General features: G+C 42.0%; 1 protein-coding gene across 1 annotated transcript; it reads left to right on the top strand.

Moving 5' to 3' along the window:
* Positions 1-12,010: 12,010 nt before the first annotated feature.
* TGFBR3 (transforming growth factor beta receptor 3) lies at positions 12,011-158,341 on the top strand. The gene is made up of 16 exons (XM_065409551.1): positions 12,011-12,118; positions 66,558-66,742; positions 96,943-97,080; positions 110,953-111,136; positions 118,880-119,048; positions 121,363-121,510; positions 126,596-126,785; positions 129,860-130,182; positions 131,796-131,948; positions 134,362-134,502; positions 134,623-134,796; positions 139,867-140,166; positions 141,605-141,725; positions 148,045-148,086; positions 150,430-150,537; positions 158,207-158,341. The coding sequence occupies exons 1-16, from the start codon at positions 12,058-12,060 to the stop codon at positions 158,323-158,325; spliced, it is 2,556 nt and encodes an 851-aa protein (XP_065265623.1). The 5' UTR covers positions 12,011-12,057; the 3' UTR covers positions 158,326-158,341.
* Positions 158,342-239,886: the final 81,545 nt, after the last annotated feature.

The raw sequence follows: 239,886 nt of genomic DNA, 5'->3' as shown, positions 1-239,886 counted from the left end.
CTGAAGGCTTCATGTCAAAGGAGAAAAGCTCTGATTTAGTACTTGCAACTACAGGTTATGTCTGAGGTGTCTGCCACTGCTCCCCTTTTTTTTAATTTGTCTTTTTGTCAAATTCTATAGTCCGTGCCATACACTCTCCCTTCCGTAGAGACTCCTGATGCACTTCCATGATGCCCAGGAATTGCTGCCTTATTGTAAAGAGAATTTTGCATGTTCTGTCCTGCTCCCCTTTGAGGAGACACTCTTGTACTCCTTCTGCTGAGAAGACTTTCTCATGTGTACTTCCACCTGAAGAGAGCCCCCTATGCCTGAATATAAGGAGTTACCTCCATGTCCCCCTGATTCTCGTATAGAGATGTCTCAAGTGCTTGTTCCATTGTCCCTTAGTTCCCGTAACAAAGAAACCCTGCCCTTACCCTAGAAAGAGCTGCCGCCCCCAGCTCGCTCTGTAGGAAAAATCTCTAACCTACAAGAAGATGGTTTCTCTTCTCTTTTCTTCTAGTCTATTTTTTTGCATTCAGGCCCTATCCTGCAGTGGTGGTTCAGTCAAAACTCCCACAGTGTCTGGTTTAATGATTTGGCTTTTCTGATGTAAACTCACAACAATTAAAGTGAGTTGACAGCAAATCCTGTGTAGACTGAAGGGAAATTTTGAGTGTAGATTGAGACTGAGAATGGCTGTCTCCGATCCTAGCCAGACCTTTGTGCCAAATGTGTGCAATATTCATGCTGTGGTGCACGTGATTTGCTGCTATCCGGGCCTTGCAAGCAAAAAGGGTGAAATTGTCTAATTCTTTCAGGGACCAATTGTGCATGTTTTGTAGCTTCCTGTAATTTGACAGAACACATTGTAAAACATTAGTGTACAAATAAACAAAATGTTAAAACAAAAGCAATCTGGAATAGAGGGGGCACAGTTTCTAAGTGGCATAAAGCCTCTTCCCTTGGCCCTGTTCCAGTTCCCATAGCCTTTAACTGTGACTTGTTGAAATGTCCCATTACAAGCACAGCAGCATATGAACTGCTAGGCATCAGAATAACTTTTTCCCTGGGCTTTTGATATGTCAGGATATTTAGTTTTATTACTCTCCTTATTCCCTGGAAATGAAACTGCTTTGGTGTTTATAAAGCAGAATCAGTCTCCTTAATAGTTTATGAATAAGTTACTGTTTAAGTTTTGCACAGTGGGACTTGCATGCATACCTTGGATGTAGACATGAAAACGATTGATGTGCATTTTGAATCCCACAATAATATTTGCTAATACGGTTAGTCTGCCTTCCAGCCTGTCCATATGCAAATCATACAGTATTAAGAGAATAAGTGTCATCAAGTTTTAAAAAAAGACGTATCTTGAAAAATGGATGTTTAATAGGATTGGGGTTATAATATTTCTCTTTCAAAAACCATGTTTCACTTTGTGTGTTGAATGCTTGTATAACTGTATCTAGCATCTAAATTGGGCTTGGGCATACCTGATTACAAACAATTGGCTTTTTATTTGCGCAGTGGAACACACATTTTTATTGTACAGAGAACCAATGGGAACATGGTTAAATAAGTAAAATGGATGCCATGTTTAAAACAAACAAAAAATGTAAAAGCTTTGGCCTTGAAGGGCTTTCTTGGATGTCCTAGAAACTTGGGTTTGCGTTGTTATGGCAAAACAACACGGACAAATCCTGCTTGCCTCTCCTGAGTAGTTCCCATTGAAGTCAATGATTAAGGTGAATAGGATTTGGCTCACATTGGTAACCAAAATGTTTATGAGCTCAGCTGTTGCAACACGATGGGAGAGTCTTGTGCTGTGGTATTTTACCTTTTGAGATTAACAACCTCTGCCTGTGAGCATGGAAGGGAGACAGCATGAAAGAAAACCTGTTGTGGTAAGGAAAAGAGGAAGTGGAAGCTATTCTTCAGCCAGTGAAGGAAAAGGCTACGTGGGGAAGATGATAGAGGGGATGGATTTAAAGCAAAGCCAGGACATGCATATGAAGGGGAGGATATAATTAAAGAAACAGATTGTGACATTTGGGGAAAAGGCTTGGAGGAACAGAAATAAAAGGTAAAAGTAGAGCATTAAGGACCTGGTTGAACAATGAGTATGTCCAGCTCTCATGCAATGCAAGTCCAAAATAGGAAACAGAAGCACCCCAGAATTTTTCTGTGGCCTTATGTAGACTTATTTATTACTGTGCTGGGCCTTAGAGAAAAAGGAGTAGTAGGGAGAAGTAGCTTAAAGAATTAGAAGAAGAAGAAGAAGAAGATAGGAGTAAAGATGTAGGGAGAAAAGTTGCTAATGGGAATACGATGCAATAGTCATTTAGCTAAAAATACAGAAGTAGACCAAGTAAAAGTGTGCTTGGGTATTCAGTATGCAGAGCTTGGCAGTCTCTGTCGGTGAGAACAGGAAGCCTCCTATGAGAAAGAACTGTTTAAGTAAGGACATTATCTGAAGCAGGATGCTTTAACTTCTGAAAACCCTGAGCAAGTTTTAGTATTAAAACTGACTTTCTCTCACAGTCTTTATGCTGACACAGAATATAGTTTTAAAGACTCTCCTGTGAGAAGACTGGAAGTTCTGGGGAAATTTGATTTTTAGATACTCAGAAAGAAAGAAATATGAAGCAAATGTAAAGGTAGAGAAATTGGTGAGATATTGTATGTGTGTTTACCACTTTGTTCTAGCAGGGTGGCATCAGATTCTCTCAGCTGTCTGCCATAGACTGTGCTAGCAGATAACAGATTCTTCAAGAGGTAGTGAGAGTTGTACTTTTGGCGGGAGGAGGATCTGAGATCTATCCCTGCTGTTACCATGTGATTCAGAACAGCCATAGTGTTCAGCATAGTGACAACCATCTAGGAACTTAATGGTTATGTTTTTTGTTTTTGTTTGGTTTTTTTACATTGTGTTTGCTGCTTGTATTGTTACATAGACTCAATTTTTCGTATATCAAAATACACAAGTTTACTGAATGTTTCTAAGATGCAAATTAAAACTCAGCAATTAATTCAGTCTCTCTGCCCCATAATAGTCTTCATCATTGTATAGGTTTTTCCCTGAGCCTCTTTCTAGCTCCATTAACATGTAGAATAAATGTTTTTCTTGACTCGAATAGGTGGTGATTGCACCTTGATTATTGTTTTGTCCCCTTAAATCTGATTCCCATCTGTGGTCATTAGGCGTTTCTTCTTCATCATTAGGACCACAGGCCTTACTGCAAGAGACCTAAATTAAGGTGATCCTCTTGTCTTTGCCTTCTTGACTGAAAAATCCTCAGTGGACTGGGCTCTAGATGCTCTTCCTTGGCTCTCTTATAGCTGGAAGGTTGTCTCACATCTCTGGGATGGTGTGCATGAAATCCTCATAAGTAACACGAGATTTATTAAGAATAAGCAGAGACAATTGAATTCAAACAAGTAAACAGCATGCATGATGTATCTAGTTTTATACTCTGCTTAACTAATTTAGGTGTATTCCCTGTGTGTCATTTTAGGTTAAATAGCAATATTTTGCTTTTCTACAGTATGTTTTTTGTGTGTGGTCCAGTTGGTCTCTGAGACCCTTTTTGGCAGCCAGTGTTGGAGATGCAAATTCTGCTTTTGGATATTTCATGTCATCCTCTCTCTCTTCCTCACTAGGATCCTTCAGTTATCACAGTTTTGATTTGCCCTCCTGTGACCTTGCTCACAAAAGTAGTTATCCAGGTGTACCCTTGTGGGGATGAGTTGTACAGTTTAAGTTCCTGTTTTTCTGTACATTTTTTCACATCTTAATTCAAAGCTGTCATCCCTCCCACTTAGTGGGCTGTCTGTTCTTTGTGCTGTGCTAACCACCAGACTTTCACATGTTAATTTTGCTGACAGTAGGTTTCAACCTGCAGCTGGAGTCCTTTATGTTTTGCGTTAGAGTTTAAACAGAAAGGACTCATTTTAAAATGATAATTTTTCTCAATATTCATTCTGTTCTATAGCAAATATGGATTATTGACAAATAACACCAATCTGTCACAGACTTCCAAAAGGATTTGTGTATCCAAATCTCATTAAACATACTGAGCCAAATGCATCCCTGGTATAACTCCTTTCAAGTATTTCTCCATTTTATGATATAAATGTGTGTGCTAGATATTAATGTTATCCTTTCAGTTCCAGAAAATAGTGTTTCATTTTTTCATAAATATCTCCCAAGTTACCTCTTTGGTAGGCATCAGAGCTGTTTTTAACCAGGTTAAACTAGAAACACCTGGAAATCCATGTGACGGTGTAAAGTAGAAAAGCCTTCTGGTATTGTCAATTTGATGTCTTTTTGTATAGCTTCTTTTCTTCCCTTCCTCCTATTATTTTTTTCATAAAGAGTTGTGAATGGCCTTAACCTATGTAACATACTCTGAAAGCTATTTATCACTAACATGTACGTAAAGATAATGCATTTGCAACATTGTCCTATATAACTTCTTCAATGTTTTAGATTGTTGTAATTTTTGAAGATGTATATTTCACTTCACCAGAGTGTAGCCTAGTGTATGCTTAGGTATTGGTATTTTTCATTTCAATACTGCCCTTAATTGTGCTGTTACACTCGGATTGCTTTAAATCAGTAATCTGTGTAGGTGGGAAATTGAGTATAGTTTAAATTTGCAGTCAGGTTATCAGTTTAAGGCAGGGCCTATGAGTCATTTCATCGGTTGCCCAAAATGTATTGTACATAACCCTCCTTGATTTCTGTAAATCTGAGAAAGACACAAATTATTTTCTAATAAATCTTCAACTCTGAGAGCCCTTTCTTAGTGCAACTCAGACCGATTTAGCCTTAATGTCCAGAATTCATGCTCTGTGAGCTGGTGAGATCAAGCAGCAGAGTAGAGATCTAGGGCTTTCTGTTGGATACCCCTCAGCTCCAGTGGGTACCCAGAAATATTTGTTGATCTGCAGGTTGGGGCAGAGGTACAACTTCTTGTCTCTTCATTGGGGAAAACTGTGTGCCTTCCCCTCCCCCCAAGAATGCCATGGAAACCGAATTAAAACTCGTTTACACAAACCTACATTGGTAGTCTCTGTGATTAAAGGAAGGATGGGGCCTTAAATAATAAGGACCAATGTAGCTTTATCTCCTATCTCTCTCTGTGCACACTAGTTCTGCATGGGTCTGTATATTTTAAAAATGTCATTGTTGGAGTATACACTTATGTTAATGAAAGAATGATCTAATCAATGCTTAGGAATTTCTTATTCAATGTATTATTGAATATGCTCTGTTTAGCTCTTCTGTTTCTAGTTTCTCTCTTTTCTGGTTTTCCTTTTGTTCATTGTTCATGAAGTGGCTATGTATAGCAAATTCAAGTTTCAGAGTGTTTATTCATAGACTATTTGCATATATGACATCTTGCAGCACATTTTGATGTTCTCTTATAACTAACTTTGCCTAAAAACTTTGAATTTACTGTATATGATCATTTGTCTTTGCATCTACACTAAAAAGCTGAGTTAGAAACCAAATACTTTTATTGAACTGATTTAGCTTTCTCTGCATCCAGAGAAATAGCAGCAAATGGTTTCAGCTTCTCTCTGATTTCCAAGATGATGTTCAAGATCCGACATAAATTCTTCATGGCTTGCCTTTTGGCATTAAGCCCACTTGATATGGGTCCTTTTGTGGTCAAAATGGCTGTGGTGATTGTTCAACATGCTTGTCGAAAATTTATTGTCTTTGATTAATAAAATCAAAAGGTTAGCCTTAACTTACCATGGAATTTAGGATCTCTCTTGGGTTTGAGGATTAATGTTATGACTGCTTCTTACACTGTATGTGGGGGATGAAACTGGAATTTAGTTTCAGGACCAGTAGCTTTTATAAGCCTTATAAAATTCTCTAGAGAAGCAGTCATCTTCTGGAGGTTTCCTTTCTTTAAGCTATTCATTGTCTCCACTACTGTATTCATCCTTCTCCAGAATTATTCTCCTGAATTGGCAATCCTCTATTTTTTTTTTAATTTTTGAGAAGGAATTAAGTTGCTCTGGGTTGTAGTTTTTAAGGAAGATCACTGGTAGGTTGGAATATTACAACCAACTTGTTTACACAATATTTCTGAGGATACAATTACATGTAGCATGCTGTTACTTCAGACATGCAACATACATGATGCATGAAGGCACCTCTTATCCCACAGTTAGGACAAAAAAAAGCTTCTGTAATTAACAATGGCAGGAATAATATACCCATGCCAGAAATCTGACCTCCTTAAATATGATGGTTTCCTATAAACCATGCCAGCTCGGTGCCCTGAGATCAGCACTGATGCAGGGGGGGATGCAGCACTAAGGAAGGGCACTGATTTAGAGCTGGTTTTATAGTGGACAAATCAGGCTCTAGATTGTCTCAGGGCCCTATGGGAAAGGAGCCTTCTGTGAGCAGATGTACTTTGTTTTGTGCAGAAGGGGGTGGGGCAAATAGTCATAGCCCTGGTCTACACTACGAGTTTAGGTCGAATTTAGCAACGTTAGATCGACTTAACCCTGCACCCGTCCAAACGACGAAGCCGTTATTTTAGACTTAAAGGCTGTTAAAATCGATTTCTGTACTCCTCCCCGGACGACGGGATTAGCGCTGAAATCGACCTTGCCAGGTTGAATTTGAGGTAGTGTGGACGCAATTCGACGGTATTGGTCTCCGGGAGCTATCCCAGAGTGCTCCATTGTGACCGCTTTGGACAGCGCTCTCAACTCAGATGCACTGGCCAGGTAGACAGGAAAAGCCCCGCGAACTTTTGAATCTCATTTCCTGTTTGGCCAGCGTGGCGATCTGCAGGTGAGTGCAGATCTCATCAGCAGAGGTGACCATGATGGAGTCCCAGAATTGCAAAAGAGCCCCAGCATGGACTGAACAGGAGGCACGGGATCTGATCACTGTATGGGGAGACAAATCCGTCCTATCAGAACTCCGTTCAAAAAGACGAAATGCCCAAACATTTGAAAAAATCTCAAAGGGCATGAAGGACAGAGGCTATAACAGGGGCTCGCAGCAGTGCCGTGTGAAACTTAAGGAGCTGAGGCAAGCCTACCTAAAAACCAGAGAGACAAATGGCCGCTCTGGGTCAGAGCCCCAGACATGCAGCTTCTATGTTGAGCTGCATGCCATTCTAGGTGGTGCAGCCACCACTACCCCACCCCTGTGCTTTGACTCTGTCAATGGAGTAGCACGCAACAGGGATGCGGGTTTTGGGGATGAGGAAGATAGCTCACAGCAAGGAAGCGGAGAAACCGTTTCCTCCGACAGCCAGGAACTGTTTCTCACCCTGGACCTGGAGTCAGTACCCCCCGAACCCACCCAAGGCTGCCTCCTGGACCTGCCAGGTGGAGAAGGGACCTCTGGTGAGTGTACCTTTGTAAATATTATACATGGTTTAAAAGCAAGCATGTTTAATGATTAATTTGCCCTGGCATTCGCGGCCAGTACAGCTACTGGAAAAGTCTACTAATGTGTCTGGGGATGGAGCGGGAATCCTCCAAGGACATCTCCATAAAGCTCTCCTGGATGTACTCCCAAAGCCTTTTCAAAAGGTTTCTGGGGAGGGCAGCCTTATTCCGTCCTCCATAGTAGGACACTTTACCACGCCAGGCCAGTAGCACGTAGTCTGGAATCCTTGCATAACAAAGCATGGCAGCGTATGGTCCCGGTGTTTGCTGACGTTCAAACAACATCCGTTCTTTATCGCTCTGTTATCCTCAGGAGAGTGATATCATTCCTGGTCACCTGGTTGAAATAGGGTGATTTTATGAAGGGGACATTCAGAGGTGCCCATCCCTGCTGGGCTGTATGCCTGTGGCTGAACAGAAATGATCCCCGCTGTTAGCCACGTGGTGGGGGGAGGGGTGAAGCGATCATCCCAGAGAATTGGGTGTGGGTGTGGGCGGGGGGGGGGGGGTTAGTTGCGTTTGTGCTGCACATTAACCCGAAAACTGCAGCCCCTCCTCCTTTTAAATGGCCAACCCAACGGCTGCTTGGTATGGGAAATGAGGGTGCTGCTGTTTGAAACCATTCCCACATGTTATGAAGGTTAAAGAAGACAAAAGATTGTGTCTTGTCTTATGGCTGCTTGCAAGCCAAATTCTGTTGCCTGGCCCTGTGTGAAAGATCTCTCGCACCAAACCGGCATACCCTCGATAAGAGGCAAAATGCGACCTTGTACCGAAAGCACATGTGCTATGTAATGTTAACAGCAAGGTTTACTGTGAACAACTGTTTATTGTTCTCTGAAATGTCTTTTTAACTACCACTCTCCCTTTTTTTCCCTCCACCAGCTGCAAATGTTTCAACGCTCACACTATCTTCTCCTTCCCAGAGGCTAGCGAAGATTAGAAGGCGAAAAAACCGCACTCGCAATGAAATGTTCTCTGAGCTCATGCAGTCCTCCCATACTGAAAGAGCCCAGCAGAATGCGTGGAGGCAGACAATGTCAGAGTCCAGGAAAGCACAATATGAACGCGAGGACAGGTGGCGGGCTGAAGATGATAGGTGGCGTCAGCTTGGTGACGGAAGGCAAGAGGCAATGCTGAGGCTACTGGAGGAACAAACTGATATGCTCCGGCGTATGGTTGAGGTTCAGGAAAGGCAGCTTGAGCACAGACTGCCGCTACAGCCCCTGTGTAACCAACTGCCCTCCTCCCCAAGTTCCATAGCCTCCTCACCCAGATGCCCAAGAACGCGGTGGGGGGGGGAGGGAGTCTCTGGGCATCCAACCACTCCATCCCACAGGACTGCCCAAGCAACAGAAAGCTGGCATTAATACGTTTTAAAGTGCAGTGTGGCCTTGTCCTTCCCTCCTCCCCCACCCCTCCCATGCTACTTTGGCAGTTATCCCCCTATTTGTGTGATGAATTAATAAAGAATGCATGAATGTGAAGCAACAATTACTTTATTGCCTCTGCAAGTGGTGATCGAAGGGGGGAGGGGAGGGTGGTTAGTTTACAGGGAAGTAGAGTGAACCAAGGTGTGTGTGGGGGGTTCATCAAGGAGAAACAAACAGAACTTTCACACCGTAGCCTGGCCAGTCACGAAACTGGTTTTCAAAGCTTCTCTGATGCGCACTGTGCCCTCCTGTACTCTGTTAACTGCCCTGGTGTCTGGCTGCGCGTAATCAGCTGCCAGGCGATTTGCCTCAATCTCCTACCCCGCCATAAACCTCTCCCCCTTACTCTCACAGATATTGTGGAGCGCACAGCAAGCGGTAATAACAATGGGAATATTGGTTTCGCTGAGGTCTATCTGAGTCAGTAAACTGCGCCAGCGTGCTTTTAAATGTCCAAATGCACATTCTACCACCATTCTGCACTTGCTCGGCCTATAGTTGAACAGCTCCTGACTACTGTGCAGGGTGCCTGTGTACGGCTTCATGAGCCATGGCATTAAGGGGTAGGCTGGGTCCCCAAGGATAACTATAGGCATTTCAACATCCCCAATGGTTATTTTCTGGTCTGGGAAGAAAGTCCCTTGCTGCAGCTTTTGAAACAGACCAGAGTTCCTGAAGATGCGAGCGTCATGTACCTTTCCCGGACATCCCACATTGATGTTGGTGAAACGTCCCTTGTGATCCACCAGTGCTTGCAGCACCATTGAAAAGTACCCCTTCTGGTTTATGTACTCGCTGGCTTGGTGCTCCGGTGCCAAGATAGGGATATGGTTCCGTCTATCGCCCCACCACAGTTAGGGAATCCCATTGCAGCAAAGCCATCCACTATGACCTGCACATTTCCCAGAGTCACTACCCTTGATAGCAGCAGCTCTTTGATTGTGTTGGCTACTTGGGTCACAGCAGCCCCCACAGTAGATTTGCCCACTCCAAATTGATGCCCAAGTGGCCGGTAGCTGTCTGGCGTTGCAAGCTTCCACAGGGCTATCGCCACTCGCTTGTGAACTATGAGGGCTTCTCTCATCTTGGTATTCTTGTGCTTCAGGGCAGGGGAAAGCAAGTCACAAAGTTCCATGAAAGTGCCCTTACGCATGTGAAAGCTTCGCAGCCACTGGGAATCATCCCAGACATGCAACACTATGCGGTCCCACCAGTCTGTGCTTGTTTCCCGGGCCCAGAATCGGCGTTCCATGGCATGAACCTGCCCCATTAACACCATGATGTCCACATTGCTGGGGCCCGGACTTTGAGAGAAGTCTGTGTCCATGTCCTCATCGCTCTCGTCCCCGCGCTGCCATCGCCTCCTCGCCTGGTTTTGCTTTTGCCGGTTCTAGTTCAGCATATACTGCAGGATAATGCGCGTGGTGTTTACAGTGCTCATAATTGCGGCGGTGATCTGAGCGGGCTCCATGTTTGCCGTGCTATGGCGTCTGCGCTGAAAAAAGGCGTGAAACGATTGTCTGCTATTGCTCTGACGGAGGGAGGGGCGACTGACAACATGGCTTACAGGCTTGGCTTACAGGGTTGTCACACAGAATGGCCCCCTCAAGGATTGAACTCAAAACCCTGGGTTTAGCAGGCCAATACTCAAATCACTGAGCTATTCCTCCCCCCACTATTCACGGAGGGAGGGAGCAAATGAATACAAAACAAATCTGGTCTCTTTATTGTTTTGATCCACTCCATCTCTTATACATCTTAGGCTGGCAGCAGACGGTGCAGTACGACTGCTAGCCATCGTCGTCTCCCATTTATGTCCAGGCGCCCCTGACCCACCTCACCGAAGCCGGCCAGGAACACGCACATCTGCCCAGGCGCCCCCGACCAACCTCACCGAGGTCGGTTAAAAGAGCACCCAGGAGACGATGATGACGGCTACCAGTCGTAATGCACCATCTGCTGCCAAAAGGCAATGAGCTGCTGCTATGTAGCAATGCAGTACCACGTCTGGCAGCACTCAGGAGATGTACGGTGAGCTGAGCGGGCTCCATGCTTGCCATGGTAACCCAGGAAAAAAGGCAAGAAATGATTTTTTGCCGTTGCTTTCACCGGGGGGGGGGGGGGGGGCTGACGACATTTACCCAGAACCACCCGCGACAATGTTTTTGCCCCATCAGGCATTGGGAGCTCAACCCAGAATTCCAATAGGCGGCAGAGACTATGGGAACTGTGGGTTAGCTACCCACAGTGCAATGCTCCAAAAGTCGACGCTAGCCTCGGTACTGTGGACGCACTCCACCGACTTAATGGTCTTAAGTGGGGACACACACAATTGACTGTATAAAATTGATTTCTAAAAAATCGACTTCTTTAAATTTGACCTAATTTCGTAGGGTAGACATACCCGTAGATTCTAAGGCCAGAAGGGACTATTGTGACAGTCTAGACTGACCTCCAGTATAGCATAGGCCATAGAATTTACCCAAAATAATTTCTAGTGCATATATTTTAGAAAAATTCCAATTTAGATTTAAAAATTGTCAGTGATGGAGAATCTACCATGAGCCCTGGTAAATTGTTCAAATGATTGATGACTCTCATTAATGAATGCCTTATTTCCCGTTTGAATTTGTTTACAGCCAGTAGAACTTCTGTTGCACTGTCTTTCTCCTCCTCCATTCTGTGGGACGCTGCAGAGGGGTCTCTTCAGTGTCATCTAGTGAGGGGAAAGGGTGGGAACTTAAGTATGAGGTTGTTGGGCCATGTGCTGCATTGTTTGCTTCTCAACAGCCCTGCAGTGATTAGAATACAGCTTTCAATACAGCTCTATTTGCTGTATTGGAACAGGACACCGCTGGTGTGATTATTTTGGGAGGATGAACAAGATAGAAAAATGAAAGGGGAAAAGATTAGCTATGTGCTAAGTGTCCCTTTTGCTACTTAGGATATTCAGCAATGTAAAATATACTTGTGTAATTCTTCTTTAAGAAATATCTCTGTTTTGCTAGATATGATACAAAAAGATATAATTTTAAATAGATGACATTTCTATAAGACATATTTCTATTAAAATATTTTTTTTCTCTCAGTAGATAATTAAAAGTCTGGAAGACTTGATTTCAAAGCATATACCACTGATTTCAAAGGAAGTACATCTACATGAAGAACTACAAAAGGAGTTGATTTGAGAAGACCCAGTGTTGCAAAAATGACTTCAAGTTGTGTGATTCCAGTGTTTGCTTTGATGATTTTCTGTTTAGCAGCTGCAGGTAGGTGGCATTATGTAAATTATGTGTTCATTGTGTGCATTTGGAATTATTGATCAAAAATAGATGTTCATGCTAGAAGAATTTAGGTCAGGTAAGACTTGTGTAGAATCTAATTGCAGATATGAAGCAATAATGTATGATTGTGATAGTACTTTCTGGTATGAGTGTTTGATGAGAAATAACTCTGCTTCTATAACGGAGCCCTCTTACTTATGGTTGCTGTTAGAATCTTTAAATTATTTTTAAATAGTTAATATTCACTGGCATTCATTCTATTAGAAATCCTCAATAGATAAAATTTATAAGATGCCTTACTGATTTATTATGTCAGTGGCAATATTTATGGTAATCCCTATGACCAAGACTTGAAAAAATTGTCTTGTCCAGGGCCAGTCCAGTAGGAATCTGTGTGGGTGAGTGCCATCAACTTCTGCAGAATCTAAGCTTTCATTTAAAAAATAATTAAGTTTCTGGTCTTCTGGGTTTTGAAGAAATCCTTCCAAATGTGGACTAATTGTAAATGGTGCATCGATGTCTTCCTAAGTCTGCAGAGAGACAGCTCCAGTGCTGTTGCCACTGTTAGTGTGTGTGTGTCTTCATTGGTAGTTAACCTGGTTGATTGGCACCTGGGTCTGAGCAACCAGGTTAGCCTAGTTCAGTTGCAAGAATCCCCTCAGCAAAGCTCTACCTATGTTACTCTGTCCTCACTCTTTCTGCACTTGCCCATATGTGTTTGGGGGCACATCCCATGGTCCTGTACTGTGATGATCTAGGTTTCTTTCCCAGTCAGTTGTGTCAATTGCAGGAGAACTGGTCATTGGGGGAATTATGAACTATCAACACTTGTCTGTCTTGTTTTTTTGCCTGTGTCCCGACTGCAAAATTTGCTGGTTCCAGACTGAGTTGAAACAGGCTCTAATTGACCCCCCTCATCCGTTTAAACTAGCCCTGGCTTAAAGCACCTCCTAATCTGGTTAGAGGTTTTTTTGTGGGGATGGTGGTGAGAGGTTGGACTAAAACCCAGTGAAGACATACCCTTATGAGAAGTGTGGGTATGGCAGCTGTGCTCTCAGCGTGTCCATCTTTGCAGGTATCCCAGCATGAGAGGGCAGACCGTCAGTCACCTAGTACATGTATGGCAGGATTCTGCCAGAACGACCTTGTCACCGCAGCAGAGTGTTCTTGCCACTTGAAAAGAAGATTTGGTGTAAAAACTGAGAATGAATTCATCTGTTGGTGGGATGGGGGAGGTTGGGGCCGATAAGCCAGTCAGGGCTTTGGTTAGGTTTGGAGTTGGCAGGCTCCCTAGGCTAGAATTTTGGGTTGGAGCCAGTAAGTATCCCCAAGCTGGGGTTAGGGCTGGGACCAGTAAGGATCTTTGAGACTGTGTCTTTGTATGTTTTTACAATGCCTAGTAAATGGGGCCCTGGTTCTGGTTGAGACGTGTAGGCTCTCATAATACAAGTGAATTACAACATGAGGTGTGTGTGCGTGTGCATGTAGTATTAATTGGGGGTGAGGAGTTCAGTCATTTGGGATTTCTTGGGCCTGAAGATCCTGTGGGAGTGAGTATCTGACCAGCTCAAGACTGAGTAGGAGGGGCAAAGCTCAGGCACTAGTATATTTTCTGTCTGGGGAGTAGGTTTAATCCTTGGGCTATTAGGTCCTGGGTAAATTTTTCAAGTCCTTTCTATAGGGTTGCTGGGGTTACATATGGACTTAATGTTTGCAGGATTAGGGCCTGTAATTGATATGGAGAACACTGTTTATCTTAAAGGATGGTTGTAAAAACTTTTAATGGTGACTATTGTATTAAAGTTAGCATGAGTTATATAGACAAGGGAGATACATTCCCATTTATAGGAATTGGATCTGCTCCATCTTTTGTCACATGTAAATACTTTTCAACTAGTTTGTTATAACATCTCCTAAATGAAGCAATAAAAAGATCTGAAGGTTCAAGTCTCTATATAAACACAAACACACACACACTCACACACACACACATTTTCTGTGATACTCTGAAAAGTCCACTAAATTTAGGTATGTTTGTTAAAGTTGTCTCGCCTTAGTGAGGCACCCTTCACTTTGTGTTCTCCTCGTGTGCAAGAATATTGTCCAAAACTGTTCACTGGGGAGTGGCAAACAGAGATGCAGCCAGTCAAAATGAGGTAGTGGGGAGACTGGACAGATGACTTGTTTAAATTTGGGATGTCCTCATTGTGGAAAAGATTACCAACTTCGGAAGAGACATGTCTAAGCAATCAAGTACATTGCCATTTGGCTTCCTTTCATCAATTACATAGAAAATAATGCTGTTTCAAGAATGCCCTCAGACCTTGAGGGACTTCGTCCAGGGCTGACCTACACTGTAAGCATCCAGTCAGTACTAGTAACTCTGATTATTTAATAGTACTTGATGTTAAGGTTCTGCAATGAGCTTATTGTGTTGTGAATAATCTTACACAATATGGGATGTGTCTGTCTGTGAGCGAGCATGTTTGCATGTGGAGATGAGGATATGAGTGCCAGTGTGGGATGGGAAAAGGATAACTGCTTAGTAGAGGAAATCATAACTGTTCTAAAAAGAAAGAAACCTACTTTTAAAAAAAGTGCCAGTATGTAAATCTGACTTGTTGATTTTTATTTCTTATTAATCGTATTGGCAGTTCCTTTTTATGTCTTCTGGTGAATGGGAAATTTACTAATCCAAGCATAAGCTACACTGTAACACTGATATTAACGAAGAGCACTACATCAAATATAGTGATATCCCACTCAGTATCATTATTAAAAAGTCATTCATGCCTCATAGGAACCTTGGAGTATCTGTCCAACTTAAAACTTCTTTGTCAATTTATTTTTTCTCTTGTTTCTCTTTGCTGAAGATATTTTCATGAAAACAACATTGCTGTTGCTGGTCGCTCAGAGCTTGATGCTTCCCTTCACTTGCACTGGCAGAAGGGAGCAAAAGTGGGTGAATCTGGAGTGGGAGAGTAGGTGGGCTAGAAATGGTTTTGTGGGATCTGTTTCCCTCTGTCAAGTTGTCCTGCAGTGGCTCAAGAGCATGAATACCAACCTCAGGGCAGACTGTTGAGAAGCAGGGCACAAACACCAAATTGGCTGTAAGGTCTATACTTAAATTTCACCAACCAGTTATCAAGTGTAAACTCCTCAGGCACTAACCGCCTAGCCATGGAGTCGCAGGTACTCTGATCTACCTTTCAGCAAGGCAAGCTTGCCTTTCTTGTAGATAGTCCCCTACACCAAAAATCACCACCATATTCAGGTTACTCCCAGTCTCAAAGGATAGTCACTTTCCCCAGGTCCGTTGCACCTTAGATCTCACACCAAAAACAATGCTTGTACCTAGTCCTTTAATAAACTATCTAAAGATTTATTCACTAGGAAAAGGAAATAGGAGTTATTTACGAGGTTAAAGCAGGTAAACACACTCAAATGAGTTAGTCTTCTGTTTCAAAAGGTAATAGAAACTTCTATAATAAGCAAGCTCCATATGTCCCTTAGGGCTAACTCAGGCTGAACACTGGGGAGGTCTTACTTATGCCTAGAAAACCTTACCCTCCAGAGTCCGAGCAGCATAGAGAGAGTTTCTCCTTGCCAGGGATTTTTATTCCCTTTCCCCCTTCTCTGAACTACCAGCTCAGCTGGTGGGAGAAATACATTTGCACATCTCTCTATGGGACTGGAGGAGAGTAATCAACAGTCTTTTTGTCCTCTTAAATGAACTATTATGGAACATCAGGTGTTGGTGGGCCTTCTCTGCAGGGTATGCCAGCATTTCACACTAATTAATGTCTCTCTCCTATCTGCTGATTTCCATAACTGCAGAGGCTTACGATGCAAATGGTCATATATTATGTTGCAGTATGGGATACAGAGGTTATAAGTGAGATTAGGTATGCAGCAACTCGTAAGCGTTCCATAAAGTCTAAACACATTCTTAGAACGGTAATACCTATTTTAACAATATTAACACACAGGTGAGCCAGACTGTTCCAATTATGTATTTGTCAGTGTTCAGTTGAGGCATGGTGACCATGGCATATGCTGACACCCTCCTGTGGCTTTTTTTGCCTTAAAGTCATATCTGTCTTAGTCATTCATCTGTCTATGCCAAGATAACTTCCAAACCAACTAATTTTCATGTCACTTACAGAGGAGTTGATTCCAGGTTAGAAATGAGACCCACGAGCAGGTGCTCTTTTGAAACAAAGATAATGTTTTCAGTCAAATATCCCTTAGAATAATTAATAATTAAAATTAAGGGGAAAGACCTATAGAAGTAGACTATATTTTAAAATAGAGCTTTCTAAGAGGTTTTCCGTGGAGCAGCACTGAGCTTTTAGAGCTATTATACCAAATAATAATTGTGGTGTTTTTTTTAAACAAAGATATAGTATTATGGTGCTAGTTGGAAAAAATCTGTAGGCAAGGCTGAGAGAGGTTTTCCATAGGTATGTGCCCAAAGGAACAACATGGCAGAGAAGCATAATTTATCTCAGCTATGAGAGTATCAGTGGCATAGGCTGGCTCTTGAAATCAGTAGGAGTTCTATACTGAGAGAGTTTTCAGGCTTGGGTCCTTTATGTTCAGTTTTTCCTGATAGCAGAAATATAAATAAGAAATGTTGGTAAAAGTATTTCCCTTTGTCCCTGTGGTGAAGGATAAGTGAGGCACCACCTCCCTAAGGAGATATCTGGTACACACTGAATTTTTTCCCCAGCTAGAGTTTCTCTGCCCCTTTAATGTTCTTAAATGGTAAAGTTGCATAGAAGAGGACACCTCTTTGTGAAGCCCAGGAGGCCTACATTGACTTCTGTGCTGCTGACACACTTGCTAATGCTGACCTGTTCTCTTATTTTCAGTAATGTTGCATTTTGGATATGGGTAAAATGAGGCACTTCTAGACTGACTGACTCTGCTTTTTCTGCTTAAATGACTACAGATTTTTTCTATTCTTGTCCTGAAGGGTACCAGTGTTAATTGTGCCTCATATGCCATGCGTGTTAATAACAAAAAAAGAAAAATGAGAAGGCTGTCATGATGTGCAGGAAAATTAATTCAGATCTAAGCTATAAAACTGCATATGTTCCACGTGTTGATTTTCTAGCTCATAGATAGTTATATAATTTTTGCAAATACTGCATTGGAATTGATCCATGTAATAGCCAAGACGTATATACCCATTTCTGGATCCCTTTTTACTACCCAGATGTGTCTGTGGATGCTTGCCAAAATTGCACCTTACTTCATTTGCAAACAAATTTCTTTTAATCTTTTGTTTATGGTCTTTGACTTTTAGGTAAAAGTCCTGGGAGGAAAACCTGGATTTCTATTAAAAATAAATAAATAAATAAATAAAAAAAATTCACCATGGAAAATCCTGGGGTCCTTTGTTGAAGGCAGAGTAGTGAGTTGCTGCCAAACTACCTGGCTGTCTAAAATAATTTTACCTTTGAAGTGAGGATAAACAAAGATCTAGCAGCCTGGAATGGATTGTAGGAACTCCACATAAATAATTAGAAGTGCAAACAACACAACCTTGGATAACCTCATAAGCAAGTTTGGCTCTGTAGCCTTTAGAAGTACAGCTATTCACACTGAGTTATCAGTGTGATTGGTTTCAGTCTTTGATTTAAACCACATTTCTTTTACTATCTGGCAAATATTTGTTAGTTGAGCACATTGTGTACATGGTGATGAAATGACTTAACAGAGGTGAACAGAAAAGAATAGATGCTGCAAAGCCTGAGGGCCAGATCGTCCACTAAGGGGGTTATTTATGTGAGGAGACAGAAAACCTTTTTTTTTTTTTTTTTTTTAAAGAGTTTTTATGACCCGTTCATAAGCCGACCCTATAATTCGGGGGTCAGCAAACTTTGGCTCCCGGGCCATCAGGATAAGCCGCTGGTGGGCCGAGATGGTTTGTTTACCTCGAGCGTCCACAGGCACGGAGGTAAACCTAAGTAAATAAAGTGTCCCAGCGTGCCAGCTGCTTACCTGACGGGCTGGGACCGCAACTGGTGGGGAAATTTTTTGGGGGGGAGAAGCTGGGGGTCGGGGAGTAACCCCTGTGACCACCCCCCCACATGACCCCACCCCGAGCCTGGGACCCCCACACTCTCCCCATCCCATCCCTTCCCACCTTATCTGGGGAGGGCCAGGGGTGGATGTCTCTGGCCTGGCTGGAGCTGCTCCGGCAGGCTGGGCAGCGTGGCCGCAGCCTGCTCCCGTGGGCCAGACCAGGCAGCGCGGCTGCAGCGTGCTCTGGCGGGCCGGGCGGCGCGGCCACAGCCTGCTCTGGGGGGTGGGCTGAGCGGCACGGCTGCAGCCTGCCAGCCCCAGAGCTGCAGCTGCTTCGGAGGCTGGGGGGAGAGCAGCGTGGCCAGAAGTGGAGAGACTCTGGCCCCGCCTCTTCCCTTCTGGCTCTGCTGGCTGTGTTGCCTCTCCTTGCTCCCTCTGTTGGGGGGAGGGGCTGTGTCCCACCTCTCTCTCTCTATACCCGTTCATAAGCCGACCCCCGTCTCTGGTGCTTCCCTTCTTTACTAAAAAATTCGGCTTATGAACGAGTATATACGGTATTTTGAGTAATTTTGTATCATCTGCAAATTTTACCACCTCACTGTGTACCCCTTTTTCCAGACCATATGTTGAGTAGGACTGGTCCCAGTACAGACCCCTGAGGGACACCACTATTTACCTCTCGCCATTCTCACCTTTTATTCCAACCCTTTTGTTTCCTGTCTTTTAACTTAAGTGCCTGGCAATGCTTTCAGGATCATCTAAGGATCCTTAATTTACTTTAATGATAAGCCTTTTGTTATCTTAATCACCCTGCCTTTGTTTATAAACAAACTCCCTGGCACAAAGGCTGTGCTTCTCCCAGCTTCTGAACTCATCACATATCACCCTCAAGCCATCGCAGTTAAGAGCTCCGTCTGGGGCAAGGGTGAGTAGACCTCCCCTATGAAACTTGGGGGGGGGGGGGGAGGCTAGAGCCTTCCCCTGCCCTTTTTCCAGATCATTTATGAATATGTTGAATAGGACTGGTCCCAGTACAGACCCCTGGGAGATACCACTATTTACCTCTCTCCATTCTGAAAATTGGCCATTTATTTCTACCCTTTGTTTCCCATCTTTTAACCATTACCGATCCATGAGAGGACCTTCCCTCTTATCCCACGACAGCTTACTTTGCTTAAAAGCCTTTGGTGAGGAACCTTGTCAAAGGCTTTCTGAAAATCTAAGTATGCTATATTCACTGGATCCCCTTGTCCACATGCTTGTTGACTCCCTCAAAGAATTCTAGTAGATTGGTGAGACATGATTTCCCTTTACAAAAAACATGTTGACTCTTCTTCAACAAATTATGTTCATCTATGTGTCTGACAATTCTGTTCTGAACTAATGGTTTCACCAATTTCAGCACTGAAGGTTTTGCTCACCTGTTTCTGTATATTTTAGTTTTCTACTCTGGTCTTCTAGACTCACTATTTTGGCACTGCCCAACTCTTTTCTTTGCACAACTTACTTGACAGAGTCAAGTCCTACGTCACTGAAGTCACTCAGAAGCAGTATTCAGCTTTCCACAAATGGTGCGAAGATTTCATCACTTGAATGATAGGGGAAGGGAACAGGGTTACCCATTTTAGAGGAAAGAAAATTTAGCAAAAGGAGCTAAAATTGTTCAGACAGCAGATCCATTTTCCCTTCATCAGCAAGGCTATGATATTGCAAACTGCTCCCTTCAGGCAGACTCCTGCAATGATGGAGCTGTGTGTAAGATCGGGGCCTTAAGTGCAGATTCAATGAAACACTGACACGTGTTTTAAGTACTCTGCTGAACTGGAGACTTTGAATAAATGTGAAAGTCTGGCACTTTAATTAAAGCTGACTATAGTGGAGTTCTTCTCATATACACCAAGCAGATCATCTGAATACTTCCATGCAAACAAGGCTCTTTCATACCTAAGTGGAATGACTGCCTTTTGTTTCTATAACTTAACTATTTTTTTTAAAAAATATATGGCTAGGTTGTTGCCTTATTGCTCAGCCCCCAACAGGGAGGACCAGTAGATTGCTTTTCATCTGTTCCCTATTCTTTGACCTGTCCAGGTTGGGTGTCCCTAGTAGGAGTTAAAGCTCCTGCTAGCATAGCTCTCAGAGTATGTCTACACTGTGTACTTAACTCATGGTTACTTAATCCCATTAGCTAGCTTGGTTTAAAATAGTGGTGAGAACACAACAATTTAGCTTTTAGCTCAGGCTAGAAGTTTGAGTTTTAGCCGATAGGGGAGCCTGAGTGTGAACTTGAGCTGCTAATCCAAGTTAAAAGCTAAATTGCCATGTCTTCACTGCTATTTTAACCCAAATTAGCTAACATGGGTTAGGTCAGGGGTTGGCAACCTACGGCACGTGTGCCAGAGATGGCATGCGAGCCGATTCTGAGTGGCACGCTGCCTGCCCACTGAGAGGAGGAGGAGGAGGGGCGGAGGGGCTGGAAAGTGCCACGCTGGGGGATGAAACTGGGGAGGAGGGAAACTGGGACCAAGCTTCTGCCTCCTGCCCCGGCAGAGGAGAGCGGTGGGGGGGTCCTGGCCCCCAGCCCCACTCAGCCCCCCCCCCGCCCACCGCTCTCCCCTGTGGGGGCAGGAGGCAGAAGCTTGGTCCTGCCGCAGCCAAGTTTCCCTCCTCCCCCGCTTCTTCCAACAGCTTGGTGCATTCCGGCCCCTCTGCCCCTCCTCCTCCCCCCTCTCCCTGGCCGCATGGCCCTTGCGAGGGGGAGGGGGAAGAGCGGCAGCCTGAACACAGCTCCGTAGAGCAGGCAGAGAGAGGTAGGGACGGGCCTTGGGGAAGGGGGTGGAACAGGGCATATCCCTCCCAGCCCCCTGCCATGAGCCACTCAGGGCAGGGGGCTGGGAGCACCCCCACGAGCCGAGCACCCCAGCCTTCTGCCCTGACCTCTCCCCAACACCCAGCCCTCTGCCCTGACCTCTCCCCAACACACCCTCCAGCCCTCTGCCCTGCACCTCCCCCCAACACCCAGCCCTGTGCCCTGAACCCCCCCACCCCCACACACCCCAGCCCTCTGCCCTGACCTCCCCCAAACACCCAGCCTTCTGCCCTGAACCCCCCCCACTCCCCCAGCCTTCTGCCCTGCACACCCCCAGCCCTCTGCCCTGACCTCGAGTCGCCCCCAACACCCAGCCTTCTGCCCTGCACACCCCCAGCCCTCTGCCCTGACCTCGAGTCGCCCCCAACACCCAGCCTTCTGCCCTGCACACCCCCAGCCCTCTGCCCTGACCTCGAGTCGCCCCCAACACCCAGCCTTCTGCCCTGCACCCCACACCCCCCCCAGCCCTCTGCCCTGACCTCCCCCCAACACCCAGCCTTCTGCCCTGCACCCCCACACCCCCCCAGCCCTCTGCCCTGACCTCGAGTCGCCCCGAACACCCAGCCTTCTGCCCTGCACCTCCACACACCCCCAGCCTTCTGCCCTGACCTCCCCCCAACACCCAGCCTTCTGCCCTGCACCCCCACACACACCCAGCCCTCTGCCCTGACCTCCCCCCAACACCCAGCCCTCTGCCCTGCACCCTCCCAGCCCTCTGCCTTGCACCCCCCCACACACACCAGCCCTCTGCCCTGCACCTCCACACACACACCCCAGCCCTCTGCCCTGACCTCGAGTTGCCCTGCTCAGCCCACTGCAGGCCTAGGTGAACAGAACCCCAGGCTGGAAGCGGGCTGAGCAGGCTGGCGGTGTAAGATCAGCATTTAAATTTAATTTTAAATGAAGCTTCTTAAACATTTTGAAAACCTTGTTTACTTTACATACAACAATAGTTTAGTTATATAATATAGACTTATAGAGAGAGACCTTCTAAAAAACGTTAACATGTATTACCGGCACGCGAAACCTTAAATTAAAGAGAATAAATGGAGACTCGGCACACCACTTCTGAAAGGTTGCCTACCCCTGGGTTAGGTAATCCAAGCTAAGAACTTTTTTTTTTCCAGTATAGACATACCTTCAGGGTTACTGGAACACACATGCCTTTCCACTGCCTCAAGGTGCAATCCCTAGGGAAGGGAACAGAGCATGCAATACTTTAATTGTACAATCCCACCTAACAGTATCTCCCACGACTTCTAGAGGGAAAAGCTCAGGATTATAAAATTTTCTACATTTCTAAAAATTGGGGTCTTTAATTGTATATTACAGTAAAGTGACATTTGGCCTTACCTTTGTCAGGAAATAGATTATCTTAAATTCTGTAATACATTTTTTAACAAGCTCAAAATACCATGTAACCATTTCATAAATAGTATGCGAAAAATCATCTGTATACTATTTGCAAGAGGGCAGTGAGATGTTGTCCTTTCTTGTAGCTCCATTTTTTTTCTTCTCCCTGTGTAGGCCCTGATTTAGTGAAAGTTCTTTTCCCTTTCCCTTTCTCATCTGTCCTTTTTCTTCATCTCTCCTTCAAGTTTAAGAAATAAGTGGTGAAAAGAGAAATTAAGATGAAGAATATCAAAGACCATACTTAATTAAATAAATATCAGCATTCTTCTCTTGCCTCGGCTCAAACAGAGGCCCTAAGCAGTTGCCTTAATCCAGAAGTGTGCAAAGGGAGCCCATATGTGTTTTGGGACATAACTTTTAAATTAATCTCTCTTCATACCTTCTGATGGTTTCCTCAGCTGCCTTACTTGCTCCATCCTAGGAACATCTTGAACCTGATTACCTCATCATAATATGAGGTACCATATTAGAGAATTAGAGAACCATCATTTTATTCCACGTTCATGGCAGTATGCAGGAAAGAATAAATACCGGGGAGAATGACATTCCCTGTTCTCTTGGGTTATTTTCTGTATTGTGAAATCTAGTATAAATGCTTCCAGTAGACCTACTGAAGAGGCTCAAGAAGTTCTATCTCCATGGATCTTCTGGATAGTCCTGTTTGTTTCTCTTAATGTGACCACTTAAAGATAGTCCCCATGACATGATGTGCCCAAATAACTGACAGCCTGTAGAGCTCTGAATACTGTGTAGAGAATACACATGCTTGTCAAACAGTATAGAATGTCTGGAGGAGAAATTAAGCTACACATACAGTAATACCAAAAAGAAATTGGAATATGGTCATAAATGTCTCAATGAGAAATGGAGCATCTGCTGTTGGAAAAACAATCACTACCATGATGTTCTCATTAAAATTATTGGGATCCCACAGTTCTTGTCTTTTCCACTGGAATAATATTTGCATGTGCCAACGTTGTGCCAGATATATGTCTTACACTGACTTTTTGCTGTCTAGAATCTTCTTTTGTTAATGACCGAATAAATGGAATTTTAAATTCCTCAGTCCATATATCCTAGCACAGATGAATTTTGAGGGAAAATGTATTTTAGTACAAAAATTGTATCCTTTAGTTTTCTGCTGTTGGAAGGCATTAGGCCAAATTCCTCCTTGGTGTAGGTTCATTTGAAGTCAATGGAATTTAATTGGGGATGGGATGAATTTGATCCAAATTGACAATCGCCAAAGTTGCATATAATTGCATGAAAGATAGTTGTTTTAAGAGTCTTGTACTTGTTACAATTTATGGAACATGGAGCTATTGTTTCATTATCTGGCAGCTGCTGCATTGTGGGACTTAAGAGGCAGTTGTTAAAAAGGGGATTTTACCTGGCAGGGTAAATGGTAAACTGAGAATATATTTCCATCTCTGTTAATTATGAGAAAGTACACAGAAGGAGTCACAAATGAAGAAATTCAAAGCTTACGCAGCAGAAAGTTTTGTAGAGTTTGCCCTTTTTCCTCTTCAAGAAACCTTACTTTCCTTTTTTGAAAAAAATGTGCTGTTGAGAACCAAAAGAGAGTGAAAATTTTATTGTGGTTCTTTTCTCCACTTTTCGCCTTCCTCCAGGCAGAATATTCATTGTGATCCACTACATCCTAAACGTTTGCCTGGTACTTATGCAGCTGTAAAAGCTTTTTATTATTATTTATTGGGGAGCAAATCCAGCTTTAGTCTATATTTATTGATCCTTCCACCTCAGCCTGATTTATGAAAACATGTTTCAACCTTGAAATCCTCTTCAAGCTACATAGACTTGTGCCTGTGTGTTACGTTAGAATTTTGCTCATTCACAAAGTGGTGTACCCATTTTACTAGGACAGCGGCTCTCAACCATTCCAGACTACTGGACCCTTTTCAGGAGACTGATTTCTCTTCCCAAGTTATGACTCACTGAAAAACTACTTGCTTACAAAATCAGACCTAGCAATACAAAGGTGTCACAGCACACTAGTACTTAAAAATTGCTTGCTTTCTCATTTTTTACATATAATTATAAAATAAATCTGAATATAAATATTGTACTTACACTTCAGTGTATAGTATATAGAGCAGTATAAACAAATCACTGTCTATATGAAATTTTAGTTTGTAATAACTTCGCTAGCGCTTTTTATGTAGCCTGTTATAAAACTAGGCAAATATCTTTGAGTTGATATACCCCCGGCAGACCTCTGTGTACCCCTAGTTGAGAACCACTGCACTAGGGCATGTGTAATCATCCGAGATGGGTATAGATAGCAGCTTGCATCATGCAGCAGTGCCCTTTTTTCAAAACTTTTGTCAAAGTGGAAATGCAGAGGTCAGCGAAGAAGAAAAAAAAGGCAAAAAAGGCTGAAGTGCTTACATTTTCTTCTTTCAATATTTTGGTTTACTCTGGAGAATTCTTTGAAAAGTGAGAACTTTCCACAATAGAGGGCACAATATTTTTGTTGAGGGGGTTGAGCTGTAAAATGGGCATATTAGCCTGCCTACCTCCTTTACAGGGATATGGGAGGACTAATTTAATGTCCGTAAAGTGCTTGTGTAACACCGACAGACCCGGTCGTCAGCAGGCGGGATCGAACCTGGGATCTCTGGAGCTTAGTGCATGAGCCTCTACAGCATGAGTCTGCTAAAAGCCAGTTGGCTTTTAGCTCATTTTATCTCTCTCTCTAAGTGGTCTCAGTGCCACTAGATGGGACAGAACACCACACCCAGAAGGTGTGTGGGTTACACTTGGATCAAATTAGGTGTTAAATGCTGCTGCTATTTTATTAATAATCTCCTAATTCTTCAGACTTCCCCATTTTTTTAAGGTATGAAAATGGCAAAGGGTATAATGAAAATGCTACCAGACTTCTTGTTGCTGTCCTCTAATTTTTTAGTCAAAGTTAATTGTTTGTTTATGCATATGTATGCAGGAGTGTAGGAATTCTCTGTGCTTTCAGGTAGGGAAAGAGCAGCAGGCTGAGGTTTTGGAAATGGGGAAATTGTGAATTATTTATGATGCCCTGAAAAGTTTTTATTGATTTTTATTGTTTAAAGTCCCATCCATAATTTAAACATATCAATTTTAGGAAGAGCCATACTAAAACTAACAGCAAAAGTGGTATGGGATAGAGCTTTTAATTCACTACAGGCAAAAAAAATTTTCAGGTGAAACGACAGGCTCGATACGTTGTGACTCATTCCTAACAGATCACTTAGGATGACCCTGCACCTGTGCATGTGGCCTGCACAAGATCTCATGCACTGCTTGAGTTACATGGTAAGGACTTTTAAGTGAGGCTTAAATTGTCTGGGCTGTCTGCACTGGGGCAAACTTGACCTTTAGAGAGAACGGGGCAGTTCAAAGATTCATTAACTTCACACTTTCTAAAAAGCTTATCCTGGGTGCCAGTTTCCCTCAGTTTAAAAGTGCATTTAATTAGGCTCTGAAATGTTGTACCGAAACAGTCTGGCAGAGTTTCATTGTATAGTTGTTAATGAATTCAAAGCAGTAATTTATTAATTGTTTTAGGGTATATTTTACCATTGAAGCTCAATCTGAAAAACTGATGCCTGTTTGAGAAAATTGGCAAGAAAACTGTTCAGAGATTAGGTTGGACATTACCCGTCTCAATTGCTTTTTGGATCTTGGCCAGTAATAGTTGTTTTTCTTGCTGAAATAGTGCTCATGGCCATATTGTTCCCTGCATTTCCCTTCATTTCTACAGGCACTAATGTTTGATCTCTCTGATACCAGATATCTTCACAGCTGGAAGTAGGAGGGCTAAAATATGCATTGTCAGAGGGAATTTCTTTAACGTGTTTTCTTTTTAAAAAAAAGAGAAGCAAAAGCTCCTAAACTGCATTAATTAAATACTTCCTAAGTGTTTCTTGTTAGGAGGCCAGCTGGTTAACTTTAGCTGTAGCCTCTGCAATAGCAGTAGATTCACATTATTAATGCAAAAAGTTCAGTGTTATTGGAAATATTATTTTGCTATTAATGACACCAAAAAAATCCTGTTCTGTTCGTGTAATCTGATAAACTTTCTCTTCTGCCCTTTATATAAAATAAGCAAAAACCAGATCTCTTAAACCAGTTTCGAGCCTAAGATACCACTGTGTATAATTTTCTAGCCCTATGTTATATTTACAGGATCTCTCAGCTGTACATCTGCAGCGAGAAGCATCTGTGTAAGTCAACACTTACGAATACCAGACCAATCCTTGACTTTAATTAGAATTCTTTTCTTCTGAATCACATCAATAAACTTTTCTCAGTGTTGAACTATTTATTAGCTTTGTTAAATCTTTCTGTACGTAGAGAAGGCATAACAGAACCAGCTATTTCTTCTGTTTTTCTTCACGTGAAATGCCTTAAACAAATGTTATACATAAAAACTGTGTGTGGTATTTGTTTGCAGAGGAAATATTTCCTCCCTGAAGAGTCCCGTTGTGCATGCTCGCTTGCTTCACTGGGTATGTCTACACACAGATGATAAACCTGTGGTTGGCCCTGGTCAGCTGACTTGGGCTCATGGGGCTTGGACTCCGGGACTGAAAAATCACTGTGTTAGATGTTCAGGTTCAGTCTGGAACCTGAGCGCTGAGACCCTGCCAGGGTGGAGGGTCCTAGTCTTGGGCTTCAACCCAAGCCCAAATGTCTACACAGTGATTTTTAGCCCAGTGAGCCCAAGTCAGTTCATCTAGGCCAGTTGCAGGACCCTTATCCCTGCATAAACATACCCATTGTGTCCTGTTAGCTAGGGTTAGCCATGTTGACCCATAGCGCCTGTGTGATTGGCACAACTTTTACAAACCGGTTGGCTAGCTCTGACATTCTTGATTTGAAAACAGTTTTCCTTTGCCTATGTGAACTGCCTGCCAGCCACACCTGCCCACTAGACCACAGAGGGGTGACCTTGGGCAAGTTACTTCATCTAACAGGTAGAGCCAGGAATAGAACCCAGGTCTCCCAAGTCCAAATCCCAGTCCCCACTCCACTGCACCACACTGATTCCCTTGCCTGTGTACTCCCTAAAGGAATCATATTGTACTTAGTAATGATTTTAGAAGTCAAGTGTTCAAGTACCTGTTGTGATCTTAAGAGATTCTTAACTTTTTCTTGAGCAAAGAAGTCAGAATTTCTTAGAGCTGGACTTGTTTTTCTAAATGGACAAACTGTGAGACTAGATGATCATTTATTACTTTATATTCTGGGGGATCTTCTGGGTATCCCTTTCTTTCCATTTCCCCAACTCCTTTCAGTGGTTTTGATTATAGCAGTACTCTCTCCAGCTGGGAAGGGCTGGCTGTGACTCCTTTGGGAACTTTTCAGTGCTGGCCCATGCATTGGCACACACGAACTACATGAGAGGCTTTTTTCCTGAATAACATGAAGCGCTCTTCCCTGGGGATTCAGTCTGCTTCTTCTGTAGTGCAGCCAGTACTTGCAAATAGGAATGAGTTCAAGATTTGATCTCTGATTTCCCCCAGAGTCAGCGTGTGATCACATGTTGCTATATCTTTAAAGACTTAGTGGTGGAAAATTTTTTGGGGGATTTCAGATTAGTATAGCTCATTCCTGGGATTCCCCAAAGGAATTAGCTTTCGGGGTTTTGTGCTGAGGTGTTGACTACCTGATTGTCTTGATTTGGTAATTTCTTTTCCTTATGTGTTCCCTCCCCCCACGCACCCAGTCCCGCTTTTCATTAGTTGTTCCATCCTTAATTTTTGTCACACGAGCCATAGCTGGTGCAAATTTAGCCAGTGAAGTAGTCCGTTAAGTGAGAGGTTGCTATCAGAGGGTCAAATTCTTCAAAGTGACCCAATAAACATAATCCATCTTTCCCAGAGATAAAGTGGATCACATCTGTGACACTCCTACTTTTTGCTATCTTGTGGGGGATGTTGGGGCGTGTTGTTTCTCTTAGTTCTAATATTTTGTTGTAAATAATGTAAATGTTGATATCCCAGGATGTTTCACCAAGAGAAGTCGGTTCATTAAAAGATATTACCTCACCCACCTTGTGTCTCTGATATCACAGGAATGTGTTGATATATCGTCTGAGTGATGTATTCCTAACGTGTATTTGATGCTTGTAATATTTCTAAAATACACATGTGCATTTAAATGGACGTCAGATGGCTCGGACTTTAAAACAACCAGCCTCCTAATCTCCCAGATAATCTCAGGAACATTTAATCTCAACAGTGTAGTTAAATTGTAGTCTCTTAATATAAACAAAATAAATGCATGCAATGGAAATGGGATTACCCAGTGTTTATTTTTGGTGTCTGTTTGAATTTACAGTGAGTGAAAATTGCAGCTGGCTTTATTAATCATGTGGCTGCATTTTTAGTGACTGTCATGGGCAGTTATAAAGACAATGGTTAGGGATACACTTGAACACTAACTTCTAATACATTTATCATAATTGGAACTTTGATAGACTGAGAACAGGGAATTTGCTTTAGCTGGAAAAAAATGCATCCTTGCTTTAAGCACAACCATTCTTGTAGCTGTGTTGGTCCCAGGACATGAGAGACACAAGGTAGGTGAGGAATTATCTCACCAAGTTGGCCCAATAAAAGGTATTGCCTCACCTACCTTGTCTATCTCATGTCCTGGGAGCAACACAGCTACAAAAAAAAAAAAAAAAAAAAAAACCCTACAAACAAACATGGCAGATAATTTGGTAGCCTGCCCTTTCCTAACCCAACAAGTATGGTTGTGCTTAAAGCAAGGATTTATTTTTTTTCCAGCTAAACCAAATTTCCTGTTCTCAGTTTGATCATTAAGGAATCCTCCCTCCCCATTTTTTTTCTCCCTTGAAGTTGCATGTTGCTTCCACCATCCTTCCAGATGAAAATGTCCCTTTTTAGACTGTATCTGTGCCATTTCTTAATTACTGAGGAAAAGGTGGTTGTTAGGCAATGCCACGCTCTCCCTCTCAAACTGGAAACAAGAATGTTTCTTTTGTAGAGCTCCCAGGCCATGCTGGCAAAGGAAATGAGAAACCGAGGCAATCAGAAGATTACTTCTGCAGTATATAATCTTTAATTTATCATGAATCTTGTGACATGCAAATAAAATCCAACGGCATTTTTGTTACAATGCAGTGGTGTCCTGATTTCATTGAAGTAAGTGGAGGTTTTACCATTGATTCTGTTGGGATCAGGAACAGGCTTGTGTTTGGCACCACATTAATGCCAGGGTTTTTAGAGTTAGAATCTCCTTGTGATGGGGTATGCAAACCCCGTACCAGGTGAGAATGGGCTAAAAAGCAGCTGAGGACTCAGGCAGGCTGCATCCATGAGTCATACCAATCTTGGAGAAGGAGCCTTGAATGGGAGAAGCCCAGTTCAGAAGGACCCAGCCTTAGAGGAGGACAGACCTCTTCCCACTAGGTCTTAGGTGGGAGACACCAGGAAGTGTAGACCAGCTTGCTGAGTCCCCTGAATCTGGTGTACAACTTGTAAGGCAACGATCAGTCTGATGAAATATCAGCAGTTATAAATTCCTGCAAAACTGGTTTTATGATGGGAACTGCCCCAGCTCAGTGCTGACTCAGTAATAATAGTTTGTACATGTATCTCTAATGTTTAGCAGGAGGTCACGTTACTCATATTGCTTAATGCTCTGTGTGTGCTTTTTATGCCCTTTGTGGGGGAAAGTGACAGCTTCAAAGTACATGGACAACCTTTTAGGACTCAATTGTTTACAGTACTGCAAGAGTAGGGAAAACCCATGCACTAATCTTGCTGTATGGAAGAAAATTTTGTTTTGTTAATAAGCCACCGCACACAACTGCAGTACCTTATCTAAACCCAGAGTTAAACCCACATTTGCACATGTATGAGAGAGATTGCAGCTGTGTGTAGATTTCTTTATAAGCGAGAAATGCAAAACATAATTTGGCACAGCCTGACAACTCTCAGCATCTTTGCTGACACTTTGTATGTGTTCAGAAAATGCACATGAGAATAATTTCAGTCACTGGTAATGTGAAAAATTTTAATCTTACTGTTACTGTACAAACAAATACTAAGGTAAACATACCGCTGTACCTGTGATTACTGGATACAATCTTTCAGAAGTTAGTTTAGTACAAAGTGTAAAATTGAAATCACACAAGAGCACACTCTTCATGCATTACACATGTGCAAACTCATTATTAATTTGCATGATGTGTATTACAGTAGCACCTTGCAGTCCTAGTCCGGGACCAGGATGCCATTATGCTAGGAAGTCAACAGGGTTGCTTGGGTTTAATCAAGGGCAGGGTGTGACTTGATTTGCACTGCTGCGTAGTGAAAGATCATGGCTTGAGGACCACCGTAATCTTTCTTCGAATTCACTCTTTTATACGTGTGCACTGCCACGCCACAACTAAGGCTCTAACTGTAAATGTGTGTCCAGGTAACAGGACCATCACCAGCTACTTCATACCAAACCACATTCTTTTTTTTTTTTTTTTTTTTTTTTCAATCTGTGACAGCGTCAAAACCTCCAATCATAATGATTTGATGGAAGCAAACATAAAATCCGGGGTATTAAAAATAGGCTTCCACGACCTTCTTGCCTGCTCTACAGTCAACCCAGTGTGTGTGTATTTCAGTACAGATGCTCAGATGCAATACTCAAATAACTGTAAATGTGAGACTCTAGCCATAAACATTGGAACCACTAAACGATTGTTTGGATTTCTTTAAATATAATTTGTTTTGTTTTAAGGCACCACAGGACTTTGGGCACCAAGCACTAAAAAAGATGATGTCACCAAAACATACATTTTGGAGACCTTTTTAGTTCTAAATAATTCTAATCGAAGACAAGTGAGAATAAATACACTTTGCTCGCTAAAACAGCATAACGAGAAAGAGTTATTCTCTAATCAGTGCAGGAATAGACCTCCCGTTTTAACAAGGTCTTAGCAAGAGATGAACTTCTAATATACTGTTTGTGAACATTTGTGTTTTCAATTAAACTTTAATCAGTTTTATGTTTCCATTAGGTGTTTATCCAAGTTGCAGTGATCATTGGGATACATTCTTTATAATACATGTATCTCTATTAGATACATATGATTTAGATCATAAATTAACTCCCTTCCCTGCCTCCCCTTAATGAAGAAAATGGCATGAAAGATTTTTCAAGGAGGACCATTGTGCTTTCATAGGAAGACCATATCAGTTCTCCTTTTGTGGCTAATACTGATTTGGGAGTACAGCACACTGCTGTCCTGGACTTGAATTGTTTTTAACTTCTTAGTATTGTGGAAAATGAGTTTAACAGTTAGCCACCAATGTGCATGCTCTCTTCTGTTACAGCTAACCAGAAACAGCTGGTCAATGCATTAACAAAATAGAGTCCGTTCACTCTTGCAGAGCTACATTTCTGGCTTCTTTAAATATCACTATCTCAGAACAAGACAAGACAAATCCAGTGATATGGAAAACAGCATATAGTTAAAAGGGAGGGGGCGCTTGGAAAGAAGGGAGGAAAGAAAACAGGAACAAAAAAATAATCTGTCCACTTTTTGGGGGGCAGGGGAGATGGGAGTTGCTGGTAACAGAGCGCATGTTTGTTTGTCAGAGAATGAAGAAAAATACATGCTTAATGTTTAACAGAGAAATTCCTAAACAAAACCTAGATCAGGGCAGATGGAAAGAGAGAGCACATCAATCAGTTTCTTCTTCCCTAGATGGTTTGCTTTCAGGATCGGTTTCTCTTTTCTTCCCCCCCCCCCCTCCCCTTTGGTAACCTTAGGGCACAACCCCAAACTGAAGTTTCATTTGCACATTTTGACTGTGTAAACTGCATATTTTACATTTGTCGTGGTTACCTTCAAAATATGAATAACTTCAATCTTAGAGAAAGCCTGCGTCTGATGAAGTGGGCATTCACCCACGAAAGCTTATGCTCCAATACTTCTGTTAGTCTTAAAGGTGCCACGGGACCCTCTGTTGCTTTTTACAGACTCGGACTAACGCGGCTACCCCTCTGATACTTGAATCTTAGAGAAGTGACCTTGTTCTGCCATATTTTATAATAAATAGGTCTTCAAAGTAATGTTAGCTGTGACCGTTTCTCTACTGAGCACAAAAAATAAAAAAGGGCAAAAAGCAAGCAAGATTAGGATGTTTATGGCCAAATCCTCTTGCATGGGGTTGCCATCTGCATGAGGTATGAGTTATTCCTTATAAATTTGCATAAAAGATCCACTCCCAAATTCATTAGGACCATCCTTTCTCAATTTTCATTTAGTCCTTTCTCTGGAAAATCTCTATGAACTTCAACAAGAGTCTTTCCTGATTAAGAACTAAGCTAGATTCACAAAAGGACTTGAGCATCCAACTGCCACTTTACGTGCCTAAATCCCAAAACTAGGCCCTGCTGGGATTCACAAAACCCCAGCTCAGCTGCCGCCTAGCCCTGTAGGTGCCTAAACTTTTTGCAGTAAACGCCTATGTTTCTGCCTCTGGGCATGCACATTACAGCCCCCTGCTTTTCATCTAGACACCTAAGTCCCTGAGCGATTCATTAACTGGGGAAAGACTGGTGTTCCTACACCTAACTACTGTGCGGGGCCCAATCTGGTATGCATGCTCTGACCTCACCTACTGGATCAGGCCCCAATAGGTGAGCTTACACAACACAGTGGGGTGGGGAAGGAGGATAAAGATTCCTTCCCTCCTAACTTCTAGCTTAGTAGTTAGTGTACTCACCTTGGCTGTGAGAGACCCCTAGTTCAAGTCCCTCCTCCACCTTTTGTGAAGGTCTTGATACCTGTGTTCAGAAAATGAAAATTAATTTTCAATGAGCCACAGTGTCCACACACAGACCAAGCAATTTCATTTCCCACAGATAATTCAAATCATGGTAATATACTTGCAGTTTAACCAATCTAGGGGCCAGCAAGCATGTGAACTGTATCACAGCCAAATCCTGAAGTCAATACTTTATATCAGATGTATCTATGCTGAGCACCTTATTCATATAGACCCCATTTGTGCAGTAGGATCTTCATGGACACAAGAGTCTGGGCTAGTTGATTCCATGTGGTATTTGGCCCATGGAATGCAAGATCTAAAAAATGCCATAACTTTATTGGCTGGGACCCAGACAAAGCCTTCGATGATGATTCATCTTACATTTCCTTAAACATACAGGTATCTGCAAACATTTATCAAAAATAATCAATTCATAGCTAGTTATCAAGACACAGAAGCAAAGTTGGATAGTAACTTTAGCTGCATGTATGGATAACATAGTTTATGCTTTGCTCTGCTTTTGGAATTTTAATAAAACAGACTTCTTAGAACGAAGAATTGTAAAAAGGCCCTCAAAGCAGAGTATAATTTAAAGACAAATATGTTAGAATTTATACTATTATTCCAAAACAAGTTTCAAAGATAATAATAATAATAAAAAAACTAAACCAAATAATTGTGCAGAGGTGCAAAGAATTTCTGAGATGAGATGCTTCATGTATATGTTTATTAAAATAATTATTTGTTTATTTTGATATTGTGATAGTGCACAAAGATCTCAGTCTAGTACATGGGGTCCAGCTCTAGGCGCAGTAGAAACACATAAGATGTGATCCCTGCCACAGAGTGCTTACCATAAAAAATGACATGAAGTGTGGTGGTGATAAGGGGTGCAATGTATAAGCAGAGGGATCAGGGTGGTGATGGGTTCCTGACTTGGTTCTATTTCGTCGTCCTATTCATTTGTCTTTTCTTATGGAGGCTGGGGTGAGTAAATGGGGTCTGTGTGTGTGTGGGGGGGGAATGAGTGGAGAGGAAAGGGAGGGGAGAGTAGAGGAAATGGAAGGAAAAGGGAGAGGAGACAGGAAAGTGAGGGACTTTGAGGGAAAGGAAAGGGGGAAGGAGATCAAGGCACATAGCCAGTCAGCAGACAGAAAATAGCATTCAGACTTCACAACATATAGAGCAGTTCGCTGACATCATGAGTATATGGGGGAGGGATGGCTTCTCCTCCTCCCCCGGGAGGTCCTACTTTCATCTCCCAGCCATATGGCTGGAGAAGGGGGACTATTAGGGCCTCATGACCGGAGGTGGAGAGCTTGTCCTGCTAATTTCCATGGGGATCTGGCTGGGCCAATTCCTGCCCTGGTGCTCCTGGCTATTGCTGCAGAAGAGTACTTCCGAAACCCACATTTCTAATATAATTGAGATTTTAATTTCAGTGGGGCCTTTTTGTGATTGGGGAGGGGGAGGGGGAGTTATGAGCAGTAATGGGTGTTGTTAGCAGCCCCTTTAGTTTGTATGAAATTCTTCAGTTAATTCAATTAGTTGTCCCCAATTTCTGGTTCTGTTTAACATACAGAAGCTATTGGATGTGCACCAAACTATGTTCAAAACCTTTGAAAATAATAATTGTAACCGGGTCCTGCTATGACAAATTTTGAAGGAGAAAGTAATTAAGGACATAGAGGTAAACTGTTATTGGGATAAAATACAACATGGTTTTACAAATGGTATATTGTGTTAGACCAACATGATCTTTCTTTGAGAAGATAACTGATCTTCTAGACAAAGGAAATGTAGCAGATCTAATCTACCTGGATGTCAGTAAGGCATTTCCCACATGGGTAATTATTAGTTAAATTGAAGATGATGGGGATTAATACGAGAATTGAAAGGTGGAAGATGGGGATTAATACGAGAATTGAAGGGTGGGTAAGGACCTGATTAAAGGGGAGGCTACCGTGGGTCATAGTGAAAAGTGAACTGTCTGGCTAGAGGGAGGTTACTGGTTGAGTTTCTCAGAGATCGGTCTTGGGGCCAATCTTATTTAACATTTTCATTAATGACCTTAGCACAAAAAGTGGGAGTGTGCTAATAAAGTTGCAGATGACACAAAGTTGAGGTGTTGCCAATTTGGAGGAGGACCAGAATATCATCAAAGATTTAGATCAGTGGTTCTCAACCTTTCCAGACTACTGTATCCCTTGCAGGAGTCTGATTTGCCTTGCATAGCAAGTTTCACTTCACTTAAAAAATAACTTGCTTACAAAATCAGACATAAAAATACGGTAGTGTGATAGCACATTATTACTGAAAAATTGCTAATGTTCTTATTTTTACCATAGAATTATAAAATAAATCAACTGGATAATAAATATTGTACTTACATTTCAGTGTATAGTGTATATACAGCAGTATAAGCAAGTCATTGTCTGTATGAAATTTTAGTTGTACTGACTTCACTGGTGCTTTTTATGTAGCCTGTTGTAAAACTAGGCAAATACCTTCCTGAATTGAGGTACCTCCTGGCAGACCTCTTTGTACCCCTGGTTGAGAACCCCTGATTTAGATGACCTTGAAAACTGGAGTTATAAAAATGGGATGAAATTTAGTAATGCAAAGTGCAAGGTCCTGCACTTAGGGACTGACAACAAGAATTTTTGCTATAAGCTGGGGATATGTCAGTTGAAGGGACAGAGGAGAAGAAAGATCTGGGTGTATTGGTCAACCACAGGGTGATTATGAGCCAACAATGTGATGCAGCTGTGAAAAAGGCTAATGTAGTCCTAGGATGTAACAGTCCAGTATTTCCAGTAGAGATATGGAAGTATTCTTATTATTATACAAGGCACTGGTTAGACCTCCTCTGGAACACTGTGCAAATCTGTTCTCATGTATTTAAGAAAGATGAATTCAAACTGGAACAGATGCAGAGAGAGGCTACTAGTATGATCAGAGGAATGGAAAACCTACCTTATAAGAGGAGACTTAAGAAGCTTGGCAAGTTTAGCCTTACCAAATGAAGGCTGAGGGAAGATAAGATTTCTCTCTATAATACATCAGAGGGATAAATGCCAGAGAGGGAGAGGAGTTATTTAAGGCGAATGTTGGCACAAGAACAAATGGATATAAATTGGCCATCATCAACAAGTTTAGGCTTGAAATTAGACACAGGTTTCTAACCATCAGAGGAGTTAAGTTCTAGAACAGCCTTCCAAGGGGAGCAATGGGGGCAAAAACCTAACTTGTTTCAAGACTGAGCTTGATAAGTTTATGGAATGGATGGTTTAATGAGACTGCCTACAATGGCATGTGGCCCATTCCATGACTGCTATTAACAAATATCTCCAGTGGCTGGAGATAGGACACTGGATGGGGAGGGCTCTGAGTTCTACAGAGAATTTTTCCCCAAGTGTCTGGCTGGTGGGTCTCACCCACCTGCTCACGGACTAACTGATTGTGATATCTGGGATCAGGAAGAAATTTTCCTCCAGGCCAGATTTGCAGAGACCCTAGGATTTTGGATTTTTTTTTTTTTTTTTTTGCCTTCCTCTGCAGTATGGGGCACAGGTCACTTGCTGGTTTGACCAGGGGTGGCGCTATGTATTTTGCCGCCCCAAGCACGGCAGTCAGGCTTTGGTCAGCTTTGTGCGCTGGTGCCTGGAGCCGCCCCTGGGTTTGAACTAGGTAAATGGTGGATTTTCTGTAACTTGAAGTCTTTAAATCCAGATTTGAAGACTTCAGTAACTCAACCAGAGGTTATGGGTCTATTACAGGAATGGGTGGGTGAGGTTCTGTGGCCTGCAATGTGCAGGAGGTCAAACCACGTTATCATGATGGTCCCTTCTGACAGACCCATGGTTATGAAAGTGCTGCTAAGCCAAACATTATTTTAGTGCGGCCTAATCAAATCATTGTGAAATAGTATACTAATTAAGCTTGCTCCATATCACTTCCCATTCATGAATAGCATCACATTCCATGGCAGGGGCCATTAATTTTAAAAAAAATGGAAGGACAACAAGTGTGTGCTAAAGTTATAAACTGTACACATTCTATATGCTGTACGTATTCCAAGGTTAGGTTAGTGCTTGGATTCACTACTGTAAGTCACCCTTTGTTTCTTTGCCATCTAGTATGTTTAACAATATGTTGCTCATGCTTGGGTTTTTTTATGAAGAGGTAATTAATTATGAAGGGTGTTTTTAATATCTAGCCCTCAAAAGAAACATGCTGCTTTAGGTAAATAGAAATTAATCGGAAGTCTTTCAATTTAAAACCATTGAATTATTTGCCTAAGGGGCAAACTCTTTAAATGCCTATATTTCTTTTGCCTTGTAAATTAGTGGTTGTAACAATAAGAGGTTGTAAAAAAGGAGAATATAGTCAGTCATGTTTGTGCAAAGCATTTATCTCAAAATTACCTTTAAATGAGTGATGGCTTTAGAAATCTGCACCCATTTTGCTGAGGCAAAACAGTTTAGAAGTTCAAGGTATGAAGCCCTTGACCTTTTGGAAATATTATGAAACTTATTTGTTTAGGTTTATAATTAGAGCTGGCATTTCTTAACCTATGGCCAGTGAGAGAGTTTCTTGATCTCTTCATTATTAGCTTAATAGAAGGAAAATTTTAATGTGTAGTGTTAATTTAAACAGATTGCAAAGCCCATGCACTGAACCTACTAATGTTCACATTGCTTAGATTTTCTGGTACCCATATTTTTCCTTGTCAGTCCCTTTGTGGCAGTGTTCATAGTGGGGATATCACAAGCCACTTGGCCCCTGGCCTTGTATTGAGATTGCCACTCATTACTGAGTCAGTTTTATCCAAGATCAAAGTTCAGTATCTTTCCAAGACACCTGCCAGAGATTGTTGCCACCTTATATCTACAATTGCATGACATTTGGCTTAAATAAAAGTAAATTTATTGATGTTACAGAAATAGAAAGAAGATAAGATAAGCAAAACACACTTATCTAGACAGATATTATGGAAAACTCTGCTAAATGGGCCTCTAGTATAAATTAAAGAATAGTGAGATGCAAGATGGCAGACTCTGTCCTTGGAAACAGTGACTCAGAAAAGGATTGGGGATCATGGAGGATAATCAGCTAAACATGAGTTCTCAGTGAAATGCTGCAGCAAAAAGGCTACTGCAGTCCTGAGATGTATAAACAGGAATCTTGAGTAGAAGAGACGAGACGTTATATTACCTCTGTATTTGGCACTGGTGCAACCGCTACTGGAATATTGTCCCCAGTTCTGGTTTCCACAGTTCAAGAAGGAAGTGGATAAATTTGGGAGGGTTTAGAGAAGAGCCATGAGCATGACTAAAGAATTGGAAAACATGCCTTGTAGTGAAAGACTCAAGGAGCACAAACTCTATACCTTCTCTTAAGGAAACTAAAGGGGTCACTTGATCAGTCTATAAGTACCTACATGGGGGGGAAAAACTGATAGATTGTCTGGTAGATTGAAGACTCTTCAAAGATATAACAGATTCAGTGGATAGAAGTTGGAGCTAGACAAATGCAGGCTGGAAATAAGGCGTATGTTTTTGACAGTGCGAGTGATTAACCACAGGAACAATTTACCAAGGGTCTTTGGTGGATTGTCCATCGTAGGCAATTTTTAAATCAAGATTGGATGCTTTTCTAAAAGCATCTAGTTCAAACAGGAGTGTGAAGTCCTACGGTCTGTGTTTTACAGTTGGTTGGACAGTGGTTCTTAACCAGGGGTACGTGTACCCCTGGGGATATGCAGAGGTCTTCCAAGGGGTACATCAACTCCTCTAGATATTTGCCTAGTTTTACACCAGGGTACATAAAAAGCATTAGCGAAGTCAGTACAAACTTAATTTCATACAGACAATGACTTGTTTATACTGCTCTATATACTATTATTCTACACTGAAATGTAAGTACAATATTTAAATTTCAGTTGATTTATTTTATAATTATATGGTAAAAATGAGAAAGTAAACAATTTTTCAGTAATAGTGTGCTGATACACTTTTGTATTTTTATGTCTGACTTTCTAAGCAAGTAGTTTTTAAGTGAGGTGAAACTTGGGGGTACACAAGACAAATCAAACTCCTGAAAGGGGTACAGTAGTCTGGAAAGGTTGAGAACCACTGGACTAGATGATCACAGTGGTCCCTTCTGGCCCCTTCTGGCTCTATGATTTGTGAATCTGAGATATTACCTATGGTAGGGTAGGAAAAGTACTTTTTTATGGATTAAAGCTATCTGCAGTTCAGTGTAACGTACTTCCAAAGTCTCTGTGTAATCAGAGGTGCTTCTTTTCTTTATAGAGAACACATCCTTTTTTCCCCCCCTCTGAAAAGCTCTCTCCTTTCACATTTGAGGCAACAGACTACACATCACATCACCTGCCACAATCAAACCAGTATGGTAAATTGATTTGAATCAGATGACTCATGCTACTTGTTTTCGCTATTCTGTATATGGTAAATGTGATGTTGTCTCATTCTCATTGTCATGTTTGATATGGGTATTTTGTTAGCAAATTACCATTTGGCCTTTTCCAGAACAACAGTAAATGATGAAACATGGATTTCACCAACTCTGTTAATAAAGAGTCCAGCAAGCAAAATGTACGTAAACTTTAAGATAAAGTGATTCAAAAGTGTAGTTTATAAATGTCATAAATCCATATAGAGTTATTTGTGTTGGGTTGTTAAAACACTATTACAGCAGTTTGGAAACCAGCTTGTATTCCTACTTTGGGCTCCCATCTCACTAGTAACACAGCTTGACTTCCCTTTTAATTAGGATGGCTCCTTCCAGCAGGAGGCTCAAAATGCCAATTGGAATGAAAACCTTTTTGTTATTTCAGGCAAATGTTGGACCAATCAGAGCATATTTTTTCAGTTCTGTATTGCATTACAGCAGAAGCAAACAGTCACATGTCTTTACTACAGATGGAGACGAAGTCCAGTGTGGTCCAAGGCAGCTGTTTGCTCTACTCTGAGTCTCCCCAAAGAACAAGGGTCTAAGTCTCCCACTGTAGAGTATTTGCACAGGAATAATCCTATTAAGATTCACAGGAATTATTCATATCCTAAAATGGAAAAATCAGACACTTGAATATTAGGCTTACAAATTTTGTGAAGGACGTTCAGATCTCTACTTTGGAACTACACTGCTTGAAGTCTCAGGAAAGTCCGTTCTGCCTTCTTTTCCCCGGAAAGTTGGAAGGTTTTCTTTAAATACGGCATTTGGTACATTTGACTGTTTCTTTGTTGTCTCCTGACAATTCAATGGTACCACATTCCTCTTCTCCCTCAGTACCTGAGAATGTCAAGGCATACCAGGACCTTTTGCAGCTTATGGCTGCTTCCTTGGGCATCCAGGCAGAATTTTTACAGGAGAATATGCACAAGTTCTCAACATTCTCCAACTGTCTGTGCTGGAGAGTATAGTGCTCCCTATTAATGACACTGTCCTGGAACCTGCAAAGGCAAGGGCTTCTGTGCTGCCAGGCATTTGGAGAAGTGCTGCCAGGCATTTGGAGAAGTGCTTTTTCATCCCTATGCAGGGTTTTGTGAGTTTCTATTCTCACTCAGTCCCTAATTCTCTTGTTATGACTGCAGCGAATGATAGGGCTTGACAGGGTAGATATCAATCTACTCCCAAGGAAAAGGAGTCCAAGAAGATGGACTTACTCGGGAGAAAGATTTATACCTCCTCTTCCCTGAAAATGTGTGTCATGAACCAACAAGTGTTGCTATACAAATATGACTTCTGTTAATTGGACTGTCCTATCTATATTTGCAGACAAGTTGCTGGATGCCTCCAGAATGCTTTTGTGGTTGAAGGCTGTTTGGTGGTCAAATCCCAGTAGTCAGCATTGGATATGACGAATACATTGGCCAGAATTATGGCCTCAGCTGTGACCATGAGGAAGGTGTCATGGCTGCAGAATTCAGGCATTGGTTCTCAGGTGCAACAGGGTATTGAGGGCCTTTCCTTCTACGTTCAGGTGCTATTCTCAGATAAGATAGATGAGAACTTGCACTCTTTTAAAGATTCGTGAGCCATGCTGCATTCTTTAGGGGTGTATCCTGAGGTGGTACAAAGGCACCATTATGGCAGTCAGCAACAGCAGTACTGCTCTCGGCACTTCATTGGGCAGTCCTTCTTTCCTGCAAAGTAGTGGGAATACCCCAGAAAGAGTCTTAGATCTCAGAGGCAAAGGCCTTCTGGTTCTAGTTTCAGCCAATCAACTCATGTCCTCCCCAGTGTCTACTGAGTGACTGTTTTTGACTCTGTGTCTGGGGCAGTGATCCAGTCGTGATTTCTACATACCCGTCCCCCCTTTCAGGGATAGGCTGGCTCAGTTTTACAGTGTTTGGGACTCAGTTACCACGGACAACTAGGTCCTAAGCACTGTCAGATCAGGTTATGCCATCAAGTTTTTTTTCCATCCTTCCTCCCTACCTTCCTTCCCCATCCGGGCAGGACAATCCCACAGGCCGGATGTGGCCCGCGGGCCGTAGTTTGCCCACCTCTGGTTAAAAAGTGGTGAAGACAGACCAGCTCGACTTTCAGCTCTGGTTAGCAGCTCAGGTTCAACCCCATGCTCCCATATAGGCTTTAATTTTAGCTGCTAACCAGAGTTAAAAGCAGAGTTGCTGTGTCTTCACTGCCATTTTAACCTTAGTTAGCAAAGAGAAACTTTTTTGCAATGTAGACGTACAGTAAGAGCTATAGTCAATTGAAAGCACTACTAAGCCCTCTAAAGCCTCTTGAAAAATGGTTAGACCATTAAGTAAAGAGACTGATTCTTTTAAAAAGAATGAGTAACTCAATGGTATCTGAAGGACTGCTATCACAATAGTCTTTATGTGTAAATTAATCAAGGCTACAGTGTGTCCTGTTTAAAAAAAATCATTAAAACCGCTCCAGACCTCAAATCTCTACCACTGGAGGACAGATGATGCATGTGAGAGAACTTTTTGTAGTGTTTCCCTAAATTATTGCTCTTTTTGGTACTGAGGAGCTGCAAATGGAAAATAAAGGGAAAGGAGAAAAAATTGTTTTAAATTTTCAGCATTTGACATGGTGCTATTTAGCTGTCTTTTAAGAAATAGTTAGCCCCAGCCTGGCCATCCCTTTCTGAGGTATGAATAGTGTGTTTGCAGGAAGACTGGGGAGAGAGGCGCTACTGAGAGACCTTATGTCATGACGACAATGTCCTGCCATTGTAAAGGGTGAATTTAGTAATGCTGAGAAAAGTAAATGAAGTCATGCCAGGAAAAGCTTTATGTTTAGAAACAACAATCTCCTGTGTGCTCCCAAGAGTGGAACAAATCCCTTTATATGACTTAACTGTAATTGATTGTGCTTGTTTCCACTAAATTTCCAGTAAATATAGGTCAAATAGTAGTTTCAAATAGACACAGTAACATGAAATTTAGATTGATCTATTGCACGAGGCATATTTTTATTAAGTAAAATTTATAGGGCTGTCAATTAAAAAATTATGGCAGTTAATCATGAGATAAAATATAGTCGTGATTCATCACAGTTTTAATCACACTGTTAATAATAGAACACCAATTTAAATTTATTATAAATATTTTGAATGTTTTCCTACATTTTCAAAAATATTGATTTCAATTACAACACAGAATACAGTGTACACTGCTCACTTTTATAATTTATTACAAATATTTGCACTGTAAAAAAGATAAACAAGAAATAGTATCTTTCAGTTCACCTCATACAAGTACGGTATTGCAATCTCTTTATCGTGAAAGAGTAACTTACAAATGTAGAATTTTTTTTACATACCTACACTCAAAACCTACACTCAAAAACAAAACAATGTAAAACTTTAGAGCCCACAAGTCCACTCAGTCCTACTTCTTGTTCAGCCAGTCACTAAAACAAACAAGTTTTTTACCTGCCAGATATACCTTATGTGACAGATGTACCTTGCAACGCCATCTACAACAGTGCCATGTGAACGCTAGTTCTCACTTTCAGGTGATGTGGTGAATAAGAAGCAGGCAGCATTATCTCCCATAAATGTAAACAAACTTGTTTGTATTAGCGATAGGCTGAACAAGAAGTAGGACTGAGTGAACTTGGCGGCTCTAAAGTTTTACATTGTTTTGTTTTTGAGTGCTATGTTAAAAAAAAAAAAATTCTAGATTTGTAAATTGCACTTGCATGATAGAGATTGCAATACAGTACTTATGAGGTGAATTGAAAAATACTATTTCTTTATCTTTTTTACAGTGCAAATATTTGTAATAAATTATAAAAGTGAGCAGTGTACACTGTATTCTGTGTTGTAATTGAAATCAATATTTTTGAAAATGTAGAAAAACATTCAAAATATTTAATACATTTCAATTGGTATTCTATTATTGTTTAATAGTGCAATTAAAACTGTGGTTAATCCCGACTATTTATTTTTTTAATCTAGTTAATTTGTTTTGCATTAATCGCTTGTGTTAACTGCAATTAATTGACAGCCCTAAAATATGAATAACAATTTAATACATTTATTAAGCATGCCAAGGCAGTGTTAGTTTGATTATTGTACTCTCCATTGTGACATGAGATTTGTCAAAAATTAACAAAAAGCATCTGCAAGGGAATAAAAGTATCATAAAATTATCTTGGTTAACACCATATGGTGTTTTCAATAACTGTAAGTGTACATCTTTTGTATATTAATCTAGAGAGCAGGAATGTAGCCAGGGTTAGGACTAAGGGTCCTTGTTCCACATCCATTTAAAAAAAATAGATTGGCCCAGATGAGTATTTACATGTAATTACAGCCTCAAACACTTCATCTTCTCTACAAAACATATTCCTGACAACATCCCGAGAGATATATGATATATGTGTAAAGGTAATGAATAAATAGCAGATCCACTAAACAGAGAACATCACGAGAATACATTTACTTGGAATTCTGTAAGCATGCTGTATGTTAGGTGGACTGCTGAAAGTGTTAGAGTGAGAATGCAAATGGAGCTGTTGAGCTAGTATTTTGTGCTACAACTGTGCTAAACATGGACTGGGGGGGGGGGGGAAGAATTGTACCTGTATAGGAAGGTCTCTTTACATTTGTTTCCTGTTTTTCCATAATCCTTATACAGAATTAATATTACATATAGGGGTAATTTATTCTAATGGGTCTCTTCAGATTGGTCTTCCTCCAGTAAGTCATATCCAGTTCAGTGGGCCAAATTCTACCCTCATTTACATAAGTGTAAATGCAGATTTCAGAGTGGTAGCTGTGTTAGTCTGTCTCAGCAAAAATAACAAGGAGTCCTTGTGGCACCTTAGAGACTAACAAATTTCGTGGGCTAAAACCCACTTCATCAGATGCATGGAGTGAAAAACACAGAAAGCAGTATAAATATTACAGCACATGAAAAGATGGGAGTTGCCTTACCAAGTGGGGGGTCAGTGCTAATGAGGCTAATTCAATTAAGGTGGAAGTGGCCTATTCTCAACAGTTGTCAACAATGTTTACTTTGTTTTGTGGGATCCTTTGTGTGACCTACCGCTCTTTTGCCTAATTAAAGGTGCCTTTTGTTTTAATTTGCATTTCTTTTAAAATGGAGATTTAGTCCTATCTCCAGTTTTCACAGAGGGTCTGATGTCAGAGTAATTACCTACACCCCTTCTTGTCAACTGTTGAGAATAGGCCACTTCCACCCTAATTGAATTAGCCTCGTTAGCACTCCATGCATCTGATGAAGTGGGTTTTAGCCCACGAAACCTTATGCCCAAATAAATTTGTTAGTATCTAAGGTGCCACAAGGACTCCTCATTGTTTTTGTAAATGCGGAGTAACTCAGTTGATAGAGACCGATGGAATGTACATGCTAATCAAATCTCCTTTTTCTCACTGTTAAAATAGTATGCTTGGGGTCAGACCAATTCAAAATGGAGGATTTTTTTAATGCTTGCTGGTTTGTATGCTTTTGAACACACTGAGCCAAGGCCGAACTTTGTTTCTGGATATCTTCCAACAAAATTGGCTTTCTAATTGAAAATAATCCATGCTAGTCTCTGACCTTCAGAATATTCATGGCTCTGCTGGAGTACATGGGCCAACATTTGTTGTGCTCAGGCAGTTTTAAAAATGATGTCCACAGGGACTAGCTCACAATGGTAAACTGCATGGGGAAGGAATATCACTATGGTAACTTGAAGACAGTTTGTTGCCCATTCTTTAATCATTTTTCTAGTGTAAACATTTAAATCTTCAGTATATTTTTTAGGTCTTGCTTTTTTATTTTTGCAATTATTTGTCTGAGTCTTGAGTGTTTAAACCCAGGTCATAACGTCCCTTTGTAGCTGACCTTGTCGTAAAGCAGGGAATTGAATCTTTATGATAATAAGTATCTTCAATCATGTTTTAAAGATTCCAGCACCTGGACATTAGAAAATGCCCTTCCTTACTCTGTTTTACGAGATGTACTCTGATACTCTGTTTGCAAAAACGTAGATTCATGGAGCTCTGTATTAACATATTGTTTTAATGCTAGCTGCAGTTCACCCAAGCCTGCAAATGATTTACAGTACAATGTGTATCTTATTGAATAGATTGAAAGCTATGGGCATAGAGGAATTAAAAAATAACAACACACATACACTCAAAAACTTCATCATGAGAGATTTTTGAGGAATAATCAGAACATATGGAATAGCTGAAGATAAATATGTTTCCATAAGCCTAAATTAAGCCAGCTGCTCACCCTACTATAGAATTTGGCCCATATATTTAATTCTACTCTAATTTTCTTTCTCTATGCTCCAATGTAACTTTGCACCTATGGATGTACACATGTGACGTGGAGAGCAGAATTTGGCCCAGGGTATTCAAAAGAAAAGCAACTTTCTGTGGTGGTTTCCGGGTGGGGAGTGAGGCAGGGAGAGAAGAAAAATGTAGCTTGTATTTAAATCTTTTATCACATTATATTTTTCTGAAGTTATAAAAAGTGTGATGTGTCTACAGCACCAGGCTCACTGCTATAGAGCTGTGTTTGGGCTCTCCATTCTCCACTGGAAGTTTTAATAGCTACTGTTTGATTCAAAACAAATTTCCAGAACACAAAGGGGATTTTAGTTTTTTGTTCACTAGTCATGGAGACCAATTAAATGCAATTCAGTATGACACAGAAAGAATTTTTTTGGTACTGAGTGAGTACTATACTAAACTTTACTAAATTTGTTGCTTCTACCATGGGCTCTGTTGGGTTTAAATGGCTATTCACAGCAGGGGATCATGTGGAGCCACGCCCACCCAGCAGTAGATTTAGGAAGCACTGAGTGTCAGATGTAATGTCTCATGGAGCTTGGGGAACACAGTGTGTCGCTGTTTGGCCATTGGCCTGGGGCGACCACTCGTGCACACCCAGAATACCAGACATTCTGGGAATGGCATGGCCCACCACTGCCTGAGTGACTCTGCCCCCACTAGCATGACCATGCATCTGAGGTCAGGCCATATGGAGGATGCCATTTTGAAGAGTGCCCTGCCCCCATCCAGCATGATCTCGCAGATACGGTCGCACCAGCCAGGCAGAGCAGTGGGCTCTTCACAATGGTGTCCCCCAGGCGTGATACCAGACAGAACCTCATCTGGGGTTTTGTCTCAGTAATGAGCAGAGGACAAACCATTTAAAAATAGGACTGCCTGGCTTCAAACCAGACAAATGGCTTGCCCACGCTGACCAGTGAATAGGAGGGTATAGGCCTTCTCTCCGCATCCCTTCTGAGGGTGCTAGACTCAGAGTTCTCGAGCTCAGAATAGTGCAAGGATGCCGTATACAGTCCTTGATCTGGGGAGGACTTCATGTCCTCTTCCCTTTTCCTCCACTGTGTACCCTCACAGTTCTGGGCACAGAGTTCAGCCCTACACCTTCCTTCCTTAAATTTAAAAAAAATAACTAGGAAACAAAAAATACCCCAAACAAACAAGAAAAACTTTAAGCTTGCATAGCGAATGTCATTGCTGCACTTACTCAGCTGGGTTAGCTTTGCAGTCCCTTCACATTGCAGAGCTACTAAGTAACAGTGACTGAGTGAAAGAGGGGAGAAAGAAGAAAATAAATATTTGCCATCACTTTTGTTACCTTTGGCAGAACAAAAGACCAGGCTGAAGCTTAAAGTATTATGAAGAGGGAGGTTTGTTTTGCTTAAGCTGTGGAAACAAGATCAGTTTTCAAGGTTTGTGCAATGAGACATTTAATGATAGTGAACTTACCCTTAAAGGGTCAGTTATAGGAATTCAACCTTCATTTGAACTTGTAATCTTGTTTTCTTTAATTAGAAAAGGACTGGCACGTTGTAAGTTATGGACTCCTCTTCCCCCTAAGCCTGTTTCCTCCCACATGGCTTCTTGTTTTTTTCTGGGACCTATGTGTCTGCATTTGGTGGCACAGAGCAAATGCAACCTTTACCAGCAGTAGGCCAAATTCTGTCTTTGGAGTAACATTGTTGCAACTTACTGAGACACACTGAAGTTGCTAACCAGACCTATAAACCTGAGTGTGAACCATATTTTTTCTTCATCGCACTAAGGTCCACATCCATTAAAGTGGGTCTTCAGCCTGCTTACGTTTTGGGGCAGGGGTGAGGCAGAATCAGAGCTGTCCATGATTATTAATGCAGGAGTGGGGAGAAGCACTCTCCTTTCAGAGCCTGTCAGTTTCATTCTGCCTCCACAGCTGGAGACAAGTTCATCAGACCTTCCTGACATACAGCTCAAAGTAAAATGTCCCAATTATTTTTAGCAGAATAAATTGGCACTTTCTAATTGTTAGCTGTGCTCCATGGCTCTGCTGGGCTCAGAGAGCAGAGTGCATTTAAAGTCTCCTACTTAATGTCCTTGCTTGAAGCTCTGCAGTGGCTGGAGCTTCTATGAACCATGCAAAGAGAATTGTGGCAGACAAGGCCAAGAAGAAGGAAAAGGAAAGCCCTGTGTCTCCTGCTCCTCCCCTCTCCTTGAGTGCCTGGATATGTGAATCTTCTGGGGCGTGGCCCAGGTACTTCAATGGTAGCCCAATCTGGGCAGGGGTCACTGCTACCAGCCTCCTGGGTCTCAGCTCAGGTGGCTAGCCTGAGTCTCTGCCTGAGCCACAACATCCACACTGCTGTTTTTAGCATGCTGGCTTGAGTCACTCTAGCGTGGGTCTGTCTCCCCAGCCTGGGAGGCTCACTCCCAGCTGCAGTATAGATATACCCCCTGTGGCTCAGGACTGGCTCCAGGCACCAACCCAGCAAGCAGGTGCTTGGGGCGGCACGTCCAGCTCTTTGGTGGCAATTCGGCGGCGGGTCCCTCAGTCCCTCTCGGAGCAAAGGACCAGCCGCTGAATTGCCGCCAAAAATTGAAGCGGCGGCGGTAGAGCAGATCGCGATCGCGGCTTTTTTTTTTTTTCCCGCTTGGGGTGGCAAAAACCGTGGAGCCGGCCCTGCTGTGGCTGCCACTAATGCAGTATGCAGAAGTAAAAACAATCCAGTTCATACAAAGAAGAGCTTCTCTGTGTTTCGAGACAATGCGTGACGTGGTGCCATCCCAGCTGAAGCCGAACTGGGCTACACAGCAGCCATTTGATGAAGGGGGAAGAGTTGGTGGGAAGGAACAAATGAAGAGGAGGGTTGGGAGCAGTGTGGAAGGGAAAGAATAAAGGGAAAAGAGGGAGTGGATAAATATAGGACTGAATCCTGATTGCCTTAGTTATGCATATAATCCCATTGAGCTCAGTGCCTCTGCCTGTGTGAGAAAGACAAGCTGGTTTTGTCCCATATAAAAAACTTATAACTATATAGTTCAACGTTTGTCTGTTTTTAATTCCACCTCTGAGTTTGGGTGAGGATCTGGTGATGCCATAAACCACAGGGAGAAGGTTTGAGTGGTTCGTATATATCAGTGATACTCAGATTGAGGCTTGCGAGCTGTAAGTGGCTCTTTGCAGCAGATGATATTAAAACACTGTGATTTAATTATTAACCAATCAGGATGCTTTTACTATGTTATTAACCGATTGTAGTTGATAAAAATGAATATAAATATGAATAAAATAAATATAAAAAAATAAAAATAAATAAAATAAAAATGATCAGTCATTTTGCTGTGAGAATTCTATATAGAGAGTAAATGAAACAATGAATTCACACTACTGGGTCTCTTTGGGTAATGTTGATTGCTAATTTGGCTCCTGAACCACTGAGATCTGAGTATCACTGGTATATACGATAATTCAGAGGTTCTCAAATTTATTTGTATCACTCCCCCCTTCTTTGTGTCTGTAGTCGTTTATGCCCCTCCAACCACAGAAGTACATGTACGCCGCCCAGCTCTGAAGGCAGAGCAGAGAGCAGTGGCTGCTGGCTGGGTGCCCAGCTCTGAAGGCAGCGCCACACCAGCAGCAGCTCAGAAATAAGGGTGGCAATGTGAAAAGTGATATTTGTCAAGATCACTTTTCACAGTAGACTTAGCACTCCATTGCCACCCTGACTTCTGTGCTGCTGCTATCACCCTGGGGCTGGCAGCCTGAGCTGTTAGCAGAGCCCCCCACACCTGGGGCTGGCTGCTGCCTCCTCCAGGTGAGGGATTTGGGGAGAGGGAGGAAGGAAAGCTCGAGCCCAGTTTGCTTCCCAGTGAAGGATGGAGGGGCAGGAGAGGAGAGCCTGAGCCTGGGCAGCGGGGCTTCAGCTGTCGGCCCTGGGCAGCAGGGCTCTGGCTGTCCCCTCCCCCTGCCTCCCACATCTGCATGGCTCTTCTGCCTGAGTCCAGCCACCCAGGGCTGACACCTAGAGCTCTTTTAAAAAAAAAAAACAAAAAAAACAACCCCCCCACCCCCAGCTCGTGCCTCCTTTGACACATTCCTGCACTCCCCTGGGAGACCACCCCGTAGTTTGAGAACTGCTGCTATAATCTAACACAGTAATGGGTTCATAGCTATGTGTTGGTTATTCTGTCTTTATAGTAGAATTGCCTGGCTTCAAGAGCAATAGCTGTAAAATATTGCCAGAGGGGAAGCGTAGCTAATGAGAGTGTGGTGTGCTGTGCTACAAGAGGTTAACTTGAGGAGCCAGCCACAATCTTGGGTGGCGTCCTTGAGGTCATCCACATCAGACATGTATAAAAACATCAGCTGTAGACTGTTGTACTGCACTGTGTCTGCCCTTTTAGAGGGACCAATAAATGACCTTGTAATTGTGGACATGTTAGGGGAAATTTCAAATGCACAAATGGCAGTTAGGTGTTTGACTTTCAACTGGAAGTTAGGTGTCTTAAATGCCATTTGTGCCTTTGAAAAAATCTCTCCTGTCATCATTTTTCAATCATTTTGACTTTTAAAAAGACTCCAAGGAATTAATAAGTGTGGCATGTATAATCTTGATATTATACTAACTAACTACATTATCGTTGGCACGAAGTTGCTGCATGTTTTGGTACGTTTATCTACATGTACTGACATGGCCAGAGACAGGATACCAAACTAGATAGAACACTAGCCTGCTCCAGTAGGGCAGTTCCTCTCCATGGAATATCCCCAGAAAGGATGGTGTAGCATTTAGGGTGCCCACCTGGGATTTGGGAGACTTGGAGTTTGATTTGTTGCACTACTGCAGACTTCCTGTGTGACCTTGAAAATCAATAGGACTTTTTTTGGAAATGGGATATAGCTTAAGGCACGCGGGTGCTTTTGAAAATTTTACCATTAGTGTCTTTTTGCCTCAATCCCCATCTGTATAATGGGAATCCAAGGACTTCCCTATTCTATAGGGCTGTTAGGAGGATATATACCGTGAAGATTGTGAGGCACTCGTATACTACAGTGATAGGGGCTGTATAAGTACTATAGATAGATAGCATGTGCTGCTCTTAGAAGGGTCTGTTAGATTTGAGATCAGAGCATTGAAAGAATTGAGAACTGTTTATTCTCAGTTTAAATAAGTAACCTTTTCCTTTAAAGGAAAGGAAAAGTCAGCAGACATTGGTTTCTATGAAACTCCTAACGTAGATGTTGAAGTCTCGTGTGTGTGTGTGTGTGTGTGTGTTGTTTACTGCCTTATGAATTCCTGTCTATTTGGATATAAAAATAAATATAGGTCTGTCTTCACCTCATCAAATTGGCTTTAAATTGGCCTGGAATTTCATTACTTATTGTCTTTTAATTTACGAAAAGTTTATGATGACTCATTTTCAGCAACACAATAACAGCAGTAATGGTTTGTGAAGTTTCAATAGCAATCTATTAAAAATACAATGGTTTTGAATCTAAATAGGCTTTTTTTTTTAAAAAAACATGGTTTATTTTTTTTTCTTTGGCCCCAATATGGAATTCTAATGTAAAGCCAGCTGAATGCTTCCTGCCCTTGTTTGATAAAAAATGCACTTCCATTCATTGTTTCCATGCAACTTCCTATCCTTTCTACAGTAAAGAAGGTTAAAATCCAAGACAATTATGAGCTATCTCTGGGGAAAGGAACTATTTCACAACAAAAAGCATTTTTAAAGTTAGCCACAGCTTGAAATAATGAAATGAAATAATGCAGTAGTTCTAGATTTGTTCATTTCTTCTTCTTTCAGCGATGGATTTAAACACATCTTGATTGAATACTAACAAAAATGTCAAGAGAGAATATTAAATTTTGTTTCCCCCATTGTTGGTAGTCCATCAATCGGACGATGACAAATCTGTGCAGATCATCTATTGTTGGTCTCGTGGTGTGCCCTCTGATGACTGTACAAGCCAATTCTAGAGGTGCACATTTTGCTGCAGATGGTGCATGGGAAGTTCGCGGTCAGTGGATTGTGCGCTGCTGATGCTCTGTGACGTCGTTCGCGTGCCTCTTGTAGATGCCGGCAGCGGTCTTCCTCAAAGGCGATGCAGGTATTTCTGACGGTTGCATGCCACTGTGTTCTGTCGCTGGCGGCATCCTCAAGGTCCCTAGGTTTGATACTGCTGTACTGCAGATTGGCTTTGATGGTGTCCGTGTAACATTTCCGTGGACGACCTATATGCCGGATGCCCTGGGAGAGGCATACAGAAGCTGATGGGGGATTCTGTTGGCATCCATGCGGCTAACATGACCAGTCCAACGTAGCTGTGACTTCATGATCATCATTTCGATGCTTGTCATCTGGGCTCTCTCGAGGACCTCGAGATTGGGCACTTTGTCTTGCCAGCGGATCTTCATGATGTTGCGGAGGCAGCGCATGTGAAATGCTTCGAGCTGCTTGATGTGACGCCTATATAGTGTCCATGTTTTGCACCCGTACAAAAGAGATGAAAGAACAACAGCTCTGTACACAAGCAGTTTTGTTGACATCCGGATGTTGTGGTGATTTAAAACTTTGACACGCAGACAGCCAAGTGCCTGGTTTGCTTTGGATATTCGTGCGTTGATCTCATTATCCAGTGATCCATCACTGGATATGACACTACCCAGGTATTTAAAGTTCTCCACTACTTTCAGCTGAGTGCCGTCAATGGAGATACTCTGGACAGAAGCATTTGATCCAGGTGCAGGTTGATGGAGAACTTCTGTCTTTCCGAGGCTGATAGTTAGTCCGAAAAGTTGCGAGGCCTCAGCAAACTTGTTGACAATGTGCTGAAGATCATTTTCAGTGTGAGCCATGAGGGCACAGTCGTCAGCAAAGAGTGCCTCAAGAAGGAGTTTCTGCACTGTCTTAGTCTTTGCATTCAGGCGACGGAGGTCAAAAAGTGAACCATCGTGCCGGTATTTCAAGTATATACCTCGGTCCATATCTTTCATTGCATGGTTAAGGACACATGCAAAGAACAGGTTAAATAGGACAGGAGCGAGAACACATCCTTGTTTCACGCCGTTGGTGATGTTAAAGGGGGCTGATGTGGCTCCATCAGACAATACTTCGCCTGTCATGAAAAAGGCATATAATCTGGGCAAATTTTCTTGGGCAGCCAAATCGTGTTAGAATGGTCTAAAGGGCTTCCCTGTTGACGGTATCAAACGCCTTTGTCAGATCTATGAAGACAGCATACAGGTGCATGTTCTGTTCAATGCACTTCTCTTGTATTTGTCTGACAGCAAACACCATGTCGACTGTGCTCCGGCCAGGTCGAAAACCACATTGACTTTCAGGTAGATTTGCCTTGGAAATACTGGCTATTAGGCGGTTCAAGATGATGCGGGCGATGATCTTCCCTCCAACGGAGAGGAGAGATATGCCTCTATAGTTTCCACATTCTGCTTTGCTGCCTTTGTTCTTGAAAAGAGAGACAATAGTAGCATCGCAGAGGTCCTGTGGTATGTTTTCATCCTCCCAGATGTTGATGATCACGCTGTGGAACGCTGCTAGTGATGCTGGACCTGCTGCTTTGTATATCTCTGCTGGTATCCCATCTTTTCCAGGAGCTTTCCCTGAACTCATCTGGCTAACAGCTTTCTTATTCTCATCTATAGTGGGCAGAAAATCAAGATCTGTCAGAGCAGGTTGTTGTGGAATTTCATTGAGGACAATATTATTCACAGTTGATGGTCTATTGAGAAGGTTGCTAAAGTGTTCTCGCCATCTTTCGTTGACGCCTTCTTTATCTTTAATCAGCGTTGTGTTGTCTAATGAGAGCAATGGGGTGGTCCTTGGGTTAGAAGGTCCATAGACAGTCTTAATAGCACTGAAGAACATCTTTAAGTTGTGGGTCTCAGCATAGTGCTCAATTTCTTTGGCTTTGCTCTCCCACCAGTTATCTTGTATCTGACAGAGGTCTTTCTGTGTTTTGCTCTGAAGGTACTTGAAATGGTCCTGCTTAGAGACTGAGGAGGGGTCATTCTGCCATTCGATAAAGGCTTTTCTCTTTACTTCCAGTGCTGAGCATATTTCTTCTTGGTTCTCATCAAACCAATCCTGATGTGTTCTTTTCTTTGGTCCAAGAGATGTTATTGCTGTGTCAGTCACTATCTGCTTGAACTGGTCCCACTTTTCGGTTACAGTACCGATCAGTTGTCCGTGGGATGTCAGTTTGTCATCAAGGCTCTTCTGGAATTTGTTGAAACATTGAGCATCCTTCAGTTTGGCTATATTGAAAGCAGGTCGCACATGCTTAGGGCGTTTGTGCCGAGAAGGAACGATGTAGAGTTGAAGAGACGTCCTGAATAATCTGTGATCTGTCCAGCACTCTGTGCCTCGCATTACTTTAGTAATCAGTACGTCTCGGATGTCTTGCCTTCTAACAATGGCATAATCTATCAGATGCCACTGTTTGGACCTAGGGTGCATCCACGTCGTTTTGTATTTGTCCGCTTGTCGGAACAGAGTGTTAATAATGGTCAGGTCATTTTCAGAACAAAGACTCAAAAGGGGTAGTCCATTGCTGTTCATTTTGCCTACACCATGTGGCCCAATTACTCCTTTCCAGTTCTCGCTGTCAGCCCCGACTCGGGCATTGAAATCTCCAAGTAGGAGTAGTTTGTCTGTTACAGGTGTGGCCTTGATCAGTCTGTCAAGATCGTCATAGAATTGTTCCTTTGAGTTGTCAGAGCATGTTAAAGTGGGTGCATATGCACTGATGATGGTGACATGACGTTTGGCATTTAGTGGGAAGCGTAGCTTCAGCAATCTTTCATTGATACCCACTGGAAGGTCTGAGAGTTGATGCATCAATAAGGTTTTTATTGCCAGACCAACTCCATGTATTCTATCCTCTGTCTCAGTCTTACCCTTCCAGAAGAAGGTGTAACCACCTCCTGGTTCACTCAAGAAACCTTTCCCAGGCAATCTTGTTTCACTTAATGCCGCTATATCGATGTTATAACGGACTAGTTCTCGAGCAATGAGAGCTGTCCTTCTCTCAGGTCTTGCAACAGCTTCTCGATCCATGAGGGTACGAACATTCCATACACCAATGATAAGTTTTCTCAAATTTTTCTTTTGGTTTCGGCCGCAGATTGGGTTGAACTGCCAGCCGCGGCTTGCTGGCCAGTTGTTGTAGAGCAGGCAATTTTTAGGCCACCTTTTCTAGGCCCCTCCCTTACTAGGGTGAGCAGTGCTGTCCTGAAGAGGGCTGCTCAGACGCCTGGGATGCTGCCGGGCAACTCTGCTACCTCAAGTACAGAGCTGGACGACCACCTATCCACAGACCACCTGCGTGCAAGATTGGGACTACGACTCCCAGTGGTAACCTCCACCTGTCGCTTTGCCCCTCCCCCATCGCCGCAGGACTTGAGTGGTATGATGATAATGTTTGATGATTTGCACAGAACCTGTGTGTGAAAGCTTTTTAAGTGGTAGAGCCATTGCACGGGAGCAATCCCACTCTCTCGACCTTAGAAGCCAGACACCAATGGTACGAAAAATCATCACGACTGGTAACTTCTTTGGTTGCAGTGGATGGCCTTGACGTCTTTCGTGCCTCATCAAGCCCTTCGCTTTCCACAAAGCGTTGCAAAACCGCCTTCTTGGCCGTTGGATCTTAGTGATCTCTTTTGCCCACTCCGCCGGAGCTGACGTCGCATGTGGGGTAGGCATATCCCAAATTCACTGAGGGTTTGGATCCCATCAGTTACACTCACCTGGTTTGGCCGGCCTGTCGAAGCCGTTGCCCGGGATGTGGCTGCTGCGCATGCTGCAGCTACTTGGAGCTACAGGTGAGAGCTGAGTGACAGGTGGGGACCAAAGTGGACGGACTACCCCCGAAGGGTACGACAAGTCCCCCCCATCAGAGGTACTACCCCTCCCTGGCCACCCCATACACCCCAATTCCCCCATTAATCCCTGTTCAGATAACAGCCATATCCTATTTTTACATAGACTTCCATGTGACAGAATCCCATAGTGTTTTACAATCTTTATACATGCTGGAAGTCAGCCATCACTGGAATGCATCCACGTCTAGTGTGGACCATGGTTAATAGGACACAGCAACATTAAATAACAGTTTTGGTCAGAAAGAGAATATTAGATGCACTTAGTACTGTAGGGGGAGCTTGGGTATGCACAGTAGAATAACCTAAACTAAAATTTGGTCATTGGAAACTTAGCTTTTGTGTTGTGGATCAGTGTAGTATGAATATTTTCAGTGATGAAGTCTGTAACACAAACTGTTGTGTCTTTAGTTCACTGGCATTCAAAACAAAAGCTCTGCATGTTAGGATTATTTAAATGGAAAAACAATCCATTTGGACTATGCTGATTATTCAGAGAAAAGATGAATTCCTGAATGTTTCCTGAAAGCTCACTTGGGAGGAAGAGAGGGAGAGTATTATTTGGAGATGGAAAAGTACTAGGAGAAAAGTTCCCTGTAAACAGCATGTTACTGCAAAATCCAGAAAAGCAGAAATTTGAACCTTGACAGTTTTTGGTCATAAAATAAGTACAGAAAAGATTGCATAAAATTTAGTACGGCACTTTAATAAAACACACAGTACATCTGTTTGGAAGGACTTTTTTCCAGGTACAGATGTTTGTTTTCTAGGGTAATGCTGTATTTGTAATACTGTCATGAAGTTGTGCTCAGCAGATGTTGAGCTGAACAGGTTTCTCATTCATTCCCTGTTTTTTGTTTAATCAAATTACTATATACCTAAACAACTGTAGTCTCTTGCTAAACTTGGTTTACAGTATATTGTTTACATTGGCTAACTTTCCTCTGCTTCAGCAGATATTGAACTGGACTTTAATGTATAATCAAGAAGTAATTTGATTTGGTCATCTTATTCATTCATAAAATTACTCCTTTATTTGTAATTTACTCCTTCATTAGTAACTATACCTTGCAACAAAATCTGAGTTTTATCTGATAGTTATCTCTTTCAAATTAATCCTGTAGTGTTCCAAGCACACCATTTATAATTTAACTAACCTCAGTTTTGCTTCTTGGCAGTGTGCACGCACACAGAAACACACACACAGAGGCAGAAACTTAAAAAAAGTGGAAGGAAAAATTTCTAGTTCCAAAGGCAATTTGCATTTCCTGCCTAAGGGAAAATGCCAGAAGTATGCAGGCAGTACAGAAGGTTAGATCACTTCTGCTGAAGCAGAGGCAGTGGGCCATATGGTTTTATCAGTAGCCAGGAATGGAGGGAATAAATATTTCAAAAGAGGCATCAAAAATCTCTCTGCACAGGGAGAAAATCAGATAAGTAGGATTATGTTGTACATAGTTACAATCCAACAGGAGAACAGCACACAACTTCTGCAGGAGGCTAGGATGGTTCTGAAATGGGCAGGTGGGAGACGTCAGATACTTATGCTGTACATGGTAAAAATCCTCTAAAAACACTACAGAAAATAAAGGAGGAAAATAGTATCTTGGTTAAACTTACATTTGACTTGCAATGCAATGTTAAAGCAACAGAGTGGATTGGGTGTTGCATGCAAATACTCTGGGATAGAATTGATCATAGTACAGAATAGGAATTATTAAGGGTGATAATAGTGGCATGAGGAGTGCATTCATTGGTACTCTGGTTGCATGCAGGATTGCTGAACAACCTGAAAACAAAACAGAGATTGGCATGTATCTTAATATGCTATTGCATAAATACACCAATGGGAAGGTAATGTAAAGGCCAAATTTACTTTCTTGCAGAGATTAGGTGGTGTTGCATAGTGGGTTTTGAGTTGACAAAACTAGTCTGAGTCTGTGAACTTATCCCCTTTAACTTACACTTCTCCCTTGTCTCAGGGGTGATTCAATTCAAAAGAACCATGACCGAAAACACACCTTTCTAGCTGAAGGTAATCTTATGCTAAATGTTGGCAATAAAAGAACCCCCAGAAAGTTAAGGTCCCCTAAGAGCAGTATATGTAGACTTGCATATGATATCTATGCCATTTATTATTTCAATAGAATGTTTTTTCTCCTCCTTTTTCACGCTCTTTCTTTCTGTATTTGGTTTTCTTTGCACATCATTTTCTCATTGCATTGTTTTACCCCCTCATTCTTTTCCTCCCAATCTATTCTATGCAAAGTATAAAACCAGTAACATTTGAGAAACAGTCAAACTTCTGAATCTACTGCCTTCAGACGGTTTCAGTATTTACACTAAACAAATACAGCTGTCCCTAATAGTTGCTTATCTCTACCCACCTGCCCTTTGTGGTTTTACACTACAGGTCATATACTGCCCAGTGTTGGCTGCAGTTCCTTTACATCGCCTGTGGTACATGTGTCTCAGAGTTTGCCTCCTTGCTTTACATCAGCAGTTATTAGTGTCCTACTCATCTTTCCTCTCTGGAAAGACATGCTACATGTGCTTCCAGAAATGTTGCTCAACCTCAATCATGTGTGTTTTGACTTCAATTAAAATAGGATCTGGCCCAAATTCACTGACACTAATTTAATGTGTGAGGTGAATTGAATGTATAATACTCAAATCAGAGAACAAACGAAAGTGAAAAGCTTTAGTTTTGTAGAGCAGTGGCTCTCAACCTTTCCAGACAGACCCAAGTTTCACCTACTTAAGCTTACAAAATCAGATCTAAATATGCAAAGGTGTCACAGCATGCTATTACTAAAAAATTGCTTTACTTTCTCATTTTTACTATATAATTATAAAATAAATCAACTGGAATATAAATATTGTACTTACGTTTCAGTGTATGGTGTATATAGAGCAGTATAAACAAGTAGTATGAAATTTTAGTTTGTACAGACTTTGCTAGTGCTTTTTATGTAGTCTGTTGTAAAACTAGGCAAATATCTAGATAAGTTGACGTACCCCTGTGACACACCCCCCCCGGGTGCCACTTGGAACTGGGGTACCACTGAGCCTGCCTGACCCACCAGCCTGGGTTCCCTTTACATTGTACTGCTGTGCAGCCTGCCAAGCCCTCCCTCAGGCTTCAGACTGCACTTTACCAACACACATACACACCCAGCTGCAGAAACACACAGATGCTGAAATCAGCTCTGCATGGGAAGGCTCAGCTAAGGAATTGCCCGGTACTCAAGTGCACAACCCACTGTAGAGGGTAAACCCAAAATTATACGGTCTTGCACTGCACAGAGATCTGTACAGCATAAGCTCATGAAATTCGCCCCTTCCCTCAATGTGGAGGAAGATATGCAACAGCTTTTGCCCCTCAGTAATGTTTTCCACACACTGGTCTTAAACAAAACAAAACAAGTTTATTAACTACAAAAGATAGATTTTAAGTGATTATAAGGGAAAGCAAACAGATCAAAGCAGATTACCACGCAAATAAAATAAACACACAATCTAAACTTAATGTACTAAAGAAATTGGTTATAAGTAGCAAATTCTCACCCTAAATGTTGTTTTAGGCAGATTGCAGAGATTCTTGAAGGCAAGCTGCACTTCCTTACGGCTTAAAACTCCAGTTATTCCTTTCACAGGCTAGACAACCTCTAGCCTGGGTTCAGCCCTTCCCCCCAGTTCAGTCTTTTTGTTTCTCAGGTGTTTCAAGCAGTCTTCTTTCTTGGATGGGGAGTCAGTGAAGAACGAACCACAATGATGTCACTCCCCTCCCTTAAATAGCTTTAGCATATGGGGGGAACTCTTTTTCTCCCAGTTTGATTCCCCCGTCTGGTTAGTGGGAAAAACAGTAGTATTATTGTGGAGTCCAGTACCAGCTGACTTAGTCATATGTCCCTATAGGGCCACCGCAGCCATGACTCAGAGGCTGTTTGCAGCATCCCTAGGAAGGCTTCTCAGGAAGGCTCCCCAGTGGGAGATTAGCATCTTCTAAGACCTATTGTTCTCCCTAATGGCCATTCCCAACCAGCCATCTAGACTGATTGTATTCTGACTAGTGGGCATTCCTAACTTCAGATACCAAAATGATACATGCATACAAATAAGATAATCATATTCAGTAAATCATTACCTTTCCAATGCCTTATCTTGCACAAAATACATCATAATTATGCCATACTCATATCATCATAATACTACTATGAAGAATATGGGGCATAATGCCACAACCCCCAGAAGACCTCTGTGTCCCCTGCCCCCATCTCCCCTCCCCTGGTTGAGAACCACTGTTGTAGAGCAACTCCTGGGACAAAATCCTGCTTAATTTACATCCATAAGTAGTCTTGTAGAAATCAAGTTTTCTCCTTCACCTGTTGAAGCCTACTCTGGGCCTATTCCTACTCCTTCACTGGGCCTACGTGTGCGATTTGTGTTCAGGATTTAGTCCATGATAGTGGCAGTGGAAAAGTATTGTGATATTTGAGATAGCATCCTCACAATAATCCCCTAACACTTTCAGGGCGGGTTTTTCAAAAGTATTCATTGTTGGTTTAACTGTGCACCCAGTGACATCTATGACGGTATTGCCATTGATGTCAATTGGAGTGCAGTTAGGCCAGAAAGTCTCTCTGGTTTGTTAGTTTATTTTTTGCTCGACATGCTTATCGGAATGGCAAAAAGGAGAAAACATCACAATTTAGAACAAAAGAAACAACAGTTATTTGATACCATAAAATCATTCCCTTTTCTCTCTCTTCCCTCCAAAAATGTTGGGTTGTGTGAAATATTTTTAATTTATTGCAAAAAGAAATTTAATTTGTTTTCAATAAATTGTCAGTTTAATATAATAACATAGCACAAACATCCATGTAGCTGTAGAAGCTTTGTAAACAATTAAGATTGTGTTTGAAAGTAATCCTTGTTCTACTTCTAAGGAATAAGATAAGTTTTAGAGCATCCAGAACTTGCTTTTGACCTGAACCAAATGGTACTGGATCCTCAAAGGTTCTGGTTTAAATCTAAAAACTCTGGTGTTCAGGTGGGTTCTAAGTTAAGGATGAAACTGTCTGGCCATATGTTACAGTGACTGTAGATTTTCCCTCTCATTCGCTTGCTCCTTCTCAAAAAGATGGCTGATGGTGCAATTCTTTGTCATGGAAGAATATGTAACAGTAAATGGATATCTCCTACTCACTTGTAAATACAATTTTAACATGCCTTCCTGTCTCTTGAAATGAGAAGGCTAACTGTAGGTATTGCTAATTATCACTAACATAGGTAAAGATTTCTTTCTTAATATAATTAGCAATATGCAGTAACAGAGATATCTAGAATTACCATTTCATGTGGCCTGTAATATAATATGCTTGAGTGCATACACTAACTTGACACTGTTATTTGACTTTCTCTTATCCAGAGACTACCTAGCTGCCTTCCTCTTGCTGTTACTCCTGTTCTTCACTCAAACAGATACTCTAAAAACAATAACTTGTGGTGTAATTCTTACTGTGACAGTTTCTTGGGTTTTTACTATCCAGGCACTTCAGAGCACAGTCCATGCCAACAGATTACCATATGAGGCAATGGAAACTGTGCCATTACCATCAGCAGAAAACCCATAAATCTTCAAAGAAATCTCATTTATCCTGATAGTAAGTCATATTTGTATTACAGTACTGGGTTCCTTCTAAGAAGTGCCAAATGGGAATAGTTCTCTTAAATTCAGTATAATTTTTTTATTTGAGTGAAGGTTCTTTTTTTCTCTCTTTTTCTTTCTTATTGTTACTAATTCTTTAACGCTTTTCTTTCCTTGTTGAAGTTGAGTGATCTTAGATGTTGGGTTCCCAAGAGAAATTCTGGGTTCTAGGGGATATTGGATGTTTTTTTATCCCCTTACCTCACCTAGATATCCCCGTTTTCCCTTTGCTCCCACACTTGCTTTTTCTCTCTTGGTTATCAGTTTAGTGACATTTCTTTAAAATTTGTTGTGTGTAATTCTGATGTGGCATAAGCAAAGCAAACCAAAGGCTGTAGTTTCTCAGGATGGGTCACATAGGGTGGTCTATTCATAGCATGGACTAGTTTACATACAAGAAAGGCAAGTGGAAGTTTAATATTTTCTCTTTGAAAGAGTTGAAGTACTGAGGCCTTTACCAGTTTCTTTGCGTTGGATCTCTCCCTGGCATATTAGTACAGTGTAAATGCTCAGATAAATGTGCTTTTTCAGTAAAAAGTCCTTGATCAAAGGAGAGCATATAGGAGAATACAATCCCTCCCTGAGCTATCTGTGGAATGGTGTGTCTCTGTCTCCGCCCCCTGCATTGGCTATTTTTCATTAGTAATAAGTGGTGCAGCAGAAGTATATGAAAGATCTTTTCTGAGTATGCAGAGTGGTCCGTGTTTCATGCTGAGGCTCTATAGAAGAGGAGATAGCAGCTTGGCCTCTGCTTGCATTCCTGAGCCCCCTAGTGACGCATCAAACTAGGTCTCTCCTGAAATCTGACCCTCTTTGTCTAGTTCCATTCATCATGCTACAGACCAATAAAGAGTGCCACTAAATTACCACACACACCCAAGCCACTCCTTTGTACAAGTTGGTCACCTGGGCATATTTGGTTCCTGTTTGGACATTTAGCCCCATTTGGGATAGACTTACCAGCAAAAGTATATGGAGTGTAGATATTAAAAGTGGTGACGTCTAGCTAGATTCCCAAAGGCCTACAGAGCTGGTCTATAGTCATTTACATTACTTCAAAATTAACAGCTCAGAGATCCCTGGTGTTTCTGGACTTTGCTGTTTCCAGATGTTTTTAAACTTTTGCCTTTATGCAAAATGCCCAGATATGGAACATTCCCTCATATGAAAATCAATTAGACGAAATCTGTGCTTTCCTCTAAGAAGTGTTGGATTCTGTTGCAGTTTGCAGGCTCCTGCAGGGCCTTTTGGGATTCCTATGGAAGAATGTTAACATGCTTTGGAGCCTGCCATTCAGATTCACACAGTTTGCGGGAGTTGGTCACACTTGTCAGCTAACGGAGCTGCAGAAGTCCCTATGAAAATATAACAGAAACTGTATTAGCCTATATTATTATTTGAATCAAATCCACCATAGTTATGAGTTGGTTTGGGGTTATAATATTGCCCCCACCCCATCTCTACCGTTTTTATTACAACAGAACACACGTTACTCATTAGGAGCTTGGGTGATAGGGGAAACAGAGTGCTTAAATTATGTTGAATAAGTTCCAGATGTTAGTATCAAACAGAATTGGATCTATATTAAGGGCCTTTTTAAAAAATTGCTATTTATTGAAAGTGGAAAAAAGTTTAATACAATTCTCTAACAGTTGTTACCCTGAAATATGTTGTGCTACCTAGGAGTATATATCCGTTATAATGAGATTACTTTACCTGGTTTTCATCTTCAGAGGGCTTTACAAACCTTAACTAAATAATCTTTAGTTGCAATACAAGCTGGGATTTTTTAAATAAGAAAACTGTTAAAGAAATGGAACATGTAGTACAATAGCAAGACGGGTGAGTTACAAGCTCAACTTAAAATACATAGTCTCAGTAGGGGTAAGTCTGTATTCTGTTAAACAGTGATAATGTCAAGTATGGGTGGCGTCTTAGCATAGTTGATGACAGTGAAGTAGAAAAGGGAAGGCCAGGATGTGGGCATGTAGTGAGAAGGCTGGCAGAAGTGGATCTAGAGCTTGTACATGGCTAAACAACAGGAAAGTAAAGCTGAGGCAGGATAAGGCAGTGGTTTTATATAGGGCTTCAGCTATGAGCAGGCTGTGCTGGGGAAGATAAATAAGATGATTAGTGGTATCACAGAGAGAGTTTTTTATTTTTGTATTTAATCTGTTTGGTTTTCCAGCATTATAAATTCTACATGTTGGATACGGTGATGAACACAGTATAAGAACCTATATAGACAGGATTGCAGGGATAACAGGACTTTTTTTTATGAGAAGAGGATTGGCACCCTGTATATGCAATGCTAGAAAGAATTGCTTCAGGTCGTATTCAGACCTGGTGAAAATATATGGAACTACATGAAAACCTTAATGATTTCCATGGGACATTGGTTGTAAACATGCAGACTCACGCCAGTCATTGCACAGTTCTCTGTTCATGTGATTTCCAGTGTTTCAAGATCAGAAGGATTTGCTGTTCCTGAGAATCCGAGAGCGCTAGAAAGCTTGGTGTAGCACCCAAAACAAATGCACGTTGTTGTTACAGAAGTAAAGACCAGGATGTATGATGGAGGGAAGGATGGGTAGATATTTTTAGAAATTAATTAGGAGGCTCAGAAATATCCTGTTGGAAAGCAGATAGTTGATCTTCCTCCAGAATGTCATTAAGAAAAGTGCACATTTTTGTCAACTTCGCTTCGTCAACGCCACTTCTTCCCGCCCCGCCCCACCCCACCTCCATGGACCTTTTGGTGTGCACCCTTCACTTAGCCTGCCCTGCCCTTGATGCAACTGCTGGCTCAGATGAGCACCTGATGATGCTTTAGGTAGAGGTTGCTGACTTGCCCTGTATTTTTCTTGAGCCTCTTCTTATGAATGAATTGTTCTACTGTTGCATTGCTTCTGCAGTTGGAAGAGAGGCTGGGTGACAGACCCCAAATCCATTCAGTAAATTGGCCAGCAAAAAGGAGCTCAAGTGAATGACCATTCCTTAGTCCTTCTTTCATTCCCTTACCCAAGTATCTGGCATGGCATTTGGGAATATTTATTGTGCAGCTCATATAATAACTCACTTAGCTGCAAGACTGATACACTGCTGGTTGGGCTGATTGGGACGGGGACTGTCTCATTGCACTGTGTTTGTACAGCGCCTTGTACAATCTGGTCCTGGTCCATGAATGGGGTTCCAAGGCACTATCATTATACCTGTACAGTAATAATAATATACTAATTTGTATTATTGTTACTGATAATAACAACTTTTTTAAAGCAATAAAAGAAACAACATTCTTATTAGGCTTTCTTAAAGTATAGTACGTATCACTGCTTGAGGACTGTATTTTTATTTTACGTGACTGTATCATTTAATCTTGCTTACAAAAATATTCAAAGTCTCCCACCCTTTCAGTGTTCATTCAGTGCTGTTGCCAAGCTTCTCATGTTGAGAGTGTGCTGTTTGCTCATCCTTTGCACTCCATGTCTGGGCAGGTGTAAATCATGCCTCAAGCAATGCCTTTAAAAAGTATGCCTGTCCTCTGGGAGCTGGCAGGACTTGTAGTATGCACCAGTGGGTTTTAGAATAAAAACAGCCTCTTTCACAGGACAGGACCTGCATGATCTAAGGCATTGCAAAAATCTCATTGTTCTCAACACCTTTGCTTTCTTTAGAAAAAGTCTGTTTTAAAAGAAACTATCCAACTCTCAAATGATCAGTTGTGGACTGTAATTTTTATTTAATAAGCAAACTATGGGTCAATGCTAAAACAAGAATTAAAAAAATATATACTTGCTGATTATACAGTTTGGGTCTGATGATCTTTAGCGATATGTAACTGCTTATGAACCATATACAAAAATCTGCAAAACATTGGTTGGAAATTTTTTTTTTTTTTTATTTCAAAGTTTCTTCAGTGGAAACCATTTCTTTTTCCTCTAGCAAATGTATAGCAGGCTGAGATATCACAATTCTTCAAGCCTGTGCCCAGTCTTTTCTATCTATAATCTTTGAGTTGACCTGGCATGCATCTGGGCCTAATTCAGTGACCTTCGTAATCAAAAACATACTGTATCTGTTGTTATAATGGTGTTTGAACCATTTTGGAAAAGTAGGGCTGCTTTTCATAAATATTTGTCTTGCTTTAGTTTCCTGAAGATATAGTTTATATGTAAACTACTCCATACACACTCACTGTCGTGCTATCCTGCTATATCACATCACACTGTCTCGAATACAACATAAGAGTATGGCAGTGATTATTTGAAAGGACATTGATTATGTTTTGGACTAGATAGCAGTTATCAGTTTAGATCATCATTGTCAGATTCAAAATAGACTTGGCAAACAAAATTTCAGTTTGCCATGTGATAAATGTCTGCAGTAATGTGGCAGGGCACCTGAACTATGTTTGCATTATATATCTGCTCTACTTCAAAAGGAATATATATGATTGAGTAGTTATGTTTTCTGTTTTTGTCATAAAGATGTTTCACATAGACAAATAATCTGCATCTCAGGCAAACCAATCCCTCCCCCCATTTTTTATTTTTCATTCTTTTCTTTCTCAGTCCTTATTTTCTTGGTGTACGGTGGACTTCCTACAATTTTGAGAAGGAGAGGAATACATGATTCAAATGAGGATTGTCAGAGAAATTAATTAAAGATCTAGCACCAAAAAGGAATGACAAAATAAGTAAATAAGCAAAGTAATTGAAACAAATTATTTATAATAACTAAAAAAGTTTATTTCCGTTATATATTGCAGATAACTAATTGAAGCCTCTGTCTGTGTTCCAACTGGTTTTGTAGTCAAAAAGACAATTCTAGTTTAAAAGATGTCATTTACTCTGGCTCGTGCCTCTGAATGGTGTGTATCTGTGATTTCCTCTACAGGTCCTGTGCCTAGGAGTGAATGTGTGTTATCGGCTGTCAACAGTTCCCACCCAGTTCATGCCTTGCTGGAGAGCTTTACCGTCTTATCTGGTTGTGCAAGCAGAGGCACAATGGGCCTACCGCAGGAGGTGCACATCCTCAACCTCAGAAATCCAGAGGAAGGTCTTGGCCATCATGAAAAAGAGGTAAAGGGGAGATTGGGCACTTTCCAAACAAGAAAGTACAAAAAGTACAAAAATAGCTGTAAAAGGCTTTCTTTTAATATTAACTTGCTGAAGAAAGAGATTTCTTAAACATAAACAGAAGCACTACAGGGAAATGTAGGGTGTTTGCACTATTGCTGCCCGTCCATGCTTTGCTTGGTATAGGAACAAATCCCTGTGGTGTTCCAAGCTGTCAGTCCATCCACAGTTTTCACAAGCAAGAAGTTCACTAACAAAAAATAGAATGAAGAATAAGAAACGGATTTTCATCTAGAGGAGGCCTGTATTGAATTGCCCATCTTCAGCACTAGATCATTTACCAAAATGTGTTGTAAATTATCACAAATGCTTTCAGATCCTTGCCATGGTCTCTGTAAACAAATACTTAAATTCAGATTCTTTTACCCTTGTAATACATCTTTATTCTTAACTGCTAAGGAATGTAGTTCAGATAGCAAGTATTGCTGACTATAATAGTTCTTAAGCACAGTGCAATTACTTATTTATGTAGGCTTCACTCAGATGAATTGGAGAGCACTTTTGTTCTAGCTGCTATGAAAGCAGCAGCAGCAGAAAACTCTTGATGTTAACTTGTGCAATACTGTTGTTTACTCTGAAAACACATCAAAACAGACTGCTGAAGTGGAAAGAAAACATTTCATGTCAGGACAGCTCAGCTCCCTAACTCTTGTATTTACAACACTACACCCCAAAAAAACCCAACAACAACAAACAAAGCAAAAGAAACCCCAAACCACTACTGCTTCCTGTGAAAGCACCATGTGTATACATACAATTAGCTGAATTGGAAGCATTAGAAAAAGAAACAGATCCAGTGGGAGAAAGCTGATTGCTTAGAGGCCTAAGATCTTAAGTCTGTGCTTAAAAGAAATGTTAAATAAAGTTTACTGACTTCTAATATATAGGGTCGTAGACTGTCACCTCTGAAGTGAGTAGAAATCTTGCCATTGACTTCAATGGGAGTGTGACTGCTGAGCCCAGGCTGTGGTGTCAGTGGAATGTATATTGTATGTTCCAACTGAAATTTCAACTGTTGTTCACACAGTCTGAAAATTCCAGATTAGGATGGAAAGGTGATTCATTATCTTTTCAGTAGACATCCTCACTGGCTGCCCTCAGCCAGACATGTGAGATCTGCTTCAGACTAACCATCCTGCAACAAGTACAGATATAATACCAGTCCTGCTAGGGATGGGCAAGAAAAGTAGAGCTGCTTTGGTGTAGCATTTTTAGAATTCATAAAGTATTTACAAACTACTCTGATGAGTGCAGTATAAATGTCTAAAAAGATACAGGTGCTGTACGTTCTACTATATGGGCATGTAGCCCATATTGTAATTTAAAAGCTTGTTTTTTGATTATCCTGATTCTGCAGTTGTTGCATAGGCATACCTCTTCAGTAGAAGTCATGTGAATATAAAGGCTGCAGGACTCGGCATGTAACATCTCATACACTCAATTATAGCAGATAAATATTTAACTTTTAGATCAAAATGTTTTCTGTCTAACAGAAAGAGGCTGCTTATGTCACATCTAACATGCTTATTTTATCAAAACAGTTTGTCCATATCTATCTTTCCGGTGTTCTTTGGTGAATTAGGTGACACACTGATGCTGTGGTGGCATACAATATATTTTACATCTGCAGCCCTTTACCTCCTTCCACTGTCTCCCACCCTTACCACAATCATAGCCTTTAGAGATGACTCCTCTGAAAATGAACAGGAAGCTAGAGAAAGCCTTTCTGGCGACAGCAGAGAGCAGAAGCGTGTAAACAACTCGGAAAGATCAGATTTTACTTATAGGATAAGAGTCTGAAAACAAAGCAGAGCAAATGTTATCTTTTTCATCATTGTAAAAATCAACTCTAAGTGCCCTTTTGACTTAAAAAGTAAAATGCATCCATCACCTCATGTTAGGTTAGGTCAGGTCACTTCACCATTTAGGATGTTTCCTGATGCCTGCAAATGCTGATAGCAAAGGCAGAGATTTATTTGTTTACAGTACAATATGTCTATAGAAATAAAAATAGTCTTTTTGTTTGCAAATACCTTCTTTTCAGATGCAACATTTAAACTGTATTTAAAACAGATTGCACATGAACTCTGTGATCTATCAAGGTTCTGATAGCAAGGAATATAGGACTTAAAATGCTTTAAATTATGTAAGTCTTGGAGTTAAGTGTGGTGTGGGTTTTCTTTTGTTTTTTGTTTTTTTAACTTGTCCTATTACTGGTGCTGCTAAGTTAGACATTCCTTACTTACTGAGAGGAGCGTAAATCCTCCCTGCAGCAAATCTTCTGTAGGACTGATGCATTAAACATGTTTGTTTAGTTATCATGATACTCATAAATGTACAAGGCATGCACACACACATACACGCACAAGTACACACAAGTAATTTACGTTGACACTTCTTTAGAACATGCAGAAAACAAGCTGTCTTGAAACTTAAACACTTGGGGGCATCTTTACTTCCCCGGCCACATGCACAAAGTTCCCAGTAAGGTTAATGGGAATTATTTATGCAAGTTACACTGAAAACAATAGCTGGCTTAGTAACTTGCAGTGTTTGCAGTAGCCAACACAATACTAAATTGATAATCACTCAGGTTAAGGTTAAAACCTGCTAAATGAAAAGGTCATGTGATGACATGCTGCATCATGGCTGCTGTTTTCAAGGGGTTTATTTGCTTTCCTTTATTTCCATTTCACTTCATTAATTTTGTAACTATTTGGGTGGCATCTCATTTTCTGAAAATATCGAGGCATTTTCTTCAAATGACCATTCTGATACTGAACTTCAGTCTTTTTCAGCCATTAGTATTTTGTGTTCTGTGCCCTAACATTTCAGTTTTGCCATACTTTACCATAGGAAGTTAATACAGGATGCGTGTGAATGTTGGCTTTGGCATGAAAAATGTGAGCCTTTTTTGGTTTATTTGATCAAATAGTCACCAGAGAATGAGTGGATTGGTCTGAGAACTAATATGGGAACCAGGTTCTAATGCGCTCTAATTTTACTCTAGCACTAACTTTCTCTTTAGCTTTTGGCAGCCTCTCAGCCTCAGCTTCTCCATCTCTAAAAAAGAGGATAATCTTTGCCTATTGTGAGCTGTTGGGAGAATTAATTGATGTTTGTAAAGTCACTGTGCAGAGATTAGCACCAGAGAAATATACATAGAGATAAAATTATAAATAAAATTCTTCAAAGATGAAGAACGCTGTTTACATAGAGGTGTAACACAATCTTAGTGGCAGATTCTCTTACTACTAAATGTTGGTTTAAACTGCCCTGAGTTTCTTCAATCATACAGCTAATGATCAAAATAGCTAAGGGGAAAGAAATACAAAATTAATCTCATGTGAATACTTAGAATTTAAATCAGAATTCCTGGAAATACATTCACCATTGTTTTCACTTACATCCTCTTCCTCAATAATCTGAAGATGCAGAACCTGCAGTAAAGTGGCAGGTTTGTCCAGACCTCACTAAATTAGTGTTTCTTTTGTTCCCAGCTTTACTACTTCTAAAAATTCAAAGCTGGATCTTTTTGAAGTATCTCTAGTAAATTTGGGCTATGATAAGTTCTCCCATTGTGTAATGGCTGCTTCATGGATTGGGAAATTATCATAGCCCAAATTTATAAGAGATACTCCAAAAAGATCCAGTTTTGACTCTTTTGAAGTAGTAAAATTGGGAACAGAAGAGACACTAATTCGTCTGTTTCAGTTTGTCCAGACCTAGACCATCTGATAAACTATTCCTACCATAAGACCTTGGCAACGTATCCTGAACCAACATTTTTCACAGTTATTCTTGTAGAACTTCATGATGACAGATTATTCTTCATTCTCCATCAAAGTAATTTGTTTTTAGTACTGTAGAGTTTTGGATGATGAGGATTGGAATGGAATCCTGGGTCATCTAATCCATTCTTCTGCATGAATAGTGGATTTTCCACTCTACTAATCTCAGCTGTTTTCAAAAGAAAACTTGGATACACCTTTAGGGATACATTTTCAGACTTCAGGTTGAATATGTTTATGTGCAAAGTTTTCACACCCTGAAGAGGTGCAAATACCAGTGTGTACACTTAACCAATAGTCTAACATCTGTATGCACCCAAGTTTTAGACTGTTTCAGGTGCCTGCAGGTGTGCTAAAGGTGGGCATGTGTATGGTTGCATGTTGTTTTATGCTGATACAAGTGGAGGGCTGGTAAAGGTCCTTTTGAAAATGAACCCCTTGATGTTAGGGATCTAACACCATCCCTTTATAGATTATACTACAGAATAATTTGTTTTTCTATTACATCCTGTTGTTGCAAAAATGTACACATGTGCATAAGGCTTATACGCTGTATGTATAGCACTGAGTGACTTCAGTGCTACTACTTAGAGTGTGTAAGTCTCTGCAGAATCAAGGACTTAAACTTTAGTTAAAAATGCTTTCTATTTTAAATTTTCTGGTTTTATTTTCATGACACTTCTTTAAGCTTTACAACTGTTCTCCCTTTAAATCTCAGAACTTTTAAGTGTTTGGATAGTTATACCTGCTTTTCATCATTCCTCTAGGCTGTACATGTTAAATTTCTTTACTCTCTCTGCATGAATCATATTTTGTAATTCCCTTATGATTCCTGAACCCCTTTGGGTTTCCCCTCCAATTTATCAGTGTTTTTTTATTTTTGTGTATCATTTTTTTTAAAAACATGATGCTTCATACTGTACAAAGGACACTAGTGTGGCCTTACTAATGCTATATTCAGTGTAATAATTCATTCCCTGTTCGGGCATCCCATTGAATCTGAGTATCCAAAGGTCTTTGGGACCAACCACAACCTTCAGATAAAGGGAGCTTTGGATGAAGAGTTCACACGCGCAGTGCACTGAAAAGAGGCTGACCTGTTGTATAGGGGCTGTGATTTAGGGCTGAGAATGTTCTCATCCAGGGTTACTATGTCTGTACAGCTCTTGATGAGAAGTTGGGAGGGGGAGAAAGAATTCAGATTTGTTAATCAAGAGATCAAGCGGTTTAGTTATAAGGGGTTGAGTTATCTGGGCATCTGCTGTATTGCATGAGCTTTTTTTTTTTTTTTTTTTGGTAACATTATAACACTGAATTTGTCCAGTTCAGTATTACAGTTCACCCCATATATCCTGCTCTACATTACTACATTCTAACCATTGGTCTCTTCTCTGGTACTTCTCATTATTATTTTTCCCCTAAGCATATTGCTTTGCATTTATCAGAATTAAATCTCAACTTGTTAATAATTATCCATTTCTCCATGCTCTCAAGATCCTTTTGCAATTTATCTCTGTCCTTTTCTCTGTTCATGATCCCTCCTAATCTGGTATTATGTGTAGAGTTGATTTATACATTTACTTCATCCTTTGAACATTTGTTAAAATACACCACAGCCCTAATTTACCAACCTCCTTTTAATAGGCGCTCAGTAATGTTCCCTTGGTTGTTCTAAACTTCTCACTCTGCTCTGGAACTTCTCAAGCACAGACTCAGTGAAGATAAGGCCAGCCATTTTTACAGCCCTCCTAGATCTGATGAGCCTTTGTCAAACTGACTGGCTTCCTCTGAAATTGGGGATAGCCAGGCCAGTAGTCTTAGAAGTTTTGAAAGAACCCAGAACACGGACCTTGGAGTCTGCTGCTGGCTGGTAGGAGTCCCACTAGAAATATTAAAAATACTCAAGTTGTCCTGTTTAATGGTCTGGTTCTATAGTCCATATTTGCTGGAGTAGTTTATTTGACTTACATGAGACTACTCTGGTGAGTCAGGGCTGCGGAAGAGGGTACTTTCACAGTTCTGGGCCTATTATTAAACCTTGTGGTAAGTCACTCAGTATCACTTTCAAATGTGATGCTGTACATGTTAGAATTAAAGGTTCTCATTCTGACAGCAGGGACTCCTACACAACTAATAATGTGACAGGTGCAATTAGTTTAATTACTTTGGTTGATGCATGGTGTCTTCCCATATCCCAAAAAACCTGGATAGACACACACACACACCCCACCCCCGCCTCCTGTGAGCACTTTATGGTATTCATGCTAGTACAGAAATCCAGCCATGTTGAATGTGGCTTTTCATCTTGTTTGCTCTGGACTGAAGTCTTTGTAGATTATCTAAGTCAGCTCAGAAGTTGCTGGTCTCTGTATTTGGCAATTTTTTCAACTTTTACCCATCAGAACTTCAGGAGGAAGTTGGGTGACAGACAGAAGAGTCTGTTTATTTAGAGCATGATGTCCGTCAGAAGCATCAGTTGATGACTATATGCTTAAAGAAACAGGAATGAATTTTCATGAGGTGAAAGTTCCATGTAAACCCCCAGGTATTTTCTGTTCTTAGAAATGAGATGGTTTGCTGTACACCAGTTGAAAGTGACCATGAAAATACAGTTTCACAAAGATGCCTGGAACTGGCGGTGAAATAATGGCAAGGCAAACAAGAAAAAGGGCTAAAAGGAAAATGTCAGAGTCACTTTCATAACTTCCACCCTCTCCCCCCCATTATTTAAAATGACCTGTTGGGAGCTTGAAACGAGAATCTGTTTTACTGACATTTATTCTCTTGCACTGTGTGCACACAGATACTGATTTGTTATTGTAGGGTTCTTATGAGAACTGGGCTGCTGGCACTGAGGCAGAGACCCTCAAAGGTATTTATTTTTAGAATTTTTATTTATTTTTTTAAAGGCATGTATGGTAGAAAGATACGTCATTTCCTTCGTTTCCACTCATGCATGCGGGCACACACAATTTTAGACAGATACATTTGGTTTGGGTTCTCTGAAATTCAACTGTGGTTCCAGTTCTTGTCCTCCCTGACCCATCCTCACAAGGTCTCTTCATGACGTACTCTGGAGTATGTCGACTACCACCCCTGCCTTCAATTCCCTTGTCTTTGGAAAAGTAATTAAGACAGTGATGGCAGCTTTAAGTGCACCTTTATATCATAGACAAGTTGGGTAGGTTTCATTATTTCTTCGAGCTCTTGTTTTTGTGCTTGATACAGCACTTCTCAGGGTCATAAGAGATCATCTGTTTAGAGTTATTGCCTACAGAGACTCTTTGAGCCAGCAAGATTGGTATTAATCAGGGACTCGGGGTCAGGTGTAGTACCGGAAAATACTTTTAACTTGTTTTTGGAAGCTGCCTAGATTTTAAATTGACACTGTCCCTTTTAACAGCCACCTAGAAGACTGGCAGAATACAGTAATCATGTTTCCTGTTTACATGCCATTATAGTTTAAAATACAGAAATGTTTTCTGATGGCCATGGTCCATCTATCATATATGTGATGAGTGTCTAGACTGAGAGCTGGATTTGGTGGTGGTCCAGAACCCTAGTGATGGAAAAGAACTCTAATAATCAAACATGTTATCTTGCTGGAAATAACCTTGATTCTGTGGCTTTACAGATTGGATTTATATTCTTCCTGACTTCTTTTTCATTGTAGATATGTCCTCCACATACTTTTCTTTCAATGGTCTTTATAATTATGTTCCTACTAAAGGCTGGACTGCATAACCATTAGAGATCTTTAACATGTGGCCTTTGTTATCCTGATGAAAATTTTGCTTTTTTTATTGCAACAGAAATATACTGTCAAATGATCAAAGGGGCCTATACAATTCCATTGACAGATTTCATGTAAGCACCTGCTTACATGTGCAAAATTCAGTTATGCATGTTCAAGTTAAGCAGTTGAACATTATCTGTTTTGCAAGCACAGATGTATGTTGTGCACATACAAAATATGTAAATGCAATTTAGAGGCCCATTTGAGAACTTGACCCATTGTGGACATATTGCATTGCAGGGTCAGAGCTGATGACCCTGTTTCAGGAAAGCACTTAAGCATGTGCTTAATACTTTTGACTTCAGTGGAACTTTGCTGTCTTGAAAAGGGGTGTGTTACCAAATGGGGCCTCTATTTGTACTGCTTTTTGTTAGAACAACCTTTTCTGGATGTCTTAGCATTTATTTTTTCTTGGATATATGTAGCAGTCCCTTGTTACCTATTATTAGATGAAGAAACTCAGGGGAACAGGAGACTTGCTTTTTTTGAAAGTACTCTTCTCTGAATAGATATCTATGACTTTCCCCTCCCTACAACAATTTATTTGTATTTCAGAGTGATAGTTACAGGAAGGAAGTTACAGGAGGAACAGTTGGCCACACCGAATATACCTGAGGTTATGCACACAAATAATGTAAATAGGAAGTAACACAGGGATATTAAATAGTAGTTCAAAGTTAAGCCGGTATTTGATGCTATAAATCAATTTGTATACAAGTAGAAGCCGGACAATGCAGGTCAAAAGAGTATGGCATCACTATTGTGAAAATACTTAAGACACTTATGAGTTTCTCATAGTTCCTGGAAATATTCTTTTTCTGTTTTGTACATCCTGATCCTGGAAGCATTTATGCTTGTGAGTAGTTTTACCCACAGAAGTAGTCCCACTGAGCTGAGTTACTCTGGTTCCTTGGTTTTATTCAAATGCAATTAATGTCCTGACAGTACTAAAATAATTCCTATATTTATTGTTTTTCTTTTAAACAATTCCATTTTTATTTGTACATGGAAGAAAACTTTGATCATGAAAATAAGAAAACACTGAATATTTGAAACAAAAATAATCTGGATAGCTGAGGATCTTCCCAGTACTGATAGTAGAATTGTGTTGAATAAGTTTATGTGGAATTCCATTAATGAAGATGTTTCCTCTACATCCAATTTGAACTCCACGTGAAAGTAAGTTACAGACACATACATGCCCCTCCTTCCTCATGCTGATACAGTAGATGTCCACGATGATGTAAATACAGTCTCACGCATCCCCTTCCTAAAGCTTGTAGTATTCTAAAGCAGTGGTTCTCAACCAGGGGTACATGTACCCCCTGGAAGACCTCTGTGTACCCCAGAGGTACATCAACTCATCTGAATATTCGCCTAATTTTACAACAGGCTACATAAAAAGCACTATCGAAGTCAGTGCAAACTAAAATTTCATAGAGACCAGACTTGTTTATACTGCTCTGAATACTATACACTGAAATATAAGTACAATATTTATATTCCAATTGATTTATTTTATAATTGTATGGTAAAAATGAGAAAGTAAGCAATTTTTCAGTAATAGTGTGCTGTGACACCTTTGCATTTTTATTTCTGATTTTGTAAACAAGTAGTTTTTAAGTGAGGCGAAACTTGGGGCTACGCAAGACAAATCAGACTCCTGAAAGGGGTACAGTAGTCTTGAAAGGTTGAGAGCAACTGCTCTACAGGATCCTATATAAATTTTCAGGGTTGTTTTTTTTTTGTTTTGTTTTGACTCATGGACACACAGTGTATTCAGACTAGTTTGTTATCCTGGCTCTGAAATGTGAACCTGGGACCTGGTCTACACTACGAGTTTAGGTCGACTTTAGCAGGGTTAAATCGAATTAAGCCTGGACACGTCCACACGACGAAGCCCTTTCTTTCGACTTAAAGGGCCCTTTAAACCGGTTTCTTTACTTCACCTCCGACGGGATTAGCGCTAAAATCAGCCTTAGCGGGTCGGAATTGGGGTAGTGTGGACGGAATTGGACGTTATTGGCCTCCGGGAGCTATCCCACAGTGCTTCATTGTGACCGCTCTGGACAGCACTCTCAACTCAGATGCACTGACCAGGTAGACAGGAAAAGCCCCGCGAACGTTTGAATTTCATTTCCTGTTTGCTCAGCGTGGAGAGCACAGGTGACCACGCAGAGCTCATCAGCACAGGTAACCGTGATGGAGTCCCAGGATCGCAAAAGAGCTCCATCATGGACCGAACGGGAGGTACGGGATCTGCTCGCCATATGGGGAGATGAATCAGTGCTAGCTGAACTCCGTAGCAGTAAACGAAATGGCAAAATATTAGAAAAGGTCTCCAAGGCCATGAAGGACAGAGGCCATAACAGGGACGCACAGCAGTGCCGCGTGAAAATTAAGGAGCTAAGGCAAGCCTACCACAAAGCCAGAGAAGCAAACGGAAGGTCCGGGGCAGAGCCGCAAACATGCCGCTTCTACGCGGAGCTGCATGCCATTCTAGGGGGTGCAGCCACCACTACCCCAACCGTGTGCTATGACTCCGTCACTGGAGAAACACACAGGGAAGCGGGTTCGGGGTACGAGGAAGATGAGGATGGAGATAATGTAGATAGCTCACAGCAGCAAGGAAGCGGAGAAACCGGTTTCCCCAACAGCCAGGATATGTTTATCACCCTGGACCTGGAACCAGTAACCCCCGAACTCACCCAAGGCGTGCTCCCAGACCCTGAGGGCACACAGGGGACCTCTGGTGAGTGTACCTTTTGTAAATATTACACATGGTTTAAAAGCAAGCATGTTTAATGATTAATCATTAATTTGCCCTGGCAATCGCGGCCAGTACAGCTACTGGAAAAGTCTGTTAACGTGTATGGGGATGGAGCGGAAATCCTCCAGGGACATCTCCAGAAAGCTCTCCTTCATGTACTCCCAAAGCCTTTGCAAAAGGTTTCTGGGGAGGGCTGCCTTATCCCGTCCGCCATGGTAGGACACTTTACCACGCCAGGCCAGTAGCACGTAGTCTGGAATCATTGCATAACAAAGCATGGCAGCGTATGGTCCCGGTGTTTGCTGGCATGCAGACAACATCCGTTCCTTATCGCTCTTTGTTATCCTCAGGAGAGTGATATCATTCACGGTCACCTGGTTGAAATGGGGCGATTTTATTAAGGGGACATTTTATTCAGAGGTGCCCCTTCCTGCTCTGCTGAACAGAAATGTTCCCCGCTGTTAGCCACGCGGTGGGGGGGAGGGGTGAAGTGATCATCCCCGAGAATTGGGTGGGGGGGCGGTTAGTTGGGTTTGTGCTGCATGTTAACCTGGAAACCGCAGCCCCTCCTTTACATTGCAAACCCATTTTAAATGGCCAACCCAATGGGTGCTTGATATGGGAAATGAGGGCGCTGCTGTTTGAAACCATTCCCACACGTTAAGAAGGTTAAAAAAGCCAAAAGACTGTGGCTTACCATGGCTGCCTGCAAACCGAAATCTGTTGCCTGGCACTGCGTGAGTGATCTCTCACACCAAACCGGCAGGCCCTCAATATAAGAGGAAAAATGCGACCTTGTAACGAAAGCACATGTGCTGTGTAATGTGAACAGCAAAATTTAACGTGAAAGAGTGTACCCATTGTTCTCTAAAATGTGTCTTTTTTTAACCACCTCTCCCTTCTCCACCACCAGCTGCAAATGTTTCTCCTTCACAGAGGCTAGTGAAGATTTAAAAAACGGCAGACGCGGGATGATATGTTCACGGAGCTCCAGATGTCCTCCCACGCTGACAGAGCACAGCAGAATGCGTGGAGGCAGTCAATGTCAGACTACAGAAAAGCACAGTATGAACGAGAGGAGAAGTGGCGGGCTGAATCGCGGGATGAACAGAGCAAGTGGCGGGCTGAAGAGGATAGGTGGCGTCAGCTTGCAGACAGAAGGCAAGAGTCGATGCTCCGGCTGCTGGAGCACCAAACTGATATGCTCCAGCGTATGGTTGAGCTGCAGGAAAGGCAGCAGGAGCACAGACCGCCGCTACAGCCCCTGTGTAACCAATAGCCCTCCTCCCCAAGTTCCATAGCCTCCTCACCCAGATGCCCAAGAACACGGTGGGGGGGCCTCCGGCCACCCAGCCACTCCACCCCAGATGATTGCCCGAGCATCAGAAGGCTGGCCTTCAATAAGAGTTAAAGTTTTAAACTGCAGTGTGTCCTTTTCCTTCCCTCCTCCCCCACCCATCCCGGGCTACCTTGGCAATTATCCCCCTAGTTGTGTGATGAATTAATAAAGAATGCATGAATGTGAAGTAACAATGACTTTATTGCCTCTGCAAGCGGTGCTCGAAGGGGGGAGGGGAGGGTGGGGTGGTTGGTTTACAGGGAAGTAGAGTGAACTGGGTGGGGGGCGGGGGGCAGAGGGTTCATCAGGGAGAAACAAACAGAAGTTTCACACCGTGGCCGGGCCAGTCACAAAACTCGTTTTCAAAGCTTCTCTGATGCGCACCGCGCCCTGCTGTGCTCTTCTAACCGCCCTGGTGTCTGGCTGCGCGTAATCAGCGGCCAGGCGATTTGCCTCAACCTCCCACCCCGCCATAAATGTCTCCCCCTTACTCTCACAGATATTGTGGAGCGCACAGCAAGCAGCAATAACAATGGGGATATTCTTTTCGCTGAGGTCCGAGCGAGTCAGTAAGCTGCGCCAGCGCGCTTTTAAACGTCCAAATGCACATTCCACCACCATTCGGCACTTGCTCAGCCTGTAGTTGAACAGGTCCTGACTGCTGTCCAGGCTGCCTGTGTACGGCTTCATGAGCCATGGCATTAAGGGATAGGCTGGGTCCCCAAGGATCACGATAGGCATTTCAACATCCCCAATGGTTATTTTCTGGTCCAGGAAGAAAGTCCCTTCCTCCAGCTTTCGAAACAGACCAGAGTGCCTGAAGACGCGAGCCTCATGTACCTTTCCCGGCCATCCCACGTTGATGTTGGTGAAACGTCCCTTGTGATCCACCAGGGCTTGCAGTAGCACTGAAAAGTACCCCTTGCGGTTTATGTACTCAGTGGCTTGGTGCTCCAGTGACAAGATAGGGATATGGGTTCCGTCTATGGCCCCACCACAGTTTGGGAATCCCATTGCAGCAAAGTCATCCACTATGGCGTGCACGTTTCCCAGAGTCACTACCCTTGATATCACCAGGTCTTTCATTGCCCTGGCAACTTGGATCACAGCAGCCCCCACAGTAGATTTGCCCACTCCAAATTGATTCCCGACTGACCGGTAGCTGTCTGGCGTTGCAAGCTTCCACAGGGCTATCGCCACTCGCTTCTCAACTGTGAGGGCTGCTCTCATCCTGGTATTCTGGCGCTTCAGGGCAGGGGAAAGCAAGTCACAAAGTTCCATGAAAGTGCCCTTACGCATGCGAAAGTTTCGCAGCCACTGGGAATCGTCCCACACCTGCAGCACGATGCGGTCCCACCAGTCTGTGCTTGTTTCCCGGGCCCAGAATCGGCGTTCCACGGCATGAACCTGCCCCAGGAACACCATGATTTCCACATTGCTGGGGCCTGTGCCTTGTGAGAGGTCTATGTCCATGTCAATTTCCTCATCACTCTCATCGCCGCGCTGCAATCGCCTCCTCGGCTGGTCCTGGTTTTGTTTTGGCATGTCCTGGCTCTGCATATACTCCAGGACAATGCGCGTGGTGTTCATAGTGCTCATAATTGCCACGGTGATCTGAGCAGGCTCCATGATCCCAGTGATAGCTGTGGCGTCTGGTCTGAAAAAAGGCGCAAAACTAGTATCTGACGGACCGGGGGAGGAAGGGTGGGAGGGAGGGGCGAGTGACGACATGGCGTACAGGTACAGGGAATTAAAATCAACAAAGGTGGCTGTGCATCAGGGAGAAACACAAACAACTGTCACACAGAATGGCCCCCCCAAAGATTGAACTGAAAACCCTGGGTTTAGCAGGCCGTTGATTTCACGGAGGGAGGGGGAAGCAAATGAATACAGAACAAATCTATTTTTTACATCTTAAGCTGGCAGACGACGGTGCAGCATGACTGATAGCCCTCGGCATCTTCTGGGCGCTTGGCAGAAAATACTGGGCGCTTGGCAGAAAATACTGGGCGCTTGGCAGAAAATACTGGGCGCTTGGCAGAAAATAGCATACTACGACTGATACCCATCATCGTCATTGGGAAGGCTCCAGGAGACAAAATGAAGAATCAGATGCCCAGAGTGGAAGGGTGCCTCTGATCGACCTGGAATATGATGAAGATGGATACCAGTTGTAATATACCATCTTCTACCAAAAGGCAAGGGGCTGCTGCTGTGTAGCAATGCAGCCCCATGTCTGCCAGCCCCACGTCTGCCAGCACCCAGATCGCCGATGAAGGCTACCAGTCATACTGCACCGTCTACTGCCAAAAGGCAATTAGCTGCTGCTGTGCAGCAATGCAGTACCACGTCTGCCGGCACCCAGAGGACATATGGTGACGGTGAGCTGAGCTGAGCGGGCTCCATGCTTGGCGTGGTATGTTGTCTGCACAGGTAACCCAGGTAAAAAGGCGCGAATCGATTGTCTGCCGTTGCGCTGACGGAGGGGGAGGGGCCTGACGACATGTACCCAGAACCCCCCGCGACACTGTTTTGCATCATTCAGGCATTGGGATCTCAACCCAGAATTCCAATGGGCGGCGGAGACTGCGGGAACTGTGGGATAGCTACCCACCATGCAACACTCCGGAAGTCGACGCTAGCCTCGGTACTGTGGACGCGGTCCACCGAATTAATGCACTTAGAGCATTTTATGTGGGGGGACACACAATTGGCTGTATACAACCAATTTCTATAAAACCGGCTTCTATAAATTCGACCTAATTTCGTAGTGTAGACATACCCTGAGTGGTTTTTTTCTAGCACAAATCTGAATTCCAAATTTTATGCTGAGCCTCTCTGAGACACACCTGTAAAGTGATGTACCTCTCTCCCACCCATCTGGAGTCGTATGTGGGGTCTGTGGATTAAACTGAGCCTTAAGTTTTCTGTAACAAAGCTTTTTCTTAAGTGGAATTGTGCTTTAATGCAAAGATACGTATTAGAAACACTTTGAGCCCTGTTCATAAAAGATTCTTGACAAAACAGAGCTCCACATCTCTTAAGTCATACATATAAATGTATTTGAATAGGTACACAAGTTAAAGTCCTTAATTGTGTATCAAACAAATTTTAAATGTTGATGTAGTCCCCTTTCAAAAGGTACTACATTAATGAGCACTAGGAACTTTTCATGCACACCAGCAATGTCAGTTAGTTAGGTCAGTTAGTGCAGAAAACGCTAGTGTGCACTAGAGTTTACGCTGCTCTGGTGTAGCCTAATGTACCATGTAGACAAGACCTAAAACTTTCCCCCTGTTATTTGCTTCCTTGTGTACTTCATGTTCTTTGGACAACAAAACAAGACTGGTCAGAAACATTCTCTGGCACTTATCGTTCTGTGTTGTGCTTGGATTTTCAGCATTTTTTATTTAACAACTGCTTTCATTGATTTATTTTTACTTATAAAACATTGGGTTTGGTTAATCCTTCCCCCCCCTCCCCCATTTTTAATACAAACTTATAAAAATGAGCCCTAAACTACTAGATAGTCTCTTCATCTTATTTACTGAAATTGCTCACGTAGGCCCCAGTCCTGCAATAGGAGATCTGTGTGACTGGACTCATGCTAATACAGAGCCTCAATGCTCTAATAAATTTGTTAGTCTCTAAGGTGCCACAAGTACTCCTGTTATTTTTACTGTAGTCAATGAAACTCCACACACGAGAGGCTCCAGCCACATGGATTTGATTGGGGAAGGATGATCACATTTGTAAATTGGGGAAGACCTGTATTTGAATTAAATTAAGACTTGGTAACTAAGATTGGATTTTTCAGTAAATGTAATGTTTTTATTTTTTTTAAATGGAAAGGCCTAAATAATTCTACTGTGTTTTTACATATCTAAAATGTAAAAATTCTAGTCTTTTATTTAAAAATAAGAGTTCCTTCCCTTTAAAGAGCAGACTATGAAACACCATGTGAGACCATGATTGATTCTCTAGTGCAGGGGTCGGCAACCTTTGGCACGCGGCTCGCCAGGGTAAGCACCCTGGCGGGCCGGGCCAGTTTGTTTACCTGCCGTGTCCGCAGGTTCGGCCGATCGCGGCTCCCACTGGCCACGGTTCGCCGCTCCAGGCCAATGGGGGCTGCAGGAAGCAGCACGGGCTGAGGGACGTGCTGGCCACCGCTTCCAGCCGCCCCTATTGGCCTGGGACGGCGAACCGCAGCCAGTGGGAGCCACGATCGGCTGAACCTGCGGACGCGGCAGGTAAACAAAGCGGCCCAGCCCGCCAGGGTGCTTAACTTGGCGAGCCGTGTGCCAAAGGTTGCTGACCCCTGCTCTAGTGCTTGTAATATCTCATTCACTTCTAAATAGGCACCATTGTGGGCTGCTGTTTTCTCTGAAGTTTTCTGAAAAATACCTGTTTCTTTGATAGGTGTAGATCTTTCTGAGCTGAAGAACTAGGAATTCAGTCATGTGCAGGAAACCCTAATTGTGTCAACATTCTTTGTCACAAACATAGGAATCAAATAAGCAACACTTTGATGTCTGCTAATTCAGAAATTCCAGGAGATAAAATAATTGACACACAACCTTTATTTCACAAACCATGGCATGCACTGATCTTACTTTGCAAGTTGAAGTCACTAAATTGCACACACATTAATGGCACTGTTTCCACAGCAGTCACTACTTGTAGTCTAGTAGAAGCAAGAGGCCCTCATTCAACATCTGACCCCAGTCTAATGCCTTAGTCACGTAACCATCCTTCTTCACTATTATTATTGTAATGGCATCACTGCCTTTAATTCTGTGGATTTTCCCAAGTTAATTATTATCATTCCCACAACTTCTGGTATTTAAATGAGTAGTGTGGTGGAGACATCCAAACCCAAATCTATTAATCTGCCACATTATGTTGATTTATGACATCTTTTAAAGAAAAGATGCAGCCGTAGCAATGATATTGTCACACTTTAGGAAACAAAATCCTAATTGTGGCTGTAGAGAATCGAATTCTAGAGTCATTTTGCAATCCTGGGATTTTGGGATCAAGTTGATGTTTGTTTTATAGATTTCCTCAAATCCCATATATTCCCAATAGAAATAATTGTATAGTAAGGGATTGAGTTAGAATCAGATAGGTAGTGCTCTTTTGGGGTGGGGGTGGGGGGGAGGTTATGGCACCTAACCTTTGTGCGAGGTGGGAATTATAGGTAAAACTGGTAGCAATTTCTGTTTAAGCTTGCTGGAAACTTTCAGTTTCTTATAACTATCAAATTTTAACCATTCAGTCTGAAATTATGCATGCAGAGTGTCTGCCTCAGGCTGAATTGTTTTGGAAACTTTCAGCACAAATGGTTCAGCTGTTTCTGAGAATGAGATTGGAGGAAAAGATGTTGTTTCGCCCATGTTAAAACCAATTAGTATAACTGTTTGAGATACTCTAGTGCTTCCTTGCTTCGGAGCAGGGATGAGAAATTAGGCAGGGGGGGTTGCCTTTGGGTCAGAGCTGTACCTTTTACTGTTCCTATTAAACAAATTTGGCCAAGTTATAGACCTTCAAAAAATCTCACTTCATGCATTCTCAGTTGAGATGGATTAGAGTTTGGTAGCTAAATTCTTGCAGATTCTGTCTGCACTGAGAATGCTCCAGCCCAGGACTGCAGGGGCTGAGCAGGACTTTCCCTGTAATTGCTGCTTCCAGCTGCTGCAGGTTGGTATTGTGCAAGGCACAGGAACTGAGAGCAGAGAGACACTCTGTCCTGTGCTCTCAGTGCTCCCCCTGCTGGTACCCTGTCATTGTGGAGGAGGTGGCAGCCTGACTTCAATGCAAAGGGGACAAGAACCAGACCCGGGGAGAGGGGAGGGGAATAGGGTTGCCAGGTGTCTGGTTTTCGACCAGAATGCCCTGTCGAAAAGGGACCCTGCCAGCTCAGCTCAGCTCCGCTGACCGGACCATTAAAAGTCCAGTTGGTGTGGGGCTGGCAGGCTCCCTACCGAGCTCCGTGCAGCTCCCGGTATGTCCCTCCTGTTCTTAGGCGTAGAGGCCGCCATGGAGGCTCCATGCACTGCCCGAGTGCCGGCTCCATAGCTCCCATTGGTCAGGAACCATGGCCAATTGGAGCTGTGGGGGTGGTGCCTCCGGGCCAGGGCAGTGCACAGAGCCCCCATGGCTGCCCCTGCGCCTAGGAGCCAGAGGGCCATGCCGGCCGCTTCCCGGGAGTTACCTGAGATAGGTGCTGCCCAGAGCCCACACCCCTCACCCGGTCCCGCAACCTTGTTTCTTGCATTTCCTACCTTTTGAGTGCTTGACTTTGCAACCTTAGTAATGTGCTTTTAACATAGTTTTTGTGTGTGTAATATAAATATATGATTATGCAAATTCTTTCTACCAGTGGAATGGCTGCTAATTCCTGAGGGGCAGAGTTATGAGTGCATTATACTCAGGAGTTCTCAAATGTGGCAATAAAATCTTTATACCACAACCTACCATCATGTGTCTTGTGTTACCCACGTTTGTCTTATTTTGTTATGTTTCTTGTGTGTCTTTGTCAGATGTGATGTCTTGGGGGCAGGAGCTGTCTCTTGCTTTGTGTTTGTATGGCACCTAGACGAAGGTTTCTAACCATCAGAGGGGTGAAGTTCTGGAACAGCCTTCCGAGGGAAACAGTGGGGGCGAAAGACCTCTCTGGCTTTAAGATTAAGCTTGATAAGTTTATGGAGGGGATGGTTTGATGGGATAACGTGATTTTAGTCAATAGGTCAATAACATGCCATCGCTGGTAATTAGTAACAATGGTCAATGATGGGATATTAAAAGTTACTACAGAGAACTTTTTTCCAGAGGGTCTGGCTGGAGAATCTTGCTCGCATGCTCGGGGTTCAGCTGATGGCCATATTTGGGGTCGGGAAGGAATTTTCCTCCAGGGTAGATTGGCAGAGGCCCTGGAGGTTTTTCGCCTTCCTCCGCAGCATGGGGCAGGGGTCGCTTGCTGGAGGATTCTCTGCGTCTTGAAGTCTTTAAATTATGATTTGGGGACTTCAACAGCTGAGTCAAGGGAGAGAATTATTCCAAGAGTGGGTGGGTCAGCTTTTGTGGCCTACATCATGCGGGAGGTCAGACTAGATGATCATAATGGTCCCTTCTGACCTTAAAGTCTATGAGTCTATGAATGGGGCCCTACTGACAGAGTAGAATACTATCCCGTAATAGTGTAATAAGTGTAATTCTAAACCGGGGTCGGCAACCTTTCAGAAGTGGTGTGCCGCGTCTTCATTTATTCACTCTAATTTAAGGTTTCGCGTGCCAGTAATACAGTTTAACGTTTTTAGAAGGTCTCTTTCAATAAGTCTATAATATATAACTAAACTATTGTTGTATGTAAAGTAAATAAGGTTTTAAAAATGTTTAAGAAGCTTCATTTAAAATTAAATTAAAATGCAGAGCCCCCCGGACCGCTGGCCAGGACCTGGGCAGTGTGAATGCCACTGAAAATCAGCTCGCGTGCTGCCTTCGGCACACGTGCCATAGGTTGCCTACCCATGTTCTAAACATTACACTTTTTAATTAGACCGTCTCTAGTAGTAAATTGCTAGGGAAAGTAAAACATATGAGCCCAACACACCATTCCTTTTATGAGTAGTCCCATTGACATCAGCATGACTGCTGCCTTGAATAAGGGCTGCAGGATTGGGCTCTATGCCCTTAAATAGATTTAAAATAAGCAAGAAACTTCCCCATGAAATGTGTAAAAGAAGGACTTTACCCTTAGGATGCATTGTACAGTATGTGAATGGTATTGACCTCTACTCCACTATGCAGAGTTAAGACAATACCGTGTTTTAGGTCCTTTTGATTGAAAGCCTAACGGTGTCGTGAAGGGGCAGATGGCACAGGTGGTTTCATTTCATCTTCGGGAGCCTGCATTTATATCTGGTTTAGGTTGGAGATGAAATAAGTTTGGTGGTCTCAGCCTCATGGGCATTTGTCCGTATTACAAAACCACCATATAATTTGTCAGGACTCAACACTGTGGCAGCTTCTGCTTAGCAGGTGCCCAGAACTAGGATAGCAGTTGAGGAATAAACTGTGTTGGCAGAATTACATGGGGAAGTTTGCACGTAGTCTGCCTACACTATGTGCTGTAGCCAGTTCTTTGAACCTCTCATTTTCGAAAAGTATTTATATTAAATAAAACAGAGCAAAAAAAAAAAAACAGAAAGCAAAGCACTGCTGTATTTTGTTCACTGTTAACTTAGAGGCCAAGAAGAGTATAGCTGTTTGGAGCACAGATGCATTGTGATAGGCTGTTCACTTTGTTAAAATATGCAGCCTGCTCTAGATATAAAGGATAAATAAAAGGAGGAGAGAATGTTGGCTAAAGTTTAGATTTTCTAGAGCTGGGCAAAAAGAATGTTGAATTCTACATAAAACTGTATCACCTTTTTTTGGATTTTGTGAAAATTATTCTTTTTAAATTATAAACCCCAAACCCACAAAAACTTAAAGGAAGGTCACTGCCCATAGATGGTAGTCTCCTGGGGTGCTTCTTCATCACTGTCTCTCTGAAGTCTTCTTGCTCGTTCAATATCTGCCCATTCCACTTGCCCATAACTGAGCTCTAATGATCCTAGTTGCCTCTGCTTCCCTGAGACATCTTGAGCCTTACTAACATTTTTGATTATTAAGAACACATTGAAACTACAATTCCATATGTCCAGGATAAGTTGGACTTGGTAGCAAATAGGTAGGGGAAATTAACACGGGCAGCTGAGCAGCACAGACACTAAAGCCTGGTCTACCCTTAAAAGTTTTACCAGAGTATCTGTTTTGATTAGGGGATTGATCTTTTTACCAAAATAATTATAATGGTTAAAGTCCTAGTGTGAATGAAGTTAGACTGGTATAAAGGTGACTTAGGCCTGGTCTACACTAAACAGTTAGGTCAACTCAGCTACATTGCTCAGGGATATGAAAAATGCGCAGCACCCTGAGTGATGACGTGAAGTCAACCTAACTCCTGGTGTAGATAGTGCTAAGCCAATGGAAGAATTTTTCCATTGACCTCGCTACCACCTTTCAGCATATGTAATGCTTCAGTGTAGACACTGTAGTGTTGCAGCTGCAGTTGTGCCACTGTAGACAAGCCCTTATATCACTATAGTTGTTCCTCATTCTGTATATACTGTATGGAGCATATTAATACTGGTATAATTGTGTGTCCATACTGGGGTATGGAAGGGTGGTATCGCTAGCTATACTAGCACAATTAAAGTGGTACAACTTTCTAGTGTAGAGAAGCGCTTACTAATTGTCCTACCAGTGGCACAACAGGTAACATATGTCAGGAGTATAAGAAGCACTTTGAAAGACCTTTCTTTTAATGTGTATATTATATTTCTCTATATATTTGTGTAAATAATTTAATTTACATTTAATGTAATCTGAACAAGTTGGCAGCTGTAGTTAAAAAAATGCTTTGGAGTAGAAGAAATGATTTAGCAGTTTTTGTCTAAAGTAAATGTATATGAACAAGTCCTGTCCAGAAATTATCATACTTGTAATAAAGTAAAATGGAGAATGCTTCCTAATTCCAATTTGTGTGTGGAACTTTCTGACACACTTCTGCTAACTTTGGTGCCCTTTGAAGTTGCATTTGAACTACTTTATCTCCAGTAAGAGCCTATCAATATTGTTGTGTAACGTTAAAACTATTTAGGAGAAAGTCTTTCTGCTACATTAAAACATCTGTTAAAAATTAGTTGTACGTAGTACTGTTGCCAGGTATTGAAGAATAGTTTTAATATAGTACATGTTGTTACTACATCTATAATAGTGTATGTTCCTTACTATATCCAAACCTATTTTTCCATGATCCAGTACTGAACTGCTGCTAGCAGTTCACCTTTTTTGCTCCGCTGGCTGGTGTGTCTAAATTGAGACCCAGTGTAAGAGGATGCAAGTTTACTGGAATTGCATCCTCTTACACCAGATCTGAATTTGACCTTTAGTGTGTTTGTTTAGTTCTAGAGCAGTGGTTCTCAAACTTACTTGATTGCACCCCCCCTTCTTTGTGTCTGTAGTAATTTACCTCCTTCCCTCCCCTCCTCCCCCTCCGCCACACACGTACATATACAGATCTGCGACGGTGATGCTTCACTTGAATCAGTTTCGGCTTCTTTGTTTTTCATTTGAGTTGGGGTTTTTCCGTTGCATGTTACCTGTTTTTCCTGTCCATTGTAATAAGAGCAAAAGTGAAACTGTGATTGTGGTTCATGCTTACTATTAAATGTGTACACCATGTCGTAACAAACGGATTAACATATAGAGGGTAACGACTTTGTATAATGCTATGCAAGCTTAACAGAAATCCGTCAAAATGCACAGCGCCATCTGAGGACCTGACCTGTCTGGAGGAATCAGTTTTGCTAGTTATTCATTGCTGTGGGTAAAATGTACACAGTAAGTTTTCTTCCCTAAAGCTGCTTGCGCTCCCTAGAATACGTTTTGCACCCTCCACTGCTAGTTTTGTTAACTTAAGATTTCACTGTAACAGCATGGCTGTCAGCTGCGCGATGCTTTGCGGTGTCTAGTACCACCCCCAATTCCAAGTAGTAGCTAAAGGACACAGCTGAGTTTCAGAAGAATGAGTCTAACAATATGTGCATATTGATTTCCTACTTAACATTTTTAACTGCATCAGAAACCAGCGGTAAAATGAAAATAAAAACCACTGGATGCTTCGCCACACTAGCTGAAGAATGTATTTTAGATGACTGTTTCAAGTGAGAAAGCAGGAAGATCTTGACAAATATTCCTTTTGCTTCATTATGGAAGTGTTAACAAAAGCTTTTGTTAATCGGTATTCTCTTTCTCAAAGTTGATCACAAATTTTGAAGAGTTTTGTGAAGTTTCTAGGCAGAATTTCTCTTAAGGTGCAGGTATATACGTCTTATTGAGTCATCTCTGTTGCAGACTTGCATGTACACAGACACGCTCTATCTCACTTTCTGGGCCAAATTTTGAAAAATTAGTGCTTAAGTTGCATTTGTAAGATCAAGTAAGTACACTTGAAAACCAGAAACTGTGAAATGGGATTTCATATACAGATGGATACTTGCACATGCAATTGCTTGTTTTATGTGTGCAGATGCATACAGTACTATGAGTGTAATTACCATGTGCAGAACTTTTCCTCTCTTTGAAAGTTTGGCACACTGTTTCTCAGAACCTAAGGGTTCCCTAAAACTGTAAATTGCAACTGTAACAGGGTCCACAACCTGGCCCGCTTGCTGCCCCCCAATAAGGCTCAGAGAGGCTTCAGGGTTGTACAACATCTGTGTCTTTATTTACTTAAAGTTGTCCCACCACCAGTGTCCGTCTATATGCCAGCTGTACAGGATTATCCACCTCTTTTACAGGCAGAGTCAGCCTTCAGCTAGGAGGCCTCCAGTTCCCTCCCAGACTGACTTCTCCCTGGCTGCCCCCTGCCTTCTGGCTCCCTCCCAGCCTTTATAGCCCTTGGCTTGTCAGGCCAGCAGGTGTTCCCAATCCTCAGCAGCATCAGGCCTTTTCCATCAGCCCCAATCTGCTTCCCCTGATTGGAGCTGACTGGGCAGGGGCTAATTAGGTGCTTTTGCACCAGCACCCTGCTACACAACCTATTAATTTCATATCTGTAACACCCAAAATGTTTTAAAGAGAGTAAAGTAAATCTTACAAAAATAAGATTAAAATCTGGATAAAATATGTGGCTGCCATTTTGAATTTACAGTCCCTGCCTGAAGAATATTTTCTCTTTATTTTTGGAGGAAAATTAAGATGACGTTTTCTCCTGCGGACAAAAAACCCAAACAACTGAAAAAGCAAATACTTCCCTAGAAATGACATAATCCTACATCCCTTGTTTTTAAAATCATTATTTACTCAATAGATGTAATTCATCCTGGGTGGAACTCCATTGTAGCCAGTGCATTGGCATTATGTTTCATCAAATGAATTCCTGTAGAATTTCTGAATCTCTTATATTGGATAGTAGGACTTAGTGGAATGTTAAGATAGGCTGATCTTCTCATCACATTAATTCTGTTTACTAGTATGCATTATCAAAATAATTTGTATCCTATGGATAATGATTAATTATGAATATTGACTGAACAGGATTCAAAGTATTTATAGACAGAACTGAAGAAAAGCGGTATGCTTTCTTATATCTATTCTAAATGCAGTTTAGATCCTATTTGTATTCGGTCAGAGGGAAAAGAATTAATTTTATATTCTCAGCTGAGTAATTACGTTCACCTAAGTCCTCCTTGAGTGCACCTTGTTCAGTTTTTGTGACTTGAAGAAGTGGTGTGGTGTACGCTCTTGGGGTTTAATCTTTTTTCTCTTCTGCTTTACTGAACAGCTGTCTTAGTATGGGCAGTGTAACTTGATATAATAGCATATTTTTGCCCTAGTCTATTAGCACAGATTTGTAATGGTTGTTTTGGAAAATGTGCTATGAATTTATTGCAAGACCTTCACACTAGAGTAGTTAATTCAACTTTACAAATCCCTGGCACTTGACTTTCATCTTTCATAACAAAACTGAATCTGTGACTTGATGCATTGAAGTCAGCAAAACAAAATGGTACTTTAACAGCGGTGTTTACTTTGATCATTTTTCCACATTTGTGCCCTAGTCTTTCACGTAGTACAAATTGCTTTACCAGAGTAATGGGGCAGGAGCCCATGGACTGTTTTTGTAGTTTGGTTGCTGTGGTGATATTCAGCCTTCCATGAAACTATCATCTCCAGGGAAACAGAAACCTTTGCAGCTGTCTTAACCTTGTAGATATTGTGTATGTTTAATAGAGGCCTTAAAAGAGCTTTTTACAAACTGCATAGACAGTCGTTACATGCATAAACACCCACACAAATATTGTTTGCTAGGTAATACTTGCTTTAGTTTGATAACATGTTTTATAGGGGACACATCTATCTTTTTGAACTCCTATTTAATAGTTTTAAAGCTTTTTACAGCATATATTAAATGATTATTCTAACTGACCTGACAACTAGACATTTGTATGTATCATTTCCCATCTGCAACTATATATTTTGTTGTTGGAACAATTTCCAAAGCAAGAATGATTTTTTTTTTTTAATGAATTTGCCATCATTTTTGAGTATATGTGTTTTGGCATAGCCCTAAAGTTAAATTTTGTCCATGAATGAGCTAAAATATTCTTTTCGTGCCTAGAAATTTATTACTTGGGGGAGTGAGTGAGTGTGACCCAAAGGAGGCTAAGAGATAGGCAGACACATTCTGGAAGAACAGTACTATTTTGACATTCAAAGCTTCTGGGACTTAAGCTTAACCGAAAGGACTGTTTAAAAGCATGCCCAGAAATGTTAGATTAATGTTTATGAAAATGTTGACTGTGATACATCAATAATCAAGTGAAACCTTCATCAAGGGAGGATACTGGGACATATGTGCTTATTTACTATTAATATTCCAAGGGAATTGGTGAAAGCTCCATCATTTAGGACATTTTAAAAGGAGGCTGGAGAAAGCAATAGAAACTACGTTGTAGCTGACTGGTAGATGAACTAGATGACCTAATAGCTCTTTGCCTCATTTAATGATTCACTTTTTATTTTATGTTGATATTGTCTGACTCAAGTGCTCAGGCAGAATTAAAAGTGCCATCTAAAATGGAGGATGCCTGTTTAATAGCTGTTGGCTAAGATATTATGATGCTGAATGCAACAAAAATGTAACACATATAAATAGTTTAAATTAAATTTAGAAGGATAGATGGGGGAGTATCACTTCATAAGGCATCATATAAAATAGAGTAACTTCCCTAATGCTTTCAGGTAAATCATGGGTGAAATTCTGGCCCCCTGGGTCTTTCACTGTGAACTTCAATGGAGCCAGGTTTTGATACTGTCTTCATAGCTGTTTGTACAGAGCCTAACATGGTGGGGCTGCGATTCTTATTGGGGCCTCTTGGCACTACATAATATAAATATTTAATAATAATAAGCATTCAGTCTGACAAAATACAAAAAGAGAACAAGAAGGAAAAACTTTCTATGTAACTTATCTCTTCTACAAACATTTTCCTTAAATACATTCTGGCTTAATGGTTTGAAATAGTCAAATACCCTTTTATTAATTTGTTTATGTGGTACTTGCAGTATGCTAGACACTGACCAGACTTTGAAGAGGGGGAAGTCCCTGCCTTGAGCTCACAGTCAAAGAACAGATAGGCACTCAGAGTTTAGGGGAAGAGGAACAACAAATAGGGTTCTTTTTATACATGTCTGCTAGATTCATTGTTAGCAGCATGGCAGAAGTGGTTTATGAAGAGGGACTTAGATGTACGCAAATGAGCTCAGGGAGGTGGTACCATACATAAGGAACGTTGTCAAGGAGGCAGTCGTGCAAGAAGCTGATGGACAAGCAGAAGAGGTTGGGAACAGTTGGCAGAACCAAAGTGGCAAGAAGCTTGACAAGGCCAGATAAGCAGAGAGAGGCAGAGTTTTACACAGAGATTTAAATGTGCTGACATAGCTTACACTTGATGCAGTAGCACTTTGGGAGCCAGTGGAAGGATTTAAAGAGGGGAGTGACATGATCAAAAATGGCTGCCACACTGCAGGCCAGAGGGATGGGGAAGATGGTGATGATGTCAACAGTGTTACAGAAGAGAGGCAAGTGGAAAAGTTATTTGCTCAGTGTGCCCCAAAAGAAAAATAGGAGGAAACTACACCTGACTGTGGATCAAGAGCTAAATTAAATATATTGTAGAAATCTCATTGTGCTGGTACTTAGATTATTTATTCGGGTTTTAAAACCTGACAGACCCATTAGCAAAAAATAGCAAATGACAGGAATGGAGGTGGGGGGGGATAAGGGCCTAATGGAGACTCACTGACTTAGGTGGGACCTGAGGAGTAATGACACTGAGAGTGTGGGTCCCGATGGCTTGAGAATTCCATCCACTCTGGTGGAACATCATCAGAGTCTGCTAGAAAAGTGTACATTTTTTTGCACTTTATTTCCATGGAGTCTGGGTCTAAGAGGCTTCCAGACCGAGTTTCAGATAAGTTTTGTGTATTTGTTTTTTGTTTGGAGAGGATAACAATGCAAAATTGTGTTGGTTTTGTGTGTGTGAGAGAATTTTCAGAAAAAGTTAGATTTTACTTGTGAAAAATTCCTTTTCAGTTTTAACTTTCTGTGACTTTTCCCAAGGACCAGCATGCACTTTTCTTTCTGGAATGTGGGAAGACTGTGACATATAGTGTAGCTCCTCCCTGTCTTGTCATCCCAGCCAGGAGCCACACAATAGTTGCAAAGAAGGCAGTGTTGTGTCTGTACGGCAGGTGGCTCCATGTGCTGAAGCCTGTAGGGGAAAAGCCAGATGCAGCAATGATGATTTAAAAAACCAAAGAGTGAAATAACAACCAAAACCTACTGGAATAATAACCAAGAATTCTTATGGCACATCCAGTCAGGGTAATTCCTCTGACTGTCCGGCCTCAGCAATGTGGTTCGTTGTTTTTTTTTTTTTGGTCTCTCACAACTTTGCTGACAAGCAAAAATCTTCAGAAAGTCTAAGATGGAGTCAAACTTTGTACTTCATTATGTGGACTCTAGTTGTTAGTTTTGAACACGGTTGTTTGAGATCAGTTTAAATATAGATAATGATGTAGCTTCATTTTCTTATTTTCCAGTGGACCCTTACCAGGTGCTGCAGAGATGGAATTTGCTGGGTCTGTTACTAACAGGGTATATACTGTGTTATGAATTTCTAATCAGAACTCCCTATTAAAATCAACAGGGAGTACGTCTTTAAAAAAAAAAAAAGGACAAGGCTAATAAATAATATTTTCTAATCTTGTGCATCAAGTATCTGATTCTTAATTTTTCTATATAGAGGTTTTTTTGAGGTGTTCTCTTAAATTTTTAAAAAGTCACGGAGGACTTATAATTAAGATTTACTACCCTACTGGGTAGGAAAGGGGTATATTAGAGTCAACAGGGTCCAGAAAGAATCAGCTGTTATTGATGGGTGGAAACGGCACCAAGAATAGGGTTGCCAGGCATCCGGGTTTCGACCAGAATGCCCAGTCAAAAAGGGACCCTGGCGGCTCTGGTCAGCACCGCTGACTGGGCCACTAAAAGTCCGGTTGGTGGTGCAGTGAGGCTAAGGCAGGCTCCCGGCTTGTCCTGGCTCTGTGTGGCTCCCGGAAGCGGCCAGCATGTTTGGTTCCGAGGCTCAGGGGCGGCCACGGGGTCACCGCATGCTGCCCCCGCTCCGAGCGCTGACTCTGCATCTCTCATTGGCCGGGAACCGTGGCGGCAGCGCTTGTGGGATCAGGCAGCACAGAGCCCCCTGGCCCCTCTGCCTCGGAGCCAGAGGGACCTGCCAGCCACTTCCAGGAGCCGCCTCAGGTAAGCGTCGCCTGGAGCCTGCACCCCGAACCTCTGCCCGTACCCCAATCCGCTGCCCCAACCCTGAGCCCTCTCCCATACCCAAACTCCCTCCCAGAGTCCACACCCTCTCCCATACTCCAACCCCCTGTCCCAGTCCTGAGCCCCCTCCCGCACTCAAACTCCCTCCTGGAGCCCGGAGCCCGCATCCCACACTACAACCCCCTGCCCCAGCTCCCTCCTGACTCCAAACCCCTCAGTCCCAGGCCAGAGCCCCCTCCTGCACCCCTCATCCCCAGCCCTACCCCAGAGCCCACACCCCCAGCCAGAGCCCATGCCCCCTCCCGCACTCCAAACCCCTCGGCAGGGAATGGATCACTTGGTGATTACCTGTTCTGTTCTGTTCATTCCCTCTGGGGCACCTGGCATTGGCCACTTTTGGAAGACAGGATACTGGGCTAGATGGACCTTTGGTCTGACCCAGTATGGCCGTTCTTACGTTCTTATGTTATGTTTGGTTTAACCCTAAATAACACATTCTCCCCAGGTCTCTTCCCTGGGTGTTCCCTTTTGGCTGCTCTCATCCTCTCCACTCAATGTCTACAGCGAGGTTCATCCTTTTCTTTGTCTCCTGCAGACAGAGTTGCTGGCCACGCTTGCATCTCTCATCTTGCCCTTTGAATTTGAGTGTGATCAAAGGTCTAGGGAGGATTTCATCTCCTCAGTCATTGGGTGGAGATCTTCACTCTCCAAGCAAGATGAATATATTGTGCTCCCCCAGCCAGCTACCTTTCTCTGTCTCTGCAGCACATCCTGTTGCTCTAGAGACAGCAGAAGGCACTACAGATTGATCAGTGACCTGTGGGCATTGCTGGCTTGGGGAGAAGAGGAGGAAGCTGGTAATCTGTGTGGCAAAGGCTTGTGGGATATAGTGGTAGAGCAAGGTCTATTGGCTGGAGAACCCTACCTATAATCTTAGTAAGATATACTGTACTAAGAGCCATTCTAAAAAATGAACCTTTATTGCAACAGTGTAGTTGATTTGATTGCTCTTTGTGATATTCCGAATACCAGCTAGTCTCAAACTTCTTCAGAGTGTGAATCACACAAATAGTCTCTTGGGCACTCCACTCCTATTAATCTTTATGTGGAACACCTCCCCTCCCGTTGATGGCCATGTGGGTCATCTAACTTTCCTTTCATTGTCTTGTGGGACCACCTTTAGGGAGGCAGCAATCTACTACTGCTATTGAGATTCTCCCTAGAAAGAATAGAGCACTGACTGTGTTCCTAGCCTGTTGATCATAGACGATGATTTTTTTCTGTTCCTTTGTTCCCTGCAGGTCTAGGGACATACAGGGGCTTGGTTATAAAGCCCATTATTTTGTAATGTAAAGTCTTGTTTACCATACCTTTTTCCACATGGTCCTTTTGGAAATTCTATTAATTTTCTTCTTATGTATTCCTTTGTAGGCCTAGATTTCTGTTGGAATCCCTTCTCTAGGAAGGTCAGGGCTGGTGTAATGGTATCGTCTTGTGTTACTGAACTTGTTCCTCTTGTGTGTAATTTTGTTTTTGTTTGGTGGTGGTTGTTTTTTTGTATTTCCCAGGTGTGATTTCAGTCCCATCAATATCAGCATGTTCAGGCCTCTTGCTAGACAACCTCTGCAGCCTTTCATTTAGAGATCAGAAATCTGAGCTCCCCTTGCAGGTTGCAGTTCTTTTGGTTTATCTCTGTGTTCTCTAACCCTCAATTTAGTGGTTTGACCTTCTGCCCACACTATTTTTGATCAACATTTGCCAAGGTTTTCTTAAACACTTCTGCAGCACTTTGCAACTTCAGAACACAAATGTTAACACAGACTGACAGTTTTGGAGTAGGCTAATCCATCAGTCTTGGGTCAGAAGGTCTGAATTCTAGAAACCTTAATGTATGTAAAGATGACCTGTTATTCAATCAGAGTTTTATATTTCATTTTGTTTTGAACAGTTAGAGGGAAATAGTCACAACTTTTTCTGTTGCTCTGCAGGTCACGTTACATTTGAATCCTATTTCCTCAGTGCACGTTCACCATAAGCCTGTGGTGTTCCTACTGAACTCTCCTCAGCCCCTGACCTGGAAGCTGAAAACAGAAAGATTGGCATCTGGAGTCCGAAGATTTTTCTTCGTAAGTATACCAAGTCCTCTGCCGCTCTGTAACACATGTGGAGTGAATGGTATTCATTTTGAAGGATTTTAAGCGTATCTTTAAAAAACTTAACAGAAGATCAAGTTTCAGTGTGGGACTCTGGGGAGCAATTAGGTGGCATGGGAAAGCAGTTTGGGAGAGTGCCCAGTTACTTGTTATGTGAATTTAAAAAAAAAACCTGGTTTTGTGGAATCTACCTATTGTGTGATTATTAACTCCAGCAGTACTTCTAGTTTGAGAAGTTGTGTAGCCTAGGACATATCACCAGTCCTGATTAGAAGTCTTGAATGTACTATAATGCTAAAAACATCAGAGCAATAGGACATCTTACAAGTAGCTGCTAAGTGTGTGGTCTGTCACCAAAATACAAATATGTATAAGCTGAGCTTCTCGCGTGTACAAGGCAAAGTTTATTTCTGACGTGAGGTTTTGTTGCACTGCTGGGAAGGACCAAACGAAGCCATTAGTGTTTCTCAAAAGGTTGGAGCACTGCTTATATGGCAAGCTCCAAATGCTACCTACTGTTTATAAATCATGTTCTTTCAGTTTGCTAGGACATTCAAGTTTGCTATTTGTAGAGAAACAGACTGGTTGTTTGGATTAGATTTTTAGCATATGACATAATGTCTAAGGATGAGTCTTCTCTATTAGAATTGCAGCTTTACTATTTTCAATCATAATCTCAGAAGTAAACGTTATTATTTATAGCTGCAGGATATCCATCTGGGGCTTCATTTTGCTTTTAAGGCACAGCTGGCAGTGGTGCACTGTCCAGAGAGAGTCATTGTGCCTCAGGTAAAATGTCACCAGGAGTGCAAGGTGAAGAGGATGCACTGTGTACTCCCCCTGCAGCTGGCTAGCTGTGATGCTAAACTCCAGTAACCCTAGTGTTCAGTGGAATGCAAGAGCTGCTATTTTCCTCAAGCCCCGTTGAAGGTGCAAGAGAAGAGGGGGGTTTGAGCCCCTAATGTGTTAAACTTTGAAGGACCTAATCCTGCTTACAGTTAAGTTTGTCAAAATTCAGATTGGCTTCAATAGGAGCAGGACTGAGCTCTATCCTGTGCATTTTTATGGCTAATTTCATGTACACTCAAAATAGCATGTAAAGTAGCAGCCCAGTGTCTCCATTTCGACCCAGCCCATCCTGGCCAGTGTCCTCAAAGTCTGTCCACTTCATGGCACCAAAAAAAGACTTTACTAACAGTAGGCTGTGCAGAGCATGACCCTCCCTTTCCATAGTCACATGTGGGACAGCAGCGAATTAGTTACCAGTGTTGACATTTAAAGGATCATCACTAAGCATCTGAGCTAATTTAGTCACTGGGATGAATAGCAGGTGCTCTGTAGATGCAGTTATGAATCACTGCATCAGTTTATGCCTGCTTCCCACATGCACGGTGTTCTCCCTAACCACAAGGAATAGAGGTTTGGGGTTGTTTTGTTTTATAATAAAAGTTGAGAACCTGGAGAAGATGGCTGCATCCAAAGAGTGCCATATCACTGACTCAGCATAACCTGCCGCAGTTTGAGACCTGCAGTACCTCCCAACCCAGCATTTCATTCTCTTCCTCTCCCTTCACTGTTCAGGCATGTCTTCACTGCAGTTAGCCTGGGGTCTTACCCAGATATTATACCTAACTCCCTGCCTGTCCACATACAAAAACCTCTCATCTCAGTTTAGTGATGCTTTAAACCTGGTCTAGCTGCCCTGACTCGGGGTGTGAGTTAGAGCCTGGGTTCTGCTTTCACTTGGGCTGGGAACCCAACCACTTTGCAGTGAGGATGTAGACTAAATCACTGGAATTCTGTCAGTCCTCCAATACCTTCCCACAATTCTCTCTATGTGCTGAGAAGGACAGTCAAGTTTGCCCACAATTCACTGGGAAAGAATCAGAGCAGCTCAGCTTACAGCAGCACACAGAACTACAGGCTATGCCCCTCAGAAGTTCTAGCACCTCATATGGGGGAGTGCAGCACCAGTGAGGACACAGTAATTGGGTATGGCTTCATAGTGTGGCTGCTCACAGCCGGGCTAGGCTAACCCCGGTGCTCATCATCCAGGCTAAATCTGCAGTGAAAGACATACCCTAGAGGCTTCCACTCTTTCCTCTCTGGCCTGCAGCGTTTGGAAGTACTTTGGATGATTCTTATTTCAAAGTGAACCATGGAACAGACATACACAATGTTTCTAACCCATGGAGTGAAAGGCATCCTTCCTTCTTGCCACAACATCCAGCAAAGTCTGACACAGTTCTAGCTCAAGGTTCTGTTAGGGGTAGAATGAAGGATATATTACCTGGTCCTTTTTATTTTAAAATATTTTGGCTTATCCATGTACCACTTCAGCTTTATCTCTGTTGTTCACTTCTCTTGAGCTTGTGGTTAAGGTGGAAAACAGATTATTTTGAATCTTAATTACTAATGTGTTCTTTCCTAGCAGGTTTCAAATTTAAATAAATTCCTTGTATTTTATTTCCACAAATTATATGTTCAAAGCAGAAATGTAAGTCACACATACTGCTGCAGTGTCATAACTATTGTGTCTGTCTCTATGGAAGCATTTCCCTGGGGTAATTGCTGACTTTCTAGCTTTTCTTTCAGGCATTTCACAAAACAAATAGATATACTGTTTTTACCCCAATTATAAGTTTATTGCCTTTCTGTGTTTTAATACAATCTGCAGTTTCTTTAGAGATTAATCACCAACCAGTAAGGAAAATGAAGACATGAAAAGATGTTCAGCTGGCTAGTTTATGGCATTTTAAGTGACTAAAAGAACAGCAAACCTAGCACCCGAGCCAAACACTTTAGTTAAATGGCCTCAGTACTGCAGAGGATGAGAACAGTAATAGCACATAACACAGTCCTTTGCACACACTGTACAAAGGTTATCAGCACTACTAGTCCTAACTTACAGATGGGGAAAGTAAGGCACAGTGAGGGTAAATGACTCATCCAAGGTTATGTTGTGAGTCAGTGGCACAGCCAGGACCAGACCTCTGTCTCTTTGTTACCACTGTGGTGCTCTGGCCAGTGTATAGTGCTGCCAGGTCCTGTCTGTGGAACATTGTATTCAATTTTTCATTGGAATTAATTTGTTCAAGGAACCCAACAGAAGACAGCACAGAGTTGCTGTTTTAAGATGGAACCACTTTGGAATGGAGATGGGTTCAGGCTACAAAGATCAGAGCAGGACTTCCCCAGAGTTCAGGGGAATTCAATCCATTGTAGCCCATTATACAGATAGGGGCCAGTATCAGAATCTGAACTTTCCAACAATATGCTTAGAGTTGGGATTTTGTATCATGCCTGACTCTGTTTTGGGAGGAAATTTGAACTGTGAAAAGTATCCATTGTTTCCTAGTATAATTTAAATGTAATTAAGAAGCATAAGTATCTATCTAGAAATCTTCCTGCAAGATACTTTAAGGTAGAAAAATATAAAAAGCATTTCTGAATGGTTTGGTGCACATGGAAAAAAATTAAAATACTTTTTTTTGCCTTGTTATACACATAGTTTAATTCAGGGAAAAGTGACGGGTAAAGTGTCTATTCAAAATGTAATGTGAGTGGCTTACAGTTTAGCCATTTCTTTACAAGACATTCCTGTTTACGTGTTAAGCCAAACAGTGGACCAAAATATTACTAAAATCCTATAGAAAACTACTAAACGGCAAAAGATCTACTATGATTTACACTTGAAGTAATGTATACTGCACCCTCTTTAGAGTGCTATGTACTTCAGCCATGCCTCTTACATAGTTAACTTCAGTTTGCTTTAATATAATCTTTTATACAGTGTGAGTTGAAGTGAGATAATGCTTCATAGAATTGTAGTGTTATAAATAGGAAAATAGTGTTGTACTGTGAACAGGGCACCAGACTGAGAGTAAGAAGTTTCCCACTCGTCCAGTGATTTATTGTGTAATCTTCCTCAAGTCACTTCATCTCTTTCTGCCTCATTCCCCCATCTGTAAACTGAGGATTATATTATTTACCCACCTTGACAAAATGTGTTGGGATCTTGGATAAAAAGTTGCATTTAAGAGCTAAATATTATGCTATCAGTATATTATTAATATAATAATTAATATTGTATCCGTAACGGATTATGGTAATTTAGATGCAAATTTTGGACCCACTCTGCGTTGTCTTGGACATCACTGAGATTCAGTTGCTGGTCAGATTCTCATGCCTGAAAATTTATAAAAGCCGTTCCAAAAGCCTGTAGAAAACATCTTTCCTGTGCTACAGCTCGGGGTGGAGGGGAGGCTTGCAAAAAAACCAACCAAACAAAAACACTATGGAGAAGAGTTTACTTTTACAACAACAACAAAAAAACAAAACAACAACAACAGAAACCCACTTTTTTTGGTGGTGGTTGTTGCTTAGAATGATTTGTTGCAAAAATGTCCTGGCCAAAAACCATGGTTTTTATGGAACTGCCAAAGAGGTGGGCTTTACAGGTACTGTTTAGCTGGTGAATGCTTTCACTACAAGTGGCAGCCCTCCCTCTGGCTTTTAAAGCCTAGGAACACCTTTGCTAGGAAAATGAAACATCTTAGTGCAAAAATTAGAATTAAATTGCCATCGAAAATTTATACTCAGTTCTTTGTGACTTTCTGGCAGAAATCATCATGTGTAATTATTTATAACTGTTTATGAAGAACCTGATCCTACAACTCTTACTTTGAAGGGTACGCACTTAAGACATCCTAGTGAGTAAGGGATATGGGCCCTGAAAGCACTTATACAAATGAGTAACTTTACTCACATGAGCAGCCCCAGTGACTTTAAAGGAATTACTCATATCAGTAAAGTTAGTAAAATGGAGGGGAAGGGGGATAGAACAAGTTGGGGAAAAAAACCCATGAAAAACTGTATTATGTCTGTTGGCTTGAGATTTTAAAAGAAAAAAACTTACTGCAGTGAAAAAAAAAATTAATTCCAGTATAAAGATTAGTAATTAAGTCACTTATGCATTTCTGAAGGGGGAGGAGGGAAGCTGTGTACTCATTATTTCTGCCAAAAGTTGGTTTACTCTCTTGACTTGACAAAAAAATATGGCTCAAATATTTTGGGTCTCTGCCACCAAACCACAGGCAGTTGTATGGTTTGCACTACATTTTGGATGACTGACAAAACTCACTGAAAAACAAGTGCTATTTGTTTTCCTGTGCCTAGTATTTAATGGGAAATCAGGAGGCTAAATTTCCAATCACTTGTTAAACAGCTGCAGATGTAAGCAAAGCACTCAGTTAGAAGAAGAGTGAGATAAGATAGGAAATGCCATAACTAGTGATAAATGTGTATAAATAGTGACCTTCCATGATTGCAAGAAAATGTAGCTGATTTTCAGTGTTGGGAAATTGTGCTTAGAATAATTTAAAAGGACATTTACAATTAATATTCATTGTTTTTCCACTGAGAAGCCTGAAAATAATTCCCTATCCTTCCAGTTTTTTGCCCTTTTCTATTTGGCAAATGTCTCCCACACAAATATTTTGAAATAACTTCAGCATAATACACTGGGTTAATTAAAAACAGTGTTCAGTATACAGTAACTTAATTTTCTGGCATGATAGCTCTGTGAACTTTTTGTCACATGGACAATTTCAGAATACTACAAAGTATTGTTTTTATAGGGGCTACAAAAGTGGGATCTTCTTCTACTTTCATGCACATCAGGTGGGAGCTCAGGCTACTCCTGCTGTTGCTTTTTTAAAGTTATTTGCAATAGATGAAGGATTTATGGGGGTGGGGTGATGGAAAATGATAGGTTAAATATATATTTAGAATCTGATGGACTATCCAAATCAGATCAAATTTTACAGTACAATAAATCAGATCTAAGCCTAAAACTCCACTAGTATTTCTTTAAATAACTGGATTTTTCATTTTAAAATTGTTTCACAAAGGAATCAGAGAAAGGAGAGGCAGCAATTCGACTAAGCTACACAAACTGCTGCACAATTATGTAGCACATGACAAACATATCTATATATTACAGTGCCAGTGACATCCCAAGATATTTTTCTGAACTTTATAATATGCAAACACCTTTCAGCTATATTGTGTATCACTTTGTCTGGATTTGAGCCAGGCAGGAATCTTTGGAAAAGCCTCTCCATGCTGCCACATAATTCTTCAGCGTGAGTGTAACAAGGTTTTACCCAATCTAGCATCCTGCCTCAGTTTTCTTCCAGGACTCTGCATCCAGCTGCTTTTGAGTCAGGTTACACTCCTTGGGATCAGTTTATTAAAACAATATCGTCAAATGTCAACTTAAATCAAAACATGGCTTTCTCCCACTCCAGTTACTTCAGCCTCTTGCTGGGCTCAACAGTTCTTTCCAAAACCTAGGTCCTGCTGCCTGGTATTTCTTCAGGCCTCTTAGGCTGTAGCTCCTACCTTATACTATAGCCAGGCCTTTTCATATGGCTGGTGTGAAGGGCCCCTGCCCATATCCTTACTTCCCCTGTATCCCCTCAAGTCTCTGCCCTTCCTATGACTGGTCAAGCTGGCTCACTCTTATAGGAAGTCCCACCCCTCAGCTAATGCCAGGTGACAGGAAGCCTGACTCTTAGGACCGCCACTCCATATATGCACCTTTGGCCTGACACTAAGCCAAGACGTGAAGGTAAAGAGGAGCAGCCATATTGGTATTGGAGAGTGAAATGTGTTCCCAGATGGCAGTTTCACCCACCACCTTCTTCCAGTGAGAAATTAGAAGGGGTGGAGCTGGCATCCAGGGTTATCCTCCTCCCTTGTATCATCATGGCTCCTCCCCCTCTTCTCTTGCTTCAGTGGCTAGGTTTACTATGCCACAGGAAACTGATGCTGTAGCCCGTGGAAGTTTGCAGAGTGGGGAGAAGGCTCCTGCATCCCACTAACTGAGCCTAGTGATTAATGTAGAAATAATAAATCACTACAGGGTGTGTTAGTCATCGATTCCAGTGGAAACCAGGCAGCTGTAATGACTTACATGTCTGTATCTTAATTCTCTCCTTCTTTTCTTCCTACTAAATAGAAACAGATTCCTAGAAAAATTCTAGTAGACTCTGTCAGAAGCCTTCAACTGGCTTATTTAGTTTGTTGATCTTTATGTGCGTTCAGTTGTGTAATTTAAACATGACGTCAGTTTAGAATATGGTTACCCATTCAGATAAATTAATGTAACATGCATGGCTAGCTACATATGATTAATATAGATAATCTCCCACTAAGATAACTAACCTGTGGGGGCAGAAGGAACCATCTTGAATGTGTAAACTGTTCCCATTCACCAATGGAATATTTATGAAATTGTTTAAAATGGGCTATTCAAGTTAATGTTGCCCCTGAGGCGCTATTACTTGCATAATAAGCACTCACTCATAAGATAAGTCAAGCACAAAAGGACCTTGGCAGCATTACAAGGACACATTTTCTATAAGGCTGCATAGCTCTCTTAAGAGACATATACAGGATCTTCTTTAGGATCAAGGACATGTTTTTTTTGTCTCTGGACAATGAAAGGAAATCCCTGTTGCAGTGTGAGTTCCCCTCTGTGACCAATATGCTGCTGCTGGATAGGAGTGTGCAGTAAGACAATATCTTTTCCTAAATAGTTTTTGTTTTCTGTAGAAATTCTCTCCAAACCCCAAGAATGGATATTTGGGGGGGGGGGGAAGAGAATGAGAATATTGCATGGAGAAAAGGATGTAGCTGCCCTTCTCATTTACTTGAAATGCAGAATAGCCCTTAGAAACACTTTCTTTTCTGTGATTAGTAACCTTCCTCATCAGTATCTTTTGGGCCTGCACACTGTTTTTCCAGACTTAGTGTGTCAAGTTTGAGAAATTCCCCTTCACTCCATCACCTGAGAATGTTCAGTGCATTCAACAGGAGAAGAAGAGGTGACAGCAGTACTGAGGGCATTAGAAATCACCATATCAAAAGCAACAGCAAGAGAGAGTGTGCGGGAATACTTTTTCCACCCTATGACTATGAAGCCACCAAGTAAATAAGGAGATGGAGTGAGAAGACAATAGCATGCCTGACACGGTGTGTTGCTAGCCAACCAATTGAACTGTGTAGCGCTCAGATAAATGCTATAAATATCTTTAATTAAATGAGGTACTTTTAATTTCAGTGCACCTGCGTGTCCTGGGTGCTTTAAGGAGTAAGGCTGCTTTCAGAGAGATTGTTTCAACACCTGCCTGTGTACATTAACTACTTACCCTATAGAACCAAAGTGATGGTTGCTTTTTTTTTTTCTTTTCTTTCTTTCTTTTGGAAGAGTTTGTTGAACCCAGTCCAAAAAAAATAATGTGGTTGGCTCACTTAACCTAGCTTTAAGTCCTTGTAGTAAAAATCCCAGCACTGGCAGACAAAGCAGAGTTCTGCTTTTCTTTTTCAAATCTGGTAGTGGGACCAAAATTTCATATGCAAACTTTTGTGCATGATTTTTAAAAAAGTGAACGAAGAGCTTAATGTGTATTTAAAGATGTTTGATTAGCTATCTAACATCTCCACTCTATAATATACCCTTACATTTGCTAGTTGTTTTGCCTTCTGTCCTTCAGTTTGTTCCTACTAAGAGGCAGGATCTTTAGATCTTATTGTCAGCTTCATTCCCACAGGAAGACATTTGTCATGCCAAAGAATGTTCAGAGCGTTTTCAAGTTTCAATTAGCAAACAAATAGAAAATCAAATGAATTCTGAGGAAGAAACCTATGCAGTTAGACATGGCAGGGTAAGCGAGTTATATGGGCCCATGGTGCCCGGGCTCCAGCAATATTCAGGGCCTGGGGGCCCAGCTCCAGCAATGTTTGGGGCCAGGTCTCTCCCCGGGCCCCACCTGCTGCCCCCCCCCCGTACCGCCCCCGAGTGTCCCCCAGTCCCTACTTGCAGCCCCACGCACGTCCTCGGGCCCCCAAGCGTCCCTACCTCTCCCCTGCAGCTCCATGCTGACTCCGCTCTTCTGGCTCACGGCATCAACTGCTGCTGCAGGGTCCTAGTGCCCCCCATCTACTAATGCCAGGGCAGACTGTCCTGCCCCTGCCCTTCCGCCTCAGAGGTCCCTTCCTTTTTCCGGCGGGACCCTCCACCAGCACAGCCCCCCCCCCCCCCAAGTCACCGCTCCTGCCGCACACTGGGCAAGGGGCAGCCCCATCCCCCACCCCCAGTGAGGCTACAGTGAGGGGCAGCAGCAGGGGAGGCCACATGTGATGGCAGCCTCCCCCCCGGCACCCACGAGAGGGGAGGCGAGGGGGCTTCCTGAACCTGAGAGGGGCCCTAGGAGCACATGCAGTGACAGTGGTGTGGGATGAGTGTGCTGCTGGGGAGAGAGGGGGGCCCCTCCCCCAGAGCTCACTGTTGCCAGTGGGGAGAGGGCTGAGGGGAGTCCTCCTCTCTGGCCCCAGCCCCAGGGCAGCCTGCCTGCACCCCAAACTCATCCCCAGCCCTGCCCCACCCCAGATCCCTCACCCCCGCACCCCAAATCTCTGCCGTAGCCCTGAGCCTCTCCAACACCCCAAACCCCTCATCCCCAGCCACACCCCACAGCCCTCACCCCTGCACCCCCTCTCACCCCCAAACTCCCTCCCAGAGCCTGCACCCCCTCCCATCCCCAAACTCCACTCCAGAGCCTGCACCCCTCATCCCTCCCCCCCCCACACACAGCCCGGAGCCTGCACCCAAAATCCGTCCCAGAGCCTGCACCTCCACCCCCATCTCACACACCCTCTCCTGCCCCCAAACTCCCTCCCAGAGCCTGCACCCCTCACCCCCTCCTGCACTTCCACCCCTTGCCCCAGCCCAGAGCCTACACCCAAACTCAGTCCCAGAGCCTGCACCCCCGCCTGCTGCCCCAGCCCAGAGCCTGCACCCCGCACCCAAACTCCTATCCCAGAGCCTGCACCCCAGACCCCTTCCCCCACCCAAACTCCCTCACAGAGCCTTAGGCAGGTGGGGGGCAGAGTTTGGGGGGGCGGGTTCTGGGCACCACCAAAATTTCTACAAACCTGCCACCCCTGGACATGGGATCAGTTGAAACATAAGTGGAAAATAGAATGAAAAATGCATTACTGTAAACTACCATACATTAATATATTTTTCAGCTCAGTGTTCAAAAGTATCCTTTCTTCCTCTGCATAGAAAGTTCTCAGTCGATGTGTCTTTAAAATGAATCTGATAAGTAAATGTCAGAACAACATCCCTGCATTAAAATTTTATTTGAAATGATGTAATAACTTACGGTCATTAATAGTAGATATAATTACTGGCATTTAGATAACCATTTCCATCCAAAGATCCCAACATTTTTCTATTGTCTGATGAATAATGTTTAATGACACTCTGGTCTTTAAAGCTCATAGGCCTGATATTCATTTACAGTAAGGCACCGTCACATGGCATTTTCAAATGGTTTAAATGACAATCAGGACCCACATTTCTTCGGTACTGTGTAGCATAACTGTGGTAATTCAGGGTTTATCATATTGCTGATAGTGGTAAGTGCAGTGGTATATTGGTGTCCATTGACTTATAGTGTACAGTCATAGCTGATCAAGGCCCTGATCCTGCAAACATATATGTGCTTAACTATATGCACAAGAATTGTTCCATGGGACTAACTCACATATGTAAAGGTAGGAACATGCATAAACATTTGTAGGGCCTAATTAATTACATTTTAGGGTATGTCTATGCTGCAGTGAACACACAGTGGCCCAGCAGGCATGTATTTGGATTGTTAGTCCACACTAAACCTGTGCCACCATGTCATCACTACTATTGTTACCGGTGCTAACTAGATTAAAACTTGTAAGGCACCTTGTATTACACCTTAATATGCAATGTGAACATACATTAGAGATGCGTTGGGTCAAATTAATCTATAGTGTAGTTGTATCACAGTCACTGGAATTTCTCCAGAAATGGGTTTGGCCCCAATTTAAGGTGGATTTCAAAATCTGCATTATAAAATGATTGATTCTTTAAACAAATTGTACTTTTCTATTTAGGATAGGTCTACTTGTTGCTGCCTTTTCCCAAAGCCATAGAATGGGGGTTATCCTACTGTAGACAGACTTTAATGGGGACATACAGGTGCTCAACATCTCTGAAAATCAAGCCATAATTGTCAAATACATTTTAGACAGAGTGTTTTGGTCCCTCACTGTTTTTTTCCTATGGTATGCAGAGTTTACTTTCTTGCTTCAGAAATGTGCTAAACTCGTGTATCTTATGTTGTGCTGAATATAATCTTTTTATGAAAATATTTTATGATAATCATATGAACAGCAACAAATAAAGATCATCCAGAGTTGAAACAGATGTTAGTCTAAACTTTAAAACTATTCTGGCAAAGGGATAAAGGATTCCTAAGCTGTTTTCTGTGACAGGTCTGGTCAAAATGAACTTTGAAGTACAAGGGTCTTCTCTCTTCAGAAAAGAGAAGTTTATGTGATCTGTGCAGTGTGTCCTCGCAAAAAATGATTGATAATACTAACAAATATCAGTGGATGTAGGAAAGAACTTTAGGAGAGTTTAACATGCTAGAACATACAAGCTGTTTCTCAGCTTTGATGAGCATTTGTATTTTCTAAGCAGGTTGGTTTACAATGTCCCAAACTAGTACTTTTAACAATAGCTCCAGTAAAGTTAATAACGAGTTGCTGTTGGTTTGCAATGATGGATGCTTAATGTTGTAAAAATAACCGACTTTAGTTTATTCCCTTGGATGAACTCATTGTTGATGTATTTTGCTGTTTATAAAGCTAGACAGATGTAAACGGCTATTATTCTGGAGAAGCATGTGCATAAATAATACGCAGGATAGGTTAGAGATTATGATATTTATTCATTGCTCTGATTATAATGCTTGAAGTCTCATTAGATTTGCAATTCAAAACCAGACTGCGTGTACATTCCATCAAAAGAAGAGTGCAGGATGAAATGCAGTAAAAAGATGTTCATGTTGCAGCAATATGAATGATCAAATATCTGTTCTCTTGGTGCAAGTGTGTGGCCTGTTTTGTTTGTTTGTGTAAGCCAGAAAAGTGCATGATACACCCCCTTTCTCCCTTGCACTGGTACATCATACTGCCACTTCCAGCTTTGCACAGCAGCTACATTACCCCTCCCCCAATCATGCATGGTGGATGGGCAGGGGGCGGAGTCAAGACTCTACACCTCCTATCCCCACCAACACTCTCTGCAGCACCAGAGTGTGTGATAGACTGTGGTAGACCTGTTGCAATTTACTCCTTCAAAGCAGTGAGGAGACTTCTGGAGTCACCATCTCCCTCCCAGGCTGGGGCTTGATCATACTGCCACCATCTAAATCTTTGTTTAAATGTAATTGCAGCTCAGCTTTATGCATAGCCATACATCCAGTGTTGTTATAAGACATGTCTAGGTCTTCTGGGATTAATTCAGCAAAGTGTTTTCTAATTCATTCAGAACAGATTATTTGGACCAATGGCCTGTTGATTTAATTATCTAGGGTATAACAGGACTTGAGTTTTGCAAAATCCTTGCAAACATTTTTCATACTGCTATGGAAAATATACAGTCTGAAGAAATCTTAAATCTCTCTCTTTCCCCTTATCATTGCTTTGCTCTGCTCCAGCATCAGAGAGTTTCCTGCTTTCCCACAGAAGGAAATTTCCTAGGCTGTAATCCTTTTTGAACTGAGATATCACAACATGAAAGAAAAGTTATCAATCTTCCTGTATTCCCCCCTACCCCCTTTCTTGTTCTCATTAGACTTGACTGGATAGACTCTGCTGAAACCAGGACTTGAAGGACCAACATTGCTAGACCATGTGGAGCAGATATCAGGCCCCAATCATCAGTCACATTGAACGAGCACAAAATACAGTCTAGGATTGATGACTTTTAGCTGCTTTGAGCTCCTCGAATCCTGAGCCAGCTGTGCGCTGATCCAGTCCAAACATGTACATTAGAACCACCTACAGATGCTCTAAATTACACTAGCTGCCAGTGGCCAGCCCCAACGGATCAATATGACAGCCTTCTGTGCCACCAGACGATCCCCCTGGACTGGGATGATCTTCCTTGGGCTGTAATGCTGGATTTAGGGCTGCTTTTCACCACCAGTATGGCAGAAAGCAGTCCAGTGTAGGGGAGAATCTGGCCCTCTGATCTCACCTGCTCCAGATTGACTCCATTGCTACTCCACCAAAGTCCTTGGGGTTGCTTGGCCTTACCATGACACGACTAAGAATTATTTGGCTCTCATTCTTCATTTCACTCTGTTCTGTTTCTGCAGCCGACATATTTGAATATCCCAAGTCTTTTGCACATATCCTCATTATAGTGACATGCACTATTCCTCAGTTTTCATTATTTTTAAAGTGGTTATGAGTGAGATGTTAGGTTGCCCATCAGGGCCTCAGATAGTGTAGTGTATTTGTAAGCTCTTTTCTAAAGGTGTATGATTCCTCTTACATTTTGGACCAGACATTTCAAGCCTCCAGACACATGCTCCTGTCAAGAAAGCAACAAAATGAGTTTTTCTTTAATAAAATAAGGTATTCTCCTCTGGTGAGGCTTTCAGTCATTATCTTCGGCTAACCTGGACAAGCATGACCTTGTGTTCTTTCTGATCATGTGATATTTAAAATGATTACATGTTGTCTAAACAGTTTTTAAAAATTGTCTGTTAAGCAGATTTTAAAACATGCAAAGTTTAAGTTAAGAGCAGTGGTGGCAAATGTCACTTCATCACTTGCAATGAACAGATTTCTGTGTGACAGATTAAATGGCTTTTTAAAAAAAATTATACTTATGTACTAGGTAAATGTGTCATATTAAAAATACGTTTTTGTTCCCATCAGGTATCTCCAGGTTCCATTGTTCAATTTGAGAAGGGAAATTTCTCCTTGGCAACAGAAACCGAGGAAAAGCCTTTCCCTCAGGGAAATGAACATCTGTTACAGTGGGCCCAAAAGGAATATCGAGCAGTCACGTCTTTCACTGAACTCAAAATATCGAGAAACATTTACATCAAAGTGGGAGAAGGTAAGGATATTTTTTAAACAGAACAGGGAGGGCATTATAGCAGGATGGTGAGAATGAGGTGCATTATAGTTTATATTTTACGTTCTGTGTCTTAATAATGAAATATAATGCTCAATATTTTAGAATGGAGACATGGTTAAGGGGCATGTGGGGGGAGGGGAACAACAAGTCTGAATATCAGGCCATGGAGTTAGGTTCCTATGTAGGGATTCTGATGCCTTATTTTAGGCAGCCAAGTTTGGAAATTTTGCCCAGAATCCATTAGAGGAGTCAAATATTTAAGAAGTCGCATTTTCTAAAAGGGTAAATGAATCGTGCTGACTAATCAGGTAGCCTGTACTCTTCATTGAAAGGACTGATCCTCAGAAACTGAGGCTGAGTGGGATTTATTTTTGCTAGCCAGAAAGTCACTGAGCTTTTTCTCTGTTTATTGCTTTAATCCAAGAAATGGACAGGGACTAGAGTGCTTTGCACAAAGAATTGTTCCCTTCTACCATTTTGAAAGATAAGTAGCCCCCAACTTGGACACGTGTACTTTGTAGCCTCAAGGATTCAGCCTGAATTAAAAGAATGTGAACTCTTTTCTCCAGCTGCCTTTTTTCTGAATGCACTCTGAGAGTTAGTCAGTTCAGGAGAGTTGCTATATGGTGCTGACCTGCAGTATACTTACTGCATGTACCCATTCAGTTAGCCCATCAGGAAATTCTCACCACTTACAATGGCAGTTGAAAGCCTTTTTGTGCTGTCTGGCCATAATGCCCTACATCTTCACAAAGAGGGTGGGGAGTTACTGAGTGCAGCTTTCCAGGGAGAGACCATTTTCATGCAGGCTGGAGGATAGGTGGAGGGTTCCAGTGTATTCTGCATGCATATTTGGCATCAGAAAAAGTCAAGAGTCATTCACTAACTTGCTGCAACTCTCTCTTTATTTAGTGCTCTGAAGGCATAATCAGAGTTGTAGATCAAAACAATGTTGGTACCAAAACACAGTGTAAATAATATTGAGATACAGCCTGAGCACAGTCCAGAGATTCAAAGTGAAGGCTTCAGCACAACTGTTAGTGCCCAGGTATTGTAAAACTGGCACAGAATATTATCCAGCAATATGAGGCTCCTTACGGTACTATGACTGGGAACAGTAGAAATCAGTGGGAAATTTTAGCGAACTCCAGCAAGTATTAGAAATATAGCATTTACCAGAACCAGTGGGCTGCCTAATTCAGCAGTGCTCCTGCAGTAATGCTGGAGAAGACGAAACTGCTGCGTTATTCGCCTAGCCAGTTACACAAGACTATGTGGAGAAAACATGCTTTCCCAAGTGCCTGCATGTGATCACTTTATTTCCTGAAGCATGAGTCTTGCCCCCGCAAATCAGAACATGCCTGTTGGTTTTATCCAAAACCTGCCAAATTTCTGCAGGGATTCCCCCGTTTGATTTCTTTTCTACTTGGCACCAGTCTTAAGACTTTAATGCCAGAGGGTCATTCAGAAATATATTTATTAGTTTATTAAACTGAACTGCCTTCATTGCTGTTCTTGGAACATATGTACGTTAGTGGTAGTTGTCTGTATGCTGTAGAGATGAACGATTAATTAGATACTTCAAAAATCGGACTGAATTTTGTAGGCTGATCTGCAAGTCTCCAATCAGATAAGCAGTTAAATATATAAGAAGCTTGCTACAGCTAAAAAAATGTTGAACACCACAATTCAACTAGGAATAACCACACGAGATGGGGCTTGGCAAGCAACCAAGATCGACACTTTTTCAAGGAGTTTCTACAAACAAGTTGAACTGTAACCCCTATTTGGGTTTTAGATTCAAACGTCTTTTAACTCCTGGCAAGTTGAGACTTGAGTCCTCAAATGGGCAGAAGAGTGAAAAATCAGATTTCTTCAGAGTATGTACCACAGCAGTCAAATGGCAAGAAGATTGCACACAGTATCTCTTTGCAGTATCCCTCCCTGCAAGTTTAATAAGGGAATTGCTGAGAAACAAAATACTGAATTGGCCAAAATGCAACATACACTGAATGAGAGGTTTCAGGCTTTTGAAATAAAGGTTAGGCTGCCCAGAGCCCAGCCTGCAAGCTGATGATTGGCTCCTGTAAAGTGCTAAGCACCCTCCACTTCCACTGGCTCCAGTGAGAGTCAGTTGTGCTTGGCATGAATTAGGGCACCTGATTGTGTCTCATAGACTCATAGACTTTAAGGTCAGAAGGGACCATTATGATCATCTAGTCTGACCTCCCGCATGATGCAGGCCACAAAAGCTGACCCACCCACTCCTGGAATAATTCTCTCCCTTGACTCAGCTGTTGAAGTCCCCAAATCATGATTTAAAGACTTCAAGTCGCAGAGAATCCTCCAGCAAGCGACCCCTGCCCCATGCTGCGGAGGAAGGTGAAAAACCTCCAGGGCCTCTGCCAATCTACCCTGGAGGAAAATTCCTTCCCGACCCCAAATATGGCGATCAGCAGAACCCCGAGCATGCGTGTCACCTATACCTGTGTTGGGTAGTACCTGATTTCAAAAGGACTTCACATAGCATGGTACTACTCAGCATGAGTAAAGGAGGCAGAATCTGGTCCAGGAAGAGCTCAGCTCTTTCGAGGCTCAGGCCCTAACTGTGAATAAACTTGAACAGAAAATTCAGTTCATGGGCGGGGAAAAGACTGGCACCTGAAGAAGAAAGCTCTTTCCAAGGACAAAATCACTTCTAACTTTGCTGTTCTAAGAAAACACTGGTGAAGCAAGGAATGGCTGCTGAAAGGAAGTGGAAATCTAGCAAACCAGGTCAGGGCTAGGAGCATACAAATCATGGGGATGCCATACCTCAAGGATATAATGGAACTGGCTGATTAGAGATCAGATGGATGGGCATAATCAGAACATTAGACAGACTGCACTGAAATCCTGGGCCAAGGAAATATATGTGAAACGGTGTTACTATGTAAAATGAAGAGGGACTCAGAAAAGAACTGAAGTGGAGAACAGTCTGATCACTGTTATCAGAGTTCAGAGAGTGAGACTGGATTCTGTTTGAGGGACCTGTCAGTGGAACTATTCTCAATACAAGACCTCAGCCAGGCACACACAAGGAGAAATCCCTTTAATGATATTTAAAAGGATGTTATTGATACAGATGTGATGACAGCAATTCTTTGTCCTGCAAAAGTTAGGATAACCTATTATGATAAAACATGTATGTTTTAGGACACAGACTGTACAAAATGCTTATGGGATAAAATGTAATCAGACATTGCTGGTGCAGGTGCTGAAACTTCTGTGTAGGACGGGGCCCAAGTTTGGTTAGCATCAGTTAACAAATAGCCTGTTGCATGCTATTACTGTAGATACTAATTGTTCCTCCAACCATTTACTGCAGTTGATGGCTTGGTTGTTTAGTTCAGAAATCCTGTGAGTATAAGCTCCATAAATATTTGGGTACCTGCCCTGTAGTTAATTTCTTTGTCAGTGATAGGTGTGGTGGGTATAAAGTGGTGCTATACCACATGGTTTGCAGGATTACTGCTTTATATATTTCACTGAGTTAATATTCAAGCTTTTGCTAATTAATCTACAGAATTTTGTACTGAATTGTTTTAATAGTTTTGGGGTTACTACTTGAAATCACATTCACCTCTCTTCTCCCTGGCCTGCCCCTTTCTCACCCCACCTTTTGAGGAGCCCTCCAAACTCCTCCCTGCTGGGGAACAAAATCTCCACAGTAGTTTTAAATTCTCCTTGGTACCATTTTAAAGCTGAGACTTCTGTGCTCTCTTCAACATTCTGGAATAACAGTGTGCAAAGAAATGAGTTAGACCACCAACATGAGTGACAGAGAGATTCCTCTGCTTACTCCTGGGCTGAAATCCCAAACCTCTCCCTTATACCAGACTTAGACTTTGAAAGGCAAGTTCCAGTTGGACGGAATTTTTACAGCTGAATTCTAAACAGTGGTTTATCATGGAAAGGCTCCTAATGCTCTTAAGTGAGGAGCACTAAACTGTGTCCAATTTAAGGTCACATTGGCCAAGAACCCAAGGGTAACACCCAGTTCATACAGAATGTAGCAGAATGCAGCCTCCCTTATCTTTAAAATGGAAGTGCTGCCTGTGACAGGTTGGATCACAGAAACCCCCGTGGGAGCTGCCACCCGATGTGCAAAGACTACCCCTGCTCCTGTTTTCCTTGCCAGCTCAGGACTCCAGCACCCTGTCTGGCTGAGCCAGACACTCCCGTCTGGCTCCAACACAGACCCAGGGTCTGAATCACTTGCCCCAAAGCTGCAAGTTTACCTGAAAACAGCTCCCAGAAGTGTGCTTGTCTTTAGCACTCAGATGCCCAACTCCCAATGGGGTCTAAACCCAAATAAATCCGTTTTACCCTGCATAAAGCTTATGCAGGGCAAACTCATAAATTGTTCGCCCTCTATAACACTGATAGAGAGATATGCACAGTTGTTTGCTCCCCCAGGTATTAATACATACTCTGAGTAAATTACTAAATAAAAAGTGATTTTATTAAATACAGACAGTAGGATTTAAGTGGCTCCAAGTAGTAACAGACAGAACAAAGTAAGTCACCAAGCAAAATAAAATAAAATGCGCAAATCTATGTCTAATCAAACTGAATACAGATAATCTCACCCTCAGAGATGCTTTAGTAAGTTTTTCTCAGACTGGACACCTTCCAGGCCTGGGCACAATTCTTTCCCCTGGTACAGCTCTTGTTCCAGCTCAGGTGGTAGCTAGGGGATTCTTCATGATGGCTCCTCTCCCTCTCTGTTCTCTTCCACCCCTTTATATATCTTTTGCATAAGGTGGGAACCCTTTGTCTCTCTGGGTTTCCACCCTCCCTCACTGGAAAAGCACCAGGTTAAAGACCGATTCCAGTTCAGGTGACATGATCACATGTCACTGCAAGACTTCATTGCCCACTTGCCAGCACACACATATACAGGAAGACTAACAGGTAAACACAACCATGTGCAGACAATGGTCCTGATTAATGGGAGTCATCAAGATTCCAAACCATCATTAATGGCCCACACTTTACATAATTACAATAGGCCCTCAGAGTTACATTTTATATTTCTAGTTTTAGATACAAGAGTAGTACATTTATACAAATCAGATGATCATACTCAGTAGATTATAAGCTTTGTAATGATACCTTACAAGAGACCTTTTGCATGAAGCATATCCCAGTTACGTTATATTCACTTATTACCATATTTTCTCTAAAACTATCCCAGTTACATTATATTGACTTATTATCAAGTTTTTATAAAACCATATAGACTGCACAACGTCACACTGCCCACAGAAACTACAGGTCCCAATGTACAATATTTCACCTTAATCCAAGCAATCTGGCAGGCTCTGAAGATGAAGCATCTGCCAGCTACATTGCAGAACTCCAGTGGGTACACTTTGGCAAATTGTGTTTCAAGGCATCTGTATATTCTGACCAGATACCCTATCATGTATTCTTCCATGCATATTTTACAGCAAATTCCATAGTATTATTGTCTGGAGATTACAGGAAGGTGGAGAGGCCGTAAACCAACCACTCCATAAAACACCAATTAAATAGATTATTAAAACCTTAAACTCCCCCTCTCAAACAACTAGAAAATTCATAAACTAGAAAGTAATGACCAAGGGCAGACAGAATGGGGTTCCTTTTATCTTCTGTTACAATCAGTGTCTTGGAAATTAGCAGTGGCAAGAGTAAACAGTTTTTATGAGGAGGAAAAAGAAAAACTACACGTATACGTCAAATAGCCAGTGAGAGAGAGTTAAAATGAAGAGCAGAGGGAGAGTGTACTATCGAGAAGAGGCCCAGTGTGAGGAGTCTCAGTACCAGTGGCAGCCGGAGAAACAGACTGATTGATTGAAAATTCTAGAAACGCTTAATGAAGATGCCAGGAACAGGAATCAAGCTCTTTGCGGTGGCTAATGATATAAAGCATGTGGTGATCATCCATGACCTACTGAGAGGCAATTATTTTATGGCATGAAATGTATTACAGTGCTGCTGCTGAGGGTTAAATATCATTTATTTGAGTTCAGTACAGATCATTTTCCATCCTCTGCTACATGGGAGGAGTTGGCAGAATTGCAGCTGCATTCAGGGCTCATCTGGCCGGGCACATAACAGATGTTAGGGGAGTGCTCTGTTGGGCAGCTTGCATAATTGTAGTCTCATATAGTTTTGATAGAAAGATTATCTAGAGGAGGAAGCAAAGTGAGTATTCAAAGACCGTTTTGTGCAGAGTTGGGAAAAGGAGCCATCTTAGCTGGTTGCACTATGCCTAGGGATTGCAGGAGTCTCTATATGAAGTTATGTACCAAACTAGACGTCACTTGAAGGATGATGTGTCAGCCATAACGTAGAGAACCAGATGTTACAAGTGGTCTTAGCTCAGTTTAAGTCTGTTGTGCAATTTTGACTGTACCATATCCTGAGTTTGCTCATGAAAACTAAGTAGCTGTTCATCATGCTACTGATTTTGGAAGGATAATCTTGTGGTTAGAGCAAAGGGATAGATAGGAGTTTGGGGTTTTTATTTCTGTCCTTGCCACTGACTTCTTGTATGACCTTGGACATGTCACTTAAAACCTCTGTGCCACAGTGTCTCCATCGCTAAAATGAGGATAACTGCTTCACAGCATATTGTGAAGATTAATTCTTATGTTAAAGCACTTTCAATTCCTTGGATGGAAGGCCCTACAGAAATGCAAAGTATTATTATGGAAATACTGGTATTTTGAATGCAATTTTACAGGCCCTATTTAAAAATCTGGCCCCAAAAACTATTGCTTCTGTTGTTTTGCATCACAGACTCAAAGGGCCACCATCAACATGAAATCTCAGCAGTATTAAAGAAAAATAAAATAAAGTATAGTAGTTTCAGATACCACATTTGCCGTTGAACCTATCTGTTGTGACTTTATAATCAGTTTTCCCTCTTGCTGTATGAAAGGTATACAAACAAGGGAAATGGGTATATAAAGAAAACAATTAAACTGACTATATACAGAATATGGTCAAACACACAAAGTAAGAAAACTGAAAATAGAGAGAGAAAATATCTGATCTCTTCCACTTATATTAACCTTGGATGTTATGACTAATGACTAAAAAAAATTCAGAAGGAAGGAAGTCTAGCTTTTATGTTGAAAGTAGGGTGACCAGATAGCATATGTGAAAAATCGGGATGGGGGTGGGGGGTAATAGGCGCCTATATAAGAAAAAGCCCTGAATATCAGGACTGTCCCTATAAAATCGGGACATCTGGTCACCCTAGTTGAAGGTATCCCTTTTAAATATTTTTTGTGAATTACATTCAGAAGAAATATTTTTTTAAACACAGTGCACCAGATTAACTGTACTTTTATTCATTCTGAAGAAAGTTTACTATACCCATCATTTTTCAGCTATCACCTTTACTACACCTGTAATTTACTACACCTGTTTTCAGATGTCTGTGTGTTGTAAATGGAAACTATCAATTATAAATGATTTATAGCTTTTGCTTCAGAGATGTCCTATATTGTTAGAACAGTAACACCATTTTTTTTCAAGATTGTTGGTGTATCATCCATACTTACGCAAGTAAGTATACTTATATCAGGATTACAAGGAAGTGTTGCATTTAAGTGGAGTGTGTGTGTGTTGGGTCGGGTATATACATATATATCAGTGCATATGTGTATACTTTTTTTCCCCCAGATCAAGTTTTTCCTCCCACATGCAACATAGAAAAGAATTTCCTCTCTCTGAATTACCTTGCGGGATATCTACAACCAAAGACAGCGGAGGGGTGCCTTATGTCTGCCACAGACCAAGAAAGAGAGGTTCATATAATTGAATTAATCACTCCAAATTCCAATCCCTACAGGTAAAGTGTCCACAAATTAAGTTATAAAGTAAACTTGTGAGGATTAGATAACTAAAGTAAAAATCCTAGTATCTGTCAATAATGAAATCAATGGGACTTCTTGGTCATTATAAGAAAGAGTTGAAGAATCAGACCTGTTCTGCTTTAAATTAGGTAGAAATCTGCGATATTTAGTACAAGAAGGATATTGGAGCAGGACCCTGGATTGATGCCTCAAAATGATACATTCATTTTCCTGTTTGGACTATAAAAGTAAAGTGTAGTTCCCGTGGGCCATATACTGCCATTGTTCTGCAGGCAGAACTCCTATTCAAGTTGTGGGACTACTCACAGAGTAAGGGTGGCAGAGTCTGGCCTGAAGTGTTCAAGAGGAGCCAGCTGGCACAAAGAAGTGAGCATCATCTGGTAGCGAGCACTCCCAAATTGTAATCTCGGCACTATCAATGACTTGCCAAATCATTTAACCTCTGTGACTTAGTTTTCCTCACAGTATTGCTGTCAAGGGTATTAAGCTTAGCTAAAATGCCATGAAGATGTATGGAAAGTTTTGGGGTGTGGGTTGTGGGGTTTTTTTTGGTTTTTTTTTGAAAGAGTACTAACTTGTAGCCTAACTGGTCTCAGTGGAGTCAATGGTAAATCTCTGCTTGATTTCAATGGAAGCAGAGTTAGGCCAATGTGGAGCATTTTTGAAAATCCCACCTGTAGAGTCCTATATAGGTGCTAAGTATTGTTATTGTACATAAAATCTGTATTTCACTTTCAGCATAGCAGTGCAGCTTTTCCACAGGCACCAGTAGAAGTGTGTATTCCTCAAAGATAATGGAAAGAGACTAATGTCTGCTTACCAAAGAGACCAGGTAGATCTCTAAGGGTTACCCAATTTTGTCATAATTGCATTAAGAGCAAATCCAGCTCCTGGGCAGTGGAATTGGTACACCTCAATTATACAAAGGAGTTCGGTTGGGAGAGGGCTACACAGGGGATGCACACACCCAGCATGTTGCTGAACCCAGCTCGGCAGGAGTTCCTTAAATAGCAGTGCCTGGGAGTTTGAGGGAGGGTGGGGTCATGACAGAAGCAGGGCAGGGTAGGGCCCATGGATTTGCTGCTGCATGGCATGAGCTGGGACAGTAAAGGGCTACTTCAGCCATTGTGGTGAAGCATAGCTTCTATAGAGCAGTTCCTTTTCATCACTGCCACCACTGGTCTCCTGTGGAGATACCCACTTACAGCCTTCTGCTTGGCTGGAGCTCTGGGTCTTGGTTTTGGCTGAAAGTGCATAATGGGAGTTTACTTTTCAAATGTTTAAACTGCAAATGTTTCTTAGTTTAAATGTACTAGTAAAATTTAGGATTAAAAAAGAAGTGTACTAATTCAGTACCTGCCTCAATCCTGTTATATGCCCAGATGCTGCCCATGTTGAAACCAACAGGAACTAAGAGGGACATGTGCATAACTACAGGAGATAAGACAAAGGCCCTGAGATATTAAATCAAAATGCAAAGTTTAGTTGAGGCCCATTAATTGGCAACAAGCATACTTTTATGGTCTACGACTTGGTAAAATCATGATGGAAATGAAGATTTTCTGTTGAATTTATATTCTGCATGAGGAAATGTTATTGCTGGGTAAAATCCACTTGCTCTACTTATTTTACTGTGCTGTTAAAAATCTGGATTGTATTCCTCAATTTTCCAGCAATCAGTAGGTTGGATGTCTGTGTTGTTTTTTTTTTTTTTTAAATAACTATATATCCAGAAGTATTGGAAAGTAAACACGATAGTATAATAATTCTACAACGCATGCAAAATTTTAAGAGCAGATATATTACTAAAACACATTATTTGTACTTTTTTGTGTTGCTGAACCTGCCTAGTTTATTTTGGTTTTTGGTACGATGGGGTGATCTTTTGATCTTTAATATATCTATACCCATGGAAAACTGAAATAACTGTATATTTAAGAGTCGTTTTGTTGAAATGAGGAAAAAAATATTGTATAAAGCAAACTACTAGTGGTTCAGTTTAATCTACCTTAAATAACAGCTGGAACAAGTAACAAAAACTTTTTGTAAATAAGAGATAAAATATTGAACAATAATTATTAGTCTGAAAAAGCACTTGATTCTGTTATGTAAAATCATTTTAGTGTGTGTGAAGTAACAATCTGTTTTGCACATGTTGTGTTGCCTGGGATGATCTCCAGGATTTTAATCAGCTGGCCAGACACTGGAATCATGATGGACTGGAAGAAGTTTGATAGCTGAAAATTTCTGGCATTCTGGTCTTACTTTGCCTTTATTTTCCACATACAGTGCTTTCCAGGTGGATATAATCATTGACATTAGACCATCTCAACCAGACGTCATGCTTGTCAGGGACCTCATACTTATCCTCAAGTGTAAAAAGTCTGTCAATTGGGTTATCAAGTCACATGATGTTCAGGGAAAACTGGAAGTGATTGTAAGTTAATGCATTTTTTTAATTTTTCAAGAAGCAAAATGCTGTTAATAGCTAATATGTTATGTGAATGAGTTAAGAGTACAATGTCTTCTCCCTCTTAGCTAACATCCCTGGGTTATTAGCACTTTTCACAAAGTAGCATTCAGAAGTTTCTACATATATACAGAGGAACACATACACAGAAGAACTCTTCTGGCAGCTGGTGACATTTGGGCCAGGAGTGGATGGTGCTGCTAAATAGAACGTAAATCCCTCCCACTTATCTGACACCCATGAGATGTATGCAGATTCCTTACACGTTGGAAAAAAATATTCACTTCTCATGTGCCAGTACCTCAGTGAATGAATTCATAAGTTCATCTCAGAAGTTGGCAAGATGCCTGCAAGGGCAGAATGCATAATCATTAACTACAAGTAACACACCCACATCTCCTACAGAAGTGGGAACTGGTTAGTTCTGCTTATAGTGGGACTTCATTTCTACCCACATATAGTGTTTGGTCAGACTGCCCTCACCTTTCCTCTGGCTGCAAATACAAGGTTTCAAACATTTTCAAACCTGAAGTTAGTCTCATAAATACATATTTAGGCATAGCTGGAAGTTCCATTTCAGAAAGACACCTGATGCATATTCTATGGCTCAGCACCATATCCGTTGAGAACATAATAATGAGCTTTCCCTAGGGAAAAATAGATTGATCTTGACCATATAAACAGTGTGGCCCATATCTGACATGTTTGATTAGTTATGTTGCATGCTCTCTGTTTAGCTTAATAAGCTAAATAAAAGATATCTTTGTTGGGAGCCAGACCTATGTCCTAATGGTTAAATGCTGCACGCTAACTGCAGGACACTCTGTGAGCTGTAGTGCATTTATAAGAACATCACTTTGCTTGGCAGCTCTCCTCTCTTGCTGATTTGGGAGCAGTACTACAGGCCCTGGAGAGAGCTGAATCTAGATCTCCTGGGAGGATTGTAGGCAGGGTGCAGGGTCTTGAGGGTAAGGGGAGTAAAGGGAAAACAGGAGGGATGCTCAGGCTATGGAAGGAAAAGTTATCCTTTGTGACATCTCAAAATCCCCCTCCCATGCCAGTGTGTGGAAGGGTAAAGTGTGCCCTGGGTAGTCATGTGCAGTAAGGGAAAGCCCAAGCTTAGTTTACTGAGCTTAGCACATCTGTAAACACAGGGACACCCCCCCCCCCCCCCAAAAAAAAGTTTAAATTCTCATTCAGGATTACTGCATAGAATTTGCTACTGAATGTTTTAGGCATAAACTGGGATGATGCCTTTTTGAAGGAGTATTTTCGCATGCTGTAGAATTGAGAGCAAATCCACTAAATGCTCATAGGCAGCTAGAACCTAAATTGCATGTGCATGTAGCTACCTGAAAAAATAGCCATTTGTGGCTTGTGTATTTGCTGTGATATGAAATCCTAAAGGACGGTAAAATGTCTCAAATGTTTATTCGGTGTTAAGAGCACAAAGCAAGATTATTGATTTTTATTAAAATGGTCCCTTTTTATAGTTCAATTACGTATTCAATAGAAAAGATACAATGTATTATTTCATAAGAACATAAGAACGGCCATACTGGGTCAGACCAAAGGTCCATCTAGCCCAGTATCCTGTCTTCCGACATTGGCCAATGCCAGGTGCCCCAGAGGGAATGAACAGCACAGGTAATCATCAAGTGATTCATCCCATGTTGCTCATTCCCAGCTTCTGGCAAACAGAGCTAGGGACAACATCCATGTCTATCCTGGGTAAGTGGATGACACAATGTAATGTTTCTCTTTTAGCATAACAAAAACAGGAAACAATATTACATTTTGAAAGATTAGGACATCAGATCATTTTTATTTCCATGCTAAAGTTCTTGGGCAAATATTTCCTCCATTGTGTCATTCAAATGGCATCCCTTTCTGAATATACATCCTTGGCCTACAGTAATTATGGGGGGAAATGAAAGTCCCCATATCATTCAAGAAGACTGTACATTACAGTGCTCATCCAAGAATTGGGCTGTGTTTATTCCTCTATTCAGATGAAGTTCTTTCCAAGCCCAATTTTGGATATTGCGTAAAAACATTACAAAACAATTAGGTAATGTTTCATTATGTTCTTTTTTTACTAGCTGAATCAGTTCCACACTTTTGAATTTTCCTAACTTCTTGCCCTCAGCACAAATCACAATTGTCCTGGGAGAAAGTATTGGCAAACAGTGAAAGGTGAATATTAAGCTGCCTCTAAACCAGGGAAGGGAGTTTAAAGTCCAGACTCATAGACATTAGAGATGGAAAGACCAATTAGGTCATCTAGTCCATCCCACGTCTTGCTATGCTCATGAGATTTTTGATTAAATACTACAAACCAGTAATGTATTTCGTATGAAAAAAGGAATTACAAAATTATAGTGTACAATGGTCCAAATTCAGCCTGAGATAAGTGGGCACAGTTCCACTCACACCGTGGCTGAATTTGGCCCATTTTGTTCAGCATTACGTATTTGAATTGGTATTGTACCTGGGTAGATTAATGCAAATTATTTTTGTCTCGCATTTAGAACACCACTTGGAATGCCTGGCATTCTAACCACTCCATTCAAGCATACCAAGTTTTGCAAAACTATAGGTTGTGCTGTGGGTGAGGAAAATACAATGTATTGCCAAGTTCTATTATCTCCCGTTCATTTTAGCATATATAAGTGCAAGTGGGAATGGGTGAAATTCTTGTAGGGTAAAAACCAAATGATTTAAATGTTTGGAGAAATGTTAGGACTGTGCTTTGGATAAGAAAAAATAACCAAGTACAATAAATGATGCCAAGTTCTGAAATGGTCTCCATTTCAGACTGCATTTGGGGTAGCTGTGTTTGTGTATTTGTTTTGGGGTGCCTGCCAAGTATAAAGGAGAAAAAATTCTGGAACCTACCAGAGGAAACTGCTGTTACATCTTCACAACAACATCTGGAAAATATGTAAATAGCTTTCTAGGTCTAACACATAATGGTTTATGAATATGGGTCCTCGAGGTGTGAACCAGGATGTTGACAGGGCATACAAATGAATTGCCCAATTCTGCCAACCTTTGTTACTACACTTAGTCTCGGTGGGTTTATGCACAGGAGTGAAGGTATGCAGGTTCAGTGTGTAATGGAGAGGTGCAAACAAATCCTAAAATTGGCCAGTGCCAGTTATGACAATAATATTTGTTCGGCTGTGTTGTCCTAACAACAAAATTAAAAAAGTGAGGACAGAAAGGAAAATACGGCAAATTTGGGGCAGTATAGTCATTCCAGCGAGTCAGAACTATGTTTACTTGAAATGTATATGAAGCTGTATCCAGATTAGTATCTGCTGAAAAGTAAAAGATTACTTGAACCAAGGTATTAAGAGGAGACACTAAAATTGGGATGTCCCTTGTTTCCTTTTTGTTTTGTTTTTTCCTCCTCCTTGAGGGATTTTCCTATATTGATAATGCTGCAGAAAACTTTGTGGCTACAGATCACCTGGCTCGCTTCTCATTATACTTTGCGCTTATAGTATGATCTTTTAACTGTAGATATCAAAATTTTATGTCTAAAGAGCCTGATAATGAATTCCCATTAACTTTTCTGGAAGTTGTGTATAAAGAATGTCAGATTGGACCTTTAGTGTTATCAACAGACCTACCTACTCATATCTCCTTGTCCAAAAACTTGGTTGGTGACACATTAAGAGGAAATTTATTTCTTTGAACCTTGATCTGAAGCAGCAGGCAGATATGACAACTGTCCTGCAGCAAGCTGGCAAAGACAGATCAGCATTGTAAATCTTTTAAAGCCCTACAGTGGGAAAGGATTAAGATTTGGTCATGTTGACAGCGAACAAAATGGGAAACAAATGGGGATTTTAGCAAAAATGCAGCATATATGATAGAGAAAATAATCAGGCATGGAAATGAAAGTGTTTCTTGTGCAGCATGAAAATAGTATGATCTGCAGGCACATAGCAGCAGTTGTTAAAAAGTGGTCCATTTTCCTCTTTACTGGACATTATTATTACATTCAGCTTGGTCTGTAGTTAATGTGATTGTTACAGAACTGAACTTTGTGCAAATATATGTTTAAACCCAAGATGCCAAATATTTAAAATAAATTTAAAGTGGAATAACAGCAAATATTTTATGATGGACCCTGTGACAGCTAGAGGTGCTTGTTTTATCCCCTTGACTTGCAGATTTAAATGAGAGATTTTGAAATTTAGCATCATTATTTATAATAAAATGAAAGATGACTGACATCTGTAATCAGCTGAGAATTGTTGTGTAATATCACTATGAATTTATTTGTGTACATACTTTTCATATTGTAGCTTATCAAGTTATGCACAAGTTGTATTTATGAGAATATACATTGTACTTATATATTTTTTTAAACATGTCTTATAGCTAGCTATAGTCCTGAAAGATGCTGAGTACTCTAGATTTCCAGTGACTGAAAAATGTACAGTGATATTTGAGGATGCTCAGCATTTTGCAGGAGGTATTCGGTACTTCGGAGGATCAATTTTTAAGAGCCTCTTCTAGTGAGACACTGAGGCCCAGCTGATTTCAATGGGAGTTAGTGCATAAATACCTCTGAGGATCTGGGTCTCAGTGTCCTCAAATCCCATTGGCTTCTAAGGTGGAATAGATGATGTGCAGCTGTACCATAAAGGATTGGGTCGTAGGCTGTGCCTTTTTCATTGCTGCCATACTGTGCAGGAGACCGGACTAGTGGTACAATGAAGATTTTGCTTACATAATTACAATGACAACCATCCCCGTAGTGATTAGTGAGGCAAGATGGACATTTGAATAAATCAGGTCTCTTATTGTGGTTCACCTCAACTTATGGCTAATCTCAACTCATGGTCTGAAAATTATATGGTTATATTAAGGGTCATATGTTTGTCCCTGTGAACTTTTAGTAGGAAAGGGTAAACTATGTTGACAAACCAAATGCAATAAATGTTATTCTTTCGCATTTTTCAGTTCATTTTTCTATGACTGGAAAAAGCTTCAAGTGCCAATTCACGAACCAATCTATTTCTGTTTTATGTGCAGGCACCAAACAGTATTGGCTTTGGAAAAGAAACGGAACGATCTATGATTATGACTAAATTAGTAATACCTGATATTCCCTCATCTCATGAGAATTTGATTAAGTGGGCTTATGACCATGGCTATAGCCCAGTTACTTCCTACACAATAGCCCCTGTGGCTAATAGGTTCCATCTACGACTTGAAGACAGTGGTAAGTATGAGGGTGGATTTTTATCATATACAAAAACATACCATACTCTTAGCTAAGTGACATTTTGACAGAGCCTCATGTGTTTGAGGTTTCATTCGCTGGGATCTCAGTACTTCCAGGCTCAAAGTACCAAGGGAGTTCACATCTTCCAATCAGCAAAATCTTACCAAAGAAAAAATTACAAGAGTTCTAGTAGGAAACCCCTGGAGACTGTGCTAACCCCTGAAATACTGGTGGAATTGAGTAGCTGCATTTACCACAACCTGAAGCTAATACAATTAACTGTACTCAGTGGTCTCTGGAATTAGGGACCACCAATGGCTGGACAGGTTGTTAGTCTGGTTTTATCTTTCAAAAATGTGAACATAATGTTTCCCTGAGTTATTTTAAATGGTTTACACACAAAATTGTCTCAACAGAAGAGCCTGAGCAAAGATAGTAAATCAAAAGGCTTTTAAAAGATAGCATTATTGGGCCAAAGTCACTGATGACAAAAGTGGGTCCAACTCCATTGAAACCAGTTAAAGAATAGTCACTTATACTAGATCTGAATTTGGCCCATTGAGAATAATGTTTTGCATAATAAAAAAGCTTATGTTTGTGTATCTAGAGTAGTTGTATGGCCTCCAGAGAATTAACTGCTTGAAGTCAGCTGTTGTGATTTCAACCCTGAATAACAATGCAGAGATCCTTGGGGAAATACTATTCTTGTTTGCCCACCAGTGTAAATCAAGAGAACTTTATTGAATATTGAAGTTACCCTGGTGTACATCTGGAACTCCAGTTGAGTTAGTTCTGGATTTACACTGGCAGATAACAGTAAAATTTTACTCCAGGAATTTGTGTGACAGCAACATTGTTGAAGTGAATATACTGCATTAATTGGTTGTGATGTTTCCTTCTCATTTGTTTACCCTTTGCAGATAATAGGCCCATTCCTCAAAGTCCTTTTTCAGTCCTTACTGAAACAAAATTCTAGCAGTAGATATGCCTGATTAAAGACTTACAGGATTGGGCCCGTCATCCACTACTGCACTCTATAAAGGAAAAATTGTTGTAGTTGCTTTTGCAGTCCCGCAAGGACAGTTATTCTGGATAATGTTTGTCATGGTGTCTAGGATGTGGCTCAAAACCAAGAGTGCCTAAGTCAGGTCAGCCTGTCAGAAAACAGGACAGATACCCCAAACTGGTGGTATATTCTATAATTAGATTTTACCAAACCAGTACCAAATGTGTACTCCTGGATTACTATATTAGCCTTACCATGGAGCCACACAAAAGCCCCTTAGGCTCTCCATCGCAGCTTGCCACTCAGACAAATTGGACTTTGTGATGAAAGGTTATTAAAACTAAAATTCACCTCACATTAGGTTCTTCCAACCCCAAAGTGTCAGTCACTCACCCCAGGTCAATGGATGCTGTGGATCTCATACCAAAAACAATGCTGACAGCCAGGGTCTTTAGCAAACTAAAGAAAAATAAATGAGTTATTGAGAGGTTAAAGAAGGTAAAATATAGAACCGGTGTGTCAGAGTTTGTAAGTCCAATTGATAGCAGAGATGTAATGTCTGCTAGATCCCATAAGTCTCTCATGGTTTCCCAAAATAGTTTTGGGGACCTCTGTCTTGTATCTGGAACGCCCCCTGACAGCATCCAAATAGATCAGAGATGCAGAATTGATCCCAGAGTTCCTTCTTGTAGTTGAAAACAGTCTGGAAAGTGCTTTTAACACAGCATGGGCTCTCCCTCTGTTGACTAAACAGACAAAGTTCGTGTATTTTCCATTTTTGCTTAATGGCCCTTGCTTTGAAGTTAAAAAACCTTTAATTTACATTTCCAAGGCTCCAATCTCCAATGGGTAAACATAATGTAACGACAATGTGATAACCAGAAACAAATCTTCATTAGTTTTCATGTAGTTTTACACATGAAGTAAATTCACATCTAAAAATTAACACACGTTATTGTTTTAGGGTTAACTAAGTACAAGGATAGCAAGCACAGGAAATAGACAAGTGGATACAATAACGCTAGTATAGATCCAAAGGAAATACTAATAAGTGAATTAGTTTGCACACACTATGACCTTTTATCATTTCTTTGGTATTCATACACAAGTGAATTCCAATTATAAAGAACTTGATGGGATAGAATACAATACAGTTTGCGGATGACACTAAGCTGCGGGGGAGAGGTAAACAAGCTGGAGGGTAGGGATAGGGTCCAGAGTGACCTAGACAAATTGGAGGATTGGGCTAAAAGAAATTTGATGAGGTTCAACAAGGACAAGTGCAGAGTCCTGCACTTAGGAAGGAAGAATCCCATGCACTGCTACAGGCTTGGGACTGACTGGCTAAGCAGCAGTTCTGCAGAAAAGGACCTGGGGTTTACAGTGGACAAGAAGCTGGATATGAGTCAACAGTGTGCCCTTGTTGCCAAGAAGGCTAATGGCATATTGGGCTGTATTAGTAGAGCATTGCCAGCAGATTGAGGGAAGTGATTTATTCCCCTCTATTCGGCACTGGTGAGGCCACATCTGGAGTATTGCATCCAGTTTTGGGCTCCCCACTACAGAAAGGATGGACAAATTGGAGAGAGTCTGGCAGAGGGCAACTAAAATGATCAGGGGGCTGGGGCACATGACTTACGAGGAGAGGCTGAGGGAACTGGGCTTATTTAGTCTGCAGAAGAGAAGAGTGGGGATGGATTTGATAGCAGCCTTCAACAACCTGAAGGGGGGTTCCGAAGAGGATGGAGTTTGGCTGTTCTCAGTGGTGGCAGATGACAGAACAAGGCACAATGGTCTCAAGTTGCAGTGGGGGAGGTTTAGGTTGGATATTAGGAAACACTATTTCACTAGGATGGTGAAGCACTGGAATGAGTTACCTGAGGAAGTGGTGTAATCCCCATCCTTAGAGGTTTTTAAGGCTTGACATACCTGGCTTGGATGATTTAGTTGGGGTTGGCCCTACTTTGAGCAGGGGGTTGGACTAGATTACCTCCTGAGGTCTCTTCCAACCCTAATCTTCTATGATTCTATGATGATGATTTGATTTACTCTTTTCTATTTCTAGAAGAGATGAATGACGAAGACCACCCTTTTCTTCCCCCAGAGCTGACCGAACTGTCAGATAACCCTCTGCCTGCTTTGAAGGAGCCCACATTAAGCGACGGCCTGGGTTTTCCTTTTCACATTAACAGAGGAAGGCACGATAAGGTGGGAGAAGGAATTTCCTTACCAAGGGATACAGAAGACACAATAATGAGTCGTTTCTATGAGCAACTGCTTCAAGAATCTGAAGAACCTGAAGAGGTGCAGGGAAGCATTGATGTAGCCCTCTCAGTAAAATGTGATGACAAAATGATGACTGTTGCAGTAGAAAAAGACTCCCTGCAGGTTAGTCTGCTCTCTTAATCCCAGACTGTGAAACACTTTACAGAAGGCCCGATCCTGACCAACCGTTACCCATAGCCACATTCCAGATAACCCACCGATTGAAGGGGAAACATATGGCAAAAATTCTTTCCCCCAATTCTGGGTTCTGGCCTGTCCCAGAATTTGTAGACAGGTGGTTCTACAGGCTCTTCATGACCGGAAATGTGAAGAGGCAATTGCTGGATGCCAGAGACTAGAGATTGGGACTGTGATGGACATCCACTATGATCCATAAAAAATGGCATTTACAGCTCTCCTACCACCCACCGTCTACACTGAGGTTTCTTGTGCCTTAGGGAGGAATAATTTGCATTGTGGATGGAAGTCTTGTACAGAATAAGGCTTTTTTTTGGCCAAACAGTGAAGTTCATACTAGAATGAAAAATACAGTAACTCCTCACTTAACGTTGTAGTTATGTTCCTGAAAAATGCGACTTGAAGCGAAACGATGTTAAGCGAATCCAATTTCCCCATAAGCATTTAATGTAAATGAGGGGGTTAGGTTCCAGGGAAATTTTTTTCGACAGACACACACACAGACACACACACAGACACACACACAGACACACACACAGACACACACACAGACACAGAGTATAAGTTTTAAACAATTTAATACTGGTACACAGTGATGATGATTGTGAAGCTTGGTTGAGGTGGGGGAGTCAGAGGGTGGGATATTTCCCTTACTGCTAAATGATGAACTAGCAATTGGCTGTGCCCTCAAGGGTTAACTCTCTCACTCTACAAGGCAGGGAAATGGAGGGAGATATGCGCATTTCCCCTTTAAGTACACTGCCTTGTTAATTAGATGAGCTTGCTGAGACCGCAGCTGCTGCAAGCTCCCTCCATCCTGAGCCCTGGTGTGTCCCCCTTGCTCTATGGAACTTGGGGTAAGCGGGGTGCAGGAGCAGGGGGGAGGGGGACACCCTGACATTAGCCCCCCCCTTCCTTCCCTCCCCACCCCCCCCACACACACAGCAAGCAGGAGTCTCGGGGAGCAGCTCCAAGGCAGAGGGCAGGAGTAGCACATGGCAGTGGGGGGGAGGGACAGCTGCAATTGCTAGTCTGCTGGGCAGCTGCTGCACAGGGAACTTAGGGGAGGGGGGAGCTGATATTGGGGGCTGCCGGTCCACCCTGGTTCCAAGCCCCCACCAGCTAGCTGCAAGGGGCTGCTCTTCCTGCAAGCAGTAGACAAAGCAGGCGGCTGCCAAACGACGTTAGAAGGGAGCATTACACAACTTTAAACGAGCATGTTCCCTAATTGATCAGCAACATAACAACGAAACAACGTTAACTGGGATGACTTTAAGTGAGGAATTACTGTATAGCTATTTTCTTTTTTTTACTCCATGTGATGGTTGTCTCCTCTGTTGTTCCAACAACTAATGTCATTGTGTGACAGTATTTTGTAGTAAATGTCACAGGACATGCAGTTCAATGGCAGTCTTATTAATAGTCATGCAAAAATATACTATGCTCTACTTAAAATAAGAGTATAACTTGTAAGTATGTATCTCATGCAATTGTATTTTCTCTGAGGTTTCAGCCACTTATGCAATGTCATTGTTTAGGCTAATGGTTACACAGGGACAGAACTCTCACTACTAGATCCTGCCTGTAAAGCGAAGATGAATGGTACCCATTTCATTTTGGAATCTTCGTTGCACAGCTGTGGGACTCAACAGATAGACTATGCCTTGGATAACATAGTTTATTTTAACTCTGTGAGTATTTTACAAGGAGAGATGTTTTTCTTTGCTGTGTATTGTTATGGTACAATAAGGCTATAAGGACCAGATTGTGACTGGACCTAGTATGAGTATTAAGGAGGTGTGCCCCCTTCTCAATCTTTTCATGCCCAGGCTAGGGCCAGTCACAGTTACAGTCCCTGAACTCAGGAAAGTGCGAGGCTGCTCCCTCAGTGTGTTGCTGGGGGCACATGACATCCAAAAGAGAGTGGGAGGAGATGGGAGTGTGTTCCCCTCTTCCGTACTAGACATTGGAACAAGCCAGGTGCACTGTGGGGAACTAGCTGCACTGTTCCAAAATATGATGCAGCCTTCCTTCATGCACCATGCTGCTTGGAGAGGGAGGCACAAGTCTTCCCTGAGCTCCCCCAGGGCAACTCTGCAGTACCCCCTCACTACTAGCACAACTTAGCCCTGAGCTGGTATGGCAACAAAGATTTATGATCACAAAAGAAAATAGAAATTAAAACTCCTCCTGTAGGGAACACTTCTCTTCTATAACTTTGAATGAATAATGCCCCTGAAATTGAGGGAGTGGTCCAATCTGTGCAGGCTTCTATCTTGCTCTTTTGCCATTCAGTGAAGGCCTGGGCTTCTCCTGAGCACAGATTGCTGATCATGGCAAATTGTGTGGTGCTGTTTTACAATGGAACAAGTGCCCACTAAAACGCACATTTTCACCTGTGTCCACTAACATAATACCTGAACCCAAGTCTTCCACAATGAAAGGCTGGTGGACTCTACCAATAAGCTCCTCAAATGTGCTTTCAAGTGTGTTTATTCTCTGAATACAGGAAGGCAGTATTGTCCGCTGTTGTGTCACTTGTTACTTTTCACATGAGCATTAGCCTCATTACAAGTACATGTTTTAAAATAAATATTCAGTGCTCATCTATTTGTGTGCAAGACAGGCCTCGACTTCAAGTTTGAATCCAAGTACAGAATTCAGTTCCCCAACAACTACTTGAATGGGCACTGTGGGTACCCAGATAGCTAAGTTCTGATCTGAACACCCAATGTGGGCCCCCCAGTTTGGAAATTGGTTTCAGAATTCTCATACAGCTGCACACTTGGAATGTAATCTGGATATGGGTATGTAAGTGACCACGTAAAGAATCCCACTTCGCTTCTAGGCTTTCTACTACAAGAACTTGCACAGTAGTTGCACTGTGAACTTGAATAGATATTGGCCAGGCCAACAAGCACTAACCTGTTTTACTCTTTTGGGGGTTTTAAGCACATTATAGTATCCCTGGCAAACAAAGGAAACCCAAGGATAGCTACAGCCACTTGATCAGACCTAGCCTGGCTAAAAACTATTCTGTACTGGCAAGACCTTGTAGCTTTTGACTTAGAGATGGGCCCAAACCAAAAACCTGAATCTAAACACCCCAAAATTGTGGAGAAAATACATCTCAATCTAAACTTTGTGTCTGGACCCAGTCTGTATAGTGGGTCAAACCAAAACTGATCCAAGCACCTCTCAGTGAAAAAACTGATTTGGAGCTCCAGGTCACTGTACAAGGTCCTGAGCTTCCCAGGGTTTGGGAGAATTCCCACTGAAAGGTGATTCAGCAGTCTGCAGAAAGGGTGAGGTGTCCAAACAGTTCAGAAGAAAATGTCACTTGTTAGAAGCTGTACTATAGCTGAGAAAACAAAGCTGAAGTTGTGAGAGAAGCAAAAGAGCAGTGGAGGAGCAGATGGGGAAACACAGAAGCTCAGTGGTGAAGGTTAGAGAGAGAAAAGCAGACAGAGGATGCGTGGAGCACCAAAGAGAAGGTATCTCAGTGGAAAGGAAAGAAACAGTGGGGGAGGGGAAAAAGAGGGGTCAGGTAGGGGTCCAGAGAAGAGAGATGTGTGAAAAGGGATAGCAAGTTTTCCGGCTTATGTCGTTTAAAAAAAAAAGGGGGGGGGAGGGAGGAGGATACAGAGATTTTACAGGAGAAAATCCTGCTACCTGCTAGAACTTTTTGTGATTCTTCCGGGAGTCAGTCACTGTATGTTGGAAGGTATGTTAATCCATTTCAGAGAACCATTTCTTTTAGCAGTGTTGGATACAGAAATACCAGAAGCAGAGTAGGACTGCTGGTATGCTCATTTACATACCAATCCCCAGACTGCTTTTCCAACATAGAGAGCAGTTTTACGGCTCTACTGGTTTTGACATCTGGGAACAAACTGATGGTTATTCCACATATATAGTATACATACATAAAATGCTCAGTGCTGGGCTGCAGGGATGGCGTGCTTTCCCCAGCTGGTTGGCTGCCACAACTTCTTGGTCTTCATGTTGTTCTGAAGAAAGGAAGAAACAATTAACATGAAAAGAGAATCACAATCACCTTTGTAGAAAAGCTTTTAGTTTTCACTTCCCACTTCCTTTATGTAGATTGTTATTCAGCTGTCATCACCAGTGGAAAGTAGTGGTTGGGGAATTGATGATGAAGATGTCGAATCTGGTGATAATGGATTTCTAGGAGACACTGATGAAGCAGATGCTACCTTTCCAAGCAGGCCTGAAATAGTTGTGGTATGTAATACCTTATATTTATTTTGAAATTAAAGTTTTTAGCTATGGGCCTAATTCTGCTCTCATTTCCATCCCATGGGGCAAAAGTTCTGGGATTTATTTGTATTTCGTTTGTTTTAGTTTAACTGCACACTCCACCAGGCAGAGGGTGGCAAACGCTTACCTAATCCTGCGCCTCCTGAACCCCGCATCAGCAATGTGACCTTCAACATGGAGCTTTATAAAACAGACCTCTTCTTCGCTCCCTTACAAGGACTCTTCTCTGTTGCTGAGAATGGGCAGATTTACGTTGAGGTAACAAACTTTGAAAGGCTTTCAGATTAACCGAAATGTTCGGCAAGGCCATGTAAGCTTAGCCAAGTTTGTGCTTGCCTGCAGTAAACTGGCATTGTGTGATTGCCTATCTCAGACAGATGTGTACTTCTGTGATTTCAGAAAAGGGACATCATAGGTTAATAAGACAATTCTTTGTGGTGAAGACCAAAGAGTCCTCTCAAAGTGGGTAAATCCAACTAAAAGAAGTCTGTCAGTCTGGTCAGATCTGCAGTATGGAACAGTACTTGAATCTGGTCTCTTAGCTCTTACAGACCTTTATTGGATAATTACAAGCATCGGTACAAAGAATTTTCAGTGAGGAATGAGTTCATTTTATACAGAAATATAGCTTAGCTACATTTTCCAGGTGAAGTTATGTACAAAACAGTTACAGCTTCCCCTTCCCCCCACAGGTTACATGGTGGAGGAAAGGGTCTTAACATTGTCGTCATAATACCATCTCACCTTTAAGCCACTTCCAGTCACATTTTGGTATACCAAACAGGTGTCAAACTTCTTCTCTTGTACAAATTATTGTTTTCATTCAGTGGTTGTTAACATATATGCTGTGAAAATCTTTATATTGGATATGCATCTTTGTTAGTAAGATACCAACCAAGTAGAATGACAAGAGAATATCACAGGAACTTGCCCATGTACTTAGAAGACCTTAGAAAATAAGGTCCACTATATAAGCAAACCTTCTTTAAACAGAAGTACATCTTTCTAGCAGTAATTACCAGTGATATTTAACAAACACATTTGGGAACAATATTCAGATATGATTTTTAGTACTTTCAGTTAGTGTAACAGTTCATTTTATGTGCTCTGTAAATGTTTAGTTGCCTGTTAGTCCTCTACCTATAAAAATTACTTTCTTTCAAATACTTCAAAATTCTGTAGTGAAAAATACACTAAAAGAAATTGAAGCAAGGTTAAAATGCATCAAAATTAATTACGGTGGCTTTTTTTTTTTTTTTAAGTAAAAGGTATTAGTTTTTCACTTGGACAAAGATTGTCAACTTCCTTCGGCATTCTGGGATGAATCCCTCTGGCTCTGAATTTGTCTGGTCTTGGAGTTATTTCTTCAAATACATACTTTAATTTCTTTATCACCTGTCCTGGGATGAGCTTGATTTTTTTCCCCTCTGTTTCTCCTTTCTGCACACTGGAAAATTAGTATATGTTTCAGGCATTTGTTCCTCAATCCTCCACTGATAGAAAAAACATTGTATTTTGTTTGTTTGAAAAATGTCTGTCTCTTTCTTTCGTCAATAAATTACTCATGCATAATCTCTAAGGACCTGGTACTTGTCTCTCCTGCGTAGTTTCTGTTTCTATAAGAATTGTTTTCTTTATTGTAATCACTTGTGCATTTTTCCTTTATCTCTGCTTTGTTTTTTCTTATCAATATGTTAATTCTATAATCATCTCACATCCTGTCTCTGTAGATCTTGTTTATCTCTTTTCTTATGTGGTGACTTTTTGCTCATCCTTGCTCACCTACTTTTCTTCTAAAACCACTTGTGTTACTGGATGAAATTCAGAATGTTATAATTCATAGAGTTTAAGGCCAGAAGGGACCATTAGATCATCTAGTCTGATCTCCTGTATATTACAGGCCATTAAACTTCACCCAGTTACCCCTGTATTGGGCCCAACAACTTGAGTTTGCCTAAAGCAATCTTCCAAAAAAGCATCCAGTTTTGATCTGAGGACATCAAGAGATGGAGAATCCACCACCTCCCTTGAAAGTTTGTTCCACTGGTTAATCACCTTCACTGTAAAAAACAAAAAACCCATGCCTCACTTTTGATTTGAAATTGTCTGCCTTCAGCTTCCAGCCATTGGTTCTTTTTATGCCCTTCTCCACTAGATGAAAGACCCCTCTACTATCTGGTATTTTCTCCCAGTTAAGGTATTTATACACTGTAATCAAGTCACCTCTCGTTCTTTTTGATACACTAAACAGATTGAGCTCTGTTCCTCACGTTAAGGGATTTTCTCCAGCCCATTTTTGTAGCTCTTCTCTGCACTCTCTCCAGTTTCTCAACATCCTTTTTAAAATGTGAACACCAGAATTGGACGCAGCCCCTCAGCAGTGGTCTCACCAGTGCCATCCAGATAGGAGTAGGGAGGTAATTTTACCTATGCGTTACTCCCCTGTTTATACTTCCAAGGATTGCACCAGCCCTTCTTGCTACAGCATCACACTGGGAGCTGTTGAGTTGTTTGTCTACTATGATCCCCAAATCCCTTCCAAGTCACTGCTTTCCAGGATACAGTCCCCCCTTCTGTAGGTATGGCCTGCATTCCTTGTTCCTAGATGTATAACTTTGCATTTGGAGGTATTAAAATGCATTTTGTTAGAATGGGCCCAGCTTACCAAGGGATCCAGATTGCTCTGTATGAGTGTTCTGTCATCACCATCATTTACCGCTCCGCCAATCTTTTTGTCACCCACAAATTTGATATTTACTTTCAGATCATTGATAAAGATGTTGAACAGTACCAAACCCAGAACCAATTCCTATGGATCCCCACTAGAAACATATGAGGATTCCCTCACTGACATCTACTTTGAGATCTGTCATCCAGTTCTTAATCCATTTAATGTGTGCTTTATTGCTATTGTATAGTGCTAATTTTAATCAGACTGTCATGTGGTAGCAAGTCAAACACCTATGCAGTTACCTTTATCAACCAAACATAATATCTTATCAAAAAATGAAATCACAATTGTTTGACAAGATCTGTTTTCCATAAAACCATGTTGACTGGCATTAATTATATTCCCATCCTTTAATTCTTTATTGATGCAATCCCGTATCAGCTTTTCCATTATTTTGCCCAAGATTGACATCAGGCTTACTGACCTATAATTACCCAGGTCATCCCACTTGCCCTTTTTGAATATTGGCATAGCATTAGCAGTCCTCTAGTATTTTCCCCAATGTTCCAAGATATATTAAAAATTAACATTAGAGAACCAGAAATCTCCTCAGCCAAATCTTTTTGGACTCTTGGGTGCAAGTTATCTGGGTCTGCAGATTTAAAAAGGTTTGGTCCCATAAGATGATGTTTAACATCCTCTTTAGTTAGAAAATTGTTCATCATCCTCATGTGATACAAGTGCATCATCCTGCGTCTTTCCAAATACAGAAATATTTATTACACACTTCTATCTTTCTTCATCAGTAAGCGTTATCAACTACATCTGGTAATGGGGCTGTACCACTGCTGGCATTTCTTTAGTTCATAACATACATTTTAAAAACTCATTATTGTGCTAAGCCCTGCCAGCCATGGATTTTCCCCTCGTATCTTTAGCTTACATTATCCATTTTCTGCATTTCATAACTTCTAATTCGTGTTGCTTGCACTGTTTTCCCTATCTGTTATATACCGTATTGCTTTTTATTTCTAATTACTGCTCTCACTTCATCGCTGAATCTGTACCAGGCTCTGGGAACAGGCATGCTCAGTCCTTTCAGCGGGTATATACCACTGGGACGTGGGGGAAGGGATTAAGAATGGGCATGCTCAGTAAATGATACAGGCATCTAGGAACTCGGGAGGGAGTGAGAACATCCATTGTTATGAACAGAACAGTTATCACATCTAAGAGGTATTGTTACTGACTTCATTTATCACCTTTAAATGTACTTTTTAATGTAAGAATATCCCATGAGATGAATGGGCCAGTTCACACTCTGAGCCTCTTATCTGCTGCAGAAGGGTGTAGATTTTGCATTTATCAACACCAAATTTCATTTGCTGCAGTGTTACGCATTCATCTAGCTTGTTTGGATCTCCCTGAGGAAGCGTCTGCCCAGGTTCACCTAGGAAAGTTACTAAGGGAAATCAACCAAGAGTGTGAACACCCTCCACCCCACCTCTCATGGATGCTCTCATTCAGACGCGAAGTGACCTTGGGGCTTGTCTATGCATAAACCACATCTGTCCTTCCTACTGCAAGTCCTTTTCATTCAAACCATTTCGCCTTTCTGATCCTCACCCTCTATTTCCTGTTCTTAATAACAGATTGTTTCTATTGTTTAGATGCTTCAACCACTTTCTCCAATTAAATTAGTGATTTTGCTCTGCATACTTAGAGGGAAAAGGAGAATTTTCTGTGCAATCCACTGGCTCCAGTCTGAGATTTCTTTCTAGACTGTAGAAAAGTTTGGCAGGTTCTCCATTGGATGTATGCAAAACGCATGCATGCATATGGCACATTTTTGTGAGTAGGATATTAAGGCTAGTGAGACTCTTCATCATGCTGTTCTGATAATTAGGGGCAACACTCCAGTTTTTTATAGAAATAACATGCTTAATGTGCATGGAAAATGTAAATGTACCTGTATAGTTCCCCCCCCCCCAAATTGCTTTGTGGCATTTGTATTCCAGTTGGGCTGAATAATATCAGTGCACTGAGGGTTGGGAGTGGGTTGCCCCCCTTCCCCCCATAAAAGAATAGAGTCACTGTCTTTGTAGCGATCACACAGAAAATATTACAGCTGCATAGCTTCTTGCTAGCCTGCTCCTCCACAGAACTCATAAGCCCCACCCTTGCTTCAAACCATGACCTCTCCACTCTGCCTCTGCATTCCACTCTGTGTGTGCATGTATTTATATTTAAGTGAAGATTTATGCAGATACAGCAGTGAGGAACTTGTAATCAGCTCCCATAGCCTTCTACTGTGGTTTGTAAACTTATTGGGGGAGTGGTGTTAGTGTCCTCCCCTTTCCCAAAAACTCAGTTCAGATATAGCATTCATTCTATTGAGTGGGCCTACTTTTCACAGGATATTTCAGGTGAGTTGGCTGAAGTACAGGGAGGGTTGACCCTCCAAAAGAAATCACATGCTAGGACAATGACTAAGTTGGATTTGAACCCACAAAACTTGTCGTCCATCCTTTAAGTATCTCCTAGACCGTACATCCTCATAATTTAGGCTTGAAATATTTGATTGGAACTGGCATCTGAAAATGCTGCTAACAAAAATGCCACTGCTAAGTTTTTAATAAATTGTTTTTCATATGCAGGTTTCTGTGACGAAAGCTGACAGAGCCCTGGGTTTTGCGATCCAAACATGTTTTGTTTCACCATATTCAAACCCTGATATGATATCTGATTACACCATCATAGAAAACATTTGTCCTAAAGATGAATCTGTTAAATTCTACAATGTCCAGAAGGTGAACTTTCCTATACCACATGCACAGATGGACAAAAAGAGGTTTAGCTTTGTGTTTAAACCTATATTCAACATCTCATTGCTCTTTCTTCATTGTGAGCTGACTTTGTGTACAAATAAAGAAAAAGACACTCAAGGACTGCCGAAGGTCAGTAGTTTGTTAACTTCCTTAAGCTTTCAGATTTAGATAAAAAATGAGAATTTTTACAAGATAAGTTCCAGATCATAGTAGTTCCTGGGATTAACTTTTCTATTTGAAGATTTTATAGACTTAGATTAGTGTAATTAACATTTTATCAGTGGACCTGATAATTTTTATAGGCTCTTTTTACTCAGAGCTATGCTGAATCTTGATCACATGGTCGACATTTTAAAGTGGAAAATGTAAGTAAGTGGTTACATGTGGTAAACAGAGATTGCTTTTCATTAAGGGAGTGCCAGATTTATCTGTTCTATTCAGATAAAATAGCAATAGGATAAACAAAATTAACATTAATTTTCCAGAGCCTGCTGAGATAATATTGTAATTGTTTTTGAACATCCATATGTGAATTGTAAGGTTGGCCATCTCAGGAGGACATTGATGGGAAATAAGTAAATATTATCATTTGTTTTCCAGAGTTCAGTGTGGTTACTTTTTTGGATTTATAGTAAATTCTCTGTATTGAATGTTCACTCCAATATATTTAAGTAGAATTAACATTTCCTGTTTGATTATTGTGAGACTGCTGCCTAACTATTACTTTAAAAATAGTATATAACTAAAAATACAACTTTTTGTCAAAAAATGAACTGTTAGGTATTCTGACTTTATTCAGACGTTTGGGACTTACCTGCATAACTTCTAAAATTTGAGTTATTTGTAGTAGTTCTTTAACATAAGAAAAGACTCATACATTATTGATCTATATATGCACTATATATGCACTAGTGAGCTACAGAACGGCCCCCGGATTTTCAAAAGTGGACTCTGTTTTTGTTCTTGTAAATCTGTGTGTCCAAATTTTTGTATAGAAGCCTGGATTTGAATAGACACACAGCATTTATACATGAAAAATCAACTACTCAATGAGTATAAAAGCTAGCTGTGACAAGTGAAGGTACTTTTGGAAACTGGGGTGAGAGCTCTTTGAAGATATTGACCCTCTATGTAATTAACATCAGCCTTTGATATCCTAATATGCAACTATTACAGCAACAATTCAATAGTAAAACTTTCATAGAGTTTTAAGTAATGTAGCACTAAGGCACGTTTACATCTTAAGATGCAGCTGAGAATAGGGTGATCAGATAGCAAGTGTGAAAAATTGGGATGTGGGGGTGGGAATAGGGAGAGTAATAGGATTCTATATAAGGCAAAGCCCCTAATATTGGAACATCTGAACATTCTAGCTGAGAATAAGTTTTCTTTGCCAGTGTATTACAGAGATTGTTTTTTTGGAGGGTTGATAACGTTCAGATCTCCTGTTTCTCGTTAGTAAACAATACTGAGCAAACACTGATAATGAGGCAGCTGTGCAGCTGCTCTGGCTGATACTGTATTTTATTTTGAGTGAATCCCTGACCCCAGATGTTTCCATCCACAGTGCATTCCTCCTGATGAAGCCTGCACCTCGCTCAATGTTGATATGATCTTGGCCATGATGCACAATAAGAAAACTTTCACCAAGCCCCTTGCTGTAATAACCCATGAAGAAAAGCCAAAAGGTACCAACGTACATTTTGAACTTCTTAACATCACTTTGTTGCATTATACAACATATAACCATTTGTATTGCCAAAAAAGATAGCTTTAGGCATATACAATTTTATATTTTAAAAGGTACTCTTGTTCTTATAAAATGTGTTCATTTGTAGACATTTGTGTGGCACAGTCCACCATCTTATCTGAATGCCCGCAGTTACTTTTTTATGGAAATGTAATTTAGCTACGGTTGAGAAAGGAATACTCTTCCTATGCTTTACAACAATATAGGTTTCATAAGTATTAATATAGCAGAATTGCTTCTAGCAATTCATTCTTGTTTGGAAATTGAAAGCAATTCTTTACTATCTGCTGTATAATTTCTTCTTTGTGGCTGAAAATAGTTAAGCATGGTAATTACATTGAAATTTCAATGTATTGGAAATATTAAAGCTTGAGGGGTTTGTAAAGTAAAGGGGTAGCCACAGGGAAACCAGCTCCACTAGAAGATTAGATCAGTAAGATGGAGATGAAACTGTAGTGTTTCATTGGTTTTCTTGGGGTTTGTTTAACTCATTTAGCATTTTTACAAAAAACTCCAAGTACAGAGTCATGAAAATTTGTCGATTCCTGGGTGCTGTGCTGCTTCTAATGCACATGATTCTTTGTCAAATAGTCCATTTCTGCCGTCTTCCCAGCACAGGCAGTTAGAGCAGACAGCATTATGGCTCTACCTGCCAAGAAGTCTGGAGGCAAAGGGGCTGACAAGGTCTGTATAGAAATGACAGCCCATCCACATTTCTTCAATTCTTTTGTCTCCTTGTTCTTGTAAACATGAAGCATTTGACTTAGTTCTCTTCCTTTAAGAAAGGAAAAGAAAAGTCTAAACACTAAAGAGAGGAGGTTCAGGACGAAAGGAGAAGAACCTGGGTAGCAGATAGAAAACTCTGTTTCTGTACTAGATGGTCTGAGCAAGGGTAACTGAAAAGGTCTAACCAAAAAACAGTCCAGAGTCAGCAAAACCCTCACTTAAATCCATCCTTCAGATTTCTGAACTGATTCACTTGTAATCAACTGTCTTTTGTCCAGGGAGCTCCTTCAGCCTCCAATAGCCTGTCTGATGCTGTCTCCCCACTGCAGCTTGCTCTTGGGAGATAAGGACTCTGCTCCCTCCTCACATCCCTGCCAGCACCCACAACTCTGTAGCTATAGGTCAACTTTGCTGCTGCTTTGGGGCTATGAGCAGCTCAGGCATTGCACCTTTGATACTCCTATCCGTCTCCCTCCTGTTGTTGGGTTACAGCACATGCCTTTGCTGCCTGTGCCACTCACACTTCACAGGCACTCTTCTCTGGTGTTTCCACTTTGATTCCATGGTCTAGCTTTTCCTCCATGGCTCATTCAAACAGCTGGGCCTAGCCTCCTTCCTAGCAATCCCCTGTACCATAATCATTCCCTTCATATGAGGATCCACCTGCCCAAACTGGCTTCTCTCAGGCTCACTTAAAGCTAACATCAGAGCCATCCTGTACTCTGTGCCCTACCCATAATCCTGCCTCTACTGACATCTCAGATTCCTCAATCCCTGTCTGGTGCAGGAAATGCTCCAGGGCAATAGCCAGGAAGATGACTCAGGTCCAGCACTCACCTAGTTCCGGAACCCTGACACCATTCTAGACTCCCTTTCCTGACATCCTGCTCAACTGCTTGTGATTCTGAACCTTTGTACTCTGGCAATCTTTGGTGTGGAGAGCCCCAAAGCTCTGCCCAGGAATAAGAGTTTTAAACAGGACCCTCTTCAGAGGTTCAAGTTGCCTTTTCTCTCCACCCTTCTAGCCTCAACATCATCCCTGCCCTACAGAGGCTCCCTGTCCTCTGACAAGCCTCTGACAAGCTTGGGTATTTCCCATGTCCTTGGTGGGCACTAACACCCTCTTCCCCATCTCAACAGTCACTCTCTTCGAATTAGCTTATTCTGGAGTAAGAGCATCCACACACAGAGCTAATTGCGAGTAACTCCCCATGTAGACAAGCCCTAAAATACCTGGATTTTTTTTTACTTGGGGGGGAAAAAATCTCACTTTTAAGGAAGAATCCCCAGAAGCTTACTGACACAAACATTCCAAGTTATGTAGGAACCCTTTTTACCCAGCACGCTAGACACTTCTCACCCTTTTAAGCTGGTTTCCTAGAAGCAGCTTCCCTTTCTCAGTGCATAGTCCCTCCTCTGCTTTCTCTTTCAAAGCTTGGAATATTCTGAGTGTGGTTGGCCATGATGACAAACAGGAAACTTGTTTCCACTTTTCTAACCTTCCTTCCCCTATGAGTGGCCATTTCCCCACCATCCTCTTTCACACTCTCCATCAGGAGAACATCTTACATTTGTGGGGCTGCATTCTACGGTGACAGCTGGGGAAAAGACACTGATTGCAATTGCAAGAGAATTCGCCTTCTCCCCCAATCATTCAGACTTTTCTGGCATGGTGTGTATGCCTTTTATTTACTTCTCCCCCTTCCTCCTTGCCACCCTTGCTGGTGGCAGGCTTTCAGAGTGTGCACCTCACACCCCAGGCTGAGAGAGTGGTTGCTTGTGAAGCAGAAGTATTACTCTCCTGGAGCTCTAGGCAATCCCCTAGTTCTCCAAGCCTATGAGTGTGTGATTCAGGACCAGCAAATGGTAACTATGGTAACCAAGTAATGATAGTCTATGTAAACATCAGGGCAGTATCAGTTGCTTCTGTTTCAGGTACTTCTGAAGGACACAATCCTGTCTCTACTCATTTCAAGCAGTATATCTTGCAGGGAAAGATCAGCTCTACTGCAGACTGACTCGGCAATCACCAGCTAATTTCCAGAAAGCCAAGTATTCCTGAGTTTCTGCCAGCACCTCATGTGTCTCTGTTAGACCCCCATAGACCAATTCAGTTTGAGTCAGTGCCTTGTTCCCTGTTACTGCTCCTTTGAACATTAATAAAACATTTGCATTCTTCATTCTCTTTTAGCTCTAGCATTGTAGTTTAGAGGGTTTCAGTAGCTTCACTTGCAGCTCAAAGTCTTCCATTTGCATGCAACGTCTGTTTGAAATTTTGGAATGCTTTCCAGACAGAGTCAAAGGATGGGGGATCAGAAATCCTTTAACCTCAGTGCTGCAGTGCATGCTTTTTAGTGTTTAAACAGCATATGGATTACATGGAACATTGCTGGGGGACATAAGCAACAACTGTTTTTGTTTAACTCTGCAAGGAAGCCCATGTTTTTACACGATTCTTCTTAATGCAAATTAAATCCACTAAGAATTAATGGCAAGTATTTGATTGGTAAATGCAGTACAATTAAAACTCTGCCTTTGGGCCTGATTCTGTACTCTTTCCTCCGCAAAACTCCCACTGATCTCAGTGATTACCCATTCCTGACAGAACACATTAAACTGGGTAATTGATGTTTATCCTTCAGCAAACAGGTTTACACCCAGAGCTCTAGTCTCCTTTTGGATGTGCGGGGCTGTGTGTGCAACTTCCATGGATAACTTCAACTGGAGTTATGTCTGTATAAAGAGTACAAGGTCTAAGGGTATGTCTTCACTACCTGCCGGATCGGCGGGCAGCAATCGATTGATCCAGTGGGGGTCGATTTATCGTATCTAGTCTAGATGCGATAAATCGACCCCCGAGCGCTCTCCTGTCGACTCCTGTACTCCAGCTCGGCAAGAGGCGCAGGCAGAGTTGACGGGGGCGCGGCAGCAGTCGACTCACCACGGTGAAGACACCACAGTAAGTCGATCTAAGTACGTCAACTTCAGCTACATTATTCACGTAGCTTAAGTTGCGTAACTTAGATCGATTCCCCCCTCCCCAGTATAGACCAGGCCTTAGTGTGTAAAAGTCAAACCAGATTTACTAGGAGACAGTTGCTTGATAGACTCTATTGTTGCATTGTGGGTGATCTTGTCTAAATGTTTGGTGGAACTCTTCCCAGCATATTGCAGATTTTGAGCATAATGCACAACTATTAGCACCTTAACATCTCTGATACGCAGTTGTTCCACAATGAATCAAATGGCCCTTTTCTAAAGGGTAACTGCTGTGATTGACTGCACAGTGAATCTGTAAGATTGAGAACAAATTATATTGCACTACTAAAATAAGAGTATTTGCATCTTAGAGATGTCAATTATCATTTGCTTTGATGTGGAACAGGCCAGCTTTCCTGGGTATTGTTACAAACCATGTTATTGGAACTATTATGTTACATCTGCTCTGTAAGCCAAATGAAGACGCTTGTACGTTTGACATTTTGGGAGCCAGCACAAATTGTTCAATGCAAAGGTGTCTGTTTTCTTCTCCATACATCATGCATGTGACTTCCATTGACTGTAATGGAAACCATGGCTGTATATTTAGAGGAAACCCCCCCCCTCTAGTTTGTATTTTGCTTTATAGGTTTTTACAGGCTTGCTTCTTCACCTTATTGTATCAGATTCCCATGAAACCTCCTAAAAATGGCCAAACAAATAAAAAATTTTAAAAAATTATCCATATCCTGGCATCTTTAAGTCACATCTGTTTTTTGGCACAATTTAAATAAAAGGTGTAGAAAGAAATTTATTTAAAGTCTATGAAATTGAACTTTTCAACAGAAGAATATATGTCCATTTCACTATTTGTTCAATTTATGCAAGATGTGGAAAATATTGGGGGGGGGGGGTTTCAGTGAAGGGAGCAAGATCACAGAAAAGAGATCCTGAGCCACTGACAAGCACTTTTCCTAAACCAAGATATAGAAAACCATGTGTGTTACTTAAAGCTGGCATCTATTATTTTAAAATTATACACTTTTCCTGGGCGCACTCATCCCTCTTGTGTGGCACAAAGCTGCAGCAAGCAATACACATTAATGCCAAGGAACTGGATAACTATTGCAGTGAATTGGCAATGTTGTTGTTTGTTGTTTGGCAACCTTCCTATTCTGTGGAGAGGCCAATGACAGAATTAGCATGGAAAATTAATTCCTGTCACCACTGGAGACACTCTGTTTAGTCCAAGGTTGGGATATGCTAGCTGGATATATGGACAAACTTATAGTGCTGCTACCAATGTTGTACTATTTCACTCTCTAGTGTTTCAGTCCATTGCCTTTCATAAACATTACATTCATTTATACTTCTGCTTTGACTTCCATTTGATAACTTGTTAGTATATTCACAAACCAAAAAACTTACATTTTGAGAAAGCTAAGGTTGAGATATTAAAAACAATAACATATTCCAAAATGTATGAATAAAAAAAACACTTATATCAGGAAACAAATTCTTAAGGTCACTCAAAAAACCTTAACATTGTCCCAATTTCCCCATTCTTGTTTTAACATGCTTGTCTAGTCCACTTGCCATGGATGATATATTTAAAAATTAAAAAAAAAAAAAAGATAGCCACTTGGTAAACTACACTGCTTTAGTTTATTCTCGGAGTAAATAAAAATGGTTTGGATATTACAGCTATGTGTTTCTGAGAGGAAAATGTAATGAACCAGATATAGAATTTTGGCCACGTGGTACCCTGTGTAGTTCAAGTTAGTTAATGCAGTTGCTACTGAAGAGGTTTGAAACACGAATCCTGGCATATAAATACATGCTGGATAAACAATACAAAGAAAACTAATAACTTTCAATATATTTTGAAACTTCTAGAACTGCTCTTGCCCCTTGATCAAAGCAAATTTTTTCCAATTGTTAAAAGATATAAAAATATGTATCATTACAGTACCTTGCCAAATCTTCTCATAGTGGAAGCATCTGGTACACTCAAACATGTCAGAATTTAAATTCTTTTGGCAGCTTGGTGATCTAGAGATTGCAACATGGGTTACCAAACACAATGTTTGAATTAGAATCCAAATCTGGGTTTCTGGCTTCTCAAGTTGGCCTTGGGTATCCTGAGAGGAAGGGGACTCCTGACATCTAATAGTTCCTCCATGGAGATACCAGGCATGTATATGAAGAAGGGATACCAAATAAGAGAGAGAGTAGGGGTAATGATGCATTTTTAAAGACAGTTTTGTATTTCTTTCCATTCCATGTTGATGATGATTGATTATTATTTCAAAATAGTAGCTTTAACATCATAGCTATGATTTTTGTCTTCCAGTATAAATAAGATAGAATACCAAGTAATTTATGCACATCACAGAGCACAGTGGAAATGTACAAATCAAAACATGTGCATGTAGACTTTCCTCCCAGTGAGATGCTGAAGATTGCTTATATAGTGTGTAGTATTTCTATGGAGCATCATACAATTAATGTGTGTTTTGTTTTTTTGTTGTTTTGTTTTGTTTTTTAAACAGGTCCACCTACTCACAAGCCAAAAGGCAATGGGATGCAGCCACGTAAGTTATGCATATCTGTCTACTTTGTTGATCTAACACAGGAGTTCTCAAACTTCATTGTACCGTGACCCCCTTCTGACAACAAAAATTGCTATACAACCCCAGGAAGGGGGACTGAAGCCTAAGCCTGCCCCAGTCCCGTTGCCTTGGGCGGGGAAGGGGAGGAGGGGCGGCAAAGCCAAAGGCGAAATCCCAAGAGCTTTAGCTCCAGGCAGGGGGTCTATAACCTGAAGCCCTCGGGCTTTGGTCCTGGGCAGTGGGGCTTGGGCTTCAGCTTCAGCCTCAGACCCCAGCAAGGCTAACGTCAGCCCTGGCAACCCCATTAAAACAGGGTTGCGACCCACTTTGGAGTCCTGATCCACAGTTTGAGAACCGCTGATCTAACGACTTCCAGACAAAAGGTTAAGTCAAAGAGAATTTATCGTAAAGCTTTTTAAACTTAGAACAGAATTAAGTCTTTGGTTTTAGTGCCCCTGGGGACAGTATCCCAGATCCTCAAATATAGTTAGGCACATGACTCCCAGGATCTGGGCCATGCCCACTAACTTTAAGAGAGAGGAATGCATGAGGGGAGAGCAGTAATTTGTATAGGTGATTGCAGTACTCCAACATCCAAGACCACCACAGATGTGATAAATTGTGGCTCTGACTTTCACTCTGAGTTCAACATTAGCTTTCACAACTCCCCTGATGCTGAAAATCTCAACCATGCTAAAGGGCCCAGTCAGCTCTTGAAGAGAGTGGATAGCACCAGAAATACATCGCAGATGGGAGGGAAGGGAAAATGATAGCTGAAGGGTGAGAATTTAGAAAGTGAGGAGTGAAAGAAATGAAGGGAAAGAGCTTGTCTCTTTGGGTCTTGGAACTAGATTCACACAATGTGGCACAGGGAATGATAAAATTTACCTCCCTCCACCAGCTGGGCTACCTGTGTCCTGCTATGAGTGGGATCTAGTTGTCAGTGAACTGCATCTTAAGGCAAGAAGATGATGAGATGATGCAGTTGTAGATGAGACATCTCTGTTTAACAAACACAATTATAGTTTGGATTTAAAATAACCAAACATGAGCAAGTGACTCAGAAATGTCAAAAATAGGAGAAAACTCCAGTGAGCCACTACCTGGGCTGTTCTTTCTGTCCCAAATCTGGCTGCACATACTCAGAAAGGGATTCTGAAGAGTTCCCTTAGTGGAAGCAGGGGTCTTAAAGGTATAGTACCCATGCAAGTGCACCTATCAATGACAGGGAAAGCAAGTAGAGGTGGTGCTGCCTACCTTTTCGAGGGAATTCTGCTGGATGCAGGAAACTAGGTAGAAAGAAGTTGAATTGGAGGAGATCTACTAAGCATTCCCTGGCCAGCCTCCTCCGTGTCCCCCTCACCCACCAACACAGACGCTGGGGTGAATTGGAGTCTGTGTGTTCAGTTCTTTTCCATTATTTACTCAATTACTAAAAAGTTATTCACTAGCTTAAATCATTTCATATGTTTATGGGAGACATTAGAAATACTATATCTGAAATTAGTCGTAAGAAAAACTACAAAAAATAATTGATTCAGTATGAGAACCATATTAAGGTGTCTTTGATCAAAGAGAAGAAATATACAAGACAATGGCTGGAAGTTGCTGTAATTGTGTAAGTAACATTTGGAGACATACATTCAGGAACCAGATGCAGTACCGTACAAACTATACTGCATAAAGTTCCCCTCCCCTAGAAACTGACTTTTTTGTTCTATTTTTGTGATCTGGAATTAATTTGTTATTAAGAACATTGCCAAATATGAAAAACAATTGCTCCTATTTATGTTTTTGCTGACTTTTGAGCTGGCACCACTTCTTACTTAACAGCGCTTCCGTTCTCCACCTAGATATAGGGCTGAAGTTGCAGAGGATATAGAGTAAAGTTGGCTTGAATGGTAGGATGTGAATAAAAAGTAATCTTTTAGCAAGACTTCACAGCCTTTTAAAATATGTATTTCAGTTAAACCTGACATTTAACTGAAAACAAAGAATAATTAACAAGAAACTGAGAACACTTTGAATTCATTCCGGTTTTGCTAGATTTGGGATGTTTTGAGCTGGGTTTTTGCTTTGTGACTCGGAACAGTTTGTTAAACTAAAGACATTCTTCATGCTCACCTCTGCAAGCATGTGCATTGCTTGTCCTCCTTAGACACAAATCACAGTAATCTGCTAAGTATCATGGGGCTTTCTTTTCTTGCGTTTAAAATGATGGTTAATTAAATATGAAAATGTCACAAAACTCTGTGTGAAAAAGGGAGGAGGAATTTTAAAAGTACTATTCAGCATTCAAAATGAAAAACTGATTTTTATTTATAGCAGTTTTCTATGGTCTGGACACTCTGACCGTTGTGGGCATCGCCTTTGCAGCATTTGTGATTGGAGCACTGCTGACAGGAGCACTGTGGTTTATCTATTCTCACACAGGTTAGTACAGTTGTTTTCACCAGCTTCCATTTGGCATAGCACACTGCAATGGAGGCAGTGAGATCTAATGCTTATGAGTCAGGAGACTAGGTCTTCTTTGCTGCTTTCCACGTTCTCCCTAAGGTGCTTTCCAGCAACTCCCCACAGCAGACTGAAGGTGTTAACCAGGTAGCTGTATCTGCCCCTCTAGGTAATGGGGGGGATATTATGTCTTTTGATATTTTGTTTAGAAACTGGGAGATTTTCCGACTGCTAACCGTGAAAACTTACCCCGGGATCTGAAAGTCCAACTGGGATTTTATAGCTCATGTGCCATCACGAATAAAGATTCTGTAATTGGAATTTAGTTAATTCTACTGATGTGTGAGCCAGAAGAGAATCCATTAAATCTTTTTAGCTAGTAAAGTAAGCAGATGTGACTTTGACTACATACCAGGAGCAGATCAAATGACTAAAAAGATGCCATATTTACATCAGGCCCTTTTCTGACTACAACTGCAATTTAAAATGTTTCGTAGGCTTTGTTTACCCAAAACCTTGCATTGGTTTAATTAAAATTCTCAGTTTTTAAAAAGTTAAGCTAATTTTATAGTCACTGATAGCTGATTTAAGTGTGAGCCAAACAAGAGTTTCCATGGTTTTAAGTAAATTGATCTGAAACCCAATTTTAGTTGAACTGGTGCAAATTGCATGAAAACCAATCTTTGAGGAACTCCTATCCAGTAGTTTCTTCCATGGCAAACTAGATAAATATGTCCTTAATCATGGGCTAGGTTGTCTGCTGTGTCTCCTGAGACATGCCGCACAGGAGGAGGAGGAGGGGAGGCACAGGTGGCTTTACATCACCTTTTGCTCCACTTGGATTCTGAGCTGCCACAGTAACTAGAACTGCCCTGGTGTATGGTTAGACCAGCACCATGGACTATTCTAACATGCAGCAGCCTTGCCTGGGCTTCCTATGGGCTGCTCTCCGGCCCAGAATCCCCAGAGTAGTCTGTGCTCTGGGCCACTTCCACTCCTGGCCACCCAGGGTTGGGGCGGGGGGCGAAGAACGGTGAAGTGTCAACCCTATGCTGCTCTTGGGTCAAGGGACTTCTCCTAACTTGTTGCAACTGCTTCATGCCACTGGAGCAGGGTATAGGGGCCAGAATCTGGCCTTATATAGTCAAAGCTTCTGTAAACACTATAAGCTCAGAATTTAAGTTAACTGGCAGAAATCTACTGTTTCCAATTGATTATACAACAGCTTTTGATAAGAAAATTAATATTTCTGAATACATTAGCTGTGTATGAAGCTGATTTGGAAGCCAAAAGCAAATTTGGGTACCTCAGAGGGTGTAATAAATATAAATGTTCCATTGCTGGAACATGGGGGAAGAACGGGAGATACAGTTCCTGTGGGTAAAACATACAAGTTAAGGAAAGAATCTCCAATTAGATCACTTTAACAAAAACAAGTTTAAAGAATTTTGGAATGAATTAATGTTTTGTTAAGCCTTCATCCTTTATCAATAGATATTGAATCGCTGTTCAATTATAGAGATATCTAGAGGGACATGTGTTGTATGTCAGAAGTTGTGTGTTAAACTTTACAGTATTAATAAATAGCAGCATTACACAAGAGAGAGTAATTAAAATTGACAAAATCCCGTTGTCAAAAACAATGGGAAGTTGACATAATAAATCCTTCAACAAAATGGAATTTGGACCAACCCTATTAAAATAATTAGTGACTAACTACATCAGTCATAGTTACCATGTAAAATAGCAAGTGGAGCAGCTGTTCTGACTTTCCTTATTGCCTGAGAGACAAAAATAAGGGGGAAAAAGTGTAAGAAGAAAAAATAAAAGGGAAGACAGGAAGCAGGCTCTCTAATTCCTGGGATTAGAGAATTTTAGAAATTAGATATAGGGGGCCAGATTTTCAAAGGAGCCTCAAAATGGACTGCTGTTCCTGTGCACATATTTTCCCCCACACACAGTCACTTGCATCTACAAATTGGGATTTGTAGTAGAGATTTGCTACCAGGGACTTCCCCTGGCCACCATAACCCCTCGGTGGAGAATTGCAGTGGACAAGATAATTCAGCCCCGTCTGAAAGGCTTTGGGGTCTGCTGAAGACATTTTTGATTAAAACATAAATAAATATATAGCTAAGCTGCATATCTTAGATAGGGTCCTGTGTGTACTACAGCCATATAATTCACCCCTTGTAATTGGGATTCCAGAGCATAATCCAACTTTCATTTTACATAACATTATCTTTCAAAAGTGATGCCATGGTTTCATTCTAGGTTTGCAGGCAGCGTGAAACAATCTCTCTTAGGCCTGGTCTACACTAAAAACTTTTACTGGCATAGTAGTGATGCTTGGTGGGGGGTGGGAGGGGTGTTTAAATTACTGTTGATACTGGCAAAAGCCAGACTGTAGATGCAGTTATACGAACAAAAGAAATATTTTTGCCAGTTTACCTTATTTTGTTTGGGGAATTGGTATAAACTACATCAGCAAAAGAATTACTTTGTTGGTATTAGCTGTGTCTACATTAGGAAGGCTTGCTAGTATATACCAGCAAACACTTTCTAATATAGACCAGGCCCTAAATGGATGAACTCCCCCATTCATCTTAATGGGTTGTTAACGCTGAAACCAAAAGATAACTGAAAATGTAGAAACAGCATAAAATAAATGCAATTGAATATCGAAACAAACAACTCAGTAGCTTAGTTATTGATTGTATTACTCATTTTGATTATTTCATTCAAATAACATTTAAAAAAATTATCTGAAACTGCTGCAAAGTTTCCACCAGAATGTCAACAAAAATCTAGGAGCTTTACTGAAAAATTTGGGTCCAGTTTGCCATTGAGCACACAGGGCTTTGAGTTCAGAGAGTACTAAAGGATGGAGAGGCAAAGAAGAGAGCAGGGCAATTGAGAGGTGCTCTATCCTCCTTCTCAGGCCAGAGCTCTCTCTTTTAGTCTGTTTTTTCCAACTGGTTAGAGAACTTGAAAGGTGGCTACCAACCTTTCCACAATAATAGAATATCTGTCTGGAGAGGATCCTAGAACAAAGGAAGGCAGAGGAGCTTGGCTAGTATTGAATACTCTTTACCTGAGCCTCTTTAGAAGAAGTAAAAGTCTTGCTGCAGCCCTGTTTGTGTGCAGTAACCCTTCAGGAGTTAATTGTGAAATTATCTATGACTGGAGAATTCTGCTCTAAGTGAATAAACTGTCATGCTTAAGGGATAAATACAAGGGACATGGAACAACTTGATAACTTATTAGACTTTGCTAAACATAAACCCAACAATTTTAAACCCTGCATTATGTATGGCACACATATCAGTCACCTAATCCTCTTAGAAAGTATGATTTTCTCTTATTCGGACAATGCTTCACGTTAACAGGATAAAATTTTCCAGAACTCTGGAAGTTAAAGGTCTCCCCTTCTCTTGTTTTTAAAATGGGATCTGATTTAAAATAAACTGACATAGCAACCAATTATATTTGGCAAATGGAGATAGAAAAGCAAACATTCAGACTTCCTGGACAGGGAGTACTACTGGCAGTTTTCCTAAGTGTGAATAATAAAGTACATGTTGTCACATTCAGATGGGTAAAAGCTTGTTTACTGTCAATAGATAGGACATGGCCATTTTGAGGAGTGATCAAGCACTAACATTAGACACAAGAAGCTGCAGTAGGTTGTGGTATATTAAATAAATTTTTTCTCTTCACTTAAATCCTCTCAATAAAAAAAATCAAAATAATTTGACAGTTTATCAAGGTGATGAAAAATAAATATAAGACTAAGCAAAAGTCAGTCTAAATATATTGGTAGGTTCTGTTCATAGTCTCACTAAGATTTTGATACTTCAATTAAAGGACAGTGCAAATTGTGCTGGTATCTCTGTTACACAAACAGATTGTTATATGTCAGAACGGCCAATAATTTTCTAGACATGGAGCAGTGAAGAGGAAATTAAATGACAGCAGTGTCTTTGCCACTGAGGCAAAGTGCTCATCCCCCAAACTTTTAAAGGAAGATGCCTCCTAGGAAGTTTTCCAGAAGAGCGGAGGAATGGGGTGTGTAGTGCTATTTGGCTTCTAAAGAGATTGTGACAGCTGTGCTTGTCATTTTTCCTAAAAAAGAAGAGGTATTCAGCATATAAACTAAGTTATGGTTGAGTTTATACAGATCGTATTGATATGCTGTGGCTGATGCAAAACTATGTGTAATCATGCGGTTTGTAAAATGGGTGACAGCGAAGCTGTAATAAGACCTAACAGCAGGGAATATGGGCCAGTTCTACATTTCGCAGAACTGCTTTCTTGGCAGAGATTTTGAGGGGCCCTATTAAGGGAATGGAAGTAACTGCAGTTCCTGTGTTCCAGTGGTAACAGCTTTTTCTATTTTTTTTTTTTTTATGAAAGGGAGTTTGCTTATCACTGACTTATAGATATGTCCTTTAACATGACAGGAAGGGAGGCTTATACCCAAAACAACTAATGGATAGAGGAACATTTTATAATGAAGGAGAAAATGCCCAAACGAGGAATATGAAAAGCTTATAATAAGATAACACAACAAGAAACTACTTGCTATAGTTTACTTTGTTTATATACAGAGCTGTTTCTAATGAAAAGATAGGAATGAAACATTTTACTTAAGAAATGCTGTGCTAGATTCAGTTACACATAAAAGAAGTCTATAATTTGTGGAATTACTTTGGATTTGTACAGATCAGAAACTGCCTCACAAAATTAAATGTCTTATTTAGTGTTGAATCCATGGGCAAAATTCTGACCTCTGTTAAAGCAATGCAGCGCCATTGACTTAATTGAGGAAGAGTGTTTGTGGGGAGTTTTCTTCCTATTTTTGAAAATAGTGGGGTGCAAGGCAAAAGCTGTGCACTCTTTAGATAGTAGGTATTGCTAGTTAGGCATACGGCAGTGATTGTAGGATGAGCTGGTAGCAACCCCTATATTTAGGTTGCCTCGCACTTTTCATTGTGAAGGATTCTTGTGACCTCTTCTCTTGACAAGCTCTCGTACCTCCATTGTTTGCAGCAGGGCTTTGATATTTAGTAGGTGGGAATCCCCTTGTGCTGCAGAAGTGCCTCTTCATTCGCCCATGATATTCCATTCAGATATGGGTGAGCTTTGATGCCCTGCCTGACCTCTATGGGGTCAGAGGTTTTTTTTGTTTTGTTTTTTCCAGGTTTTACAAATAGTGACATTTAATGTTGTTTATATGTGTTTTCTTAAGTGTTTATTTGTATTGTTTTTACATAAAATATAAAGTTTTTAAATAAAAAAAATGGGGTGAGCTACAAAGTGTTAAAAATCACCATTTCCTTTCTGTCACTGGGGTTCCTCCCGAAAATTGTGGCAACCTGCCAAAATTTCTGAACCATTCCAAGACTGGGCTCATGTTGCTGCCGTAGCAGCACACACTGCAGTGGGAACAACAGGGAGCTGCCAGAGCAGCTTTTCGGGGACAAGGAGGAGTGTGAGCCAGTCTGCTCCACCCCTGTAAATCCTAGGATCCAGCACATGGCCCCCCCGTAGCCCATTTACCACTGGGGGAACCACGTGTGGCAGGAGCTCTCACAACTCCTGGGCAGGGAAGGAGTGGGGGAGGGAGGGAGAGACACAGGTCGGCGTCCCCTCAACTGCCCCTATGGACCCAGCACATGGTACCAGGGGTCAGTCACCCATCTGGGGGCAATTCATGGGACAGTAGCTATCCCAGCTGTGGCTGGCCTGGGCTTCCCCTGAACACTCTCCAGAATCAGCAATCCTGTCTCCCCTCTTGCTGCTAGGCCTAAGGTGACCATACGCCCCATTTTGGCCAGGACAGTCAGTCCCATTTTAAGCTCTGTCTTGTCCATCCCAACTTTCTTGGCAAAAGTTGGATCAGTTGGCAAGAGCAAACGGGACAAATGCCCACTTGTCAAAAAAGTGGTGCGGTGTGGAGGAACGATGTGGATGTGGGGGGTCATGGTTTGAGCAACCAGCGACAGCCTCTAGCGGGGAGCCGGCTGGGGCCAGCCCCGTGGGGGGGGGGGCAGGCGGGTGGCTGGAGGGAGGGGCTGTGCTGTAATGCTGAAGACTCAGGGTTCTAACACTGCTGATGATTGGGAAGAGGGCTACAGATCCAAATAATAGAACTTGTAACCTTTTTCTTTAAAAAACATTAGGAAACCACAGGACTACATTAAAAGAACATTAAGGTTACAAAGTTAAGCACTTCAAAGTTAGGCAATGCCAGATTTATGGTTGCCTGTGCAACCTTAATCCCCCTCTCCCCCATATGCATTGTGATACTATCTTTAATTACACAATCATACTATTTTTCCCCCCACAGGACCTCTGCCTCATTCAGTGCACAAAATGGACAAGAAAAGGGAAGTATTAATATTGCACAGGCATCAATAAAATCAGGCATTTTCTAACTTTTTAGTGCTTGACTTTGTAATCCAAATAACATTCTTTTAACAGTAGTGTGTGTGTGTACTTACACTCTGAGCATGAAATTGCAAGAATATTGTACCTTATACTGTGCTGTAACTACTGCTCATACTGTAGTAGCTATGTGGAAGCTTGCTGTAACCCTGCTACATTACATTTAGAGTGGGATATGCAAATCAACTCAGCATTACAGGATAGGCCGTTTTCCTACTCTGAAAACAAATGGTCGCAATACGTGCCATCCTCCTGTGACTGAGGAGGGGGAGGAGAGTGCTTTCAGATCCAACTCATTAGTTTTAGTAAATGCACTGCTCCATGTGTTGGCATTAAGACAAAACATTCTACACTTTTCTAGCTGTTTTCCATCAAACAGAAAAGCCCACAAAAAATCTAGGGTCTGATCCTGATCTGAGTTATGGGATACTCCTGGGGACATTCTGCGCCAAAAAAATTAAAAATTCTGTGCATAATATTTTAAAATTCTGCAAATTTTATTTGTCAAAACAGCGCCACATAATCACGCCACCTTCAATTATTTTGGTAATTTATTTGAAAAGACCTGTCAACAAGTATGTCTGTAACAATACAGACACACACAAAATTTCCCCGAGGAGTAGAGAGTTAAAGAAACCTCTATGACAAACCAGTTCCTGTTTCTCTGCCTCCTAATCCCCTGCCCCCCAGATGGGAGGCCAGATACCCACAACCCCTCCCCCATAGCCCAGCCACGGAGGCCCCCCAGCCAATACACCTGAACCCCCTCCCCCAGAGCCCAGCCACAGGGATCCCCTGGCCCAGATTCCCGCACCCCCTCCAGAGCCCAGCCGCAGGGCCCCCTGGCCCAGACACCCGCACCCTTCCCCCCCATTGCACAGAATTCCCCCAGGAGTATGGTGACTGAACCTCAGTTGATAAACAGCTGACCTTAGGATACACACAGCATCCATAGCTGAGCTCACTGTCAGCTGCTTTTATACAATTAAGAAAGCAGCTAGAAAAGATTTTTTCCATGTAAATACTACCCAGAGGTGTCAAAATCAAGTAACATTTTTAACAAATGTTTCCATTTGAAATGTATATCCAGTGCACAGTTTTTATGGAAATAAAAATGACAAGAACATTGGAAGGTGGTAGAAATATTTTTGCTGTAGCATATAACATTTTCAGTTTCCCTTTTTTTTTTCCCCCCCAGGGGAAACAGCAGGAAGACAGCAGGTCCCCACATACCCACCAGCCTCTGAAAACAGCAGTGCCGCACACAGTATCGGCAGCACACAAAGCACCCCCTGTTCTAGCAGCAGTACAGCCTGACCCAAGGGGAAATAAGTCCAAGGAGCATCATAGGAGGGCAGAGGTTCAAAGAGACAGTTTATTGACATTAGCTGTCTAAAGTTGGAAGGATTAATTTGGTTTCTTTTGAGAGAGGAGGGATTTCACTGTAGAAAAAAAAATCACCGGATCTTCTGGATAAATACAGTCTTTGGACCTTTCTACAGCATGTTATGCTACATGAGACAAAGCTATTAATTCTACAGTACTGCAACCTGTTAAAAGGGTATGTGGGCTCTCAGTGCGAAATACATGCCAGTTTGAAAAATGCTGCTTTGTCTATACAAAATAATTTTTGGTTCCTAAACCTTTTCACTGATAAGGTGTTCGTAAAGGGATTTCAACAAGATAAGTAGAATAAAGGAGATCTTAGGTCAAAGGATTCCTACACATCAGAAGAAGAAAGTCTCAAGCTCAGATCTACTTGGTTAAAAACCATTTTATTACTTCAGCTATATTTAACCACTTCAAAATAACGCCTTGTTTTCTTGAGCTTGACTGCTATAGCATCTTACCTGCTTTCTTGTTTTGTGTACAGTTTCAGGTGTTTAAAATGTGTTTGCCTTTGGTAATTATAATGCTCACTAAAGCAACATTCCCTTTCTTGTTCACTGGGCCAAAACTATCTTCAGTTAGGGGTTTTTACCCATTATACACACAAAGATTAAAGAAAAATAATATGCACTAATGTTAATGTGTGTATACTTAATGAAATATCTTTATGCAAATGTATATACCACAGTATACACCATTTTACTTAATCTAGCATGTCTATTTTTTAAGACAGGGAAAATGATCTTAATATCCCACTCTACTCATGAGGAGGATGTTAGATATTTATAATTGGCTCTTTAGTTTATATGCATATTTTGAAATTAATATAGAAAAAAAGTATATTGAAATATACTTGGCTCAGTCCTACATTCTTTGTGTGCCCTGAATTCCAGTTGACATCACTGTGATTTTGAGTGCACAACGGATATACAACCGAGCCTATCTGTATAAAACACTGCGTATAAAAATTAAACTGTTCTTTTAAGATAACAGTCCACAGCGGTTTGTGTCAAACTACTAGTTAGTCATATGAACTTTGCAGTTGGATAGTCCCAAAGTAATGTTAGAATGTGAGATGGGCAATAAGGCACTAATTTTCATAGTATTATTTTAGTGCTTTTGCCATACCCTGACCTTACAATAAATCCCAAATGGAGGGAAAAATTAGATGTGAATTACTTTGAATATTATGGTGTCACTTTGCAACTGTAATATGCTCTGATTCCTCTGTTTTTGGTTTGTTTTGGGTTGTTTTTTAAAGTGAACGCTGTTCTCTTGTCACAGGATATGAATGACTTTAGTAGAGGCTGCTTGTATTCTACAGCAGGAGAATAGGGTTCTTTATATTAGGGTGATATTCTCCTAAGTCTGAACTCAATATTTCTATTGCTAACTCTACACTTACGCCATGTATACAACTCATATTGTCAATGGATATTCAGCCTGTATAATGAGATCAAAATGTGCAATAGAGATACGTACTCAGGATCAGATAGCAGAATTTTTCCCTTAATTTTTTAAACACATTTGTCTCTGATCCTGCAAATGTTTATGCACATGGGTAAACTTACAGACCAACCCTGATGTTGCAAAGGCTTATCCATGTACTTAACTTTATGCCCTGTGATCAGTCTGTGTCAGTGGGTACTGCTCACAGTGAGTAAAGTTAAGCACATGTGAAACCCTTTGCAAGATCAGACCAATGAATAATTCCATTGAGTTCAACAGAATGACTCACGTATATAAGTGTTTGCAGGATTGAGTCCTTCATGTGGGGAGAACAAATATGCTACCTGTGTCTTTGAAAATAATGCGCTTTGCCTAACCTTCAGCAGAATGTATTGTGTAAGCATATTCTATGTATAAAATCTTTAAAGATGTCTTCAAAGAAGACAAAAGTCTTTAAGTCAATCATAGCTATATTTTACTACATTAAATTTGTGTATAAAGATATATTTAAGTGTTTTAGATAAATTTAAATTACTCTATATATGTTTAATTTCAGTTACTGTGAATTTTACATTTTTTGTAAATTCTTATTACCATTTTAACCCTTTCCTTCTCAGATTAAAAAAAGTAGAGTCTCATAGGAAGTCTTAGAAAATTCTGTTGTGATGGACAGGTTAAAAACCCTTTGTGTAAGATAGCTAATTGTATATTGTTGAGAGAAACATGCTGCATTATCAATGATTTTTATCAATAATTTACTCTAATTTTAAAACTTACAGATTTATATTTCCAAACTGACAAACCAAAAAATACAATGCATAAAAACAAAATTGACTTTTTAGCCTTATATCCAGGATACAATTTAAATTAATAGGCTCATCTTGATGTACTTAGCTGTTTAGAGTTAAGAGTATTTCAAACGGAGTTAATGGAAAATTACCAATATGTTAATTGGATAATGGATGTCATCAAATGCAAGTGTAGTTTCTTATAGGATTGAACAGTCACTTCTGTAGGCAAGAGAAGTAAAACAAGGGCATTTCCCAATTAGTAGCTTTATTAGAAGAATGTACCATACCTTGCAGCAGTCAATGACTACTGCAATTCAGAATACTGCTACAAATGTAAACTCTTCTTTATAAAACAGCCATTTATATTTACTGCAAGTTTCTTTAAAGTTATATCGTGTTGTATATCATTGAATGTTTCACTGCAAAGCCACAGTTTCTTGAGTCTATCAAGAGGCCTGATCCTGCCATCATTACTCAAATGAGATATTTATCTTGTTCAGAGGAGCAGCACAAGGCCTATGTGCCATTTACATCCCATCTAGTTACTCAAAATGGGGCTCATGAGACTTAATTGGTGCTGGCCTTCTCTGCCAAGGTGAATTTCACAAGTCATCTTATTGAGTCCAGTGGGGTATCTGGTGGAAGGATGGCAGAATTGGGCTTTTAAAAAGACAGCTTCTGACGATAAAAGCCATTAGTGAAATACTTAAACTCCAAGGCAGACTGCTTATTGTGTTCATATATTGTCTAATCACTAGCTTTAACCTTTAAAAATATTTGGTGTTGGGCAGCTGTTCATTATCGTTTTAAGAAGTCAAAACATTCTGAACTGGGCTTTTCCATTGCATTTACCAGATGGAAGAGGGTTTTGCATAATGTCTCTAGAGATGATTGTAAATTCTTTTTGTTCCTCTTCTAATTGTTTTCTGTAATGTATATACCAGTCTTTTCTGTAATGTGTATCTACCTCATCCTTCACAAGAAGACTTGTACTGCTGGTTATACTGACAGCACTTTCTGTGAGGTAACTGTTGTGCTCTGTTTTTGTCAGTCAGACATGGGGTGTTCATGAAATTAATTGGTATTAGCTATCATGTTTTCAACTGGTTCCAAACACAGTACTTTGATTTTTTTTAATCAGTTCTTAATTAGCAAAATTTCATCACAGATGTATTTTTTAAAAATCAATGGGAGAAATGAATCCATTAATCCCTCTGGCCAGTCCGAACACCCCATTGGTATTTAGTTCTGTGTTCAGTATTTCAGAAGACTTGGGGAAATGCTTAGTTGTACAGTTTTGATAACCACAGTGTCATGTCATCTTAGTCTGTGCATAATAAAGTTATATATCAATTATTAATAAATGTGTTGCTTCATTTTCTGAAGTACTTCAGGCATTATTGAACACTGACAAAACGTATAGGCCATATTGTGCCTTAAGAGCTCATATTCACCTCCCATGAGCTTCAATCAGAGCTGCATGTCCAAGAGCAGTCTGTGTTCCTGTCTCATTCTTATTTACTTTGTCCTTCCTCACCTTCCGTCCCCTTCCACATTTCATCCCAGGCCTTTTGCGGGCTCCTCATTACCATGGCTTACAGCCAAAGTCAATAAACAGACACAGAAATATTGAATTCCTCCACCACTGTTCATCCCAATCCTGATCCTGCAAGTCCTTACATAGTACACAGCAGGATATATAAGGGTGTTTTACTACAGCACAAATGCCAGGCACAAGTAAGATTAAGGAGCCACCGGTAGTCCTTCACACTGATCAGTAGAAATCCCAAGTCTTGTTGCACCCACTCTCTTAATTGCTAGTGTCCACGGTACAAGAGGAGAACGTCTGAGGAGACATGGTCTAAGCATGATTTTCATCATGTTACTGAGTAGCTTAGCTACTGTATGTATTTTTCCCCATAGGTCTTATTTCAACTACTAGGCACCAGTAGCTTGGCAGCCATGTATCAGCTCTTATGCAGGCCAGGATTTTTGGTGATCACTGTCCTGCTCCTTCCTTTGTACCTTGTGCTTATGTGCACAACTCTCCACATCGGCACCGTGCAAGATCAAGTCAAGTGTAGCTTCAAAGTTGCTCAAATGTCCGAGTTAATTTGCAAACTTAAGTTCCTATTAAAGGGATACAAAATGTTCAGTGATTTTTTTTTAAATGCCAAGACTCCCATAAACTGCAAAATTCCTCACTAATAAGATGCAGTCATAAGTTTGCAGATTGCATGCATGAGTTATAATTCACAGAGGTGCAATTAGGGTGACCAGATGTCCCGATATTTGGGGCTTTGTCTTATATAAGCGCCTATTACCCCCACCCCCGTCCCAATTTTTCACACTTGCTGTCTGGTCACCCTAGGTGCAATAGATACAGAGCTTCATAGTGACCATATTTCAGTTTCTGCAATTTTTCTTTTGGCACAGAGCTGTCCAGGTCTAATTTTCAGTGTTAAAAAAAAAAAAAAAAAAAGTTGGGTCGGTGCTTCACCCCTATCTTAAAAAGGTTTATATTTTGAGTGATGTATGGAACAAAGATGATCTGTGTCTTACTTAAAGTTTTCATTAAAAAAATCACAGCCATCAAGTTTTGTGTTGATTACATGACTATTTTTAAAATGTGTTAAATAAAATCCTTCAATATTATTAAGTGATCATCCACATTTATAAAGTGTTGGTTTCTGCCAGGCACTTGTGAATGATATAAGCATTTTGGAGAGAGAAGAAATATTACTATGGGCCTATTTCAAGAAAAACATAGTCCAGACCTTTTCTACTCTAAACAGAATTAAATGTGTAGCAGCATTCCCTCCAAGAATATATACAAGAAAAAGGGTCCAATATTTTGATAGATTTTCATAGTTGTCATTTTGTAGTCGTAAAACATATTTATGAGGATTGACGTCAGTTTGCTGCCTTCATTTTTATACTTTATTCCTAGTTCTTCAGACATTCTGAACTTGTGTTCAGTTACGTGGACTGGATTCCACACACAAAAAAGATTAAATGACATCACTTCACCTACCCAAAAAAGGTCACAGCTTAAATCACATTTTTATGGACTTCTTCATTTACTAGAAACTATAAGGGATTCTCTGCAACCTGTAGGGAAAGCTTTGAACACTGAAGTGGCTTTTGGTCTGCTCCGCTCCACAGCAATGGATGTGGCTGTATGTCTACCTCAGCTAGTATTCCATTTTGTCCAGTAGTTTTGCTATATGCTTAAAAAAACAAAACAGATTAACAGAGGGTCATGCGAACAAAGAGAGCAAAAGATGTTACACTTAACCATTTTTTTAAAAAAACGTTTTTCAGTTATTTTGGCATCTATATCTGAAAGACAGTTTAAAAAAAAAAATCAGTTTGGGTGGAGTCTTTCATTCTGCTCTTACTTATTCCAGCCTGTAAACTGCCCATGACACAGTTCCAGCAAAGGACATAGGGTACTTTAAAATAATATTGAAATAATTTAGATGTTTCGTTAAGTCACTAATTTGAGGGTGAAGCAAAGAGTGACTGAATTTAAAGATGCCTTCTGTGGCTCAGTCTAGTTTGCAAGCTACGCTAATTTTTGAAGGAGTCCCAGTTAAAGTCAAGGTGCAGCTGCTCTGGTGAGCAGTTTGCTGCTGGTATGCTGAGCATATAACTTCCAGATTTTCCTTGTAAGCACTGGTAAGAGAACAAAAAGTTCTTAAACTACCCATTAGTCTCAATAAAAGTATTCTTTAGCGTCATAAGGAACTTGATCAGGGAAAAGACTCCACTTAACAAGCCTTTCTCTGCAGTGCATGATTTCACAGTAAGTGGTTAATAACACAGTAATTACTGAACTAGTAAATGAAAAGAAGAAACCAAACAGGATTAAAATTGCCATATACACAGAGCATTTACACTAATAATATTTACCCTCTTAAAAAACTTCATGAGTGCCAGAACATGGTAGAAAATATAAATCATTTCAAGGAAACTATAAAATAATGTTAAGGAAGCAGTTACAAAGGACCTGGAAATGAAACTTAAGTGAAATGTGCCATGGACCTTAAGTGTCTTGGCTAGCTTTCACAACATAAAAAAGTGTCTGTTATAGTAAGGGCCTGCACCACACCAATGTCAACAGCATCTAAGGTTAGGGCACCATACCACAAGGCAAGGTTGCATACCTCTAGAAATTCACTTTCACAAATCATGAGTAATACTAGAGAATTACACCTAAGCAACATTGTTCCTTTTCCCAGGGGCAAGACCTGTGAAACTGACTTTCCAGAATGTGGTGCCTGAGACTCACAATTAGTATAGTAACAGAATTATGTTCTTCTGCAAATAAACTTCCATATAACAGCAACTCTGCAGCTTTTACAGTAATTGAAAAAGCACTGTGAAATTTAAAAGGGACCCATAACAAACCTCTGAATTAAAGGGCAAGTTAAGGTGCGATTACTTATGATATTCAGATGGGATGCGTTCATGTTATTTATTAAAGCACTTCTAAACCACTGATCCAGAGTTCAGTAGGTACTTCACAAATATTATAAACACATTCAGAAATTCAAGATAAGAGACCTCCCAATGTATGAAAATAAGCTTCTTCCCTGTCCTCTCCAAGCAATAGGAGCTAGATTGCTGTTCAGGACCCTTCTGCAGCTGTGACTGTGCAAATGGGTGAGAAAGCAGACATCTCCCCAGCTGGAGATTCTCCAGGGTAGAGAAACTCCTCTAGAACCAGCTCCTATGGTCAGGGTTGTTGGAACAATTTGTATAGTGGGGGTGCTGAGAGCCACTGAACCAAACTAAACCTTGTATATAATGGAAACCACTTCAAGCCAGGGGTTCTGCAGCACCCCATGTACCCCTAGTTCCAGCAGCACCTTTGCCTAGGGCAGTGGTTCCCAAACTGGGGTTCGTGAACCCCTGGGGCTTTGCGAAATGTTACAGGGGGTTCTCGTGAAAAAATTTCCTAATGGCGGACAGAGCTGTCCCTAGGGACCCTGGGCAGCACGGTGCCAGCAGCCCGAAGCCCCTGGGACTTCCAAGAGCTAAGCAGATCAAAGCAAGCATATCTATCACACTGAAGAGATTTAAACTTCAAGACTCCTTATAAGAAACAGAGGTATTTTTTGCTGTTTTTTAAATTAAATAGGCTGCTAGTATTGTTTTCAAAATGATTATGAAGAACGAGTTTAAGCTTTGTTGTAACGTGAGTTGTTTGCCTGGACTGCTCAAGACTTGAATGCATGTGTAGGAGGAACTCTTTGAGTTGGCTTCTTAAATACCTTCATGCTGTTTCACATCTGATACTCTTTGATAAAACATAGGAGCCTTGTCTTATAACAGGCTTATTCAAAGTAATACAAGTATGAAAGTGAGATCTTGGAAGAGTGTTGCCGTTTTCATAATGTAATAAAAATACTGTAATGATAAATAATAATAATAATAAATAGTGTGTAATAAGCATGTCATAAAAACACATTTTATATTTCCAAGGGTACGTCTATACTTACTTCCTGGTCCGGATGTAAGCGATCGATCTTCTGGGATCGATCCCGGAAGTGCTTGCCGTCGACGCCGGTACTCCAGCTCAGCGAGAGGAGTACGCGGCATCGACGGGGGAGCCTGCCTGCAGCGTCTGGACCCGCGGTAAGTTCGAACTAAGGTACTTCGAATTCAGCTACGTTATTAACGTAGCTGAATTTGCGTATCTTAGTTCGAAGTGGGGGGTTAGTGTGGACCAGGCCCAAGCTCGCTGCTTTTATAATTTATGCTCAGGTAAGGGAGAAAATCCCTGGAAATATTCATTTTTAGGAGGGAGTTTGCGAGACTTGACACTTTAGGGAAAGGGGTTCGCAGGTTGTTAAAGTTTGGGAACCACTGGCCTAGGGTAGTCTCCTCTGCAACTGCAGGGAAGGTTTTCTGGGGTGGGATAGAAGGGGGCTTGATGTGTTGACCTTATGTCCCCTCTTTCTAAACTTTTGGGTCATTTTCACTTGATTAACATCCATTTGTTCCCCGCTGTGTTAGTAATGTAACAGAGTGTGCTGGCCTTTAAGAGAGGCTACAGGCCCAGCATGATGCTGGTCCATTCAATCCAGAACAAGGTAATTTTGTAGTTCTAGTTCTCATGGCTTACTGGCATTAGAGGCTCGCTCAGTAAGGGATGCTGGGAAGGCGTTCCTGAAGATACAGGCAACCCTTTCCCTCCAAACAGAGATGGACCTTGAAAGGGAAAAGCCTTAGATTTCTTTGCTCAGGGCCCTGGAAGAAGTGTTGTGTGGGGTAGAACAGAGGAAGTATCATATGACCAGGATGTGGGCAGTGATGCCTAGTTGTTCAAGCCAGACACCCACAATCAGAACCAGGTTACCTGGAGTGAGGCAAGACGGGGTCCGAGGCTGGAGAAGGGCCGGGAAGGAGCAGGCATCCAGGGGCTATCACAACCATGGGCAAACACTTTGAGCAGCCAGTGAACTGCTGTTGCTAGGCTTAAGAGCCATCTGCTGACTTTTCCAACCACCAGGAGAAGTGGTTAATCAGGCAGCCTGCTGCAAGCCAGCTGCGCTCATTACATGGCCTGGATACTGTCTCTGCTGCAGGCCTTGCTGCTAGCCTGGCTCTGCTGTGGGTCCTGCTTCCTGACCGGAAGGAATTCTGAGGGAAAGAGAAGCCAGGTTTAGAGCTGCCATCTGCCTCTGTTTAGGGCCCCTCTGCTGGAGCTCCCTTTAACAGAGGGGCATTGCTGTTGTACTGCAGAAAGGGGGCAGAAGGACAAGTCATTTGGGGAGAGCTGTGACACAGAGAGAGACTATGATGATTTGGCCTTTCATTTGGCTTCTATTTGTGGACTTTCTTCACACTGGAAGGGTGGAGATTTTTTGGTTTAGTCAGAGAGCTAAATCACCCACCAAAGAGGAAAGCTGAGGTAACTCTTGCACCCTGTTGGGGAAAAAAGTAAGGTGAGACAAGCCTCTGCTACATTTGGAGGGGAATATTTGACACTATGAGATCTGAAACGGGGGACATTTTGTTTTATAAATCAGAATCTATAATATTCTGAATGGTGATAGCACCTGCTCTCAGACGCCTTTCAAAGTTTTCCTTTGATATGCTGACCGCCTGGATTCTGAAATCTTTATGGAATTGAACACCAATTAGTGAGCACGATTTCACACTTGTCTTTCCCCCGTTAGTTAAGAATCAATTTGGCTGTTCTCAATTTCAGGTTTGGCAAAATATGTTCAAATACAGCTGGCTAGTGCAATATAAATCAGTATAATGTATTAATTAGCAGTATCCAGTAGTGAGCTAAGTGCTTCACAGAAGACAGAGAAAAGAACTATTAATGAAGTGAAAAGTTTTTGCTACTCATTTATCATGAGATCATCTTACTTTCACCTGGTTATGTCTCAAATACACTACATTTGGCACCATCATGTTCTAGCATGAATGAGAAACAATAACTTATTTTATTTAAAAATATATAGCACTGGAGATGTGTTAAACATGTTAGAGAAGCTTTGGGGTTTTTTCTTAATTGTTTTATTCTCTACTATTTACTTTTGCAGTAGTAAAGTTTTAATCTTAGATGGTCAAATTCAGAGCTGGTGTAAGCAGGTGCAATTCTGTTATGTTTATGTTTACACGAGGTCTGAATTTAGACTCTCAGCTCAAAACTATATGCTTGTTCCTCCCAATTCCTTTTTGTTATGTGTTGCACTGTTTGTTTATTTAACTATCTTCATGCACTAGTCACTGCTCATTATTTCTGCAGTGCAATTAATATAAACCATGATCCAGATTCTGATTTAAAGTGCTCTGGCATTGTAAAAGGACCTTGAAGTGAGCATAAAGTACATTTACACCCACCTTAAGGCCCCTTTACACAGGCGGAGTGGTGTAAAACAACCTCTGTATAAACAAGAATCAGGTTCCTGTCCCAAAGAGTCTGACCCAGACAAAATGACACACAGGACAAGAATTCCAGCATGGGGTGATGCTGCGGGGCGGTACTCTTGGTGAGGTATAGATCATTCTAGTGTTAATGGCTTCTCAGAAGAAGTGGGTTTTAAGGAGAGATTTGAAAAAGGACAGAGATGATGCTAGATATATAAGAAATGGGAGCATGTGAAGTGTATAGTGGAGCTGGTTGGAACATTTTTGACAATGAAATTGCATCAAAGATGAAATATTTTGTAAAGATGTATTAATTTTGATGAAGGGGAGAAGGAGATGGGGAGAGAGAGCTCAAGCTCTATAGCAGTGGTGGCCAAACTCACTGGCCCTCCAAGTCACATATGACAATCTTCAGTAGTTCGAGAGCTGGAGCACACCTGCCAGGAGCCGGGGCTCAGGGCTTCAGCCCCACTCCTGCTGAAGCCCTGAGCCCCGGCAGGTGCGCCCCGCAGGGCTGAAGTCCCGAGACCCTCCTCCCCATTGGACAGAAGCTGCTACCCCACCACCTCATTGCAAGGCAGAGGTCCCGAGCTCTTCCCCCCCTCCCCTCCCCGAGTCTGGTAGGCAGAGAATGGGGAGGGAGGGTGGAGGGGGCTTGCGAGCCACACTTTAATGGTAAAAGAGCCGCATATGGCTTGCGAGCCAGTTTGGCTACTCCTGCTCTATAGCACTATCACCTGGGATGTTGGAGACTGAGGGTCAAGGTCCTGCTCTACTTGATTCACAGTGATCTGATATGAAAAACTCAGCTCTGATTAGGCAGAGCGAGGCCTTGACCCTGAGTCTCCCATGTCCCAGGCTAGTTCCCTAACCATCAAGATGCGCGCACATGTTTAGGTTTTGATCAGAAAATGAACATTTTGACACAATTCCATTTTAGCAAAAATGCTCAAAGTTTTGTTTTGATTCCAAGGGAGAGCAAAAGCAAATTCCAAATCCTTGAAAATGCCACAAAACCAAATTGTCATCCTCTAGCCAGCTCTAGTGTAAAGGGTAACATGACAAAAGGCACAAAGCCAAAGGTGTGAATGGGAAATGAAGGAAACAGAGGATATGGAAGATGATACGGAGGAGAGTGAGTGTAAGATAAAATAAGAGCAGATATGTGGGAGGAGATGGGAATGTGAAGAACTTTGAAGGTAAGGACATGGAGCGTGGATTGTATGTAGAAGGAAATAGGAAGCCAGTAATACCCTGAGGTTTGAGGGTGGGGAAGGGGGTGCCCTCATCTGTGGTGGGAAAGGGTAGTTATCTGAGCACACAGATCATCTTCAAGTTACTTGATATGGAAAGTCCGATTAATGTTGTGACTGGGAGAACAACAACAAGACCAGCACACTTGTTTGGACTGAGGTGGACTGAAGGGAGGTCATATTGTACTGTTGACCCTCTCTGTGCCATTACCAAGCCAGAGTAAATACTTCATGTTTCTGCTGATGCCTTTCATTGAATTATTTTCTGATTTCCTAAAAACTGTAATCTTAATACATTTTCTGAGTTGGATCAAGCTTTACTACACTCTTACTATCCAACATCTATAATAAACAAAGACTGTTGCTGTATTGGATGCCTGGACACTCGCCTGTCATTCTTGTTCTAAAGAACTTCCATAATAATCAGGTGTGCATAGAAGGCTGTGTTTCTCCAAGTCTGGTTTATTATTCTGGTGATAACGGGCAGTAAAATGTCCTTGCTGAGGATTGTACACTTACAATTTGAACTTAAGAAAATATGCTTTGGAATGATACCATGTAGAATTATTTTTATTCTTCAGTTGTGGAGCTTAAAATGAAGTTTGAAAGTAGCCCTAGGGTTATGCTAAGATAATTTAAAAAAAAATCAGACTGCTGCTTCTCTTTGCAAACTCTTCTAGTAATGGGACCAGTGATTTTCTTCAAGACAAAATAAACCTTAAATAAAGTCAGCTGACATGGTCCAGCCACGGGTTTTTAATTGCAGTGTAGACATACCCTATGTTGGTGTAATGTCTTGGAATAGGGTAGTACAGTAACTCCTTGCTTAACATTGTAGTTATGTTCCTGAAAAATGCTACTTTAAGCAAAACAATGTTAAGTGAATCCAATTTCCCCATAAAAATTAATGTAAATGCGGGGGTTAGGTTCCAGGGAAAAAATTTTTGCCAGACAAAAGACTATGTATCTCTAGTTGTGAGCCCGCTAGTGGTGCTAACCTTGTTCTCTGTTTTAGAAGTGTCCAGAAAACAGTCTGAACAGTAGAATGTTTGTTTCTGTATGAGAAATAAACATGGTTATTCAGGACCCATGTTATTCTGTGCCTTTGTGGTTTTCTCTTGTTCCTGTTATTGTGTTAAAACAAGACACAATAGTGAGATAATACGATGCTTAGGTAGGCATGTATTTGTGCATGTACAGATACATACCACGCAGCTGGATTTTTGCCCAGACAGTTGATTTTGCATATGAACATATGGAGACAGTCATATTTAGTCATGGATGAGCTCAAAACAGGGATGTGTATTCACATTGGATGCACATTGTGTATGTGCAAATGTATGGACAATTAGATCCATAGTATGCAGAGGAATATTTATTCTAATTACCTTTTACTATTAATGCTGGAAATATTTATCTTGGGATTTTCTGTAGTGCTTATTGCCACAGTAGCTAAGCCTTTTCTGACCTGAAATATTGGAATATTTCTGTGTGGGTGGCAGCAACATTAATCCAAAAAAGTTCATAAATATCTTGTGGTGTAACTGGAATTAATTATTATTTTCTCAGCATTTGTGTGCGCTGAGTGCTATACAATAGAAATGGGCTGGTATGGTCCCTGCCACAAAGAGCTTGCAACCTAAGGGTACGTCTATACTTACCTCCGGGTCCGGCGGTAAGCAATCGATCTTAGGGGATCGATTTATCGCGTCTTGTCTAGACGCGATAAATCGATCCCGGATCGATCCCGGAAGTGCTCGCCGTCGACGCCGGTACTCCTGCTCCGCGAGAGGAGTACGCGGAGTCAACGGGGGAGCCTGCCTGCCGCGTGTGGACCCGCGGTAAGTTCGAACTAAGATAGTTCGACTTCAGCTACGTGAATAACGTAGCTGAAGTTGCGTATCTTAGTTCAAAGTGGGGGGTTAGTGTGGACCAGCCCTAAGTGTAGTTCTGACTTAATCAATGGGGATAACAAACAGCTGGGTGGGAATGGGGTAAAGGAAAATGAAGGTTACTGGACTAAGGGTATGCAGTTTCCTGTTTCCTCCGATAGGTTAATTCAAGATTTTGTGATTATTGTTGGCTCACTACTTGGGAGGTTTTATAAACAAACTTTATTCATAATAGTGTGTGTGTGTGTGTGTGTGTGTGTGTGTGTGTGTGTGTGTGTCCTCAATGCTATGTGCCAGGAAGAATGATTGATTAGCATTCAGGAATTATTCAGGATGATTAATTCAAGTTTGGAGCAGATCCTCAGTTGGTGTAAATTAACTCTATTGACGTCAATGAGTTATGTCAGTTTACACCAATTAAGCATCTGACCTAAGTGTACAAGCTGTTCTTTTGCACTGAATACCAGAAATATAAATCTGACAAACAGTTTGAATACAGGCCAATATATTTACTCAGATCCAAATATTATTCCCTAGATTCTAGTTCTTTCCCTCCCCCTTTACTTAAGTTTCTTCAAAACTGGAATTATTCCCGTCTCTCAAATCATACATCTTATAATTTTACTCCGGCATTCCCCCCGTACACCTGATTTTAAATCTGTAGCACCAAAGTTCTTTCCTAAAATCTTAATCCTTCCCAGACCAACTCAGAGTCTCACATTTCCAAAAAAAGGTTTCACTTACACATTGTTGGCATCAGTGTTTGTATTTATATCAGAGGGATTTCATTTTGGGATTAGCAAATAGAGTTTAATGGTTTGATTCAAACAAGCAAACAAACAAAATCCAAAGTGGGGTATGCTAAGTGCCTGCATAAAGGGCTCTTCTGACCTCAATGAACAATGCAGATCTTAGTACAAATCTCCCTAAGAAGATATTAGTGGGTGTTCTGGATAATGTTAATTAGTCATTTAGATATCAATTTCAAAACAAAGCTTACAGGTTCTTTCTGTTCTTGGAAAGACCTTGGTAGTTACTTTATCAGATTTTCAACAACAACTTTATCCAAGGACATCCACCTGACGTCTTTTCCCTTCATTTTTTGGCTTAAAATTATGGCCTCTCTTAAATTGAAGTGAGACAGATATAGTTTGGGAGAAAGCTATTTGACACAGTGGCTTTCTGAGGCAAACTTCCATTGTCCCCTTGTCAGATGGAGGAAATGTTTCTAAAGATGCCTCAGATGGAATCTGCTTGCCTTAGCTGTTATCACTTCCCAATGTGTAGAACACTCACCCACCTCAGAATCACTTCCGATAATCATGACATCACCCACTGGCCCATCACCACATTTGTATCCATGTGGTCAGGCCTCTAGGGAACGTGCTAGGATTAGTCACACAGGAGTCAGTTGTAGCCATCCCACCCATTTATGTGCTCTCTTCAGATAGCATGGTTCCAGATGTGTGTAACTGGCAATCATTTTAAAGCCTTGTCCATGCTGTAGCTGAGACCATGCTAGTTAACACTATCTGTGATTAAGCACAATTGTTGCTAGTGGGATTCTAACAATGGTTCCTTGACCAGTACAGACAGGATCTTTTCTTGCTCTTGTTCCCTTCAGTGGTTTGCCCCTCCAGTGTTAAGAATTATACCTAAAGTCCATCCTATAATACTATTTTGACAGAGGAAAACTTCTCTCCACTTTTGACCTATGTACAGTCTATTCACCTTCTGGGCGCAGTAGTTTATAAGTTAGATCATCCAGTCAGAGAACAGAAACAATAGCATGTGACTCAGGTAACCAGTCACGTATCGTAAGTATTTTGAGTGAAGAGTCTGCGACCAATCTATAATCTGAAATGTGTTCACACACAAGATGCATCAAATACATTCAAATAGCAACCAAAATAGTAAGTCATTTTCTGTTCTCAAACTATGAGCAAACAGGAAAAAGAACTACATTCACCAAATACACTGGATATTGTGAATTTTTGCCCTGTTCTATAAATAAAATATAATCATAATTTCAATTCTCAAATTATAAATCTTCCACAGATACATGTAACTGTCATGCAAAGATATAAAGATAGCCTGTGGCAGTTTTGTAACATAGTTGAATGAAAATAAATCTCTCTTCATGCAACATGAGATGTGGTTTCAACCTACCCAATGTGATCATCTTCTTACAGAGCTAAGTTATAGTAGTGATGCTTGCTGCATTTCTCATCTTTCCAAGGTTTGTTTAGATTTATCTGTCTTAGATACTTCTGTTAAGTGATATTTGACTGATAGCGCTTATGTAATGTGTGATTCAAACACAGTTGTCAAACTCTTCCACGGGAAAAGGTTATTTTCTCTAGGACTGTTTGTTTTATCTGATGCTTTCTAGTGTTAAAACCTAAGCCTATTTCAAGTTGCTTAATGAAGTTACATCATCCAATTACATTCCTTTGTCTCTGAGTTCAGCACTAGATATTACAGATGCAGCCGGCTGAGGAAATTGACTAGTTGCACATTTGCTTTGTTATTTCTTGAAGATGTTGGGTTGTTTATTTTCTTTATGTGTGTTGTCACTGTAACAGTAAAAATACAATACTGGAGAGACTTCTTAAATACTATTGTGAAGAGTTCACTCCTTGTCACAAAATGATGTCTGCTATGTGGGGGGAGAGCAGAGCAGAGAGCTGATTAGTCAAAGCTAAAATGTAAACCTAGTGTATGCAGCAAATTATTACACATATTGGAGAAAGCTTGACAAGCTTTTAGCAGTGAATATAAAGAACAACAGTTCCTCTAGTAGTGCCTTTTCATAGCAGTAGGTTGTTCTTTTGATATTCCATGAGGTCAATATGAACAGCCAAATCCCAAGGAATTGAAAATTGCATTGCCTTCTAGTATATAAATGCAATCTAATATTAAGGATCTGTTTTCCCATCAATGTACAGGGGCTTTGTGTATGAATCTTTTGAGTTCCTGTGGGAATTTCCTATGTAAATCTCAATCTCCTGCAGATCAGTTGAACAATAGGCCCCTTTACTGTTGATCTCTATTTATGTATCCTCTCCTCTGACAGTTTGAGTTCATTTTCAATAAAAGCTACTCTTGCATACTTCTCTCCTTTAATTCCTGACAGTGACAGATAATTCTTAGCAGCCTACCTTTTGTTGGCTCCTGTTGCCTTCATGTGCCCCAGGCTTCGCAATACTTGTGCACTGACCTTCGGAGTAAAAGGTTCATATATGGTAAATTAGATAAGGAAGACACCAAGTCAGATTACCTTGCCTATTAGGTTGAAAGCACCAAGAGAGTCTGATTCAAATTTCACACTAAGATAACTCCAATGACTTCAGTGGCATTACTCCTGATTCTCAGCAGAGTGAGATCAGAATCAGGCACCCAGACTCAGGAGAAACAGATAAAATCCCAGAAAATCAGTCCTTCATACTTTATGGAAAATAAATTGAGATTCATGCAGTTTACTCTTTGCAGCACTTTTGGAGCATCTCTTGTCTACCCTGTATGCTCATTAAAAAGCCCGTGCCCCTACAAGCAGGGGTTTCCCCTAGTGAATGTGGTCAGAATACCATTCTGATAGGGTACCATTTTTACCCACTCTGTGCAAGTATAAACAATTACACAAGGTGCAAGCCAGTGGAGAATCAAACCTGTTGAGTCACATGAACTGGATTGCATTCCTCACTCTGCCAATAACAATGCCAAGTTGCTTAATTTTTCTGTGCCTCAGTTTCCCTGTCTGTAAAGTGGAAATAGCACTTTACAAAGAAAGGTGTGAAACCCTAGATGCAAGACACTATCCAAGTTTAAAGTATTGGGACTCTTTTCTTCTTGATATTATATTTTGATTTCTCAAGGAATTCTACATAAAGTATTTAAACAAAATGTAAAAGATTATTAAAAAACCTGTTTTCAATAAGTGGTTCCCTCACTAAACAACTTCATGTTTTATGCCAGCTGCACATACTAAAATTTTAATTTTCCACCTTTTTTCAGAGTTCTTAGAATTTTTTTCAGGCGTTAAGTGAAGAAAGCTTTAATTAAATTTTTAACTAAATTCTGCAGCCTTTTCTCATTTCAATCATGAATCTATTTTCGCCCAAACTATCTGCAAAGGTAAAGCTCAGTGAAATATTTAATTGTATTTTCCTCTGTAAATAACACCATGAATTAGAATTAAATGAGGCAGTTTTATTGTTATCTAAGTGTAGTTGCATGAAGAATTAGAACCAAGGAGCTGCTATTTTAAGGGAAAGTGATCTCCTGATTGATATAACTGCCTTTCTGTTTTGAAATTCTGTGTACTCGTAAATTCTTTAGCTACATAAAAGGACAATACCTTGAGTATGAGAGAGAAACCTCAGTGTTATCTAGTCTTTTTTTTTTTTTGGTTAGCATCTGGTGTGTATACAGAACCATGTGTATGTCACAACAGATGTAATTTGTGGAAGAGTAAGTCTGCACAAGTATTAAATGTTATGCTGTAAACTAAACACTCCAAGGAACAAGAGGCCCCAGAAAGGGTTTCTCATGGTGAGAAAATATCTTTATCCAAGGTAAAACTTAAAACAACTGTGTTTTGTTGACTGTATTTTTCAAAACTAATTGCATGTTCTGAGACTACTTCAGCTCTGAGAGATGAATGCAGGGCTCTCTCTTGTTTACTTAATGCAACTTTTCACTTTTTTAAGGAGAATGTTCTGTTGATGATGGACAGAAAATATCTTCGCTTAATACACTTGATTTGTAGGTCAGTATAAGAAGAATTGGTTTAAAATTCATCATAATGAATGCTTAAAAGTTTTTTAAATAAATTGGATCTATCACTTCCACCAAAGCTAGTTTACTTTAAAATTGCTCATGCTGTACTCTTAGATGTAACAATAGGACTGTGCACATCATGAACACTGAGGCATTCAGTATATGGTATCTTCATTTGTAGACCTCAGTAGTTATCTAGCAGATAAGGCCACTGCATTGGGAACTGAGGACTGAGTTCTAATCCTCGCTCTGTCACTAACCTGCTCTGTGACCTTGGACAAGTACTTTGGCCCAATAGGAGTTAGGTGCCTAAATACCTTTTGAGGATCTGGGCCTTTCCCTCTCTGTTTTTGTTCTCACCTTTTGTTTACTTACAATAAATATTTTTGTGTCAGGAACTGCCTCGCCCTATGTGTTTGTACAGTGATTCACACAACAAGGCCCCTACCTCGATTGGGAGCTGTAGGTACTACTGTAATACAAATAAGTAACACTGCTCTACAGCCAAAATGCTTCTGAAATAAACGTAGTCAAACTTTACTAATTCTGGGTCACTGAGAACGAAAATGATGCTTAAAATTGTTGATTGGCTCTAGTTTTCAAGATATGCTATTGGGTCAGTATATACGACCCTTGACTTGGGAATGGCGGAGGATAAGTGAGTTATAAAGGGAAGGGATCTCAATTTAAACCAGAAATGACTAAAATACATCTTTGACTGGATCTATGAATAAATCTATGACTGGGTTTGGACAGTACTTGCTTTTTAGGCAAAACAATGAATGATGCAATCTGAAGCTGGTATTGCGCCATACATGATATGAATTGCATCATGTTATTCCTAGAAGTCATGGATGATGCAATCATAATGAAGCTTACATCACTCTGCTGAACAAATTGCCCTATATCAGCTCTAGAAATCATACAGTGTCGTGCTCTCTTATTTGTCAGTGTTTGATTTTGCAAAGGGACACATTTCTGTTTAGCCAAAGTGAGCAGAGATGCCTCGTACTTGTGTGAACAGTGCAGATAACTTCTGCTATGTTTGTGGTGAAGTGACTTTTGCATCACAAAAGCACAGTATAACCACTATGGTTAAGAAAGCCTATCACCTTTATTTTGGCTGCAAAATTGGAGATCAGGACAAGAGGTGGGCCCAACACATATGCTGCAACACTTGTGCAACAAATCTTCGCCAGTGGTTGAACAGGAAAAGGAAATCTATGCCTTTTGCAGTGCCAATGATTTGGAGACAGCCAACAGATCATACCAGCAATTGTTACTTCTGCATGGTGCCTCCAGTTGGGAAAGGTGTGTCAAAGAAGAAAAAGTGGACTGTGCATTATCCAAACATTCCATCAGCTATACGCCCAGTACCCCACGGAGAAGGACTGCTGGTTCCTGATGCACCAGAATCATTCTCACTTGAGTCAGACGAGGAAGAGGATGAAACTTCTGGTCCTGAACCATCAATGTCACAGGACCCTCATTTTCTCCCATCCTCCTCCTCTGAACCACACCTCATAACACAAGGTGAACTGAATGACCTTGTCAGGGATTTGGAACTACCCAAGAGTAAGGCAGAGCTGTTGGGCTCCAGACTACAGCAGTGGAATCTCCTGGCAGGTGATGTTAGGGTTTCCATGTTCCGTGACCGTCAAAAGGATCTTGTCCCATTGTTCTTCATGGAAGGTGATCTTGTAGCCTGCAACAACATCGATGATGTGATGGCAGCCCTCAACATCGTTCACGATCCAGATGAATGGAGACTGTTCATTGATTCATCGAAGACGAGTCTTAAAGCTGTTTTACTGCATAATGGCAATGTTTTGCCATCAATTCCAGTTGGTCATGCAGTCCATATGAAGGAAACCTATGACAACATGAAACAACTTTTGAGGTGCATAAACTATGACCAACATCAGTGGCAGGTTTGTGGCGATTTGAAGGTTGTTCCTCTCTTGCTTGGTCTGCAGACTGGATACACAAAGTACTGCTGTTTTCTCTGCGAATGGGATAGTCGTGCAAGAGATTCCCACTACATCAAGAAAGATTGGCCACTCCGACAGTCATTGGAGCCTGGGAGGAAAAGTGTTCAGCATCCACCACTTGTTGAATCAAGGAAGATTTTGTTACCACCCTTACACATCAAGCTGGGTCTGATGAAGAACTTTGTCAAGGCCATTGACAAAACACAAGCAGCTTTCAAGTACCTCCGTGGAAAATTTCCACGGTTAAGTGAAGCTAAGAGAAAGGAAGGTGTCTTTGTTGGTCCTCAGATTCGTGAACTTCTTCGAGATGATGCATTTGACCATGCACTGCGTGGCAAGGAAAAGACGGCATGGAAAGCCTTCCAGTTAGTGGCAATAAATTTTCTCGGAAACAACAAGGCAGACAACTACAGGTTGTTGGTGGAAAACCTCCTCAAGGCATACAAAAGCCTTGGTTGCAACATGTCACTAAAGATACATTTTTTGCACTCTCATCTAGTTTTTTTCCCACCAAACTGCGGAGCAGTGAGCGACGAGCACGGCGAGCGATTTCACCAGGACATGGCAACAATGGAGAAACACTATCAGGGCAAATGGAGCCCATCAATGCTTGCAGACTATTGCTGGACCGTGACAAGAGATGCTCCATTTAATGAATACAAGAGACAAGCCAAGAAGCACCGAGTAGACACTGAATAGGACTAAACTATGTACATAGTAGTTTTTTGCCTTTTGTTTCATAATAAATTTTATTTATATAACCCTTTTGCTGATTTTTAAAGTGTTACATAAACAGGACAGGTGAAATATTATCAGGTAAAGCAACCATAAACACATGAAAAGACCTAGGTTTACAATTGATGATTAAAACTCTACTATCTACACAATATACATAGACATAAAATGTAAAAACTTAAATATCTTAGAAACAGTAGCCAATCAGTTGTTTTAATTGTCATATTTGAATTCAGCACATCAAAATACATAATAAATAGCACATTTTATCTCTGAAGCAGACGACTTCTCAAAAATTGTAGACCAGTGTAATAGATGTTCTTCAGCCCCCCTGCTTCTGCACCATGCAGTACTCCTGCAGCTTGAATCCTACACAAGACTTTTCACAGTATTCCAAATTTTAAACTATAGCATTTCAAGGAGATTACGGACAAAATCCTGGCCTGTGCCACATGGGTGGTGTGTGGTGCAGAGAAGGTATAGACACCACTCCTTTCTTATACACAGTTAGCAGGGGAGGATCCCTCCAGGGCACTTCAGATAACATTGGGAATTGGGAACAGCTACTCAAGCCATGTCGGATATCTCAAATGCATCTGTAACTACAACAGTGAATATTGACTTTTGCCATGCGATGGGGGTATTAGACTTTGTACCTAGGATCCACTTCAGGTGATTGGGGCCAAGGAATAAAGTTAAAGTGTCTCTTAACACTTTGATGTAATACATTGGTGATGTTAGAGGAGGAGACATCCAATGCCCTAGTTAGTTTGTGTATGTGCTGTGGCCAGCACATGCTAGCCAGGACCACATGCTGCTGGTCTAAAAAGAAATAGCAAAGCATACCAACCAGCACATCCCCTGGCCTGGTCTGAGCCATCCTAAAATAAAATAGGGAGAGAACAAGTTAAAAATTATTTAGACAAATTAGATGTCTTCAAGTCACCCGAGCCTAATGAAATACATTCTAGACTGCTCAAGGAGCTGACTGAGGAGATATCTGAGCCATTAGTGATTATCTTCAAAAAGTCATGGAAGACTGGAGAGATTCTAGAGGACTGGAAAAGGGCAAATACAGTGCCCATCTATAAAAAGGGAAATAAAGACAACTCGGGGAATTACAGACCAGTCAGCTTAACTTCAGTACCTGTAAACTTAATGGAGCAAATAATTAAACAATCAATTTGCAAACACTTGGAAGATAATAAGGTGATATGTAACAGTCAGCATGGATTTGTCAAGAACAAATCATGTCAAACCAACCTAATAGCTTTCTTTGACAGAGTAACAAGTCTTGTGATAGGGGGAAAGTGGTAGATTTGGTATATCTTGACTGTAGTAAGGCTTTTGATACTATCCGGCATGATCTTCTCATAAACAAACTAGGGAAATACAACCTACATGGAGCTACTATAAGGTGGGTGCATTACTGGCTGGAAAACTGTTTCCAGAGAGTAGTTCACAGTCAAGCTGGAAGGGTATATCAAGTGGCATCCCGTGGGGATCAGATCTGGGAGTGGTTCTGTTCAATATCTTTATCAATAATTTACATAAGAGTACACTTATAAAGTTTGCAGACAATACCAAGCTGGCATGGGTTGCAAGTGCTTTGGAGGATAGGATTAAAATTCAAAATGATCTGAACTAGGGATGTAAAAGGTTAAATGGTTAACCGGTTAATCAGTAAGCATTAGGCTTACCATTAACTGACCTTAACCATTAACCCCAGCGGCCCCGCACTGGCCAAAAGGACCTCAGCCCCGGCTGCATTCGGCCGGCCAGCTAGAGGGAACCCAGCCCCGGCCGTGCCGGCAGGACTCCACCCCTGGCCAGGTGGTGGGAACCCAGACGTGCTGTGCCGGCCAGCTGGAGCGACCCCAGTCCCGGTCTCCCCGTGCTAGCCGGGCCAACATGGCTCCAGCCCGTGCCACGCCAGCCAGAGGGACTCCAGTGCCGGCCTCCCTGCGCTGGCCGGCCAGAGCGACCTCAGTTAACGGTTAATCGGTTAAACTATGTAATTTTAATCATTTAACTGGTTAACTTTTTTTAACCAATATTTACATCCCTAATCTGGACAAACTGGAGAAATGGTCTGAAGTAAATAGGATGAAATTCAGTAAGGACAAATGCAAAGTACTCCACTTAGGAAGGAACAATCAGTTGCGCACATACAGAATGGGAAATGACTGCGGAGGAAGGAGTACTGTGGAAAGGGATCTGGGGGTCATAGTGGATCACAAGCTAAATATGAGTCAACAGTGTAACACTGTTGCAAAAAAAGCAAACATCATTCTGGGATATATTAGCAGGAGTATTGTAAGCAAGACACGAGGAGTAATGCTGCTCTATTCAGGACTGATTAGACCTCAACTGGAGTATTGTGTCCATTTCTGGGCACCACATTTCAGGAAAGATGTGGACAAATTGAAGAAAGTCCAGAGGAGAGCAACAAAAATGATTAAAAGTCTAGAAAACATGACCTATGAGGGAAGATTGGAAAAAAAATTGGTTTGTTTAGTTTGGAGAAGAGAAGACTGAAAGGGGACATGATACGTTTTCAAGTACATAAAAGGTTGTTACAAAGAGGAAGGAGGAAAATTGTTCTCCTTAACCTCTGAGGATAGGACAAGAAGCAATGGGCTTAAATTGCAGCATGGGAGGCTTAGGTTGGACGTTAGAAAAATCTTCTGTCAGGGTGGTTAAGCACTGGAATTGTGTAGAGAGGTTGTGGAAACTCCGTCATTGGATATTTTAAAGAGCAGGTTAGACAAACACCTGTAAGGGATGGCCTAGATAATACTTAGTCCTGCCATGAGTGAAGGGGACTGGACTAGATGACCACTCGAGGTCCCTTCCAATCTTAGGATTCTGTGATCCTATCCTGCAACTGCTGCAGGAACACTCTAATGCCAGATGCCTAGCCAGCGCCAATCTGCTCACTTCTTCTTCTAAATTAGAAATGAGCCAAAACTAGAACTATCCTGAACTTTTGGGCTGACTGGATTTGGGTCCAAATAGATAGAGCCTTCAGGCATGAACATTTGGGTTCTCCTCTGACCCTCCCTTCCCAGCCATCTATGAGCAAAAGGGAGTTGGTTATGAAGGATTTCAGGGGGGTCTGACAAGCAAGGCCAGTGTTAGACTCACTGGGGCCCAGGGCAGAAAGCTGAAGCCCCACTGCATGGGGCTGAAGCCCAGGGCCCTGAGCACCGCCATCGGGGGCTGAAGCCAAAGCCTGAGCAACTTAGCTATGTGGGGGCCCCTGTGGCATGGGGCCCCAGGCCAGGGCCGGCTCCAGGCACCAGCTTGGCAAGCAGGTGCTTGGGGCGGCCACTCCGGAGAGGGGCGGCAGGTCCAGCTATTCGGTGGCAATTCGGCGGACGGTCCCTCACTCCCGCTCGGAGCGAAGGACCTTCCGCGAATTGCCGCCGCAGATCGCGATTGCGGCGCTTTTTTTGGCTGCTTGTGGCGGTCAAAACACTGGAGCCGGCCCTGACCCCGGCAATTGCACTGCTTGCTACCCTTTAATGCCGGCCCTGGCTTTTATAAGCAGAAAACCAGTTGTTGTGGCACAGGTGGGCTGTGGAGTTTTTATAGCATGTTTGGTGGGGCCTCAAAAAGAAAAAGGTTGAGAACCCCTGCCTTAGACTTTTGTTGTGAGTCTTTCCCCCTCAGTAACTAATGTTTAGCTACATGCATCTGCAGAATTTAGTTAGTGTTAGCAGGGATATCTAGGCTGGTGTGTGAGAAAACCTAAATAATGTGGCCATTTCTCTGTAGTGCTCCCTGCTCTACTTAGAAGGGACAAAGCTGGATTTGGGGACCCCAGGTAGCAGTGTGTGATTCTGAACACTACAGAGCACTACTTCATATATTTTCTGTGCGCCCCAGGGGAGACTCTCTTTTCTGGTCTCCATTACTCCCCATTCCTGTGTACAGAATGGAATACACACAGCATGGCTTGTGGCTGATGGAGGTGGTGAGCTCTTGAAGCCTCACCCTTGATTCAGGGCCTCCTTTGTAGGACTGTCCTGTCTGTTAACACCACATAGATCATGTAATGCAGAATGATCCATAATAACATGTTTCTAAACTTCTAGGCTGAGCACACAGTGCTTGTGGGCATTTGTTATAAAAACAGTACAAATCAGAAAGAAAAAATAATAAATATATACATAATATATTGCTTTAACTCAACCAGAAGTCATAGGCTTGATGAAGAAATTACTTGGTGAAATGTGTTATGCAGGAGATCAGATTAGATTAACATAATGGTGGTCCCTTTTGGTGTGAACAGCTATGAATCTATGCTTGGATCCTGGTTTCGAAGGGCTGAGAGTTCACCAGTCCTCCCTTCTCTAGCACTACTTTAATTATCTGCTGTAAACAGTTCTGTACAGAACTCTCTATATAGAGAACCATAGCTCCACCTCCCGATTAGCATAGTTCAGCCCACAGAAATACTTCCTTCTATCAATTGCCTGTCCTCCTCCATGTTGGATTCTTCCTCCCACAGATTCTAGGGTTGAGAACAGTCAGAAACAGGTAAGTTCTAAATAAACAAACAAAGAACAGATAAAAATGGGAGGGGTATGGCAAATGCTTCTATGGTGTGAGTGCACTTTGTCCAACCTGGCCACTGTGAAATTAGGGAATAGAAAATGGAAGAAGGACTTTCTCCTGGGACTTTTCTGGGAAATAGGTCATCCCCCCGCCCCCAATGTTAATCTACATTAGCACAGATTCCCTTTCCACATTATTTTGTTGGGATGGATTTGTGTGCACTAACTAGTGGCTGTATCATGGGTGACTCATTCATTGTTGCTGGGGTGCATAGGGATCAGAGAGAAACAGAAGAGGCTGGCTATATCACTGCAGAGTTTTTCAATAAACTCCCTGTGGAACTCATGCTTTCCCATTTCAGTTGAACTACTCCCCTCTTGTTCTGAGACTAAGCGTGACATAGCTTTCAACTATCCATGCAGCCTGCAGTGGAGGTCATGAGGGAGATGAGCAAAGTAAATATTGAGGCAGGGAGAAGTGGAGAGCAAAATAAGGATTTAATCAAAAGCCAAGCGCATAATTCAGTGAAATTTATGGGTGGTTGGGGGGTGTATGAAATCTCTCTTATTATGTAATCATCCAGCTATGATTGTAACTGAAATCTCTTAATAGTCAATAAGCGCAACAACATCTGGTTCTTTACTTTTCTGAGTTACATTTTCTTACTGCGTGTACGGTAAGGTTAGTATTTTGACTAGTAATGTTCTATGTAAAGAGATGTGCATCTAAAATAAATGTTTTGTTTTTTGGCAAAGTAATAGGAATATTGTCACTATTGTTAATGAGGACCAATCACCTATGTCAACCATTCCATTTTCTGCAGTGAGGAAGGGAATTATCTCCAAGGAAGAAACTAAGATAATTATCAGTTTATCGTGTGTTGATTTAAGGTGTGATTATACTCTGAAAAGAGACTCTCTAAAATTGTTATAATAACTCTGCTTACTCATTAGATCTGTCTTCTAGGTATATTCAGGGTTATTTTTATTACCAAAATTATTCTTAGTGGTTGTGTATTTATTTTTTTACGTTTTGCTCCTGTGAGCTCTGTAGTTCCTGCGTCTGACAAGGTGGGCATTCACCCACGAAAGCTTATGCTACAATACATCTGTTAGTCTTAAAGGTGCCACAGAACCCTCTGTTGCTTTTTACAGATCCAGACTAACACGGCTACCCCTCTGATACGTAGTTCCTAAGAGGGCTTGAGCTGTTCTTATACAGCAACAGAACAATTTACTAAATTCAAGTTACAGGGTCTATCTGTCACACTTGTGCACTGAAGGCAATGGGATTGCAAAGGTGTTATTAACTTGGCCTGCAGATCAGGGCCGGCTCTGGCTTTTTTTGCCGCCCCAGGCAAAAAAGCCTCCGGCCGCCCCCCCCCCCCCGCGGGGGGGGGGGGGCGGAGCCCGGCGGGGGGGGCGGCGAGCCCCGGCGGGGGCTCCGCTCTCCCCCCGGCGGCCGGGGGGAGGGCGCCGGAGGGGAGGGCGGACGGAGCCCTGGGAGGAGGGCAGCGAGCCCCGGCGGGGGCTCGGCTCCCCCCCCTCCCGCGGCCAGAGCGGCGAGCCCCGGCGGGGGCAGGGCGGCGAGCCCCAACGGGGGCTCGGCTCTCCCCCCGGCGGCCGGGGGGAGGGCGCCGGAGGGGAGGACGGCCGGAGCCCTGGGAGGAGGGCGGCAAGCCCAGGCGGGGGCTCCCCTCCCGCGGCCAGAGCGCCAGGGGCAGGGCGGCGAGCCCCGGCGGGGGCTGGGCTCTCCCCCCGGCGGCCGGGGGGAGGGCGCCGGAGGGGAGGGCAGACGGAGCCCTGGGAGGAGGGTGGTGAGCCCCGGCGGGGGCTCGGCTCTCCCCCCCCCCCCCCCGGCGGCCAGAGCGCTGGGGGCAGGGCGGCGAGAGGGCGGCGAGCCCCGGCTGGGGCTCGGCTCTCCCCCCGGCAGCCGGGGGAGGGCGCGGGGGGGAGGGCGGCCAGAGCGCCGGGGGGAGGGCGGCGAGCCCGGCTGTGGCCCCGCTCTCCCCGGCGGCCCGAGCGCCGCGCCGCCCCCCTCCAGGTGCTGCCCCAAGCACCAGCTTGGTTGCCTGGTGCCTGGAGCCGGCCCTGCTGCAGATCCTTTACAGCTGATGATGGGAAAAACCCAGCTTTGACTGTCTGAGCCCACTGTGAACTTGAAAAATCAAGACAGGGTAGTTTGAGAAACCTTCTTTTTGCTTACAAACTGATCTCCTTTGGTCTAGAACAGGGGTCGGCAACGTTTGGCACGCGGCTCGCCAGGGTAAGCACCCTAGCGGGCCGGGCCAGTTTATTTACTTGCTGACGCGGCAGGTTCGGCCGATCGCGGTCCCCACTGGCCGCGGTTCACCGTCCCGGGCCAATGGGGGCGGCGGGAAGCGGCACAGGCAAGGGATGTGCTGGCGAGGGTTCCCGCCGCCCCCCTTGGCCCGGGATGGCGAACCGCGGCCAGTGGGGGCCGCGATCGGCCGAACCTGCCGCGTCAGCAGGTAAATAAACTGGCCCGGCCCGCTAGGGTGCTTACCCTGGCGAGCCGCGTGCCAAAGGTTGCCGACCCCTGGTCTAGAATCACCAAGACACACTGAATATAGAACCCACAATGCTTATTTCCATGCACTTTTATTAGAGTACAGCTGTATTCTAATGGCAGCAAAGACGGACACTAGAAAGACCATGCGTAAACTCTGACAAAGCTTGAATGTATAGCAAGATTGATCCCAAAGACTTTATATGAGAGATGCTGCATCTGCTAGGAGGGAATAGTATATGGAGAATGTTATGGACCATGCACAGTGGTGATGCATAAGACTAACTAGAATGTCAGATCAGTACCACATTATTTTATGTTACTTCATTTTGAATTTTATGGATCAAGCTTCACTCAGGAGTTAGGGAAAGATATGCTTTCTGTTTTTTTCCTCACTATGGGGCAATGGAGTGGAGAGGGACTTATTTGGGGGAATAAATGTGCATATTAAACTACTTGTAATATTTGTTGATATAAAATTCTTCATAAAATATTGTTCATAGGCACTTGAGGGATAAGTAAAATGAGGATCTCAGTCCTGCGCTCACTGGAATCAACAGAAAAACTCCCATTGACTTTCCTGGGAGGAGGAATGGGGGCCAGCGGACTGTGTGGTTATGGCTGAGCTTGTCTATCCATTTCTCATGTCTGGTTTTGTTTGCAGTTAAAGCATCAAAATGGATTCATAAACCCTCAAACTGCTTATTTCAATGAGTTTTGCAGGACACACATTCTCTGTGTCTGGTGAGGGAGTTGGGGAGGGACAGGGAATATTATGGGGCAAATGCTGATCCTCTCTCCTGGGCTGTAGAGGATCCCTTGGCAATAAAACTGGAAGGGTCCCGTTGATGAATGGAGGGGGCTGCACAGGGTGGCCATTACACTGCACAGAGTCCTGACCCCTGGGGGCTCCCTGTGTGCTAATGCATGGGGTTGGGGGCAATAGGGACAGACTAAGTAGGAATGGGCCAAAGATACAACATTGAGCAAATCCTCTGATTTCCCCCCTTCCCACCATGGCAGGGGAATGAAGAAACAGAACTACTTCAGCCAATTAGATTCTCCCCTCTTCAGCCGAGCACGCATCTGCCCAGAGCTGAGCCCAGCTGCTCATGCTGGAGGCTGGCATGAGGAATTGGCCTTTCATGTATTTTAGAGTATTTTAACTTTCAGTGAAAATTATATAAAAATTTCAAGAAAATACCTTTTTTTTTCTTTCTTTTTTTTTAATTCTAATATTTCCTAGAAATGTTGCAGCCTCCAACATAACAGGATTATGCTTAGTGCCTGAGAACCAGAAGGGAGAACTGGCTAGTCTGGAGTCATTGTTCAGGCTGAATTAAATTCAAAATTAATCTAACAGCATGAATGGGGAACAATACATCTAATGTTCACAGTTCTTTTTCAGTAATCAAAGTAATAAAGTTAGTGATCTAATCCTTCATCAAGTCAATGGGAGTTTTGCTATGGATTTCAGGGGTGTAGAATTGGGTCCTACATAAGTAGTCTCTCATTGACGTCAAATGATGGAGGATCATACCTGTGAGGCTTTTTTATTTTAAAAGTGCTCCTTTTGAAGTATAAATAATAATTGAATCTTTTTACAGAGGCAGCTGCTCTTTATGTATAGACAACAAAATCCAGTACACTCTTTCCCAAGTGAGTTTGCAGCTTTAAACAAATTCTGTAAGTGATGCTAATGCTAAGATCTAAGAAATCATAGACTGTTTGAAATATTGGTGATTTGAAACAGTCACATTTTAAATGTTATTGACCTAAGGATTTTCTCTGAATCTTACTGTTGTTTCTTTTGGATATTGCTGGTTGTTTATCTAATGAGCTCTAGTTACTGAGTCTGGTTTGTAAGGGAAAAGGAAAACACAGGAAAGATTATTAGTAAAGGCAACTACGAAGGGATTTTTCCATAACACTACATTTTAAATTTTGCATGTTATTTTATTAAAATGCACTAGTTTTCTAAACTGCATTAATAACATCTAAAACAAAATAAATTTTAAAATTTAAATTAATATTAGTAATACTGATCTGTACTGAAATGCTCAAGCAATATCTAGGATTTGTTGGATTTGGCACATACAGACTCCATAAAGAGGACAGTGACCAAGAGTGAGTCAAATAAACCATAGATTAAGTGAATTTACAGTATGAGTTACATTTTTAGTGAAACACAGGTGAATAGGTGGAGAATATTGGCAGAAAGACCTACCTGAACTCACTGTATAGAAAATCTCGTTGTTAGCTCTTACTTTTTCTGATGTTTATATCAGTAGATATCAATAGGTCAAAGGGAGCCAATGACATTGGAGTACCATTTTTATACTTATTGTTAAAACTCCTTTAAGATGAATAAACCTATGCTTTTATATTAGACCTGTAACTAAGTCTATTAAATTGAGGTACCTTTCATATACACCTCTACCTCGATATAACGCTGTCCTCGGGAGCCAAAAAATCTTACTGTGTTATCTCCGAATTCGTGTTATATCGGGTCGCGTTATATCAGGGTAGAGGTGTAATTGTAACAACTTGATCTCCTCTCTCCTTTAACTGAGCTCTACTTACAAATGAGCATCAGATCACCACCTGCTCAATGTTCAGTCACCTCAAGATTGGGGCCAGAAAAAAACAGCTGTGAATGTGTCTGCAATGTCTCTGGTACAGTTCCAAGTCTGGAAAAACTAACTTTTCTTTCTTTATACAGACGCTGTTGTGTAATATATTGACTTCAGTAAAACTTTTGTTTGTAAGATAGAAAGTAACCTGTATACAATGTTTGCTTAATGATCATTGAATGCCCTATGCAGGTAGTAGTTTATTTGCTTTTTCTCTGATCTTTGAAACAAAAGGGGTTGGAAGAGATTGGTATAGCCATTTCACCTTGTGCTGTGATCCCATAATATTTCACAAGCTAAGCAAGGTGGAGTAGTTGTTGGATGGGAGACTGAAGAAACAGTTAAGTGCTACATGAATTTTATTATTATTATATATGTATTCATTATTATTAGATAGGTTTTATATCAGTTTATGAAGTACTTTGGGGAAACCTTTTGAAAGATTCTCCATAAATGTAAATTAATAATATGAAACCAGTCCATGGACCAAGAAAGAAAATTATGAAACCATATGGAAATGAAATAAGGGAAGAAAAACAATTGAGGCATTTTGGTATGTAGTGTTGTACTGTTTCCCAAAAGCGGTGAGATTGACTGGCAGGATTTTTATTCTCATTCCCTTTGTTCTATCCTCCTCCTCCCTCCGTGTGTGTAGCACAGGCAGGTATTGTTTGTTACAAAATGCAGCTATCCCCCAAGGACTCTTGACTGTTTCTTCCTGATTTTAAATCTGATGTTAGTGCCAATCAGCCTCCATCTCTGGTTTTGGTGTTAAAAGGTTTGCCTTTGTTTATTTAAAAATAATTGTCCCAGCTGGTGAAAACTTTTCCAGGTTTATGTGTGTCTGTAATGCCAGTGCAGACTTCTTGTTGTTAGTGCCCACAATGAAACTTACTATTATTACTCCGATGTCATACAGAAACATCATTCCTATCTGTTTTCTGTTGGGCTAGCTTTTTCTATTTTAGAATCTTCATGTGCAATGTATGGCATTAATAGGTTATTTATTCACTATGGGGCCCCAGAAACAGAGGACAAAGATCTAAAATGGGAGATAAACAACAGTGTAATAAATTTCAATTATATAGCAATGATATTTTAGCCTCAGTAAAAATGTCTATAATCTCAGTTATATGATTGAGACTTTCTGGTGTATGTAACTTAACCTTAATTTAATTTGCCTGGATCTAGAGTGAGGCGCTGTTCTAAGGTACACATGGAACTTCCATCTATCTCTGGTTCTTATCTATCTAAATACTCATATAGTCCCATCACCACAGGATCTGAGTGCCTCTCATAAATACCAATCAATAGTCGAGCCTCTAAAGGAGGCATGTCACAGGTCTTCTTTAAAACATGTTGTGTTTGTGTTCTTGCGGGTGTTATTTAATTCCAGCCTTCGCAGAGATTGATGCCGAATTTGCAAGATGACATGGAGCAGCTTCCTGGCTGCAGGGCCTCTTGCAGGCTGCTCCAGCCCATAGACAGATAATCTCTGTTTCCCTTACAGGTGACATGAACCACCCAGTGGGGGTTTCCCTGTAAAGAGGGGCCTGCCCACCAAGCATGCATGTCCCAGGGTGTGTGGCCTACATCCTCCCAAGCCCCAGCCCCACAAATGTGCCTTGGCTGTAATGGCTGAGGCATTTTTAATTTTCTTTGTTGGTCACCTTTTAATTGATAAGCAGAGCAAGCAAATCCATGTTCTTTGTTTCAGCTGATCAGACATGTTGGATACTACCAAATGGACCTTACTCAAGAAGTACGAGAAAGCTTTGCTGTGGTTGTAAAATACTAATACAAGAGATTATAAAGATGCAACAAGTTCTTTTTGCAACAATAGTTCTATGCAATGTAAGTGATACTGGCAAATTCCAGTGGGTTTAGCTTTGTATTCAAATGACATGAATGTTCTAATTTCTTGTCTATTGGTATGGTAGTAAAGTGGGGGGAAGTACAGGCAAATTCATATCTGGGGTATCTCCAGTGACTTCAGTGGACTGCCCCACAATGAACTTGCACTGGTACTGGTTTGACAAAGACTAGTAAGTAAGTGAAAAACCAATGAAAGGTATTTAATGGTACTATAAAGGATTCCCTAGTTCTTAAGCAATAATCAACGTGTATGGCAACAGTGACTGATCTCACAAAAAAGTAATACTTTTTTATTACAAATGAGATAATGAACCAATCAATGAAAGCAATACAATAAGCTAAAAATCCCTCATATTTAAAATATATTATAGTGATGATCATAAGGGAACATGGTACTTCTTTGACAAGGTCTCTCAATTATGTGGACACTAAAGCAATTATATAAAGCTAGGGGAGAGCTTTCCATATTACCTCTGCTAAGGGGAGACTTGGATCTGGTCTACTCTAAAAAGTCACACCTCTGAGAGATGTAGTTATACCAACCTAACCCCCTGCATAGACAGTGCTATGTCAGTGGGACAGTTTTTCCTGTCGACATAGCTACCATATCTCAGGGAGATGGATTAACTACGCCGACTGGAGAACTCTGTCACCATAGAGCATCTTCATTAAAGCGCTACAGCAGCACAACTACATCAGTGCCGATGCAGCATTTTAAGTGTTGATTTACCCTCAGACATTCACTCCTTGATCAGTCGCAGCTAGAAATGTAGGTCTGAAACATAGCAGGTATGCTGGGATTTAAAGATTTTGTTTTAACAATTAGTGTGTCACTGAATATTGACTCTAAAGCCACTGGGCATGTTCTCAGAAGCATGCTTTACATTATATTTTAAAAGACTTGTATTTTATGGTTTAATGGGAGTTTGCAATGCTGATTTATGATTTTTTACTTAGAAAGAACAAAGTATAAGACATTGAACTTTCAAATCCTTACTGTACTATTGTGAGTAAGAGTGTATTTAATACAAGTCACACTAATAAATCAAGGACTAGTATACTTCGTTATCTGGCCTTGGACAAGACAGCTCAGATCAAATAAGATACAGAAGGTCATTAACAACAATCTCTCGCTTCAATATCCTTGAGCTGATAACTACTGGAATCAAATGTTAAAAGAAGTACATTTTGTTCAGCACTGCAGTCTTAGACCTGTGCTTTTTACAAAGTAATATTATAGTTTGACCTTTTAAAAAACTTCCCATCTGGGGGGAGGGGTTGTTTGTTTACTGGTGCTTTATGGAACAGTTATATCTATAGTGGAGGTGCATTTATCCTTGTACAGTACTTGGTGTTCAAACTGAAGAGGCTTTGGGAGGGCCCTTTCTTTATGGCATTCACTCTCACTTGGCCTGAAATAGCCCAAATGGCATTCTTCAAAGCTCATGTTTTTTTGACGGGCATTTAGTAAGAGCTGAGTTGTGGCAGGGAAGGGCAGGGGTGGAAGAGGCTGTGTGTGTGTATGTATGTATATATGCACGCACACTCTCTCTTTCCTGGTGGGGGGAGCATTTGAATCTGGGGGGGGGGGGGAATTCTAATATCTTGGAGAATAGATTTTTATTTCTGAGTCTCAGCTACCACTCCAATAATCTGTCACTATTAACTGAATTGGTGCAGTAACCAAAAACCAAAACACAAACAGCTTCACATGTTATCTGACTGAGTCCCCAGTGAAATGAATCAGTTCAGGTAATTTTCTTCTCTTGCATTCTCCTTTGTATTTTGTGCATTTCTCTCTCCCATCCCACTCTTGTAAAATGCATTTGTTCCCTCCCACTCATTTCAGTCTTTCCTTCAGCCTTGACTGCCATTTTTTGATTGACATTTCCCATTTTTGCTCTTGAGGTGGAGGGTTTCTGCTGACCTACCTCGGCCGCCCCTCCCCTGCCCCCAACGCCCTGCATCATGGCACCCATTCCTTGGTCTGAGAAGGACAAGGCATGGCACATAGCCAACACCAGTCTGGACTCGGTTTGCTGCTGAACTGGGGAAAAGGATCTATATTAAAATCACAGCCTCTGAGCTTCACGCTTTTAGGCTTCACACTTTCAAGATTTTCTCTGCAACCACAAGGACTAGACACTTTTTTTTTTTTTTTTTTTTTTTTTACATGAAAACTAAGATTTTCATGAACTATGTCTCCAGGACAAAATTCAAGACTCATGATACAGTCGTTGCCAACACTGACTCTACCCCAATCACAGTCAATTTTCCCCTCTTTTACATTGACAAAAAGCAAAGTAGGGTGTGATTCCTGCTCAGCTGCTTTCCTGAGGACACATTGCTCTGTAAATTATCAAGATTTCTGAAGAGGAATTCTGTCTCTGCTCCCTTTTAAAAGTAATTTTGGGATGAAGAAGCAGTCTCCGTGATACTGTATATTTCCAAAGGCCTATCACTACCATAATGCACAATTTAATATGTAAACCCAATTATGACAGCCACTAATTTCCTCTTATTTATTTGTGCCCTGGTTGGGTGAATAATGTTTTACATACTAATTGATTGTCTGGCTGCTGTTACCTATAGCCTTTAATATTACCAGATATTTTCAACCATACGCAGTGCTGGGGAGCAGTACAAGTGCAAGAGGTGTTAGTACTCCATGATGTTGATACTCTGGTGTGAACTTGCTTTCACAGTCTCTGTTGATTGATCCAGATAGCTAGCCTTGAAGGAAGCCCTGTCTCTTTTAGGACTAGCTTACTGAAAGGAAAGTTTGCTGTCATTACTCCAGAGAGCATGTACTACAAGAGAAACAGATGTAGAAAACTGGATAGCTGAGCTAGCTAGGATGTAAAGTGTAGTTGAATATTTATAACTTACAAAAACAACAAGCAGTCCGTCTCCTCGTTGTTTTTGTGGATACAGACTAACACGGCTACCCCTCTGATAAATAACTTACAGCAAACTAAAGTGGTCAAGAACAATTTGCAGAAAAAGTAAATAGCTGACCAAAGCACAATAACTACTCTGTGAAATCTGGCTTCAGTCAGGAACAGAGAAATGTTATTAGTTGCCCCGGGATAATTAGCTTGTGGCCTAAGGCATGTCTGCAGTACCTTGCAGTTTGGAGTAAGGAGATCTGAATAGCAGTGCACACTGAAGTACTGGACAGTAACTCCCCTGTGTGCAAGCTGCAAGCATGAACTTAAAGGTCCTGAGTTTGCACTGTGAAGAGGAATACATTAGTGCAAACTCAGAACTGTTAAGTTTGCGCCTGCAGCATTCACCCAACTAGGGCACAAATAAATAAAAGGAGGAAATTAGTGTCTGTCATAATTAGTGTATCCTTCTGGACTTGGGAGGGGGGTGTGGGCAACAAAGAGCAAGATCTTACCACATTAAGAGAAACCCCAAACAAAAATTCTCCTTCCAGAGCATCTTTGTTATTTGAGCTCAACAGAGTAATTCAGGAAAAAGAAAAAGAAAAATTAAGCAACACTTCAGGAAGGAGTAGAGGTGCCTGCTATTGTGAGCTATACACTGGGTATCCTCCAATAAGCAAATAGTCTCTTTCTGAAATCAAAAGACCTTGAGCAGATCGATGGGTAGAAGTGAGGTGTTAACATATGGGTCAAAATGAGTTTAATAAGTTAAATGATGAGGTTAAAATGTTAAATGCTGTTTTATTTTGTTTTTACAGGGGTCAGTTTGATGGCAGAGTCAGGGAAGCCGTGGTACTCTTTCAAACACTGTTCTCTGATCAAACTCCTTCAAGTCAGGATAGTCATACATGTTTTGTGTAGCATTACTGCAAATTGTTAATTGTTGTGTTCCACCCCAGCATTAGTGGCATTTCAGTGACAGGTGAAGTGGTCCCTTACTCCTCACAGTGAGGGATAATCAATATTTGTAAGGCACTTGAGATCCTCAGATGAAAGGTGCTATGGAATGATGTTGGGCCAGGGTAAGCAGCCGAAGGGTTGACAGAATTTATATTAGGGGCCCCTCACATACAGAATGTGATTGCCATTTGTAAAACAGGTGTTAGGATGTTAGATCCTAGGCTGTTCTTGTATGCTCAGATAGAAGATATGGCCAAGAGTGTTTTTTCTATATATTACTCCTGGGGGAATTCTGCACCACTGCGCAATGCAGAATTTTGCAGAAATTAATGTTGTGCTTGCAGAATTTCCTTTCCCCCTACAGAAATGGGCTGCAGTGCTGCTAGCCGCCACTAGGGGCTGCTGGACTCAGCAGAGCCTACCTTGCACATGTTTCAGAGTAGCAGCCGTGTTAGTCTGTATCCGCAAAAATAACAGGAGTACTTGTGGCACCTTAGAGACTAACAAATTTATTAGAGCATAAGCTTTCGTGGGCTACAACCCACTTCTTCGGATGCATATAGAGTGAACCATATATTGAGGAGATATATATACACACACATACATACATGAACACCTGTTCATGCTCTCTGTATGTGTGTGTATATATATCTCCTCAATATATGGTTCACTCTATATGCATCCGAAGAAGTGGGTTGTAGCCCACGAAAGCTTATGCTCTAATAAATTTGTTAGTCTCTAAGGTGCCACAAGTACTCCTGTTACCTTGCACATATACAGAGAGCATGAACAGGTGGGAGTTGTCTTACCAACTCTGAGAGGCCAATTAAGTAAGTGGAAAAAAAACTTTTGAAGTGATAATCAAGCTAGCCCAGTACAGACAGTTTGATAAGAAGTGTGAGAATACTTACAAGGGGAGATAGATTCAATGTTTGTAATGGCTCAGCCATTCCCAGTCCTTATTTAATCCTAAATTGATTGTATCTAGTTTGCATATCAATTCCAGCTCAGCAGTCTCTCGTTGGAGTCTGTTTTTGAAGTTTTTCTGTTGTAAGATAGCCACCCGCAGGTCTGTCATTGAATGACCAGACAGGTTAAAGTGTTCTCCCACTGGTTTTTGAGTATTATGATTCCTGATGTCAGATTTGTGTCCATTAATTCTTTTGCATAGAGACTGTCCGGTTTGGCCAATGTACATGGCAGAGGGGCATTGCTGGCACATGATGGCATATATCACATTGGTAGATGTGCAGGTGAATGAGCCCCTGACTTCCTGAGGAAACTACAATCCATCGGTGATCTTCCAGAAAACACCATCCTGGCCACTATGGACGTAGAAGCCCTCTACACCAATATTCCACACAAAGATGGACTACAAGCTATCAGGAACAGTATCCCCGATAATGTCACAGCTAACCTGGTGGCTGAACTTTGTGACTTTGTCCTCACCCACAACTACTTCACACTTGGGGACAATATATACCTTCAAGTCAGCGGCACTGCTATGGGTACCCGCGTGGCCCCACAGTATGCCAACTTTTTTACGGCTGACTTAGAACAACGCTTCCTTAGCTCTCGTCCCCTAACGCCCCTACTCTACTTGCGCTACATTGATGACATCTTCATCATCTGGACCCATGGAAAAGAAGCCCTTGAGGAATTCCACCATGATTTCAATAATTTCCATCCCACCATCAACCTCAGCCTAGATCAATCCACGCAAGCAGTCCATTTCCTGGACACTACTGTGCTAATAAGCGATGGTCACATAAATACCACCCTATACCGGAAACCTACTGACCGCTACACTTACTTACATGCCTCTAGCTTCCATCCAGGACACACCACACGATCCATTGTCTACAGCCAAGCTCTAAGATATAACCGCATTTGCTCCAATCCCTCAGACAGAGACAAGCACCTACAAGATCTCTATCAAGCATTCTTAAAACTACAATACCCACCTGCTGAAGTGAAAAAACAGATTGACAGAGCCAGACGAGTACCCAGAAGTCACCTCCTACAAGACAGGCCCAACAAAGAAAATAACAGAACACCACTAGCTGTCACCTTCAGCCCCCAACTAAAACCTCTCCAGCGCATCATCAAAGATCTACAACCTATCCTGAAAGATGATCCCTCACTCTCACAGATCTTGGGAGACAGACCTGTCCTCGCTTACAGACAACCCCCCAACCTAAAGCAAATACTCACCAGTAACCACACATCACTGAACAAAAACACTGACCCAGGAACCTATCCTTGTAACAAAGCCCAATGCCAACTCTGTCCACATATCTATTCAAGTGACATCATCATAGGACCTAATCACATCAGCCATACCATCAGGGGCTCATTCACCTGCACATCTACCAATGTGATATATGCCATCATGTGCCAGCAATGCCCCTCTGCCATGTACATTGGCCAAACCGGACAGTTTCTACGCAAAAGAATTAATGGACACAAATCTGACATCAGGAATCATAATACTCAAAAACCAGTGGGAGAACACTTTAACCTGTCTGGCCATTCAATGACAGACCTGCGGGTGGCTATCTTACAACAGAAAAACTTCAAAACCAGACTCCAACGAGAGACTGCTGAGCTGGAATTGATATGCAAACTAGATACAATCAATTTAGGATTAAATAAGGACTGGGAATGGCTGAGCCATTACAAACATTGAATCTATCTCCCCATGTAAGTATTCTCACACTTCTTATCAAACTGTCTGTACTGGGCTAGCTTGATTATCACTTCAAAAGTTTTTTTTTCTCTTACTTAATTGGCCTCTCAGTGTTGGTAAGACAACTCCCACCTTTTCATGCTCTCTGTATGTGTGTATATATCTCCTCAATATATGTTCCATTCTATGCATCCGAAGAAGTGGGCTGTAGCCCACGAAAGCTTATGCTCTAATAAATTTGTTAGTCTCTAAGGTGCCACAAGTACTCCTGTTCTTTTTGCGGATACAGACTAACACGGCTGCTACTCTGAAACCTACTTTGCACATAGAAGCCACTGCTGGGGGGAAGGGGGAGGGAGCTAGTGGTTTCCTCACAGCTGCAGTTCCCAGCACGCCCTGAGGGAAGGAGAGGGCGGCACACAGGAAACTCCGTGCAAGCCTGGGACCAAGCATCAGGTTGTTTCTCCCTCTGAATCCCTGGGCTCTAGGGGGAGAGGAGTGGGTGTCTGGGCAAGGAGGGGCCCCATGGCTGAGCTCTGGGGAGGGGGGGGGTGTAGGTATCTGGGCCAGGGGGCCCCCGCAGCTGCGCTTGGGGGGGAGGGTTTGTGGGTGTATGGCTGCCTGGCTAGCCTTTGGCGGGGAGGGGGAAAGGGGCAGAGAAACAGGAACTCGGTTGTCGTAGCAGTTTCTTTAACTCTCTACTTGTGGGGGAATATTTCTCTGTGTCTGTATTGTTACAGACATGCTTGCTGTCAGGTATTTTTAAATAAATTACCAAAATAATTGAAACTGGCGTGATTCTGTAGTTTTATTTTGACAAATAAAATTTGCAGAATTTTGCACACTTTTAAATTTTTTGGTACAGAATCCCCCCAGGAGTAATATGTGCTTGGCAAAAAGCATGCAACCTTTTTTTGCCACAATTAAGCATGGTTTTGTCATCTTAAGATTCGATTACTGTAATGCCCTCTGGATGGGACTACAGCTTTGGACCATTTGGAAGCTGAAGCTAGTGCAGAGTGCTTATTAAATAGAGCTGTACATTGGGAGAGCACATTACACTAGTGTGCCATGATTTGCACTGGCTTCAATTCATGGTGTTGGTTTTATCCTGTAAAGCCCCAAATGGTTTGGGACCTGGCTATCTTAAAGATTTTTTTCTCTCTGCCCAGTATACTGCCACAGCTAAGATCAGTAGAGGGGCTCAAACTGCAGCTCCCTCCGTATAAATGAGAGGGAGAGGTGGGCAAGGTGTTCTCTGTGAGAGGTCCTATGCTTGGGAACTTTTTACCCCCAATGGTCTGCCAGAGTTTGAGGTTGTTAAGGTTCCAGGCATGATGCAAAGTCAATCTTTCCCCTTCTCTTCTGAGGCTGTGGGAGAGGCTATGGGCTTGAGGTGGATATATGCATACCGTGATTTATAACTGTTTGAGATGCACATGCCCAAATTATAAAAATTTGAAGAAATAATTTAAAAATTAAAACAGTGGTATTTCATAGGAAAACTACGGGCATACACTTGACAGTAGAAACCTTAAGACAGTGAAGGATTCTCTTAAGAAAAAATGTTCTAATTCAAAGTGGGAGCTGGAAATAGATGAGCTATCTAGTCACCTTCCACCCCTAAAATTCCTTTTCTTTAGCTTTCACAACAGTGGGTTTTCTTCCTATGTAAAGGCATTTTGTTAGCAGTTGCTGGGAATGCTTCTTTATGAGCCAACTTGATGCTCCTTAAGTCTCCAGAGTGCAATTGACAGTGAGGAGCTGTGCATAATTACAGTGTAGTATTTATTAAGTGTAAATAGTTGTGTGGATTTGAAGCACATGTTTTATATTGTATTTCATGATAGCAAATTAACCCCATGTGCCAGGAATAGAGAGAATTATCAGTACAATATTAAGGCTCAATCTGGTGGGCCCTCCAGTCCGAATGGAAGTTGCTTAGGTGTCTGAAAGGCACTTATTACAGCATATTGTTATTGCATTCTTATTTTGGTATGATCATACTAGGCATATTTTACTGTATCTTTGTTCTATGCTTCTTTTTAAATCTATGCTTAGAAAAAGAGGACCCGAATTTTAATTAAAACCTCATTTCTGATCTAGAATTAATGTGTTTTAACCTCACAGACAAAAGCAGAGGCAGTGTACTGTCAAGATTGATTATAAACAAGCTTTAAAATCAAGTATTTTTGTCTGGATTGTAAACTCTTTGGAGCAGGGCTTATCATTTTTGTACAGTGCCTAGTCCAATGGGTTCTGGTCCCTGACTGGGGCCCGTTGGTACTACCCCGAACAAATAATATCAGTAATAATTTTCACTTTCCTCTGTTTGGTTTAAGGCTGTTTCTAAAAATCTCTTCCCAAGGGGAGACTTTTGCCATATCTACTTTTTGTAAATTACAGCAGTATGCAACAAGGGTGCTGCACTTGGTGAATTAAGAATAGAAAATTCTGTTATGGGAGAAAGTGTTCCCTAAAGGGAAACAAATTTGATTTAAAAATATCAACATCAGGCTCTGTAGACAGAGATCTTTTGAGTGCTGAGTATCCTCAGCTCCCCGGGAAACCACTGAAATCTCCTGAATGTCAACAGGTTCATAATTTAAACTCCCTGGAGCCAATGGGAATGGACAATCACAGCACCTTTTGTTACAGGAGTGCTCTTAAAAGCCTGATTCAAAGCCCCTTTTTCCATTGACTTCAAGGGATGTTGGATCAGACACTGAATGCGATACATATGTAAAAAGTTGAGGTACCAATGCTAAACAATATGTAGAAGAGTTCCTGGGTTGTATTGGACTTATAAACCTGTTGCCATTTGCAGGGCACTTCTAGTGTAGCTCTCTGTGTAAGGATCTTAACATCTCTCAGGATTGGGCCCTTAGGGTCAAATTTTGCAGTTCTCTACTCAAGCAATGATACCACTGCCTTGAGTAAAGACTACAGGATTTTGTCCTTAGACTGATTCCAAAAGAAATATCTGACAATCGGAAAAGAAAGCAGAGAATTTTCTGTTTTTCAGGAAATTTACTTAGTGCCTATGGACTGTTGTATTTCAAAAGAACAGGAACATTAAGAAATGGATTACAACTGCTTAATAGGCTTCCCTTCCGCAGAGTTCTGGGGTTAAAGTAACCTCCCTGGGTAATATAATCTCCTCTCAATGCAGAGGCATAACTCCTGTTAATGTTAAAAAGAGTTACAGGCTCTGCTATTTGCATAGATTTAGCATTAGCTGTTTCTGATTAACCCTGATGCATGGGTATTTCATCTCCAAATAGGCTGAGACCATGAGGTAGTCCAGTAAACCTAATAAAACTTTAAACTATTTAATGTATTGGTAGCCAAATGAAGCACTGCTGCAACAACATGACCTACTCATTCCATGTTCTTGGAAGTAATCCTCCTAGGGGAAAATACTCCCACAATGGTCCAAAACATTACCAGTTTACAACAGCACTACTGCAGTGTTTTTACATATTGCTGTAGTAGGTCTTTTTAAAGGGGGAAGCAACCTTTGCACTTTAGGCTTCTCTCAGCATGCTTTCTTCAGACTAATCTTTGGTTAAGAGGAATTTGAAGAATCAATTTTCTGATATTGATCTTGCCCTCAGCACAAATTTCTACAATGAGAAGTAGAGTGTATTTTCATTTTGTGCCCACAGAAGAAACAAAGACTGATTTGGCTCTGCTGATTGCCTTTAAAAACTTAGTGCTTCAGGAGTTGTACTATTTTAGTCTACCATTGTTTGTTTCAGTGCATTTGTGAAATTATTTCAGAGGCATACTGCTTGTATCCCATTACATAGAACTCCTACCTCCAGCACTCATAACAATCCTTATAGGAGTGGTGTCATTAGTCCTATTTACAGACATCTGTCTCCTAAATCTCTTAGACTATTTTTTTCAGGGAAGGTTCTGGGGGTTGTAGATTAGGACATAGGAGGAGGCTGGGGGGGGGGGGTGGATACATTTGGAGCTGGAGCCACAGACACATCTCTCGATAGCTCTGAAATCCACTCTCCCTCAAGAAACTTGCCTTCTTCTCAGATGTTGCTGATCTTTCCTGACTCTCTGCCCCAGTACTGAAGATGCCTTCCCACAAGTCAGTCTCTTTAAAATCATATTTGCTGCCGTTCTCTATTACAGTGAAAAGGTTTGGTAAATCTTGACAACACAATAAACACACAAATGTTGCCTTTTCAGTCTTTGCTGGAGCTTTTTATTCACATTTGGCCCACCTATTTGTTTTTAATGTTGATTCTTTTACTCCGTTCTTCTATTTTATGAGAGTTACTTGATATACTTTATGCCCTGGATGGGTAAATTTTTAAAAGATTATTTACGTACAGCAACAACAGTTTAGACCCATGTGTTGATAAAAAGCACGCTCAGCTACTGCTTCTAGCTGGGCATGCAGAAGCAGTTGGAGATGCAACAGGATACCCCAGGTTGCAAAACTGAGTAACAAAAGGCAAGCTATCTCCTCCAACGGAGGGAGCTAATGGCACCTCTAACACTTCAAGTTTGTTTCCTTCATCTCACCGTTTAACTGGAAGAAGCCTCAGCCAACTTGTCTTAAGAACATCATAACAGCCATACTGGGTCAGACCAAAGGTCCATCTAGCCCAGTATCCTGTCTTCTGACAGTGGTCAATGCCACTTCATCTCAAAAGTTGTACAAATTATAACCAACAAGTTTTGTATCCTTGAAAAATAAGTAAATACATATAGGAGAGAAAAACGACAAGCTTTATCTCTTGAAAGTCTCCTGTCAAAATCAGTTTTCTGTGCATGCTAGGAACATTGTGTTGTGAAGAGAAACATGGAATACATGAAAATATATACATGACAGAATAATAACTGACTGCACAGAGTAACAAAACAAAACAAATAAATATATTTTCAGTTTATTCTCTAGCCTGGCAGAGGCCAGAGGTCTTGTATGTATGGCACGTCCAGTCTTAGTAGGTGCAGTGAGTCTTGTGGCTGAAGCAGTGTTTATGAAGTTTGAAAGGTGCTTTCTTAACCATCCAGTCTGAAGAATGGTGTCATGCTGTATGCAAGTATATAGAAAGAATAGTAATTGTTTGAAGCACTTGAATAGGGAAGCTCATATATTAACAATAGACTGACCTGCTTCAAAAACATAACTTCCTTTTTTAATGCAGTATACTGTAGGCTTCAAAAAAGTGTGGATAAATGGCAGATTTGCGGGGGTTATTTGAACGACATAGGTATTGGAAATCCAGCCCAACAGAAAGGATAATAAAGTATGGCTGGTATAGTTTATGATGGCATTTAGGAGGGCTAAATGAGAATTTGAAGAACAACTAGCCAAGGACAAACAAAGTAACATTTACTTATGTTGGTAAGTACTTACATGAGTAGTCCCATTGGCTGTAGTGAGACTGTTAATGTGAGCAAGCTCTCACCATTGTATGAGCTTGTACATTTGTGTTTGTTCATCTTTGTTCAAAGCAGTTATAGGAAGTATGTGCATATTGTATTGAGAGACTATCATGGACTTGTGTCCATTCATTTCTCTCTTGGTGATGAGATAAGGCACTCCATGATTACAAATCCTTTTGAACTATGTAGTATGATGATTGGAACTGGAGAAAGATGGTCAGGTTTCAGGAGAGACCTAGTTTTGTGTTTTCCAGAGGGGCTCACAGTAAACTGAGTCCAGGTTGCCAACTATCAGATGTTAGTGCGCCAGCCAGGGCCGCCCAGAGGATTCAGGGGGCCTGGGGCAAAGCAATTTTGGGGGGCCCTTCCATAAAAAAAAGTTGCAATACTATAGAATACTATATTCTCGTGGGGGCCCCTGTGGGGCCCGGGGCCTGGGGCAAATTGCCCCACTTGCCCCTCCCCCCCCGGGCGTCCCTGGCGCCAGCACATAACACTGGCCACTCAGCAAACTTCTTAAGATGTCTTTCCTACAACTCTGCCTGCCTGAAGTACCACTGATTGAAAAAGAAAGGCTGATTGTAAGCAAGTACTTGGGTACACAATCCTTTCAGTTCAAGATGGAAAACAACATGATTTTGATGCCCTAATGAAAAAATGTTAAGTATTTTGCATTTCTTCAAAGACTTAAAACTATGAATACTACTTTTTCAAACCAAGTATTCAATAGGACAAATGAGAGCAGTGAAGAATTTGACTGGCAACTGATTTTAGGCTTAACATCCAGTTGTTATTTTGGAAATCTGGGAGTTCCCTTGATTCATGATCAGATTATTATGAGATTATTAATAGTAACTAAGTAAGTGAAAGGCTGTTAAGGGACAAAAGATTAATCCTAGACAAAGCAATACAAATTTGTCAAGCCACTAAAATGAAACAAATTCAAGTGGGAACACATAAGAAAGAGACAAAAGTATAGCAGCAATCAACATTGCTGGCTAAAATAAAAACCAAGATTAGCTAAAAGAAAGAAAAGTTGAACAAATGTAAAGGATGGGATAATGAAGCACGAAGGTGGTTCCAAAGTTGTAGAAAAACTGTATTTCCAGAGGCAATGTCCTGCTTATGAGAAAATACATAATAGTATAAGGCAATATACGAGACTACTTTGCAAATATGGGCTAGCAGAATGGGAACAGATATTGCTGAAAATGAAATGCACCACAGACTCAAAACAGAAATTTTCACTGGGATTGTTAATGAAAGAAATCACAAACAGCATTTTAAAAGTTGAATAAAGTAATTTGTATTCGATACAAAAATACCATTATTACATGCAAATTGCACATTAGATCTCAAACTAATGTGCTTACAAAACATAATTTGCAGAATTTGAGTACTAAATGAATGACAATATCTAAGACAATGAGACGAAAAAATGAGACCAGTGAAAGAAATGCCCAAACCCCAGAATTCAAAAGATGCCCAATGTGTAATGGTAAAACATATTTCTCCAGCAAATTCATTAGAAGCCTTTTAGCTTAAACAATTTTGTGATCCTTTCAATGGTGGGAATGTACAAAACATGATAAAAAAACGGGCTGCTTTGAAAACCACTAAGCAAGCAGCATTGTTAAATGACTGTAACGCAGAACTGCTAATCAGACTCTCACCAGCGTTATCACAGGATGATGTAGCAATCCCAGAATTACAACAATAGAAAAGAACTGACTCCAACAAGGTATACCTGAAAGGTACTGAACAGAGCTGGAGCTATTGGTCTGTGCATTGGATATATACACAGTTATTGTGTGCACAATTTTTATTGACTCTTTCACAGCTTTTGTATGTCACTTGTCTTGGATTGTAAGCTTCTTGAGACAGGAAATATTTGTGTGCCCTTGATTGGGGCTTTTGGGCACTATTGTCATATAGCTATTGATTAATCATACAACTATTGCTCACCTAATTATTTTAAAAACAGACCCTAAAAGTGACTGAGGGAATGGATCATAAGCCCTTGAATGCAATCTAGTCACAGAGTTAAATGAAATTCTTTCAGGGATATAATGATTGTCACTCAAGTTAATAAATGAAAGGATTTGAAACTGAACCTTCACCAGCAGCATGTGGCTGACAAGACTTTCTAACTCAACGCAAAGATACACCGTGAATGTAAACTTGTTATAGACAGACCAATGTCTCTCATGCAGTGTAGAATATCACCAGGAGCAGGACTATAAAATATGAAACTGCACAGACATATCAACATATTAATAACAGCAACAGCAGGATGGATACATCAGCCAATAATGCACCACAGAGACTTACAGCAAAGGAAGAAACCTTGTTGAAAGGAAGCTGCATTATAATTGCCTTTAATTAAAGACAGTGGGCCAGGTTCTGCAGTTCATCCTAGCTCATTTATGCTTCTCCAGCAGCGTAAAATGGGCATAAAGGGTCAGAACTGTTTGCTGGAATACCCACAGCATAAGAGGGAATTTCCTTGGGTGGTGTAGCACTACCACATTTGATCTATGCCAACTTCCATGTGCAGCCCCCAATACAGGGGGTGCCAGGGCTGGTAGAGGGTATCACCAGAGTACATGGCACTCACTATTGTAAACCAGCATAATGTCCAAAGGAAGCTGTTATAAACTGGCACAATTTAGAGCAGAGATGGGGCAGCGAGGCCCAGCTTGTGACTAAAATATGGGAAATTAAAGACACTTTTGCACCCAGCCCCTCTGTTTTTTCACTGAGTTTGGGAACAAAGATTCTGGGCTCTTAAGCTCTACAAAATTAGAAACACAGTAGTAGTTGGCAAGATCTGCTGTGTCCGGGGAAGCTTCCTTCAAGGCAGCCAGACTATTCCATCCTTTAAGGTGGGAAGTTGAATTTTTCCTTTGAATGAGGCATTTATCATCTCAGTCAGCTTAGCTGCTTATGATTCTCCTTCGTCAGCCAAGAAGGGCAACCCAACGTGGTGCATTGCATTTCTCTCAGCATGTCCCGGACTTCTTGTAGCCTGAATCGTCTGAATGCAGGGACTGAGGTAGATGATCTTAGGCTTGTGCAATGGGTCCATAGATCCCCACATCTTGAGAAGCCCTCTTGGTTGTATGTGATCTCTGCAAAGAGGTTAGTGGTCCTGGATTTTGTTGTGCACCATACAGATAACACTCCAGATACTGGGTATGGCCCAAAGAAACATAGTCACTGGGACTGGGGGGGGAAGAACCCTTGTTTCCATGGGGGCTGATGAGAAAACAGATACACCAAGGTATGTTTGGAGCCTGTTTATAGTAGTAGATAATAAGGTATCTGATTAAAACCAAGGTAGTAGATGGCTAACCTTGGGAGCTTCTTCTCTAGTTAACTGGTCTCTGTAAGTGCTTCTTTGATAAAAACTAGGCTGAGTTATAAAAAGAGCATGAGAAATAAACTACACTCTTCAAATAATTCTTGAATTTTAAATGATCTGTTAGTAGTAACACAAGTAAGAAGGAAGGTCCTGGTCCTGTGGAGTAGCTCTATCCATCAGTTTTGAACTGTAGATTTGGATTCTCCATGACCCTGAGGAGCTTCAAATGGAAATCAAAAGACCATCTACCCTTCCCCTGACCAACCTGATACCATGCAGCCTGAAAGCAAAAGATTATAATTAGGGCTGTCGATTAATCGCAGTTAACTCACACGATTAACTCAAAAAAAAATTAACTGCGATTAAAAAAACTAATCGTGATTAATCGTACTGTTAAACAATAGAATATCAATTGAAATTTATTAAATATTTTCAGATGTTTTTCTACATTTTCAAATATATTGATTTCTATTACAACGCAGAATACAAAGTGTACAGTGCTCACTTTATATTTATTTTTATTACAAATATTTGCACTGTAAAAATGATAAACAAAAGAAATAGTATTTTTCAATTCATTTCATACAATTACTGTAGTGCAGTCTCTAGCATGAAAGTGTAACTTACAAATGTAGATTTTGTTTGTTTGTTACATAACTGCACTCAAAAACAAAACAATGTAAAACTTTAGAGCCTACATGTCCACTCAGTCCTACTTCTTCTTCAGCCAATCGCTAAGACAAACAAGTTTGTTTACATTTACGGGAGATACTGCTGCCTGCTTCTTATTTACCATGTCACCTGAAAGTGAGACCAGACGTTCACATGGTACTTTTGTAGTCAGCATTGCAGGGTATTTATGTGCCAGATATGATAAACATTCATATGCCCCTTCATGCTTCAGCCACCATTCCAGAGGACATGCTTCCATGCTGATGATGCTCGTTACAAAAATAATGTGTTAATTAAATTTATGACTGAACTCCTTTTCTGTTTTACCCACATTCTGCCATATATTTCATGTTATAGCAGTCTCGGATGATGACCCAGCACATGTTTATTTTAAGAACACTTTCACTGCAGATTTGACAAAACGCAAAGAAGGTACAAATGTGAGATTGCTTCCCCCCCCCCCCCATCCAAACTGCCACCGAAGACCCAGTAGGGAACCGCCCGGTGAGTACAAGCCCCACGTGCCTCTCCCGCCCACGTCCTGCCTCCGACTGCCCCACCCCCTACACAACTCGCCTCGCTCCCTGTCCCCTGACTGCCCCGACCCCATCCATCACCACCCCGACAGACCCCTGGAACTCCCACGCCTACCCAATCCCCCCCGTTTCCTGACCGCCCCCCCAGAACCTCTGCCCCCTCCAACCGCTCCCTGCCCCTTATTCAACCCCTCCTCCCAGCCCCGGCCCGGCCCCCTTACCATGCTGCTCAGGGCAGCGTGTATCGATGCCACGTGGCCCGCTGGAGCTCGCAGCCCCACCCCCTTACCATGCCACTCAAAGTGGCAGGAGGCACGCTGAGGCTCTGCGAGTGGGGGGAAGGCGGGGGAGGGGCTAGGGGAGCCTCTCCAGCCGGGAGCTCAGGCGGGCCAGACAGGACGGTTCCGCGGGCCACATAGTTTGCCCACCCCTTTACAACCGGTTCTAAACCGGCTTCTAAATTTAACAACCGGTTCCCGCGAACCGGCTCCAGCTCACCACTGATTGGAAGAGACCAGTCAAGGTGAAGTGGCCAGTTAACAACTCCTCAGTCACAGGGCAAAAAATGGAGGGGTTAGAGGTTATAGATAGTTGTAATAAGCCATAAATCCAAAGTCTATATTAAATCCATGATTTTTAGTGTCTAGCAAAGTCATTAATTTCAGCTCCCAGGCTCGTCTTTGAAGTTGTTGTGCAAGTTTCCTTTGAGGACAAAGACTGAGATGTCAGATATGGAGTGATTACTTTGTGAAAAATGTTCACCCAGGGTGATGTGGTGTTTTTGTCTTTCATCATTGTTCTCTGTGCGTTCATTCAAGAGCATAGCAATTGTCTCATTTCATCCACATAGTTGTTACTGGAGCATTTAGTGCACTGGTTGAGGTACATCACATGTTGTGATAGGCATGTGTAGGACCCATGGATCTTGAAAGGTGTGTTGCAGGTGGTATTAATCATTGTAGCAGTGGAACTGTGTCTACAGGTTTTACGTCTGTTGTTCTGGCAAGGTCTGGTGCTGCTTTGACTTCATGAGACCTGGACTGTGGGTCGCTTGCTTCTGATGAGCTTGGTGAGGTTGGAGGATTGTTTTGAAAGCCAGAAGAGGGGATTCGGGAAAGATTTCCTTTTGGATATGGTCCCGATAGAGTAAGGGCTGTAACTGTTTAATGATACCTAAGGCTGTGAGGCTGTCATGGAGGTCACGGAAGTCACAGATTTCGTGATTTTCCGGGACCTCTGTGACTTCTGCAGCCAGTAGGTGTGACTGACCCCATGGCTGCCCGAGCAGCTTGGACGGCCCTGGGGCCAGCCGCACAGCCTCCCCCCCCAACAGTGGCAATCCTGGGTCGCCCCCCGCCAGCAGCAGTGCGGCAATCCCGGACTGGCGGGGTTTCCCCCTGCCAGCAGCGGCTGCGGCGGTCCCAGGCTGGTAGGTCCGTCCCCCACCAGCAACAGTGGCGACGGTCCTGGGATACCCCCTGCCAGCAGTGACTGCTGATGTCCTGGCCTGCCCCCCCTGCCAGCAGCGTCGGTGGAGGTCCCAGGCCGGCGGTCCCGTGCCGTCCCCTGAGCACCAGCGGGTGCCCTGCAGCCCCCTCAGCACCAGTGGGTGCACAGCAGCCCCCACCCCAAGCATCAGCAGGTGCCCCGGAGTCTCCACCCCGAGCACCCCATAGCCCCTCCTCCGGAGCAGCAGCTGCATGCCCAGAGGCCCCCCCCCCCCCCCCCCGAACACCAAAGATTTAGTCGGGTATATAGTACAAGTCATGGACAGGTCATGGGGCAGTGAATTTTTGTTTATTGCCCGTGACCTGTCCATGACTTTTACTAAAAATTCCCATGACTAAATCTTAGCTTTAATGATACCCCGTATGTGTTCCAGTGTGGGGTGGTAGGTGACAACTAAGGATGTGTGGTCAACAAGGTGTGTTTTTCCCCCAATATTGAAGCAAGTTCTTGTGGAATATTTGGGTGGCCTGTCCCATCCTTATTTGATGAAGGTGCTTTTAAGAGTGGTACAGTGTATATCCCAGACTTTCTCCATGAGTATATTCTGTGGTATCTGAGTGCCTGCTATAGATAACAGATTTCTTAGTGTGTTTGGGGTGGTTACTGGATCTATGAAGGTAAGTGTGATGATCCATGGGTTTCTTTTATATAGTTATCTGTAGGGTTCCATTGTTGAAGCTGATTGTGGTGTCCAAGAAGTTGATGCTGGTGTGGGAGTTTTCTAAAAAAAGTTTGATGAGTAAGATGTGGTGGTTGAAGTTGTGGTGGAAATCTATGAGGAAAGAGCCTGGGAGCTTAAATTCATAACTTTGGCAGATGATAAAAATTACAAATTTACGTCATTGGATTTATGGCTTATTACAACAATCTGTAACTCACTGACCCCCCTTTTTTGTCCTATGACTGCAGAGGTGTTAACTGGCCAATTGACCTTGAATGATCTCATACACTAAAGGCTTGTCTTCACTACCACGCTGGTTGTGCGTCTGGTGAAGACATGCAGTGTCGACGGGAGAGCACTCTACCATTGATGTAATTACTCCACCTCAACAAGAGGCAGAAGCTATGTCGACGGGACAGCATCTCCCACTGACATAGCGTGGTGTAGACACTGCTTTAAGTCGATGTAACTTTCGTCGCTCAGGGGGGTGGTCTTTTCCCTAGACCTGAAGAAAAGCTTTGTGTAAGTTCAAAAGCTTGTCTCTTTCACCAACGGACTTTGGTCCAATAAAAAATATTACCTTACCCACATTGTTTCTATAATATCCTGGGACTAACAGGGATACAACATTGCAAACAGGAAGATATTGACAGGGCTGGGAATCTAGAGATGTTCCCAATCCTGGGCTTCATAAAGATATTGATAAATCATTCCAGGCACATGACACAAGTCAAATTTAAGGAATAATGTAAAGAATAGAGGACAATGAGGGAATAAATGGATTTTGTCATTATTCTAAGTGTGGTCCACCACCATGATGGCCATTCAAGCAAGTTCAGTGTTGCTGCTGCCTTTTGCAATTTTCCATTGATCAAAAACAATTGTTCTAAAAAGTGAATATTTATTTGACTGAGCAGCCTGTATGGAAAAAGTGATGTGATTGGGCGTGTACTTAATCTGTACTTCAGTGTCTTTGTAAAATGATATTTGATTCTTGTAGGCTACAGTTGGTTGGAATCCTCCTATTGTGCATTCTGCACTAATATATAAACATTAGCCCAATTGTCCCACAAGTAATTTGACCACAATGACTTGTAATTCATACTTACAAAACGATGTACTCAAGCCTGACCTACATTGCCATACTTGATTCCAGCTGAGTCCTGCTCCACTAAACAGGCAGCATGTTTGCTTTGATGCCCTCCTTATTCTCTTTTCCCAGACCAACTGTTTCATAGACTAATTACCTTACATCGCACACCCAGAGCCAAAGTTCAGTTAGCTACTCTAGCTTCCAGTTTTACAGGAAGTAAAATACGGACTTGCCAAGTCTGCAAGCAAAACATCAGTCCGTTATTCAGCATACAGAATTATTGTGCTATATTGTGTGTAGCAGAAAGTTGTATAGCAGAAATGCACTAGGCTTTGAGATTCGTTATATAGAGAAAACAAAAATGAACTGCTGTGATATGGTAGTAACTACCTTGTGTACAATGTCCAAACAAAATGAAAGAAGTCAATAATATGTTTAAAATAAGTCAAAACCGTGAAATTTTAGTTTAAACAGTAACTCAGAAGTCCCTAAGGCTAGTTTTTAAAAGTTTAAATGAAGCAAACCTCAGAAACTGCATGGTCAATTTATTTGACAGCATGGGTTTAAATTACCTTAACAGCTGGGCTAATAGCTCTTTTCTGAGAGAGAAAGAAAAGTATCAAGACAGCTGCATTTCTTCTTGAAGAGTGACCAAGAAGATGATGGCTAGTTTAGTTTTATAAATACAAGCTGAAGGGAGATGGTGACAATTAGGGGCAGGATCCTGCACTGCTTATTTGATTTCAGTAAGAGTATTCCCTGTTACAGACTGCAGGATAGCATCTTAAATTAGTTTTATGGCATAAATTATGACTGGCATACTAGCATGTAATCATATTTAATGTCTAAGTGTAGCACTTTTGACTGTCAAACTATTTTTGGCCTGATCTAGCTCATATGAAAGCCATTGGAAATTGATTTAAATCTGAGCAGGATCAGGCCCTTTATGAATCTTAAGGTCTATTTCATCCTTGCCCCCTTCTACAGGGCACACAATGAAAGAGTAAGTTCAAGGAGGATGCTTCGCTTGCCCTTCCTACCCCTGTATAAGTGTTGGTGACACTCACAATGTCAGCACTCTGGGGAGCACAAGGACTGCTCCCTCTTAATATCCCCAGGGGACAAGACACCCCAAATGGCAGACAAGGACTATGCTCTCACCCCCTCCGTATCCAGATAGTAGAGCTGGCTGGGTGCATGGTGGGAAGCAGGTTGTACCATACTATAAGATGGTATAGCAAGCACTTTTCCCTGCAAGCTGGATAGCTTTAAAATGGATTATGTCACATAAAGCACAATCTCTCCTGGAGCCCCACCCGAGTCTCTGATTCTACAGCCTGCTCCCAATGCAGGGCACTTTACAGAGTAAGCAGTGTGACCCTAACTAAGGCCGAGATTAGAGTTTAGCAATAATACAATGGCCATATTTTATCTGATCATTTAAAAAGTAATACTACTAAAACAACATTAAAAAAATAAATCTGTGCCCTAACACAAATATATTGCTCAAAATGTTGTTGCAATTCAAAAAGGAAATATTTGATGGTATAGTGAATTCAAAACACTAATCCTAGTAGCACAATATGTAGAAACTGCAGTTTTTGCCACCCTAAACAGCTGAATTGTTGATGGATAAGTTATGCTTCTCAATGTTAAATAAAAAATAGATTGTTCAGAAAAATATCACTATGGATTTTTTTATCTCATGTGCCATTGCAAAATTGGGATCGAGTATAAAACAATATAACTCCCCCTAATTAATCTACCAGGATGCTGTAGCTCTCATTTCACTTTGCCACAGCACTAGCTAAATGAAAATCCAGATTGCCTCTGAGCACATGAAGAAATAAACAGTTCCTGTATACTTCACAGAAAAGGAATGCATTTAATGCTGCTGTGGGAGCTGGTTATTTCACAAGTTACTCAGAGGTTGTATTTGTCATCAGAAAAATACATTCTTGAAAGATGAACAAAACTTTGTTTTGTTATTTTTAAAATGACATACCTTGATCATCACCATCTTAAGCAAGAATCTTACTAAAGGGTTTTTTAGTGGTGTGTTTTTTTTTATTACAGTTCTATAATAGTGGCAACAGCGGACCAAAAAACTTTTAAACAGAGAGATTGTATCATGAAGGCTGTGTATGCTAGTAATGAAGCAGAATTTTGGTCATGTAGAATTTGTTGTACAGGAAAAGACAGTTACCTTTTCCGTAACTTGTGTTCTTCAAGATGTATTGCTCATGTCCATTCCATATTAGGTGTGTGTGCTCACCACATGCACCGGTGCCGGAAGTTTTTCCCTCAGCAGTATCTGTAGGGGACCGGCTCTGGCACCCTCTGGAGTGGCGCCCAGATGGCACGGTATAAGGGACACCGCCAACTCCCCCCGCCCACAGTTCCTTCTTGCCAGGAGTCTCCTAATATGGAATGGACATGAGCAACACATCTCGAAGAACACCAGTTACGGAAAAGGTAACTGTCTTTTCTTCTTCAAGTACTTGCTCATGTCCATTCCATATTAGGAGACTCCCAAGCAGTACCCTTGGAAGTAGTTAGGAGTTCACGGATGTGTCGATTGCAACACAGCTCTGCCAAACCCAGTGTCGTCCCGGGCCTGCTGAGTGATGGCATAATGAGAGGTAAAGTGTGAACAGAGGACCACGTTGTGGCTCTACAGATGTCCTGGATAGGGATGTGCACAAGGAAGGCCGCCGAAGACACCTGTGCTCTTGTCTAGTGGGCTCTGACCATCATCAGCAGCAGAACCCCCACCAGGTCCTTATGCACGAGGTAATCCAATTGGAAATCCTCTGCAAGGACACCGGGGACCCTTCATCCTATCCACTGTAACGATGAAGAGTTGAGTCGATTTACGGAAAGGCTTGGTACGTTCTAAGTAGAAGGCCAAGGCCCTCCGGACGTCCAGGGCGTGAAGATGCCTCTCTTCACTGGTCTTGTGCAGTTTGGGACAGAACACTGGGAGGAAGATGTCTTAGTTCATATGGAAGATGGAGACCACCTTTGGCAGGAAGGCCAGGTGGACCGCAACTGAACCTTATCTTTGTAGAAGACCATGTACGGAGGTTCTGAGGTCAAGGTTTTAATTTCGTCTCGCCGATGTCACCGCCACCAGGAACATGACCTTCCATGACAGGTGGGAAAGGGAGCAGGAACCCAACGTCTCAAAGGGCGGGCCGGTGAGCCTAGAGAGGACCAAGTTAAGATCCATCTGCGGGACAGGGGCCCATACCTGCGGGAAGAGTCTCTCAAGCCCCCTCAGGAATCTGACCGTCATGTTATGGGAAAACACCATCTGTCCTTGGATTGGTGGGTGAAAAGCGGAGATGGCTGTGAGATGCACTCTAATGGAAGAGTGTGCTAGGCCCTGGTTCCTCAAATGGAGCAGGTAGTCCAGGACAGCCTGTATGGAGGAACGCGAGGGAGAGATGCCACGTTCAGATGCCCAGTGGGAAAATCTAGTCCACTTAACCAGGTAAGTCAGTCTAGTTGAGGGCATCCTACTTTCCAGGAGGACCTGTTGGACTCCTTCCGAACAGGTCTGCTTCTCCAGGTTCAGCCATGCAGCATCCATGCTGAGAGGTGGAGGGACCCGAGGTTGGGGTGTAGGAGTCAGTCGTGGTTCTGTGACAGCAGGTCCGGTCGGTTGGGCAGGGGCCAGGGAGGGGTCGCTGACAGGCTCATGAGCGTGCTGAACCAGTGCTGGCGAGGCCATGTCGGGGCGATCATGACAACCTGTGCCTTCTCTCTTGATCTTTGCCTGCTGATAAGCGGAATCATAGGGAACGCGTACATCAGGCTCCCTGACCATGACAGAAGGAAGGCATTGGAGAGGGAGCCCTTGCTCAGACCTTGCTGAGAGCAAAACTGGTGGCATTTCCTGTTCTGTCTGGTAGCGAACAGGTCCACTTGGGGAGTTTCCCACCTTTGGAAGCTCATGCAGGCTATCTCTGGATGGAGCGACCACTCGTGGTGAGAAGAGAAGTCCCTGCTGAGCTGGTCCGCCAGCGTATTCTTGACGCTAGGATGGTGACAAGCTTCCAGGTGGATTTCATGGCTGATGCAGAAGTCCCATAGATGGAGCACCTCCTGACAGAGAGCCGACAAGCGCGCTCCCCCTTGCCTGTTGATGTAGAACATGGAAGCTGTGTTTCCGTCAGGACTCATACTACCTTTCCCGACAGGTGGGGCAGGAAGACTCCGCAGGCCAGCCGGACTGCTCAGAGCTCTTTGACGTATGTGCAACCACGCTTCGTCCGGGGACCACATCCCCTGAGTCTGGAGGACGCCAATATGCACCCCCACAGCTGAGGTCCGAGGCATCCAACACCAACTTGATGGAGTGTGGAGGGTTGTCAAATGGAACCCCCTCCAGGACTGTTCTGCAGTCAGTCCACTACCATAGTGAGGTAAGTATCGCCTGGGGAAAGGTAACGATCTTTTGCAGGAAGTCTCGGGACTGGGAATAGACCATCCCAAGCCATTGTTTCAGGGGCCGCATCCGGAGCCTGGCATGGCGGACCACGTAAGTGCATGCTTCCATGTGGCGCAGCAGGTGCAGAGAGACCCTGACTCTAGTCAGAGGGAACTCGGAGACTTCCACAATGAGGTTTGTCAATGTATGGAACCTTTCCGGCAGCAGGAACGCCCTGGCGCAGGTTGAGTCGAGGACCACTCTGATGAACTCTATCCTCTGCACTGGCACTAACTTCGACTTTTTGTCGTTTACAAGTAGACCTAGAGAGCGGCATGTAGCTTGAAGCATCGCGACATCCCTTTGGACTTGAGACCTGGAGCTGCCCTTGACAAGCCAGTTGTCGAGGTACGGGTAGATCTGGATATCCTGGCGCCTGAGGTAAGCCGCTACCACCGACATGCACTTGGTAAACACTCTCGGTGCTGTCGCCAGGCCGAATGGGAGGACTGCAAACTGGTAGTGCTGGGGCCCCACCATAACCGGAGGAAGCGTCTGTGTCCTTGAAAGATCACTATGTGGAAGTATGCGTCCTTCAAGTTGAGGGCGGCATACCAGTCTCCCGGATCCAGAGAGGGGATAATAGAAGCCAGGGAAACCATGCAGAACTTGAGCTTCTTTAGGTATTTGTTGAGGTCTTGCAGGTCCAGGATTGGCCATAGACCGCCCTTGGCCTTTGAGATTAAAAAGTACCGGGAATAGACCCGCTTGTTCCTGTACTCAAGAGGAACTTCTTCCACTGAACCCAGCTGTAGTAATTCCTTTACCTCCTGCGTGAGGAGACTCTCATGAGAGGGGTCCCTGAAGAGGGACGGGGAAGGTGGGTGGGAAGGAGGGGTAGAAAGGAACTGGAGGGTATAACCTTATTCCACTGTGCTGAGGACCCATTGGTCTGAGGTTATAGCTGTCCAGGCAGGGAGGAAGAGGGAAAGGTGGTTGGAGAACACTGGGAAAGATGGATCCGGGGAATAGTCTGGTAGGTCGCTCTCGAGCACACCCTTAAAATGACTGTTTGGCCCCCTGCTTATTCTGGGTTGAGTCTGAGTGGGCAGAGGATGTGGAGGCAAGGGGCTCAGACGGCACTTGTAGCCCTTGCCTCGTTATGGGGCTGGTCCTGCCGAGGCTGACTCCCCTGGCCCTGTGGCTGCTGCAGTTTGAACTGCTTATGCGCCGGGGCTGGGACGTAGAGAGCCATGGTCTTCAGGGTGGTGCGGGAGTCCTTGAGGCCATGCAATTTGCTGTCTGTTTGCTCTGCAAATAGGGCCCGGCCATCGAAGGGCAGGTCCTGCATAGATTGTTGGGCCTCGGTGGACAACCCAGAGAGGAGCAGCCAAGAGGCTCACCGCATGGAGATAGCGGAAGCCATGGTGTGGGCAGCAGCATCTGATGCTACCTGGAGGGCCACGCTGGCCACAGTCATGCCCCATCAAGGATCGCTCGGAACTCCTTCTTGGAAGCCTGAAGGGACGAGATACTGAGGCCGGTGGCCTCTCTGAGGCTCCCAACACCGATCAGGCAGCCTGGGAAGGTTGAGTGAACCCTCTAGGGTTCCATGGGTACCATGGCACCAGCCACTGCGCTTGGGGCCATGGGACAGGTTTTGGTGCTGATAATGTAGTCGGCACCGCCGATACTGGAGCTTTTCCCGCAGTCAGAGAACCTCACTCCGAGCCGGAGCTACCAGCAGAGTGGTCAGTACTGGGCGACCAGGATCGAGCTGGGTGGTGGCTCTTGTCCGACCGGTGCCGGTTGCTGCCTCCCGAAGCTGACCTGTCCAAGCGAGACTGTCTTGGTCAGGCTCTTGGAGATCATCGGTCTCTGGTCTCCGATAGGTACCGGGCCCTTGAAGACTGTCAGGGCTGGTCCTGGAGTTCTTGCCGGGTGGCACGTGCCTCAGAGGATCTGTGCCAATCTACCGGCGAAGTATGCCTCAAGTCCCTCGATTGGTGCCCCCGGTGCGGGGACTGAAGAGGGCTCTGCTGAGCCTTCCTTTCCCATCCTGAGGCATGGCGGCTGCAGGCGGGCGAACGCTGGCTGGGGAACGGAACCGCTAATGCGGGAACACGCACATAGGTCCCAACATGGGTTTTCCCCGAGACTGAGGAACTGCAGGAGCCGTTGAGGGTGGCACCGGGAGTGTCAGGATCTCCTGAGCTGCTTGAAGGGCTTCGGGTGTCGGTGCACCTGTAGCTGGCTGGGGCCAGCACCGCTATCTGGAGTCGCAGACAACACATGAGATGGGCTGCACCACTTTACTTGAGCTGGGGCCCGACTTCCCGAGGGGGATGTTGAGCTGCCCAACACGGGTGTTGGCTCTCCCCCTGCCCTTTCCTTTCCCTCGCAGGAGGTAGGAGATCGTCCCCTCACAGTCGTTTTTGGCTTCTTGAGCCATGGAGGGAGACCGGTGCCAGCTTGTGGACGGCGCTGGGGGAACACTGCGCACGGAGGCCACGGTGCTTGGTGCGGAGTCAGACCACTGCTCTGGTGCCGGAATGAGTGCTGACTCCATCAGGAGCGCTTTCAAATGGATATCGCGCTCCTCCTTCGTCCTAGGTTTAAAGGACATGCAGATGTGACACTTGTCACTTATGTGCCCTTCGCCTAAGCACCTTAGGCAGCTGGTATGTGGATTGCTGATGGGCATAGGCCATTTGCAGTGATTGCAGGGCTTAAAGCCTGGGGACCGGGGCATGCCCCAACTCCCGGCTGGTCCAGGACTAACAAAGAGTTTGAGAACTACTACTAAGGGTAACTAAGAAAACTAGTAACTATGTATACCTATTTTACAGGATTTCAAAGTTCTTATGATCAGAGAAGGAATCAATTCTAGCTGAAGCAGCAGACGTTCCAGCAGTATCACTGGTGGCAAGAAGGAACTGAGGATGTGGGGAGTCGGCGGCGCCTCTTATACCACGCCAGAGCCGGTCCCCTATGTAACCCTTCTGCCCATCTAAGTTGGCAGCAACAAGGGCCGGGTTCTGTATCTAGGGGTTCTGTTTCAATAACACAATGCAAAACCGGCTCGAGCCCCCACCCAGTGACCTGGGACAGTTACATACCACCCCCCTGGGTACCTCTAAGAGGCAATACTTCCCCTCTCGCAAGCACGGAGTCTGAGTGTAGCAGAAAATGTTTAATAACATGAGGTAAACGACATCAGCATAAGATTGGAAAAAACACCACAAACAGGATTCATAACACAAACCATGAGCAAAACCCACCCCAGCAAATTGGGCTGTGTCCTTTCCCTTTGGCTCTTGAATCCAACAACCCAAAAATCACCCAGAGTCCCCAAAGTCCAACACCCCCAAAGTCTCTTGGGTCCAGCAACCACCCAAAGTCCCAAAAGTCCAACAACCCCCAAAGTCTCTGTCCCTGGTCAGTGCAGCCCCAGAGCAAAAAGGGGGGGCACGCAGGGTGTTAAGGGGCACCTTACGTGATCCGAGGCTGGCCAGCCGTCTGTTTCTCCGTGGGGGTTCCACCGCAGCCTTCACCACGAGCCAGTCCACTTTCCTGCCATCCCACGAACTGCTCCGCTCTACAAGCTGCTCCGCTCCACTCCGCTCCGCTCACCGACCTGTGAGCCGTTCCAGCCGTCCCCGCAAACAGCTCCGCTTGCCGTTCCTTGGGCCACTCCAACCGGCCCCACAAGGCTCCACGCCGCTCGCTGCTCCTCCAGTCGTCCCCCCAAATTGCTCCGCCAGCTGCTGAGCAATATAGCTTCAGGCTCCCCCACTTGTTAACACTTCACTCAGTGATCTCAGCTCTTAGTAACTTTAGCTCTTTTGTGATTTCAGCTCTTAGTGATTTCAGCTCAATAGTAGGGGAGCCCTAGTGCTGGTGCACCATTGGCCCAAAGTGAATTCAGCTCAGCAGCCTGTAACTAGACTCCTAATGGAATCAAAGTTAGCTCTGACATTCAACAGTGGAGAGAGGAGGTGGTGCAATTGGTGTTTCAAACCCTCCGAGGGGGCCCATACCATCAGGTACAAATACCTGTCCCCATCCTCTCTCAATTCACTGGGTTTTGTAACCCATGCCCCTTGTCAAGCAAGTGCTACTTAGGTAATGGTGAAGGACTCACTCAGTCCTTCTGTCATACAACAGTTCCACTGGCCTTGATTCACAGAATCAGGGTAACAAAACTTTATTCTTCCTGCCCCAATAATAGAGAAACTGGGGATCCCACACCAGCCAAAGTAACCACTTTCAGTTGCTGTTGTTCCATGCCAGGCGAGTGGGTGTGCCTATGCAAACAAGATCAGCCCCTGGAGTTCTTTTCCACACTCGCCATAATTCACCACCAGATGTCAGGGTAGAGCTCATCCTGACACTGCTTACACCTATGGATACTGCTGAGGGAAAAACTTCCAGCACCGGTGCATGTGGCGAGCACACATACCTAATATAGAATGGACATGAGCAAGCACTCGAAGAAGAATTAGTGGATTGGAGTTTATAGTTTATTGGCCTCCCTAAGTTCTTGTTGGAATCACTGTGAACTATGTTTCATCAACAAATTTGTTAGAGCTTCTAAATTATGTAAAAGATATGTACAGTGTCAGTGGCAACTGATTGTATCCTGTCAGAGGTGAATTCACTGGTACTGTGAAGGGGCAGTTAACCAGGCACTGAAGAATTCCATTGTCCTAAATGTGCCTCTTCTGAGCTATCATTTCATATTTGTAAGTTTCCAGAGATAAGAATGAGCGTCTTGCCAATTTAGCAGTGTGTTTATTATTATCAAAGCAAATGGCAAAATCAGATTTGAAAAAGGCATCATAGATTCTATGATACTGGAGCTGGAGGTGCCCTCTGCAATTTTCTACAGAATCTTAGTCTTGTAAAAAATGAATTTTCTAATATGGTCTATTGCAAATATACTGGAGTCTTCCCTACACAACTGAATATGGATTTCTGATACCAAACTAGGCTTGCAGAAAACTATCACCAGCTAAGTAACAACAGAAAAGGTTTGAGAGTTATCTACAACTTTTTGAAAAGTTGTAGAGGTTTTATGAAACGCCAAACATGGCTTGGGTCTTCCACACTTAGATTTAACAGACATAGAAGAGTTGGCACAGTAATCGGAGCAATAAGTTACTTTGTCTTGTAAAAACTTATAAGCTGTTGTTTTTAAAAATGCATAGGCTATGGTTAATAGAAGTAATTCTGACTACTTCCTCTCTTAAGGCTTTCTTGTGATTGAAAACACAAACAACCAAATTTTTAAAGTCTACCTTAAGACTATAAGTATAGTAGCTGAAAACAAAATATTTTCCAGTATGATTAAAAATGCACCATGTTGCATATTTACATCTAAATGATAACGAGGCATAGCCCTCAGGGCCGGCTCCAGCATTTCTGCCGCCCCAAGCAAAAAAAAAAAAAAAAAGCCGCGATCGAGATTGGCTGCGGCAATTGGAAAAAAAAAAAAAAAAAAGCCGCAATCGGCGGCGGCAGTTCAGCGGCAGGTCCTTCGCTCCTAGAGGGAGTGAGGGACCTGCCGCCCCCGAATTGCCACAGGTGCCGCCCCTCTCCCTTGGCCGCCCCAAGCACCTGCTTGTTAAGCTGGTGCCTGGAGCCGGCCCTGATAGCCCTAACTCTCCTACATCACACTCAGTCTTTTCCTTCTCTCAGTCTGAGCACTAAAACTACAAGTATAAAAGCTGCAATATGCTATGAAGGCTACTGACTGGCTGGAAATGTATTTATCTCTGAATATAATTTTAGGAAAATCTTTTCAACAAAAATTCTCCAATATAATAAGCATTTTATGTAGTTGTTACACAATACATCCTTTCTCTATGAGGTTGCTTAAAGGAAAAAAATAACTAGCGTAGACATTAAATTTCATGCTTCGATGGACAGGAAGAGGAGACAAGGGAAGAGACCACAGTGAATATGTGGGGTTGTTTTGTTTTTAAATAGACGTAGAGGCCTGTTCTAATCTCTTGTATTGATGCATGCTGATTATGCCTTGCGCAGATGGAGGATTGGGTAATTATGCTCAGTGTTTATCTATTTCAGAAAATTCAGTGCACATTTTGCTACAATTCCTTATATGCACATGTAGGCAGTAGATTCATTTCACCTTAAGGGAAAGGCACAGATAAATGGGCACTACTTAAATGTATCATTATCCTGGTTGCTGTAAGTGCTCATCAGACACAAAGGGAAATCAAGAACACTTTCTGAAGATGCCGTTAGACCCAAGCAGGTTTTTTTGTATGGTACAGTCACAGAGATCAGTCCTTTATGTCCATAAAAACAAGTTGAAAATATATTGAATTCCCAATCCCTACATACCTTTTATTAGCAAATACATTATTACACTGTACCTGATTAACTTGGTGCAGAGGGCTGGTGAAAGACCCTTTGTGCCTGCTAACTCCAGGGTTACCTGAGGCAGAGTTTTGTGTTTGTTAGTACAGTGGCTATGCCAATCCATTTCACCACATCCTGTTTGTATATTTTGCCAATTGTAATTGGTGTACTGTTTTCTACAGAGAATATAGGAGCACAACCTGTTTATGTGCAGACTTTGGCAAAACATGCACTACACCCACCCTACTCTCAAATATAAATGCACAGAATCCTATGATGTATATCAGGGGTAGGCAACCTATGGCACACGTGCCGAAGGCGGCACGCGAGCTGATTTTCAGTGGCACTCACGCTGCCCGGGTCCTGGCCACCGGTCCGGGGGGCTCTGCATTTTAATTTAATTTTAAATGAAGCTTCTTAAACATTTAAAAAAACTTATTTACTTTATATACAACAATAGTTTAGTTATATATTATAGACTTATAGAAAGAGACCTTCTAAAAATGTTAAAATGTATTAGTGGCACGCGAAACCTTAAATTAGAGTGAATAAATGAAGACTCGGCACACCACTTCTGAAAGGTTGCCGACCCCTGATGTATATTAAGTATGCTGTTGAGATGATTTTCTATAATCAACACCAGTGTGTTGGAAACTTATCTCTGCAGTTGCATTGCAAGTAGGGTAACCTGATGTCCCGATAAAATCTGTTCTGTGTCCCGACCGATCCTTGGTCGGGATGCAATTTGTCCCGATATCCGCTGGCAGCACTGTTTTGTTTTGTTTTGTTTTTTTGCGCTCAGCCGGCAGGACCCGTTTATTTGTTTTTCTCTCTCAGCCGGCAGGACCCATTTGTTTGTTTTTCTCTCAGCCGGCAGGACTCGCCTTTTTTTTTGCTCTGCCGGCGGGCACCCCCCCACCCCCATGTGTCCCGATATTTTCTTCCCCTCATCTGGTTACCCTAATTGCAAGCCACCATATCCTGGAACTTGGCCTACAGTTGTCGGGGTGGGAGTGGGTGCAGTTCATTTAGTTATTTTGTGGGTTTGTTTTTTGTTTAGTTCAGTTTCCATGGGGTAGGGACGTGCCTAACTGCAGGCCTCTTTTTGCCAAGGACTGGGCAAAGAGAGAATAACTTTTTTTTTTTAAATGGAATTAGCTTCTAAAGTGAATTCAGCCCCTTTGAAAGAACAAATAAATTGCAGTCCAGAAAAAGGACACAATGTTTCAAACAATAGGCAAGAAACTCAAGTATTTGTAAAGCATATATTTATTTGCAGGTACCGTAGATACAGTACATTCCTGACACCTCATTGCTTATGGCTTTTGCTGTACTTTTAGAAATATAGCTGCTTTTATGACCTTGTGTACACTACAGAAATTTGTTATTCTATTCACTGTTTCCACTAATGAAGGCTCAGCTCGCTAGCTACCAAAAAGGTGAGAATTTCTCCTAAACTCCTCTCCTTACATAGAATCATAGAATATCAGGGTTGGAAGGGACCTCAGGAGGTCATCTAGTCCAACCCCCTGCTCAAAGCAGGACCAATTCCCAACTAAATCATCCCAGCCAGGGCTTTGTCAAGCCTGACCTTAAAAACCTCTAAGGAAGGAGATTCCACCACCTCCCTAGGTAACCCATTCCAGTGCTTCACCACCCTCCTAGTGAAAAAGTTTTTCCTAATATCCAACCTAAACCTCCCCAACTGCAACTTGAGACCATTACTCCTTGTTCTGTCATCAGGTACCACTGAGAACAGTCTAGATCCATCCTCTTTGGAACCCCCTTTCAGGTAGTTGAAAGCAGCTATCAAATCCCCCCTCATTCTTCTCTTCTGCAGACTAAACGTGGCTCATTGACTCATGACTCCATAGGTTTAAGTCACTAGACCCTCTTTTGGGGTTGTGGGGAAAGATGGTTGCAGTTTTCTTTCTGGAGATATCTCCTTATGGAAGAATGTTTCCTTTTCAACATGCCAGTAGCTGGTCCACTCCATTGTCCCCTTAGGTTTTACCCCTAATTACACGGATATTACATAAAATGCATGGCACTCTCTCTTTCTATCTTGGAAGGTTGAAAGGCTGTGTTCAACTTGGCAGGACTTTAATCTCTGGCTTGAGGGAGTCTAAGTAATATGCTTATTATACACTTAATTGGGAAAAAGATGTGTTCAGATGTGTTCAATGCCAAAGCACTTTTTTTTAAAGATACCAGGTGATGTTCAGAGGTTTCTGGAGGGAAAAAAATAGTAATATTTGGAACAACTAATTAATAAGAGCTTGACCAAATATTGTTAAATGATGCCTAGAGTAAGAATATTCTGATTCTAATAATTACTGTGTCTTGAAGATGGCTGACATAGGGCAAACATTTCTAAATACCATAAACTTGTATATGTCTGCATGGTTATAAGCCTTGTTAATAGTCATTTGGCAATTTGCAAGATTCTTATATAGTAATCCAAAAACAAAGAAGCACGTGGAAACAAGAGGCATAGGGTTCTAAAAGTGAATTTTGACATGAATTGGCTTGTCCAAATCGTGGTGGAAAAAGCACACATAAATAAGACTAATAATTTTGTGGCTAAAGATTAGGAGTAGGAGTCAGAAAACCTGGTTTACACGCCCAGACTCTGGTTGGGGCCTTGAACAAGTCACTTAAACTAAATTTTCTGAAGTGTCTAATTTTGGGTGTCTCATTTTTTCACATAAAGACTCATTTTTACATGTGCTATGCACCTTCACTTCACTGGGAGTTGTGAGTGCTCAGAAGCTCTGAAAGTCCGGCTCTTTGGGGGCATCCAAAATTAGAGGACCCTTGAAAACTTAGGCTTTGATTTCTCCCTGCCTCAGTTCCCAGCTCAGTAGAATGGGATAATATTTACCTATCTCAAATTGAGTTTAGTTTCCTTAATGTCTTAAAATGGTTTGAAATCTTCAGATGAAGGATAAGTGTAAAGACTTATTATATAAGTAAGAATTCAAAATATTAGGAATAGTGAGGATTAAGATAAGCCCCATCAATCTAGTGATTGAATAAGAAGAGTTAAGTGGTCATGTTTGCTGTAAAATAGCATAAAAGTAGCATTTGTCTAATTCCTGCAGTATTTCTTGAGGTTGAATCTTGAGTTTCTCTTTCAGGTTATTTTTTGTCAGCAAGAATGGGATTAGTTGCATATATACCACATACACTCTTTGGTATAGTGGCTGGAGTTTGTTAGAGCAGTGAGCGCACCAAAATATTTTGCAAAAAAGAGCTGAGAAAATACATATTTTCTGTTTACTTTGGTACAACTCCAAAAGGAAGAGGAGTGCCTGAAGTGAGATGGATCTTGAAAGTCTGAGTGAAGCATCACCACATGAAGCCATTGAGACCCTCCAGAAAACTCTGCACTAGGTTATTAAAGTCCTTGAGGTAAAATTAGAACCTAAAATCGATCCTGTTGATCCCTATTCAGATAAACTGGATGGAAAAATTGTTGCAATTGAAGGTGAAATGAAAACATCTGATACTAATGATTCAGTCTGGGACTGGGTGGTTTCTGCTGCTTTACGAGAAGTGTCTTATTTCATAAGAAAATCAGAGTCCTTGAGACATAGCTAACTACTGGACCCTGAGAGAACTTAGCCCAGTAGAAGGGGCTGAAGGGAAACAGCCTTTTGGGAACTTTGATTCTTCAAAAAACTTGTCTATGTTGTAATGTTGATCTTCCTTTTGGGAATTACTATAGCTCTTGGGATTCCAGCAAAGATTGGGACTACTTGCTCAAGGCATGGATCTCTCCAGGTCTGATTTATCTAACATAGTAGTGCATTAGGCTCACTTTGGGAAGGAGATAAACGCTGTATCTAAGAAAAGTTTCACAACAAAAATAAAATGTATTTGTAAATGTAGAGAACTCATGTTTATAGACAAAAGTTAAGTACTTAAAATCTCCTAATAGTTCACTTGATGTTATGATACTGGTCTTTATTCTGTTAGATTACATGTGATCAAATTAAAACTTTGTATGAATCTAATCCTTTCCTGGACATGAGCACAACCTAGAGGAGAGTATTTTTCTGATCATCTTAGTGTTCCATTTTATTTAATGGAAATCTGAGCTCTTTGTGATCTCTGAAGTATCCATCCCTCAGTTAATTGTTTTCTATTGATAGCAAAAATCTTATTCTCCTGTAGTACACTTTATTAGAAAAAAATAAACAAATTGCATCTTTTACATTTTGTATATTAGATTCTGTGGCCTGCGTTGTGCAGGTCAGACTAGACGATCATAATGGTCCCTTCTGACCTTAAAATCTATGATTCTATGATTAGTTTGTCTACTTTTATCAGCCTTGCAAAATGGGAACAGAGATTAGTGGGAACAGAAAGGGAGAGCTGTCCTATTCATACAAAGCTGTGCCCCAATAAAAGAAGGAAAGAGGAGCCATGCTAGCAGAGCTGAGAGGGGGGACATGGAAAGGCTGAGGGAGTAGTGGCTCCTATTCATGCTTCTGCTTCCTCTTCGTTATGGGCAACCTGCTGCCCAGCTCTGGAAGACTGCAGGGACTGCAGGAGCAAGGACAGTAGCAAGGAAGCAACTGCATTCTGCAGTGCTCTCCTCCAGTTCCCACAGGTAGCTCCATTAGAATGAATGCTGCCTGAAGCAACAGTAGTTGATGCACAATGCCATCCTCTGGTTATATAGCTTGGTGATGGGAAGAGTTTTCCTGAGGAAGCTATGCCTTTGGGGGATAGGGAACTACATATCAACAGCAGGGCAGGTTCTCCATCAGGTGCAGTTCTTCAAGAGCTTGCAATGTCCAGTGGTATCTGTCAGGTCAGTTTTAGTGCCCCCTGGTGTCATGCTCTCATAGCACCTGTATAAGAGGCGTGGCCGAGCCCATCACGGTTGCTGGAACTTCCCTCGTTGCTCAGACATCCTTTTCCAGTGGTTTCCTTCTCTATTTTTGTGTATATAGCTCTCGTAATTTGAAATAGTTTTAGTAATTAGCGTATTTTGGACACCCACTTGTTGGAAAGGCTTGTCGACTCCCCAGTGCCAAGGTATGCCTTGGTCACCAGGCTGTAAGCCCTGCTCTTCCTGTGGCAAGTCGATGCCATTGAGCAACCCACACTCGAGTTGTCTCAAGTGTTTAGGGGAAGCTCACAGGAAGGATCATTGTCAGATCTGCAAGGAGTTCAAGCCCTGCAGCCCAGGCAGCGAGACTGAAGGTCCTCTTGATGGAGGCAGCCCTGAGACCAATTTCGGCGCCGTGATTGGGCTCAGTACCAAACACCTTGTCTTCAGTGTGGAGCACACCTCCTGCCAGTAGAGACCTGGTCCTCCTCACTGGCGTCTAAGAAGAGGCACCGTAACTACCAAGACAAAAGTTGCTCCCCAGTGCCAAAAGGGAGCAGGCAGGAGGATTGGGACAGTGTAAGACTTGCGTTGGGCCGCTCTCCCTCCCCAGCACCACAGCAGCCTCACTCCCCCCTACTCCCGCCAATCAGCACTGGCACCCACACCGGTTCCATGCACTCCAGCAAGGAAGGCACCATCCTCCAGCAGGCAGTGTATTGGACAATTCTCAGTATCATCCCTCCAGAGGCATATGCCATGGTTAGGGACTTGCTCATGCTGCCAGTACCAGGGTCCCCTGAGATGTAGGACTCTGCATCACTGGCGCCAACGAGTGGAAAAGAGCCCCACTCTGCCGTCTGAATGGCACCATGACCACTCTCTCCAGGGATAAACGCCCTCTGATGGTCTTGCCCCAGGCATTACTGCAGCACCGCTCACTGGCACAGAGAGGATTGACACCACCATCATCTCCTTGTCGCAGCTTGTCTTCTTCATCGGGGTCTGAGGTGGAGTCCTATTCTTCCCACCACCAGGACCGCCCGAGCTACTCCCTGCAACCTGCATACTCTGCCAGGACATCGAGTGCTATGAAGCCCCTGAATGCTTGGCCCATGGGGGCGGGCACCTATGCAGTGGCCTTCTTGGAACCTGTGGGGGTTTCGCCTGGGCCAGGGCACCATCTTGAGGCATTCATATGCTGTAGCGTCAGAGAGTAAGGAGCCTCCGGTACCATGCTGTGAGACACCAGATCTGGACTCAGGTGCTGAGTTCAGTAACGAATCTCAGGAGTGTGTTCCGCAGGTCTCAGCTAAGACAGAGGAAAGGGCAGAGGATCTACCAGCCTTACCCCCTTCTCCTCCTCTTCACCGGATGATACGCGGGTGGCTACCAGGATATCCCCACTCCAGGACGAGCACAAGGGTCCCCAAGATTTACTGAAATGGGCGGCCTCCAATTTGGGCATCCAGGCTGAGGTGGTCAGACAACTTCTAGCCTACTGGACTTCTTATCAGCGGCAGGTCCCTCAAGAGTGGCTCTATCCTTTAATGAGGTGATTATGGAGCCGGTTAAGACACTCTGGCAGACTTCCGCCTCCCTCCCACCTACAGCCAAACGGACTGAGTGGAAGTATTTCATGCCTGCTAAGGGATGTGAATTTGTATTCTCTCACCCTCCCGCAGGGTCGCTAGTGGTGGCAGCTGCCAATGATAAGGACTGTCAGGGTCAAGCGGGACCTGTACCCAAGATGAAGGATCCCAAAAAGCAGGACTTGTTTGGCAGGAAAACTTATTCGACAGGTGGATTGCAGCTCCACATAGCAAACCAGAAATCTTTGCTAGGTGACTATGATTTTAACATGTGGAAGGCGATGCAAAAATTTAAGGACATGCTTCCTCAAGATGCCAGATGAGATATCTTCGCTTGTTGAAGAAGGGAAGACAGTGGCCTGGGCTTCCCTACAGGCCGCCTTGTATGCAGCTGATTCTGTGGCCAGATCAATGGCCACACCCATCACCATGCACAGGAGCTTGTGGTTACAGTCCTCGGTGTTGCTACAACTGGTGCAGCAGACTGTCCAGGACCTCCCGGACCTCCCATTTGAGGGGTCCTCAATCTTTTTGGAGCAAACAGATGCCAAGTTAAGAACATAACGGCCATACTGGGTCAGACCAAATGGCCATTTAGCCCAGTATCCTGTCTTCCGACAGTGGCCAATGCCAGGTGCCCCAGAGGCAATGAACAGAATAGGTAATCATCAAGTGATCCATCCCCTGTTGCCCATTCCCAAAGTTGCATGGCCTTAAGGATTCTAAGACAACCCTGAAATCCCTGGGCCTTTATACACCTGCAGCATCCAGAAGGCATTACAGGCCCCAGCAGACGGGGCGCTACTACACTCAGCCACCCAGACATGACCAGCAGAGGAGAAGCAATAAATGATTTGGGCATAGATGCCCTCCACAGTAGTCCTCCTCAGTGCCATCGCAGTCTGCTCCTTGTCACACAGGCACCTCGAAGCACTCGTTTTGATGAGACACTCGAGGACAACTTTTCAATCCCTTCATTTCAGGATTCAGTTACCCCTGTTTTCCAACTGTCTGTCCCATTTCCTCAGCTGCTGGAACCACATTACCTCAGACTGCTGGGTCCTAAAAACACTGGAATTTGAGTAAGCCCTCCAATTTTTGTCCACCCCACCTTCCCAGTCCCTCTTCAGGAACTCGTCTCACAGGCAGCTATTGGAGCAAGAAGTCTAAATCCTTCCTCTGGTTGGGAGCCGTGGAAGACGTTCCACACCATTTAAAAGGAAGAAGGTTCTAATCCCAAAACCCAAGGCAGGGGGGTGTCTCAGACCGATCCTAGACCTGCGGCGGTTCAACCACTATCTCAAGAAGTTAAAGTTCTGCATGGTCTCCTTGGTCATCATCATTCCTTCACTGGATCTAGGGGATGGGGATGCTGCCCTCGACTTGAAAGATGTGTACTTCTACATATCAGTTGTCCAAGGCCACAGAATGTTCCTAAGATTTGTGATGAACCAGCCCATTACAAATTTGCGATTCTGCCATTTGGTCTATCGGCCGCCTTGCGGGTCTTCACCAAGTGTATGGCAGTAATAGTGGCCTTCCTCAGAAGAAAGAGAGTTCATGTTTTCCCATTTCTCGACAACTGGCTGATCGAGGGTCGGTCCAGATCACAAGTGGAGTCCGACATCAATCTCATCTAATTGACATTCCAGGCTTTGGGTCTATTAATAAATGGCTAGATGTCTACCCTTATCCCCCTACAAAGAATAGAGTTCAGGGCAGCAAAGGCCCTGCTTCTGGAGAACTGTTTCCATGCAATCTCGACTTTGATAAGCTCCCTTCAGGTACATCCGATCACAACACTCTGGGTTTGCATGAGCCTCCTGGATTTGTTTGTACCTCAAAACTCAGAGTCTGGGGTCTTGAGGAGTTTTTGCTCCATATCAATATCAGAGAACTTAGAGCAATCTGCCTGACTTGTCAGGCATTCTTGGCCCATATCACAAACAAGACCCGATAGATACCACTGAGGGAAAAAATTCTGGAAACTGTGCTTGGGGTGCGCACACACCTACATTGGAATGGACATGTGCAACACATCTCAAAAAACAACAGTTACAAAAAGGTTAGTAACCATTTTTTCACTGGGTTCCTCTGCAACTCCTGCCCCTGCAGCTGGAGGGGAACGAATTGAGAGCAAACTATTCACTAACTTTCCCATACTCATTCCCCTCCTGTGGGCTATTTCCTGGCTAGCTACCACATGGCTCTAAGAAAATAGCCATACAAGCTTGTGGTGGGGCGGCTGCTCCACACAGGTAGATGGAGTGTTAAAGCAGCCCTCAGGGAGGCTGCGCAAAACCCAATCAATGGGAAGAGGGCTTGTAGAGAGACAATCAGGAGAAGGTTTGTTGGAGCAGCCAATCAGGGCAAGGGAGGGCCATATAAGAAGGGCTGCTCAACAGAGCAGTCAGTCTCTCCCTGGAGTGCAAGGGAGAAGGACTGAGAGGAGTACCTTAGATAGAGCAGTGCTGGGCAGGGTCAGGGGAGCAATAGGGAGCTCCAGCCTGAGGGCCCTGATACAAAGGGCCAGGAAGGTGCTAGGGCTATGGGGAAGTGGCCCAGGGAAATAGGCAGTGGAGGTTGGAGGAGCAGCAGCACGTGGCCGCCAGTTATAGGGTCCCTGGGTTGGGTAGCGGGTAGGCCCGGACCTCCCCTCCCTCTTGCCCCCCACTTGCCCCAGAGGGGGTGGCCAGTATTCGGACTACAGTTTACTCCTTGAGGTGAGGGGCTAGACCGAAGGCTACAATAGACTACAGTGGCAAGTGGATGGACTAGAGACAGACTGTTCCCCCGCAAGGGGGGAGAAAATGGAGTGGGGTACAGCCAGAGGGCCATGCCCAGAAGAGGACACCCCAGTCCAGGGAGCGACACAGGTCTTAGAGGTGGAGTAGAAGTGATGGCGGTGAGACACCACTAGAGGAAGGTGCATCGGCAACCAAGAGCTGATTCCCAGCACAGCCAGCAGGAGGCACTGAGATGGTGAGTCATGCCCCGTCACAAAGCTAAACTCTTTATAAAAATGGATTTAGCTAACAGTGAGCAGCTCCACTATTCCTGGCCAGTGCAAACCTGACACAGGAAGTCCAAATTCTAGAATGCTTTCTAGTAGGTCCCTCTCATAGAAGGCTTATAAAATTGGGAAGCCTAGATAGCTAAATGCCTATTAAACTGGGGCCAAGGCTCACAGCTCTGGAGGGGGGGGGGGGGGGGGGAGAGAAGGGTGTTATGTGCCATAAAATCATTTTTGACTACCAGTGGTCTAGTTTTTTTCATGTCATCTGAAAAGTGAGCATCCGTCCCTCATTTTCTTTATTGATTTCAGATCGCACAATTGAAACCATCTGAATATTTCTTTTGATCTTTTATTAGTATAGTCTAGTTTATATACTATAAATTAGTATAGTATATTAGTATAGTATAGTCCCACTTTTTCCAGAAGCATCTTTTATACTTTCTAGTAAAATCACAGGTAGGAACTCTCTTCCAAACTTCAAACTGTAACGGATGATATAGACTAGAACCATGTTAAGATTAACTCAGTTAATGTGCTTCGCTGGAACACAGAACTGTATTTCTCCACTTGAGACTTCAATACCTTTAACATTAGACAGTTGTGGTACTAAATTATTCCATTAGACTTCCACTATGAATATGGAAGGGGATTTAATCAATATTTGAAGATGATGGTATTCAGCTTTCTTCAGTGATGATAGCCAATAGCTACTCCAACATGACGAGTGGGTTTTACTGTTCCAGCAAACTGTGCATGACTTTAACTCTTACAGCAAAGGAAACAAGAAAACAGGTCTCCAAGAATTAGTATACAGTAACTTAAAGGAGGTAGGGCAGCAAAACCATTAATTGCATACAGTCCAGAAGACAGATGAAGTGGCATGTTTATGTATGTCCCATAAAACTCATTTAATATCTAGTACTGCTGGACAGTAACAATATTATTTACCAGTTGTAGTGCAATCCATATACATTTCATAGTTAATGAAATTTCATTGGAGTATTTCACATAAAAATCCTGAACTACACCCTGTTTTACATGTGATATCAAAGTGAGCTAGAGAAAGCAATCTGTCCACTGTAGGTTCAGCCACATCCAAAATAATTTACCAACAATTTCTCTTCCCCTTTTGCTGTTTAGTGGGAGATTTAAAATATTACATACAAAATCCACTGTATTAAATTAATCAAAGTGCTGATTTTAGCAAGAACTAAAACATCAAAACTTTCAAACAGTTTGAGCCACCTCCTTTATGGGATGGACTGTGGAGAAGTGAATATATGCACTCTACGTCACTGGCACAATTCCATCACACTTTAAAAAGGGGGAGGGGCGCTAGAGAGAGGATAACACTGGGATATTACTTAAAAATTTAAATGTGAAAATTCTGTGATGATCAGGGTCCGCGCCCAGGGGGAGAACAGGGGTCTTAACTCTAAAGAATAAGCAATTGAATCAACTGCTTGTATACCAGGGGTCGGCAACCTTTCAGAAGTGGTGGGTCGAGTCTTCGTTTATTCACTCTAATTTAAGGTTTCACATGCCAGTAATACATTTTAATGTTTTTGGAAGGTCTCTTTCTATAAGTCTTTAATATATAACTAAACTATTGTTGTATGCAAAGTAAATAAGGTTTTAAAAATGTTTAAGAGGCTTTATTTAAAATTAAATTAAAATGCAGAGCCCCTCGGACCAGTGTCCAGGACCCAGGCAGTGTGAGTGCCACTGAAAATCAGCTCGCGTGCGGCCTTTGGCACGCATGCCATAGGTTGCCTACCCGTGTTGTATACAATAGTTCTGAACTACAAAAGTGTAACGAGTAATGGTTTTTAGGAAAGCCGGTGACATGCTGGTGAGTGATTATTGTGAAATGTATATATTAACAATATGTGAGGAATTATGGCTATTATGCTTTAAAGTCTGACCAAACAAGGAGAAACAGGTTCTCCCCCAGACAGGAGGAAGGTAGCTATCTACTTACCTCCAATGTAAACTAAGCATTATGTAATCAAAACAATGGAAGCCCCATTTACGTATGAAGCAGCAGGGGGATGGGAAGTCAAGAGGAAGGGAAGAACAGCAGGTCATCCTGACTGGGGGGAAAAAAATGAGTTCTGGGAAAAGTAAGCAAAAGCAAAAATTATTTTGTAATACATCACTTAAGGGGCATAGGGAACAGAACTCCTTGAGTCTGTGGGCTGGTCTTCACTATGGGGAGATCGATCGATTGCAGCAGGGGTCGATTTAGTGGGTCTGTGAAGACCTACTAAATTGACCGCAGAGTGCTCTCCGGTCAACCCCGGTACTCCAACTCCCCGAGAAGATTAAGGTAAGTTGACAGAAGAGTGTCTCCTATTAATGCAACACAGTGAAGACAGTATAGTATACTATATAGTATAGTTATTCACAGTTATTCATGTAGCTGGAGTAGTGTGACTTAGGTCTACTTACCTTGGTAGTGAAGACAAGCCCTGTGAAAGTTGGATCCCCTAGTCTTGGGGCCTAGGGCTGCTGGTAACGTGAAGTAAGAAAGAACTGCTTAGGCAAAGATTGCAGCTAACTTTCTAAAATGAAGTTTTAGTCACCAGAAAACATGGTTTGCTTTATTTGTATCCACACCTGTCTCTTATTTTTGCTTAGTATCACTTAAATCTCTGTTAATAGACTTATTCTTGTTTTATTACGAAACCATCCCAGAGCTATGTAGTAAGTGTGAGGAAGAGTCCTCAACTAGCCAAACCAACTGGTGTCTACTCTTTGGAGGCAGCAAACTTAACTTCTGTGTGTGTGTCCATTTGAGGGGGCCTGGTCACTGCAGAGACACATTGGCACTAGGTTCACTGATTCGTTACTGCAAGGCACTATTTGGACGGAGTCCTGAAGAGTTTTTCGGCAAGGCAAACAAGCTAGTGTGTCAGGGAGCTTACACACAGTTTAGCAGCAGCGAAACTCACTTGTTATGTCTGAGATGAGTAATACAGATGTTCACAATTCTGGGTACCCTAAGCAGGATATCAGAGTTTTCTTTACTTGAAGCAAGTGTAATGCATCCGTCTCAAGCCGCAATGCTTATAGTACGCAGGCCAGGGCTAGAAACTGTATACCAAGTTGCACAAGTGGAGGATTCTAGTAGGTGATAATTATTTTGTTTTCAAGTCATGAGGAGTGTGTAGGCAGCTGTAATGCATTGTCCTTTATAAGCTGTCCTATAAATGTCAGTTATTAAAAGAGTACTAAAATGAAAAGGTAGAAAATGAAAGGAAGCTGGTGCAAGAGGTTAAGGAACAGAAGACATGTTTTAAGTACTTAACTAACAGGAGATCAGTGAAGAAGGAAAACTTATTTAATTCACTGACAAAAAATACCAGTAAACCATTAAATCTTTACCTCCTTTACCATTAAAAAAAAAAATATATATATATATATATCAGAATGACTAGATGCATGAGCAGAGTAGTATAGTATTTTTGTAGTTCAAAGTAGAGAATATGAAAAAGACTGAAGCTAAGGACACAAACTGACATATCCTAAAAAACACTGCAAGACAAGGATTGGTGGCAGTGGTAGATAAAATTAAGATCGTAGCAGCAGTGTGTAACCACTTATGAGATACGTACTTAAGAGTGTCAAACCAAGAATTTAGTTACCAAGGCAATCCCCATTTTTGGAATGTCAGATAGGAAGCCAAGACTGGAGGAACACAGTGAGCACCAGGACAGGAGGTGGAAGTGATATCAGAGAGGTAGGGTGGAATAAATCCTTGAAGAGTTTTGAAACCCAGGAGAGCAATTCTGAACTGACTTTAGAGATGGATGGGAATCTAAAGAAGGGATGTTGACTATCCTAAACAAGAAAACAGGCTAGCGTCCAGCGTTCCAGAATTCTGAGTTTAGTATTAGAATGCAAGAAAGGCATAAAATGGGAAATCGAAATGGCCAAGGCAATAAGGCATGAAGTCGCATATAAGGACTTAAGCAGATGCAAGATTAGAGGAAGGATGCATTATGGCACAAGGAGAAAAGGTTATCATGGATTTTTTCCCCCTAATATTTGTTACTTGGTACAGTGGTATTGTATAGGGATAACTTTCTTGGAGAGTCAAAAGCATATGAAAATAAAAAGACTTGGGTCAGAGAGGGAGAGTCTGTAAAGATCAGGCACAATGGTGCCATTTAAAAGTCCTGGTTAATCCGAGATGTCCCCTACTCTGCCCATGGCTACCATTTTGGACACTTTGCAAGCCATAGCAAATTATAAAGAGGGTTGATAAATAGCAAGTAACACGCCAAGATAAGCTGCCCATAAAGGGTACTTACATGTCAAATCCACCACATACTATATGACTTATGTATATCCAGAACCTCAAAATGGGCTTGTTCTTCAGAGCAAATAAAATGACTTGGTTTCTACTCCAAGGAGTTTACAATTTTGGAAAGCGAACATGTTCAGAATAGATAATGCAGTTCCATGCATACTTTTCAAATGTAGTTTACTTTACTTTCTAGATACCCTCATGTAACTTATTTTAAAGCCTGTTTCATAGCTTTATGAATTGGTGTGCATGACCTAAAGCAAGCTTCTGTCCATCAGGTTCACAGTAATACAAGTGTGTGAATCTACTGGTTGCAAGAGTCAAGGCTTTAGGAATAACAACATTATACATGCCAGCTTTAGCAAGCATATGATCCAAAAGACAGATTTTCTTATTTTCACTCACTGTGTTCAGGATGCCAATTTAAACATTTACTACCCTTTGAACTGTCCAAGCAGCAGTACAAATGAGTATGAGCCACTGATCCAGTACATGTACTACTTTCTGGGGAAAAAAACAAAGTGAATTTGAAATCCGAGAACATACTATAGTTACATTAGTAGAAAAGCCTATCTTCTAAGCTTCTTTCTCTCTCTCTCTCTCACTCACTCACACACTCTCTCTCTCTCTCGAATTTATAGTGTAGAGAACATTGAGTAATGTCTCAGAATTGTAATCTTACTACCATTCCACGGATTGATCATTGTCTGGTTCTATAACTGATGTACTTGAAACCTTAAAAACAGTTGTCTATTCCCCCCAAACTTCATTCCATTAAAACAGCGTTTTCCAGGAACGTCACTGGATGCAAAAGGAGACTCAACAGGGGAAATACAAAAAATTACCAAACAAAGTGCTGTCAAAGGCAAAAGTAAATTCTGAACAAATAGATTCCTCTTATCTTAGGGTTATGTATATCAACAGTACATTAGGAAACCAGTGCCACTGAAGTTGGCGTCCCTTTAATGTAAACTTGATCTCTTTTGGTGTCATCCACTTTAGAATGTGATTTGTCTCTATAGCACTTTTTGGCATGTAAGAAGCATGGTGTATTTAGATAATACTTTTTGTAGTACTTCTACTGAGTGTTAGAACATAATGGCCAGAAAATTATTTTCATTCGTAAGAAAAAAATCATAGGAAATATGAATGCCAAACAAAAATTCTCTACAGTACAAAACTTCACGAAAGACAGAGCAGAGTACAAACATTTCAGTTCAGTAGCATCAGATGTAATAGTTCCTCGATTATATTTTACATGTATTAGAATGGACGAAATCCAACCAAGGAGCTGGTTTAGGTGTTGGAGAGGTATACAGAGGGAAAGTGGAAAGGGATCCACCCTGCCATGCTACATCACTAGGGCCCTACCAAATTCATGGTCCATTTTGGTCAATTTCACAGTCATAGGAATTTAAAAATAATACATTTCATGATTTCAGCTATTTAAATTGGAAATGTCATGATGTTGTAATTATAGGGGTCCTGACCCAAAAAGAAGTTGGAGGTTGTAAGGTTATTGTAGGGGGTCTTGTGGTACTGCTACTCTTACTTGCAATGCTGCTGGCAGTGGCATTGCCTTTAGAGCTGGGCTCCTGGCCAGCAGCTGCCACTCAGGAGCTCTGAAGGCAGAGCCACCGCCAGCAGCAGTGCAGAAGTAAGGATGGCATGGAGTGGTATTGCCACCCTTACTTCTGCACTGCTGCCTGTTGAGGACCCAGCTCTACAGGCAGCAGTGAAGAAACAATGGTGCCAATACCATTCCATGCCCCCCTTACTTCTGCACTGTGCTGGCAGGGTGCTGCCTTCAGAACTGAACACCCAGCCATCAGCCACTGCTCTCCGGCCACCCAACTCTGAAGGCAGCGCAGAAGGGTGGCAATACCACGACCCCTGTAAAATAACCTTGTGTACCCCCCCTCCAACTCCCTTTTGGGTCAGGACCCTCAATTTGAGAAATGCTGGTCTTCCCTGTGCAATCTGGTATTTTGTGTGCTTTTACCCTATACTATTCCACAGTCCGTGATGTGTTTTTCATGGCCGTGAATTTGGTAGGGCCCTATACATCACAGATCGAGCTGCCTCTGCTGAGGTGTGTGTTACATACAGAATTCTGTATAGTTACTTTTCTAATATTGCTTTGAATCTCTCTAGAGATGGCAATTCTGCAACTTCTTTTGGTAGTTCTGGCCTATTAACTGCCATTACAATAAGGAGGGGAAAAAAACAGCATGAGTTGTGATGGGGAGGAGGCAGAAGTCTAGTATAGATTAATTCCTGCTCTATGCTTGTACAGTACTGAGAATAATCCACTCCTTTCCCGTTACATCCATCGGAGTATTTTCAGATTGTTATATCTGCCCCCAACCTTCTTTTCTCAGGATTCTATATATTCATTTCTTTTAGTCTCTTGGCATGTCATGCTTCCCAAGTCAATCATTTTTGCTGACCTCCTTTGGTTTCTGTGCAATTTATTAATAATTCTATTCATAGTATGTTGTCTAAAAGTCAGTATTCCAGCTGTGGCCTTGCAACATATGCTGCAGCAGCAATTACGCTCTTGCTCTTTTAGTACTTCTATTGAGAGAGCTCAGTATAGAATGGCTTTTATTGCAGCAGTATTGCCTTGCAGACTCTGGTTTAGTTATCTATCACCCAAATCAGTGATGTGCTGAAGAGGAATCCTAGGGGTTCATCTGTGGTGCAAAGGGGGGGGGGGGAAATCAGAGACTACGCCTGGGGGTAGGGGCGAAAGATCCATGGCAGTCATTAAAATACTGGTGGCAAATTATTGCTCTAAATCTCCCTATCCTCTACCTAAGCCTTATTTTTCTTTCTTCACTACATGAACGTCCTTGAATTTATCCTTACTGAAGTCAGTTTTGTCGATTCTTTTCTTTCCTTTACCCTTCCTTTATAAGGTGCTTTGATAGGTCTTAGCTAGAACTTAAAAGTGCTGTAAATCTTTTATACGTATATTTTATTTTCACTATATCCTCCAAGTTTCAAATCACTGGCTAACCTACAGTAACAAATTGCAACTCTTGTCTAGTTTGTTAGTGAATATATTGAACAATGGACTTAGATTTTAAGAAAAGTTCCACAGGAGACCGTGCTAACAATTTGACATAACACCATTAATAATTACTCCCCATTTTGGTTATTCAACCTATATGATGGATAGTATTTCCACCACCTAGTACAGCAAGGTGCTCCATTCTATGGCTAATAAAAACCAGAGTAACTTTAGGTTTTTTTTTTTTTTTATTATTAAAGCTGTTTAGAGACTTTGCCATTGATAGTTGACATATTTTTGCTTGGTGTCAGCTTGTATTCTAGAAAGACCACAGACAGTACGAGTGAACGTAGGAGGAAACAATACATCTGCAGACACTGGCAGACAGCACTGCCTGCCAAATTTGGCCACAGTTCCTTTAGATAAATAACTTCTCAGTGATGTGCTGTGCTGAGCTGAAATTACATAAACAGCAGAAATTACTAAAACCTGGGCTCCAGGGTTTTGTGGGTTTCAACATTTTCTGCAAACAATATTTGACATCTGCAAACATTTTTCTCTAACAGCTGATGCCAGAAACAGTATGAGATTACCATCATTTAGTAATTCTTATTCAAGATCTTTATAAGTTTGATTATATTGAAATAATTGCTTTTCATCCACAGCCCTGGTTAGGGCATTTACACTATCATAATCACCACCTTATATGGGAAAGTTTCATAAAAATGCTAGAGCAGTAACCTTTTCAAAGAGTATGACTCATAACCTTTTATAGTATAAATACTAATGGAGTTACAAGAAATTTATATGGAAAGACGTTGTACTAAACTTTCAGTAGAAAGCATATAGTTTTTTTCCCAAACTGCTGAAAATAGACCAACTTCACTTTGCATAATGAAAATGTTGCGAGTTCTGTGACATCTATAAATTTTATGGTTTCACTCTAACCATTTTAAATACAAACCCCACATTTCTTCAGAATTCAGGGGACAGTTGTTGCTTAGGCCCCAATCCTGCCAGCACTTAGTTAGTATTATGCCTGGTATTACTGTAACTTCAGTGGGCCAACTCATGATATAACCAGGCATAGTTCTGACTAAGTTTTTGCAGAGTCAGACCCTTAATTTATAACAGAAACGGTATGTGTTCATGAGAAAAACCCTGTATATCCACAACTGTGACATAGCCAAAATGCAATGCAGAGTGCTAAAGTTGCATCACTTTGGGAAATAGTTCTCGCTCAACTTACATAACGTTGTAGCCACAGAGAAGATAAGCTGTAGACACGTGTCAGGTGGAGGTATTTAGATTTATACTGTATAACAAACCTTTTCCTCTTCTGCACAAAACCTTTCCATAGGCCTGGATGTGTGCAGAGAGGGGACCAGAGAATATTTCCTCACTACGATTTTTTTCATTGGTGGCAGGGGACATCTTTTTGTTAGGTGTTTTGTACAGTGAATAGCAATGCAGCCCTGCTCCATGACTGGGGCCCCAAAAGGTTACAACAATGCTGCTACTACTACTAGAGCAAGGCTATAAACATGGCTTGGATCAATAAGAAATCAGGTCCTTAATCTGCTTTTGAGGCAGTGGGAGCTGGAAAACCCATTTAATAATGGTTGTCAACAGTGGGGTCACCCCTACCCTATTAAGTTTCTTTTACCATAAATGGGACAAAACTTTTCAATACAATTCCACAAAGCATGCTTGAG

The sequence above is a fragment of the Emys orbicularis genome, chromosome 8 (assembly GCF_028017835.1).
Source record: "Emys orbicularis isolate rEmyOrb1 chromosome 8, rEmyOrb1.hap1, whole genome shotgun sequence".
In the NCBI taxonomy this organism is placed as follows: domain Eukaryota; kingdom Metazoa; phylum Chordata; order Testudines; family Emydidae; genus Emys; species Emys orbicularis.
The sequence above is the reverse complement of the archived record's forward strand: the minus strand, read 5'-3'. Positions and strand labels throughout refer to the sequence as shown.

Excerpts from the sequence above, each read along its gene's own strand:
- TGFBR3 (XM_065409551.1), top strand. The coding sequence starts at position 12,058 with ATGACTTCAAGTTGTGTGATTCCAGTGTTTGCTTTGATGATTTTCTGT. Across the intron at positions 12,119-66,557 it reads TTTCTGTTTAGCAGCTGCAG|GTCCTGTGCCTAGGAGTGAA; the intron begins GTAGGTGGCATT and ends TTTCCTCTACAG. Across the intron at positions 140,167-141,604 it reads ACACTCAAGGACTGCCGAAG|TGCATTCCTCCTGATGAAGC; the intron begins GTCAGTAGTTTG and ends TTCCATCCACAG.